The following is a 230,823-nucleotide window of genomic DNA, read 5'->3' as shown; positions in this document are numbered from 1 at the left end:
AGTATTCAGGTATCCACTATATAACTTGTCATTTCTGTATGTTTGAAATTTGTCAAATTAATAATTTGTAAACAATAAGCATACCCCTACTCTGTAGCAGGAACCTCACTGCCCAGCTAACCTGATAGCAATCCTCCTCTGCAGGCACTCCCAAGCTAGGAGGAAGACTAGAATGGGGAGGATGGACCATGTACACTACGGGTGGAAAGATTAGTGACAGGAACAAAATTGGGATCGGAAGTGATGGGGCCTGACTGGGGCAGAAGACCTGTAAAGGGAGTAGAAGGCAAGGCTCAAAAGTCTGTTTATCCCATGCTATAGGCTTTTTCTAGAAGAGGATGGGAACCATGGAACAATTTTAAGCACAGCAATGATATGATCAGATTTGTTTTAGAAAATCTATTTGGGATGGATGAATTTGTGTTAGGAGAGAATGGAAGCAAGGAGAACAGTTAAGAGAAAATTACAGTGGTCCAGGCAAGAGGCAGTGAAGGCATTAATTGAACAGGGTGTTCATCACTGGATTGGCCTTATTGGAATGTCCAAGATTCAGGGTTTGGTAATGGGACCATGTTTATTTCACTTGTGACTTCTAACACTCCGGCTGCAGAAGAGGAGCTAACTTAGAGTCAATCTGCATCAGAGCAGCTTCAGGAAGAGGGGCTGTTTGTACAGCCCTCCTGATAAACTTTCCTGGTAGACCCTCTTGGTAAACCTTGACAGACCTGAGCATGGACTCCACTTAAGCCCACCAAGTTCTATTAAATCTTCATAGGGTAACTGATGATCCCCCAAACAAATGGTCTTCCTGTTTCCTCATCTGATAAGCCTTTACACACTGCTAGAAAACTTACCTGAAATTTAACCTGACTGTCATTCCCTGGCCAAAAAACCTCCTCAGCTCCTCACTGCATCAGAATAGAAGTGGTTCAGGGCAGACAAGGTTTTTCATATTTCATTAGGTTACTGCTTCAACCGTATTTTCCCCTAGACTGTATCTTCCTCTCTGAGCAAACTTAGCTTCTACTGGTTTACCACACAGCCAGCCCTGTTATTTAACTGACCTCACCCTCCACCCCCCAGTAGCCAGGCCTTTACATATCCTGTCCCCTTCAGCACAAGGTATCTTTCCTCTCCCCACTCCAGGTAACATACTGATGCAGGAGATCGATACCAAGTTGCCCATATGCTAGACATTGTCCGACCAGTGGTTCTTAGCCATCTGGGAGGGAGAGAATTCCTGGCACTCTCTCCCCAGAAAAATGTACACATGCATATGCACCTCCAGGTTTGCTATCAGTTCCACAAGCTTCATGTCGGGTGGCATCACTGACTTGATGGACATGGGTTTGAGCAAGCTCCGGGAGTTGGTGATGGCCAGGGAAGCCTGGCGTCCATGGGGTCGCAAAGAGTCTGAGCGACACGACTGTGCAACTGAACTGAACTGAACCACAAGCTTCACAAGGAATGTGAAGCTATCTTTGTGAGGCAAGAGGGCCCCACCCAGGGTAGATACTGCAAAATGAAAATAGGAGGACAATTGAGGGAGGAGGCTGGGCTCTGCCTCAAGAGGAGAGGCCACTTATTTCTCATTTTTGAAGTAAGGTGACCTCCCTGACTACACATGCACAGAAAGGCTCCTTGGAGGTCAAAAGGGGGAGTGATGCTAGGTGATGCTAACTACCTCTACACCTCTAATGTAGAATCTGCCTTGGCTGAGACGTGTGTGCACATATAAGAGGATCCTAAGGTACACCAATTGTGGACTCTGAGCCAGGGAAATCAAAATGGTTGGCCAAAGGAAACCCAGAAACAAATGCTCTATATAAGTGATCATACCACCACGAGGGCATGACTCTGGGACTCTGAGTCCACCCATGTGTCTATCCATACGTACTTTTTTTTTCCCTCCTAATAAACACTTGACTTCTCTCACTACTTTCCGTCTTTACGGCAGTTCTTTTTCTGCAAAGCTGAAGAGCCAGGGCCTTGTCACTGACCACTGGTCTGGCAGCTAGGATTTGGTGCTCTCACTGCCCCTCCCCAGCCTCAATGTCCGGCCAGGGAACAAGGCCCAACGTCAAGCTGCTGCAGGCCGAGGCCATCTGAGATCACTTGGCCCTCTCTTGAGAAGCCTTCTTCCTAGACTTTGGGAATCAAACATGAATGAGGGGGACCTTCCCTTAGGTCATACCCTTCCCAAGACTGTCCACACCCTGTGACTGAGCAAGGGAGAGATTTAATGCCTGACCACTCTGGCATAGTATCAGATACTCTGACAGGTAGTATTCACACTCCAGTGCTCTCTGCTGGGTTGGCTTCATTGGGCCTGCATCACAGTTTATCTGCGGCCTCTGCCTAATTCTGCTTCCTGCCCCCTCCCTTTACATACGCTGGTCCCTAATAAGTATCTTGTTCCCCAAGCTCCATCTCAGTACTTGCTTCCAAAGAGTCCAACCTGCAAGAGTAGTATTCAACATCATTCCTTACCAAAAACAAGATAAAACCAAAAGGTAAAGAACATAAAACTGTAAATTTAAGATTTGAAGCAAACTCCCTTGTAATAGATAAAGAGTAACTACTTTTTTTTTTAAAGCAAACTAGTAACTACCATATTTTTTCTCAGCAAAACTATTTAATGGTGAACTATTAGAAGCTATCCTATTAATGATAGGAGAACAAATAGAGATTTTTTTAATCATGATTACTGCTTAACGTTTTACTGGACTTAGTAGCTAATGCAAAAATATCAATAGGGAGGGAGGGAGGGAAAGAAATAGCAAACTAAGGAAGAAGTGAAAGAAAGTGAAAGTTGCTCAGTTGTGTCTGACTCTTTGTGACCCCCTTGGACTATACAGTTCAGGGAATTCTTCAGCCCAGAATACTGGAGTGAGTAGCCTTTCCCTTCTCCAGGGGATCTGCCCAACCCAGGGATCAAAGCCAGGTCTCCCGCATTGCAGGCATTTTCTTTATCAGCTGAGCCACCAGGAAAGCCCATAAGGAAGAAAGAAAGAAGAGTGTGGGTTGCAGGGGGGTGGGGGGGGGTGGGCAGAGGGAGAAAGGAAAAGGAAGGAAAGTAATAAAAAATTTAAATATTAAAAAGCAGTCCTTGGAACTTCCCTGGCAGTCTAGTGGTTAAGACTCGGTTTTTCCACCACAGTGTGTGTGGGTCTGATCTCTGGTCAAACCAAAAAAAAAAAGAGTCCAAAATATTCCTATTTTCAAGTGATCCAAATGTTTACTTTGAAAATTCAAGAGAATCAGTTGAAAACTGAGCAAATTTAAGTAAGGAGACAGATACAAGAACAGTATCAGAAAGCAATCACTTTTTGATCAGTTCAGTTCAGTCACTCAGTCGTGTCTGACTCTTTGCAACCCCATGAACTGCAGCACGCCAGGCTTCCCTGTCCATCACCAACTCCCAGAGTCCATCCAAACCCATGTCCATTGAGTCTGTGATGCCATCCAACCATCTCATCCTCTGTCATCCCCTTCTCCTCCTGCCCTCAATCTTTCCCAGCATCAGGGTATTTTCAAATGAGTCAGCTCTTCACATCAGGTGGCCAAAGTATTGGAGTTTCAGCTTCAGCATCAGTCCTTCCAATGAACACCCAGGACTGATCTCCTTTAGGATGGACTGGTTGGATCTCCTTGCAGTCCAAGGGACTCTCAAGAGTCTTCTCCAACACCACAGTTAAAAAGCATCAATTCTTTGGCACTCAGCTTTCTTTATAGTCCAACTCTCACATCCATACATGACCACTGGAAAAACCATAGCCTTGACTAAACAGACCTTTGTTGACAATGTTAAAAATAACAGATCACAAACAGGAAGAATCAATCCTATTCAGAATAACATCAAAACCCATAATGTATGCAGGACTAAACCAAAGATCCATGTGAATAAAGCTATATAAATTCATATACACAAAAGGCAAACAAAAGAAGTATAAAGAAACAGTAATATTTCTTGGATGCAAAGACTCAATAATGAGGCTATCAGTGCTTCCCTTTAAGTTATTCTTAGAAATTCAGTGCTCTCCAGTGGATTTTCAAAAATGAAAACATGTCAACCTGAATCTAAGATTTATACAAAAGAAAAGTTGTATGATATTGGTGAAGAAATATGAGTCTTCTAGATGAGGCCCCAGAGTTCAAGGAGCTAAGACCAATCATTCCCACTACAGGGAATGATTCTGTGACACAGAAACTGAGAGACATTGTATTTTGTTTACATATCTTATATGCAAATTTATTTTGAAGACAGAATACTACACATATCATTTCATATCCTATTTTTATCACTTAAGAGTATATTACAGGACTTCCCTGCTGGTAGAGTGGCTAAGAATCAGCTTGCCAATGTAGGGGACACAGATTCCATCCTGGTCCGGGAAGATTCCACATGCTGCGAGCAACTAAGCCTGTAAGCTGTAACTACTGAAGCCCATGCACCTAGACTTTTGCTCCACAAGAGAAGCCACCGCAAAGAGAAACCCGAGCACCAAAATGAGAGTAGTTCCTGCTCCCTTCAACTAGAGAAAGCCCAAGCACAGCAATGAAGGCCCAGTGCCACCAAAAATTTAAAAAAAGAAAAATTTTTTGAAGAGTATATCCCAGACACCCAAGCACAGCCAAAAATAAAAATAAACTAAAAAAAAAAAAAAAAATGGTATTAGCAACAGTTTAATAAACATCTATTTAACAGAGTAATGTTGAAAACAAGGATGGATATGTGACCCTAAGAAACTCACCTTGGGACTTTCTTGGTAGTCCAGTGGCTAAGACTCTGTTCTCCCAATCCAGGGGGCCCAGGTTCAATTCCTGGTCAGGGAAGTATATCCTACATGCTGCAACTACAGATCCTGTGTGCTACAACTAAGACCCAGGGCAGCCAAATAAATATTTTAAAAAAAGAAAAGAAACTCACCTTCAGCAGGCGAGAGACAGAACAAATAAGGATAGTACCTGGGATTCCAATATATTGTACATTTGTATGCTTGATATGTGAATGTCCTCATTCACTATTTTGCAAATGCAATAATTATACAGAAAAACTGATTGTTCCCTTTTATTTATTGGGGAGGATTTATTACCAGGAACCCAGAATGAATGCACCTAATTAAAAAGATTTCATTAGCCGAAAATATAGTTTGGTTCCTTCACTAGTGTCATGATATAAAGGGCTATGTTTTGTTATAACAAATAAGTACATCGAACTACAGGCTTCCCTTGCGGCTCAGACGACGGTAAAGAGTGTGCCTGCAATGCAGGTGACCTGGGTTAGATCTCTGGCTTGGGAAGATTCATCCCAATGTTCTTGCCTGGAGAATATTCTTGTCCATGGGGTCGCAAAGAGTGGCACACGACTGAGCACCTTTTAGACAAAGTTTTACGTTGCTAATATATAAAACATGTCACTCACTCATTATTGTTAGTTTTCACTCCAAATTAAGGTGTGTGTGGGAATGGTTTTCAAGTATTTGAAAGCACCTGATTTGGGTTGCTGCTAAGTCACTTCAGTCGTGTCCGACTCTGTGTGACCCCACAGACGGCAGCCCACCAGGCTCCCCCGTCCCTGGGATTCTCCAGGCAAGAACACTGGAGTGGGTTGCCATTTGGGTACATACTCCTAATTAAACAGGAAGCTGAAAATCATGTATACAAATATATGCAAGAACTGAAGAGAGTCCATTACACATCAATATCCTGAATATTAGCACATACACGACTCATGCATGGGTGGAAATGGTTTGGGTTATCTATGGACTTGCACAGGGAGGAAGCTCCCTAACATCACTTGCTTCACTCCGGCGTTTCCACGTTGTGCAGCAGCAACTTAAGTGAGGCTTCATGTCTGTCTATCCATAACACTCGACAAAGGCCCCAGAAGGTACTGAAAGGCATAATGGCACTTCCTATACTGTGTGAATACACTGTGCAGCAAGGTAGTTAAGATTCAATCTCGGGTGATTGGGAAGCCAAAGAAATTAGGCAGCGAACTAGGCCACGGAGAGGGAAGCGGAAGCCTGGCGTGGTTCTACGAATCGGCCTAGGTAGAAATTCCCGGCCCAGCTTGCTGACACGAAGACCCAGCTCTCATTCGATCAAACAGCGGCCATGAAATATCAGTCCTTTATCCACTCCACGAACGACTGGAGGTCTTCTCCGCGCCGGACACCGAGTACAGTGAAGTGAGGAGACTCCGTCAAAAAAACAACAAAAGCCCTGGTTGAAAGGATCCAGGCCGGGGGCGCTGGTAGGCGAAAGCCCGCGGCGATGCAGTGACAGCTTTCCAAGAAGCCTCTCCTTTGCTAGCCGTCGGCGCCAGCCTTGCTGCGGGCGTACTCGGGTCGCTGCGCTGGGCTGGAGTGAAGTGTCCGCAGAGAGGCGTTATTACCCAGCGCCTGTCGCGACCCCGGCGACCGCCGGGCGACCCCGGGCGGGAAGTGACGCAACCGCTCCGAGCACTTCCGGAGCTGCGGCGACGGCTCCGCCGGAGGAAGCAGCGCGGGCCTTGACCAGCGTTGGCCCGCCGCCTCCGCCGCCGCCGCGCCTGGGTCCGGTTCTTCTGGCCTGGCCCGACCCGGTCTGGCCCGCCCGGGCTCAGCGGCTGCGGGGCTGCGGCTCCTGGTAAGTGCGCGGCGCGAGTCGCGGCCTTGTTTACCCCGGCGGGCCGGGGGAGGGGGTGGGCTCTCCGCGCGCCTCCCTAGCCCTGCCGGGGCTCCGCCTTCGTCGCTGCCTGCGAGGTCCCGGCGCCCCCGGCATCTCGCACTGGGTCTCAGGGCTCTCCGCCATCCCGCTGATGAGCTGCCGGTGGCCGAGGCCAGGGCGCACCGGCGCCTGATGTCTCTCGGTCTTTCCGCCTCCCGCCGCCTGCAGTTCGCCGAGAGGTCGCAGGCCAGCGCCTCTGACCGACTGGTGCCGGGCGCATCTAGGCCCTCCCCGCCGGGCGTGCCGGGGAAACGCGGCGCCTCCGGGGGCTCCCCACTCGGGTCATCATCGGGAGCTCTCGCAGTGCCCCCCTCCCCGCGCGGTTTGTTAACGCCTGCCGGTGAGGGGCCCCCTGCGCGTGGACTCCGTGTCCTCGCGGATATATTCCGGCGCCTGGGATTGGGACAGGCGGCCCTGGAGCTGCGTCGCCGCCTCACCGGACGCCGCTTGTGGTAGCCGCCGGAGAGGCGATCGGGTTCTCGGATGACTTCACCTCAGTGCTGATTGTTATTCTGTCCCATAGAACTTTCTGCCACACTGGTCCTATTCTGTACCTTTGCTGTTCAGTAGGATAGCCACTAGCTGCTACACGTGGCCATTGACTTATGGCTAGTGCGACTGAAAATCCAAGTGTCAGGTTTTATTTAATCTTTGAGTTAAATGTAAATGACCACAAGTGGTTAGTGGCTACCCCATTAGACAGGGTTCATATTTTTGTACCAACGAGTTTTCTTCGGAAATGTGGATTTAGTAAATGACACTTAAGTGCTAAATATATCTGGAGTAAACATTGATATCAAAAAGTCTGTTGTCTTGTTCTTGTCAGCCTTATACTGAGAATTCTTCAGTTTGAATTCCTTAGCCCAGGATGGTTGGCAGCTCTTATGAACACGTGACTTTGATGCGGGGTGGGGGAGCGCAGTAATTTCTGTTACTCCTTGCCTGTTTGGGACGTAAGGCTAATGTTTAACATCCGAAGGAAATCAAAGCGTTATCTATCATCTGTTGTGTTAATGAAGCAATAACATACTGGCCCCTTGAAACAGTGTCAGCACTCTTTCAAACAGAATAGGGATATTTAACTTTGAAAAGATTAGTAATTAAGATTTTATTTAAATCTGGACCTAGAGCACCCAGTAAGTATGAAATGGTGTTCCCCTTTTTGGAAGGGAGCCTGAAGTTTTCCCCTGCTTCTTGAATATTTAGCTGGTGAGAAGCGCCAGTCCTGGCAAGAAATCCAGAGAAAGTGAAAACTGCTTTTTTTGTTGTGGTTGTAGGTAGCTTTGGATAGTATTCGGCTCTGTGGGAGGGTGCATGGGGTATTGTGAGTCCTCATAGATCATAGATCTGGTGAAAAGTATGATGCTGGATTCTACTGGTTGTCAGCACTGTGGTCCTGGGCAAGTTGCTTAATCTTTTTGAACTCTAGTTTCCTCATGTGTAGGAAGAGGACGATCGCCACTTTGTAGGGTTATAAACATTTAATGAGAATGAGTCTGACCTGAAATTGGCTCTCATTAAATGAAAGCTGTCCTTGGTAGTGATTATTTTATAGATGGGAGCAGTATTTGTAATGCTATTTATGCTTATATGCCTAATAAGCAGTATCTTACGTAAAAATGCAGATAGAAGAAAACAGACTTAAAAAATCTGTTGTTCCTCTACTATTTTGCAAATCGTCTTCCACAATCATTGTTTGGACTTTGGTTTTCATTTAGTTTATATTTGCCTGTCTGTGTTAGAAGTATTTCTTTGAAAGTTATCGCTGGTTTTCCAAGAAATTTAAAAGGATGAAAACATGGACCTAAAATTTCGGATTAAGTAAGTGAGTAGTACTTATTTAGTCTTTGATAGAGGGATCTGTAGCTCTGAGAAGGTCAAGTAGGCCTTGAGCATGTCAGAAGAGAGGTACAAATGGGTGTTAATATTGGGTATTGTACTAGGAATATTTTTTTTCCTTTTTTTTAAGCCCTAACCACTAGACCACTAGGAAATTGCACCCTCCCCCCCGTTTTTTGTTTTTTTTTTTTTTTTTTTTTTATTTTTGTTTTATTTTCTCTTGTGGACTTTTTTAATTTGAAAATAATTTTTCATAAATAAAGTGAGAGCTGAAATATTAACAGTATTCTGTAAGTGTTAGAGTACAGCAATGGAGATGACTTTATGATAAAAGCCCAGTTCAAGTCAGTTAAAATTTGCTTTGTCAATCTCTATCATTTAAGATTGAAATTATAGTAGTTAACTTAGAAAATCTGAAAAATTCAAGTGAGGTAGTACACAGCACTGTAAATCAACTATAATCCAATAAAAATTAAAGAAAAAAAAAGTGAAGTAGTGGACTTTCAAACAGAGGGAACGAATGAGAGGGAACTGGTTACCCGAGGTTAGATTATTATTAGCTGTTTATTTTAAATACTTTCTTTTTTTAGAAGGCCATGTAACTCTTGTCAATATATAATTATGAAGTGGATTTCTGTGGGACTTACAAGAAAATAATTTCTGGTCCTTTGCTGCTTGTTCTTTTAAATGTCTTTATTTTTAAAATTTGTGAACGCAGGCTACCAATTTTACAGTATGTAAATAGATTTATCTTTTTTCATTTTAGATGGAAATTATATGAATGAAATTATATGAATGACTATTTAGGTGACATCTTCCTGCAAGATCTTCTAGATTTACAGGTATTTTTAATTTAAAGATTAATTCTTTCTCCTAAAGGAAAAATAGTTCAGTTCAGTTGTGATTAGGTGGTTCTAGCATATAACACAATTTGTTAAAAGTCAAACTGAAAATATATTATTGCTCTCTCATTAGTGTGACTTTTCTTTTAATTTAAGCATTTATAGGTAAAATATCAGAGGTAGATTCACTCATCTTTTTATAATATCATTAAAATGTGACTCTGTAGTCCTTTAGACTGGTTACATATTCAGTAGACATTCATTTTAATCTTTTTTTATTATTAATTTTTTGGAGAGATTATCTACTTCAAATAGGTTTTAAATTTACTTTGGTATTTAATCCAGATTTGGTTATATAAATTATCTCATTCCATTCAGTCCACATGCTCTTGCATTTTAAGGTCCTCTTAGTTTTAGATTTAAATCACTGTTTGATACTGTTCCTTGGAAACAGTCACTTGAAATAGTTCTTGTGTAGAGAAGTTAATGGGTATTTGCCAAAATCGTCTCTAAGAGTTAAAATATGTGACTGTTTTACTTTTTCAACTAGTATTCTCTTTTCATTTATATGTAATCGAGTCACATTTTGATCTATGAGGATTTTTCAGTAGCTGTTGCCATTTGATCTTGTTTCTTTACTGTAGTAGATTCTGTTTTTTCCTAGGCTCGATCCTGCCAAAGTAGTATATCTGTAGTTTTCCTTCACTATTGGGTCAGTTTCTTTGCCTCTCAGTACCTCTTTTAGAGGATTAGTAGAACCCTTTAAAGTGGAAAAATCAGTTACCTTTGCAGACAAGAGGAGGATGTTGATGTTGAAGAGCTGTGTGGTTTTTATTTTTTCTTTACTATGCACTTTTTTCCCCATATATCTGAGAGCAATGTCTGTAAAACACTGGTATTATTTCCCCAGAAATTGTAGTGGGATGGAACTGTGTCCCTATTTATGTTCTGTCTGTGTCACCACTCAGTAGGGCACGATTGGCTAAGAAAATTTAAACATTGGCTCTTTAGCCTTTAGGATACTTCCACTCTGGGCAATCAGCTGTGGGAATGTGCTTCTCTCTTAAGGACCCTGGCAGGAAGGACAACTCTGTGGGAATTTGACTCCTTGACATGGAACAGACAGCCTTACTCTTTCATGCCAGACCCTTCATGTGAAGTTACCATTGTTAACTGCTTCTGCCCCTCCAGGAAAGGGTTTCCCTTTGAAAAGCCTGGGCAGGGAGATGATGGTGAGGTTTCCTGGATGAGAGGAGAGTTGGAATAGGCCATAGTAGGGGTAGGACCAGTGCTGTGCCATTTTGGTTCTTGAATGATTTCTGTTACAGCTTTTCACAGTGAAAGTAACTAACACATATTTTTTTCTTTTCCTCCCTTAGAAGACAAAAACACTAATGAGTTTGAGAAAGTGGTGAAGTTTGGGGGGAGGGAAAAAAACTGCTTTCCTGATCTGCAACTTGACTGGATGTTAAGATGTCTGTGGACATGAATAGCCAGGGGTCTGACAGCAACGAAGAGGACTATGACCCAAATTGTGAGGAGGAGGAAGAGGACGAGGACCCTGGGGACATAGAGGACTATTACGTGGGAGTGGCCAGCGATGTGGAGCAGCAGGGGGCCGACTCCTTCGACCCTGAGGAGTACCAGTTCACGTGCTTGACCTACAAGGAGTCCGAGGGTGCCCTCAATGAGCACATGACCAGCTTAGCTTCTGTCCTAAAGGTGAGCAGTGTTGTCAACTCCCAAGTGTAATCCCTGAAATTAAATCTAAATATGAGCTGTTGCTAAAGTCTCCTCCGGCCTGGTTAAATGGTCTGTAGCTTGAAACCTAACTGAATTATGTGTTGCATCCTCTGGACACATCTGATGTATTTGTGTTGTCTAAGATGCGTATCAGAGGACCTCAGCTTCTCAGACTACTAGGAATTAGAAAGGCGGGGTGGAGTGGATTCAGGGGAGATAGACCAGAAATACACAGAAGCAGAGCTGTGTAGATTAACACTTGTTTCAGAAAGTCTTATGAAATTTTATGAGATTTTATCCTCATAAAATAGGATAAACATCAGAATCACCCAACAGTGTGTGGGCGATTGATAAATCTCTTAAGAGAAGCTCCTAGATCTCCCTGTTTGCTGTGAAGAATCGGTGCTTCTAGGCTAATGAGTTCGTTTGTTTCATATACTGGTGACTAATGTCTGATGTTGAAAGGAATTTTAGCAGTAACTAAGAATAAAGTAAGTTCTCATAGCTTGTATTTCATTGATTTGAGGGGGTGTGAAATTGAAATTGTAAGTAACAGAATTGATGATTATTTTTAACACTTCAACTAGCATGGTTTTCAATGTCTGGCACCTTAGGCCAGGTATTATCCTCACAATGGACATGTTGTATTACATAATATCGAACTAGTACAGAGTAAAACACATGGGACACCTCTGACTGTGGATTATGATAGTCGTTTAGACAGTGTCCCAGCACGTTTGTCCTTTCACGTGGACCATCATGTGAAAGTGGGAACATTTCTCCTACTTTACTGTTTTCACTGACCTTCCTTTCAGGAGCTGTTGCATGGATTTTGTTGTTCGCTAAAACTGAAGATCAAGAGCACATGGGCATGATGTCAACCAAATAATGTTCATTTTGGTATTGAAATGGAAATAACGAAGGTGTGCCATACTGTAAACGTTGCTTTATCCTACTAGTCCAGGAATTTTTTTTTTTTCCAGGTGATCAGCAGATGTTAACTAATACCTTGGATTTGGATACTTAGGGCTTTATTAGCAGCTAGCTAGAAGCTGAAAGCTAAAGATTTTGTGCAACTCACTTCTAGAAATGGGCAGGTTTCCTCTCTCGCGCTCAGCAGAAAACTCGAAGAATGAAGACACATTGGAACTTCTGGGTTAGGGATTTCTGCTCATAACAATAGCAGAGTTGCTGGGGCATTTCCCTGGGAGAAAAGAGATCGCAGATCTCTTCCTTCGTCATTATTCCCACCTCTCCTCTCTGGTCAACTAGTTTCTTTTTCTTCAACCATATTTTACATGGTGTTGGTATTTAAAATTAGAGAAGGAATTGTCGGGTATGTGGTTCTGGACAGTATCAGTTGGCAAAGTTCATCAGGATGTTTCCACCTATGCATAGGAACTCTCAGTTTGTTAAGCCCCCGTGCCAGCTTTCTTTCTCTGCTGGAGACAGCTGAGGGGCACAGGCCTTTTCCTCCCTTTTTTTTTAATTGTAGTAAAACCCATAAAATACACCATTTTACTCCTTGCCTTTTTATTAGGCTGTCTTATTGTGGGCCTGGGGAGGCCCTCTCCTTAATTGTTCGGACCCTCACGGCTCTTTCAGGCCTACCTTGTGCCCTCCCTGAGGGAGCCTCCTTGCAACCTTCTAGAACACAGTGGTTGGCTCCTGTTGTGGACCCAGGGCCCAAATGTTACAACCCAAGTCTGTTAACTCATACAGTGCAATCTTCTAACTGCTTGATGTTGTTCTTACGTTTTCACGTATTTGGGGATGTTCTCTTCACTGCTTGTCACTTGACAGAGGGCAGAAACTACTTTTTTATCTCGTCTCCCCCGTCATTCCTATCACAGTGTTCATCCATAGCAGGCATTGAATACTTTGGGGGCACTGTGGATTTTGTCAACTGCTGATGATGTCGCTGATTTTATTGGTATGAGCTCGATTCCCTAGTCCGTGCTGCCCATCCTCTACTGTTGTAAAAGGGCATTATTCTCGCCTGCAAGATCAGGAAAAATAGGACAAAAAGAACCAGGAACAGAGATGAAGGAACAAAGAGAGAAGGAAGAAAGTTGAAACCCCAGGAAAGGGTTAAATGGAAAATAATGCAGAGAGGAAAATAATCCATGAAATTCTGAATGATGGTAGAAAAGGAAGCTGGATTTTTTTTTCCCCTCCGTCACTGAGGAGTGTGTTAACACCATTTCCATTCTGGGCCTGGGCAGCCAAGGTCCTGGCTCTTCTGGTGGCTTGGCTGCGTGTAAGGGGGCTCCATGGTGTTCTAAGAGGTGCAGGAATTTGACCAAGGAGGACAGGCAGAAACGGCTTGCTCAAGAGTACAGGAAGAAGGAATCACACAGTCTTCCTCTTTCAGGCTGGCTAAAACCTAGCATTGGTTTTACTTTTGCATTTGAAATTTTTTGAGGTAAGAGGAAGTCATTGAAGTGTTGAGTTTAGAGAATGGTGTTCACGGGCGCTTTAGCTACTCGCACTCCTGTTGCATGTGTCTGTGAGAAAGGAGCTCAGTAATCGTCACCCAGGTCACTGCTGATTTCCCTCACCGATCACGTACTGTTTGCACACTCGTGACTTATTGAGATATTTCTTTAACACGGTTTAGGTGTTATTTGGCTAATAGGAAATGTGGTGTGTGTGTAGTTCCACGTTAGAGCCTCGTGAACAGCTAGCTGTCCATGAGCAAAAGCTGAGTTGGAGAAGTGGCATCAGTTAGCCACTGATCGGTGTTTTTCATTCTGTTGTGTTCTGGCAGTCACCTGTGGATGAGCCGTAGACTAACTATAGTTAAACCTTCTGTTACCTTTTGGGATTTCCAGTCTCTTAGGCAGAAAATTCCCAGCTGTCTGGGACACTGGGCTTTTGGTTTAGTGAGGGCCCTTGCTATCAGAGGGTAACTTCGTATATGTATTCTGCGACCAGTTCTTGAGTAAGATCATTAATTGAGAAAAGAAAGTGCCCAGAAAAATCAAATTTCAGGGCTGAGAATAGACAAAGGAGAAAATGCTTACCTGTTACGGGGTAGAGGGAAAACTGCTGATGTTCAAATAATGGCAAAACAGAAGCCTTGTTAGAGAACAAGCTGTCATCCTACACGAATGGAATAGTTGTGAAAGATGAAATGGTTGCCAGTGAGGTAGATTGTGAAGTAAGAGGGGGAAATCTCTGACGAATATTTTAGTGATATTCAAGTCTTCAAAAAATGAGCAAAGTTACCTGGTCTTTGTATGAAACTTACACAAAAAATTATTGTTGCTGCGATAGATTTGGGAGGCCTTCTCTAGTAATAACAGGCCCTTTTTATTACAAAATGTGGGCTTCCCTGGTGGCTCAGAGGTTAAAGCGTCTGCCTGCAATGTTGGAGACCTGGGTTTGATCCCTGGGTCGGGAAGATCCCCTGGAGAAGGAAATGGCAACCCACTCCAGTATTCTTGCCTGGAGAATCCCATGGATGGAGGAGCCTGGTGGGCTACAGTCCACGGGGTCGCAAAGAGTTGGACACGACTGAGCGACTTCACTTTCACTTTAACTTGGAAGAATTTCATCATTCAGTGAATCCTGCTGGTACTTGTTCCCTGAATCTCAGGGGGCATTTGCTGTCAGGCTACTCAAGAAGGGGCTCAGTCACGGTCCAGCCCCAGACAGAGCCCAGGCTGGCTTTGAGTGCTTATGGGCTGGAGGTGCCTCCTGCATTGTGCTCCTTCTCTCAGCAGTTTGTTAGGGCTGTGGGCAGGGAAGGTGGGATGTTGCTGCTCAGAGCCCCGCCCGGGCTTCAGAAAGGAGAAGAGAGTCCATTTTGGACTAAATCTGGTCCGTAGAGCTGCCTGTGAGCTCTGTGAGCTTTGTGGTGATAAGAGAACCTCAAGATGGGATGTGGCAGGAGTGGGAGTAACAGAATTTCCCGGGTCAGTTAGGCATGGGGCCGGGAAGTTACCTTCTGGGCTGGAGTGGAGACTCAGATGTGTAGGTAAAAAGGAATAAAATAGAAGATCATGAATGCCACCTAAAGTGTCTTTACTGTTGAAGGAAAGAATTAGATTTTTTTAAACTTCAGTGCTGAACTGTGCTGCTCACTTTTCTCAAGCCTGGTTTTCTTCAAATAGGGTTAGAGATATAGACTGATTATTGGGAGTGTTTTTACTATGGTTCTTGCCTTACAAATTGCTGTATTAACTGCAGTAGAGCTGGGGAATGTTCCCCAGAAGACTATTCTGCCACCCTCTTGCTTGAATTTGTTTTAAGCTCTAGTGCTTGCTATTCAGCAAATTGTGGCTGGAAAATCTCTCCAACTTCTTCTGTGGGTCATTTTTCCCTTTTGTGGGTGAATCATGAATTACCTTATATTTATTCTTTCTCTCAAGTAGCACTAAGTTCTTATATAACATCTGGAAAAGACTAATTGTATTTATTAAATTAACTTTCTTATATCCTGGTATAGCTGAATGTAAGAACATGTGTTAGTTTTATTTATACATTCATTAATTAACCAAGTAATGATTGTTTTCATGTTACTGCTCATGGGAAAGTGTCTTTAAGCTGGGCCCAGTAACACTAAATGTTTGTGTGCTGAGCAGCCGTCTGATTTCTATTTTTATGGTCTGATGTCAGGTTTCTTTGCGTGCCTCTATCTCACTAGAATCTAGATTAAATTCTTGTGTTTCGAATAGTTGGTCGTTAGTGGATGTGTTGACATACTTCAGCATGCTTTTTAGTCTGGAAGTCTGGTAAGTGTTTTACTGGTGTGTAAATGTATTTTTTAAAGGGAGATGAGAAATGTCCAGAGTGACATTGAGAATTGCCTAAGAGCAACTAGTGCTAGAGTTGTCCCTGTCTGGCCAGCTTAGAAAGGTTATTGTTATCATTGACTTCGTGCCCTCACTGTGTACCTGGCACCACGTACCACATGCTGCCTGCCTTTTGGAAAAGAAGCTCTCCATGAGATTCAAGGCCAGCTTTCATTCTGGTCTTTTGTTGTACTTGCACACTGCCTTAGGAACTGTGTGATCAAGGGGGTGATTCTAATTCCACTAAAGAATACCGTTCATAATTTTGTTAGCCTAAAATAAAAGCTTTCCTCCTTGCTTATTATCCCACAGGTCTTGTCCATATTCACAGATGTGTTACTGTTCCGCAATTCATTCATTCAGCTAGTATTTATTGAGCATCTGCTATGTGTTAGGCACTGGGAAAATAGCTGGGAACAAAATGGAAAATCTCTACTCTGGGTGACAGTACATTCCAGTATTCATTATGTGCATGTAGTTATATATTCTGTCTTTAAAAATGTGAATTTCAAACACTTCCTCTTGTTTATACTTCATCCTCATATGTTCTTTTATGTATAACACATTGTCTTGTTTTTGAACCATAATTTGCTCCGGCTTTCCCCGTTAGGCATTTAGGGGAGTACTTGTGTGTTACAGTTGCGGGGACTGGTTATATTGCTGTGAGCATTTTCATGGACGCGGCCCGTGTGTTGTTGAGTCTGCACTACCAGTGGTCAGGCTAGCCTGAGTTCCACTTCCTCTTCTGCCATGTAATATAACATGACCATGGGCAAGTTTCTCAACATCTGTAAGCTTCAGTTTCCTCATCTATGAAGTAGTGATAATTAATACCTTCTTCACAGCATTAAGTGAGATAATGCACGTAAAGTGCCTGGCACGTGAGTGTTTAAACATGGTCATGGTAGAAGCGGGGCAAGAGTTGAAGAACGAGAATATTGCTGTCACATATGTGCTGTGGTTCCTTGGAACACATTCTCAGGATTGTGCGTTTTGAGTCACAGGGTAGGAACCAAATTGCAGAAGGTTCTGGGTGATGTGTTACTGACTGACGATTCTGAGTGTGCCTGTAGTACTTGGATCATGGACTTGGGGCTCTCTTGCCCTCATCCAAATACTCTGATGTCTTTCTCGTGGGGCCTATGATAAGAAAAGTAAAAATAACACAAACTGAATTTTGAATTGGGACCAGAAAGAGGTTATAGGGGAATATGGTCTTGTCTTTTGTTTCTGCATTTCTAGTTAACTGCAGTGTTGGTCTCGTGCCTGCATTGATGGCACTCCTTGCTGAAGTGCTTAGCTTGCTTAGCTTACTTCATTCTGTGATCCTTTACTAAGGATCCTGTTTTTAAGATGCCACCTTACTTTTTTTTTTCTGCCTTGCCACACACCATGTGGGACCTTTAGTTCCCCAGCCAGGGATCAAACCTGTGGCCCCTGCAGTGGAAGCACAGAGCCCTAACCACTGGACCACCAGGGAATTCCCAAACACCCCCAAGGACTTTAACTTTTGCTCTGCCCCAGTTTTGCTCCCCTGCTGCCCTAGGAAAATGTAAAGGATTTGATTTCTCTGTCTGATAGAGGGAAGAGTTAGAGCAAAGATTTGAGAAGAGGTACAGACTGAGACAGCAGGAAGCTTTGCATCCTGCTTAACCTGAAATGTGTCCTGCTGTGGCTTGATTACTTAAACTGACATGAATTTCAGAATTCGACGCTTGTGTTGTGTTCTCTTTTCTCTAGCCTATCATAACCCTTTAAAACCATGAAATGGTTTTGCTGTGATAACCACAAGTAATCAATCATAAATAGAGGAAGGAACATGCAGGAAGAGCGAGATGTTTGTTTGGAGAGTTTTAACAGGACAACAGAGCTGTTATAGTCGTGAACAAAGAGTGGTCTCTATCTGGGAATGCTGCTCTCTTTGACTAGCAGTTTCTTTCCTGCCCAGTACATGCTCTACCCACACATTTCCTTTTTCCCTTGTTTTAGACTTTTACTGGTCTCTTCAGTGTGCTCACCATCATTTTCCAGTCTTGCTGCCTTTTACAATATTCCAGTGCCATCCAACCTGGCTTTCTGGATTCTCTATCTTCATCGGTAATACCACCATCCACCAGGCTGGAAACTGGGGACTTACCCTTGGTTCCCTTCTCCCGTGAAGCCCTCTCTGATCTCCAGGCAGATTCAGATATTTACTCTGCCCCCCTTTTTGCATGTTTCTTGATATATACTGATACTAGTTGTTTGTATGCCAGGAACTGAACTCTTTGAGATGAAGAGTTTTTTTTTTGTATACTTTTTTTTGTATAAACAGCACTGAGCAAAAATGCCTGGTTATGTTTTGATCTCAGTAAGTGTTGCTTGTTGTTGATATGACTGTCTAAATAAGCCCAGGCCAATAATTGCAAAAGTTGAGCATCTAACCCCAAGGTTCTACTTCTGTATGTTTCCGTTTGTAAATAGACGATATGCTTGTTTAAGGGCTTCCATGATGCCAGCTGACTTTCAAATATAGATGGTATATACCTGGTAGGTGTGTGGTTCCTAGCTTGGTGTGCATGTCAGATTTAGCTTTGGCAGTTCTTATATGGAAGACGTTTGAACTTTGTGCAGATGTAATAAAACAATCTTCAGAGATGAGATGAGGTATTTGACATTATATTCCTGTGGAAATACAAAAAAATTGTGAAACGATCCAGTTGAAATGAGGAGTGAGCAGTACATCCTCTTTTGGCTGCGAAAAGATACATCCAACATTTGGAGTGCGCTGGTTTTGTAACCAGAATGGGAGTAGGATGTAAACTGCCCACCTGTACTCACAAATTGAATAGGATTCCTGTAATATTTTTGGTATCTAAATATAACTTCATATTTCCTTATCAAAATAAAAGTGGGTTCTTATGTCCACGTTGATAATGAGTAGCTGTGAAAATGACTAATAGTATCTGCAATCATAAATACAATGTGAATACTTTAAAGGCTTTTCCTTTTATGACACTCTAGTAGAACACAAGTCTTTGCTTCAGGTTGGTTGGCTGCCCTCACATACATTTGTCCCTTCTGCATTTGTTTTTGTTTGGTATTTGGCTCTCTAGAGCAGTTTGATTTGCAATAGCCAAAAACTGGAAACAACCTAAATATCTACAAACAGATGAATGAACAAATAGTGGCTTACCCGCAGAACAGCACACTCTCATCAATATAAAGAGAGTGGGCTGCTCATACAAGTACCATTGATAAATCTCAGAATATGCTGCATGAGGGGACTCAGGGGTGGTGGTGGGGGGAATAAGCAATTTATGATTTCAATCCTATAACATGCTAGAAAATACAAACTTATCTGTTGTAAAGGAAAATAAATTAATGATTGCCCAGTGAGCTGAAGAGGGCAGAAAGATTATTAAAGAGCATGAGGTAAATATGGAAGTGCTTCTCCATTTTTAAATACCATGAAAATGAAGGTAAAGGCAAACATATGTTGCTGCTGCTGCTGCTAAGTCACTTCAGTCGTGTCTGACTCTGTGCAACCCCACAGACGGCAGCCCACCAGGCTTCCCCGTCCATGGGATTCTCCAGGCAAGAACACTGGAGTGGGTTGCCATTTCCTTCTCCAATGCATGAAAGTGAAAAGTGAAAGTGAAGTCGCTCAGTCGTGTCCGACTCTTAGCGACCCCATGGACTGCAGCCTACCAGGCTCCTCTGTCCATGGGATTTTCCAGGCAAGAGTACTGGAGTGGGGTGCCATTGCCTTCTCCGAACTATATGTTACAAACACAGAATAACAAAGAGAACATGTAGGAGGAGCATATGGGACATCATTGCACATGGGAGCCGGTTTGTCCAGCATGTCTTTGAAGAGGTTGTGGGCTTTGATCTGACTGACTTAGACGGGAGAAGGTAAATGTGCTGCAGATGGGAGGATTAATTAAAGGTCTGTATGTGGGACAGTCAGCCCTGCCCCCACATGGTCTCTCTCTTGGCAAAATAATCTGGATAATCTTAGGGAAATCAGGCACTTAGAGAAGATCAGATTTAGCTATCTTTATTTGTCATTTTGAATAATAGCTGCTTCTGATCAGTCACCCTAAAGAGAAGCCTGGCAGTTGCATGGTTCTGTTCATGTGCATAGAGTTAGGGTTCATTTCCTGAGACTCCCTTTTTACAAGTTGTAACATCCACATAAAATTCACTTTTGAAAGTGTACAGTTCAGTGGCATGTTAATACACTCATGGTGTTGGGCAGTCATCTTCTTCATCTAGTTGCAGAACATTTTCATCACCCCCAAAACGGAAACTTGGTACCCAGTAAGCATGTATACTCTCCACTCCCTGTGTCTCTGGCAACAACAAATCTGCTTTCTGTATCTCTGGATTTACCTATATATGTTATAGAAATGGAATCATGAATATGTGACCTTGTGTGGCTGGTGGCTCTCTTAGCATAAGTTTTTGAGGTTCTTCCAAGTTGTAGCCTGTATCAGTACTTCATCCCCCTTGTTGCCCTTCATTTTGTTTATTGTGAATGGTGATTCTAACCAAGAATCCCCAGACATTTGAGGAAAACATGCATAATGAAAGAGAAACAGAGAAATTGACTGTAACTGATATAGACCAATAAGTAATTTTGCTTGTTTTTAAAAGTGCACTATGTAGTATTTCAGAGAAGGCAATGGCACCCCACTCCAGTACTCTTGCCTGGAAAATCCCATGGACGGAGGAGCCTTGTAGGCTCCAGTCCTTGGGGTTGCTAAGAGTCGGGCACGACTGAGCGACTTCACTTTCACTTTTCACTTTCATGCATTGGAGAAGGAAATGGTAACCCACTCCAGTATTCTTGCCTGGAGAATCCCAGGGACAGAGGAGCCTAGTGGGCTGCTGTCTATGGGGTCGCACAGAGTCGGACACGACTGAAGCGACTTAGCAACAGCAACAGCATGTAGTATTTGCCAAGATATTCAAGAAGATGTGGCTTCTATAAAACAATCAGAGATGCCATCAGGAAGAAAATCAAAGCAGAAAAGAACCTGTGAAGATGAATTATGGGTTTGCCAAGTTAAAAAATATACCATAGATAGATCAGAAGATAAAACCAAGAAAATCTCTCAACATAAAGCCAAAATACAGGCTATATATATATATATATACATGTATATGTGTGTGGGTGTGTGAAAAAAGAGACATGGAGATCAATCCAGATACCCAGGATTTACCAGAATTTGTGGCAAGTGAGAACAAAAAAAATTGAAGGAAACAAAAAGATCAAAAAAGTAAAAGAAGAAGATTTCCAAGAGCCAGAGGGAGGAACAGTTTTTGTATTGAAAGTGTCTTGTCTGTTGCCCAGAAGGGTAAAGAAAGAGCCATTGCCAGAATTGTCCCTATGAAATTTCAGAAAAACAAGAACAGAAAACCTTAAAGGTTTCCATAAAGATACGCCAGGTCTTCTAAAAGACATGGGACTCATGTCTCCAGTCTCCAGCATTGACAAGCAGAAGACAGTGGTGCAATGGTCTTCCAAGTCCTGAGGGAAGAGAGTTTTTAATCTACAATTCTGTCATTGCAAAAATAAACTTATTTTCAGATGAGCAAGGACTCCAAAAATTTACTTCTGTACCTTTGCTGAAGTAATTCAAGATGAAGTTCAAAAAAGAAAAATAATAATTCAAGAAATAATTAAACTAACTTGGCAGTCCAATGAAAAATCCCATGTTCTGCTTGTAGCAGGCCTGGAAAATGGTCAGCCCAGATTGGAACAGAAACTTGGTGGGATCCAAGAAAAATTTCTTCTGGAATAGGGGTGAGGTGGATTCCTAGCAATAGATAGAATGAAGAAGTTGAAAGATGATGAGAAACCATAGAACTCGTCATAAGGGGGAAGGGAATTAGAATTCCCATGGAAAGCAGAAAAACTACACACAAAAATCACAAGTCAAATAAATACAAAGCAAACACACCATGTGGCACAAGTATGCGTGATTGGCAGCTACTACTAATGTATTTATGCCAGATGTACAAACGTTCTTCTTTGAGTGGGCCAAGGAGAGTGCCAGTGGAAGCTCAGGGGTGGAAATGCAGCTCTGGTCCTGTAAACTATGTCTTAAGATTACAAAGGCTACAGATAGAGAAACTGAAAATAGTGATTTAAATATTCAGAAGTTGGGGCTGGGATGGGAGTGGGTAGGCAGTGGCATAAGTAGGCTAGGTCTGGTGGAGAATTACGGGCGTGCTCAGTGATGTTGGTAACAACCAGAAGAACCCAGACCAGTGACTGGGAGAGACTTGTCCTGGCTGGGAAACTGGGAGAGGATCAGGATGGGCTGGGATGGAGTGGCAGGCATTGTTCCTTTTCATCAAAATGCTTTTTATGAACCATTTTCTTTTTTGTTCAGTGATAATTGAAGTAGGTTAAGAGTTTGCTGTAATTGGGATAGGTTGAGAATTTGATGATTCTCAATAAAACGAGTGTTTCCGAGTATCTTCTGTTGTTTTAACTTTTAGATAGATGCTAAGAAAGATGGGGAAAAAACGATTTAACCTCTACCATAAAATAATTTAAAGGTCTCTTGGCCTTTATTTTCTGCCTCCTCCTTTTTTAGAATGATAAGACAGAAAGCAGGTATGCATAAATAAAACCTTTTCTGCTTCTATTCCATATTTTCTGACACAGCCACTGAAAACACTATTTTATCTTGCTCTGTTGAGAAACTTGAAGTGGTTTCTCCAGATTCCAGCCTGAACTCTTTCCCGCTCTGCTCCTTAATGTTTGATTTTTGGCTCCTCAAACCTCCTGTCAGCATCTCTGCCATTCCTGTCACATTAAAAGACCTCTCAGTTCACCGTCCTTTTTTTTCCCCTTTAAACCTTCCTTTCTAGATCCGTATCTGGCCTCTCCTGCTAGATTGTACACCCTCTGAGGGCTTGGAAGGCTTTGATGCCTGCCTGCCTGCCCACCTGCCTGCCGGGGCTCTGGAGGAGGCTGTGGATAGGCAGTGATTTCAGCTGAGACCACAGGAGCCAGGCGGAGGGAAGTGTTAGAATATGGGACCTAGCCCTGGCACAGGCATTGTTCTAGGTCTTAGGTATGACAGAGGAGGGAAGTGGTGTGAAAAACCTCTTCCCCTAGAAAAGAACTCCATTCCCATGGAGGTTTATTTACATAAACATATAGGTGCATAGAAACGTGGTACGTTTTGAGCATAGTTAACAGCAGTAGTCAGTGGCTCTGTCTTTGAAACGTGCTGTTGGAGTTTGCGGCTTTGTCACTAAGATATGCTGGGCTCTGAGGTACCCTCTGGAGAAGAGAGGTGATCTGGCTGGAACTCCCTACAAGTGTCTGGTACTCCCTCTCCTTTGCCCTCCTCACAGTCGCCATAGCTGGAAGAGACAGTGCATCATTTGAAATCACATATAGACAAGATGGGCTTGTAGCTACAGGAAGATGGTAGGAGACTTGGCCTTTAGTCCTACTGTGTGTTATTCATTGGCTATGAGCTCCTATCTGCATTTCTTTTGGTTGTGATTAACGGATAGGACTTTGGTTCACTAAAGTAGTAGTCATCCTACCTGTATATGGCTCCTCCCTGAAAAACCATATGGAATTCTAGAAGGGGCTGTAATCTGCCTTTTGTACTAAGTATTTCCCAGAAGATTTTCATTGAAATGCAAACCCGAAAAGATACGCTGGCTGAGATTTACCTTGCAATAATCTCTAGGGTAGTGGGGTAGGTAAGGTATAGCCTGGTTCTGAGTTGGTGTTGGAACTAGGTGATGGGTACATGGGTTTCATCATACTCTTCACTTAAGTAGATGCCCAGAGTTTTTCATAATAAAGTGCCCTCAAGGTCAAGGAAGGGATGACTTTTGTATTTTTGTTTTATTGTATTTTTCATAAGTAACTGTAGTTAGTCAAGTCTTTAGATGTTTTTGGCATTGATTTTAATGATCAGAGACCATAACAGAACTAAATTAAGGTTAGACTGGAGAGAAATCTTCAAATTAATGTTCATTAATCAGATTTTGTAGAGCATTTATAACATGTGGGTGCCTCAATTACCAGTCAGCTCTCCCTCCATGGAGAGAAAATGCAAGGAAGCAAAGTTAGAATAAGGCGCCGGAGAGCAGACCTTTTAGAGCCTGAAAGTGTGGAGGTGTGAAGTACAGGAGAGGTGAAGGCCCACCGCCGAAATTAGACTCGAGGGCTGGGTCTTGCCACTACCACTAGCACTGCTGATGTGCGCCATTCTGGCCTGGTGTTCACCTTTTCTTTTGTCTCTGTGCTTTAACCTTGCTTCTTTCTCTTATTCCTTCAGTACTTTCTCACCTCACCTTCTACCCTCCAAGACTTGAATCCATCCGTCTTAATCTCTTTCAGCTAGTTTTCCCATATTACATCCCTTCCTACCTTAGACCCAGAAGCTGGCCAACAGTTCACTCCTTTCCTTCCTCTCTGCCTTTTAGTGAATGACCACTCGTGTTTGTTAACAAATGTGATTGGACCATGAAGTGGCTTAACAACAGGCTGAGGCATGGAGCCCTATTCGGGTAGCCTTAAAAGATTTCAGGCAGTTGGCAAGTAAGAATTCTAAATAAAAATTGAAACTACCACCTGTATTTTTTCAGGCCGTTGATGCTCTCTGCCATCGGCTGCATCCTCCCTATGGCACTGGTAAGTGTGGGAAGGGCTGGTGACAGTTCTGGTGGGCTGCTGAATTTCTGTTTTCTGGGGGAAAAAAATCTATTTGCAAGCTGTGCTGTTAACTCGTCCCCAAGGACTAGACAGCTTGAACCAACTATAGGAGATGAAGAAGATGAAGAAGCAACTAACTATGCTCAGGGTTTTCCTGGGGAGCTGTTGTCAGGAATGGAGGCTTTCAGTATGTGCCTCGATCCTTACATCAAACTAGCATGTCCTGTGCATTATTTGAACAATAAACGTATACAATCCAAGTGCTCTGGGATGTCAAGTAATAACGGTAAATTTCCTGAACTTCTGAATACGTTTTCCCCAAAGATAGATGTTGGCTGTGTATTAGAAAGGATCCAGAATGTTGTATGTACTGAGCGTCTCCTTCCATGGCAGGATTTATCTCCCTCTGGTATTTTAAGTGCTTTGTGGTCAGGGGATCAAAAACGTTTGTTCCAGTGATTAATTTATAAAATTCTGATACTCGAATTTTTCTGGGAAAAGAGTTTGGTGGAAATCAGAAAAAAAATTTGAGGCGCTCATGTACTAATGAACTTCAGGTGGACTCGGGGTCCTGTGATTTGAAAAACAGATTCACCACAGTCTGCTTTCTGCTTGGGGACCTAACAAAGAAAATACATATAAGAAAATTGAAACGTAGAGTGGAGAGGCAGGCAAGTCATAGGAAGGCTAAAATGTAAGCCAGTGACCAAATTGCTGCTGGAGTTGTGTTTTCTGAGCTCCTGGAATCCTGCATTTGTCTCCTTGTAATGAGTGGGTCAGAGGCTGCATAGATCCAGAAGTTTTATCTTATCAAGATAGTCTCCATTCCAAGTTGACAGGCCCTAATTCACTATTTACACTGTTTCACTTCTCTAGTCTCTGAAGCCCTTAGATCACAGAAGAAAGTGTGTCCAGAATATCTTCTGAAATGCTGAGGTTGTGGATTTGTGTGCTGTTAGCCGTGTCAGGAATGGCTTGCTGATAACAGCAGCTAAAATCCTCATGTACACGTCACTGCATCTCTGTGAGAAAATCTTAGCTTCATTGGCTGCTATCCAGGATTTCCCCCTCAGGTCCATCTCCTCCCCACCCACTCCCCCAAACCCTGCTTGTGAAGCCGGAATAGAATTGTATGGACACTGTATATATTCTTTATTAAAAAAAAAACAGAAAGGAGAACTTGACTCCCCAGCAGTCGTCTATGCCTTTAGGTGTCTGCACAGGTGGTAACTACTGGACATGTTCTGAGGGCCTGTATCTGGGAAGTAGCTTTTTAAAGGTCTCTCCCAAACACAAATTAGGATGACAGAAGTTTGCCTGCAACCTCTGGGAAATAGTGATGTCTAGTAGCCAAGTCCTTTTTGACGTTCATGTGGCCAAGTGCTTCCTGAAATAAAGATCTGAAAACCATCTGAGGGTGTTGAGATTGTAAATGTCATGGCAAAGCCAAGCCAGATTGGATGGGCAATACAGAGCAGAGTCCAGGCTGGATGATGACAGGTGTCCCCACAGTCCTTTAAAGCTTCACGGAATGCTCTCCAGAGCCTTCTGACCCATCGTGGGTCAGGTTTGAAGGCACAGGGAATGAGAGGGAAAGGCAAGGAAGGTGGGCTACACTTGACCGTGTTCTGACTCCATCTTTGACTCTGAAAGCCGTCTTTGGACCACCCAGGGACTTCAGGACCCTTCAGTGTTTGATGAACTGTATACCACTACTTTCCCTCCCTCCCTCGAGGCTTGGTGTGGGAGGTTTAGAGGGAGCTGGAGTGTTGTGAAGTTACTAGCAGTACAGGCCTACTTATACTAAAATTCACATTGTCTAGTCAGTTCATCTTTGGTCAGAACTATGTATGTTCAAAACTCTGAGGGGATGTTTTCATTCTGAGGAGTACGTAAAAGATCAAAATGAACTATTTTGATGCAATGGTGTAAGGGTCAACTCTCTGTTTCTTGTGACATTTGTTTATTCAGAAGATTGCCATTGAATTAAAGTTGGCAAACTTTCCCTCCAACTTCGTGAAAAATTTAAAATATACAAAGACTTTTAAAGCATTGTACAGTAGGTATCCATTTATCTACCATCTAGATTATACAAGTGCTAACTTTTTCCTGCATTTACTTTATCATGTGTCTGTCCATCGGTCAATTTTATTTTTAGCATTTATTGAAGTATTACTTACATTCCATTAAACTCATCCATTTTAGAGTGTACCAGTAGAAGAGTTGTAGTAAATGTAAACAAGTGTACAGCCATCACCACAATCCAAGGTATAGAACATTTTCATCAGCCAAAACGTTCCCTTATATCCATTTGTAGTTAGTCCCCTCTCCCAGCCCCAGGAAACTGCTGATCATCTTACTGTCTGCACAGATTTGCCTTTCCTAGAAATTTCATATGAATTGAATCTTATAGTATGTAGTCTTTTGTGTCTGGCTTCTTTCACTTGGCATGTTTTCAAAGTTCATCCATGCTGTATCACATGTCAGTAATGCTTTCCTCTTACTGCCCAGGGAGGATTTTCCATTTTATGGATATGTACCACATTTTGTTCATTCATTCCTTCATCAGTTGATGAACACTTGGGTTGATTCCAGTTCTTGGCTCTTATGAAATATGCTGCTGTGATGGTTTGTATAACAGAGTTTTGCATGGACATGTTTGCATTTCACTTGGATAAATATCTAGCAGTGGGATCGCGTTTAACATTTTAAGAAACTGCCAAACTGTTTTCTGAGGAGACTCTGCTATCTTACATTCCCACCAGCATTATGTAAGTGTTACAGGTTCTCCACCTGCTTGCTAGCACTTAGGTATTGTCAATTTTCTGTATTTTTCTGTATTTCTAGTGAATGTGAAGTAGTATCTCCTAGTTCTAATTTGCATTTCCCTAATGACTAATAATGTTGAGCTTTTTGAGTTGTGTGAGTTCTTTATGTGTTCTGAATTAAGTTCTTTATCAGGTATATGATTTGCAATTATTTTTTCTGTTGCAAATCATATATTTTGTGGCTCGGCTCGTCCATTTTCTTAATAATATCTTTTGAAGAATGAAATTTAATTTTGATGAGCTCCAGTGTATCATATTTTTTCTTTTAAGGATTGTGCTTTCAGTGTCATAGCTAAGAAATCTTTACCTAAAAAACCAAGATTGCAAAGATTTTCATCTGAAAGTTTTATAGTTTTCAGTTTTATTTAACAGTGTGAACTACCTTGAGGTAATTTTTCTGTGACATGAACTAAGCATTTAAGTTCTGAGTTTTGTATAATGATGTTCAGTTATTCTGGAACCATTTGTTGAAAAGACTGTTTTATCATCTGTTGAATTACATTGGTACCTTAGTAGAAAATTAATCATAAGTGTATGAGTTTACTATTCTGTTACATGGATCTATATATATGTCTGTCCTTAAGCCAGTATCCCACTGTCTTAAATACTGTAGCTTTATAGTAAGTCTTGAAGTCAGATGGTGTAAGTCTCTTCAACTTTGCTCTTTCAAGGTTGCTTTGGATATTTGGGGTCCTCTCCATACATTTTAGGATCAACTATTAATGTATACCCTAACCCCTGCTTTGATTTTGATTAATTTTGATTGCTGTGTTCTGTCTCTAGCTGCGTTGTCCATTATGGTAGCTGTGATCACATGTAGCCACTGGGCATTTGAAATGTGGCCAGTTGGATTGGTATGTGCTATAATTCTGAATACAATGGACTTTGAGCAATTAGATGGAAAAAAAAGATGTTAAATGTAGTTCATTAATAATTTTCAGTGCATTAACATGTTGACATATTTTAGATATATTGGGTTAAATAAAATATATTTATCAATACATTTTAGTTTTATCAATAAATTTTAATTTTTATTTGCCACTATGTAGAAACACATTTGTGATTTTTATGTATTGGCATTCTATTTTTTTAACCTTACTAAACTTATTAGTTCTACTGGTAGTTTTGTGTCTTTTTTGTGTGTGTCCTTTTTTTTGCCCCCCATGCCCTATTAGGGCCTTCAGCACAGTGTTAAATGAAATGATGAGAGTGGTCTTCCCTGTCATGTCCCTGATCTTAGCATTCACTGTGTTGTTACAGAGTATAATGTTTTCCTTAGACACCCTGTATTAGATTTAGGCAGTTCTATTTTTCTTCCTAATTTGCTAAGAATTTTTATCTTGAATGATTCCTTGATTTTGTCAAACGAGTTTTCTTGTATCTACTGAAATTATCATTTCGGTTTTTTTCTGCCTTTACTTTGTTAATTCAGTGAATTGCCTTAGGCGTTTTCACATGTTAAATCAGCCTTTTATCAGGGTTATGTTAGCTTCATAAAGTGAATTTGGAAGAAGTATTCTTTCCTGCTCTCGTTTATGAAAGTGTATTCAGAAATGGAAAAAAGCCTCATACATAAATAAGACTTAATTTTCTTATGACATGTTGATCTTACAGAAGCGCAAATCTGTCTTGAACATGACATGGTCATGTGTCCTTCCCAAGTCATTCGTCTATGTGGCTATCAGTGGTTGTTTATCACCCTTTTTGGAAGAGGTTTGACCTCATTATAGGTTCTTCTTGGGGGTTTCCCTGGTGGCCTAGTGGTTAGAATTCCGGGCTTTCACCACCATGGCCCGGGTTCAGGGAGCTGAGATCTCACAAGCTTTGTGGCACAGCCAAAAGTGAATGAATGAATGAATACTCCTTCTTGATAACGCATACATACGTACATATATAGATACTTCTAAGTCCTTCTTGGTAATACATAATCCTAACTACTCACAGGTTGTTAGTTGCTTGATCAAAACAGTCCAGCAGTCGTTTGTCTTGGTTCTGCTGGAAGACTTTTGCTCTCCGCAGTTGAACACATAAGAAATGAGTGGAAGACCTTCCTCAGTTACAGAGTGGCAACTGTGATAGATTCAGAGTGGATTGCCAAGCTCTTTGAGCATTGCGCAGGAAAATGGTGTGAGTACTTGGCTAGTTCTTTCCTGAGCTTAGCTGTCTGCACTCTGAGAATGACGGACTTTTATCTGTAATGTTTTAATATCATATATTTGTCTTGGCCCTCTTGCTAAAGGTAACTTAAGTAGCGCCCCCTCCCCCCACATCACCTGACATCTCTTCCTCTGGAAGACCGCTGCGGGTGACAGTGGGTGGTGAAGTCAGTTCTCTCCTGTGGCCCAAATCAGGGAGGAGGTGGCCTCTCTTTGGAGACTACCTGTTAGCATAAAGTCTTCTAGGTACTCTTCTTAACCCTGTGCTGCTTTTTGCTCAGAGGGCCCTTTGTATCCTGACTTCCCTGTAGATCTTCCTCGGTGTCCATTACGGGGCAAGTGCCGTCATTCTACATTTTGCTTTAATTAACGGTCTCAAAATTCCTTCACATTCATAATGGATTAATTGGGGGAAACTGAGTCCTTGGCAGTCTGTGATACACTGTGGCCATACTGTGGGCAATCACAGTGCCTCCTGTAGGAGACTGGTGGGAGGTGCGTGTGCCTACAGTGTTGTATGTATTGATGTATCCTCAGCAGTTGGCTTTGAAAGAAGAGATGGACATCTATCCACCTTAATAAAGTGCTAGACATGTATATATTGATGTATCCTCAGCAGTTGGCTTTGAAAGAAGAGATGGACATCTATCCACCTTAATAAAGTGCTAGACATGTATATATTGATGTATCCTCAGCAGTTGGCTTTGAAAGAAGAGATGGACATCTATCCACCTTAATAAAGTGCTAGACATGTATATATTGATGTATCCTCAGCAGTTGGCTTTGAAAGAAGAGATGGACATCTATCCACCTTAATAAAGTGCTAGACATGTATATATTGATGTATCCTCAGTACTTGGCTTTGAAAGAATAGATGGACATCTATCCACTTAATAAAGTGCTAGACACATTGCTGACTCGATGGACATGAGTTTGAGTAAGCTCCAGGAGTTGGTGATGGACAGGGAAGCCTGGTGTGCTACGTACAGTCCATGGGGTCGCAAAGAGTCGGGCACGACTGAGCGACTGAACTGAACTGAGACACATCCTCTCTTCACATTATCAGTTCTCACCAGAACTCTGCTGGAATATTCTGAGTTGGTCATTAGTGGACTTGTAGTCATCGGTAAAATTTTCAGTTTCAGCGGAGGCCTGTGTCGTATTCCATACATGGAGGGGCTGCACCTGGTATGCTAATTCTGAGGCTTTGTTGCTGTTGCTAGTGCTGTTGAGATCAAGGGATCAGACCAGGTATGGTGTTGAAGTTCTATTTCTTTGGGAAGGTCAAGAAATTTCATTTTGGGAATTGCCTGGCGGTCCATTGGTTAGGACCCCCTCTTCCACTGCAGGGAAGTAAGCTCCCACAAGCGGTGCACTGCAGCCAAAAATAAATGAATAAATACATCAAATCCAACAGTATAATTTTCAGGTTGTAAAAATATAGTTGTAGCCAAAAGCTATTCTCAAGCAAATTTTAACATTTATACCAAATACTTTGTCTGAGTTTTCATGTAGTCTTTATGGATGAATAGTTTTGTTATAGAGTCAGAGGTTTTAACCAGGGGTGAGTTTTGTTTTGTTTTGTTTTTCTGGGTTTATATAAGAAGTTCAAGCCTGGAGAGCTTCTGCAAGTAACACGCCTACCTGGAGGTGCCCGTGTATGGCCTCCTACAGCAGCTTCAGCACATAAATCATGTTAGGGACCTACAGCTCTTCTGCTTACTTTGGGTTCTAGGTCCTTATTTACTGTGGACAGGATGGTTTTGTGTAAGTTTGAAATCAAACTAATTTCTTTGAAGGGTTGCTAATGAAAACAAAGGTTGAAAAATCGAAAGATCCAGGAAATTGTTTAAGACTCTAAGAGTCTGAACGTAAAAGATAAAACAGAACCAAGAGGAAGATTTAAAAAATCAAGCCTGGACCTGCAGTAGAGAGGAATGTATGCATTTCTCAAAATGTAAGAGCACTCTGAAAAAAAAAACTGCATTATAATTTGATTTCTTTTTTTCTTCTTTCTAGGTATCTCATTCAGTTGCTAAACTTATATTAGTTAATTTCCACTGGCAAGTTGCCGAGATACTGGACAGGTAAGGTGTTTTGGGGGAGGAAGAGACGGCACTGTCTGTAACTTCTCTCTGCCTGCCCACCCAGTGGTAATAATTGTCTGTGTTATGGAGAATATCCTTAGTGTGCAGATTACATTTTTAAAACACTGGGTCATATTGTATAGCCTTTTTTCTCTCAGTATATGGTGAACATTTTCCAATGTTTTCAGCATATTCTTTCTGAAACCCCTGTTGTTGGACAGTGAAGTTAGGTCAGAGTTTTTATGCCGTCATTAATGTTAAATCAGTGCTCTTCTAGATAACACTTGGCAATATCTCCAGTTATTTCTTTCAGACACATCAAGTGGGATTAATACATCATGGCATAGTGCTTATTACCTTCAGAGAGAAAGGTCAGCTCATTTACCACCATACCTCCAGAACCGGAGCTCTGATTCCCTTTATGCTTTTTGTTTTGTAGATACAAGTCTAATTCTGCTCAGCTGCTCGTTGAGGCCCGAGTTCAGCCCAATCCATCAAAACATGTGAGTGTCCCTTCCTGATACACGTGGCTTTTGCTGTGGCTCACACGGTTATTGAGAACCGTCTTACTTTGTTTATCGTGCAGCATCCCCAAGATACTTGTTCCAGTATAGGCCTAAATCTTCCATTTCCGACGTCATTTGGAAATTTTCCTCATAGGCGAGGAGTGCATCACTGCCTGTGCTCTCCAGCCTCACCCGTCTCCTGCACTTACATATAGCCTGTACTCTGTCCCTGCCGTGTTCTTGGGGTGCCCGTTCACTGCATGCCTCTTTAACTCTGCTGGTGCCTTCCTTGGCGGGGAATGTCCAGATCCTGTCCCCATCTTTGCTCGTGAGAATGGAACTCACCTTTAAAGACCCGAATCCAAGCCATCTCTCCCAAAACCTGTCTCCTGGGAACACTTCCCTCCAAACTCCTTTAATTATGTCTTTCAACCTTTACATGTACATTGCAGTGATTCACTCATATCTTTTAGCTCCCATAGTAGACTGTAAGTGCTTTTTAAGTTTAGGAATCGTATCCCACAGTGTATAGCAATTTCCTGTTGCTGAGAGTTCAGTCAGCATTTGTCAAATGAATGGGGGAGAATTAGGGCTCAGATCACCACATAACTTACACAGCCTCTTAGAGACTTTCCAGGAGCATACTAGACAGAGTATGGTCCTTTTCCTCAAATTATTTTCTGTATCCAGTGAACAACAAGAACCTCATGTTGGGTTTTCACTGGTTTGTGGCTTTGGCTGGTGTCCCCAGACTGTCTTTGCCAGTTTGTGTAGCAGAGAATGGGTTCTGGAGCTATTAGAGGCTCACACTTCAGCCCCTAAGAACCTATTGGTTGGGTTTATAGTACTTGTTGAGAAGCAACTCTGTGCCATGCTGAATGAGGGCAGTTTTCAAAAGAAACCCAGTAGCCTCCAAAAGAAGGCAGATTGAATGACCTCTCGGGACCTTGACAGTTCCGAAATCCTGGTCTTTTCAGCCTGACCTTATACACTACTGTAAGATCTCATTTCCATCTTCTCTCTCCCTCTCTAAATCTAGGGGTTCACCAAGCCTAGCTTCGCTACCACCTCCTTCGGGAAGCCTTCCTGATAATATTTTTTTCCACTCAGAACTGGCACTCGCAGAGCCCACACGTGGCAGTTGAGTTCTGACCCTTGTTGCAGGCTGGCTCACGTCCCTGTACCTCCCTCTAGGTGCCCCCGGCCCACTCCCCTCACCACTGCGCAGTGTGCATGCAGTTTGTGCGGAAGGAAAACCTCCTCTCTCTGGCCTGTCAGCACCAGTTCTGCCGCAGCTGCTGGGAGCAGCACTGCTCCGTGCTCGTCAAGGACGGTGTGGGTGTGGGTGAGTCCGCCGTAGGGTTCATAACCGGCTGGCGGGAACTGTTTAGCTTCAGCCCTGCCCCTTCTGCTACTCAGGTTTTCTTGTGAGCCTAACTGAAGTTTTCAAAATCAGAACCATTGGTTTCCAAAATGTCAGTCTGAACAACGGCAAAGTTTACCCTAGGCCTGAGCAAGATGCAAGAATTAAGGCTAATGTTTGGACGTTTATGTAAATGCTGGTGTGACAGCAAGGCTGCCTTCTCTTGCCTTTTGGGAGAACTGTCCTCTAAGCTGCCTACCTTGTCTGTCTTGATTCTCAAAGTGGCAGCCATACCTCAGAAACTCCTAGAGGGTTTACTGTGGTTTAGGTAAGCACAAATCAGACTTAGTGATGAGTTAAAGGAGTCTTTGTTAAATTATGACTCCACGATATTAACATTAGCATTATACCTGTAAAAGCTCACTGTGTTGACGCAGTCACATGCACATAATAGTAAACGTCACAAAACTAAGTTGTAAGTCAAGAGCCCGCTGGGATTTTTTAAGCAGTTTTTTTAATTGGTGCTCTTTGTGATATATACTATTTAATTGGTCTTGTTTTTGTTGTTTGGTTGGTTTTGGTTTTTGTGGGGTTTTTTTTGTTGTTGTTGTGCCGTGTAACTTACAGGATCTTAGTTCCCTGACCCAGGGCTCTGGCAGTTAGAGTGCCAAGTCTTGACCACTGGACCATCAGGGAATTCCCTATCATTTTAAAATTTATAATATTATTTTAGATGCATCACATTGATTTCTCTCTTCTTTGAATAAATTCTGATGCTTCCGGGGTTCCCTGTGTAAAACGTGAATTTGTTGGGTGAACTCAGCAGGTACATTATAGGTGTGTCTTTTGTGATACAGTTGTCCATCCGGTTGTCTTTGTTCAACAGGTGTCTCTTGCATGGCTCAGGATTGCCCACTTCGAACACCAGAGGACTTCGTGTTTCCATTGCTGCCCAATGAAGAACTGAGAGATAAATACAGGCGCTACCTCTTCAGGGACTATGTGGAGGTATGCCCAGCTGCTGTTGTGCCTGGTCTTCCTGAGCCTCCTTTCGATCAGATGCTTACCAGTTACTGTGCAGAGGAGGCTGCCAGCAGATGCTTTCAATCTGAAGAAAGAGCTGCACAGCTTTTAAAAAGTTTGAAAACTCTAGAGCACTAGTAAATCCCAAGTCTGTTTCTTCCTCACTCTGTATCCTTTGACCCCTTAGATTCCTTCTCTGAGCCTTGGATTCTTTCCTGTGTAGAATGGTCAGGCACACCCGCTTTGTGAAAGTGAAAGTCGCAGAGTCATGTCTGACTCTTTGCAACTCTGTACAGTCCATGGAATTCTCCAGGCCAGAATACTGGACTGGGTAGCCTTTCCCTTCTCTGGGGGATCTTTCCAACCCAGGGATCAAACTAGGTCTCCAGCATTGCAGGCAGATTCTTTACCAGCTGAACCACAAGGGAAGCCGTACCCCCCCACCTTCCGCAGAGTTACTTAAACAAGCTATTGTATGTGGGGGGGTAAACATAAGTCAGGCATATCTCAGGAGTTGCTGTTCTATTCCCTTCACCTTGTGATTCAGCCCAAATAAGGGGTGTTGCTTCTTGGGCGATTTGGCAATTTGTTTAAGTTCTTAGAGTGGTCAGTTTTGGAGTCCTTCCCCTCTGTTGGGCTACCTGTTCAGGCTTGCTGGCTCCATGCAGCATAATTTTGATCTTTGCCTATTATTCCTAAGCTTATTGGATTGACTGATGGTCTGGGTTGTCTCATGCACAGGCTGCAGGAAAAACAAAAGGCCTTGTTCCGGGTGCTGTTTGCCGCCTTTGGTAGATGCCTGAGGGTTGTTGAGCCCCTCAGAGTCTCATGCACAACTGACTGGGCCGTGTTCCTCTCCAGCCCTAGTCCCTGTGCACTTTCATCTCAGAGACTCGATTCTGTAGTCCATTCTGTCATCTAAGCTTAGGTCATTCCGGTGAGTTGCTCCTTGGTTTAAGCTAAACATTCAAAGGGCATTTTCAGGACCTGCCTAATGTCTGGTCTTCATGACATCCATCATGAATTCCTGTAGCCCCTTGATGGAAGAACAGGAGGCGTTTGAGTACTCAGGGAGGTCTAATTTGGAGGCACCAGCTAGGGGACGTCCTCATTGTTCCCCCCTTGGTGTGTTCACAGAGTCACTACCAGCTCCAGCTATGCCCTGGTGCAGACTGCCCCATGGTTATCCGGGTACAGGAGCCCAGAGCTCGCCGAGTACAGTGCAATCGGTGCAACGAGGTCTTCTGGTAAGAGTGAGTGTGGATGCCGAGCAGCCCTGGCTGGTGCCTTCTCCTCCTCTCGAGCATCACTGCTGTGGCTCTTGTGAGGGCGGGGCTGGGAGAGGCAGGGCCTTTGGGCCAGAAGAGCAGCGCTGTTCCACGTGGGCAGATGTTTGATGATACTCTCTGGAGACAAGAAGGAGACACAGACTCTTAGAGGATGTGCTGGGGTTTATGCTACTAAGACTCAGGGCCCAGAGACTGCATGTCTGTGTGGAGGTAGATCTATCTGCACAGATAATTCACATATTGCCATATATGAAAGCTCCAGCCACCAGCACTTTAATCTTTCTCTCTGTTGGCCATTCTGCTAATTTTATAACACTGCAATTCATAAACGTGGTTTACATCTATCTGGGGTTTACTCTATTCAGTGAACATGATGGAACTAGCTGAAGCATACTGAAGGCTTACCAGCGGAGCCGCTCTCTCCTGACCACTTTCCCTTCATTGTCACAGTGACTGTGTGTGATTGGTACTGCTGTTCCCCTTTCTTATACGTGAGGAAAGCGAGGTGTAGTAATGGCAGAGCCTTCATTTAGGTCCAGAAGAGTCACAGTGGGGCTTCAAGGAAAGTAGGGAGAAAATGGGGTCCGTGTGCATATGTGCCTGCCTTTCAAGGCACGGTCGAGGGAGTCTGTGACTCAGCAAACGTTAAGAAACACCAGTGTGGTTGCTCTCCACCCTTTGTGTCCTACGTTAAGGCTTTCTTTCCCTGGGACATATGGTAGGCTACCTGCCTGAGAGCCTTTAACCAGAAAGTCACATTGGCTTGGACAGAAGGGGAATTAAAAACACAGGAGCCTGGCCTGATGAGTGTCGGGGTTTTTCTTTTCTGATTCTAAGTTTCGGGCATCGTCAGAGGTAACGTGCCCCTCACAGACTGCACAAGTGCCGACAGTGTGCATCCGGTGGGTACCTCAGACTCGGACAAGCCAGGGCTCCCAGGCCTGGATCTCACTCCTGCCTTGGGTTGGAGTTGAGTCCTCTTCTCGGAATACCCTCCCCGAGCCCTTTGAAAAGCTGAGTTCTGAATTTGATATCCTGTTAGGAAGGATTGACATCACCTAAGATATTTAAAACAAATGTCTCATTTGGGTTTATTGAGAGAAGTCCCCCCAGGACTTCAGAATAATCCTGGGTAAGTCAAGGTCTCGGACGCCACGAGAGGTGACATTTTACCTCTTGGAAAAGCTCTAATTCCAGATCTGTTGGCTTGGACAGAAGGAAAAGGAAAAACACAGGATCTGACCTAACGGTTATCTTTTCTGGTTTTAAGTTTCAAGTGTCGTCAGATGTATCACGCCCCCACAGACTGCGCCACAATCCGGAAATGGCTCACGAAGTGTGCAGACGACTCTGAAACAGCCAACTACATTAGTGCCCACACTAAAGACGTAAGGACTGTATCTTACCTGTCCTGGGTCTGCCCTCCCTAGTGCCACCCAGGGCCACGGGGCTCGTGATGGAGGTGGCAGACCCTTGCCCCGGCACGGCAGAGTTTGCAGCAGTTGATTTTAGCATGCACCAGGCGCTTTTCTTTTAATGAAATGCTGAAATGCTTGGAGAAGTTTGACCTCAGGAAAACTCATTCGAGAAAAACTAGGTTTTACTGAATGCCTCCCCAGCATTAACAGCCCTGGGAGGGAGGTGGTTGACAGCCACATCAAATGAGTAGCAAAACTCTAATGCAAGCCCAGGCCTGCCCAGTTCTCATTCTGGAAACATCCCACGGGAAAGCATGGCCCGCAGCCCCTAGAGTGGTGCATGACTCAGCACTCGGGGCCCTCGCCGGTGCCAGTCACACACTGAAGCGAGGCACCCTGCAGTGCAGCTGTGACCATGACATCATGAAGTAAGGTCCTCTTCATGGCCATGAAGCACCCGGTGTCAGACTGGTCCCCACTGCTGTCATCTCCCAGATGGGAGCGAGCTTTAGAGGTGATTTCCGTGCCCTCTTCTGGAAGCCGAAGTTCAGGCAGGCTGAGCGGGTCCCAGTCCAGGGTGGCAGCTCGTAGGCTGCGCTGGTGTTCCTCCCAAGCCGGCCAGTTTTTTACTGACTCAGCTTGAGCTTAATCCAAGCAGCCTCCTGGCAGGGACAGATGGTGGCAGACTTAGCGCGGCTCAGCTTGGAGTGTTTCAGGGCCAAACCTGCTGACCTCATTTCCTTGAATTGCTGTTCCAGCCTCAGCGACCCGCCACATTTAAGTGAGAGGCTCCTCCCCAGAAGGGCTCGCACGATGAGCTGCTGGGCACGGGTGCCAGGAGCTTTGTGTAATTTGTCTTAGAACCGGCCTGATGGTGCGTGAGCCTAACGGCGCCCTTCTGTCTCCTCAGTGTCCCAAGTGCAACATCTGCATTGAGAAGAACGGCGGCTGCAATCACATGGTGAGCAGAGGCCTGTGCGTTTTGCTTGTGTGGCCTGAAGTCTTTGGTCAGCGTGCCCTTAACATGTTCTCTTCTGTTTCCCTCCGACAGCAATGCTCCAAGTGTAAACACGGTGAGTCCCAAGCTTGCTGCACCAGGCCCAGCAGCACAGTCTCTGTTTCTTGTGCACGGGTCTCCACTGCTTTTTTTCCCCCACTGCTTTTATGATACAGTGATCAAACACGGTGGCTTCCGTCACTTACAGTCATGAGGACCAGAGTACAGCAGCTCTAGGTTTGCTGATTTATTATTTCTTGGTCCCTTAAATAATCCCGCTGCCAACTGTGGGATGACTCTTAAACCCTCACGTATCCTCAGTCATCCAAGAAGAAAGTTTTAGTGTGTTCTTTGATTTTTGCCAAGGCAGGTAAGTAGCATGGGGCTTTTCTGTGCTGCCTGACGGACACTGTTTAGAGCAGGCTGCCCATGGTTCTCCTGGAAGCAGTCAAATCCTAGTTTGCCTTTGAGGTTTTATAAAAGTTTTTAGAGAGGGTTTCTGGCCTCCTTCATCTGGCCGGTGTTCCACAGAACCGTTGGTTTTGCTTTTCTTCCTGCCAGCTCAAGTAAAGAAATAAAACTCCTTCAGGTAGAATATGTGTCCAGATAGACTTCTTCCACAGCTGCTGACATGCCACCCAGCTGGCCCTGAGAGTTTCTTTTTGTAAGAGCCTGGCCACTGCTGTCCCTGGGTCCTCCCAGGATCACACTGTAATCAGAGTAGTCAAGGCGAGGTTTTAGACAGGAACGGTGATGCCGAAGTGTAGAATGAAGATAGGCCAAGAGTAGCGGCGTGTTTCCTCGGTGAAATTCCACCCTGTCTTTTCTGTGTGTGTTTGAATGAGAGGGACGTGCACGATCCACCTAGAACAGTGCGTAAGACATGCATACAGTTTAAAGAGAAATGCCCATGTGCACACCCCAGCACCCACCCCAGTCCTGGTACTGAAGAGTCCTCGGTATGTCCTCTCCCCATCCTTTACTGCCCAGGGTTAACTACCATACCTCGCGTTGCTGAATAGTTTTACCATCTGGATGGGCAACCCTAAGCAGTGTAGCAGTATTTAAGACAGTAGCAACCACAACCTAGCTGACTGAGGCGAAAGCCGTATTGCACTCTTCCCTGAAGCCTTCCAGGAGAAGAGAAGTGAGCGACTTCTGGGTCTCTCGCTTTGGCTCTAGCTTCCGCAAGTTTTACACAAACCCCTGTGCAGAAGTCAGTGAGCCAGCTTATGACAGTGAATCATGGGAAACAGTCTTTACTGCTGTCTGGGTCTCTGGCAGAGTCAGAACACACAACCATGATTGGCCCCTGTCCATTAAGGCACAGTAATTGTTCAGATATATGACGCCCATAGGGGATCTCTGTTTTCCCCCCTTGGCTTCCTCAGTGTGGAAACAGAGTCATAATTCTGGGCATAAACTATAGGGTAGCAATGGGTTTGATAAAAATGTGCTTTTTCTCTTTTTTTGTTGTTTTTTGTTTGGTTGGTTGGTTTTTTTTTTCGGTCACACTGGCTTGCAGGATCTTAGCTCCCCAACCAGGGATTGAACCTGGGCCCTGGCAGTAAAAGCACTGAGTCTTGACCACTGGGGAATGCCCATAAAAATGTGCTTTTTAAGGAAGAAAAAAAGGGGGGAAAGGCTTCATCCCCAGTTTCATGTACAGCACCTAGGACGGGTGTTGAGAGTGGGAGGTCGACAGGAGGGCAGAGGTGTTCTCTGAATGGCCCGGTGGGCCTCAGTCGGACACGTCGTTCTGCTGCTCAGGAGGCACTGATGCAGCAGACCAGCGGCCTTTGTATGGTCAGTGTCTGCCTGCGTTGGATTAAAAAGGCACTAAGCGTATGTGTTCTTGAAACGGAGACCATATGTAGGCTGTCGTTCGGATCGGCAAGGACCGGCTGCTGGGACCGTGGGCCGTGACAGGCATGAGACGTGTCCACGCCCTCTGGAAAGAGGCGGCCGGGGAGAGCTCTGGTCAGGAGCCCCCCTCGGAGCCGGCTGTGTCCGCCTCCTGCTCCGCCTGTGCCTGTGGAGGAACGCGGGCTTGTGTCGTGTGTGTCAGTGCTGTGTTCTGTCCCTGTAGACTTCTGCTGGATGTGTCTAGGAGATTGGAAGACCCACGGCAGCGAGTACTATGAGTGCAGCCGGTACAAGGAGAACCCCGACATCGTCAACCAGAGCCAGCAAGCCCAGGCCAGGGAGGCCCTCAAGAAGTACTTGTTCTACTTTGAGAGGGTAGGCGTCCTCTCCTGCACCTGCTTCTCGAGGGTAGGCTTCTTCCACTTGGCCCTGCTGGGCGAAACTCCCAGTGACCGGTGGCCGCAGCGGCGCGTGCACACCGGAGTCAGGGCGTGGAGCGCCGGCCCGGCCCGAGTGCTGCCTCCAGGTGCGGCTCTCGGCTCCCCAGGCACAGCCAACAGGGAAGGACCTGCCAACCTTGTGTGACGCTGAATTGTGAAGGATAAGGAAGGACCATCAGGTGGTCTTTATCCATCCACGGCCACATTTGTTGTTTGTCTTTAATTGAGGTATAACGGGCTTACAATGTTCTGTAACTTTCAGACGTACAATGTAGTGATTCAGAATTTTTAAGGGTTGTACTCCATTTATCGGCATTATAAAATACTGGTTACATTCCCTGTGCTGTTCAGGATATCCTTGTAGCTTATTTATTTCACACACAGTAGTTTGTATCTCTTAGTCCCCAGCCCCCATCTTGCCATGCCCCTCAATCCAGTGCCATGTTAGTAGTCAGATTCAGAGGGCAGGTTTTCCCAGAAGCCCAGAGAGCATGGGACCTTTGGTTTCTAAGCACAAGAGATCTGGGAGTATCTGGCTTTGCTTTGTCCTCGGGGCTAGAGTCCTGTTGCTCTAAGCGGATAGAGTGATCTGGCAGGCAGATAGCGGCTCTAGACAGGGTTGGTAGTGTGGACTAAGGAAGCCCCCCTTGTGCGCTCCTGAGGACACACAGCCCCCCTCAGCTAGACGAGGCTGTGACCATTCTGAACGGCTTTTGAATCCCTGCACCTTCCTGGACGCCTGCAGCTTTCTCCTCTGACCCCACAGTGGGAAAACCACAACAAGAGCTTGCAGCTGGAGGCACAGACATACCAGCGGATTCACGAGAAGATCCAGGAGAGGGTCATGAATAACCTGGGGACCTGGATCGACTGGCAGTACCTCCAGAACGCAGCCAAGCTCTTGGCCAAGGTTTGTCCCCCCTCAGTCTTCCCATCCCTGGTTCTCTGTGAGGCCCAGACCTCTGAGGGTGGGAGGCACTGTCGGGGGCAGGGCTCACCCTCTGTGAAGTCCCGCATGTGCCTGCTCATGGGCCCACAGCTTCCTGGGCTGTGCCCACTGAGGACCCTGCCCTCCCCGGACATCCAGGGGAGTCAGTATTCTGGTGCCTCTGCCTGTGGGGACAGAACCACAGGGGAAACGAGAGCCCTTCTCTTCTTTTGTCCCATCCATGCATCACTCAGAGGAAAATAAGAGATTGTCTTTGGACAAGTATTGAGATAGATGTGTGGACTCTGAGGTCCGACTCAAGAGGGAAGAGCCGTTGAGGCAGCTGCTGGTAATAAATCCCAGTGTGGAGAGGAACCATGGGTGTTCTGTGACCATTTCTGATTCAGTTTTTGCCATGTTGTCCCCCAGTTCATCTTTTATTTGCCTTGGCCTCATCTCTTTCAGGCCCATGCCCGTAGAGCCAGGCTGATTTGCATGGTGGGGTAAGACCTGTATCAGCACGTGAGGTCCATGGAGTTAGGAGTCACAGACACAGATCCCTTGTGTTCTGTTGCAGTGTCGATACACCCTGCAGTACACGTATCCATACGCCTACTACATGGAGTCCGGGCCCAGGAAGAAGCTGGTAAGGGAAGCCGTCCTTCTGCTCTGCCCTCTTAGCTTCAGAGGGGCCTTCTCTGCCCGCACCTTGCAGGCAAGCAGGGACCGGACCCCTGGTGGCAGGGAGGACAAAATCAAAACAAAACTGGCCACTGGAAAATTTTGTTCTTCGGGCCCCGACTAGGCATTTCCGAAGTAGATCTCAGGTGCTACTGTTTTGTGTAATAGGAAAGCAGGTGTACTGAAGCCATTAACAGCTGTATTTTTTAGGGTGGCTGGCTGAAAATATCTGTGACCACTTGGGAACCAGTGCTTATGTTTGGGAGGATACCCAGCATGCGTGTTCCTAAATACTGTGGAGCTCATTTGCATCTTTGTGTACTTTTCATCTTAGATAGGGATTTTTTCCTCTCCAATTAATAAGGTGATTCACACTGATTGTTCAAATGTTGAAAAAATTAGGAAAACATTTACATCATCCATCATCCCCCCAGAAAGAAATGAGCACTGTTAGAATTTTCCAGCCTTTGAAAATTAGTACTGTTTCTATAATCATGGTTATATATATGACATTTTTTGTTACAACAGTTTTTGCAGCTGTCATTATTCACCAGGCTGGAAAATGCCATTTTTAATAGTTGCATAGATGTCCCATTATATGGTCATACCATCATTTGGGGTGTTTATTCTTTCTGTTTTTCACTATCACAAATAAGACATTGGGAAACCTCTTTGTGCAAGAGGCATATACTTACTAAGTGAAATGATTTGAAAATTTTGAAGACTCTTGATTTTCAGAAAGGCTGAAAAAACGAAGTATTCAGGGAGCACAGTGTCAGTGAATGTCCACTTTGACTTGTTTTTGCAGCGGCCATTTCCCCGTATGTTGGGAGCATTCTCCTCCGTGGCTTCGGTCTTCCCCTTTCTTTGGGGGTGCAGGGCAAGCACAGCCTGGCCACCTGGCTGCCCTCCGTGGGCAGCCATTGGATCGGCCTCTGGTTCTGGGTACAGGAAGTAGCACTGCCCTCTGAGGACAGCATCCAGCTGTCTGGAGCTCCTGCGAGCCTGAGGTGCTGCCTCTGCCCCTCCCGTCTGCAGGCCCTGCCCTGGCTACCGTCCCCTCTCCTTTTGACCCTCCTGCTCTACCCATACAGTTTGAATACCAGCAGGCTCAGCTGGAGGCTGAGATCGAAAACCTGTCGTGGAAAGTGGAGCGGGCGGACAGCTATGACAGAGGGGTGAGTGACTGCTGTCCTCTAGGACCCTCTGGCAGGCAAGGGAGAGCTGCTGTGGTGGTCGGTCCATGGCGGCTGGCCTGGGGGCTGGAGGCTGCCACTGAGAAGGGTGGGGAGGGCCGTGCTTTTGACGCCTCGGAGCCCGTGGCAGGGGGCGGCTTCAGCTGGCCCGTCCTCACGGGGCTGGGCCATGCAAGCCCGTGTCTTGCTTCCCTGGTGCAGGACTTAGAGAACCAGATGCACATAGCAGAGCAGCGGAGGAGAACGCTGCTGAAGGACTTCCATGACACCTAGACTGGGACTCAGGCGTGCCGGCGTGAGGACGATGTGGCTGCGAGGTCTCTCGGCTGCCGTGCTGGATGCTGCAGGCTCCCTGCCTCTCACGACCCCAGGCAACAGCCAGGACCCCACTCCTGAGAGACACTGGCCACACACCTCTTAGTCGATTTCTGGTTGTTTTTTTTTTTTTCCCCTCCTCTTTTTGCTTTTTGTTTCCACCAGGGTAGAGGCCCCGTTGAATTGGCCTCTTCTCAGGACCGTCAGTTCCCCCTGGATAGTTGCTGGGAGGGAAGGAAAGTTTTTCTGAATGACTATTAATAGTATTAGATCATTACAACTTATGTAATTTTCAAAGGTTGTACAATTATACAAAAAAAAAAAAAAAACCGGGGGGCAAACAAACCATAGAATGACACAGAACCCTTTTTAAAAATAAACTGGCATTGGAGTGTTTTACCCTCTAGCTATTTTACTTAGAACGCAACATATGCTGTCCGCCCCCCTTGCCTCAGGATGTCTGCTGCACAAGGGCCCCGGTGGTACTTGCTTTCCAGATTCACACGCCTTTGGCCACAGCTGGAGCCCCAAGGCAACAGCATGGGTGGCAGATGGTGGAACATGGGGTTGGCCTGTGTAACACCGTGGTGTGCAGAGAATCACGCCCGGCCTCCTGCCTGGTCCTTGTAGACCCTTCTGTGATCAGGGTACTGCCTCACGTTGGCAGTTAGGAGACAATACAGAACAGAATCTTGCCCCCGGTATCATCATGTCCAATGGCACTGCGTGTCTGTGGACTCATTTATCTTGAAAGTGAGCTTTACCTGGGCCTGGCCACTTAGGCCAGAGCCCACAGCAGAGCGCATAGGTGAGCTGTGGTCGGTGAGCTGTGGTCCTCCAGCCCAGGGGTTGGAGAGTTCAGCAGAGTTTTCTTTTGTTTCCTGAAGAGAGAGATCCACTTTCAAAGGGAATCATTCCCCCAAAGCCTTGTTTTACCTCGGCCCCTTCTTTTGTGCCAGTGTTCCCGTGGAGGGACCCCAACCAGGTTGACACACAGCTATACCTGATGCTGGCCTGCTGCGCTCTCCTCTGGTGAATGTCGAGGTCAGAGTTCAGCAGAGCCGTCCTAGGGCAATGGTCTGCCTGGCTCAGGGGCTGTGTCTGCACAAACTGTTTTCATGTTAACCGGGAGTGTGTGTCTCCATGACCTGCTCTGGGGGTGGGGTGTGCTCCCCCTCGCCTGGTTTCCAGTGTTGGAGGGCAGCACCTCTGGGGTCTGGACTCTGAGGCTGGTGGGGGGCTTCCTAATTTGTTGTCCCCGCTCCTGTACCTGGAGGCTGGCCAGGGAAAAGGCCAGTCTTTTCACAGTGCAAAGGAACAAGCGGTTTGCATGGTATCCTACTTGTCCTAAACCTGGTCCTGTGGGCCTTTCAGAAGTTAAATCTGTGATTCCTGGGGTTCCTGCGGCTCTTATTCAGGGCCTCCTTGACCTCCTGGAAGAGTTGCTTGGAAATCTGTGAATAAATATTGTGTTGGGAATTATTTGATATTCCAACATTTTCACCTCAGTCAGTAATTCCCCCAGGTACCGTGTTAGTTGCAAACTGAATCGCTCTTGGAAGACAGAGGACAGTTGTAACTCTTGTGGTCATGGGGTCCATGGTTGGCTGCAGGCCCCCTTTCTCCCCAGTCATGTTTTGCCTCTTCCTGTCATCGCCTGCAAGGAAGGGACCGTGGGGTGGAATGAGAGGACAAGTTAGTATAACAGACGAACCCAGAATTGGACAGCGCTGAGCCAAACGACGGAGGAGGGTGTCTACCTAGAGGTGGGGTATGCCTGCTCTGTTGGCACATGGAAGGTCCTAGCGTCTGGAATGTTCACCTCTCCGTTGAGTCCTCTGGTCACCGCCGTGGCAGCAGCAGGACCTGAGTTGCAGCTCTGCACCTTCAGCCCCACCCTGCGCACTGTCTGCACTGTGTGACTGCCACACAGTGCACTTGCAGCCAGCTGTGACCCCCAGCCTCAGGAGCTGCGAGAGGGTCTGTGCCCAGACCGCAGCCTACAGCCTTTGACCTGTGGAGAACTTCCTTCCATGCCCCAAGTGGCTGTCTCTATCATCAGGAGCATGGAAAAGTTCAGGCAGAATGCTTCTGCCCTGCAAAGGAAGGCACAGTGTTTTCACAAATTTACCATATATCTTTGTTTTCTTCAAAGAAAAAGTTGAGGCAATGTCATCTGCTCAAAGTTGAGTGGTTTACTCAAAATAAAGTTTCTGATTATAAAAGTGTGTGTGGCATCTAGAACTTATTTTGTTGGACAGTAGTTTCTCTAGTATCCTAAGGAGATTGGTAAGATAGTCCCTAAGGGTGACTTGACTGAGTGACTGGATGAAGCCATGTATGGCACACTGATGAAATCTGCCATTGTGTATAGAATCTTCAAGAGAAGGTGGGCCTGCCCCACTGAGAAGACCAGAAACGGTACATGTTACTTTTCTGACAGGAAGTTGGAGGGGCAGGGGAGCCTAAACAGGGTAAGGAGAAACCACCTGTGGGGACCGTGTGAATGATGCTGCTCTTGTCTGCATATCTCCGGGGTGGGGGGGCGGGGGTGGTGTGGAGCAGAGCACGGGAGAAAAAAAGACCAAGCTTTGTATGTCCTCTCACCTCCATATTTGGGCATAAGCTGAGTTTAACTTGCTTCCAAGACGTTTAAGACTCATTTATGGAAAAGTCCCTTTCTCCCTTTCCGAATGTGGCAGCGGTGAGGCAAGGAGTGTTCCCTGCGCACCTGCTGCGTTCCTGCAGGTTACTGTTACCGGTGCCAAGGCTTCCTCCAGGATGCCCTCTGTGGCCGCTCCAGACCGGGTCCCCTAGTCTATGGGACCCCGCACATCAGGCAGTTCCTAAAACCTGACTGCTGCAGACCTCCCTGGGAGGTTCACACCTACTGCAGAGTAGACCTTCAAGGCGCTCTTGACCTCCTGCACTGGCGAGCGTCTGTGTCGCCATGGGTCCCACACCATCACTTGCGCAGTAATCGGCCTCCAAGGCACCCCAACCCGCCGCAGTACTGAGTCATATTTTGGCACAGCCTCCTTGTTGCCACCCCACTCCGGGAGCGAGAAAATGCAGACCATCCTTTTCCCGGAAGAGGCAAGTGCGTCTTAAAAAGGAGAACACTACCCCTGGGGTTGCCAGTACCTGTGTATCTGCGTTTGTGGGGGCGCGGCTTCTGCCCTGGTGAGTGTGCATCTCTGCCTGTCAACAACCCATCTCAGGAAAGAGACACTGTAGTGTGGGTCGGGGTCCAGGGCCGGGAGATCTCGAGTGCGGCGCGGGCGCGGTGTCCCCCGGCACCCTCTCCGGGTGACGGCGGCGCGCGCCGGCTCCGCGGCCGTTGTCCTGGCGACGGCGAGGCGCGTACGACTCGCGGCCCCTCCCCTGGGTGCGCGCGCAGCCTGGGCGCCATGGCGGCGGCGGCAGGCCCGCGGCCTGAAGCGCCGAGTCCGCAGTGGCCGCCACGGCATCACGACTCGGCCGAGGCTGCGGCGAGGCTGAGCGACTGCGAGGACGCACCGGTCCGGCCGCTGTGCAAGCCCCGCGGCATCTGCTCGCGCGCCTACTTCCTGGTGCTGATGGTGTTCGTGCACCTGTACCTGGGCAACGTGCTGGCGCTGCTGCTCTTCGTGCACTACAGCAACGGCGACGAGAGCAGCGACCCCGGGCCCCAGCGCCGCGCCCAGGGCCCCGGGCCCGCGCCCACCTTGGCTCCCCTCACCCGGCTGGAGGGCATCAAGGTGAGGCCCTGCACCACCAAGTCCGAAGCGGCTGGCGCTCTTGCCGGGGGCGGCTCCGTGCGCTGCCCCCGGTCTGCCGCGCGCACCCCCTCACTCGCCCGCCGCCGCTCCCCGGACCCGGGCGCCCTTCCCTCCTCCCTAGCTGCCCGCTGTGCCGCTTTCCCTTAGGTGGGGCATGAGCGCAAGATCCAGCTGGTCGCCGACAGGGATCACTTCATCCGAACCCTCAGCCTCAAGCCGCTGCTCTTCGGTAAGTTCGCCGGGCGCCCCCCGGGAAGGGCTGTGGGCTGCGATTCGGTGGCTGCCTTCAGGCTCCTTTGACCACGTGACTTCTGTTTTGACTGTTTTGAAAATGGCTGCTTCAAAGTAGCCCTGTCTTTTCTACCCAGAGGTTGCCCCCAAGTGAGGTACCCGCCCCCACCTCTAAAATAGGGTGAGGAGTGACCTTTCTACGCTCCCTTCTGTGACTTCTATTTTCTGCCGCTAATCCTTCCATCACAGGGCTGGGCCATGTGACCTAGAAGCTAGTGCCTATAAACCTTTTATTGAAACTGTCTTTGGACCCTCTCTGAGGTGGTTAATGGGAGAAGGGTTGCAGATACTGATAACCAGGTCCTAGCTGACATGAGGGGAAATTCCACTCCCAAAATGGGCCCTCTGGTCTGATAAGAAGCAGGCTGTCCAAATGTGGATAAGCTGGTGCCCCCAAAACCAGCCTGTGCTTTCTGCGCTCTGGGATTCTTCTTAGGATGGCGTTTTTGTTCAGCCATGACAGTAGGCAGAGCCTTCCAGGGTGACCTCACTGGGAACCCGCACCATAGCTCACATTTTCTGAGCTCTTATGTGCTAGACTTCATGTGATCGTTTGGCTTAATTCTCACAACACCCCTGTGAGGTGGGTGGAGATCCCACTGTCAGGCTGGTGGGGGTGAAAGCGAGGCACAGCGAGCCCCGCTTGCTTGCAGGCTCACACAGCCAGATCAGGGCGAAGCTGGGATTCAAATGAGGCAGGCTACCCCTGGTGTCTGCACTGTCGAGCCAGCGTGCTAGTTGTGAAGACTCTGAAGTCCTTCAGAGTCTAGTAGTATCAACAAGATGGGGATCCCTGGACCTATGACCTTGCCCAGGATAGGTTTTCCCAGCCCCCATCCTGGGTACCCAGCCTCAGTGACACACTTACCTGCAGACCTGAGGTGTTCCTGGCTCCTGGGGAATGGAGTGGGAAAGGGGCTGTCTGGAGGGGACTGGGGACCAAAGCAGAGCATCTGAGCACCGCTGTTACCCCTGGGACAGAGGGCACTGGTTGGGGATTATCCCAGACCTGTGAGAATGATTTCACACGCTGTTTGAGGGGAAGTAGGTTAGGATGTGAGTCCTATGGTGGGAGGGGCTCTCAAAGATTGTTATTGTACAGCGCTGAAGTCTGTGCAAAGCACTAGTCGAGCTGCTGGGAACACAACATTGGACAGAACAGGAAAACAAAAAGAACACCCGAAGCTGACATTCCAACGAGGAGACAGACTAAACAAACACACCCGGTGTGTGTCAGATGGGATAAGTGGTCACAGACAAGTAGGGCAGAATTTCAGCTGGGGTTGAAACCCTGAGTGTGGTGGCCAGGGTGGGCCTTCCTGAGAAAGATATTTGAGCAAAGACCTGCAGGAGCTGTGAGGTGAAGTTGTCAAGGAACAAGTGATCCAGGCAAAGGCAACAACTCTCCCCATTACTGCTACCCTGCCGTGAGACAGACACGATGAGGTGGGTGTGCTTTCTTCTCTCATCCGCCTTTATTGGACCCGTATATGCTTAATTCAGACGTATGTTAGGTTAAGTGAACCATGAGACATAACCCCTAACCCCCTAACAAAGTTGCGTCCAAGTCCTACAAAGCCGAGAGTGAGAAGCCCAGACCTGAAGTCACCAAGAGTACACGATAGGAAGCAGAAGAGATTTGACCAAAGGTAAACTGATTCTGGTTAAGCCATCAAATGATGCTGCAGACACATTACAAAGGGCACGATTGGGAGAATCGGGCAGTTGCAGCAAGACCTTCCTGCTTCTGGTCCTTGTGTCCTCCGAATCTCCTACCCTACCTCTCAGTCTTGGTGAAAGATGCCCCACATTTTACCCAGAAAGTCTGGGGGCTTTCTGCTTGGTGAAACGAGGCGAGACAAATCAAGAAGAGATCTGTGGTCCGTGATTGTAAGAAGTCCAGTTGCGAGACAGGCCAGCCACAGGGGAGAGGGTGTCCAAGGAGAGGCAGTACCTGAACACAGTGTTGAATGAACCCAAAGAAGGAAGCCTCACCCCAAGAAGGCACAGTGTCCGTTTTCTGGGCCTGTCTGTCTGTCCACTTGCTGTCGCCCTAAAGAGGCAGGCAGGGCCCAAGGAGAATGGGCCTGCTTCACCATCAGGGACCCAAGACGCTTGGGCTCAAGGGGTAGGTGTTCAGGGTGTAAACGGGACTGGGTTTTATCCCAGGGTGCCTCCACCTCTGTGGAACATTTCCTGTTTCCCACCTCTGTTCTTGGAGACATTTGGTAAATGGGACCTGGGCCACAGAAGGCCCATTCTGAGTTCCTGGCAGATGCCTGCTTGACTGTGGTAGGCATTTCCCAAGGGTTCAGACCGTTGTCCTGTTGGGAGGCATTCCCGTTCCAAGTCACCATCAACCTCTCTGCTTTCTCTCACGTGGCTTACTTCTCCCTCCGCCTCACACTCATTCTGTATTTAAACAGCAGATCGGATCTGCTCCCTTCCCTAAAATCCTCCACGAGGCCCTCACCTCTCATCTCCCTCACTCTCTGTCGATTCTCAGACTCTGAGCTCGCTGCTGCCTTGGCGCCCTTGTATGCACTGTTCCCGCCACCGGAAGGCTCAGGCTTGGTTCTCATGGAGGGTGCCTTCACCCCCATCAGGCCTCTGCTCAGGCCTGCCCTCCTCAGGGATCTCTCTCCACGTCAGACTGGCCTTAAGAGGTTTCCAGTCTCTCTGTTGCATCAGGCTGCTTGGTCTACTGTATTTATTTGGCAATTGTGTCTGCCCCTAAAGGTGAGCTACACGTGTGGGGGTCCTGATTGTATTTGCTGTGTGTCCAGTGGCCAGAGTCTACGGCCGACAGTTACTGGTCAGCTGGAGGGCTTCACTGGCTGCCCTCAGTCTCTCTGCACAGGAGGGGCCTCCTGATTCCGCCCCCTCTTCGAGAGCAGCAGGGGGCACTCCCAGTGGGCCAGCCAGAGTTTTATTCCACTTTCTTAACCATCTAAGGTAAACGAGTCATTGACAGCCTCCCACAAAGCACTGCGTTTTAAAACCATGGCCTCTTTATTGTAGGGTTTCCAGACATATCCTTTTTTCAGCTTAAAAAAACAATTCAGCAGCTACCTAAGACCACTGTGTTCTCTTGACAAGACACTGGACGTGCAGAATTAGAGAAGGGATTTTAGTGTATGTGTATGAGTTCAGGTTAGTGAGGAGCTTAGCAGTTTTCTGCATGGACCCCGCCTCTGCTGTTCCACAGGCCTGTTGCTTGGCAGAACTGTGGACTCGGTAAAGGTCAGGAAGATATAACCGAGTCTATCTGGGGCTTGACAAGCAGCATCGTGCCTGGGTGAGCATCACCCAGGGCTTCGCGCCTGCCCTCAGGCTCAGCGTGGGGTGCTGGTGGCAGTAGCAGGCGTCCGCCAGGCTGGCATCACAGGGCTGGGGGGTGCAGGACGCTAGTTGTACCTGCCCGGCACACGCAGCTGCCTGCCTTTTACCCGGCAGAGCACTGCTGGTTCAGGAAGGGGCACCTCGTTCTGACCACAGAAGCGGACTTCTGCCCTGCTCTTGCTGGTCTGGGCAAGCTTGGAGTGTCTCTGGACCCTGGTGTGCACATATCCCCGGAGGGCAGCAGCAGGAGGGGTCTGTGTGTCCAGGGGAGCACATGGTGTGCGGGGCCCCTGCACGGGCTCCAGCTGTCACGTCCCAGGCCCTCCCCACCTGGGTCGCCTCTGTTCTGGGCACTGACCATGCTACCACCAGCACACGGCCAGCCGTAGATTGCGGCGGTCCCCGCTCCAAGCACAGGCCATGGTGACTGGCCGACAGTGACCCTGCACCTCCCCACTCAGCACAAAGGTCCCAGCGTGCCTTGCGTGCAGGAGGCCGTGCACACGTGGCATCCGGATGCCGCCAGCATCGCAGACCAGGCGCCAGCTCCCCAGGGTGGGTTGGGCAGCAGGCCTACCCTCAGCACCTCTAGCTGAGAGTCTGAGGGTCTTGGGGACCACCCATTGCGCTGGGAGAGGCTGACCTTCACAGCTGGAGGGATCAGAGGGGCCATGCGATGAGCCTGGCATCTCTGAGTACCCCCTCCTCCCCTCCACCTGGTGAACTGCCCCCTCCTGTCTGATGATCTGCTCTTGGGATCAGGGTTCTGGCGAACGCCTGTCCTCCTGGATGTGGTTGTGTTTGTAATGCCCCGTACTTAGGAAGAGAGAACCAACTTCTTTGTTCTAAGCAGGCACAACATTTGGGCATGCCCTGTCTCTTTTGTCTTAGTGCCCAGCCGGGCTCTGTAATGAACGCACCTGAAAGGGGTTGGAAGGGGTGCTGGACGCCAGGGTTCACCAAAATCGCTGGTGCAGAGTCTGTCTAGGACCTCCTTAGATCAGCTGGTGTCCTGCAACCCGCAGTCCCTGCAGCTGGCGCGTGATACTGGGGGGAGGGGTTGAGTGAGGCTCCCCTGGGCCCCGGGTGGAGGAGGGGAGCCCTCAGCAGAGGTTCCTCCCACTGCCCTCCCTTCTTCCCACCAGAGAGCCGTTTACCTGGCCCTGGGGAGTTGTGATCTGAAAGGGTGGATTGCGGCCCCTGGGGCCGAGCGAGGGTGACAGGAGCCAAGAGAAGCAGTGCAGAGACTCCGGTGGGCGGCGCGGGTGGGAGCTGTTGGAGATGACAGGCGCAGAGGCTGTGGCTGGTGGGGAAGCGTCTGCAGGGCAGCACGGCTGACCGGGGGGGGCTGTGGCAGGCCTTCATGGGCTTGCAGCTGGCTGCGGCATGGGTACATGAACCTGCGGGGCAGAGGCAGTGGGTACTCAGGACCCGGTTCCTGGATTCCAGGCTGAGGCCTCTGGGTGCTCCTGGCTAGAGGCCCAGCCAGACACTCCATGGTTGCTGAGCAACGACACCCTAGTTACCTAGCAACAGCCCTACAGCTGGCCTTGCTCCTTGCTTGCTGAAGTCTTAGCCCTCAGCCCCTATCTCCCCTCCCAGCCTCACCCCTCCCCTCACCCAGGCTGCTTTCCACCTTTCCAGCGCACCCCCACCTCCAGCTCCAGTGGATGCCAAGTGCCTGGGAGAGGGGTGCGGGGGGTGGGGGACCAGCACTCTGGGCCTTCACTCCTCACCTTGGAGGGAGAAAGCAGGGCCCTCCCTCTCGACCTGAAAGGCCTGCCGGACCCTGCAGTTTCTGGCCAGGACTAGGGTTGGCAAAGAGCAGAGGGGCCCCATCCTCAGGTTCTGAAAGAGCCCATTCTTGCTGCTGAGGCTGCACCCTGAGGCTCTAGGCAGGGCCCTGCTCTACAGAGAAGAAACTGAGGAGGCTGCTGTTCCCAGGATAGATGAGGCTGGGGAAGGGGAGTCAGTCGTGCAATCTCAGGACTCTGGCAGAGAAAAAGCCACCACATGAGCCGTGGTTCCATCTCTTGGCAGGATCCTGTGGGCAGAGTTTGCACACCTCCCTGGAGAGGGTGGTCAGTCCCACAGCCTAAAGCAGCCTGCTCACTGGCCTGGCCTCAACATTCAAGAGCCCTTGTTGATTTGCAGGTCCAGACCAAGGGTGCTCACCAAGGATAGTCCCCTGCCCATATCTCCTCTGTCCCCTGGGCCTCTGCTCCTTCTCTGCTGGCAACACCCTGACCAAAGAGTCCTTCCTCTCCCTGTCTGCCCCTGGCACTGGTAGGCACACGGCAGTGAGTAGTGAAGAGCTACCAGAACTGGCCCCCGCTGGGGAGATGCCCCCCACCCTTACCTGGAAGCCCCTGCCCCACCTGTCAAGGCAAAACAGGGCAAAGATGAGGCAGGAAGAGGCACATGTCAGGGTGGCACCCCCCCTGGCCAGCAGGGGCAACCAGCTGACTGACTGCTGGACAGCCTCGGCCGCCATGTCATGGTCCAGCAAGCTGGGTGCCCGCATCTCTGTGTAGGCAGTGCCTTGGCACAGCACCATGGCTTGAGGAATGGGCATGTGCTCTGCAGGGCCCCAGGGAGCCCCTGCCCCGCCATCACCACACAGCATCACCAGTGCCACCGGCAGCCACAGCCCTCGCTCTGTCACCCGGTTTCTCTGCCTTGGTCTCGGTGGACTGAGGTTGGGAACTTCATAGTGCTATACCCACCCCCCAGGAGCCAGTGTTTGCCCAGCTCCCATGAGCTTAGACCCTCCTGGTTAGGTTGCACGTGCCGGCCTGAACAGTTTGATTTGATCAGCACATGGCAGGGGACTGTAGAGAGAGTGGCATCTCCTTTGGGCCTGTGAACTACTGGCACCTAATAAACTGAAGAAACCTGGGCTTGTGTTTTCTTTCTCTGGTTTACTTTTCTTGTTCATTTATGTTTTAAAGCCATTGGGAGGTGACTCTGTGGATTAGCAGTTCGGTCTAACCACTGTCCCGCAGCGCTACCCCCTCTCCCAGTGCGTGGCTCACAGCCTTTCCGGGTTCGCCAGGTTGAGGGGATCAAGCCGGCCAAGGGCGAGGGCTTGTATCCTGTCCTCGGTGTCGTTGGATCTGGGTCCCTTCTCCATGGAAGCAGAATCCGGCTGTGAGCCTGGATTTTGCAGGACAGCAGCCTGTGTCACCCTGGCCAAGTCGCCAATGTCTCTGTGCTTGGGGCTTCTCCGGGGAAGGAAGGGTGAATTCGTGGGGCCTGGTTTTCTAGGACGAGGATACAGATTACAGAGTTGATGACGTGCTTAGGACAGGACACAGAGTCTGTGCTCCCTGAGTGTGATCTGCCGTGATTACTATTAAAAACAGCTCCAATCCTGGCTGAGTGGCTGTTTTCCATCCCCTTGGCAACAACTGGAACTTCATGCTGAGAGAAAAGCCAGAGGAGCAGCAGGAGTTCTCGGGGGTCACAGCGGTGGCCCAGCTCTTTCTCCGGTTAGTTCCTGGGTGGGCCTCTTGTTAACCCGTCCAAGGAAGGCGTCCCTCCCAGGAACAAGAGAATGAAGCGAGGCCCAGGCTCCAGCCTCTGGAAGTGCTGGGATACGGGCTTGCCAGGTGTGAGGTTTGCGATCCAGGCACCACTGAGCTGTTTGAGCCGCTGGGGTGGGGGCATCCAGACACTGGAGCCAGGGCCCCGGCCTGAGTGGCCTTTACTCGGGCTTACAGGCATGGAAGGAGGCGTTCAGTATACGTTTGTTCCCAAAGCAGAGAACACCGGGGCATCTTCTCAGAGCACGTGCCAAAACCCGAGTGACTCCCACTGACCTCCCAGCCGCCTTGTGCAGGAGGGTGGGGTGCGGTGGGGGTGGCATGGCCAAGAGCGCCGGGCGTACTGGAGAGCAACAGTGGCAGCGCACCCCTGCCAGCACCCTCTCCCCGCTTAAGGCCTGGAGGGCGGCCCTCCGGCCTCAGGTCCACCCTGGAGCCTTTGGCCCCTCCCCAAGGTGGATTGGCCCACCCCCGGCGTAGCTCTGGCTCCCCTCCCAGGACTCCCCTGGAACACGCGTGTTCTCAGCGTCCAAGAGAGAGGCCCCGTGTGCCAACGCTGGCCAGCCTTTGCAGGACAACTTGACCTTGGACTCCGAGTCCAGAGCACATGTAAAGGGGTGTGTGAGGTCCTCCTGGCTGGGTGACCAGCAGGGGACGGGACCTAGCCCGGGCACCCTGCAGACCGGAAGGCCCTTGGCCTCACCCCCTCCTCTCCTGGCAGAGATCCCCGGCTTCCTGAGCGACGAGGAGTGTCGGCTTGTCATCCACCTGGCGCAGATGAAGGGGCTGCAGCGCAGCCAGATCCTGCCCACCGAGGAGTACGAGGAAGCGATGGGCACAATGCAGATCAGCCCGCTGGACCTCTTCCAGCTGCTGGATCAGAACCATGATGGCCGCCTGCAGCTGCGTGAGGTGGGGGGCCTGGAGGAGCCCCCCGCCCCAGGGTGGGAGCGCCCCCGACTTGTCTTTCTAGTGGCCGGGTCACACGTGCTGCTCTGCCCCAACCACAGGAGCCTGATGCCACCTAACCTTGGGCATGAGCAGGGCCAGGATCCTCCTTCCTTCCCAGAGGGCCCCCTGCTGCCCTGGGAACTCCAGAGGACAAAAGGGGCATCTACTGGGGCCGATGGCACTTATGGCCATAGTGCCTGGGGTGCCATGCTGTCTGCGCTCTGGTTTCCTTGCCACCATTGCTGAGAGCCCCACAGGATTCACTGTCCGTGAGGCGGCAGCAACAAGGAAGCCAGACGTCTGCATGCCTCTCTACATGCCCCTCACACCCAGGCTTCTGAGAGAGGTCTCGGTGGGGTGTGGGCTCCCTTGCCAATACAGGGCATCTCACAGGGTCCGATCTTCCTAAGGGGCCCCGTGGACAGTCATCTCCTGACCATGCCTCTTCCCTCTTCGTACCAGGCCCTGGCCTCACTCACCTCACCTGGGGTGTGTGGGTGGGACGCCGGCCTGGCCTCCCCTTTGCCTCCAATAAGCCAACATTCCTCCGGGTGGAGCCACAGCTCCCCCAGGGCTGAGGATGCTCGTGGCCCTCCGGTGTCTGGACTGGGAGCCTGGGCCCTGGCCTTCGTCCTCACCCACGTCCTGTCACCTGAACCCTCCGCCCTCCAGAAAGAACAGGGCAGCTGTGTGTGCCCTGGCGACTCTCCATCACCGGAGCCAGCCCCCTGAGGCATCATCTTGTGCTGTGTAGGTCCTGGCCCAGAACCGCCTGGGGAATGGACGGTGGATGACTCCAGAGAACATTCAGGAGATGTACTCTGCCATCAAGGCTGACCCTGACGGGGATGGTGAGCTCATATCTTGTCACTGTTGTGTCCCAGAGCCTCCTCCTGCCCCCAGCCAGGTGGCCCCTAGGCCCAGCTGCTAGAGTAGCCGGAGGTGAGGAGGTGAGGGGCCAGCAGTGCCCTTACCCCAGAAAGAGGCAGGAGCTAGACCCGCCCGCTCCCCCTTGGTGGCAGTCCAGAGGGCACCCTCTTGGCCTCGTCGGGCAGCATGTGGGGTACAGGAGGTATGGCTGCTGGCTGGCAGAGCAGTGGAGCGGGAGTGAAGGAACAATGAGGTCAGCTTGGCATCCACTTATCCAGCCAGGCACATGGTCCCCGCCAGCTGACTGGTCTAACCAGGGCCCCCCTTGCCTGCCTCTTGCCTGCCTGGAGTCCTCTAACTGCCGGGGGTGGGTGTGGGCAGGAGAGCTGTCCTGGAAGCACCCTCCCCTTTGGTAATAACCCCCAGGAAGTATCTCAGGCGTAGTCATTTCCCTCACGCCCAAGTTCTGCACCAGTTGAGGAAGCAGGACTTGGAAGGATGACCTTCCAACTGGCGAGCCCCGAGTGAAGAATCTGGCCTGGACCCGTGCCTGGAGAGGCACTAGGCTGCTCCCGCTCCCGCTGTGACACACTCACAGTCCTCGAGTGCCCCCACCCTCAGAGAAGCCCCAGCCAAAGCACGGGAGTGTGTCATTGGGATCAACCTTGTAGCAAAGACACCAGGCCACTCTTCCGGAACCCCTAGAGGGTAGAGCCCAGCTTTGTGGCTTGAGCAGGAACAGGGGAGAGTGTTCTCTTTGGGGAGAGCAGCCTGATTGCCTCTGCTGAGGGAGACTGTCTAGCAGGCAGGACTGGCCTGGGGTGTTCCACCCAGGATGAGACCTGAGGTCATGAGAGAACTCCTGGGGACCGGTTCCAGCTTACATCCTCCAGTGTGGAAGGCCCAGGACAAAACCCAGCACTGAACACTCTCTTTCTTCACCCTCTACAGGACCGGAGGGTGGCCACCACGCTCTACAGAGCCAGGCTGGAGGGCCAAGGGCAGTCCTTGGCCTAGGGTCTTGGCCATATGGCCTAAGCTTCCTATGGAGAGCCCGCTCTGGCCAATCTGACGGGGTTGGGCTTCATCCTTTTGGGGGCCAAATCAGGGCTTAAACTGAGGACACGAACTTCTCTGGGTCTTCCTGTAGGGCCTGATGTGACAGAAGCCAACTTCATCTGACCCGAGTCCAGGTTGGGGGACAGGTGCACATGGCCCCCCAGTGCCTGAGGCCAGGGGTAGGTAGGAAGGTGCAGCCTCCCCACTCTGCCCTCCCCACACGGGCGTGGTGGGCATTGATGGTGGGGGGGGATGCCCTGTGCAGGAGTGCTGAGCCTGCAGGAGTTCTCCAACATGGACCTTCGCGACTTCCACAAGTACATGAGGAGCCACACGGCGGAGTCCAGCCAGCTGGTGAGGAACAGCCACCACACGTGGCTCTACCAGGGCGAAGGCGCCCACCACGTCATGCGCGCCATCCGCCAGAGGTGAGTGCCCGAGCCTGGGCTCCCTGCTGCAGGGAGGAGACCATGCAGGCCCCCACAGAGGTCCTTGGCTGGGACCAAGAGAACAGCGCTCAGGACTGGAACTCACTGGAGACAGGCAATTAACAAAGGCTAATTAGCCCTAATGGTGGGCAAACGATATACACGTGCGATTAGTACTAGATTGAATATTTGTTTTCTGCTAACTAGAGAAATGATCTCTTAACTCTGTCCACAGGACCCCCTGCCCCTGAGTAGCCAGGGGTTTTAGATAAACAGCATCTTCCTGGAGGGAGTGTCTCCCTCCCCGCTCCTAGGCTTAATGGAAATCTAATTTTTCCCAGCCAGTGGATGTCTCTGGTTCATCAGGAGTCACCCCTTCCTGCTCTTATAGGGCCAGTCCAGGGTGGCTTAAGGAGCTCCCAGGGGAAATAGGGGCAGCGCTCGTGGCGGGCTCTCGACTCACCTGGCCAGCTCCTTCAGGGTGTCACCCCTGGCACGGGGCCGCCCAGCTGAATGCCTGCTGCCCACCAGGGTGCTGCGCCTCACCCGCCTGTCACCCGAGATCGTGGAGCTCAGCGAGCCGCTTCAGGTCGTGCGGTATGGTGAGGGAGGCCACTACCATGCCCATGTGGACAGCGGGCCCGTGTACCCAGAGACCATCTGCTCCCACACCAAGCTGGTAGCCAATGAATCTGTACCCTTCGAGACCTCCTGCCGGCAAGTACTCCCACCTGGGGGTGGCTCCCAGACCCGGCACCCCCCTGACACCAGCACAGCCCTGCCCTGTGGGTGTTCCCCTTGGTATGGGGCCAGGAGAATGCTGGGCATCCTGCTTGAGAATTCCCCCCACCACATGTCTCCCCCAAGGCTGTTTATCAAGGGGCCCAAAAGGGGTGGTCGTCTGGTCTCAGCGGCCAGACCAAGGTACCCACAGACACTGCAACTTACCCCCAGATCCCTCAGGAAGGGGCAAGGCTGGACCCGATTCTTTCCGCCCCACTCCCCAGGTTGTTAATCCTGCGTGCACTGCTGGAGACGTCAGCTTCTCCTCTTGAAGCTGTGTCCCCCACTTCCCCTGCCAAGGCATGGTGGAAGGTCCTCCCTCTTCATGCCCTGGCTCAGCCCCTTCTAGTCGCAGCCAGCCGTCTGCATGATTCTGCTGCTTCTGCTAGCTCAACTTTCCCAGCAGGCCCTTAGGCACGGTCACGTAGTTTAGCTAAATGCATGCACCTGTGATCTTGGCCACACCACAAAAACTGTGACACAAAAAGAAACTGGGTCCATGTATGGGCTAGGGACATTTGGTACAGACCTCCCCTGTTGTCAGTGATCCCAGCCTGCCCCTCCGGCCCCTGGGAACCTGGGCAGCTTATCCTGCCCACAGGTAAGCCCCTGGGAGCATCCACAGCTGGGGACTTGCTCAACGGCCCCCCTGCCTTACAGCTACATGACAGTGCTGTTTTATTTGAACAACGTCACCGGTGGGGGCGAGACTGTCTTCCCTGTAGCAGACAACAGAACCTATGATGAAATGGTAAGGGCCAACTGGGCTGTTCCTCTGGTGGGATGGCAGGGCCTTGGGCAAACAAAAATAGTACGTACGCTGCCAGACCTGGGATGAGGCCTCAACTATCCCCTGGGCACATCCAACTGGTTTCCCTTGAGCCACCTTTGGCTGCCTGGCCTTGGGCTCCTGGCCCTACAGTTCAGGTGGTTTGAAAACCCCACCACTCTGCCGCCCACAGAGTCTGATTCAAGATGATGTTGACCTCCGTGACACTCGGAGGCACTGTGACAAGGGTAACCTGCGTGTCAAGCCCCGCCAGGGCACAGCTGTCTTCTGGTACAACTACCTGCCTGACGGGCAAGGTGAGGACCTTGGCCAGGCCAGGGATACCTGGAGGGAGCTGCCTTCCTTTACCCAGCCCTGATTGCTACCCTGGTGAGCTGGTTCTGGCCATCCCCCACCCCTTCATATGTTTTCTGGGTTTTTTTTGCCCCTACTGCCTCCCAAAGACCATCCTCAGTGACTTCAGCAGGCTGCACCCGTGCAGCCTCCTGGGTTATCTGGAACCTGTGATTCTTTGATGCCCCAGCCTTTCAGCTCACTGGGGCTGAGGACACATGCCCCTTAGTAGCCCAGACTGGGAAGGGCTGTGGACAGGCCCTGCAGCAACAAAGCTGATTTCAAAGGGCAGTGGTGTTGAAAAGGCATTCGTTGGAGAGAGATGCTGAGCCGCCAAGGAGGCCCTGGGGCCAGATGTTTGCCACAGAAGGTGTGCACAGCTGGGCCTGCCCTAGCCACGCACTTGGGCAATAGGAGGCCAAGCTCAGGCCAGCCAGCCCAGCCTAGATTCCCTCTGGTCCCCTCACACCATCCCCCTCTCCTAGGTTGGGTGGGCGACGTGGACGACTACTCGCTGCACGGGGGCTGCCTGGTCACGCGCGGCACTAAGTGGATCGCCAACAACTGGATCAACGTGGACCCCAGCCGGGCGCGGCAGGCGCTGTTCCAGCAGGAGATGGCGCGCCTGGCCCGCGAAGGTGGCGCCGACTCGCAGCCGGAGTGGGCCTTGGACCGGGCCTACCGCGACACGCGCGTGGAACTCTGAGGGGTGACCATCCCAGTCTCCAGCCGCAGGTCACCCTAAGTCGGGGGCCCTGTCGTCCCCCTGTCCAGCTGCAGGCTGAAGGCCTGGCCAATGTCTAGCCCTACTCCGGCCTCCTGCCGCGATTAGGGCACAGTCCCTACATCCATGTTATTTATTGTGTACAGACCCGTGCTTCCCGGACAAATAAAACTACGCGGCAATGGAGCTGCAGGGCCGAGAGGCTCGGAGTAGGCTATAGGTACAGTGGGCGGGGCGGGGCGCCGCGGCCGGGTGGGGCTTGTACGTCATGTGACGGGGGCGATTCGGCCCGGCCAATCCCAGCCGGACAGCATGGGGCGGAGGGCGGTCGTCATTGGACCTAGGCGGCGGCCGCCCCTGCCTCTGCTACCTGTTGCTACGGGAGCCGTAGAGCTGCAGCGCAGCAGCACGCGGGAAGGCTCGTCTCGCGAGAGCTCTGCTCCTTTCTTGGCCGTGGCAGCTGCAGCGGCTCGAGGGACCGCCATGGACGCTCACGAGGACTACGTTTGGCCGCGGGCAACCTCAGAGCTCATACTCCTCCCGGTCACGGGTCTGGAGTGCGTGGGGGAGCGGCTATTGGCGGGTGAGTTGTGGTTCGAGGCGCGGGCTAGCGGAGAAGAAACCGAACGCTCGCCTGGGGAGGGGCCTTAAGAACAAAGGGATGCCCCGTGTGGGAGGAGGACGGGCGGCGGGCGGGAACCCACGGCATGGCGGGGCTGAAGCGCAGCCTAAGGAGCCCAGGAAACAAAGAGCTGCGGTGGTTCGCGAGGCCTTTCAGAAACTGCAGGTGATGCGGAGAGGGCGGCTGGGGGCGGCAGAAAGGTGCAGGGAAACGCGGTCGGCGGGGGGGCGGGGGAAGGGAATCAGAGACGCTTGTGGACGAGTCGCGCGGGGGCTTCATCGTTCCAGCGAGGATGCGGGGGGAGCTCCGTGATGAAGCCCCCAGTGGGCGAGTCCAGGGTCCGGGGCGTGGCCTTTCGGGGGTGGGCCAGCCCAGGAGGGGGTGTGGCCTCTCGAGTGAGAGAGGGGCGGGTGATGCTCTTCCCTAGATGGTGGGGGTGAAGAGCCTCTGAGCAGCATGGAGTCGCGGGAAACCAGAGGATGAGATCTTTCTGAGTAGGCCAGTGCTCGGGGGAGGCGGAGGCTGAGGCCCCTCCCGAGATGGTTGGGGTCCAGGAAATCCCATGTCAGTGCCTCTTCTGAGGAGGGTCGGCTCGGGTAGCGAAGGACAGGGACCCGAGGCGACAGAGCCCCATCGAGCGGTGGAGTCCGACTGGAAGCTAGAACTAGTGACTTATGTTAGAGCTGCTGAGTTTAATAAGGGTCGCAAGGCAGGGCACTGGCTGGCAAGCCTTGAGTGAGCTGCTCCGAGTCCTAAGAGGGGTGGATGTACGGGGGTGGGAGATTAGGGCGGGCGATGACCCAGTTTTGATTTGCTGTGAAGGCTCTGGGAGCCCAAGGTTCCTACCGTGAGCTAAACTCCTGAGGCTCCTGGAGGAGGGAATAGGTAGGCAGAAAACTGAAGAACCACAAGAGTAAACTCGGGGAAAACAGGATTTAAGACAGAATTTGCCACTTTATGGAAAAGAGGCCGTTCTTGGGAGGATTTAGCAGGCAGAGCGGAAGGGCTTTGTCTAGGTGAAGAGGCTGGAGAAATGAGCAGAGACTAGTCCATTTCAGCCGTCGATCTGACTTATCTTTAGGGGCATAAAGCCCCATTGGTGAAGCCCCACTGAGAAGTTTTTAAGCAGGGCAATGGCTTGTGAAATTTAGTTTAGTAAGCTTTTAAAGTGAATTCATCTACTTCCCATTATTTCCAAAGTGACTTTTCTGTTGACAGTTCTCAAATCCCACCCCTGTGAACCTATAGCCTGAATTCCCAGCCCTGTTCTCACGTGAGTGCCAGGCTCAAGTGCACAAGGGCCTACGAGTTGGAATACTCCTGCTGGCGTTCGAGCTCAGGTGGGGACATCAGCCATGCAGGTGCCAAGCTGGAGAACCTGCCTCTCTCACCCGCCAGGCCAGCCTGGTTGATGCTGCACTTCATACATGTAGCATGTGTGTGTCTTTTTCTACCTTTATTGCCATGATTTGAGGCCATGCGGCTATGCCTCCCCAACCCCCCCTCAGTAGCATTCTCTCGAGCTCATCCTTGAACCTTTTGTTTCCTGTTCTAGCCATGTTCCCCAAAGCTCTCACTCATCTCAGGGGCCTCAAAATTGATGCTTCCTCTGGCAAGAAAGGTTCAAGCCCTCTCCCTCCTGCCTGTTCTTCCTTTGATTAACAACTGCTGATTCTTGATTGCTGCACCTAAATGTTATGTTCTCAAGTCGACTTCCCCTGGCAGTCACCCAGTCTGCTTAGATTAGACCAGGGTTTCCCAGTCTCAGCTCTAGAGATTTGTTGAATCATGTCACGCTTTGTGTGAAGGGCTGTCTACATTGTAGGATGTAACTGCATCCTTAGCCTCCACCAGATGCCAGCAGCACACACAGCTCCCAGCTGTAACAACCGAAAGTGTCCTCAGACATTGCCATGTGTCTTCTGGAGGGAAAGTGTCCCTCTGTTGAGAACCACTAGAGTAGCTTTCCCATTTTGTTTTGTTTTTTTTTTAATTTGGCTGCAGCGCATAGAGTGTTTGGTCTTCATTGCAGCTTATGGGATCTAGTTCCCTGACCAGGGATCGAACCCCCCTGCGTGGGGAGCACAGTCTTAGCCACTGAAACACTGGGGAAGTCCCTCCCTCGTTTCACATTCTTAAAGCAACCTATATAGTTCTTTCCTGGAACATATCAAAATGAGAACTACGGAGTGTACCTGTGTGATACTGTTATAGAGCTTAAATATTTGTTTATTTGGCTGTGTCAGGTCTTAGAAACAGACTGTGCTATACAGTAGGTCCTTGTTGGTTACCTGTTTTTTATATAGTAGTGTGTATGTGTTAATGCCAAACTCCTAATTTATCCCTTGCCTACCACATTTCCCCTTCAGTAACTACCATGTTTCCCCTTCAGTATCCATAAGTTGGTTTCTGAAACTCGTCAGTTTCTGTTTTGTAAATAAGCTCATTTGTATCTTTAAAAGCTTTCTGATTGCACCCTATGGTATGTGGGCTCTTAGTGCTCAGCCCAGACCAGGGGTTGAACTCAGGCCCTCGGCATTGAGAGCACAGAGTCATAATTGCTGGATCACCAGGGAATTCCCTGTTTGTAAAACTTTTTGATAATTATTCTGCCTGGTGTAGTGATACCTCGTTGTAGTTTTGATTTACATTTCTCCGATAGTGATGTTGAGCTTTTCATGTGGGTTGTTTTTTTTTTTTTTTTGCTATCTGTTGTGTGATAGTGTTTAACATCTGCCTAATCCGCAGAAGCAGGGTTTTATTCACTACTCCAGCATGTCGTTCATTGTCTGGTTTATAATCAGACAATTAAATTTAAAAAATTTTAATTAAAAAAAAAACAAACATGTTTTTTTTTGGCTGGACCACACTGCCTGCGAGATGTTCCCCAATGAGGGATCAAACCCAGGCCCCAGCAGTGAAAGCTTCAAGTCCTAACCACTGGAATGCCAGGAATCTCTCAAATAAATGTTTATTGACTGTCAAAAGATTGAGATTGCAGGCTGGGAATAGCATGAGGGATTGCTACTGTCATCTCTAGTTAAGAGGTATGTCCTGGACCGAAGTCACTGTGGTCGATTGGATTTGCAAACTCTTTAGAAAGTGAAATCTCCAGAATTTGGAGATAAGAGGTGGGCTTCCCAGTTTGGGGCTGGGGTTGGGCAGAGGATGGTAATATTAGGTCACTGGGGTGAGGAGCATGGAGCGAACTTGAGGATGAGCTAGTAGACGAACAAGCCTGCAGGGCAGCCAGGCGGCAGCTGAGGCTCACAGGAGTGTCTGCTTCCAAACTGCGGGCTGCCTCTCCCCACTGTTATTGAATGTGCTCACATCTTCTGAGATACAGAGAAGCTCCTGGAAATCAGGAGGGGTTCTGCTGTGGTCCAAAAGTGGAATGCTTGACTTCTCAGTTGCCTGTTTCCTAGGGGAGGAGTTAGTGTGAAGAAGGTCAGTGAGGCCGAGGATTTGAGGACTAAAACTGAGGATTCCCGTCTGAAGCATGAGAAGTTCGGTGGGATGAGGAGGAGATGGGAGTTTGACGAATTCATGGTTGAGCTGAGTGTCATGGGTAGCTGACAAGGGGCTCAGAGAGAGCGCTGAGAATACAGCTGAAGCTGAGAGCAAGCTCAAGCCTGCAGGATTGAGTGACCTAATACGTTCATAAGCTACCTGCTGAGCAATTCCCTTGCTCCCTGTCTCTTCTTGGCCCGTGAGAATTAGAGGAGGGGTTCTGATGTGGCTTTTCGCCTCTGTCCAGGTGAGGGGCCAGATGTCCTGGTATACACCTTGGATTTTGGTGGACATCTGCGGATGATGAAGCGAGTGCAGAACCTGCTTGGCCACTATCTTATCCATGGGTTCCGAGTGCGACCAGAACCCAACGGAGACCTTGACTCGGAGGTCATGGTGGCGGCGTTTGGCAGCAAGGGCCTCCGAATTGTGAAAATTAGCTGGGGACAGGGCCGCTTCCGGGAGCTGTGGCGCTCTGGCCTGTGGAACATGTCTGACTGGATCTGGGATGCCCGTTGGCTCGAGGGGAACATTGCCTTGGCCCTGGGCCACAACTCGGTGGTGCTGTATGACCCCGTGGTAGGGTGCAGCCTGCAGGATGTGCCCTGCACGGACAGGTGCACCCTCTCCTCGGCCTGTCTAATCGGAGACACCTGGAAGGAGCTGACTGTAGTGGCTGGCGCTGTTTCCAACCAGCTCCTGGTCTGGTACCCAGCAGCTGCTCTAAAAGACGATAAGCCTGTAGTCCCCGACCGACGGGTCAGTGGGCACGTGGGGGTCATCTTCAGCATGTCTTACCTAGAAAGCAAGGGCTTACTGGCCACAGCTTCTGAGGATCGAAGCGTTCGCATTTGGAAGGTGGGTGACCTGCGGGTTCCCGGGGGCCGGGTCCAGAATATTGGGCACTGCTTTGGGCACAGCGCCCGTGTCTGGCAGGTCAAGCTCCTCGAGAATTACCTTATCAGTGCAGGAGAAGACTGTGTGTGCTTGGTGTGGAGCCATGAAGGCGAAATCCTCCAGGCCTTTCGGGGCCACCAGGGCCGTGGGATCCGTGCCCTAGCAGCCCATGAGAGGCAGGCCTGGGTGATCACTGGGGGTGATGACTCAGGCATCCGGCTGTGGCACCTGGTAGGGCGTGGGCACCCGGGTTCGGGGGTCTTTGCGCTCTCCTTCAAGTCCCACAGCAGACCAGGTGTCCTCAAGGCTGTGACGCTGGCTGGCTCGTGGCGAGTACTGGCTGTGACTGACGCAGGGGCCCTGTACCTCTATGACCTCGAAGTCAAGTGCTGGGAGCAGCTGCTGGAGGACAAGCGCTTTCAGTCCTACTGCCTCCTGGAGGCAGCCCCTGGTCCCGAGGGCTTCGGACTGTGTGCTCTGGCCAACGGGGAAGGGCGCGTCAAGGTTGTACCCATCAACACTCCGACTGCAGCTGTGGACCTGACCCTGTTCCCAGGGAAGGTGCACAGCCTGAGCTGGGCCTTGAGAGGCTACGAGGAGCTTCTGTTGCTAGCATCGGGCCCCGGCGGCGTGGTGGCTTGCCTGGAGATCTCTGCGGCACCCTCTGGCAAGGCCATCTTTGTCAAGGAACGTTGCCGCTACCTCCTGCCTCCAAGCAAGCAGAGGTGGCACACGTGCAGTGCCTTCCTCCCCCCAGGCGACTTCCTGGTGTGTGGGGACCGCCGGGGCTCTGTGTTGCTGTATCCCTCCCGACCAGATCTGCTCAAGGATCTTGGGGTGGTGAGCAAGGTTGGGGCGATCACCTCAGCGCCCGGAGCAGGCAGTGGTGAGGGGGAGCCCTCCTTGGCTGAGTGGGGCCCTATGTCCACCCTCCCTTCTCTGCACGGGAAACAGGGTGTGACCTCAGTCACCTGCCACGGTGGCTACGTGTACACCACAGGGCGTGACGGTTCCTACTACCAGCTCTTTGTGCGAGGCGGGCAGCTTCAGCCAGTGCTAAGGCAAAAGCCCTGTCGGGGGATGAACTGGGTGGCTGGGGTCCGTATGGTGGCCGACGGGAATATGGTCATCCTGGGTTTCCATGCCAATGAGTTCGTGGTGTGGAGCCCCCGCTCGCATGAGAAGCTGCACATTATCAATTGTGGCGGAGGGCACCGCTCCTGGGCCTTCTCTGACACCGAGGCGGCCATGGCCTTCGCTTACCTCAAGGATGGCGACGTGATGCTCTACCGGGCTCTGGGTGGCTGCACGCGGCCACATGTGATTCTCCGGGAAAGCCTGCACGGCCGGGAGATCACTTGTGTAAAGCGTGTGGGCAGCATCACCCTGGGGCCTGAGTCTGGGGTGCCCAGCTTCCTGCAGCCTGACCACCCGGAGCCCGGCGAGCCTGTCGAGCCCGGCAGTGAGGGCCCTGGCCTGATCGACATCGTGATCACGTGCAGTGAGGACACCACCGTCTGTGTCCTGGCGCTCCCCACAGCCACAGGCTCGGCCCATGCGCTTACAGCGGTCTGTAACCACATCTCCTCGGTGCGTGCAGTGGCTGTGTGGGGTGTTGGCACCCCAGGTGGCCCTCAGGATCCTCAGCCAGGCCTGACCGCCCATGTGGTATCTGCGGGGGGCAGGGCTGAGATGCACTGCTTCACAATCATGGTCACCCCAGACCCCAGCCCCCCAAGCCGTCTTGCCTGCCACGTCATGCACCTTTCATCACACCGGCTCGACGAATACTGGGACCGGCAGCGCCACCGGCACCGGATGATCAAGGTGGACCCTGAGACCAGGTGAGGTGCACTCCCGACAGCAGCGAGGGCTGGGCACGCAAGGCCAGGCTCCGAGTGACGTCTGTCTTTTGTGCCCGCAGGTACATGTCCCTAGCTGTGTGTGAGCTGGACCGGCCTGGCCTTGGCCCGCTTGTGGCTGCCGCCTGTAGTGATGGGGCAGTGAGGTGAGTGTAAAGCACTGGTCCCCAACCTTTTTGGCACCAGGGGCCAGTTCATTTTTCCACAGTGGGTGGGGGCAATGGATGGGGATGAGATAGTTCTGGTTTTGCCTGCTGTTCACTTCCTGGTCTGGTTCCTAACAGGTCATAAACCAATACTGGTCTGTGGTGCAGGGGCTGGGGCTTCTTAGTGTATAGGACCCAAGAAGCCTGGAGGCAAACGAAAGGGTGTACGGATGTTCAGAGTGGCTTCTGAGCTGGACTACCCCCCGCGCCCCAGGCTCTTTCTCTTGCAGGACTCTGGGCGGCGACTGCAGCTGCTGGCTGAAACCTCCCACCACAAGCGCTGTGTCCTCAAGGTGCACGCCTTCACACACGAGGCACCCAGTCAGCGGCGGTGAGAGGGCCTGCGTGCTGGTCCCACATGGGCTGGGGGCCTCCTGTTGCTTTCCATCTCCCTCACCCAGCTGCTTTCTGGTTTCCAGGAGGCTGTTCCTGTGCAGCGCAGCCACCGACGGCAGCTTGGCCTTCTGGGACCTCACCACCATGCTGGACCAAGACTCCCCTGCCCTGGAGGCTGCAGCGGACCTTGGGCTGCCCTTCCGTGAGTAGCCACACTGCCACTGGCTGCGCCCCCCTGCACGCACTCAGCCGTGTGTCAGGCTGGGTCCTGACAGCTGTCCTCTCCTCTTCCTCCAGAGCTGGGCAGCCCCTGCCTGACGGTGCAGGCTCACAGCTGTGGTGTCAACAGCCTGCACACCCTGCCCACCCGTGAGGGCCACCTCGTGGCCAGTGGCAGCGAGGACGGCTCCCTCCACGTCTTTGTGCTTGCCGTGGAGATGCCGGAGTTGGAGGAAGCGGTGGGGGGTGCTGAGCTGCTGCCCCAGCTGCAAGTGCTGGAGGAGTACTCCGTCCCCTGTGCGCACGCTGCCCATGTGACAGGCCTCAAGATCTTAAGCCCCAGCCTCATGGTCTCGGCCTCCATCGACCAACGGCTGACCTTCTGGCGTTTGGGGCATGGTGAACCCACCTTTATGAACAGCACGGTGTACCACGTAGCAGATGTGGCCGACATGGACTGCTGGCCTGTGAGCCCAGAGTTTGGCCACCGTTGTGCTCTGGGGGGCCAGGGTCTTGAGGTCTACAACTGGTACGACTAAGACATCCCGCGGTGGCCGGCATGCTGGGCATGGGGCCTGCTCACAGACAGAGTGACTGTCTGTGCCCATGCCTGGTGTGCCCAGAGGGGAGGAAGAGGCAGCCGCGGGTCCCTGACTTCAGAGCAGGAGCTGAAGGTGAGTAGGATGCCACCTGGACAGACCAAGAATACGCCCCACTCCCACCACGGGACAAAACCTTGTCACACAATTTATTTTGGCTCCAGATCACTAAAAACAAATCCAGATCCCCCCCCCCGCTCCGCCCCTTTCAGTTGCTGACTTGGTGGACATTCCTGGATCCTAAGGCCTCTGTGGCCTTAAATGTGACTCAGCGGAGGGAGACCCAGCATGGCCAGCCCAGCGTGGAGCACTTCTCGCACGGCCCGCAGAAGCTGCAGACGGGCAAACATCTGACCAAACAAGTGTGGCCGAGGCTCCTGGAGGAGAGGAGGAGGCTGCTGGTCTCATCCTTTGCTTTCCCTGTACCAACCGCCCCCATCTGCCCTTTAGCTGTGCACTTACCCCTAAGATGTGTACCCGGTTATAGTACGAGCTGAAGTCCATGCTGAGCTGGACCAGGAACTTGCATACCTAGACACAGAGACCAAACTGAGGCCCTGGCCCACCCCTCCTTTTGTCCCCAGATCAGAATAAAGAATAGTGTGTGCAGTGAGTCCTGCTCTTCCGTCCTCACCGTCTCTGTGCGCGCAGTGACGTGAAGCCCTGGGGCGGTGCGGGTCAGGGTCAGGGCTGCCATCTGCCTCAGCAGGTCTGAGAAGGGGAGGATGCTGTTGAAGAGTAGCAACCACTCACCCTGTGGGGGAGAAGGGCGCTGGGAGGGAAAGGCCCGAGCTTCCTACACATGCCAGCTACCCAGGAGGGGTGCTCACCTCATCACGAAGCAGGGAGAAGTCTAGACTGCTCACAGGCGGGAAGGTGGGGTACAGACCTTGTTCCACGCTACACTTGTAACCCTCAAAGAGGGTGGCGAGACGTGCGCAATTATACATGACAAAGGTGCCACTTTTGCTGCCCTTGGTAGAAATGCTGCTGTCAGCCAGGGCCAGGAGAAGCTAAAGAATAAAGGCACAGCTGCACAGGGAGGACTGCCACCGCACAGCCTGTCCCCCAACTCCAACCCCCAGCCCTGGTCTGGCAAGATGCCCAGGCTCACCTGACTCTGGGGGGCTGTGCTGAGCATCTCAAATTTAACGGTTGCCACAGAGAGAACCCTGAAGATATCCGTCCAGGCTGTATCTGAGAGAGTACGGATCAGTCAGTCTCTGCAGGCAGAGAACAAGGGGCATGTGTGCAAATGACCTCCCCCTACCGGAAGCACAAGCAGGGTCTCCCAAGTGTACCTTGTTCCAGGTTCTTGCCATGCTTCAGTGATGACACCTTGCACACCTGGGTGTGCCGGAGCCTGCATTGAGAAGAGAATGAGGAGGACTGGTGGGCAGAGTCCCCCCACCTCCACCGGCCTGGCTCGGTGACCTGCCTTCCAGCCTCACTCACTCGTAGTACTCGGGGGCAGTCAGGGTGCTGGGCGCACCAGCTACTTTCACTGGGCCACAGACCAGGTGCTTCTGTCAGGAAGATAGCAGGGGTCAGCCACTGATGATACCCTCCAAGAACCTCAACGTGTTCCTGGACTCCCCGAGCTTTCAACCTTAAGACTCTGTCTCAAGTCCAGAGCCCTCTCCTAGCGCCTGCTGCATGTGCCTAAGGTCCCCCTCACAGTCAGGTGTCACCTTCTGGACCCATCAGCTAACAAGTGGCTTTTAAGGAGTCCTCTGAGGTTGCTGTGGGAAGGTTACCATCACTAACCTACCTGTGAGAGAGGAGCCTGATGATCCAACTTCCACCAGAGTAGATCCAACTTTTGTTGCTGGAACTCCTCCTCACAGCTCACTACGTGTAGGACCACGTAGCTATCTGCACCAGCATCTGGGGCTGCAGCCTGTGGGGTAGAACAGTCACTGTGGGGGATACACTACACCTGGATTGCCAGAAGCATACCAGGGTGGGGCAGCAGTCACTAACCAGGCCTAGGGAGCTGCCCACGGCCCCAGCCTGCACAGCCTCCTGGAGCTCGGCCAGCAGAGAGAGCAGATCCTCCGTCACTGGGGAGAGAACACACGGCTGAGGCTGGCCCGGGAGTGCGGGGGCGCGGGGCGGGGGTGGCGGCGTCCCGACTTTCTGGCCCCTAGACCCCGGGCCTACCCAGACAGCTGTCCACATTGGGGTCATAGCCAGCTGTGCGTCCCCGTTCTTCCATTAGTTCCTTCAGGCACACTCGACCCAGCGTGCCAGGGGGCAGGGCTCCAGCATAACCGGCAGGGGAGAGCTCTGCGATCGCGCGATTCCTCAGGGCTTCGGTCGAGGCTTTCTCTGAGACCTCGGGCCAGTCCACCCGCAGCTGCTGCAGGAAAGCCGTCATGTGCGGGTCCCGCACAGCGGGGACTCGGCGCACACTCACCCTGCGAGAAGCGAGACGGCCGCCTCAGCCTGAGCACCTGGCTCAGCTCGCTCCGACTTCCCACTCGCAGAGCGGTGCGGCCTGCCCCCGCCCAAAGCCATCGCGCACCTTCGTTCTGGGCCTCACTCACCTGTGAGCTTGCAGAATTCGCGCCAGGTGGTCCGCCACAATCACGGCACGGAGCTGGCTCAGGCGGAGGGCGCTAGGGCTGCCGCGCAGCGCCGGGCAGTGCAGGACGATGCGCGGGGTAGGGGCGGTGGGGGCGGCGGGCGCGGCATAGGCGGCCACGGAACAGAGCACACGTTCGAAGACCACGGACCGCTGCAGCCGAAGAGCCAGCCCCGCGGGGGTCGGCGCGCAGCACAGCACTGGGGCCACGCCCGGACCCTGTAGGCCAACGATGGCGTGAACCACGCCCTCGGGCACCTGTGGGAAGCCAGGGAGGTGAGCGGCCGCTGCGCTCCCACCTGTCTCCGGCCCACGTCCCCGCCATGCGCGCGCCTACCTGGTCGTCCCCAAAGCGCGCCTGCAGTGCGCGGCGCGGTGCCAAGAAGTCTCGGGCACGCAGGTGGCGGGCGTGCGTCTCCTTGAACCACACTGGTCCGCCAGGCCCCAAGGCCGAGTTCAGGGCTCCCAGCGTCTCCTCTACCCCGAGGCGCATGGCTACCGGAAGGGGCAGGCGGGACCGGAAACAAAACGTCGAGGCGGGATTTCCGGGAAGGCCAATTGGTTGGGGCGGGGAACTGGCAGGGACTCCTGAGTGGACAGTGGACAGTTGCGCTCACTCCCCTACGCCGCGTGGTCCACCTGACTGGTCCGGACTAGGGTAAGAAATCTCGGGGTCTACTCCGGACTTAGGGCTCTGTCGCTGTTGCCCGCAGTAGCAACAAGGGAAAGAATCCACGCAATCCGGTGGGGCCCAGGCAAGGTTGTCTCTCTTACATTTATGTATTCGTATAACGTTTCATTTCCTCCATGTACACATGATCAATGGGGAAGGAAATAGCAATCCACTCGTTCTCTTGCGTGGAGAATCCCCATGGACAGCGGAGCTGGCGGGCCACAGTCCATGGGGTCACAAAGAGTAGGACACGACTAGTGACTAATCACACATGATCAAAACGCCTAAAGTTACAAGTGGATTCTGAAATAGGGCAGGTAATATAAAAGCCACGTTCATGACCTACTGAAAAAAGTCACATTTTAAAGGGAATTTGTGGTCTTCAGTTTCAGGTTACTTGCAAGCATTCCCTCCTTTGAGATAGGGGTTGTCTTACTCCTAATGTGTCCACTCTGATAGAATTGCCGTTTTTCTTCTCTTGAATCTTGAATGATTAGAACCATCATAATAGTTTCCAGAAGCTTTTAATGCTCTCCTTTAACCTGTTGTACTGTAACAAGGACCCTCCCATTTCCTGGTTTAGACTACCAGCCATTGTGGGTCAAATAAGCAATGTGACCTGAAAAGACCCAGCTGAAGAACACTTTTCTGAGCGTCCAATTCCTCTACCAGCTCTTTCCTCTTTCCCATCAGGGCTGCTCAATGTCTTCACTTAACCCTTGTTCTCTCTTTTCTTAATAGGGATGGAACGTGAGGCACTAGAGCACTGTGCAGCAGAGCACTGACAAGCCCCTGATCTCTGCCCTGGAGCAGTGAGTAAACAGAGCTCAGAATATAGAGGAACCGAGGGGCAGGAAAAGCCTGGCAAGAACCCCTTCTGGGCTAGGGCTGCAAGGCCCCGCTGGGAAGCTCCGAAAGAGCACTGGGCGGACACGACATTCCCGATGGCTTCTCGGGTGCCCACTCAACGGGAGTGATCGTGTCATTCCAAAGCGCTTTCCATGCCTCGTGAGCAAGACCAGGGGATGGCTGCTAACAGGACTAGGGGTCTGGAGGCCAAGCTGGGGACTTCAGCTACTCTAAGTGCATTAAGACCGTTGAGGGTGGTTTTACTCCAGGAAGTGAAGGGCTATCTTTAGCGAGCTGCGGGCTGAGGCGGCCCTGTGGGACTCACCGCCACTACAGCCCTATCCGGAGGCCCTGGGTCTTCCCTCCCTTGCCAATGCTATCTCGGGCTCCAAAGGTGGCCACCGCCTCGGTTCTCTGACGTCTACGCCTGTCAGTTCCAGCCTGAGGGCACACCTGAGAAAGAGACGGAAACCAGAGCGACCCAATAAAGTATGTCTGGGGGTCGGGGGCTAGCCCACCCCACCTGAGTCAGGACGCTGCTCAGGCAGGAGAGCAGGGAACGAAATCCAAGCGCAGCTGGAATGCTCTGGAGACAACAGCTGCTTTTGGGATTCCGTTGCCCGCTGTCCAGCCATGGCGGGGCGGGGAGGGCGGGAGGGCAGTTTGAGAGGATTATCCTTCTCCCTAGGAAAATCAAAACCCCCATTCCTATCCCAGGAGGCGGACCCAGGAGTAGACGGTGAAACCAAGACGAATGGGAAAAAGCCGCTCACCTAGGCCCCCACACAACAGGTGTGGTGGGGGGGCCTTCCCTGGGATAAGGTCTCGATTCGGATTAGATCCGCAGGGTACAGTTAGCCCTGTTGGTCCCACGCCGTCAGGGCCACTGTAGTGACGGCGGTGGGGCGGGCTTCGGGATCAGCCAAGAGGGAAGCGCGCCCGTGGGGTCGGAGAGAAGTAAACCCTCCTCGGGGACTCCCCCGCACCCAGGGCCCTTTGTCCGGTGACGCTGCCAGTACCCGGAGCGCTAGAGGCCCAGTGGGCCCGCACTGCAGCGACGGAACTCCCGGAAACCCATTGCGACCGTCCTTGGTTGTGCCGAGCCTCCCGCCAGCCCGGCCCAGCGGGTAGGAGACGCGGCAACGTGCCCCTGAGGCCAACACACGGTGGGCGCGCGGAGATGCTGGAACCTGCGCGGGCGCCAGCGAGTCTCACGCCAGTAGGCCTTCTGATTCGGCTCAAGACGCGGGGCACGGGATTCTCGGAGCGCGAGCGAAGTGCGCGACAACAGGACGAGGCTCCAGCCACTGTCTACTTCACCGTCTGGTCCGGTCTGGCCCGGTAGTCACGACGAGCAGCTTAAAGTTCCCGACCAACGCGTCCCCTTCCGCTTGCTCCGGGGGCAGAGTTGGAGCCATTTTAAGGCGAAACCCCCAGCCACGCCCCCTCGGGCTCCGGAGAGGCCAATCCAGGCGCAGCCCCGCCCCGTGCGACTCGCGGCCGCGACGCCAACGGTCGCGCGGGTGACGGTTAGGGAGGGGCGGGACTCGGGGGGCGAGCGACGGAAACCTGAGCTGCCCGCCCCGCCCTCGGAACCCGAAGCTCTAAAGCCGAGATTAGAGGCTGGGGGTTGTGGGCGGGCGCCACGCCCAGGCCAGGTGTGCGCGACTCCAACAGGTGCTCGGCCGCCCTCCCCCGGCCCTGGGAGCCCGGCGTAATGGCTGAGAGCTGGGAGCCAGGCAGTGCCCTGCGGCCCGCCGCGCCTCCAGGTGTCCGGCTCCCCCAGGGCGGCCTGCGGGCACCCGGGGCGGGGAGGACGGCAGGTGCTGACACCGGAGCCGCGCTGGGGTACGCGGCCTCTCCTGGGACCGAGGGCCCTGGCCCGCTCCCTCCCTTCTCCCGCGCAGGGCCGGCCGAGCCGCGCGGCGTCCTCCGCGACGCTGGGGGCGCTGCAGCCGCGCTGGGCTGGGGGACGCCGCGACCCCGTTGACCCTGCTCTAGCCTCCCTGCGCGCCGGTCCGCCATGGCCGCAGCGTTTGTGCTTCGGAACCTGTACCGCGCGCGACCCGCGCTTCGCAGTCCGCCCTCGGAGCTGCCATGGTGAGCCCGGACGCGGTGTTCCTGACCACCCGCCCCACGGCCGGCCATTCCCGGCCCCCTGACAGTACCTCTCCGCAGGGCCCCGCGGCGGGGACATCGGCTCACGCCAGCGGATGACGAGCTGTATCAACGGACGCGCATCTCACTGCTGCAGCGCGAGTCCCCGCTCGCCATGTACATCGACAGCTACAGCAGCCGCGGCTTCGTGGTCAACGGGAATCGCGTGTTTGGACCCTGCGCGCTCCTCCCACAGTCGGTGGTGCAGTGGAACGTGAGCGCTTCCCTACAATGAGGAAACCGAGAGCCCGAGTCACGGGCCTGCCTGTCCCTAGCAAACCTGGCTTTTCTTTCATCCCGCTCTGGAGCAGGTACAGGGTCTCTGGGAAAACCTACGTGGGCTTATATTTAACTTGCCGCCTCCCCACACAGGTAGGTTCCTACCAGGACATCACCGAGGAAAGCTTCTCTCTCTTTTGGATGCTGGAGCCCCGGATAGGTATTGAAGGAGGGGAGGGCTGAAGTGCTGAGCCCCAGAAAGGCACCCTCTCGACCGAGCTGGTTGTAGACTAGCCGAGCCTATCCTTTCCTAGAGATTGTTGTGGTGGGCACTGGAGACCGGACTGAGCGGCTGCAGCCCCACGTGCTGCGAGCCATGAGGCAGAGGGGCATCGCGGTGGAGGTGCAGGACACAGTACGTCCGGGACTGGGGATCGTAGAGGGGGAGCCCAGGCCGAGCCCTGGCCCTGCTGACGCTAGCTTTCTCTTTGCAGCCCAATGCCTGTGCCACTTTCAACTTCCTCTGTCATGAAGGCCGAGTGACAGGAGCTGCTCTCATTCCCCCACCTGGAGGGACTGCACTCACATCTCAGGCCCAAGCTGCAGAATGAACAACCAGAACTTAACCCGACTTGTCCAGGAGGGCCTTGTCACCTTCTGCAGAATGCAGCGGTGCCGAGCTTTTACTAGCCCCTCCCCTTTGGCACTGTAAGACTTGTTTTGCTTACCAGCAAATTAATAACTTAAGCTGCTTGTCTGATTGTCTACTACCTGTCTTGCTGGCCAGGAGCTGTTGGCTCAATGGGTTCTTGGAGGGGGTTGTGAACGAACCAGGGGGTCATGGCTTGGCCTCTGAGAGGCCAGGGGGCAATACAGGCACCTGTTCCAAACTGTAGGTCTATCTATTTGCTCACATACAGATTTGAGGGGACCTCTGTGCTTCCTCCGTGATGTCCCTTAGAGACTTACATTAGAGAATACATGAAAAGTGAAAGTGTTAGTCACTTAGTCGTGTCCAACTCTTTGTGACCCCATGGACTGCAGCCCACCAGGCTCCTCTGTCCATGGAATTCTCCAGGCAAGAATACTGGAGCAGGTTGTCATTTCCTTCTCCAGGGGATCTTCCCCACCCAGGGATAGAACCTGGGTCTTCCACATTGCAGGCAGACTCTTTACCAACTAAGCCATCAGGGAAGGTTGAGAGAACATATGTGGGTCTAAACCTGGTCCCATGTGGCCAAACTTTGGGCTAGCAGGAGGTCCTGTGGATGCCAGTCCAAAGCCCCATGGACTTTTCCATGACCCTTTGTAAATACCCACAGTCAGATTCTCAGTGTGAGACCAAACTCTTGGGGGCTAGAGCTGATCTGAACTGCCTTTTGAGTTACCCTAGGAGGAGCTTTTGAATCTAGTTAGCAACCCCCACTTCCAGCTCCTTAGAGCATCCTTATCTCAAGGCCAGAGGCCTTCTGTGGAAGGACAGTATTGTGTGTTTGTGTGTCTGTGACAGCAGCAGCTGCAGAGCCCCACCTGCTTGTTGACCTCAAAGATCAGGCATCACTTTTTTTCAAACTTTTATTGAAAAATCGACGGGATGTGCTGTATAATTGCTTTTCAGAAAAGACGTTTCTCATACCTGTAGGCAGAAGAACCAGCTGTGAAATGAGGGCATGAGGATGGAGGCAGGGGAGAGACCTCTATCCCAAGGACAGAGGAGTAGACAGGGTTGCCACTTACGAATGGAGGCTGTGGACACCACCTTCCACCTGGGCTGAGGATGTTCTCTTCTCAAACTTGAGCTCCCCAGAATACATCATGGCTCTGAAGAGGGGCAGATGTCAGATGTGGACAGCTGGCCCTGGGCCAGCCCCGCTACCCAAGGTCCTAGCTCCCTAAGCTTACCGAACTTGGGTCAGACTCTTGGCACCAATATCCTGGCAGGAGTGCTGGATGCCAGCAATCAGGTAGGGAACAAACTTATGGATGGATCCTTTATCCTGAACAGCCCCAGACACCCCCTGGGCCACCTTGATTTTGTCTGCTTCACTGCAGGGAGAGCCAGGGAAACATGGGTAAAGTCAAAACACGGATGATGATGCTGGTGCAAGATTAGCAAGGGGTAACTGAACTGCCTGTCCCACCTGAAATATCGGTTCTGGCTGCTGAGATGCTTGTCCATGGCATCGAGAGAACCCATACCACGGTACTTCTTTAGCCGGATTCCATCAGAGAAGAAGTACTCGCCAGGGGCCTCAGTGGTAGCAGCCAGGAGGGAGCCCATCATAACTATGGACAGAAGGAGTGCTGGGGGAAGACCCTGAATGGCATTAGGAAAGGAGTCCCACCAGGCTTCCTGAGTGTTGGGTCTCACCTGTGGAGGCTCCAAGGGCCAAAGCTTTGGCAATATGGCCCACATTTTGGATTCCTCCGTCAGCAATGACAGGAACACCAAAACGACGCGCATATTCTGACACCTTGTAAACAGCTGTTGCTTGGGGCCGCCCGCAGGCCAGCACTGTTAAGACATGGAGGACGAATGGAGGGCTGGAGTTAGTGGGGACAGACAAGAGGCTCTGGTGCCACAAATCAGCATCCAGGAGCTCTCAGCTCCACCTGCACCAGCCTGGTTGAGAAAAGTCTTGCCTGGGATGGCTGCTGCCCCGTCTGCCTTAAATAATACAAATAGCTGTGATGGCCTCCACTCACCCTTGGCATGTGCGCGTGCATGTGTGCATGGCCCAGGGCAGCCTCAGGCACGTGCAGTCAGCAGCCGGGAAAGCCCCACCCAACTGGTATCAGATGGGGTAGGGGTCACCGTGCAGTTAGTACCCAGAGACCCACCCCTTGCTCCCTGCATGGTGGGCTGCTCAGGCAAGATCAGAGCAGTGGTTGTGTGGAAAGGGAAGCCCAGAGTTGGTCCTGAAGCTGTGCCTACTGCAGAAGATGTGGGCAGAGCAGGGCCTACCTGGAGAAGGGCCTGCCCTATAAACACCCAAGAAGAGGAGGGAGCTGTGTTCTTGAGCAGCTCCCAAAACCATGGTCTGTCATTCACTCTGCCTTGCCCACCCGTCAGCACCACAAACCCCGGGAGCTACAGCTACAGTCAACCAAGCAGCCGGGCAGTGGGCAGCTGGGCCGGGCCAGTGGGCCGGGCCGGACTTACTATAGCAGCCCGTGACAGTAGAAGGGCATTTGGGGCTGTGGGACTTTATGTCTGGAGGGATCTTGGGAGCCGCTAAATAAAACAAATAGACCAGAGTTTAGAGAGGGCACGGAGCAGGAGCGAGGAGGCCAGGCGGGGGAAGTGGCAGGTGAAGGACGAGAGCTTGTCTTGCTGTTACCCATCCAAGGGGCCTGTGTGGCCCTGGGGCTGCCCCTACTGTTGGACTCTGTAGCTCCCAAAAGAGCACTTGGCTCTGAGGCATGTGGGGCTAAGGGCCCTGCTAAAGCCTGGTCTTTGAGGCCCTTGCCAAAGCATTTTCTTACCTTCCTGAGTGATGCAGATGGAGCCACTGCCCATTCCCACCCGCAGGGCATCTACGCCAGCATCAATGAGGTTCTTGGCCTGAGCAGCCGTGACCACTATAGGGAGAAACAGGGAAAGGCTCATGTGAAGGTCTACATGGGACCTAGCTCCCCAACTCTCGCCCCACATACATCAGTGCCCCCTCTTATCTCACCATTCCCTCCAATGACTTGGAGACTGGGGTATTTCTCTTTGATGTACTTGATCATGTTGATCTGGAAGATGGAGTTTCCTTGGGAAGAATCCTGGGACAGAAATGTAGCCCCAGTGAGACTGGTATGGCAGCTGCTCCTACCACCCCACCTTGCCTGGGCTGCAGCTCACCAAAACCACTACGTCCACACCGGCCTGGGACAGCAAGTCTAGCCGATACTTGTCATCCTCATGAGTGCCAATGGCTGCTCCACACAGCAGCTGCTTCTTGGCATCTTTGGAGGCCAGTGGGTAATCTCGGTTTTTCTTCAGGTCTGTCCGGGCAATGATGGCCACCAGCTCATCATTTTCATTTACAATGGGTAACTTTCCTGAGGGTAGGCAAGACATAAATCAGGACATTGGTCTTTGGTTCCTAAACCCTTCCTACCTCGAGGACTCACCCTTCTTGCTACGCTGCAGAATTTCATTTGCTTCTTTCAATGTGATGCCTGCAGGGGCTACCACCAAGTCTTCCCTCTTTGTCATGATCTATGAGAAAGGAGAGTTATGAGGAGGGACATTAAGAGATCAAGTCTCCCAACAGACCTTGCCCTAACTCAAGGGTGAGGCTCCAAACACCACCATGTTTAGACACCTGCATCCAGCCTACCCTCGTCAAGTAAACACAACAGTCTGTCTATTGGCAAGAGAAAGAATTTAGTAGAAACGACACCAGGTACATGGAGCACATTACAGAGAAAGAGCCATACCAAAGCAATGACAAAGAAGAGGCTTAAGTTCGTCCTTGAACACTGGCCCCCTCTGGGAGTGGCAAAAAACTGGGGTATGCCTGCAAACATTTTGGCAGATTCAAAGCTTTTGGTGGAGAAGGGATGCAGGAGTCCTATTAAAGGGTCAGAAACTTGAGCATTCATCCTTCCTGAACACTAGCGCCCTCAGAGATGCCACTTGGGCAACAGAATAGAAGCCTTCTAATCTTTAGCCCTGGGCTGTCAGGGCTATTTGGATGTGCTATTACCCACCTCTCCCAAAAGCCGGTCATGCTCTTCCTCCTTGAGAAAATCAATGTCCCTTGAGGAGATGATGCCCACCAGGTGGCTTCCCATCCGGCCTGTGTCAGTGATGGGGATACCACAGAACCCATGCCGGGCCTTGGCTTCAAACACATCCCTCACGCGATCCCTGGGACTGAGGACCACAGGGTCTGTGATGAATCCCTGCTCATATTTCTGGAAAGGGTGGTGAAAAAAGGTACTTCTGAACCATTTTCATCCAGCTCTTGGTCTGAAGCCTGGGATCTGTGCCAACTCCCCCTTTGGCAGTGCCACAGGATCAAATCACAATCACACAAACACTTCAAACCCAGAGCTAGGAAACATGAGTGGACTGTAGGCACTGTCCACGTGGTCCTCTTCTGCAGCTGTAAGACACAAAGTCTCAGGCTCCTCCTCAGGAAATGAAGCCCCACAGTGAGAAAAAAGTGAGGAGAATAGATCACCCATCCCCACCCCACTCCACCACCGTGAAATTCCCAGGAACTCATGATCATGATCCTCGCCGTTCTGACCTTCACTTTCCGAACTTCATTGGCCTGGAATTCTGGTGTACAATTGTGATGAATGAAGCCAATACCACCCGTAAGCTGCAGGATACACAGAAAGAAAACAGGGAAAAAGTGACCAAAAAACTGTATCATGATTGTATGCCTCTGGGAAAGACAGATGTGGCCCCTGCTTCTGCCCTCACACTGTAGTGCTCACCGCCATTGCTATGGCCATCCCAGCCTCTGTGACTGTGTCCATGGGTGAGGAAACCAGTGGGGTCTTCAGAGTGATCTTTTTAGTTAGAGCAGAGGTCAGGTCCTAAAGAAATAAAACAGACTAATGTGCAACAGCACTTCATATACCTCAAGGCAGTACCATGTTCCCCACAAAACAGGTGCTCTGTATGACCTGCATGCCAGTAAAACCCTTCCATAGGCATCCACCCCCAAACACAATCTACTGAGGTAGCCGAGAGGGGATAGCAGCACCTTATCCAACCCTGACACTCAGGATCCTGCTCCTGTCCATACTCACCACTTGGTCTGCAGTGAAGTCGATGTACCCGGGGAGAATGAGAAAGTCACTATGGGAGGGGAATTGGGAATAAGGGTTAGGCTTACGGCAGCCTGCGATGCCATCCTCACAGATCATCTCTGAAGGCATTTGAGCAGAAAGGGCAATGATCTAAACCGAATATCACAAGCAAGGCAGAAGTAGAGAACAAGACAGAGATGGAGACCGGGGACCTTTTCTGCCACCAGCTGTCATCAGCACCCCTGGCCAACTGACAACTCCATGTGCCCAGAGAACGGAGTTCCTAGGCTGGAAATCCCGGGCGCTACCAAGATGCCTTCTCCATCCCGCCCGCTTCAGACCTGTCAAACCAAACCTCAGATACCAGTGGGGAATTTCTGGAACCCTCCCCCCACGCCCAACCTAAGCGGGCTCAGTGGAGGCCCCACCCGGCCTCCCTAGCACGCCGCCCCTCTCCTTGCCCAGGTGAGCCCGCGAGGCCCGCACTTGTAGGTGAGGCCGTCCCCGCAGTTGAACAGCTGCTGTGCCGTGAGCCCGTCGTCCGGCACGTAAGACGTGCCCCCGCTAATCAGGTAGTCGGCCATGGCTAGGCGGGGAAAAGCCGCGTGTCTCCGAGGACTGCACCGCAGAGGCCTCTGTCTTCTGGGCCGCGCGAATATAAACTCACCGATATCGTCACTGCGCCATGCGCGTCGCTTACGTCAGGACGCAGCACGCAAAGGCGGAGCCCATTGGCCTCTAGGGCGGGGCTGGCGGGGGGGAGCGCATGCGCACAGTACGCCCTAACCGAGTCGCCGGGGAGTTCGAATGTTTCCCGTCGCAACCCCCTCCCGGAGGACCTTGCCCTGAGCAATTAACAGGCAAGGCTTGGCTTCCACCGTCCCGCCAGACTCTTCCCAAATAAAGAGGCGTTGTTCACTAGCATGTTGAAAAGACGTGCTTGTCATTCTTAATAAACAACTAGATTAAGAATACATAAGAGAAACAGAGTGGTATCTTTATATGATACACAAGTGTATGTTACAAGAATTCCATCAGGCACAGAAGCCTCAGGTTTAAGGCCTCAGTGTTAGGCCGGAGTAGGGGGGAAAAAAAGGCATGGTAAAGTTTTTACTTTAACATCTAAAATGTCACTTGTCATAAAGGAGGGTGTAATAGAAATTGTCTTTAATAAATCATAATTGAAGTTCCCCTCATTTTCCTTCCATTAAGATGCTAGGTTTGTGTCTGAGCATAAAGAAAGAAAAGACCGTGGCTCCCCCGTGGTCAGCGAAGTCTGCCAGTCAGAGAGGAAGCCAGCTGGGGAGATTCCCTGGAAGGTCCATCCATCATTAATTCCATCTTTCTGGAGGAAAGGAAGGGGCCACATTTCTCCTAACAGTCCAAGCCCTTTCCTCAGGCCCCACACACACACAAAAAAGTCAGCCAGCAACTTTGCAGGACATCTGGCTCTCAGGAAACCCTGAGCCCCTATGGGCTGAGGAGTCCCCACAGCAGGTTTATGAAGATGCACAAGGGGGCAAAGTTTCCTTTTACATTTGAAACAGAAGCAGTCTGAAAGGCTTCATAACTATACCAATAAAAAAGAAAAGAAAAAAAATGGAGGCCTCTTCTTTAGTGTGAAAGTCTGTCCGTTTTTTTCCTGGATGGTCTCCCATGCACCATGGCTGAGGGGTCTCTCAGTGCATGGTGCTGGCGCTGGCCACTGCAATGGCCTCCTGAATTTCTCGTATCACCAGGATCCGAGTCAGCATCTGCCCCATCTGCTCTCTGCTGATAGGCTGGACTGAGTACCAGATCGGGCTGTTGGGGGCCACCACCGGCTCGGGCGTCAGGTAAAAGGTGTCATTCCGGCCTTTCACACTCTGGGGGCTGGAGAATATATGGGTAAAAAGCTGGGTAAAAGTGTCATAATCTCAACCTTCCCACCTTGAACCTCCTGGACAGATGCTATCTACAAAAGATGGGAAGTTCTGGAAAGAATGGTGGCATAACTCCTAAGCTCCACGCAGCCAGGGCACACTACCTCTAAGATGTCCTTACTTTCTGCTCCCCACCTCGCACGCTGAGTCTTCTGATTAGGCCTCCCCTGGCTCAGCTACTTGAGTCCAGCCATATCTGACGCTGAACCAGTTTCACCACCTATCTATCTCCAAGTCTTTGCTTATGCTGTTTCCTCTACCCCATCCATTCATTTCTCAACTTCATCTATCTGACTTCTCAGCTTGCTGTGATGCTGTGGCCTCTACCTGGACTCACACCCACCCCCAATGTTGTGCTGTAGCATATGCCATCCTCTAACAGTTATTCATCCACTGATTCAAAGTTTATCAAGGGCTACTGTGTGCCAGGCCTGCACTAGGTGCTGATGTTAAAAGAAGTGAATAAGACCGAAGAGTTCCCATATAATGAAGTGTAGTTACAGGTAAGAGGGGAGACAGACAGCAATCAAAACAGTTACATAAAGACAAAATAACAAGCAGTGGTAAGGGCTACAGAAGAAACAGCCAGAGGGAACAGGTAGGCAATCTGGAAATACTTCTCTAATAAAGTTCTTTTAGGAAGAACGGATAGGATGAATAGGAGCTAACTGACCAAACGTTGGGGGTGGCATGGTGAGCCCAACAGGGAAAAATTCTGTGCACAGGTCTTGAGGAAGGGAGAGTAAGATACCCTTCAGTAGAGAAAAGCAGTGTGACTAGAGAGCCAAGAGCTATGAGGACAAGAGGTTAGCAAGGGAGCGTGCATGAAAGGCCCTGTGGTAATTAGGGCAGTAATTAGGATTACTGTCTTTCTTTGTAGAATAAAAGGAAATCACTGAAGGTTTTCATCTAAGTAACACAGTTAAGACCTACCATGTTGAAAGATCTGCTGGCAGTGTTGTGAGGATGATATGCCCAACTGCAGAAGCAAGAAAGAGCAAAAGCCAGGAAGAGGATCTCCCCTAGACCTATGGTGTAGTGACCAAAGGTCAAGACCAGGAAAACAGGGCTATATGTTCACTATGTGACAGAGGCAGCCTCTCTGTACCTTCCCCCCTTCACCTTCACCCCCTCTCCACTAAAGTGGACCAGCAGGGAGCAGCCCTGGGCACATGCTTTGGGAAAACCAGTAAGTGTGCTTCTATATTTAGCCTTTTGAAATCTGCTGTTACTTAGCCTGGGAACTGAGAATGCTTCTGTGAGCACATGTGTGCACACACACCCACACGCAGATACACACATGCACACACACACAGGCGCGCACATACCCACACCCACACCCCCAGTCACACTCAGCTTCCTCACCATTTAAAGAGGTAGAAATCGTAGAGCTTGATTGGGCATCTCAGTGGGTTCTCTGGATTTTCCGTCTGCTCTGCATACATGTCATCTGTAACTATAAAACATACCCCCCACCACAGACACGGCATCAGACTGCCTTTACTTAGGCTCAGATTAGGAACCTCAGGCTTTCAGCCATCCCAACTAGGAAATACCAGGAAGGAAAAGGGTATGAGGCATGGGCGGTGAATATGAAAGGAAAAGGCAGCTATCATTTCTGGGGCATCTCTGCTTCTAGAAGAGTTTGACGTCAGTGACTGGGGAGAAGGGAAGGGAGCATTCCTATCTGCAAATCCCCTAGTGACACTCGTCACTAGCCCCCCAGGCACGAGGGCTGGGCAGAACTAGTAGCACCTGTTTCTGCAACCCCTGCCTCCTTCCCTACCTTTCTGGCCAGTCTGGTGTATCCCAAGTGCCTTCAGGTACCGAATACTCGTGCTTTTATCCTTGGGATTAGAGGGGTTCTTCTTTGTCTGTCGTAAGACCTTGGAGAAGGCCAGCTTCATGTGCTGGTCCACTGTCTTCAACAGGAAGTATCTGCACCACAATCGAAAGCAAGGCAAAGGGAGGGGTGCCAGGAGGAGACCATGACTTACCCTCCGCCATCGGTGCTTCAGAGGAGCTGCTGCCCACATTCCCACAATCTGGGCAGGCCCACACCCAAATACACTCTCCAGTGGAGGAGTCTCATAAGGACTGATGGTAGGGACCTGGCAAGGCTGTCTGCCTTACTGGTCACCACACAAAATGTAGCCAAGTGGGGTGGAGGGCTTCACTAGCCCAAAGGCTCTCAAGCTTGTCAAAGGATCTCAGAAGTCCATCTGGATAGTTTCTACCCTCTTCACTGGGCGGATGCTAGCACTGGCTAAGCATGGAGCCTCTGGAACACTTACTTGGTGTTAAAGAACATGAGGGTGGTCAGCAAGGTGGAAGGGGAGTGAGCCCCGAGCTGCTTGCACTCCCACAGCATCTCCTCAGTCACGTGGCTGGGCAGGACATAGCCTAGGAGGAACAGAGTACTGCTACAACAAGAGGATGGCAGGATGGGAGGCATGAGGCACAGCGAGCACCACACGGGAGTACAAGTTTAACTGGAGAAGTCTTCCTGAGATATAGCAGAATCATCTGGAAAGCTTGTTAAAACACAAACAGCTGAGTCCCAACCCAAGTTTCTGGGGGAGGACCCAAAAATGTGTGTTTTCAACAAGTTCCTAACACCACACTTTGAGAACCCCGGCCCTCCATTATCGCTCTCACTGGATGTTAATTCTTCCTCTAATTCCAGGTTAATATCAGGTAAAAGGACATCCCTCAGAGAGCTGGCAAAGTATAAATCAACCTCTGCACATATGCAAACTTCTCTGAAAAGAGCATACAGAGCTTTCATCATAGCTTCCAAGGTGTCCAGACCAGGGCCCAAAGAACTGGTATACATGCCCCTGTTTGTCTTTGTTAAACCTCTATGTCATCCATTCTCATCCCCCTCTGGAAATAGAGGAGAATGATATTCAGATCCCTGATAGGTTTCCCCGACAGGGTAGGTTTTACTTTCATGAGCTAACTGAAAGCTGGACAGGGACAAAGGCAGTGGTTTGATCAAGGGCTCTGGACACGCAGGTCTATACCAAAGATGACACAGGTTGATCACCAAGCCCCCTTCATGTGTTCATAAAACAGTCAATGTCCAAGTGTGTGTGTACCAGGCACTGAGAACATGGTGAAACAGCAGCAAACACCAGCATTCTCCTACAGGAGTTTCAGGATTCTCCAGGCAGGCACCAAGGGTGGCTGTTTCTAGAAGCAGGGGAAAACATGCTCTGCCCAATACATTCCTTTTCTCTGGTCTTGACAAAGCTGGCCCTCTGATTTCATTAGTACTCTTCCACCTCTTTAGGGCTCGTCTGCCTCTACTCTTCTATTCTGTGGCCCAATAGCAATAAGATAAACTTCCTCGCGGCTGCTGTTTAGTTGTGAAGTTGTGTCCGACTCTGCGACCCCAACAACTGTAGCCCGCCAGGTTCCTCTGTCCATGGGATCTCCCAGGCAAGAATACTGGAGAGGATTCCCATTTCCTTCTCCAGGGGATCTCCCTTAGTCTCAGACAAATCTTAAGCAGGATGAGTGACAGAAGATGCTCTCCTTGGGGAAGGCTAGCCCTAGGAATGGTCCAGGCATACATTTAGGATTGCTCTATTTTCTCTGGGTTCTCTCTGCCACCTTGTCACTTCCCTACCTTTAATCACTTCTGAACAGCACAACTTAAAGTGAACTTCAGTATCTGAAAATCAGAACTCCTAGCGTGGGTGACAGGAGTTACAGATAGAAACAACATATAAAAGCCTCATAGTTCTGAATCTGAACTGTAAAGTATCAAAATGTTCTATTTTATATTTATTTTTGTAGTTCTGCCTAGAAACTATGACCAACCCAAGAAGCAACGAGCACCCCTACCACCCAGATGGTGGTAATGAAATACCATTTAACACTGAAAGGAACCAGCCTCCATGGAGAGCTGACTGATTCCACACTGGGAGACAGAAAATGGCCAAGATAAGCCTGGAACATTTTTGGTGAACCAGAAATCAAGGAAGTAGGGTCATGTCAAATAGACTTAAGAGCCAATTTAAACAGGCTCCAAATGGCCAGACAGAACAATTTGTACACCATTAAAGATACCAAGTGCAATGAATTGAATCATTAAATATGTTTAAATTAACTTGCTCACAATGATTCTTTAAACAAAGAAATCCCAGCTGAAGGAAGCTGGTAAACCAACTCATTACTGTCAAAACTGCTAAACAAAGGAGAAGAAATAAGCCCTCATCCTGCTTCTTCTATATAATCTCTACTGCTAGGAAATCAAAGAGCTGATGAGGGAAATTTTCTCTTTGTATTTCAGCTAATAAGGAAGTAATAACATTAGAATACCAATGCTTGCAACTCCTAATGAACCAATGGATCCAGACATCATGGGCACCCACCTAGGATGTAACCCTGCCAAGAAGAAACACACAGAAAAACCAAAACCTGATTTATCAAGTCTTTATATGCAACTACCAATAAACTGTAAATACAGGGGACAGAAGAATATGTTAAATTACAGCATGGAGATATTAATAGCAAAAATTAGACTGTAATAATTTAAAAGCCTCATTTCTTCCATAAATAAACTGCAAGAAAAGTTAAGTTTATTTTTGAATTTAATTAAAAGTTATTAAATTAAGATTAAAACTAAACATTAAAAGGTATCTATGCAATTTCAATGTGTGGACCTTATTTGCACCTTGACTCAAACAAAGAAAAGTGACATTTATGGGACAATTGGAAATGTGAAAACGGGCAGATTTTGATGACACTGTGGACTATTCTTTTTCTAAAAAAGTAAAATAATGGCACTGTGGTACATCAATTATGCTAAAATATTTATGGATAAAGTGTCTGGGATTTACTTCAAAATAATATGGGAGGGAGAAACAGATAATGTATAAATGGAACAAGATTTGCCATGCGTATATGGGAATGTCATTATTCTGTTCTGCTTATTTTTATATGTGCTTGAAATTTCCTTAACAAAACTTTTAAAAAAGCGTATTTTATACAGCCACATTTGGTCTGAAAATCCGCAAATCATATATAGAAATTCACTTACTCAGGTGTCTGTTCTAATGATATCTGCTTAGAGAGGCTTCCTTCCTAACGCCCTTAACACTTTCCATTCTCTGTGCTTTGTCCTTTGAAGTACTTAATTATCATAAATTAACGATTATTTATACAGTCTCCCCTTATTAGACTGCAAGCTTCATTTTTTCACTACTGAATTGTATAATCTACACTTGGAACTGCCTGGCACATAGTAGACACTCAAAAGACATTTGTTTAAATGATCCTTTTTTTTTTTTTTTTTACCAGTTAAGCAGTAATTATGATGACAGATGATAACTAGATTACATCGTTTCACAGTATGACCAACCGTAACAAGTCACTGTTGTACACCTGAAACTACTACGTCAATTTTATCTCATTTTTAAAACTTAATCAGTATACATTTTATTAAATGCCAGAGCCAGGCTTAAAACTCAGATATTTGTGTGGACCTAAGTTTTTACATCATCTGGGTAAATAAGAAGAAGCATGACTGGTGCTTCCTAAGGTAACATAATGTTTGGGAATTCAGCCATTCTAACAGGTATATAATGATATATCACTGTATCCATGTATGTATGCACATATGTATCAATATTTATGCCAGCCGCTTGCTGAATCTCAGTTCCCCAACCAGAGACTGAACCCAGGCCACAGCAGTGAAAACATCGAAATCTAACCATTAGGCCACCAGGGAAGTCCCATCACTGTTGTTTAAATTTGCAACTGACTGATGATATATGATAAGTATCTTTTCAGATACTTATCTGCCACCTTCTTTGGTGAATCATGTGTTCAGATCCTTTACCTATTTTTTAATAGGTAAAGGTTCTTTCTTTGTTTTGTTATTATTGACTGTTTTACATTTGGGTCTATGATTCTTTTCTTTTTTTTTATGTGGTTGTCCAGCTGTTCCAGTAGTGTTAGTTGAAAAGACCATCCTGGGAATTTCCTGGAGGTTCAGTGGTTAGTACTCGACACTTTCACTACAAGGCCCGGGGTTGAATCCCTGGTCAGGGAACTAAGATCGCATGAGCTGCAAAGTAAAGCCAAAAAACAGAGAAAAAGAAAAAAGGACTATCCTTTCTCCATTTAACTGCCTTTGCCCCTTAGTCAAAGATAAATTGATTACACTCATGTGGCTTTATTTCTGGACTCTGTATTCTGTCCCATGGATCTGTCTATTCTTTCACCAAAGACCTGCACACAATGTTTACAGCTGCTTTATTTTAACTGCCAAAACACTGAAGCAACCAAAATGCCCTTTAATTGGTGAACAGAAAAACAAACTGTGGCACATTCATACAATGGGATACTATTCAGCAATAAAAAGAAATGAGCTATCAAGCCATGAAAAGACATGCAGGAACATTAAATGTATATTGCTAAGTGAAATACTGAAGTATTAATTAATACTGAAGTATTCTAACTATGTGACATTCTGAACAAGGCAAAACTATGGAGACAGTAAAACAGATCAGAGGTTGCCAGGGATTCAGGGGGATAAAGGGAGGGACGAATTAAGTGGAACCCTGGGGATTTGAGAGCAGCAAAACTTGTATGTGATACTGAATTGTAGGTACATGTCATTATACACTGTCAAAATCCACAGAATATACAACAGAAGGGTGTGAACTCTAATGTAAACTACAGACTTTAGTTAACAATAAGGTATCAAATGTTGGCTCCTCGATGTTAACAAATATATAATACAAGATACTAATAACAGGGGACACTCGGTGTCATGGAATATATGGGATGCCTTGTATATTCCACTCAGTTTTCCTGTAAACCTAAAACTGCTCTTAAATATATTATTAAAAAAAATTATAATAAACAGCTCAAACATTCTCCTGTGAAACTCATGTTCTTTCCAACACAATATGATGCCTAGGTTATTCATGGATAAAGCAAAAATTATATTCTATATACGCAGAAAAAGCCCTATATGTAATATAATTAATTTACAGATGAAATAGTTCATAATTTCTAACTTTTGCAAGGATTCTAATTTTAATCAATAAATTTAAATAGAAAAAAATGGAGTAACCACTCCACAGTCCGCATGCCCCTGTGTCCTTGCCACACCACACCAGCCAGGTTCCCTGGTGAGCCATGCCCCTCCATACTGGGCCAAGCAGCACAGAGACCAACGCTGGGGCCTGCAATGTACAGCCCCCTCACCCACATGCTATTATCACAGCAAGCCACACAAGCAGCTCATCTTTTTTAAACCCAGGTTCAAAAGACATCCAAGGACTAGGAAGATTCTTACCAAGTGGAGTGACTCGGGGCTGAACGTCCTTCAGAACTTCATGCAGCCACTCCGTAAATCGAACATAATAAAGATCGGAGAAAATGTCATCAACCCGTCCATTCTCAAAAAGATACTAAAAGGAAAATAATCAATAAAAGCTGTTGGTAGACTCTTAACAAGATGTTGAGGGAAGCAAATAATTTTCGAGCAGTACCCTCACATGTCCCTACCCATTCGTCCCCCATTAACAAACCAGCACACTGAGTCAAAACCGCCCAGTGCACAGTACTTCCACAGCATACTTCAGGATGGGAACTAACTCTCACAACACTCTTGAAAGTTGGCCAATGGAGCAGATTTCGTGAATGCTACTTCACCCAAGCAAGGCACTGTCTTATGGTAGCAAAAAAACATGATGCAGGCTCCAGGGCCAGTCTCTTACTAGCTATGGTTAAGTTATGTAACTCACGTGAGTCTTGTAACTTTGGGGGCTCAGTTTCCTTGTTTGTAAATGGAGAGGACTATGCCTGCCTTGCATGAGTAAGAGAGCATGGAATGAGACAAAGCATATACCGTAATTCACCCAGTGCTCCCAGTGACTGCTAAGAAAGAGTAACAAAACGGGAGATGGGTTTTTCTCAGGCCTCAGCAACAGGGTGAGTCCCAGTCAGCAAGTGCTCTTCCGTTACACCGTGGGCTTCTCTACAATAGCATTCAAACACTGGGAAATCCCCATCTGGTCTCTGACACTGCCAGTCCTAAAATGAATCTCCCTGTTCATCTTCATCTTAGATCTCCTGAAAACCTAACTACAGTTGTATAGTCTAGCTAGACTCTTTCAAATAATTATTTTGCATTAATGCAGGAAACAATGAGAAAATGAACTATATGTCAGCACCAGACTGTTCTGGGAGAATTGCTTTCCTGCAAACTAGATGTTTAACAAAAAGTGTTACATAAATGTTTCATGATTTTTAAAAAAAAGTCTCTAATGTAATATATCATATTTTAACAAACATTTCTCCAGATTGAGGGATTATTTTATTATCTGATTTTCTAAAGTGAACATGTAGATCTTTTCCAATCTAAAAAAAAAATACATTTAAAAACATTTCCAATTTTTAAAAAATGTACATTTAAAACCTCATTATATAGTTGGAAGACAGTATCTTTATTGTTACCACTTCTAATTTGACTACACAGCAAATACCCAATGGGAACACAAGGCAAACAGGTTCCTATGAAGCTGTTTCCTACCTTTTGAATACACAGGAAAATATAGTACAGCACATCTGGGTCATAGGGTTCACCTTCTCCATTTCGAGCTTCCCGTGTCATCAGACAGAGCCCATAATTCAACTCAGCCACAGCAGAAGAGATGAGATCTTCCTGGAATCGTAGCAACTGACGCCCTACAACATAAGTCCCAAAGGTCAGTGAGGGTCCTGGCAACAGCCATTTCTTTATTGGCTTCTTATATCCCTGGAAGGAGGTTACAGAGCAGATACCACCCATCAAGGCACTGGGGTGAAAACAATCACTTGTATCTGTGATCAAAACTAGCCTACAAAGACAATAATCCTGTTTGCCCTATTACCAAAAGGGTTCCCTTCCCATCTCACATATCCCCCAATTATTAGAGCCAAGAAATGAAAGCAAAAACACAAAACCCACCCTCTGTAATATGAGAAAGTATATGAGGATAATGCTAAGTAAGAAGGGCCCTAAGAACACTCACTAGTTCTTGTCTCCTCCCAGAAGTCTCTGCCCCAGAAATACATATGTACAAAAATGCCTGATCTTGGGCACACCCCACAAATCCTGCTTGTTTATAGTAGGTCCAGCCTGCCTCTTGTCTTGGATTCAGCACACTAATTCAGATGGAGCGCCCAAGTGCCCAGAGCCAAGGGATACACTTTCCTGCCATCCGTCTTCCTGCTGCTTCAGTGCCACTGCATTTCACACACAGTCCAACCCCCCTGCCCTCCCGAACACTTACTTCCAATGGGTGCCAGTCTGTTCTGAGCATCCTTCTCAAGCTCAGCATTCTTGGTCTGCGCCCAGTTTTTCCACACCTCAAGCCCTTCTTCTGGCTTCAAAGAATTTGGAAGCAGAAGTTCTGGTGAAGGCTGTGGCTGTGACTGTGGTTCAACTTCAGCAACCTGGACAGTCTGAGCCTATGAGAGAGAAATCATCAAAACGTGTCAATAGGTCATTTGACAAAACTGCCAGAAAAATGCTCTAACTCTTTTAACTAAAAAGCTGCACTTCTGCTTGCTGTCCTAAACTTTGGAGTCCTGTTCTTTATTTCAGAGACAGCAATGGCTAGTGCAAAGCTTCTTAATCTTAACTGTACTTTTGAATCTCTTATTTTAAAACACCAATACCTGAGCTCCACCTCAGAATCTCTTTTTAAAGAGGTATCAGACAAATCTTCCCATGTAAAAAGGCAATTCTAATCTTTGGTCATTGCCCAGAGCTACTGGCACAAAGCACTGCTCATCAACTACAATGTGCAAATAAATTTTATTAAAACGTGGATTCTGATTAGGAAGATCTCACGTGGGACCTGAGATTCTGCATTTCTAAGAAACCCCCAAGGAAGGGAGCTGGTCTTCAGACTACACTTTCAGTACCAAGTGTCCAGACTGTTAAACTTAGTTGCACCTTAAAATCATCTGGGCTGCTTTTAAAAAATATCCATGCCTGGGCCTTGTCCCTAGGGATCCTGATTTAATTGGTCTAAGGTGGTGGCCTGCCATCGGTATTTTTAAAAGCTCTCTGGGTTATTCTAATGTCCAGTCCTGGTTGAGAATCATCATGTTCCTTCTCAATAATACTGCTTTGGCTCATAAGGACATTTTCTGAAGACAGGAAGCACTGTCTGAGCTTCCCACCTCCAAATCAAGAACAGTCCCATCTTCAATGGTCTCAGAGCCAAACTGTGCAGACAAAAGGACAGAGAATGTCCATGACCCTCAATCACAGTCCCCATCAGGCAGGATAGACACCAACACAGATACAAAGCACAGGTTCTTGGGTCTCACAAACCTGTCTACATTGTAAAACAAATTCCCTTGAACAATTTTCTATGCCAGGGCCTACCTAAAGGGCTGAAAAATGCCAAATCATTCAACTTGAAGGCTAAACAATGAATATATGACACATACATTTGCTTATCAATCAATAAAAATAAAAACTGTCCTACTAGCTTTGATATAAGATACATTATTAAACAAGGAGATAAACAAGGAGATAAACAAATACCAGTGCCAGACTCTTAAATGTCTGTTGACCCTGGAGCTCCCCTCCAGACACACTTCTCAGTTCAACCACCATTCTTCTTGGTGAGTCTCCAAAACTTGCCCAGTTAGGATCTCCATGTTTGTGGAAATGATTGCTAACTACGTGCCTCTAAGCTAGACCATGCCTTAATATACTCAATGGGTACTGTGTATCTCGGACTGAACATCCCAAAGCCACCTCAAACTACTATCTAGGGAGAGAATTCATCACTTTGCCCACCCAGAAGTATTCTCCTCAGACTTTCCTCCCTGTTGCTCAATGGCAACACCATCTACCCAAGTAAGAAATCTAGGAGTCTGACAGGGTTAGTAGGTGAGAGCAGTGCTTCTCTACTGTCTTAGCAGCCAGGTTCTCTTCACAGTGTGCCTCCACTCACTACATGTAACACTCCCAACCACCTTGACAACCAGAATTCTTCCACACACATTCAAATGTCTATCAGTGGGTAGGGGAAACACAAGTTTCATCCAGGTTAAAAACTACTGATACAAGTGCACCCCTGGTGTAGAGTTTTTCCTATTTAAAATGGAGCCCTTAAAGAGTTGGGAAGTGACATAATCCTACATTTTAAAAATATTATTCTTGATCTATAGAAAATGGAATAGTGGAAGTAGGTGCTGGTGGCCAAGACCAGGATGGTGGCAGTGAAATGATTTAAGAGATTCTGAGAAGTTTGGTGGCAGAACTAATGTGGCTTGTTGATGAACTGACTGTGAGGAGGAAGGGCACGCAGACTCAAGGACTCTGGCTTACCTAACTAGGTAGATGATGGTATCATTTTCTGAGACGAATAGTTTTTGATAGTGGTAGAGGAGATGCTGACGAAGAGCTGAGATATCTTTACCAAACGCAGGTAAATAATAAGTGGGCTGCTGAAAGTATAGTAAGGGTCTGAAGGGGAAAGGCACAGTCTAGAGATAAAGAGCTATGCGTCACTGCAGTACATGGACTGCACATAGGTTAAGACATGGGCTCAGGAGCCCACCTATCCAAGGCTGAATGTCAACTCTGCCACTTGCTAAAAGGTGACTTTAATCTCTGTACCTCAGTTTCTTCATTTGTAAAATGGAGATAGTAGTACATACCTCTTAAGGTTGGTGTGAGAATTAAAAGAGTTATTACATGTAACACTATGGACAGTGCCTGGCAGAAGGTGTCAGGGATTATTACCTTCTGTAGCAGTCATCTAGAGGATTCTGAAAATCATGGCAATGGACAGAAATCCCCTGGGGGAGAAAAGAGCATTAGTACTGAGCTCTGAGAAATACCAACGTGTATGGTTCAGACAGAGGAGATAGAGACTTCAGCAAAGTCTCCTGAGAAGGACAAATAACCAGTAGGGTGGGAGGAAATAACACAGAAGTCCAGAGGAGAGTTTCAAGAAGGCAGGCTTGGTCTGCTCTATTGTGTGTTGCTGTGAATGAGATAAAAACAGACATGCCTGCTGGATCTGGCCATGGGGAGGCAGGTCAACGATGACCTTGACAAGAGCAGACTGGGTTGGTCATGAGCTGGAAGAGGAAACTGGTCAGCGAGTAGAGACAGCCTGTGCAGATAATGCTTGTGAAAACTCTGGGAATAAAGCAAAGTGGAGAAACAGGGGAACAGATGGAGGTGGGTGTGAGGTCAAGGGAGGGAGGTTTTGTCACAAATCTGGTTTTAAAGACAAGTTATAAAAAACCTTTCAAAAGGGGTATGTCAGGTGAAGGAACACATCAGCTCTCCCTAGGGTTCAACTCACATCACAGCACAATTATCTTCACATGGGCTATGAGGGCTCCAAAGGCAGAGGCTGTCTTATTCATCTCTGTTCCCCAAAACCTAGAACAGAGCCCAATAAGGGGAACAGAGGGATATCTGTGGTGTAAATGGGCAAGCTAATCTTTCCTGCATGATGGGCGTTCTTCCCAATATTTCTTTTCCTGGCAATAATCTTTGACATATGTCCCTATAAAGGGACATGTGTGTCTCCTTTGCTAAAGGAGATACAGCCTCTGAAGAACATGAAGAGCACAAGCTTACTAAAATGGACTCTAGAATAAGATTTTCCAGTTGAAGGGCCCAGATGTGCAAATTACTAGTAGAGCCCGTTGAGCAACAAAAGAGCCCTGAACTGCAAACTGGATCATCAGGCCCAGGAGAGTGGAGGAGAGGCTGAAGTTCAGCACAGTGCACCATGACAAGTCTCTGGGTGGTCTCTCCTACACGCGAATCTATTCCACACACCACTATCTGATTCTTCTGAATACCATCACTCAGGCAGGATTCTGGAAATTTTCCCACCACAGACCATACCAACTCTTCACTTCAGGAAGACAGTCCCTTTGCCCCCTCCACTAACTCCTCTCCCACAGTTTTCCCTCCTCACATGTTAACCTGGGCATACCCCTTGTGCCCACCCGTAGCTCTGCATTCATGCTGTGCCATTCTGTCAATCTAAGCTATAAACAAGAGATCAAATGCCAGTTTTTCCACAAAGATGCTCCTGTTTTAACCCAGAACGATTTCTGAATTCCCGCCTGACTTTTGTGTTAGTATACATTCACACTTGATTATGTTGCTCTATAAAGAGTTTATAAAGAAACAGAAACCATGAGTTCTTACTTCCACCAGATTATCAGCCACCTGAAGCAATGACTCTGTCCTATTCTACTCCTAGGCCTGACAGCTGGATTTTAACAGGTCCTTAATAAAGTCACCTAGGATTAATACACTGTTGCCTCTATGAAACCACTTGGCCAGCTGTTGCTTATCCAATCATTTACTGCTTGAGTTTCTGAGTGTGGTCCCTGGTCTGACAGTGCTTTGTTGGTGCCAGCTCCCTCACATGCACTCCCAGAGCACCTGTGCTGAGGCACATTGCCTTCAGCAGTCTCATGAGACCAGAGGCTCTACATCTAGTCTAAATGTCTGCTAGACAAGGGACCAGAAACTTTACTAATAGTCTTAACAGGCGGCCCTATGACAGCCTCAAGAAGACTAACAATTAGCAAAAAGAGCCAAGCAATTTTAAAATTAAAATTTCGACAGGTCTATTTTAGCAACTTATCTATAAATCTAAAATCATTTCAAAAGAAAAAGTTAAAAAACTTAGCTCAACATAGATGCCATGACAGAAAACTCATTAACCATGACCTATCTTAGTATTTTTAAGGAACATAAAAATATCGTTGGAAAGTCCCACTTGTAAAGGTTGCTTATTTAAGAGTCCCAAAGATAATCACTTTTTTCTTTTTTTCGGCCATGCTACAAGGCTAGAGGATTTCAGTCGTCTGACCAGAGATCGAACCCATGCCATTTGCAGTGGGAGCACAGAGTCCTAACCACTGGACTACCAGAGAATTCCCCAAAGATAATCACTTTTAACAGGCCCACCAGGAAATCTTTTAGATCTCCTAATTCACCTATACTGTGTCCAGTGTAGTCCATCTTTAGATGACAACTAAAGAAGGAACAATTTAACAGCTTCTCCACTGTAATGAATTTACAGCCTGTGTGTTCAACTACAGAAGTTCCACTAGATCTGTTCATTTGCGATGCAGAAAGCAGCTTCTGGGACAAAAATAACACTTGGGGTGACCCGTTAGTCTCAACCTAAAACTTTACTTTTCCTAAAAAGAGATCACAAAAAAGCACTCTGAGCATTTACCCCCAAAGCAGTTTCTGGTCATTTACCTCCAGACACCAGGCTAGAATGCCTGCCTATTCCATACCCTCACCCCGTTCCCTCTCCCCAATCCTAATTAAAACACTAAATACTGTATTACTACTGCAAGGCCAACATCACTCTAGTAAACAAGCCAGAGGTTGCCAAGCAAGTTCGGTGTGGCACTGGGCCCCAGGGAGGCAGGCTGCCCTACAGGTAAGTCTCACTTACTGAACAAGTAACCTGGAGCTGCTGCTGCTGCTGCTGCTGAGGCGGCGGCGGCGTCTGTTCCTGGGGGGTCTGTTGCTGTGGCTGCTGCTGGGGGTCCCATATATGGACAGTCTGAGCTGTATTCTGGTATGTGCCTGCCACGGCCTGCACAGCCACTGGAATGTGGATGTTGCCATTCATGAACTGTGCTGGAAAGAGAGAGTTTGCAAGGGTCTGCACTACCTCTTCATGGGAGTTTTTCACTACAGATGTGGTGCCCACCATCTTCTCCTTGTCATCCTCCAGCTTCACAGCTGCCAGGGCTGTGGGTGAGCCACTGACATGAACTGCGTTGTAGGCTTCCTGGGGAATGGCAATGTGGGTAATGCTCTGCTGCTGAGGGTCCCCCCGGGGCTGGGCAGAGTAAACAGGTATGGTCCAAGTTTCTCCTGTAGGGCTAGTAATGGTCCCAGTGGCACTGTACAGGTGGGCACTGTCTACCGTCAGTAAGTCGGGCCTCAAAGACACGTAACTCTGCTGCTGGCCCTGTGGAATGGCCAGTACAGTGGCCACTGGCTGCCCTGAGATGGCGTAGGACACAGTGATGGGCATGTCCACTTTGCGCTTCTTCACTGGCTGGAGGACACTGGCTGTGCCAACCCGCCGTTCCCCTTCCCGAGGTGAGCCCTGCTGAGACGGCGGTGGGGAAAGGGCACCCACAGTCTGGATTTGGATCTGCTGACCCCCAGCAAGAGACTGGCCAGCCACCAGCTGAGCCTGGATCTGCTGGTGCGGGATGTGCTCCTCCGGGATCTCTGGAGCCTGGATCTGCTGGGCCGCCTGCATGTGCTGCACCTGGATCTGGGCCGCCTGCAGCTGCGAAGGGCTGGGGCTCTGCAGAGATGGGGTCTGGATGGAGGGGGCTGCCGGCTGTGCTGCTTGGCCTTGGATCTGCACCTGGACGTGGATGGGCTGCTCAGCAGGCTGGTGAACGGTGAGTTGCGGGGAGAGCTGCTGAGCCGAGACCTGCTGCGGAGACTGCTGTACCTGTACCTGTACCTGCAGCAACAAGATGTGGCAGTGAGTGAACTGGACAACACAGAGAACCCAGTCCCGAAGGGCAGAGATCTCAGGCAGGAGCCCTGCGTACTGTGAGGAGGAGGGGCTGCCATACTCCAGCCTTCTGAGGAGGCCGTAATCTCTGAATATGCTGCGTTCAGAGCAACACACAGCCACCTGAGAGCACTCAAGACTAGCACACGAGAAATATCAAAACTCTTGCTCATTTCTTACCTTCTTTTTAAAAGTCAGCCCTTTTGTTTTCGCATACTCATATAGTAGTATAAGAATACAATGTATAAATATATACTTAGGTGTATATTCAAAAAATAGTTTATCCATGTGGTTAGTGATTGAAAGTGTGGGGACGTTGTTCTAAAGGGTCAGAAAGAGAAGTACATTCCACAGGCATTCAACTCCCAACTCAGGATCAAAACTACTCCCACCACAGACAAACCACAGTAGAGACAAAATACTTGAAATCCCTTTATGAGACATCTCCAATTTTGCTGCTGTAAGACAGGCACAGATTCTTTAGAGCGCTTATTTACGATACCTTTATTTTACAGGAGAAGCCACTCGATTCCTGATAATTTAATCTAACTAAGGTCACTATATCCCAGATAACACATTTCTGATGATAATGCAGTTCATGTCTTACTGCTGTACTTCAGCATACAGAATGGCATGAAAAGATGCTACACATGGTATGTAACTTTAAAACAGACCATATTTTTCCATCAGACATTTATCTAAATTATTCTGAATGCATGTAGGAATTAGGAAGGTAGAAAATAAGAAGGTAGATCAGTGATTGTATACATCACAAAAGATAACCAAAGATGATGCTGGGACAATTGGCTGTCCACATAAAAAGAATGAAGTTGGACTTTTTTCTCACATCATACACAGAAAATGGTAAAGGATCTGAACAATTCTCCCAAGATAAGAAAATGGCTGGCAAGCACATGAAAAGTTGTTCAACATCATTAACTGTCAGGGAAATGCAAAGCAAAAGAAGACACCATTTAAACCCACTAGGACAACTGTAATAAACAGATAACAGGGGTCTCCCTGGCGGTTCAGTGGTCAAGACTTTCAATGAGGTGGGCCTGGGTTCCATTCCTGGTCTAGGAACTAGGATCCCACATGCTGTGTGGCACAGTCAAAAAATAAAATTAAAAAAAGAAAAAAAAAAGACCACAATTTTTTTAAGAATAAAAGATACTGTTGGCACGTATACAAAAAAAATTGGAATTTTCACACACTGCTGGTGGGAATGTAAAATTGGTATAGCTGCTTTGGAACAAAAGTCTGGCAGATCATAAAAAAGTTAAACATAGCATATGACAAAGATATGAAAAACAAACCGTATGACCCAGCAGTTGCATTCCTAGGTACATACTCAAGAGAAATAAAAACTATACTCACAAAAAACTTGGACATAAATGTTAATAACAGCATTATTTATAGTAAGTGAAAAGTGGAAACAACCCAAATACCCATCAACTAATGAATAAAATAAAATGTAGTACTTCCATACAAAAGAATGTTGTCTAGTAAGAAAAAAATAAAATGCTGATAAAAAGCTACAACACAGATGAACCCTGAAAACATTATGCCAAATGAAGTTAATCGCAAAAGACTACATATTGTATAATTCCATTTATATGAGTGTCCAAAATAGGCAAATCTACAGAAATAAAGTAGATTAGTGCCTGTCCAGGAGATAGGGATTGGGGGAAATATGAAGTAACGGCTAAAGCCACAAGCTTTCTTTCTGGGATGATGGGAATGTTCTAAAATTGATGTGATAATGGTTGTACAACTCTGTGAATAGACTAAAAACTATGAAGTTGTACACTTTACATGGAAATGAATGAATTGATATGAGAATTATACATCAAGAAAGCCATGACTAATTAAAAAAAAAAAATCATAGGCAAGGAGGAAGTTATATAAAGAGCATAGACCTTGAGAGCTGACTTGAAATGCTGCTGTACTTTCCTGGCTACAAGTCCCTGAAGCTTCTGTTTCCTGAGGAACAATAAAAAGGGCCTACCTGCTTACCTCCTCACAGAGTGGTCATGAGCATGAAATAATCTTTACTGACATATAGTAGGTGTTCAAACGGAGAAGGCAATGGCAACCCACTCCAGTACTCTTGTCTGGAAAATCCCATGGACGGAGGAGCCTGGTAGGCTGCAGTCCACGGGGTCGCTAAAAGTTGGGCACAACTGAGCAACTTGATTTTCAGTTTTCACTTTCATGCATTGGAGAAGGAAATGGCAACCCACTCCAGTGTTCTTGCCTGGAGAATCCCAGGGACAGAGGAGCCTAGTGGGCTGCCGTCTATGGGGTCGCACAGAGTCGGACATGACTGAAGTGACTTAGCAGCTTAGCAGCAGCAGCAGGTGTTCAAAAAGTTGGTTTGCTTCCTCATAAGCAGTACACCAGTGAGTCTCAAAATGTAGTTTCCAGGCCAACATCATCATCACCCATGCAACTTGTCAGAAATATAAACTTTTAGGTGGAACAATTAAAACAGAAACTCTAGGGAATGGGATCAGCAATCTGATGCATGCTCAAATTTGAGAATCAGTGCTTTACACCAAGGACATAAAGGAAAGTATGAAGCCAATTACTAAAGAAGAGCTGCTTTCAAGTTTTCTGGTCTCAGGACTCTTTTAAAAAAATGACTGAAGATGCCAAAGAGCTTTTCTATAGATAGCAATATTTACTACATTAGAAATTAAAACTAGGAAACTTAGAAAAATATTAATTCATTAAAAATTACCATATAAACCAATATAAATGTCAACATAAATCATAAATTCTTATGAAGAGTAACTTTATTTGCCAAAACAAAAAATCTATAATAAGAGTTGCATAAAATTTTACATCTTTGCAAACCTCTTTAATGGCTGACTTAATTGAAGACAGCTGAATTCTTTGTATTTGCTTTTGCAATCTGTTGTGCACACGTCACACATGGTCTCTGCAAAACCCCACTGTACACTCATGAGAGAACGAGAGTGAAAAAGGCATATAAACATCTTCATATTATAATAATAACAGCCATAACTTTAAGGAATCACTCTTAACAATGTAAGAGCAATTAAAATTTCAGAGTGCTGGGAACTACCAGCCCCTGAACTACCCTTTAAGAATCACTGTTGTAGAGTTAAATACACAGTATGTTTTTTAACTATATTATTACTGGCTTAGAAACAAAAGTTCAAAATCTGGTTATTATCATTGAATTGTAGTTCATATTCTTAATGATTTTACTCTATCTCTTTACAATGACTTTTCCTAGAAAGCATTTATCAATATTCAATCTTCCAACACAAACAAGTTAGCAAAGTACTAAGGAATCAGAACTGAAGGCATTTACCCAAATGAGGCATTTACTCAAATCAGAATAAACAGGTAAAGATAATCTGATGCTACTTTATATCCTAAGTAGTTAGAATTTACAATTAAAAGAGTAAAAGTTAAAGCACTTTCTGACATTTCCTTACCAATGTCAACATACTGTACAGGGTATCAATTATATGTTTATAACCTTTACCCATTAAGAATCATGTCAATAAAAAATTAAATATTACTTGTAATACCTTTCATATCTTTATTTATATAAAAATATAACTTTTTATCTGATTAGGTAATTACTACAGAGTCACTGCAAAATCACTGCAGAGGGCAAATGCAACTATGAAATTAAAAAACATTTGCTCCTTGGAAGAAAAGTTATGACCAACCTAGACAGCATATTAAAAAGCAGAGACATTACTTTAGCCAACAAAGGTCCATCTAGTCAAAGCTATGGTTTTTCCAGTAGTCATGTATGGAGGTGAGAGTAGAACTATAAAGAAAGCTGAAAGCCAAAGAATTGATCCTTTTGAACTGTGGTGCTGGAGAAGACTTTTGAGAGTCCCTTGGACTGCAAGGAGATCCAACCGGTCCATCCTCAAGGAAATCAGCCCTGAATATTCATTGGAAGGACCCATGCTGAAGCTGAAACTCCAATACTTTGGCCACCTGATGCAAAGAACTGACTCATTTGAAAAGACCCTGATGCTGGAAAAGATTGAAGGCGGGAGGAGAAGGGGACGACAGAGGATGAGATGGTTGGATGACATCACCGACTCAATGGACATGAGTTTGAATAAACTCTGGGAGTTGGCAACGAACAGGGAAGCCTGGAGTGCTGCAGTCTGTGGGGTCGCAAAGAGTCGGACACGACTGAGCGACTGAACTGAACAGAGTCACATTGAAAATCTGAAAAGTCAGTGAAGTAAAAAAAGTTTTTTAAATTTTACTTGAACTTATGAGGAAATGAAATTAAAACTGAAGGAATAGCTGAACTTTGAATATTTCTTCACACCAAGAAGCTCTGACAAGATTTCTCTTAAAAAGAAAAAAAAAAAAAGACAAAAATCTAAGACAGACATTCAGAGCTGATACTGTCTTTATTAACTACTTAATTTTCAAGGTAGGTAAACTGTCTCAGAAAACAAACTGACACACTGAAACCTTAACAAAAAATTAAAGAGAAAAAAAAGGCAGTTTGAAACTTAAGCTTAGATTTGAAATGATTCTAAAGAAACACAAAAAGAAAAAAGACCATCCCAAAGATACGCATGTACTAGGAAAGTGATATATTGATGGGGGAGAAGGACATTTCCGGAGAAGGTGAATTTGGTTTTATTGTTTTAAAAAGCACTATTTCTTACCTTCTATCAATCCCTCATAAATCACACTATATTTCAGTTCCCTTCACATCTGAATCCGTACTTCTCATTCAGCAACCCCCACCATCTTTCCCAGAGTTTTTCAATTGCTCTTCTTCCCCTCTGTTGATCAGAACAGATACACTTTATTATCCATCTGGGCTTTTGATGACATAGTATGTACAACGCTAATTACTTTCTTCTTGAGCATTCTGACTTCCTTTTCAACCTGGACAGACTGCATTCTAAGTCTTCTGTACAGACTTAAGATTTAGATTTCAATTCTGAGCTGGTTCTGTTTCTTTTATTCTCATGACTTTTTTAAAAATTTATTTTTTAATTGAAGGAATAATTGCTCTATAGAATTTCGTTGGTTTCTGCCAGACATCAACATCTCATGACTTCTTTCCTATATTTTTTTTTTTGATTGAGTATATTAAGTTTTTCAGATATGTTTGAATGTGGTCTTCAGATTAGCAGCATCAGCACCAACCTGGAATTTGTTAGAAATGCACATTTTCTGGAAATGAAAAAACTGCTGGAGATAACTGCATTGCCAAATTCACATCAGCATTATTTACAATGGCCAAGACATGGAAACAATCTTAAGTGTCTGTCAATACAATGAATATTATTCAGCCATATAAAGGGGGGAAATGCTGTCATCTGTGACAACATGGATGAATGGTGAAGGCATTATGCTAAGTGAAATCAGAGAGAGAAAGACAAATACTACATGATCTCATTTATATATAAAAACCTAAAAAAAAAAAAACAACCCCAACCAAACTCAGAAAAACAGATCAGATTTGTGGCTACTGAGGCAGAGGCAAAGACAAGAGGAACTGGATGAAGATGGTCAAAAGGTACAAACTTCCTAGATAACTAAGTCCTAGGGATTTATTTATTTAGTTGGCTATACCAAGTCTTAGTTGCAGCATGCAGGATTAGTTCCTGACCAGGGATGGAACCCAGGCACCCTGAGCTGGAAGTACGGAGTCTTCACTGCTGGACCACCAGAGCAGTTCTGTTCTAGGGATATAATGTACTACATGATAACTAGTTAACACTGCTGGATAGTGAACGTGAAAGTTAAGTGAAAGTTAAGAGAGTAAATCCTAAGTTCTCATTACAAAGGAAAAAATGTTTCTTTCTTACTCTGTATATGAGATGATGGATGTTAACTAAATTTATTGTGGTCACCATCTCATGATATATATAAATGAAATAATTGAGCTGTACACCTTAAACTTATACATTGCTGTATGTCAACTATATGTCAATAAAACTGGGGGGCAGGGGGATATAAATTCTCAGCAGTGACCCCAGACCAGCTGAATTTGTAGTGGGAGAAGGATGGCCATTTCTGTTTTAAGAAACCCTCCAGGTGATTCTAATGTACCCTGAAGTTTGATAACCAATAGTGTAAAAGTTTTATTGGACCTCACTAGCTTAGGTTCTTCGGAGCAGGCAATGGCACCCCACTCCAGTACTCTTGCCTGGAAAATCCCATGGACGGAGGAGCCTGGTAGGCTGGAGTCCATGAGGTCGCTAAGAGTTGGACAGGACTGAGCGACTTCACTTTCATGCACTGGAGAAGGAAATGGCAACCCACTCCAGTATTCTTGCCTGGAGAATCCCAGGGACGGGGGAGCCTGGTGGGTTGCCATCTATGGGGTCGCAGAGTCGGACACGACTGAAGCGACTTAGCAGCAGCAGCTTAGGTTCTTAACCTGTTTGCAGATGAATAATCTATTTCCTTTTCCTCAGTGTCATTCAGAACCTAAGTAATACAGAGCTCAACACAACATAAGGACTAAGTACTCCAACTAAAAAGCAATGAGAAAAACCAAGAAGTAATACATGTATTACCCCGCTTAGGAATCTTTTCTTCCAATCACTGACACTAAAAACAGTAATATTTTTTGTTCTGTTCTGTTTTTGGCTACTTTGAGTATAAAGCCAGTATTTTATGTAAGAATAAACCGGCTGAGTGTGCTGGGTCAATTCTGAAATTCCATCCCATAAACAATTTTAAAAGTTACTTTCTTATTTCCACAAAAAAAAAGAATAAACAATTCTTCTCTCGTATTTCCCCAAAGCTGCATTTGTTACACATTTTTAGCAATCACTTAAAATGTGGTTAGTCCAAATTACATTGTGCTCACAAGTTCAAAACACAAAAAGATTTCAAAGATTTGTGCCAAAAAATGGTAAAATAATTTATCAACAATATACAACTTAATGCTGAAATAACATATTAGTTTAAATAAAATGTGATTTTATTTTTTTAAACGTGATTTTAAAAAGTCAATATCACCTCATTCTTCCCTCTTTTTCCATTTAAAAATTTTTTCTTGAAATATAGTTGATATACATCTTTCCCCTCTTGTATAAAACAGGCTACTAAAAATTTTGGAGAAGGAAATGGCAACCCACTCCAGTACTCCTGCCTGGAGAATTCCATGGACAAAGGAGCCTGGTAGGCTACAGTCCATGGGGTTGCAAAAGAGTCAGATACAACTGAGCAACTAACACTCACACTAAAAATTTTAGAATAACAAATGTGACTTACATTCAATTTCATCCTCTGAGTTTCACTGAGGAGGGACTGAGGAGAGGACAGTGCTCAGTGTGGCAGAAGAGATCCCACTAAGTGAGGAATCACAGCACCTGGGATCCAAATACACCTGTGCCTTTTAACAACTAGTCCGCAAATCCTTGGCTGAACTTTACTGTTCAAAAAAACGCTCTTCTGAAAGTGGTAAAAATCTTTATCCAAGTATCAAACATTTACCAAATTCTTAATATACAAATGAATAATCTACATATGGTGAGGGAAGAGATTTAAACATGGGTAAAAGGCTAACATGTCCACTGACAGACAAATGGACAAAGATGAGATATATATACATTTATATATATATAAATACACACACACACACCACTATTCCTCAGTCATTACAAAGAATGAAATAATGCCATGTGCAGCAACATGGATGGACCTAGAGATTACCATACTAAGTGAAGTAAGTCAGACAAATATCACATATATCACTTCTATGTGGAATCTAAAAATATGACACAAACTTATCTTCAAAACAGAAACAGACTCACAGATATAAAGAACAGACTTGTGGTTGCCAAGGGGGAGGAGGGGGGGAAGAGGCAAGTATTGGGACTTTGGAACTAGCAAGATGTAAAGTATTATATATAGGATGGATAAACAAGGGACTACTGGATAGCACAGGGAACTGTATTCAATGTCCTGTGATAAACCATAGTGGAAAAGAAAAATATATATATATATATGTATGTGTATGTGTAACTGTGTCACTCTGCTATATAACAAAAACTAACATATCATCATAAATCAACTATACTTCAATAACATTAAAAAAGAAAAGACTGGACATGAAGGGCCAGAAAAGGCAGCAATAAACGGCCCACCAATCTGAAGTGATGATCAGGATCTCAATCAGCTCACAAAATGCCAGTGAGAGAGTAGCTGATTTTAGTCCTATTTTTGGCTGCAGAATACACATTCTGACTTCTGCCTCCCCCAGGCAGAAGCTGGAATCACTCTTTCAACATCTCCTGCAGCTAGAGTGCAGGCCTGTGACCAAGACTTCCCAATTTAGACACTGCATGAAATTTGGACTCAGAAAGGAGCAACATGAGGCAGCAGGAACCACAACCTCCTTTTCTGGTGAGAGCGGAGGACTGTGGCAGAAATGGAACAGGATGGCATAAATCCCAATGAGAGACCATGGTAGGACAAGGACCTGTGCCCAAGGGTGTGGCTGCACGTCTTTGGCAAAGCCAGCCAGCAATGTGACCTGAGTCCTTTCCTGGCCGTGCAGCCTCCAAAATCCATTCTCTGACCCTCCTATAAATTTCCTGAGCTAACTACTACCCTTTAGCCAATTCTTCTGAGTAAACTAGGAGGAGGGAGGTGGGGGACTAATTGCCTGATACTTGTAACTAAAAGTCAAAACTCAGATGGATACAGAAGATGTAACAAGTTGGAAACTTTAAAACAGTGTTCACGGGAGGAGGGAGGAGGGTTCAGGATGGGGAACACATGTATACCTGTGGCGGATTCATTTTGATATTTGGCAAAACTAATACAATTATGTAAAGTTTAAAAATAAAAAAAAATAATACAAAAATTAAAAAAAAAGAAACAAACAAAAAAAACAGCGTTTACCTTAGGAGAGGAGGATGTGCAAAGCGGTACTAGAGATCTGAACTGCACCTGCAAAATTTTATGTCTTAAAAAAAAAAAGGCAAACTGCCAAAAACAGCACAAACACTTGTTATAAAGATTTGTCTGGATACTTTTCAAATGTCTGAAAAGCAACTAGGGCCCTAGGTAGGAATTGAACTAATGAGCAGAGCAGGAAGAAAAAACAACAGTAGCTATGATTTATTTATTGAAGGCTTACTATGTGCCAGGCGGTGTACTTAAGACGTAGCATTTTATGTAGTCCTTAAAATAACTACAATATAAATTATTTTATTCTTATGATATAGATAAGGAAATGGACTCAAAGAGGTTAAATCGCCTGCCTGTGACCACATATCTAAAGAATCAGAGGAGGATCAAACTCATCTTTGTCTAAGAGCCAAGCCTGGCTCGTAATTACCTTCTTCCTCACTCTCAGCAACTCTACACGGTGGTGAGAGGATGCTGCTGCTAACTCACTTCAGTCATGTCCAACTCTGTGTGACCCCATAGACAGCAGCCCACCAGGCTCCCCTGTCCCTGGGATTCTCCAAGCAAGAACACTGGAGTGGGTTGCCATTTCCTTCTCCAATGCATGAAAGTGAAAAGTGAAAGTGAAGTCGTTCAGTCCGACCCTCAGGGACCCCATGGACTGCAGCCTTCCAGGCTCCTCTGTCCATGGGATTTTCCAGACAAGAGTAATGGAGTGGGGTGCATTGCCTTCTCCCTGTGATGGGTTAGGGAGTGACTATACCAGCACAGAGAGAATGTGCAACAGCAAAAGAGGAAGAGGGACAGAAGTTGGGATGACAAATGAAGAAGAGCTGCACTTTGATCTATGAACCTTGAGATCTTTACTTTTAACAACAAAAGAGTTGAGTGCTGAGAAATCCCCTTCCTCAAAGCATCCTACATTGAGTAGGACCAGACTGAACCAGCCTTATCTGAAGCCTCAGTTCCTGCCCTGGAGAGAAATGTAGGGAAGAAACAACCAATTCTGTGGGTGCTAAGTAGAATCAGACTCCTAGAATTCACCAGTGGGTCTTCTCTCTGGCACACAGATTTAATTCCATGTGGACGCTTCAGGAAGTACCCAACTCAAGAGGGTTCTTGAACGTGAAGTTTCAAATGAACCATTTTCACCTAGCTCAGGCAGACCTATCCACAACAGGAAACTTAAACCTTTCCTAGTATTGTACAAACTGTTAAGGTATTTACATGAGAGCGCTACCTTTTGCCTTCAGATAGTACCCCCGTCTTAAATAAACATATGCTACTTGATATAATGAGAAATAACAACTTTTGGTCTTTTCTCTGATTCCTCGTCAGAGCTCCTAAGACCTTTGTAATTTTCGAAGTGATAATATAAATGCTAGGACCATATTATGTTCTAATGAGGTGACTCTTGGTGGGTTCCTGGATGAGGGCTCATCACCTCAAAGACCAAGCTAAGACTAGAAACTTGATACTTTCAGCCCCACCCCCCTTTCTCTGGAAAGGGAAGAGGGGCTAGAAATTGAGTTACTAATCGATCATACCTACATGACGTAGCCTCCACAAAAATCCCCAAAGTAAGAGGTTTAGGGAGCTCCTGGGTTGGTGAATATATCCATGTGCCGAGAAGGTGGTACACCCCACCCCCATGATGAAAGAAGCGCCTGTGTTCATAACCCTTCAGAACCTCACCCTATGTGTATCTTTATCTGGTTGTTCATCCATATCCTTTATCATTTCCTTAATTATATAATAAACTGGTAATGTGTTTCCCTGACTTCTGTGAGCTGTTCCAGCAAATCATCAAACCCAAGGAGGGATAGTAAGAACCGCAACTTATAGCCAGTTAGTCAGAAGTACAGCTGAGATAATCTGGGACTGGCAACTCTGAACTGGGGGTGGGGGGCAGTTGTGTCAAACTGACCCCTTAACTTGTGGGGATCTGACACCAACTCCAAGCAAATAGTGTCAGAACTGAACTGAATTATACACAAGCCAGCTGATATGGAGAACTGGTCATTGTGGAGGAAACCACACACACATTTGGGGGCCAAAACTGTTGAGGGTGGTAGGAACAGAGACTGAACAGACACAGTGAGTTTTACTCTGACAGCTACTCTAATTAACCTTTGACACACACCTTTCTCTCCCATCAATTCACTAGAACTATTCTAGGGATATAATTACTTTGTCAAATATTATGTGGCTGCTTCTAGACTGGAAAGATGAGAAATTTATGGGGGCAGAACAAACTCTCTGGGATGGTGACAGATGGTTTTAAAAAAGCAATCTAATTTTATCACTTTTTTTTTTTAAGGTAATCTAGAAAACTGCCTCTGCCCTCAAGGCAATAAACTGTTTTGAAATTTCAAATGACGTTAAGATAGGCATAATTTTACATTCTTATCAAAAGGGTTAGGTTGAGACACAATACTATGGGCAAAGAGTCTTAACAACTGAACTGAGAAGGCAGGCCTGCTCAGCTCCGTGTTTCAGTGGACACGTCACCTCTTTAGTCTCATCCTTTTACTCAGTGCACTCTACTTACGCAGCCATTCTGCTGTTTTTTCAAATGAGCAGGCTCCTGCCTTAGCGCTTTCTGACTTCGAATGCTCTTTCCTCAGATAGCCATATGGTTCATTCACCAACTCTCTTTGGTTTTAACTCACATGTCACCAGCATATTAAGGCTCACCCTGGCCACCTGCATTTGCTCTGTTTCTCTTTTTCATTTATCACTATATAACAAGATTTTTTAAAATCTTATGTATCATCTTACCCCTCCCAGCTATAATACATGTTCCACAAGGTCAGGAAGCTTCGTCTTGTTCAATGTTGTCCCTAAGCATCTAGCAAAAGGCTTTACACATAAACACAAATACATGGAGGTGTCTAGGAAAGAGAAGAAAAGGTTAAAAAACCATAGTCCTACACAAGTTCAAAGCAAAATATTCCCAAGCAACACCTTTTTTTTAATTACAAAGAAGTTCATGTTTAATCAAATAATTTAAGAATTTAAATAATCAAATAATTTAATAATTCAAGAACTCTTTCTTAGTCTCCTACCCCTTCAATTCCTCTCAGGCTTTATTACTACTATTTAAGGACTACCACATTCTACATATGTTAAAAGCCAGTGATACTAAACTGCTTATAACACTCTACAATCTGTTAAACATCCCACTTTGTCAACATACATAGATCCACCTCATTCTTCTGGCTACACAGGACAATATACTACAGATGTATCATTATTTCCCATGTCCTTTAATGAAAGGGACTTGTTCCCAGTAGCACTACTATAAGTAATGCAGCACTGAATATCCTTATACACACGTTTATCTGTGAACACAAATGTAAGGCCAAAGGTATGCATACTTAATACATTTGACAAGTATTGCCAAATTAACTGTCAAGAAAATCCCACTAATTTATCCTCTCATACCTTTACTGCCCTGGGTAAACTCTTCATAAATGTTTTCCTATCTAATAAATAAAACATATTTCATTTTAAAAACTTATACTTCCATAGTCACCAGAAGCATGAAGTGTCTTTTCATATGCTTACTAGTACAATCTGTATTTCTTCCTCCATGAACTACCTATTTATATTCTTTGTTCATATTTCTAATTATTTTTTCTATTTTGCATGCTCCTTGTGTAGTAGAACCAGTAGTTAGGAGCACAGACTCGAGTTAAAACAGCTTGAGTGCAAATGCTAGCTACGGGAAGATGAGTTAACCTTCCTATGTCCCATGTGCTTATTTTAGTTTCAAAAATATACTTTAAAGAAAGAATATATAAACCTATAAAAGAGATCAGAAAACCAACATGTGTATAAAATAATTTTATAATTGCTAGGCCCATATTTGAGCCTGCTGTCACTCAAAAAGAAAATGTTTCTTCAAAAAAAAAAAAAAGAAAATGTTTTTTCAGTCTTACATAAAGTTGTATCTTTAGTCATATATTTATGCAAATAATCTGGTTTAGTTTTTTTTTTTTTAAACAAACAAATTTTTATCATATTTAAGACACTCGGGGTTTTTTTGGCTGCACTGCATAGCTTGTGGGATCTTAATTTCCTGACCAGGGATTGAACTCAGGCCCTTGGCAGTGAAAGTTCAGAGTCCCTAACCACTGGACCTCTGGGGAATTCCCTTAATTGGTCATTTTTAATTTTAAATATGGGGACTGCTATTGCACATATCATATACCACAAACCATATCTCAGCAACTTGTACCAGTAGAAATTTATAATAAGATTTTTAGGACTACTTGAATAAACAAAAACAAAAACCCCTTCAAATAGGAAAAAAAAATTTTTTAAGGAAAAAATGAGGTTTACTCTACCTACACAAATAACTTGAATTAAAATCGATGACCTGTGTGAGAAAGGGAACCACACATAAAACGTAGCCTAACAAGTTAGCCAAAATGTAGATACACAGAAAAAAAATACGATTTTTACCAAAAGAGCATTGATAATTATTACTCAATTATTATATCAACTGCTGATCAAGCTAAGATTCCATGAGCTGTATATACAATTAATTTTTATGCAGGAGTTCCCTGAGACCTCAGAATTAGTTCAAAGATACTTTCAGGGTAAAAAAAGATTGAGGAAAACTATTTTAGAGTTTACTTTCTTCCTTAGAAAGGCTCTTCACAACCTAAAAACCACAAAAACTTTCTATACTGCCCTTTCATAATTCATTGCTTTCTTTCTATCTGACTCTTTAACCCACCTGGACCTAATTTGTATTATGAAAGATATCCAACTTTATTTCCAAAAGAGGAGTAGATGCCTTACTCTACTAATAGAATATATCTTTTCCTCACTGATCAGCAGAGCCACTTTCATCCTATACCTGGTAGCTACTCATTATGTATACCGACACATAAACGTGCTTTGAAGTCCTTGGTGAAGTTCCAGCTTCTCAGGTTAGGGGACCCTAAGAACTGCTCTATCTTTCGTAAAAGTTTCCTCCTACATGAATTCCTCTATCACCTGATGCTGTTTGCTTCCTCTCTTGTGGCAATTTCTTAGATTTAGTGGATTTAAAAAAAAAAATCATTCCCTATTATTTTTATTTAAGTATCAGATCAGTCACTCAGTCGTGTCCAACTCTTTGCGACCCCATGAATCGCAGCACGCCAGGCCTCCCTGTCCATCACCAACTCCTGGAGTTCACTCAGACTCACATCCATCGAGTCAGTGATGCCATCCAGCCATCTCATCCTCTGTCGTCCCCTTCTCCTCCTGCCCCCAATCCCTCCCAGCATCAGAGTCTTTTCCAATGAGTCAGCTCTTCGCATGAGGTAGCCAAAGTACTGGAGTTTCAGCTTTAGCATCATTCCTTCCAAAGAAATCCCAGGGCTGATCTCCTTCAGAATGGACTGGTTGGATCTCCGTGCACTCCAAGGGACTCTCAAGAGTCTTCTCCAACACCACAGTTCAAAAGCATCAATTCTTCAGCGCTCAGCCTTCTTCACAGTCCAACTCTCACATCCATACATGACCACAGGAAAAACCATAACCTTGACTAGACAAACCTTTGTTGGCAAAGTAACGTCTCTGCGTTTGAATATACTATCTAGGTTGGATAGCTACTATATAATTTTATAAGATACAGGTGTACAATATAGTGACTCGCAATTTCTAAAAGTTGTTTTAGTTAGATTTCTGATGGCATTTTTTTTTTCCAGCACAGATAGAAAAAAAATTTTTAAGTATCTTTGTAGTCACTAAGAATGGGAAAATCTGAGTCCATGATATTGGAACCTATCTCATGGATTTATTATTGTACTTCTTCATCCATTTACAAGAGCTTTGGGTTACAATGATGATGCTAATAGGTGATCTCAATTAGCCATCTTGAATATAAAGTCTCAAAAAACACATTAAAGTCAAATTCCAAACTATTTTAATCTTATGAAAAAGATCCAAGCTATAGATAACAGAATAATTTTTTTTTTATAATAATTTCTTAAACCGAAAAGTCAGCCTTCTCTTTTTACTTTTCCTGTATCCTTCCTTTCTCATAAAGATCAGAATTAACAACTTCATCCCTCCATGTGCCAGATGTTTTCCTGCTATCTCTTTCAGTCTCACTGAATGGTACTATCCCTACCAACACATAAAAAAACTAGAACTGAGAAGATTAAGATCATATCAACAAATAAGAGGTCAGGTCAAATTCAAGCCCAGGAATGTAACTCCAGAGCTCAGGTCCTTCCAATACACCCACTTACTTTGCTAAGGAGCAAAGTCTTCTATCTTACCAAACACACCTCTTCACACTCGGCCTCTCCATCATGTTCCACTTCCTTTCCTATTCTCCTGGTAGAAATCACCGAGGGCAAAGTGATATGCAACCACAGTAGAAAGTAGCAAGAAAGCAGCATTTGTAACTGGAGGAGACTTTCAGTTTCATGTGTGGAAGTGTTAGTCAGTTCACATAAGGACTCCCTAAAGAAGACAACTTGTATCTTCTCAATAAATGTATTAAGTTTCTTCTTCTTCAGTAAGCTTACTATCAATTAGCATTATCTCTTGAGGCTTATATCAAATGCAGGCCTAGAAATCTACAGGTGACCTGAGTCATGGAACTATACAACTAAATGAAGGTCACTAAAATATAATAGCCTTTCCATTAAAAAAAAAAAGTTTAAAATATTCTACTTTTAGTAATGAGCTAAGATGAGCCCTCCTATATTCCTGATCGGCTCAGGGTGACACAGACAAGAAGGGAAGCTTTGGTCACATGCCGTTGGGACATATCCAAATCCAGTCCCAGAAGACCTCTTCATGTCTGTACTGCTCAGTTCTCCAAAGCAAATGGTAAGTTCAGTTTACAGAAGTGACAAATATTTTTAGTGTTAACGATGAAAGCCCTCGTGTAAAATAATATGTTTTGAAAAATAGAATATTCTTCTTAGTGAAAATAACCTGACATTTGTATACAGATGTGATGCTCTACTAACCAAAAACCTAATGGCAAATTCCATTCAATAGGATGCACCTCAACAGTGATCTCCCCTTTACCTGAACCTGCTGTGGCTGTTGAACCTGGATCTGCTGTTCTGGCTGGGTTTGAGGCTGAACACTCGTGGTGACTGGACAGGCAAGTTCAAGCAAAGACCCGGCCACTTCGGTGCTGTCTGTGTAAATGCAGTTCCCACCCTGCTGGTACACCATGGTAGTGGTGGCCGTCTGCTGGAACTCCTGAAGGGCTTCTGGCCCCTTAGAGGCTAGCGAGTCCAGAAATTCCTTCATCCTGTGTTGCGGGACAGACCGCGCCTTCACTCGGATGTATTCTTCAAAGGAGATGGTGTTCTCCAGAGAATTATTCATATTGCAGAGTCCTCAGGGTTCCTAGGAATAAAACAAATGAACAGAAGTCAAAACTATGCCATGGTTTTAACATACTGAAATGCACAGAGCAACCATTCTAGCATTGGATTGGAAATATTCAGGGCAGCTGCATACATAAGGAATCCAAAGTACAATTTTATTAAATAACCTTTTTTTTTTTCAATTATTGGCATCTGAAATTTCTTTCCATTAACATTTCTTAAATCAAACTATCACACTGAAAACAAAAAACAAAAGCATTTGTCACAGTACTGGATGAAATGGGCTGAAAACACATACTCCACCCATCACTTGGCCAGGCCAATCCCATCTTCTCTGCAGAATCAAGCACTAGACAGTGAAAGCCATAGGCAACACTACTCTGTAACCATCAGAAGACTCCAAGGAAGGTAGGAGCTGGGATTCCTACCAATATGTTCTAGTTCCACTGCCAACTATGTTTTACACTGAAGGGACACGTATGCCACCTAGCTGTGGCATGACCCTAGACACAAGGGATGTGTTCATCTCCCCCACTCCCCCAAACACCACAAAACCTCATTTTGCTATCAACTGCTCACACTCTTTTGTTGCATAGCTTACTGGTTAAGAGCATGGATTTTGGAGCCAAACTTCTTGGGTTTAAAACCCAGCTCAAACTCTCCTTTGCTGTGTTATCTTGGACAAGTCAGTTAACTTTGGTTTTGTCTATAAAAGAGGGATTAAAATAATATTTGCACCATAGACATGAGGATTAAATATGTGTAACGCACTTACAAAAGTACCTGACATATAGACAGTGCCATATAAATACTAACTAATACTACTTAATTAAGTAGGAGACGGAAGTTGAATAGTACCTTAAGTAACTAGGTTACTTCTAAAACTCAGAAATCAATTTTGCAAGTTTTTCATCAGGGTGTTTACCTTAAGGTACAAGGGTGGATAATAGCCCTCAAGCAGCTGGGGGACAACCACTATCTATCCGTGAATGCTGAGTGTCCTGTACGCTTTCATACCATTCTCTCTTGACCACTACCACCTCCCAAACAAAAGCAATGAAAGGGTATGAAAGTAACACAAACCAAGTGAGTCTCTTTGCCCAAAAAAAGACTCTCGGTCAATCTCAAATATCTAAAAAAGTGATTTGTTCCCTTGAGCCATCAGACTAGAAATATCAGTCTTTCACTGCCCGGATGCTGTCTTCTGTTAACAGATACAAAGTGGGTGGGTAATCCTCTCATTATTATCTTCCACCTGGCTCTAAACTCTAGTAGACAAGACTGTATCCTGGTCCTCTCTGAATGGCTGACACACGTAGGTACTTATCTGTTGCATCTGGAATTCAGTGTGGAACAAGAAGGATTATGACTCTTTGTTCCTGTGACATGTATAACTTACAACAATAAAATTTTCTGCTTTTCCCTAGTAAATGGTTAATCTATACCTTGAAGGGAAAAAAAAAACCACCATATATTCAGGGCAAGAGACCAAAGGAAAAATATGATCCGTACTCCTATTAATTTCCTGACACTGGTAATATTTCTGTGGGATGCTGTTTAAGTATATAGTATACAAATTATATTTAGGTACTTTCAAACAGAACAGACCCCAGCAAGAAATCTTTTATTATGAGACCCATAATACATTGCAAATATATTTCTCCATAAATAAAGAATACTATATATACCTTATCCTGTCTAAGATGCCTAGACCACTACTCTCAGGGAAGCCTCCACACAACAGGAGTTAGGAAACCCCAAGCACAACAGAGTACAGAAAATGCCAAGTACAGGTCAGGGGAGTGAAAGGTGAAGCTGTTGCTGATGGCCTCTTATCTTTTGAAACTTAACTCCTATCTGTTCCTTTCTCATCTCTTCTAACCACCTCTCCTGCCCAGGTCTCCCTTCTCTCTGATGCAGAGACTCTCAGTTATCTTTCCCAGAACAGAAAATTAGGAGGTCTGCTACGAGACTTCAAGATTAAGCTATCAATAATGCCCATGGCACATAAAACAGGGGCAGCATCAGGGTTTCCCAGGTGGTGCAGCAGTAAAGAACCACCTGCCAGTGCAGGAGACTTAAGAAACATGGGTTTGATCCCTGCGTTGGGAAGATGCCTTGGAGGAGGGCATGGCAACCCATTCCAGTACTTCTGCCTGGAGTATCCCATGGACAGAGGAGCCTGGAAGGCTATAGTCCATTGGGTGGCAGAGCATCAGACCCAACTAAAGCAATGGCATGCACGCACTCAAGGCCAAGCACTTCATATTCAGAGCAGGCCACTCCAGCACAGGTGACCCACAGTCACTAACCACATTGGCATAGACTGTGTCAAAGCTTCCCTCTGATAAGAGCATCATAACTGAAACTTCCTTCTTAAGGAAGCATCTCTCATACTATAGATCTAATAACATTACAAAGTTCACAGTATGTGACCCTAATACTCAAGTACATACAACCTTCTGCTCAAAAAGGGATAAAGGAGAGAATTGTGTGAACCACCATTTACCAGTTCTTTACTATGCCGGTACATATTTCAGTTTTTCACCTCCATTACAGAAGACCAGCAGGGGGCAACTGAAATTTACACTTCTCCAAATTCATTTTTTTCAATAATTAGTTGTATTCCTGTAAAATTCTTAAGAGATGGCTTGAAATGTGAAGATTGTCTGTGCTAGAATGGTAGCTATTGTTTCAAGCAATTTTTTAAGAAGTATAGAAAATCAGGCAAAAAAAAACCTTTTCTTGCTTCAGATCTGGGAGAAGGTAAGTATGAACAAGCACAAAGAAACAGAGTAAGTTAACTTTACAGAATCGGAAACCTTCACACAAATACTGCTTGGTAAAGGTAGTCCACAGAATCTTCTGAGTGACCTTGTTTCCCTTCACTCTTTCAAGTTTCAGTAATCAAGGAGGCTTAAACCTCATCTGAAGTCTGACATTAAGTACAAGCAGAATTATACCAACTCTTCTTCCCAGAATCAAGCTTTCTTCAGTTTTCAGTGTAGAATTCCATCTAGTTTTGTTTCCTATTTTTTGTCTTTGTTTTTTTGAAAGTGAAAGTGAAGTCACTCAGTCCCATCTGACTCTGTGCAACCCCATGGACTGCAGCACCCCAGGCTTCTCTGTCCATGGATTTTCCAGGCAAAAGTACCGGAGTGGGTTGCCAACCCAGGAATCGAACCCGGTCTCCCACACTGCAGGCAGACGCTTTAGCGGGGAGGGTTAAAGTAACACACCTATTGTTTTTAAAAAAACTGCTCAAATAGTACAGGAAGGTATAAAATGAAAAGTAAAACCAGCTAAGTATGGTATGACCTCTGCTTCCTGATCTATGAATTTTAAACACTCATCTATCCTCTAGGAAAGGTAAGTTTAGGGCATTTAAAACACCTTCCTCTCACTAATCCCTGCCAGCCATATTTTAGTTTTTGTCACGATCAGTTTCACCACAAGAATAGTCCAAATATAAATGTATTCCCTGAGCAGGACAGCAAATAAAACACTCATCTCTCAGAAAGAATGGGATAAAACCTTGGAAAAGTATCTGCTATAAAGCCTCAAAGTTCATTCTTTAATTTTCCATCAAAAAAAAAGAAAACACCAACAGTTTTAATTAGGAAAAATTCTATAAAACTTAGAAAATGTTGATAAAGGTTCATACACAAGTTCATTATATTCTTCTCTGTTCTTATGAAAATATTTGAAATAGCCTATGACAAAATCACCTTTTGTTTTATAGCCAGTCATGTATTTTAAGTAGCTGAGACTCTCAAGTATAAAACCCTCTGCAGTGCTTCAAGCTTAGAGTCTATCGTTGGCTCTAAGCAGAAGCCATTACTTGCAATTCCCATTGCTTTTTCCTTTCACTAAGCTCCCAGCAAGTTCTTCACTGGCTATACAAGTGCACAGAATCATGTGAGAACCACTAAATCAGAGGAAGCTAAAGAATATTAACAAATAATGGATTCGATGCAGAACTTAAAAATTATATAATGGAAAAGTCCAATTTGAAACAACATTTCAATCTGCTCATTTATACACAAGGCTTCATTTCTTGTCCTTTTAACCTGCTCACTTGGCATTATCTACCAGACCAACACATCCCAATAATGAAAGTACACTAAGTCAGCATTTGACCTGATACAAAAGTACTGCTTAGAAGGGGGTTGAGAAAAAGGCTTCAGAAATACATTTAAATATTTGAGACCAGACAGTGATTAAAAACAACACTGAGATAAATTAAGGAAATTCTCAATAGGAGTGATATTTCTTTGTTTTTATGCTCAGAAAAAGTCTACCTTTACCATAAACTTATTCACCTACAATTTTTAAATTTATAGTATATCTTTTATCAAATGCTTTGATTTAGAATTTCTTTTGCATCTGAGGTAAAACTCTAAGTTTATTTTTTTCAAAGACCCAACAACTTGTCCCTGTATCATTTACTAAATTACTGAAATTTCTTTGCCCAATGATTTAAAATGCAACTCTGATTATACACCAAATTCATATAAAGGTCTGTTTGTTTCCAAGCTTTTTGTTGATTCAGCAGATCTTTCTGTAACATAGTAACTTTAAAAAAAATTTTTTAAAGCATGTTAATACCTACAAGATCTACTTTCCCACAACCAAAATGTGTGGTTTCAAACTAAAAAAATGTAATGACACAGAAAGTACATTATGTGTGAAAAAGAAGGCTAATACAATTGTATTTATATATCCTGGTATGGCTTAATTACATACCTAAGAAGAAAAACTGGCCTAACAGCAGCTATGCCTGGGTGGTGTGGAATAACGGAAGACTTAAATTTCTTCCTGTTTAATACACTCCTGCATTTTCCACAACTTGTATTAAATTAAAAAAAAGTTAAAAAAATAATCCTTTTTGTACAGTGGTTATACCACAGTAAGAGACACACGAAACAATTTTGGTTGATCATAGTTTGATTCCCACCGCCCCTCAAAATCTGGAACTCTGAAAGACAAAACCATCAAGCTACATAAGTCTGCATAATAATGAAGACTGTTCGCTTCAAGATGTTGCTCACAAGATACAAAAGGCTGAGCCCTGGTAACAGAGAAAGAAAAATGGATAAACTTAATGAAACTACAACTTATAACTCCCAGAGAAACAAGATTCTTAATTAGCTTCAAGGCAAAGACTTAAGTGAGGAGCAATAAATAAACTGATTAACTAAAATAGTTCTGAAAAACATGAAGCTGGAGGGATAGTTGAGTACTCTCAATTTTTGGAAGTGAGAAATGAAGGGGGAAACACTCTGCAGCTCTTTGAGGTACAGTCTGTAACTAAGCATTTGCTTCTGAATGAATACTTTAAGTACAGCTGCTTTGCAAAACAATAAACAGATGAACCAACCCCCCACCAACAGACCCAGGAAATTTTCCCTATAACCGCACATATTTTTATGGGTTATTTCCCCTATACTTCCTTCTACAAGAACTAAGAGCAGGTCCTCAGTATACCACAGTAATCATCATTCCAATTACTTTACCTCTAGTCCACAAGAGGAAAAAGTCACTCCAAAGCAACAATTCTACATTTCTGTTTGCTGATTTTTTTTTTTTTTCTATTTAGGTACCACGGGAAGGCCTACGTGCTCAGGGGAATCACCCCTTCTTGAGTGCCCTCAAATCTGATAGCTCTTCCTGGCTCCCCCGTGCAGCTCTGCAGAGTGGGTCTTGAACATGTGATGAACTAAGAGAAGACGCTCAGAGCTGCCTCAGAGCCCTCCTCTTCCTATTTACCCAATGGTCGTGCTTCTGGGCTCCCTCTCAAGGTTCACATCTACTAGCAATGGATCCTGATAGCTTAGTTCTGGTTTGAAGAACACATTCCAAAGGAAAAAAAAATCAATTTCCATTTTAAGGAGTCAAGAGTCACAGTCACATTTGTCCTAATTAACAACTAAGGAATCATTTCAAAGAAGGAAATTGGGAGACACTGTTCTATTCTTAAAGATATCAACCCACCATAGGGTTTGTGATAGAAATTAGCCCATTAGGACATTCACTAGACAGAGAAGCTCCTCATTTAGGGGTATTTTCACTATGGATCTAGTTTTGGACAACACACTTTCAACCAGGAACTTAAATTCACATTCCTACCAACGACTGATGAAATGTAAACTGGTACAACTGTTTGCATTATCTAAATGAAGCTGAAAATATGACCCAGCAATTCTATCCCTACATGTACATGACACACACCCATACAAAGGTACATAAACAAGAATGTTCATAACAGTATTGTTAACAGCCCCAAACTGGAGGGAATCTACATGTCTACCAATAATAGAATGAATAAATTATGGTTTGTTCGAACAGCAGACTACTACACAGAAATGGGAATGAATGAACCACAGCTGCACACAATGCTGAAAGATACAAAGCACAAGCACAATGCTAAAAGATACAAACAGCATGACTCCATTTATATAAAATTCAAAATTAAATAAAACTATGTTGTCGAGGGATACAAAGGTAGTAAAAAGAAAAACAAAGAACAGGATTATCACAGAAATCAGAATAGTAACTGTCCCTAGGGAGTGAGAAGCTATAACCAAGAAAGGACTCATGAAAGGTTCAAAAGTGGCGGCATTATTCTATTTCTTGAAGAGGTGCTAGTTACACAGTGGTTCACTTTAAAATTTTTCACTAGACTGTACACAGACCAACTGAATTAATATGTATAGACAGATATTTCACATACACATGCCAAAAAAAGAGCTTTCTGACACAGCCTAGCAGCTCTACATACAGTTGTGCACTAGCCTAAAGTGTGACACCAAAGGACCATTCTTGTTCCCTTTTCAGCAAAGCAAGGGGTTAATCTATCATTTCTTCATGCACTTACAATTAGAAAGCACAATGCAATGTGACAGGAAAAAACTAGCTAAGCATTTAAGTGAAGCCTGGACTTAAAACATCTGGAACAAAATGCAGGGCACCTACCTATAATGAAATGGAAAAGAACAGGAGTTCACCTAACATTTGAAGCAAAGAAATAAAAGACCATTACAGAGAGAGGCTGGCCATTTAAAAAGTATACAAGCAAGATGCATGGCACATCAAAGACAAACTAGTATTTGATTCAACTTAAAGAAGGCATGCAAGCCTGAAGGAAGAAATCACTGATTCTGAAGTTGTCATGATGGAGGACAGCCACACCCAAAGCCCCTTAACTTTGGTTACCTTTTGGAGCAATTCAAATTTACATGAAACTTCAATCACTATTTGATCTTTTCTTTAAAATAGCAACATATGTGGAAAGGGGCTGTGGAAAGGCAGAGGTTCGTGGAGACACACTAATTATGCATCACAGAGGAGTGGAAGTAGGACATCTTGTAATGGGGAAATTTTAGCTAATGAGCTTATGGAAAAGTATTATCTACAGACACCAATTTAAAATGCAGACTTCAAACGTTAATGGTTAAAAATTTCAGAAAAAGTAGGCTTAAATGGTATATTAATATTTTTAAGTGTATCCTAGATAAACTTGCTGCTTGTCTTTGAAACATTCTGATCCTTTGAAAAGGTGATGCCTTGTCATGCTAAAGCCTGAAAGTTGCACTGACATAGTTTAAGAGGAAAAAACTGTTCAAGCAGCAAACTGGCTGGATTCGAAGATGCAGTTCTCCCACATACTCAATTTTCTAGCACCAAGTCGTTTCTGGCAGACAGCACCCAGAATGATTGGCAGGATTTGTAACGTTTCAATATTATCAGGAAAAAAACTGCACACATATTCCCAGCATATGAATAATTTTAACTCACCAGTCACCATGGTGCATACATTTCTGCTGCTTGTCCTGAGTTCTTAAGACTTGTAACATTCTGAAGAAGACAGAACAAAGAAGTCCTTCCATCCCCAGCCTCTTTTCAAATTTTAACTTGTTCTTAAGATAATATCGTATATTAGGAAAAACTACCCCCATCATTTTCAAGTTTGATTGCTAATTTTAGTTCCTCTTAGCTTCTTTTCCCTTAAATTTAATGAAGCAAGACTGTAAAACATAAACTAGCAGATAGTCCGACTTAGAAAAAAGAAGTGTCTATTTCTCTGAACAAACCTAGATCTTCCCTGAAACCAGAACACAGTAAAGGGATTTAAAAAAAAACAAAAAACAAAAAAAAAACGCTGAAAAGGACTGAAATCCTAAAGTGAAATCAAAAGCGACTTTTCCAGGTAGATTTCAGGAATTTCTGCTGAGGATCTTTGGAATTACGAAAGAAGGCAAAACACTGACTCGGGTTGTTCAATTCTGTTCTGGGCAACTTTTTGGCTGAGCAATAGCGGGCCCTTTAACCTAAGAGAGTACAAGTAAGCCCCTCCCAACCACACAGAGGAAAAGGCTGCATTTCAGGATTTAAAGCGGCATTTTAGAGCTCGGGTAGTTTCACAGCGTCCACAGAAGCGGATCCCCTTCCGGAGCGCACAGAGGTGACGTGTAAGAATTGCGCTTTAATGAAGAATTACTTTCTAATAACAAGAAAACAGGTATCACTGACGGGCCTTCTAGGATTTGCCTTCCCTTTCCAACACAAAGCATCAAAACAAGGTGAGAAAAGTCGAGGGGTTTCGCTGCCCTCAGACAAACAGCGATCGGTTTCAGAATCAGGGTAGCACCCTCCAAGCACCCACCCCGCACATGGGCCTCGGGACACCGCATTCTGAAGAGTACCAGCAATCTCGCCCACTTCGCTGAGGAGCGGGGCCGCGAGCTAGCCCGCAAAGCAGGTTGGTTTCTCCTCAGGCCTAGGCCCCGGCGATCCGGGGACGTCACCTGAGCTGCAAGGGTCCAACCCACAACCTTCTTTAAACTGCAAGCCGCCCGTCCGCCCGCCGCCCCTCCCCGCAGCTGGGGTGTCTTGCGCGCCGTCGCACCGGTGCCGCCACCCAACAGCACGGCGCGCGCCTGCCCGCGACCCTCGACTTCTGGGCGCGCGCCCCAGGAAGCCGCAGCGGCCCACGGGCTGCAGCTCCAGGAGCCGAGATATCCGGGCCGGGAACGCGCACGTCAGCGGCCACGCGCACCGGGAGGGCCGCACAGCGCGCGCGCGCCCGAGCGTATAAACAGGCCCGGCCGCGCGCGCCCACCAGCGCGCATTCGCGCGCCGCGCCCACCCGAATCCCCGGGCCGCCCCTCCCCCACCCAGGGGGCGGGGGCGCGCGAGCCCAGGGACGTTCTCGGCTCCGGAGCCGCCCCGAGGTCTCCTGGGCCCAGCGGCAGCGGCCCGCCCGCCCCCGCCCGCCGTTGTGTCGGGTGGGCCCGCTGTCTCAGGCCCGCAACCCCGCTGCATCCCTGCCCCCACTGGAGTCCTCACCCGGCGACGTCGCCGCCGCCGCCACCGCCGCCGTTCTACCCGCCGGCCCCGCCGCACCGCTCGGGGCCCCGGTTCTGCCGTCGCCGCTCCAAGACCGACAGGATTTTCCCCTCACAGCTCCCTGGGCGCCATCTTACATTCAACCCTCACAGCCAATGAGTGCCGAAAGCCTCTCTCGCGATAATTGGTGCGTCGAATCCCGCGAGAATTAAGGCTGCCTCCTGGCCAGACTTAAAGGGAACGCTTCTGCCGAGGAGAGAGGCCGAGCGTAGGGCTGCAGTAGCGGCAAGAGCCTGGGGTGTAGGGCGGAGCGCCCCGCCCTCAGACGCCCCTCCACGTGGGGCGGAGCCAGGGCCGGAGATCGGCCTAGCCTTGGAGCCAGGGCAGGCCGGGGCTTGAAGCTCAGTCTCAGGACCCTTCTGCCGCCTGCCTGGGCCTCCTTAGCGCAGCCTCACGCGGTGCGGAGAGCGGCCTCTTACTTAAGGTGGCCCCCACAACCTCTGACCTAGGCCCAGCGCCTCCAGCTGCTCAACCCACCTGGGAAGCCCCAGGTCACTCTCCTCCAGGACCCCCTAGCATCTGGGACCCACGCCTCACCCTCCATCTGCTGTCATCCTAATTGAACCTTCCGCAGCCCAGTCCACCTTAAAGCGGGCCTCGGGTAGTCTGGTGTTTGTATACAGGGAAAATGTGGAGGGTGTTAAAGCTGCAGGCACATGCGGGCCTCACCAGTAGCCCACACTGCCCCAGAGGGGAACAGACTGCCATATACTCTTTCTTAAAAAGGCCTCTGGACCTTTGCACTTGTTCCTCCTTCCTGGCAAACCCCTAGTCTTTTGAGGTTCCCCTCAGGAGGCACCTCCTGAGAATAGTCTTCTGAGGCTCAGGCTGGATCAGGAACCCCGGATCAGCGTCACACAGGCCCCAGGGCCACGTCTTCTGCACAATGCCTGGTCACCCTCTGTCTCCCCAACTAGATGGTGGACTTAGAAGGGCACCACACAGGTCTTCCTCATTCTGCTGTGCCTGGCACATAGTAGGTGCTCAATAGTTTTAGATGATTGGACTAGGAGCCAGACCTCTCCATCTGCCTAGGCGTGCAGGCAGACACAAACCTTCTAGGTTCCTCTTGACACAGGGCTTCTAACGGTGCAGCAGCATCCAGGACCCACGGTTCCCTCAGACTAGGAGCAGAAGGTACCAGTCAGGCCCAGGCCTCTCCCCCAAGTGCACCGGTGATTTCAAAGCTGTCAGTACTGCTCTGTGTGCAGTATACCTTCCCTCCACCCCACGGCATGACTCCAAGGCCCTCGGGTGCTAGGAGAGCAGAGAGATAATACACAGACTCCAGGGGATTCAGCTGTTCTTTATTGACATGGAGTCTGGGTACCCCTAGCCTCCAAAAGGATGAGGTAGGTCCACAGGACTTGCAGTTCACACTTTTCCTGGGTCCTCCTTCAGTGTGACGGTTCGGTTGAAGACAAGCTGGAGGACAGATGGGCAAGAATGACCACCAAGCCCGAACCAGGCCAGGAGGCCCCGGGTGAGTCTCACCAGACACCCCACTCCAACCCTCACTTCATCCCAGAGGAGCTGAGCGCCAAAGAACTCTAGTTCTCAGTAACTTTTTGACTTTGGTTAAAGGACTGGCTGGCTCTGGGTCTCCATTTTGTAAGAATTATAACAATCCCTATGCCAGCCTATCTTGAGGAATAAGTAAGGAAGGGTTCATAGAAAATGTGCATAGCCTTAACCTCTGAGCCTCTTTTCTCCTCAGTGGAACGTGGATCCCACTGCAGGTGGGGAGGATTAAGTAAGAAAATGTCAGCATAGTGCTTGGCATAGAGAATGGCGGCTACCATCAGCATTGTGGTGGAAAGGTAGATTCAAGCACCTGTCCCTGGTTGCTGTCTGGATCCACGGAAAAGTAACCAAGGCGCTCAAATTGGAACTTGTCGAAGGGCTTTGCCAGGGCCACAGAACAGTCCACTAATGCAGCCTCCACCACTTGTAGCGAGGCCTGTGGGCAGAGAACTCAGGTGGCTATCGAGCCAGAAAGGCCCACCACCCTCACCCCATACCCCATGAGCCTACCGGGTTCAGGTCACTTAAGAATCCACCAGGCACCTCAGCAGGATCCTCGGGGTTCTTGTGCTGAAATCTGTAGCCAGAGTGAAGGTCAGACTGCACTGAGCAGCCACAGCAAGCAATGCCCATCTCATAACCTGCCCCAACCCCAGCTCTGCTCACTCACAGTCGCTCATAGAGGCGGATCTCACATGTCAGAGGCTGTGATACCCAGTGAATAAATGCCTTGGGCTTTTCACCAGCATCTGCGCGCCTGCAGGTCACCTTGAGGCTTTCCACACAGCCACTGGGGCCCTGGGAAGTCACGGGGCCTGCGATCAGACTTGAACCCTGCTACCAGGACTGCACGCTGCACCAGATCCTCACCCCAGCAGGCACTGCAGCAGGAAGCCTGCAGCTGGCTCTCACCTTGACAACATGCTGCAGCTCGATGACGTAGCCTGTATGCCTCAGGCCCACGGGCTGGCCCCATGCCAGGCGCTTATAGCCTGGCTCTGGCTCCTAGAGTTAGGAAGGTGGAGAAACACAAGAGGCTACAAAGGTCAGAAACACAAGAGGCTTCTTCCACCCCTATGTCTGGCAGAGATTGGTTTGAAGAAGGGATGATGGGTCCTCAGGACTGAGCTCAGGAGCAAACCGGACCCTTCACCCCACCCCCAACTCACCTCTTTGAAGTCCATCCTTTCAATGAAAACAGTGGATCCAAAAGGAACCTGATGGAAGCCCTTGGTCTCATCAGCTGGGAAGTTGGGCACCTGGATGTCCAAGGCCTGGCGCAGAAGTGTGAGTCACACTAGGCACTGGGATGCCCACACCCAAATCCAGGTGCACACTCCCCTCCCCCGCTCCCCCCCACACACAAACCTTGAAGGAGACTTACCTTGGTGGCAGGAAAATTGGTGATGACCACCTGTAACGGCTCCAGCACAGCCATGGCCCGAGGGGCTGTGTCATTCAGCACATCACGCACACAGGCTTCTAGCAGATGTGGTTCCATTGTGGTCTGTGCCACTGTCACTCCCACCTAGCAGGAAAGGTCAGCTTCAGTCGCAGCCATGACCACACACTGCTGTGCTCAGCCCCCAGCTGCCCACCCAGACCACTGGGCTATACCCGAGCACAGAAGTTGTTGATAGCCTCGGGCGGAAAGCCCCGGCGTCGTAAGGCTGTGAGCGTGAAGAGCCGGGGATCGTCCCAATCCCTGTGGGCAAAGAGGAGACGAGAAGGCCGTTGGCGGCACATGCTACTAGTACCGCCAACCTTTGATAAGCCAAAAAGCCACACGCACCGCACAGCGCCAGCCGCCACAAGCTGGAGAATCTTCCTCTTGGAGACGACAGCATAGTGCAGATTGAGGCGGCCGTACTCCCACTGCACAGGACAGTAGACGTCCAGCGCATTGCACAACCAGAAGTAGGAGGAGCGTCTGGGTGGGGGCGCAGAGTCAGGGCTGGCCACCTCCAACCCAGGACAGACTGCCGGAAGGGCTGCTGGAATCCCACTGGCCCGCCCCTCCCCACCGGCCCAGCTCCCTCACCGGGCCTGGAATTCCTTGGTGCAGAGTGAGTGGGTGATGTGCTCGATGGAGTCACAGAGGCAGTGCGTGTAGTCATAGGTGGGGTAGATGCACCTGCAGGGCACAGGCAATGGGCCCCACCATCCAGCCCCACTCTGCCCGACCCACGGCCCACCCCGCCCCCAACTCCGCAAGCCCACCCCAAGCTCCCGCTCACCAGGTGTCCCCCGTGCGGTGGTGCGGCGTGTACTTGACGCGGTAGGCCACGGGGTCCATCTTGCCATCCTCCATCACCAGCTTCATCCGCAATGTGGCCTCACCCTCAGCAAACTTGCCCTTGCGCATTGCCTGAGTGGGAACAAGGGTTCGGGCTGCAACTCAGCCTGACGGCATCTCATTCCCAGCATTCTGGCCCACCCAGACCCAACTGCACCCCCAGATCCCCACCTCGAAGAGCAGCAGCGACTCCTCTATGGGACGGTCTCTCCAGGGTGAGGGCAGTGGGTTGTGGCCTTTGAGCTCCTCTCCTCGCTGGTGGCACACGTAGGCCTGATCCCTACGAGGAAGGGGTGTGAATGCCCGGCATGGCTGCACCCTGGTCAGCCTGTCTGGCTCCATACTGTGGCCTCACCTGCGGATAAGCTCCACAGCCCAGGCATACAGCTGGTCAAAATAATCGGAGGCATATGTCACCTTGTAAGGGGTGTAACCTGGGGGACAATGGGACAGTATTAGCAACCAGGCAGGAGCACCCAATGGCAAGCTGTGGCCCAGTGAGAGGCCCATGGATAATCAGTTTGGCCCAGGCCCTCCCCAGCCCATACCCAGCCAGGCCACCATGTCGTATATGGCAGTGAAGAACTTTGCTTCCTCTTTCTCAGGGTTGGTGTCATCAAAGCGCAGGAAACAGATCCCATTGTTGGCCTAGGAGAATTGCAGTATCTGTGAGCTCCCGTTATCATCAGCTCCTACGATCCAGCTCGTTAAACTGGGACCTTCTCAGAGCTCACCCATGTCAGAATTGAAAATATCTTTCACTCACCTTCCTATATCTAAATGCCCTAAACAAGGCGTCTCATACGAATGTGAGATACAACACAGTCTCATCCTAACTCCGAGAAGTGGCACTGGGAATTTCCCAAGATTTGAACTTACTGCCTCACCAAGATCTTTTTCTCAATGAGCCCAATTGGGTGGATTCTGAGGTATCTGTCACACATTTCTAGGTATTCCCTTCAAGGCCTCTTTCTGCTCTGGGACACTTTATGGGAGCAGCAAGAAAAGTAGGGACAGACACCCCTCTGGTACCTGCTCATGGGAGCAACAAGCAGTCATCCTGCTTGCCAGGTCCCCAGACACACTCACCTTGGCATAGCCAAAATTGAAATTGATTGCTTTGGCATGTCCAATGTGCAGGATTCCATTGGGTTCTGGCGGGAACCGGGTACGAACCTGAGATTAGGGGAATGGGAGCAGAGGAAGCAGGTCAGAGCTCAGACTATACTAAAGGATGACCCTTCCTGGGGAGACCATCATGACAGGTAAGGTGGAGTAGCATGTAGGCAGCCCAAACCGCAGGCAAGTGATGATGGCATAGCTTGCCTGCCAATACTGCCACACACCTGTCCTCCAGTGATGTCCAGGTGCTGCTTCAGTAGATCCATGGTATGAGGAGTGGTCACATAGCCCGGGGTCTTGTAGTTCTCACCTGCCAGGGCCAGAACAAGCCTGATGACACCAGGCTACAGCCCAGGGCTTCCAACCCCAGGGACTTGGCTATAAGAATTGCTACTAAGACCCAGCAATTGGTCTAAGACCTCGGAGGCACAAGAAAAAGAACCTCTCTTACAATACTGAGAATGTCAACTGATGAAGCCATATGGAAAATAGTATGGCGGTTCCTCAAAAAACTAAAGAGAGTTGCAAAGGAATTAACAATCTTACTTGTGGGCATGTATCCAGACAAAACTATTATTTGAAAAGATACACACACCACTACACTCAAAGCATTCAATAGCCTTGTCTTGGTTACATTTAATAGCCTTACCCTGGCTATGTTCAATAGCCAAGACATCGAAACAGCCTAGATGTCCATCACCAGATGAATGGATCAAGAGGATGTGGTACATAGATACAATGAAATATTACTCAGCTACCAGAAAGAATGAAATAATGTCATTTGCAGCAACATGGACAGGCTTGAAGAGATTGTCATATACTAAGTGAAGAAAGTCAGAAAAACAAATACCATATGATACCATATGATACCACTTACATGTGGAATCTAAATAACGACACAAACGAACATACCTACAAAACAGACTCACAGACACAGAGAACAGACTTGTGGTTTCCAAAGGAAAGGAGGGGAAAGGGAGAGAGAGAATGGGAGTCTGGCATGAGCAATGTAAACTGTAATACGTAGGATGACCAAACAACAAGGTCCTATGGGATAGCACAAGGAATTATATTCAACATCCAGTGATAAACCACAATGGGAAAGAACGTGAAAAAGAATATATAACTGAACTGGTTTGTTGTACAGCAGAAATTACTCATTATAAATCAACTATACTTAGTAAAATTGAAAAACAAGATCCAGCCCTCCACAGAGTTTTTCAATCTGCATGCTCACCAGGTTTGTGGAACTTAAGTGCCTCGCCTCGGAGCTGCTCCATCAGAGACAGGGTCTGAACAACAGCCTCACCTGCAGAGAAGAAGCAAGGAAAACTTATTCTCTGGATACAGCTATCACATCCAGCTCCAGGAGGTGCCTGTCAATAATATCCATATCCTGTAACCAGAACAGAACCAAGCAGTCCCCTCTTCCTCCAACCCCAGAAACAAGAGATACATAGCCAGACTCCTCAGGCCTCCTCTGGCTAGTTTCTGAGTAAAGGAAAGGAAGGAAACACCAGAAATTCCAGTCTTGCAGCAGAAGACAGACGAGTAAATGACAGCCTGAGGAGACTGGGCTGTAAGGATCCAGCAGGTGGAAAACCCAGAAATCGGGGAGCTGAATGCAACAGGAGCCTCAAGCCTCTCACCATTCTCCACCACATCCTTTGCTGTCCTTTGGTCTGTCTCTTCTGGCTGAGCCTTTGCCACCTGAGAGAAGTTCAAAAGTTGGTCAAGGTCTTAGGATTATTGGATTCAGATACCCCCTTCCCCAAACTGAAATTTCACCCTACCCTACCTCCTCCCCAGGGACCCCAGACCATGCTCAGTCCCACCTTGGGCTTCTTCTCCAGATCAGTCTCTGTCTTGGGACCCAGAAGATGGAGGACCTGAGCAGAGACCAGAGTCAGAGCTGGGACAGGACGCCATGACTTGTCCCACCCACACACCCACCAAAGGGCTCCTGGGCCTATTTACCGGCACCACCTTGAAAAACCTACCTAGCCCATCCCACCTCCGCTCGTCACATGTTTCTGTGGCCTCAAATACTCTTTCCCTCCTGAGGGTCCATATTAGGCTCAGGTAACAGAAACAGCCATTTACACAGAAGAACTGTGGGGCCAGCATCGAGATAAGCCATCTACCTCAGCCATCACCCTCCTGTGATTCTCTGCCAGCATCCTGAGATGAAGGCCACATCACCCCTATTTACAAGATGAGGAAACTGAGGTTCAGAGTAAAGCAACTCATCCCAAATTAGGCATAACCCAGGGGCCCGGGTCTTTGATTGTTCGCCAGGTGCTCCCCCCTCTACCCTAGGCACTACTATCCACCATGAGAAGAGGAACAGGCTCTCTTCCCCTCCCAGCCCTGTGTACCCCTCAGTGGACTCGACATTCTGACAGGGCCTTTGCCTGCTTCAGCTCAAAGAGGCACCCACCTGCATGTCTACTTCATGCTTGATCATTTTGCCATCTGCCCACTTGAGTGCAGCCCGAGCCTCTCCTAGAAACATGGACAGAAGGAGATGCAAAAAGGCAAAGCAGGACATTTCCCATCCTCTTTCCCAAGAAAAGGGCCTGGCTGACCTCAGAAACCAGAGCGAGACCACTTCTAAGGTGCTCCTATTCCTCCTCCCACCTCCCTCTCACTCATCCCCAGAAGAAAAGGCATGTCCAGCGAGAAGAACATAGTCCCTTGCCCTAGGCCCTGCTCACCCATCAGCAGCCCCATGCTGAAATGGTAACGCTCTACCAGGAGCTTGGCTCGGTGGCGATTTATGGCAGCCTCCACCTACAGAAAGCCAAACCGTGTGGTTCAGAAATGCTCCGGGAACCCACACTCTCACCCCGGGGTCTTCCTGATTGGAAAAGCTGAGCCACTCCTGTTCAGGGTCAGTCCTAAGGAGGTAACTGATGGCTGGGGAAAGACTCACGGCCTCTTCAATCTGTTCTGGGGTCACCACAACGCCCACACCGCATTCCTGCTCGAAGTCCTCAGTGTTGATGGGATCCAAGGGATGACTCCGCACATACTCAAGGGCAGCTGAAAAAGAGCGAACGGATTTGTGGCATCTCAGCTCCAAGAAATAAGACAAGACCCTAATCCATCCAGGAAACCCCAATAAATTTGGCTCCTGGGAAATTAAGTCGTGCCCCTCTAGAGAAGCTCTGAGGCCTCAGGAAAGAAGCATGTATTCTGAGGGAAATTCCTCATCAGACCTAGGTTTCTCTAAGTCAGTCTCACCGGAGGTGGCCCTCTCCATCTGTCAGTGCCAGGGCCTCGGTTTAGAGAACTAGTAATCTAGAGAGACACCGAGGGACTTCTCAGAAGCGACAGAAAGGGGTCTGGGCTGAGAGAAGTTTGAGGTGGAAGCGCAGGTCAGGGAGGGGTCTCACCGCTCAGCTGGGTCTCAGTGTGGATCTTCCTACTGGTTATGTAGCTCACGAGAAAAGAAAGGCGCCGAGGATCCCGGAGTCGGGAGGCCAATCCATAGAGCAGGGTCCCGGTAGCCTTGTCGATGGAGGAGCCCAGAGTCTGCTGCGCCTGGGGTCAGAGGGGTCAGAGATAAGCCCCACGCCCAGTAAGAAAAGCCTGGGCAAGACAAGGTGGGCTGCTTGGGGTTGGGACCCGACCCGGCGTTGCGCTGGGGCACAGTCGGCAGCCGGGGCCAGGGACTTAGGTTGGCACCTGGGTCGCCGCCTCGCGTAGCTGCGCGCTCAGAACCGTGTTCTTGAGCGTTTCGCGGGCCTTCTGCTCGCTCAGGCCGAGGCCAGTGAAGAGCGACAAGGAGTCCAGAGCCGCCATTGCTGGGACGCCGGAAACCGAAAGGAAACTTTGGGGCCAATCTGAACGTTGGCATTAGCCCACGGACCAATAGGAGAGCAATGCTGTCAGGGAGAGCCAATAGTGTCCTTCCTTGGCGGGAGGGGGTGGGGCGCTCTAGGGTTACTAGCTCCATTTAAAGGGCTGAGGGCGGCCTTTTCGGACGCTTCACTTCCGTCTTCGTAGTGGCGACCGGACTTTTAGGAGGTGCTTTGCCGCGGATCAGGAAACAAACATAGACATGGGCCTTTGCTCTTCGACCTTTCCCTTTCAGCCCTGGAACCCTCGTGACCATCCCAGTTCTGTTCTTGGGAATATGTGAGTCCCTATCATCTTTCTGACGTCACAGCTTTGGAGTTGTCATGGAAACAGTTGAACAAAATGAAGCCCGGGAAATCCTGTCAAAGATTCCAGAGAATGTCTGAAATGGCCCATATGATGGGCCCCACTAGTCTGGCACTTCACTTCTTCAGCACCCACCTCACCACACACCTGGCCAGGAGGGACCTCAAAACGTTCTGTGATGATTTGGTTTAAAATCTTCTCTGGGAATTCCCTGGTGGTCCAGTGGTTAGGACTCTGCAGCTCACTGGTGAAGGCCTGGGTTTTCGTCCCTGGTCGGGGAACTAAGATCCCACAAACCACGCGGTGTGGCAAAAAAAAAAAACAAACAAAACAGTCATACTTAGCACCCTTACCAAACCATGCATGTCAGGAGGACCACAAGATCAGACCTTGAAATTCATATATAGGTGTTGGACAGGATGTTTTATCAAAGCTGAGATAAGGTGGGACAGAGGAGGAAACAAGGAGAATAGCCTGATAATGCAGAAGCGGCAGTGGCCATAGAGCTGAGACTCAGAGAAGCCTTGTGCGGAGGCCCGGCCCGGGGAAGGGTCATGGGGCAGGCTCAGCAGCAGCAGAGCTATGGTCAGAGGGGGACAGAGCCCCTTAAGCAGTGCATCCAGCACATGCAGCCCACCAGGGTCCAGACACTTAGGGCTGCACCCAGTGAAGGCCCAGGACAATCCTGTTGCTGCCCACACCTAGCAGACCCTCCTCCAGCAGTGTGTCAGCACCAATAGCCAGCTTAGCAATTCCACTATTACTGCAGGGCCTCACACCCAGCTCTCCAGGCCCCTCTCCATGACCAGTAACCCCACGTGGTCCTTGTGCTATTATTCCAATAGAAAATAACCAACTCTGGTCACAGGGTTAGCTTTCTCCAGGAGCTCCTGCTCACCACCACCCCCTAACTCCAGCCAAGGCTGAGGGGTACTAGCAGGGCCCACATGCTGGGCTTATCGTAACACTGACCCAGGCTTGGGGGCAGGGATGGACCACTGCGGTTGCAGGGCCCTGCCCCACCCTTCCCTGCCTTACACACTTTCTGGCTTGCTTGAACACCTGCCTATGACTACTTTGTTGCTCCCCATCCCCCTCCAGCTGGAGATACCCACTCCTAACCCTGTGCAGTTGGAGACCGAAGTCTCACGAGACTTGCCCTTGCCTTGCAGTATGTGTGCACAAAGGCAAGTGTGCTGGGACATGCCTGCTGACCCACTGTGAGCAAACAGCCTGGGATACCTGCCAGAAGCCAAAGTCTCAAGGAATCAAGGGAGGAAATGGCCTGGCAGGGGCCTGCACCCTCCCTTCCACAGGAAGCCAGCCAAGATTAGCTCTGGTCCTCTCTGCCTATCCTTTTGGAGCAGGGTCTCCTTCCCCAAAACCCAGTTTTTTTCCTGCTCTATTCTCCCAAGGGATCCAGATGTTTTGCAAACTACAGCAAAGAAATACCTGAGAAAAGGAGGGACTGCCCTCCACCCACATGTCCTTCCTGTTCCCCAATAAGTCCTTCCTGACCTGCTATCTGTTTGTCAGCCCCAGTGCCTACACCTTTTATTCCATGCTGTCAGCTTCTGGAGTTTCATGGGGTAGAGTCCACCTCTTGGGTCTGAGGTACTGATGTTGCCAACCATAGCTGCCTCCAGGCAGGACTCAGAATCAGTGGAATCAAAGGGCAGAAGTCAGGCCCCAAACATCTGCTGGCACTGGGGGCTTGGCTTTATGATCCAAAGGGCCTGAACTGGAACCTCATCATCTTTCCTCAGACCAGAGCACTTTACAGGATCTTTGACACACACTCACTCACTCACTCTCTCTCACACACAGATGCTGCAAAGGGGAGGTGGCCACAGGACCTAGTGTATCACAGTGACTACGTCTGCTTATTTGTCATTTATTTTTAAAATATATTTAAACAGCAGCAATCACTTCCAAAATGCCAAAAAAAAATTACAGTTTTTTAGAATAAAATTATAACGTTTATAATGCGAGTGAGAAAGAACCGAAGGTACAACTGAGAATCAAACCACGCAGCACTGGGGGTGGCTGGAGAAGCCAAGGCCCACTGGTTGGGGTGAGGGGGTGGGTCAAGGTGACAAGAGGTCCCAACCTGTGAGGCTTCCACCCTCAAATCATCCCCCCAACTCCCCATTGACGAAGCCAGTGTCCTCTAGGTTAGAGAAGGAGAAGCGGCAAAGCGCTGGCCCTCTGGGGGGGATCCCACAAACCCAGTCCCCCCACCAGCCAGGGACCTGCTAATCGACCTCCTCCATGTTGCTGTAGGTGGGGGCTGGGCGGTCCACAGGGGGGGCGAAGCGTTCAGGGGCTGTCCGCGTGGGGGCCACCTCGGGGGCCTGGCCAGGGCCTAGTCCCTGCAACAGAATATGAGGACAGGGGTTGGGGGCTGCCCAGTATGCCGCCTGGCATCCCGGGGGTGCTGGCTTTGAGCCCTGGCACCCAGGGGAGGGCCCCAAGGCAGGCGCAGACAGCAGCGGCGTTGAGACAGAGAGACGAGATCGGGCCTGAACAGTCTCGCTTTATTAACACTTTAAATACAAGAAGCTGCTTGAGTAGGGCTAAGCCCTAGGTCAAGGGTAGGAGCAGCAGGACAAACGGACAGACGGCTGGAAGGGATACCCACCCTGGGATGCTCTGCCCCTGCAAGAGCCACAGTCCCCACCCTGTCCCCTCAGAGGCACCCACTGAGCCCCAAGTCAGTCCCCACCACAGAGGCAGGCATGGCCTGGTGGGGAAGGTAGGTGGACCAGCTCACAGCAGCTGCCTGCCGGTGAGCTCATCTCCAAGGGCTCTGGGATACCAGAGGATAGAACACGTTGAGCACAAGGGCCACCAAAGCTGCCACGGTGCCCAGAACAAAGTATCGGAGACAGCCCTCGTCTGGTGTGGTAGGGCCACGTGGCGGGGGGCCCACCCAGTCTTGGGGCCCCCAGGGACCCAGAGGTGCAGGCCCCTCGGGTACCGGCTCCTCCTCGGCCTCCAGCTCCTGCCAAATCCGGGAAGCCTACGGTGTGCGGAAACGGCCATCAGCGCCCAGGGCAGGGGTGAGTGGGGAGGGAGACCCAGTGTCCCTAAGACCCCTGGCCACAACAGTCCCACCCAAGATAACTGGCGCTAACCCCCTACATCCCAGGTCAGGCGGCACAGAGGGCAGGCAGGAGCCAAGTGGGTCACTCGCTGGGTTGTTGAGACAGAGCACCAACCGTGACAGGTGAACCCTGAAGGCACTGTGGCCTCAGGACACCCCCCAGTGGACATGCAGCTTCCCGTTGGGGTGCAGTTAGTGTTGGGGGCTAGCCGGTCAGCGTTTTAGCCCAGGCTCCCCACAGAGGAGACTGGCTCATGGAGGACATAACTGCCAAGCCCAGAGTCATCTCCTGGCTCCCTCCCACCTATGTGCAGATCCTGATCACAGTCTCAGAGTCTGCGCATAGAGGGCTGAAGGGAGAGCAGCGCCAGGAGGAGACTAGTCCAGGAAAGAGTTGGGGCTGTGCCCACCAACCAGGCCTGGGACCCACGTCAGCAAGAGACAGAAGATCCTGAAGGCCCAGCAGGAACAGATGCCCACCTCAGAGAGGGGGACGGCCACACAAGGCTATGGACTGCTGGCGCAGCCCTGGCCTGAGTGCATGTCAGAACTCGGGGACAGTCATAAGGGAGGGTCTGTGGGCCAGCGTGTGGGGAGCAGCAGAGGGAAAGCTGGGAGTGCTGGGTACAGTCCATTCACAGCCCGGTCAAGTCTGTAGCAGCTCCTGGCCTGTATTTGATGCACACGCCCCTGGCCACGTGTTGGTGTGTATGTGCCTCTGTGAGTGTCCCTACAGCCGGTAATGGCTCTGGCTAAGGCTGCAATGTGAGGGAACCCCATCTGTGGCTTAAAAAGCCAGGGCTTTAGGGGCTGAAGAAGAAGAAGCTGTGCTCTATGCGCTGCCCCCCAACATCTGAGAGTTGGGCCCCCCTAGCCTGTGAAGCCTCCCCGTGCCTCACCTGGCTGGCAGCTGACTCAGCTGCAGGGCCCAGGTCAGGGTGGTGCTCAGAGTGACCTGCCCGGGGGGGCCTCTCCACGGGAGAGTTCCGCCGGCGGTAGAAGAGGACATAGGCATAACGCGTCACCACCTGGCTCTCGTCTACCGTTGTCACCGTGCTGTCGTCGAACAGGCGCCAGCCTACGGCAAAGCGGGGAGAGTGTGAACAGGGCCTGCGCCACCGCCCCTCCCGTCCATCCTGTCGGCGCGTGTGCCCTCACCCACGTCGCTGCGCTGGCTGCTGCGGTCGTTGGGCAGGCGTGCGCAGGCGGTGTAGTGGCCGCCGATCATGCCCCCGTAGTGGTTGATGACGGCGTACAGGTCGTAGCTGGGCAGCTGCTCCTCTTTCTGACCGATACAGAACTTGCCCAGGTCCAGGTTCCTGCGGGGCCGGCCCGAGAGTGGTCAGCCAGTCAGCAGGTGTCCCTCCCCGCCGCCACCACCAGCCCTGACTGCAGGCAGCAGGGCCCTGGCTCACCGGACGGGGAACTCCACCAGGTCGTTGATCTTGTCACGCCAGATGAAGCTGCGGAAGGAGAAGCGCTTGAGCTGCACGATGAGCACGTTGGGCAGGCGCCACAGCAGCAGCTGCTTGGAGGCCTCGCGGTGCTGTTTGCACTGCGGGCAGTACCTGAGCGGGGATGGGGCACGGTCAGGGGTGGCAGAGCGCCTGGCGCCCTCGCCCCCCACCTGCCGGCCACCCTGGCCTCACCAAGCCTCCTCGGGTGCCAACACCTCCGGCCGTGTGAAGAGGTTGAGGCACTGGTCCAGCGTGAAGTGGCCGGCACGGGCAGCCTCGCCGGCAGACCCAGGGTCCTCGGCGCACTCCAGCTCCTTGGAGGCCACCAGCACGAACTCCTGCAGGCGCTCGTTGTTGCGCCAGACCAGGGCCAGGCTGCAGTCGTCTCCCAGGTCCAGTGGGACGTCTCCTGGAAACGGGCAGGGAGGGGAGTCACATTGCTGTGGGGAGCCGCCGGCCCAACCCACACCAGGGCTCCCCCGCCTGCCGGCCTCAACCTTTGTCCTCTAGCCGCTGCTCTCGGTTGGACGCATCAATTCTGTAGATGAAGAACTGTGGAGTGTGGGCACTCAGGGCTTCACTTGGGTGTTGGTACCCGGGCACAGCAGCTGAGAAAGGACACGATAATCGGAGCTCTCCTGTCTACCAGGGCCTGACCCAGCTCTCCCCTACCTTCCCTACCCCAGAGCCTTTCAGCAGACTTTTACCTTCAGGCCGGGACACCCTCTCACCAACAGTCAAGGCGCCAACTTCAACAGGCCCACTGGCCACCATCTCAGAAGAAATGCCGCTGGTGCTGGGCACAGGGCCCCGATCAGGGGATGCCCATGCCCGGGAGGCCCCAGTGTCCCCCTCAGCCACAGGGGTCACCAACTGGAGCTCTGGTGGCTGAATGGGGTCCCTGTCACTGTCCCCGGCCTCCAGGGAGCTAGTGGAGAGTAGCGTGGTGCAGCCAGGGCCCTGGGACTCCAAGGCCATGCGGCCGGGCTGGAAGGGCGGCTGGAACACACTCACAGAGTACCTGGCGACGGGCCGCAAAAGCCAGTAAGAATCCAGACCAGCATGGCTGGCGCCTCTGCCTTCCACCCCGCCTTAACCCAGGTCCTGGGCACTTACCGGGCATAGCCCTCTAGCAGCTGAGCAAGACGGGCGTAGGTGAGGCGCGAGGCGGGGACACTGACCAGGAAGGGGTAGCCAATGTTCTCGGGGCGGCAGAGGCCCTTGTGGTCAGGCCAGTGGGTTTTCTGACAGAGCCTGGAAGGAAAGTGGAGGGAAGAAGGGGGCTTCAGCCCTACCTCTGCACCAGGGCCAGCCCAGCTTCCCCAGGGGTCTGGGAGAGTGGCAGCAGATGGGGACAGGTAGAGGACTTAAGACACCCAGGCTTTACGTGAAGAGGGAAGGTGGCAGGTGGAAGCAGGAGCAGGGACGGGGCAACACGGGAGTCCTCACTGGTTGCAGTAGCCCACGCGGTAGCACCGGGTACAGCGCTTCAGCTTCTCGTCCTCTGACTGCTGCTTCCGCTGGCAGGCTGCACACTTGGAGATGGGGATGCTGGGCACCTGGGGGCGCTGGGGTGGGTGGCCTGGCTCAGCGAGGGCAGGCGGGGCAGGCAGGCCATCCCCGCCCCCCCCAGGACCCTGGGTCAGCGGGGTGGCCCCTACTCACCTGTTGTACCTCTAGCACCACCACCCGCTCCTTGGCCAACTCTGGGGACAGCAACTCGAAGCAGAGGAGTGTGTCGGACGGGGACACGGTGTCCAGTGAGTGGGAGGGCAGGAACACACGGTGGAAGCGATTCTTAATCACCTGGGGATAGAGAACACACAGATCCAATGTGAGGACGAGCACTTCCCCTAGCCCTGCTCCAAACCACAAGATCTGGCCTTGATCTTGGGTCACTGGGGACTTGTCAGGGGTAAGAAATATACGCCTCCACTGGCAGCAGCCTCAGTGCCCAATAGAGTAAGGAGCCTGGTGCATACAGAGGATGTAAGATCAGGATTGGGACAGCTATGAACCGTACCAGCTCTCCACACCAAGGGCCTCAACCCTGCTGTCACCCCAGTGGGCCCTGTGGAGACTGCAACGTGGTTACTCTGGAGGGGCCACCTTCCAAGAAGTGTGCCCCAACCTCTACCCCGGTGAGGAACAGGACACTGCCAGGCAGCAGCACACAGATCGGGGAAAACAGGAGGGAGAAGCACAATGCAGAAGAACCAGAGCTGGTGGACGGCTAGTCCTGTGGCCCAAGGTCCTTATCTAAAGAAGACCAGCTGGGGGCCACCACCAAGAGGGGGAATATATTCAGATGATGGCAGGGAACTGAGGGAACCTCATGTGCATCGCCCAAGTGCCTGGTTTCAACCACGCCTCATCTGGCAGCATCCCACCTGTCTGTGCAGTCACATGCACATCTGCGTGGACACATACAGATGCTAACAACTGCACACACGTTATCTGTGTGCTGCGAACACAGACACACATCCCTGTGCAGAAGGGGCAGGGAAGGACAGACACACCTCAGCCAGACGCAGGTTCTCAGGCTTCACATGGACACTCTGAGATAGGGAGTCCAACACTTCGCTCGCACTGGAGTTCTCTTTGCTGACGCTCACCAGAAACTGTGGTGACAAGAGGAGAGTGTCCGTCGGGGAGGGAGGCCAGGGTCTAAGGCCATAGCCCGGAAGTACAGGCCAAGTTCTCACCTTGATGGGCTTGCTGTGGGGCTCCCGGGCGAAATAGAAGACAGGGAGAACCTTTTGCTTCTGGGGCAAGGGCACTGGCAGGTACAGGAACGGGTCAAAAGTGATGGAGACCTGCAAATGCACAGGTGCCACTGGGTGGCCGCACAGGGAGTGGAGGGGCAGGCTGCTGGTGCCCAGAGCGCCCGATCCAAGCCCGGGGATGGCTCTCGGGCCTCACCGCCCAGCCTCAGGCTGAGTATGTTGGACAGACCAGGAGAACCGGTAGGAGAGAAGGATCCCTGTTTCTGACACTGGAAGCCTGCTCCGCCAGGCCCCTCCCATGTGCCTTTCCAATTTTTCCCATACCCCACTCTATCTCAGGTCACCCAAAGAGCGCTTTCCCCTCAGTCAGGAAGCCCTTGCAGCCTGACCTCTGCAGCCCACAGGGCCTCAGGCCTCGCCCGAGCTTCTCTGCCCAAACTGTGCTCTGCAGCACCTAAAGGTACCCGCGCCTCTGAGCCCATTCTGAGTAGGCTAACCAGGACAAGCGAGGGGGTGCCTTTTTTTCTAGGGAGCCCGTCACACCTTTGCACACACGGGGCACACCAGCTTCGACTTGTACTGGCCCTGAAACAGGTCCACGATGAAAGAGTCGTTCCTCATCTTGTGCCGCTGCCAGGCTTCCTCAGCCACCACCTGAGAAGCAGAGTGGTGAGGGCCGAGGAGATCCGGGGGCCGGGACGGGAGGGACACAGGCGCACCGCTGCCCCCAACTCTGACCTCATCAGGCCGCCCATCTGAGTCCACAGTCTCCGTGTAGGGCTTATTCTGAATGCGGTTCAAGTCCTCATGCAGCCCATCCAGCAGGAAAGCCATGAACTCCTGGGCATCGTGCTGGGCGTAGCCTGTGAACTGGCTGGCCTTGCTCGCCACGATGGCCTGGATACATGGGCAAGGTGTGAGCCCAGAGCCCCAGCACCGGCTGGCTGGCCCTCCCCACCCTCTCCAGGAGTGGCCACAGATCACCTTCAACTTGGAGGGCTGGAAGGCATGGTGGGTGCCCTTCCACAGCGCCCGGAGCAGCACAGCAAAGCCGATGGCCAGACGCCCACCAGTCCCCAGCGGGTTGTTGTAGTTGATCTCAGCCTCGAAGGAGCGGTCTAGGGACAGCAGCCCAGCAGAGATGTGAGCGGGGGCAGGTGTCCCCCGTCCCTGGGCTCCAGGTGCTGCTCTCACCATGGAAGAAGTCCCGCAGCTCCCGCGTGTTGGACAGAGACTGAATGACGCTGTTCATGAAGCAGGTGTTGCCTAAGTTGACGAGGCCGGTGAAGCCTGGCAGACACACCTTCTTCTCTTCCTCCTCTTCTTCCTCCACGCTGTCTCCACTCACCGGGCTGTGGGGCATTGGAGGCACCATACATGTGGGCTTGGGCTGTGGGAGCAAGAGAAGCATGAGAGAGCAGCCCTGAGCTCTCCAGCCTCCAGCCCTGGCCCTCTGCACCCCGAGATTCTCACCGACGCCAGGTGTGGCTCTGACTTTGGGGCTACATGCTCCACGGGGGTGCGGGTGGCCACCCCATCGAGGCCTGTGTCCTCAGATCGAGCCTTGGGTTTCTCCTTCTCCACGGCCCGGGCTTCCTCCTGGCCTGTCAAGGGATGGGGTGTACCTCCCGGTGGGGCTGAATCCAGGGGGGATGGACCTGTCGGCACGGCGACCTTTGCACCACCCACTGCACCTTAAAAAGGGGGAATGGGGGGCTGGTGGTTAGCAGCATGTGGCAGGGGGTGGGGGTCCGAGTCCCAAGGACCAGGCAATGAAAGGAGCTCGTGGGCAGACCTCGTGCAGCCGGGGCCTCCAGGCCCCCCCAGCGCTGGCTCTGCCGCTTGCGGAGGCAGATGTCGATGCGCGAGGCCGTGAAGCAGAAGGTGCACTGCTCGGGCTCGATCAGGTTCCTGCAGGGGAAGGCTGCACTCAGGGCCTCCGGTGGCCAGATGGCCCAGGGACATGGACTGCAGGGCAGCAGGACAGGCAGAGGGGCGGGGCTGGGCACCACCCACCTGAGCTTCACCTGCCAACGGAAGATGGTGTGGGGTCCACAGCCCGGATGCAGTCTCAGGAAGTTTCCGTCCCTGCAGGGGCAGGGCAGGAGAAAGAGCGTGAGACACACTGCCCTGCCTGAAGCACACTGTCTGCCCCAGGTCTGCCCACCCACCCACCTGGTCTGGAAGATAAGCGTGAAGTCCTGCTCACGGAAGAGCACTCGAGAGGTGTCCCTGCGGATTTCCTTCACATACACGTGCACCACCACTGAGTCCGGCCCCTTCTCGTACGAATCATTCTTGACAAATGCCAGGTTCACCGTGGACTCGGGCTCTATATTGAGACCACAGCTCAATGCCACCCAGGACAAGTTCCAGCCTGTTCCTATTCTACTCCCTGCCCACCCACTCACCCACCCACCTTGCAGCTCGAGCTCGGCCTGCCCAACCCCAGCCCCACCTTTACCATCCACCAAGGCCGCAGCATCTGTGGCCACTGCCATCTCCTCCTTGGAACAATCGTCCTTCTCAGGGTCTCTGCTCCGAGCCACGGTAGGGGACACTGGGTCGCTCCTGGGGGCTGCTGCCTTCTTTCCTGTCAAAAGTGCTAGATTCTCCTCTGAGCCCAGGAGGCAGGTCTGGGGGGTCAGTGGTGGTACACGGAGCTGTTCCTCAGCCTCAGCCTATTCATGGCGAGATCATGGGCAAGATCAGCCTTGGGTCTGGCGGGCGGCTCCCTCTCCACTGGAGTCCACACCCTTCCCCCCTCACCTCCCAATCCCCAAGCAGGCACCCCACTCTCACCTGGGTGGCCGGCTCAGCCAGGAATTGGGGGGCATCACCCCGAGGCCCAGGGCCATCTCTGGGCCCTTCCCCCTCTGGCCCTCTGCGGAGATGCACGGCCCTCTTGGCGCTGGGCCCTGCCTGGGCCCCAGGACCAGCCCCAGCGCCTACCTCACCACGGCCCTGGGCCCGCTTCTGGTTGCGGGCCTCCTGCTTAGCCCGCCGGGGCTCAGGGCCTGGCTCCAGGGCAACGGGAGATGGCTCCTGCCCATTCTCCTGGCACCGCAACCCTGGCACCAACTCCTGGGTCCCTAGAGGTTTCTTCTGCCAGAGATACAGCAGTCAGGCTCTGTCAACTACACTGGGGATCCCTGCCTCTCCCCTCCCACCACTCTGGGACTTACCAGCAGAGAGGGCCACGTAAGCAGAGGCACCTTCTTGGGCAGTGACAGCTGCAGGAGGCCACCTTTGCGAGCCTGCACTTTGGTGCAAGAACTCTCTATCTCGGCATAGAAAACACCACCCCACTGCCGACCATCTGGCAACAGAGTGGAGGAGTCAGCTGGGGCAGGGGATATCAAGGGGGCTCACATACACTGCTGGCCTCGGAGCAGAGGGACGTACCTGGGAGCCGCAGCACACAGTCCGTGTCTGTGAAAGCAGCGTCAACTTCCTCCAGCCGCAGGGGACCGGTTCCCACGCAGCTTGACAATCACCTCATCAGCACTCTGCCTCCAATCGAGCCCTAAGTCTATACAGGGAGTGACCAAAAGATTGTGAGGGTCTCGGTGAGCTTCTGGTGAGGATCAGCAGGTACCAGACACCAGCCCTAATGGAACTGCTCTAGACAAGGGCTATACCCCCACAGCGCCCACCACCACTCTCCCACCAACCAAAGCACTCTAGCATCCAAAAGGCCTATTCTTTACTCACCCTCTTTGGTCTGCTCCTCCCGAGGAGTGAATGCTGACCCTGACAACAAAGGAAAGAACAGGGAAACGAAGATAAACAGGTAGCCTCCGAGACTAGAACACCCCATCAAACACCATGTTGAGGACTTCGGTCAAGTACTACAAACTTGAAAGCTGATGCTGTACCCAGCCTGCCACTGATCCATCTCTCAGCATCAGATGAGGATGGAAGGAAGAACAAAAAGAGTCATCTCCCAACCCGCCATGTGTATGCTCAATAGGAAGGGAGGAGGAGAAGGCCACAAAGGCTCCAGGAATGCCACTCCCACCTCTCCTAGGATCGCCGTCTTTGCTCTCCTGGTTTGCTCGATCCTTCTGCTTTTTCTTACTGGTTGCCTCCTCCAGTCCTGGGGGCCCTCTCCTTGGGCCTGTAGCGCTGGCCCCACCAGACATCTTGAGCCGCTTGGTCGACAGCCAGAGTGCCCCGGGGTCGGCAACGGCGTCTGGGTCAGGGCTACGACGCTTTCTTCCTGGCCCAGCTATCTTGGCAACTCTTTGTGGACAAATTCTCCAGCAAGGAACAGACAGCCTAACGAGAAGGGGACCAGTGATCACTACCAAGGGCCGGAGTTTGCTCCCTGGTTACACCCAGGGCTCGGCAACCTAGGACATTTCTAACCCTCCAGAGCAGTGTCTCTCCAATACCTGAGGCAGCCCTGGCTACTCTCAGACGATTCCTAAGAGGGACTAAATAATGCACGTAGGAGCAACCACTTCTGGCTGAGCCTCCTAGACGCTGCCGCACAGACCCACAGAGAAAGAAGCCTCACTGAGGAGGAGCCAGGTCAGGGCAGCCATGGCCTGGGACCAGGCTCCTTCATCAATCTGGAGACGAGCCATGGCTCCAGCCCACAGGGCTGGCGCTCTGAACAGGGTGCTCACTTTTCCTTCACTCTCACTGGCTGCTTAGTCACCACCCAAGAAGTAGGAGGTGGAGGAGGAAGCCAGGAAAGGAGGAGACAGACAATTAAACAGCAGGAGGCCCGGGCATTGTAGCTGAAAACAGGCCCAGCCCAGGTGCTACCACTGCCCAGGCACGGTCTTCAGGTTAAGGTGCCCCACCTGCCACATGACAGTTTCCACCCTTCTCTGAACCTGGTTCTATGCACTGCTTGCTTTTGTTTTCTTTTTTCCCTACGTCTGAAGAGATTCTGCTCTCCAGCTGCTGTCCTATGCAGAGAGGGTCTTGCAAAAGCTAAGGTGAAAAGGGTATTCAGATGTCACACTTCCCTTTCAGCAATATCCTCACCTCAAGGCGCCCTGAGGTAGAGACTGAAACAGACGTTATCCCCTTCCTTCCCAGGTCCGCCCCCTCATCAGCTCTGAGCCAGAGACTTCTACCCACTTTCCCACAGACCCACAAGGGGATTCTGGGCTGTTTCTCCACCCAATATAAAGTTCTCAAAACTAAGATGAGGGTGGGGATGAAGAAGGTGTGTATCCAGGATCCCTGGCAGCCCCCAGCACGGCCTGAGACAGTGGCAGGGCAGATAGTGACCAGTCTGTGTTCCCCAGTGTGAGTGTGTGTGGGGGGGTGAGTGGGGGGAAATGTCGGGGCGGAAAGAGATTCTTCTACGGGTCTGATGTGGGACTGGTGGGCTGGATCTCCAATCACGACAGATCCAGAGTCGAGAGATGGACATCCTCCGCCTCTTTGCTCCCATGCCCCAGCTGAAGGTCGCGTCCCTCCCCTATCCTCTTGGGACGTTGAGGAGGGAAAGGGGCTGCCTAGAGACCCAAGGTAGCCTAATCCGGCCGCGCCGGGTTACTGACCACAGACCAGCGCCCCAGCCGGGCTGCGACCCAGTTCCAGCCTCCGAACCCCGGGCCCACCACCACCTCCTCCAGAAAGCCGCCCTCACTCGCTGCCAGCCCTCTCGGAGACGGCCGGCCGGCCAGCCACAGGCTGAGTGTAACAACCCAGCCTGCAGTAGTGGGCCCAGCAGGCCGCCGGACTCGAGGGGTGGAGACTGGACGGCCCGTGACCTTGAACAGGCCGCCCCGGGCCCGCGTTGCGGCCTCCCCGCTCCGGCGCGACAGGCGAGCAGCGGCCAGCCCCACTCACCGAGCGAGGCCGCCGCCGCCGCCGCCGCCAGCCCTCTTCGGGCCTTGGCAACCCGCTCTCGGTTCCGGTTCCGGCGTCAGGTCGGTTCCGGTTCCGGCGCGCCCCTCCCCCGTCCCGGCGCCGCCGCCACCACCTCAGCTGCTTGTTTTGTTTCGACTTCCAGTTACGGCCGCGGGTGGCTGCACGCAGGGCCGGTGACGCACATCCGGCGGGAGCGAGCACGCGGCGCCGGGCAGCTTCGGGGGCGGGCCGAGCGGAGGGGGCGGGGCTCCGGTGCCTGGGCCTCGCTGGGGCCCGGCGGGTGGCCGCCTCTACAGACTCCTCCCAGAGACCCCGCCTCCCCAAATCAGAGTCCAGACCACACCCGGGAATTCACACTGGTTTATTGCGGGGGGCCTTGCCAGGCTGAGGACTGTTCATGCACAGGCGATCATGCGTGCGGGGTAAGGCTAGGGACCGGGGCGCGCCTCGGGCAGGGGTCACTGGCAGGTGTTGTAGATCTGGACCTGCAAGTTGATGGCCTGAAGCACACTGCGCATCCTGGCCTCCAGCCCGTCCAGCTGAGCCGCTTTGCCCTCCAGCGCCCGCTCGTTCTCCTCATAAGTGCCTTCCAGCTCTGGCAGAGACGGGTCTCAGATGAAGGGTCCTTCTCCCAGAGAGCCTCACCTTTCTGGGGCCCTCCCACCCCCATCCTCACCTTGCAGCCGCTGCAGCTTGTCTTGAGCGGCTTGCAACAAGCCCCGAGCCTCGTCCCGCAGTTGCTCTGCCCGCGCCTGCGCAGCCAGCACACCCTGGGCCTTGCGCTCAGCCAGGGCCCTCACTGTCTGGTACTGGTCCCCCAGGGGGCCCTGCAGCAGCTGTGGATGTAGAAGCCGGGGGCTGAGTGGTGGCCCAGTGGAGGCCCAGCCTCTATCCCCAGCCCTTCCAGCTGGCTCTGCCTCAACCCACCTGTTCAGCTTCCCGGGCACGATCCTGGGCACTGCCAGCCGTTTCTTCGGCACTCGAGGCTGCCAGGCTATTCCCTGCTCGCTTCAGTTTCAGAGCCTCCAGGAGACCATCCAGTTGCTGAGCCCGCTCACCTGCGGAGCTCAGTGCCTGCTCAGCACCTGCCATCCTCTCCTGCACCTGCCGTGGGTGGGCCCAGGATTAAAGGGGTTTATGTGGTGTGCTCCTAACCTGGCCCCACTGGTGTCCAGGGAGGCCACACCTGCTGTAGGGTCTGCTCTGTGTCCTGTGTGTCAACCACTGCCCCCTGGATGGCACCCTGAGCAGCACCCTGTGCCCGCTGGGCCTCCTCCAGTGCTGCCTGGACTGTCTCTGCCTTCTGTTTCTCACCCTCAGCCCGGCTCCTAGGGAAGAGAGGGAGTCAGAGCCTGCCAGTATCAGGATCAGGTGTCAAGGAGGGGGCAGCAGGGGTGCAGGAGGGTCCAAGGTTGGGGATCAGACCGTGCCCGCCGCGCGTCGTTCAGGAGCTGCTCGGCCCGGCGCACGTCTCCCACAGTGCGCGCCAGGATTGTGTCCACATCTGCCAGGCTCCGGACCCTCTCTGCAATCTCACCCGCCAGCTGCTGGATCTGCTCAGGCGACGCTGGGATGGAGAGTTCTAGCACCCGGGTGGCCACCATCTCAATGCTATCAGGGTCAGCCCCCTCCTCTATGGGGACACAGGCAAGGACTTAAGGTCAGAGCTTGGGCACAGGGACACGATCTGGGGATATGGACTCAGAGACCACACATGGGGTATGGATTTGCTAGCAGGCAGAAGGACAGTAACCAGCAGCTAGTAACTACAAGGACAGGACTCTACATGGGACACAGATTTGGGGCCATGGACTTTGGGATGACATAAAGGCAGGGCTCGGGGTCCACACATCCTGAGTCCCTGCCCATTGGTGGTCACAAACACAGGTGCCGTGTGGGCTCTGACTCAAGTATGAACACAGACACAAGGGAAACACCACGTGGCCTGGGCCACAGGGAGGCTCACGGCTGAGGAAGTCTTTCACATTCTGGATAAGTTGCCGCAGTTCCTGGTTGGCCTGCTCCACCTGGCCCCTGGACGCATGAGCCTTGTCCAGGGCTGCCTGGGCCCGCTGCTGGGCCTCGCCTGCCTGTCGACGGGTTTCAGCTACCTGGCTGAGGATGCCACTGCCTTCTGCCAACGCCCGCTGCAGCTCTGCCTGTGTGTGGCGGGCCCGACCCAGCGCCAGGTCCGCCATGGCTGCTGCCCCACTGCAGCTGAGGCCCCCACAGCGGGGCTGCCCCTCCTCATCCCGGCAGCCGGCACCCCCGCAGGGGCTCGTAGCACAGGGCGCATCTCCTGGGGACCCACACACCTGCCAGGCACAGAACAAGTCAGGGCTGGGGGAAGGAACAGCCACACCCACATGTCCCACCCCACACTGAGCCTTACCAGTTCGTTGATGCCTGTCAGACTCAGGGCGTGGGTACGGGCAGAGAGCTCGCCCAGGGCCCGCTGGTTGGCTATGTGCCTGCGGTTGAAATCCTCCCTCCGGGCACTCATCAGGGACTCTGTCCGGTGCCGGGTGTCTGCTGAGTTGCTCACAGGGCTGGGCACTATCAGGGCCGACATGTTGGCACGGCGTTCTGCCTCTGCAGACAGGCTGTGGGCCTGGCGGATGGTGTCATAGGCACCTGAGTTGGGCAGAGGCGGGCAGTCAGCTGAAGATCCACCCTGATCCAACTGCCTCAGGGGTCACCAACTCACCCAGGAAGTTTGAATGCTTGAGCAGGTCCAGATGCTGGTCAAGCTGCCGCAGCGTGAGATTAAGTGCAAGCCCGTCTCGCTCTAGACTACTCAGTGCGTGGTTGGCGTTGAAATTGTCATCCTGCACGTCTGTAAGCTCAGCCTCCAGCCGGGTCAGGTGCTCCGTGGCCTCCCCGATTTCGCGCCTGTGTGAAGTGATACAGAATTCAGGCCTGGCGCGTTGGGCCCCTGCCCCATCCCACCACTCATCCTCGGGTTCGTCCGCACCGCAGCTCCTTTGTGGCCTCCACGAGCTGTGCAGTGGAGGCGGCGGAGGCGTTTCGGGCAGCCACGATGCCCTGCACAGTGCCCAGCTTCTCCTGCAGGTGCCGGAAATTGCTCTCAAAGGCACCCAGCACGCCCGTCTGCTGCAGCTCTTGCGTCCACTGCTCCAGGCGCCGTGTGCGGGCCGCCAGATCCTGCACCACGCGGTCCCAGTCCCCAAAGCACGCGTGGCAGGGATGGCAGGTGGGAAAGACTCCCGAGAAGCCACGGGCACACTGGTCACAGCGCACGCCAGACACGCCAGGGCGGCAGCTGCAGTGGCCCGTGGAACGATGACACTGAGGTGTATCTATCCCACGAGGGTCACAGTCACAGGCTGTGTGGGCAAAGGACAGACCACAGGGTCAGGGTGCCAGTGGAGCATCCTGGGAAGCAGCCCCCCATCTACTCTGGCCCCTCTAGCCCCCTTACCTCGGCACTGCAACCCAGGGTCTCCCCAGTGGAGCTCCTGGCACTCAGAACAGGTCCGCCCACCGAAACCAGCACGGCAGTGGCACTGACCTGTGAACTAGAGTGGGAACAGGCAGAGGTCAATCAGGGGCAGAGCCGAGACCGGAGGCAGGCAGCTGGCCCCACCCACCCAGGGGTCCACAGGAAGTGCCCTACCTCGTTGCAGGCAGGGCCTCTGGCTCGGCTCGGGTGGCAGGCACAGGGCTGGCAGCCACGGCCACTGGTGAGGTTCCAGAAGTTGGGGGCACAGCGGTCACAGCTCAGGCCCTGGACGTTGGGGAGGCATGGACACTGCCCGCTGCTTGGGTCACAGTTGCAGTGGTCAGTGGATGGACACTGCCGGGCATCTGTGCCCAGCAGGTTGCAGGTACAGCCTGTGCCAGCCGAGATGGGGACACCAGTCAAGGGGTGCACACCAGTCAAGGGGAGCCCCACCCAGTGGTCCTCTCCCATCCCCACACTCACGGTGACAGCTCTGTCGGGCAGCCTGCCCATGGAAGCCAGGCTTGCAGTGGGCACAGCGCGGCCCCTCCGTGTGGTATAAGCAGTGCAGGCATTGCCCCGAGTGGGGGTCACAGGCATCCGGGTCCGTGGGGTCAATGTTCCCACTGCACTCGCATGGTTGGCACCCGCCGCCTGGCCTTGATGGGTCCCCAAAGTGCCCGGGGGCACAAGCTTCGCATCGCAGCCCTGCCCACGGTCGGAGGGTGGGGGGAGGCGTGAGTGCTCAGCCCAGCTGCTCCACCCTGGTCCCGCGCCTGAACCTCCTCACTCACCTGTGTAGCCTGCCCGGCAGTGGCACACAACCTGCTGCGAGTACCCATCCCTGTGGCAGGAAGTAGCAAAGTGCCGCCGGCTCCCGGGGCCTTCGGGGCAGGGGCAGGGCCGGCACTGGCCCCCGTAGGGCAGCCGGGGGTCCCCATGGAAGCCAGCAATGCACCTGCAGGGAGCAGAGGGAAACGCTGCATCCTCCCTGAGCGGTGTGCCTACCCACCCGCTCGTCCACGGCTGCTCCAGGCTCACCTTTCACAGTGCTCACCCCCAGTGTGGTCCCGGCAGCCCAGGCAAGTGCCAGTGTTGGGGTCGCACTCGTCTGCGTGCCCATGGCAGACACAGGGCCGGCAGCTCGGGAACCCCCACTGGCCTCGTTGGCAGCGGTCACAGCGAAGCCCAAAGGCACCAGCTCGGCAGGGGCACTGCCCACTGGTGGCATCACACAGGCCACTGAGTGCCCCCTCGGGGCTGCACTGGCAGGCTGGGGGCAAGGCAGAGACTGAGCCAGGGAGGGGCTTTGAGGGGAAGCTGGGTGAGGTCAGGGTGGAAGGTCAGGGGATGGAAGAGAAGGTCAAGTGATCAGAGCTGAGGATGTGGGGTCCGAAGCCAGAATGAGAAGGAAGAAGTAGCACCAGAAAAAGGAGGAAGAACAGTAGTGGGGAGGGGGGCAGACAACTGGAGGGATGAGGCCAGTGAATACCTTGACAACCCGTGGGGCCAAAGCCATAGTAGCCAGGGGCACAGAGGTCACAGCGGCGCCCAACCACTGCAGGTTTGCACCGGCACTGACCGCCATGGGGGTTGCACTCGGAGCTCAGGGAGCCCTGGGGGTCACACTGACAGGCTGTGGGGAGAGGGAACAGGGCAGGTCAGGCTGAGCCCCCACACCTCCACCCCACCAGCCACACCACACACACTCACGCAGGGCTCCGTTGTAGAGCAGCGTGGACAGGCTGATGAGGAGGGGGGCACAGGCCTCAGAAGGAAGGGGCTTGCTGGGCATCAAACCCTCCTCGTGGCAGCGGTAGCGTTCAAAGGTGGCCCGGCGCTCGAGAGAGGCTGCGTCACCCCCGCTAAACATCTCCAGCACCAGGACACGGGGCAGCAGCACCAGCTTGAGAGATGAGAAGGAAGAGTGCAGTTCAGAGCCTGGACCACGTGGGACCACCAGGACACGAAGCTGGGTCCCCCCAGACCTGCCTGTTCCATCCCCAGCGCTGTCCATCTGGCCACCACTACGAGACCCAGCCCACAGGCCCCACCATCTTGGTAGGTATGGGAAGAAGGAGGTGTTCACCGAGTCAATGAGTAGGCTGGCTCCGGAATAGGGGGCCTCAGGCTGGGCACTTCCTCCTGTTCGCACCAGCTTGAGATGTAGCTTGTAGGAGATGCCAGGCTCCAGGCAGACAGGTCTGGGAAACACCATGTGCCTGGGGTAGGGGAGGACAGGTATGGGGGTCACCCAGAGTTCCCCTATGCCTCTTCTTGGGCCTCCCCTCGCCACACCCAGCAACCAAACCACTGGCCAAGAAACAGACTGCGCTGGGCCACTGTCTGGGCCACAGCTGACAGCCAGGCAGAGAATCTGTATAGAAGATTCCCATAAACGTGCCTTCACTGGGATCATCACCTGTGCTGAAAATACTTCATATGGCCTTGCAACCCCACAGCATTTCCCTGGCACAAATATTCAGTTCAGTTCAGTTGCCCAGTTGTGCCCGACTCTTTGTGACCCCGAGGACTGCAGCATGCCAGGCTTCCCTGTTCATCACCAACTCCCGGAGTTTACTCAGACTCATGTCCATTGAGTCGGTAATGCCATCCAACCATCTCATCCTCTGTCATCCCCTTCTCCTCCTGCCTTCAATCTTTCCCAGAATCAAGGTTTTTTTCTGAGTCAGTTCTTCACATCAGGTGGCCAGAGTATTCGAGTTTCAGCTTCACCATCAGTCCTTAATACCTTCCAGTTTTCCCCCAGGTCCTTTTTACGCTTCCTTCAACCCCCACCTCCAACCTTTGACCAAGGCTCCTCTTCACCAAGACTGCATCACCTCCCCCTGCCCCAGGTCATTCCCAGCAGCTTCTAAACCCACCCTAGGGTTCTTCTTCGATTCTCCCTGAAAAAATCTTTACTCAAGATTCAGGTCTCCCTCAGCTGCTGCTCTTTGTTCTCCTGCCCAACACAGCCCTAAAATGTAACCGTAGTCACTGCGTCCACTCTCTAAGCCTCCCACTCCCGAGGAGCTTGTGTCCCAACATGCCATGCAGTCGGCCTGTCCCAAGGTCACCGGTGACCTCCCTGTAGCCAAACCCAGCGGCTACTTCTCTATTCTTATCTGCTGAGGCGTCCAGCAGCATGCAGTGAGAACCGTACGCCTTCCTTCCTCAGACGCTCTTCTCAGTTTCTGGGACCTTGTCCAGACTCCTGACTTTTCCCCATCCCCCAGCTGCTCCCTCTCTACTGGGTTCTAACACTAGAGTACCCCAAAGCTTGCTTCTGCTCCTCCTTCCTTTTTCTGGTCATTTAATTGAGAACCACCTCTTTACAGACAAGTCTTACATCTCCAACGTGAGCCCTCCAGTAATTCCAGACACACAAATCCAACCACCCCCGGCCTTGTCCCCTCATGTCTCAGCATCTCAGAAGTGCTCCCCGCTAGGTCTCCATCTCAGAAAAGAGCCCATGCCACCCAGACGTCCAAGCCCCAAACCCTGGAGACACCTTTCCACATTTTCTCTCTTTCCTACATGTCTAAGCTGTCAGCTCTGCCACCAGAACCCTATGGAAACTTCTTTTCCTTGCCACCTCAACTGCTACACCTGTGTCCAGCCTGCTGTCACTCGGCTAACTCAGTAACTTCTAGCAGAGCTCCCACCTTCCACCTGGGCCCTTTAGGTCTATCCTCCACTGGAAAACCAGATGAGTCTTTGTTAAATGTAAAGTTGGCCAAATGTCCATGGTGGGTACAGCCAGGCTCATTATGCTATTCTCTCTGCTTCTATGTATTTCTATTTTTCAGTTCGGTTCAGTCGCTCAGTCATGTCCGACTCTTTGCGACCCCAAGAATCTCAGCACGCCAGGCCTCCCTGTCCATCACCAACTCCCGGAGTTCACTCAGACTCACGTCCATCGAGTCAGTGATGCCATCCAGCCATCTCATCCTCTGTTGTCCCCTTCTCCTCCTGCCCCCAATCCCTTCCAGCATCAGAGTCTTTTCCAATGAGTCAACTCTTCACATGAGGTGGCCAAAGTACTGGAGTTTCAGCTTTAGCATCATTCCTTCCAAAGAAATCCCAGGGCTGATCTCCTTCAGAATGGACTGGTTGGATCTCCGTGTACTCCAAGGGACTCTCAAGAGTCTTCTCCAACACCACAGTTCAAAAGCATCAATTCTTCGGTGCTCAGCCTTCTTCACAGTCCAACTCTCACATCCATACATGACCACTGGAAAAACCATAGCCTTGACTAGACGGACCTTTGTTGGCAAAGTAATGTCTCTGCTTTTGAATATGCTATCTAGATTGGTCATAACTTTCCTTCCAAGGAGTAAGCGTCTTTTAATTTCATGGCTGCAGTCACCATCTGCAGTGATTTTGGAGCCCCCAAAAATTAAGTCTGACACTATTTCCACTGTTTCCCCATCTATTTCCCATGAAGTGATGGGACCGGATGCCATGATCTTTGTTTTCTGAATGTTGAGCTTTAAGCCAACTTTTTCGCTCTCCACTTTCACTGTCATCAAGAGGCTTTTGAGTTCCTCTTCACTTTCTGCCATAAGGGTGGTGTCATCTGCATATCTGACGTTATCAATATTTCTCCTGGCAATCTTGATTCAGCTTGTGCTTCTTCCAGTCCAGCGTTTCTCATGATGTACTCTGCATAGAAGTTAAATACGCAGGGTGACAATATACAGCCTTGACGCACTCCTTTTCCTATTTGGAACCAGTCTGTTGTTCCATGGCCAGTTCTAACTGTTGCTTCCTGACCTGCATACAGATTTCTCAAGAGGCAGATCATGTGGTCTGGTATTTCCATCTCTTTCAGAATTTTCCACACTTTATTGTGATCCACACAGTCAAAGGCTTTGGCATAGTCAATAAAGCAGAAATAGATGTTTTTCTGGAACTCTCTTGCTTTTTCCATGATCCAGCAGATGTTGGCAATTTGATCTCTGGTTGCTCTGCCTTTTCTAAAACCAGCTTGAACATCAGGAAGTTCACGGTTCACATATTGCTGAAGCCTGGCTTGGAGAATTTTGAGCATTACTTTACTAGCGTGTGAGATGAGTGCAATTGTGCAGTAGTTTGAGCATTCTTTGGCATTGCCTTTCTTTGGGATTGGAATGAAAACGGACCTTTTCCAGTCCTGTGGCTACTGCTGAGTTTTCCAAATTTGCTGGCATATTGAGTGCAGCACTTTCACAGCATCATCTTTCAGGATTTGGAATAGCTCAACTGGAATTCCATCACCTCCACTAGCTTTGTTCATAGTGATGCTTTCTAAGGCCCACTTGACTTCACATTCCAGGATGTCTGGCTCTAGGTCAGTGATCACACCATCGTGATTATCTGGGTCGTGAAGATCTTTTTCGTACAGTTCTTCTGTGTATTCTTGCCATCTCTTCTTAATATCTTCTGCTTCTGTTAGGTCCATACCATTTCTGTCCTTTATCGAGCCCATCTTTGCATGAAATGTTCCCTTGGTATCTCTAATTTTCTTGAAGAGATCTCTAGTCTTTCCCATTCTGTTGTTTTGCTCTATTTCTTTGCATTGATCGCTGAAAAAGGCTTTCTTATCTCTTCTTGCTATTCTCTGGAACTCTACATTCAGATGCTTATATCTTTCCTTTTCTCTTTTGCTTTTCGCTTCTCTTCACAGCTATTTGTAAGGCCTCCCCAGACAGCCATTTTGCTTTTTTGCATTTCTTTTCCATGGGGATGGTCTTGATCCCTGTCTCCTGTACAATGTCACGAACCTCCGTCCATAGTTCATCAGGTACTCTATCTATCAGATCTAGGCCCTTAAATCTATTTCTCACTTCCACTGTATAATCATAAGGGATTTGATTTCTATTTTTACATGATAAAAAGTTTAAAAGAAATAATGATTTTTAAAAAAAGATCCATGAAACAAATACGAACCCCCCAATATAATAAAAACCTTAATCAGGCCAGTTACATCCCTGCTCAGAGCACTCTGACACCCTCCCAAGCCCCTACAGGCACCCCCCTATCCTGACACTGAATGGGCTCCCCTCAATTCCTGCCTTGGCCTCTGGAACTTGGGCCCCTGAAGGAGCAGGCCCGGTTCTCTCTACTTCCTTCCTCTGAGCCACACCGTGCCCAGCAGCATCGGCAAACAGCAGCCAGGAGGAGCAGGCACTCAAAGGAACAGATGAATGAGCAGTTGGAGTGGAGCAGCCGACCCACAACCCGCCCCCCAAACAGTGGTAGGTGCTCCCACTAGCGTCCTCACCTGCTGCCTGGCCGTAGGGTCCCTGGGATGTGGTCGTCTTGGGGCAGCACGTGCCCACATGAGCTGCGGGCAGACACAGGCCCTGGACGCTGCACGGTCAGTTCCATCTCCGCCCACTGCTCTGGCACCTGGGGGGACACGGGATGATGGAGGAGGTGCTCTCACGTGCAGAGGGTGAGCTCTGGGTTAGGTGTCGCAGGATCTGACCTGGGGCTCCAAGCGCAGCAGCACGTCGTAGTCCATGGCTCTCGGTACAGAGGCCACCACGAACTCCAGCACCTGGCCTTCCCGCAGCCTAACAAAGCCCGGGCCGGTCCAAGATGGAGTGCCCCCAGGGGTCACCAGACGCTCCACCACATCGAGCACCTGGGAGGCAATGCAGCCGGGGGTGGGGGGATCTTCTGCCACAGCCTGTCCCCAGGCCCCAGCTCTCCAGTGAACGCCCTGCTCAAGGCAGACACCCTCCCTCCACCAGGCGCCACCCATAACCCAGCCTCTCCATCCATAGTGCCATCCATGCCCTGCCCCCCAACAGTGCCCCGCTTACCTGCCCCCGGGGTTCCTCAGCCTCCCAAGTTAGGTGGTCAAGGAAGGGCCGGAAATAACCAGGCTGCACCTGCTCGCAGCGTCGCCCCACCATGTGCTGGCGGCAGCGGCACTGACCCGTGGCCTCGTTGCACCTGGGGAACACGTGGTTACTCCAGAGGATCCGCCCTCCTGCCCAGGATCCTCTCCCCAACCACCCAGGGCCCCTTATACAGCACTCACTGGGGATCCAAGGCACCACCGATGTCGCAGTCACATGGACGGCAGCCGAGCAGGTCGTGGCTCAGCCCCCAGTGGCCAGGCTGCGGGACAAGAGGTTGCTGAGGGCCCAAAACAGACTCCCCTCTCTGCCCAGCAGAGAGTCCGATGATGACTCTCAGCCTCTACACTCCTTGGGGAAAGCATGGTCCCCAGACCACTGGCTCCCACCCTTGGCCTCTCACCCAGGTTCAGGCCCTAAGCCCTCAGCACCCACCCAGGGGGGCATGGACACCACCCCCCAGCCCTGTGCTCTGAGGACAAGCGCAGAACTCCGGCCCCCCTCCAGTCACACCAGGCAGCGGTTGCAGCCCTGGCCGGTCACCAGACGCTTGCAGAAACAGGCTCCACTGTTGCGGTCACAAGGGGTGCCCCCCGGCACCGTGCCCCGTGGGTCACACTGACATCCTGCAGGGAAGGAGATATCAGCACTGTGGGGAGCTGGAGCAGTGCTCGTGTCTGGCTGGATCAAGAGTAAGAGGTCCAGGGTCAAGGTCAGGACTGGAATCAGGATAGGAGGCACATACGCTGGCAGCCCAGGGGGTTGTTGGCACTGAGCCCAAAGAAGCCATCGCGGCACTGCTGGCAGCGAGAGCCCACCACGTGTTCTTTGCAGCGACACTGGCCCGAGACCAGCCCCAGGGCAGGGTCATCGTGGGGATCACAGCGGCCCCCGTCTTGGGAACCCATGGGGTCACAGTCACAGGCTGAGGGCACAAAGAAGTGCAGAGTTACCCTAGGCCAATGAGCCCAGCACCAGTCAAGTCTCAAGCCCCACCCTAGATTCCCAGTCTGGCCCCCACCACTCCCCCACCCTCCTCCCCCACCACTCCCCCACCCTCCACCCCAAATCTCTGTAACTTGGCCATAGTCTGGCACATCCTCTGCTCTAACCCGGGGACAGCCTTCCTGCTCCAGGGTTCAGTTCCCGCCTTACAGCGGCACACAGCAGGGTCACGCAGGTCCTTGGTCGGGTCCCGGTAGAAGAAGGGCCGGCAGAGCTCACATTGGCGCCCGGCTGTGTTGTGCTGACACCCATCACACACGCCTCCGCTCACATTGCCGGATGCCAGGTATATGGCCATGTCGAAGTGACAGCTGTGGGCGTGCCCGTGGCACTCGCACTCTTGGGAGAGGGGAAGGAAGAGAGGGCAAAGGTCACTGGAGGACCATGCCCTGAGAGGAAGGGACTTAGGGACCCCCAGTGCCACCTTAGGTCCCTGCCACCGGCCAGAATTTGTGGGTGGGGGTTTGGCTTTCTACTGGGCCCCTCATCAGAGCACGCTGTTGAGAAGGGTTGAAGGAGTCCCCGGGGGCATTGAGACCAGGATGAAAAGTGAAAGTGTTAGTTGCTCAGTTGTGTCTGACTCTTTGTGACCCCATGGACCATAGCCCACCAGGCTTCCCTGCCCATGGAATTCTCCAGCAAGAATACTGGAGTGGGTTGCCATTTCCTTCTCTAAGGGATCTTCCTGACCCAGCGTCAAACCCAGGTCTCCTGCATCGCAGGAAGTTTCTTTAACCATCTGAGCCACCAAGGAAGGCCCCTTCACAAATCCTTTTTTTTTTTTTTTGGCCACGCCTTATGGTTTCAGGATCTTAGTTCCCTGACCAGGGATTGAACCCAGGCCCTGGCAGTGAAAGCGCTGAGTCCTAACGACTGGGCCACCAGGGAATTCCTTCCTGATATCCTTCAGACACAATCTAGGTATTAGGGACTTAACCAACCATCTCTAGGTTGTACCCTGGGCACAGCCAGGCCACAGAGTTTTGGGGCGGTGGGGGCTGGGGTCTTACTCACTCTTGCAGGCATGACTATGGCGGTCCTCAGCCGGGTGCCAGGGCAAGTCATGATAGAAATCCTGACACTGCTCACAGTTAAGGCCGCGAGTGTTGTGTTTGCAGACGCAGGCCCCATGAACCTAGGAGGGTGGGCAGGCGAGTGGTCAGCACGGCCCAGCCGGGCCTGCCCCTGCCCACAGCCCAGCTCAGCCAGCCGAAGGCCCTCACCATGCCCTCAGCGTGGGCTGGTGCCCCTGGGGCGGGCGCACACTGTGAGGCGTGTCCGTAGCAGAAGCAGTTGCCACGCACGACCAGCTCATAGAGGGCATAATAGTACTTCTCGCGGATCTCCCGCCGGGGGTCAAGCAGGTTGTCCCCAAGTGTGTGTAGCCGTGTCAGATTTACCCGCAAGTTGGTGATCTTCAGCAGGTCTAAGCAGAGGGAAGAAGACTGGGAACCCACTGGCCCACACCCAGCCAGGGGGCTGAAGCTGCCAAGGTCACCTTGGGAGACCTCCTGTCTCTAGCTGTATGAGCTAAACTGGACTTGGCACCTGCCCTAGGAAACACCCAAAATAGCTCCCGAGGCCCCAGAGAGTTAGCAGCCGGACTCTGGGACTGTGCCAGGCTCAGAGAAGGGAGCACTCACTCTGGATCCGTGGGCTGTAGGGGTCTGGAATGGGGATGGCAGGGTCCAGCACCCGATAGATGACCTGGGAGGGCATGGAGGCATTGCAGACACTGGACCTGTGTCCAAGGGCACGCCCACCGTGCCCCCTCTCTGCCCCAAGCCCAGAGGCCAGCCCTCACCTCGCCTTCAGTGGATGGCTCAATCTCTGAGTAGCGGGACTCACAGACAACATCGTCCCAATGCCGTGGTGGGGCTAGCGGGACTCCAGGGAAGTCTGCAGCACAGTCATAGGAGAAATAGCGGTACACGCGCCACGTGCGTCCAAAGTCAGCCGAGCGCTCCACCAGCATGGCAGCGGGGCGAAATGTCTGGGTGGGGAGCACGGCTCATCAGCGGGCACCAGGACCCAAGTCCAGCCCAGGCCTGTCAAGAACCCTGTCCAGCTGGGGCCTGCTCTCAAGCAGCTCATGGAGAGGTAGGGGTGACCAAAGTGAGCCAAGAATCGGGAAGGAAAGCCACCCCGAGTGGGGAAGTCAGGATCCCCAGGGAGACAGCGCCTGACCCAGCCTGGGATTGGAGCAGCGTGTACACAGGCCTGGAGGTGGGAGGCAACAGAACTGTGGGAGGTGAAAGGGCCTCCCATCTAGCCAGGGCACAGCATATGAGTACAGAGAGGCTGGACTGAAGATCTGGGACTCTGTTCATGGGCACTGGGGAGCCAAGCAGGGTGCTTCAAGCAGGCTCCCAGACATGCGGGCACCTTGAAGGTCATGATGAGGTGTGTGAAATGGAACTCAGCCTCCAAGTCCAGCTGGATGGTGACCATGGGGACACCTGGGGCAGGAGTCAGAGGTCAGGGCCTTGAGGCTACTTGGTGGGCAGCCCTGCTCCCCCCATACCCCACCCGCAGCCTCACCATTCTCTGACTGCCACCAGGCTGCCCGGCGCTGTGGTGCAAAGCTGGTAACTACATTCTGGATGCGATGGCTGTTTGGGTTGTCTCTGGCAGAGAAGGGGCGCCGGGAGTCACACAGAAAGCATTTCTTCTCATCCTGGGTCGGATCAGGGTCAGGGTCAATGTCTCAGCCACTGCTAGTCCATCCTGACTCGGACCCCCACCTCCACCCCAGTCCCACCTGCAGGTGACTGACGATGCAGTAGGGCTGGGGGCCGCGCAAACCACAGGTGGACGAGGCGGTCAGTCTGTCAGCGCGGCCCACCAGCAGGTCGCCTGTGGCAGGGTAGCAGCTTCCCCGAGAACAGCTTGGCACATCCGGGGCTGGGGCCTGGGCCAGGGCGGTGACCAGCACTGGGAACAGGGGGTCAGCTGGTTCTGCTACACTACCCCACTCCCCGCAGCCCCTGATCCAGCTACCCCAGGACCCACCATCACATCCCACCCCCGCCAGGCCTTCACCAGGCCCTCTCACCGCTCAGCAGCAGGCCCAGATGAAGCTGCCAGGGCCCAGGCTGTCCCGGCAGGTCCCTCCCTCGTCCCCCTGCTGCGACCCACTCCATCCTGAAGAGGAGAGGAAGAGGATGATGGGGGATGAGAGGCCTGGGGCCCGTGCCCTCCTATCCCCTCCCTTGGGGTCCCATGTTGACTCTGCCTGTGTGGGTCCTTGGCTGATTCCCCACTCGGTCCTCTGTCGGTCCAGCGGTCCCTCCACTAGCGCGGAGTCCAGCGACTTTGAGCAAAGTTGGGAAGTATGGCAGGAAGTAAAGCATGGAGCGGATCTCGGGCGGGAGCGCAGCTTTGTACAGAAAACCCCTACCTCTCTGGGAACTCTCACTTTTAGAAACTAGACACAGACCGGCTCACCTGGAAACCTTTATTGTGCCCCCAGGCCCAGGTCTGCACAAAGCCAGGGGAACACTGGGGTTTGGGGTCCTAGGCCACTGTAGTTCAGGGACAAACCAAGTAGGGGTTGTGGCATAAGCCAAGGAGAGGAGTGTCATCTTGGAGACCTCAAGGGGCCATGGAGACTGTGTCCCCAGTGTCATCGGTGCTATGCGCGTCTCCATCACTTAGGCTTTTCAGTCCCAGGGCTCCAGCATCAGGGGGGCGGTGGAAAGGCGCACTCAGGGTGCCAAGCTCCCCTCTTCCGGGACTGTGAGAAGCTTTAGGACAGCATGACCGGAAGGACAGGACAACATGAGGGTTTGGGAGAGGTGAAGAAAGGCCATCCCCTGTCCAGAGTCTCTGCCTCCCCCAGTCGCTACAACAAGTAGGCATGAGAAGAACTGTTTCCTGGTATGAAAAAGGGAGCTGGGCACCGACAACAGACCACAGCGGTAGCGAGTGAATCCAGATCTTCCGGCTATTCATCCACTCCGGACGTTTCGGCCCGCCGGGAGCGCCCAGATCCGGGCTTGGAATGCGGGCTGCGGGAGCGTGTGCCCCACCCAGGCCCCTGGGACCTCGGCGGGGACCAGACTCCGGGGTCCATAGGGCCCTGTCGGGACAACTTTGAGCTTGCTACATCTGCGCCTACTGTCTTGAGTCAGGTGGAGAGTACCCTGGAGTGGCAGGCCCAGGGAAAAAAGCTGGGGTTCTTTAGGGGAAACATCAAGGTTCACCAGTTATCTGGAGTGGGGTCACCAGACACCAGGGGGGTCACGTGGTCAATCTAAGGGGCTCAGGGATACTAGAGGGCGCTCAGAATTATGGATCACTCAGAGATAAGGCTCTATCAGGATCTCGGGGAGCACTAGATGGCCTCAGGGAGTTGTCCGTGACCCCTCCTATTTGTCAAGATCAGCGGACCACTAAATGACAGGCTGTCACATGGATCACTCAGGGTCAGCAGGCACTCTGGTGTCTCTGGGCTCTCAAGGTCAGGGGATTCCTGGGTCACTGTGGGGTCACTTGGAGTCAGACCGAAGTCAGCAGGTGCCGTATGCCCTGGCCCACAGCCGCATGTGGCCCAGTAGCTCTGCTGCCCGCTGCTCGAGAGCCCACAGCGTGGCCACTTTCTTGCCCAGTGCCTCCTCATTCTGAACCAGGCGGCGTTCCAACCCTGGGGATTAAGGTCATCTGAGCCAGGCTCTGACCTCTGGCCCTAATCTCTGACCCTGGTCCTCATCTCCATCAAGACCCTGACTCTGATCCCAGCCCTAAATAAGCTCTAACACTAATCAACATTTGACCCCTCTGTTCTGGACTTTGACCCCAGCCTGATCCTCATATGAATATGGACCCAACCTGGATCCAGCCCTGACCCTCCCACACCATCCCTCTAACTCTGACCCTGACCACCCCCTGTACCCACCCATCCTGGCCCAGCCACATACCCTCCAGTCTTCTCCAGCTGTTCTGTACCAGTGTTAGCAGCTCTCGGGCCTCAGCGTGCGCCCGGTGTGCCCGCTCTCCTGCATCCTGCACCGCGGCCACAAGGCTGTCCGTGCCCTCCTGCAACTCCATCATACCAAGCTGGGCCACCTGCAGCTCCTAGGGCAGGGCTGGCTCTGAAAGCCCACCCACCTGGACCCTACCATCCCAAAAGCACTGCCTCCTGAAGTTCCCGGGAGGAAGCAGGGCTTTAGAACTGAGACCCTGCCTCAGCCCAGTGTAGCCCAGTCCCACCTAAACTCCAATTCATGCTACTCCACAGGGGTCCCTGGGACCCTGAAGTCCGCTTTTCCCATCTCACCTGGCCCAGGCTCCTGGCCATGCCCAGGGCATGCGTGGCTTGCTCTTCTGCCTCCCGGGCCTGCCGCTGAGTCAGGGCCAAACGGGTCCTGAGAGCCACAGGTCCACTGGACAGATGTCCCAGTACTGGGGTCACATCCCCTGCCAGTGCAACCTGGGCCAGGTGGCTGGCCACCTGGGGTGGAGATCAGGGGATCACAAAGAGATCACAGCACGGCAGGGTATTTAGCACTGTGTTGTCAGAATAGGTCAAGGATCTCAGGGGAAGAATAGAGATAGCAGCCTCTGAACAAGAGGTGTGAGGGAGCTGAAGGGCATGGGGGCGGGGCGCGGATCACCTCCTGTACACTGGCCTCCAGACCGTGAAGTCTCTGTTTCACCACCTGCAGCCCTTGCTCTGCAGCCCTTGCATGAGTTCCCACCTCAGCCAGCACTCCCTCCAAATCCAGCGCTTGGTGCAGAGCCCTGGCTGTACCCACCCTGAAGGATGCAGGCAATCAGTCTGGCATTCCCTTCCTCCCCACCCTCTGACCTCTACCACCAGCCTCCTGGCCCTTCACCTGGTCTGCTGTGCCCAACGGAGGACACCTTCAGCTTTGGGCAGCTCCTGACCCTCGGCATCTGGTGCAGGGAGGGCACCCTGGATCTGATCCAGCAGGAAGGCAAGGCCCGCTGCCCCATCTTGGGGGACAGGCACCACCAGCCCACGCCATGCCACCAGCTCTATGCTCACAGCATCTGCACCTTCAGCTGTGGGGATGGAGGTAGGGATCCTGGACATGAACTCTGATCCCTGACTCAACGAGCCTTGACCCTAACCTCTCACTGACCCTGCCTCTGATATGACTATACTGTGTGCTAGAGACTGTGTGCATGCTCAGTCATGTCCAGTTCTTTGTGACCCCATGGACTGGAGCCCGCCAGGCTCCTCTGTCCATGGGATTCCCCAGGCAAGAATACTGGAATGGGTTGCCATTTCCTCCTCCAAGGGATCTTCCCAACTCAGGGACCGAACCCATGTCTCCTGCACTGGCAGGTGAATTCTTTACCACTGAGCCATCTGGGAAGCTTATGCTAGATGCTTCCAAGAACCAATTGTTATATTTTCAGGAATTATATTAAGCACTTGTTAAATAATGTGTGTGTGTGTGTGTGTGTTCAGTCACTCAGTCTTGTCCAACTCTTTGTGATCCCTATGGACTGTGGCCCACCAGGCTCCTCTGTCCATGGGATTCCCCAGGCAAGAATACTGGAGTGGGCTGCCATTTCCTCCTCCAGTTGTTAAATAATAGGTAGGCTGATATCAGTCATGATGGGAATTACTCATACCATGAAAATTGATAAACATTACAAATCAAGTCCTCCTGACCCCTAGGTCTAACCTGTTCAAGATTCGCTAGCACACTAGTGCTCCCACTGGACCCCTGGTCAGCCCTGCCAAGTCTTCCTCATTCTAGGAGTATCCTAGCAGGGTCCTGGAGACCCACCTGCCCCTGCCCTCAGCAGTGAACAGACATATAACCAGCAGACACGTACCCAAGAGGAAATGCTGGACGGTCTGCACAGTTGCTTGCACACGAGCCACGGTGGCCACGCCCCAGGGCCCCCTTGCACGACGCCACGTCTCCCAGGCCTGGATTCCTGTGGAGCTTGCAGTGGCCTGGGTCTGCCGTAGCTGGTAGGGGTGGGCCATATATGGAATGTGTCTCTTGTGAGCCCATGGCCAAGGCATCGTACCCTGTGACTCCCCCAGGCCCCCCTCCACAGACCCCACAGCTCTGTACCAGATGCTGGCACTGCTCCAAGGTGATGAATGCTATGTCCAGGCTATGGGAGGAGTTACGGGAGGCAATGAGAGCCCACTGGGAGGTAGGCAGGGTCCCAGGGCAAGAGGGAACACCAGAGGGCACAGGAACATGGGCCAGCCCAGGTCCCTGACCCCTGCATCCCTGCCAACAAGATCAGGGTCCCAGTGAGGAATTTATGTCCTGGATCTCGAATGGCCCTACATTCAGTTTAGCCCCAGGAGAGAGTCCTCTCCTTGGCAAAACATCCCCCAGTGACCCATATTTCCACCCACCACTCCAGCTTTGTCTAGCAGCCCCAGAAGCCGAGGGCTCAGCCTCTGGACCCTGTCGACCAGCCCCTTCAATTTCAGCCGCAACACAGCTGGCCCTCTGGGCCGGCCTGTTGCCCACAGTAGCTGCTCTGTCCACCGCCGGGCCTCCTGGGCCTGTCCCAGGAGGCTTTCTGGTCCTCCAAGTGTGGCCACGACCTGGACTGTACGCAGGGCCTCTTGAGAAAGCAGGGCAGCTGAGGAGACCTGGGCCTTAGCATCTGTAGGTGATGGGAATGACAGAGGGGTGGCTCGGGGCTCCACTGGCTGAGGTGGGGTCCATCAGCCTCCTGGGCCCCCCAGATACATAAGCAAAGGCACCTATTCCCTTCCTCCTGGCCCAGCCTTGCCCCCACCCTCACCTGTGGCCCATCTACCTTGGCCTCACCTTGGGCTCCCATGGCCTTCCTGGGCCAGGCCAGGCCCTTGACACAGTCTAACTCCTGGGATAATTCTTCCAGATGTTCACACTGTCCCCTAACCCATGAGTCTCTCTCTGCCACAACCTGTGCTGTGACCCATAGTGTCTGGCCCAATGTGGTTCTTTCTGTCCTGTGGGAAGATGGAATATCAGCCTGGCCACAGATGCCCTTTTCCCCCTGTCTCCTCACTCCAGAGGACTCACCTCACTTTCGAACCCAGGACTCAGATAGCCAGCCAGAGACCGTCTGAGTCCCTGACCCTGGGAGGCCAGCTGCAGCCCTCCTCCCTAATGACCCCAGACCCCTTGCCTGAGTCCGGTGATCCACTCTGTAAATTGTTGCAGGGGACCTCTGGTGGGGGAAGGTGATTCCAGGAGTGTCTGGGCCTGCTGGAGTTTACCCTCCAGGGCCTGCAGCTGATCTCCCCGGAGCCCAGCACCCCAGCCAGGCATGCCCTGGCGCAGGGCAGCCACCTCATGGACCATGGTGTCCAGATGCAGCTGGAGGGGAGCCAGGCGTTGGTCCCAGGAGGCGAAGCAGGGAGGGCAGGATGTGCAGTGTGGGAAGCCTCCTGTGGAGCCACGGGCACACGCCTGGCACCGCGGCCCTGAGATGCCCTCTCGGCAGCGGCAGGTGCCTGTGTGCGGGTCACAGCTGGGCGAGATGGAGCCCTGGGGGTCACAGGCACAGGCTGTGCCGAGAGAGACAGGGTCAGGGCAGGGAGCAGGTGGCGCTCACCCCAGCCCCGCCCCCACCAAGCCAGGAAGAGGAAAACTGCCCTGTGTGAGCGTGGTGGTCTCCCCTAAGCCACTGCTCGGACGGCCAGGGGTACTGGCATCTACCCCGGCCAGAGGGGCCATCCCGAGTGGCTGCCTTTGGGCAGGAAGACAGCCTGGGGCTCCAAGGGCTCTGCAGCCCAGGCTGGGGTCAGCTCGGGTCAAGACTGGCAGGTGGGGTCAGGAGAGAACCATCCAGCATGTCTGCTCCACAGACCCACCTGACATGGCCTTGCCTACACTCTTTCCCTGTAGCTGTTTTCACGACTATTACTTTAAGTTTTGAAGGAAACAGCCATGAACACGTTGTGCACTCCCTCAGGTCAAGCCCAGGGTTCCCCTGCCCCCGCCACCCCACCCCAAGGGCCCTGTCAGGACGGCCTCACCCCTGGTGGTGGTGGAGCGTGTGAACCAGTGTGCCCCGCTCACCTCTGCACTCCTGCTCCGGGTCACCCCAGTACCCATCCTGACACCGGGAGCACGTGCGGCCCCCAAATCCTGCCTGGCAGGGGCACTGACCCGTGACCTGAGGGAAAAGAGTGTGGCCAGTGAGTGAAACAACGAGGGAGGGAGAAGGGCAAGAGGGCCCAGAGCAGCACACTGGTGCCGCCCCTCAGCCCTGTCCCAGCCAGGCAGTACCCACGCTTGTGCTTGGCAGCAGGCTCCTCCCCTCCTTCTGCCTCTGGTCTAAGCCCCAGGCCAGCCCCCACTTTCCCACCATCCCCCGACGGGCCCTCTGCGTTCTCAGCTCCTGACAGGCCCCTGTGTGTCCCGAGTTGAGCGCCCCGCTGTCTCCACGCCCTCTGACTCCCTGACTCCCACCCTGTCCACACCAGGGACCCGAGAACACACTTCAGATCTTGTCTCCTTCAGGCACCAAATGAATGGGGTTGGACCTGTGTGGTCTCAGGTTTGCTCACAGCTCACGTCACACGAGAGCACAGACACACAGCTGTTCGCAGCCCTGTACACCTCTGTGTTAACACTCACACCGGCCCTAAATCACACCATGTCACAGGCATAGACATGCACTCACACCCGGCCACGGCTGCGTGCCATGCACAACACGGGCTGACTCACCGGGTGACACCCCGGCTGCAAAGTGTGTCGGGCGTGGCAGCTGCAGGGCTCACAGCCCCGGGGCCCCCCGAGGTTCCAGAAGAGGGGGGCACAGCGGCTACAGTCCCGCCCCAGTGTGTGGGGGCGGCAGGGGCACTGCCCGCTGACCGGGTCACAGAAGCAGGCTTCAGCCTCAGGTGGGCACCTTACAGGGCTGGTGCCCCGGGGGTCACAGCTGCAGCCTGGGGACAGGAAGGGCTTGACAGGGGCTGAGGAATGCAAATCCACCCCTCCCCCACCTCGGGACGCCCTCACCCACCCCACCCACACACTCACGCCGGCAGCCCCCTGGGCGCAGGGCACTGCCGTGGAAGCCAGGCCGGCAGTGGGCACAGCCAGCGCCGTGGCTGTGGTGCAGACAGCGCTGGCAATGTCCGCTGTGGGGGTCACAGGCGGCTGGGTCACGGGGATCAATATTGTTGTTGCACTGGCAGGGCCGGCAGGGACTCCTTCTGGGGTCATCTCCAGGCCAGGGGCGCCCAAAGTAGCCGGGGGAGCAGCGGTCACAGCGGGGTCCTGGAGTGGATGGAAGTGAGAGGGGGTTATGTTAGGTGTCTTCCTATACCTTCGGGGCCTCTGGGTCCCACTTAACCAGCCAAAAAGTCTGCCATCCAGCCAGGAGGGCAGAGGATAGGATAGACACACTGTGGCCCATCTTCTTGGTCTACAAGTTCCACGCCTCTAATGCATTAAGAATGGGAACTCCCGGGACTTCCCAGGTGGTCCAATGGTAAAGGATTCACCTTCCAATGCAGGGGACGCGGGTTCAATCCCTGATCGGGGAACTAAGATTCTATATGCCCCATGGCAAGTAAGTCCACGCGCCACAACTAGAAAAGCCTGCTCACTGCACCCACTGAGCCTGTGCATCACAACAAAGACCCAGCACAGCCAGAAAAAAAGAATGGGAACTCCTTGAAGAGAGGAGCCCAGCCTGTAGCTCAAACACACAGGTGGCACTGGCAGAGATTTGCTTTGCGGACCTAACAGGACTGTGAACAAGTGAGCGGGGCTGTGGGTTGGTCACTGCCAACCGTGCCTCACCTGCATAGCCGGGGGCACAGAGGCACAGGACACGTCCACTGGTGCTGTCCACATGGCAGGAGGTCCCATGATAGAGGCCTGAGCCAGGGTGCCCAGGACAGGGGCAGGGCTGGCACCGCTGGCCTGAGCCCAGGGTGGGGTCTCCATAGTAGCCATCCAAGCACCTGGGGGCAGAGGCATGTGGAGCGGGGGCCTAGACCCTCATCCTGACCCCTCCCCAACCCTTCCAGGGCAGCCTCACCTCTCACAATGCCGGCCTGTGGTGGCTCCGCGGCAGTCCTGGCAGACGCCTGTGAGTGGGTGGCACAACTCGGCGTGTCCATTGCAGGCACAGGGCTGGCAGCGTGGGAAGCCCCACCGGCCAGAGAGGCAACGGTCACAGCGGCGACCAGCACAGCCTGCCCAACACGTGCACTGCCCACTCGTAGAGTTACAGACGGCACTGGCAGCCCCCTCGGGGTGGCAGCGGCACTCTGGGAAGTGACAGGGCAATCAAGCCACATAGAGAAATGACATGCTGGTCCCAGACCCCACACCCACGGGCCCTGAAGGCTCACCATGGCACCCGGTGGGCCCGAGGCCAAATGTCCCAGGCAAGCAGCGGTCACAGGTACGACCTGTGATATTAGGGCGGCAGGGGCATTGCCCCCCCAGTGGGGCACACTCGGTGCTCAGTGAACCCTGCAGGTGGCACTCACATGCTGGCAGGAGAAATGGCAAAATCAGATGAACCCTGCGGGGCCCACTGCAACCCCCATCCTCCAGTCCCCCTCCAGCCATGGCCACACGCTCACCAAGGCCACCTCCATGGAGCAGGGCTGAGATGCTGCAGGCGAGGCGGGCACAGGCCTCAGGCATGCTTTGGGGTGGGCTCACCCTCGCTGCCTCCAGGCAGCCCGCCTCGTGGAGCTCCTGCAAGCGCCTCAGGGCCCCCGGGTCCACGGACCTCAGTCCAGGCAACTCTCCAACCCGCGGCAGGAGCACAACCTGGTAGGAGGGTAGAGGGTGGAGGGCAGGGGGCAGTAAGCCCCGTCCCACTTACTCACACCTGCGCTGGAACTTCCTTTTGTACACACGTTGGCCTTCACAGCCCCTTCCTGCCGCTTTCCTGTTTCTCTTTTGAGTCTATTTCTCTTTCCTCTCCAGTGGCCCCAGGGATTCCCTGGTAGCTGAGACAGCAAAGAATCTGCCCACAATGCAGGAGATCGGGGTTTGATCTCTGGGTCAGGAAGATACCCTGGAGTAGGGAACAGCTACCCACTCCAGTATTCTTGCCTGGAGAATTCCATGGGGTTACAGAGTTGAATATGACTGAGAGACTCACACACACATCAGTGGCCCCAAACCAATCTAGGCACTGCCACCCTCACTCTGAATCACTGCAGCAGCCACCCTCTAGCAGTGTCTTCCCTGCTCCAATCCCTTCCAGGGCTCCCACTTCCCCAGGACAAGCCCCTCCTCTGGCCCACAAGGTCCTGTGAGGCCTGGTGCCTGCCTGGCTGACCTGCCCTTGGCACATGTGTTCTCCCTGCCTGGATCCTCCTCCCTCCCTCTCTCCACCTACCTCAGGCCTCTTGGTGCAACTCTAGGCCTCCATGACTCCCTGTCCCTGGGCCCGCTGCACCCACACTGTCCTGCTATAATTTGTGTCTCCCCCAGATGTGGCGGGGAGCCCCTAGGAGCTCACTGAATCCAGGAGGATCGTGCCCCCTTCGGGTCTCCGCCCCTCCTTGGTCCGCCACAGCCGCAGGGTCACGGAGTAGCGGGTTCCGGGTTCAAAGCAGAACGGTCTGGAAAGAACCACGGCTCTGCAGGGACCGGGGAGAGGAGTAAGGGTGGGCTGAGGAGGTCATGATCACGCGGTCCAGGAACGCTCCATTTCCACTGTGCAGACGTGGGGTCTGGTGTTTCATCATACGAGCAGTGAAGAAACATTAAGGTGGAACTAAACCCTGCCCTGTTTTACATTAGGTCCCTGTTTTGAATGTTCTATGACATGTTAGCTTCCCTGGTGGCTCAGTGGTAAAGAACCTGCATTGGCAGGCGATGCGGGTTTGATCCCTGGACTGGGAAGATCTCCCAGAGGAGGGCATGGCAACCCACTCCAGTATTCTTGCCTGGAGAATTCCATGGACAGAGGAACCTGGCGGGCTACAGTCTATGGGGTTGCAAAAGAGTCGGACGTGATTTATCAACTAAAGATGTAACATGTTGGGCGTTTCCCACTACGTTTGGGTATTGCTTCAGATGTGTTGGCTACATAATAGAGTCTTGGTTTGGGGGTCACAGGGTTCCCCCTACCTGCGCGCATGGGTCAAGGTCGCCTGGAACAGCTGCTCTGAGGGCAACGGACGGGCACAGCGGGTACTACGGGGCTGTGACTGGGCACGGACCCGGACTAATGCCTGCCACACTTCAGGTGCCTAGGATCAGGAGCCAGCAGTCAAGAAGCTGCCCCAACCCACCACCTGGCACCACCCACCTACCTGGCTGGCAACCATGCCACTGACCTGGGTCTCATAGCGTAGGACGATGTCATAGTCCAGGGCGCGAGGCACTGTGGGTGCCAGCAGAGAGAGGCCAGCCCCGTCCACCACACGTGCGAAGTCTGAGCCCCTCCCCAGTGCAAAGCCAGATCCCTGATGCAGGGGCGGGGGCTTCCCTGGGGTCTGGATGTGAGACACAGACTCCTAGGCCCAAACCATTCCAGGACCGAGAACACTCAGGATTCAGGTTCCCATTCCTCTAAGATCCCAGTGACCCACAGCCCCAGGGCTTGGGCCCCTCCCTACTAAGACCTAGTGACCTATGACCCAACCCTGCCCCTCGGAGTCCTTACCCTGGGCAGCTGGTGGCTGTACCGGGCTTGCCTGGCACGTTGGAGGACACAGTCAGGGTCACGCTGTCTCCAAAGTCGGGGCCCGAGCCAACCAGGGGAGGTCCCTGGGGCTGGTGTACAGTAGCGGGGAGCAGGCCAGGGGGCTCCCTGGGGGCAAGTCAATTGTCAGTGTCCTCCCATACTGTCCTGGCTGGGGATTTTTTTTTTTTCTTTTGGCCACAGCTTGCAACTTGTGGAATCTTACTTCCCCGAGCAGGGATTGAACCCACCACCCTCAGCAGTGAGAGCTCAAAGTTCTAACCACTGGACCACCAGGGAAAACCTGTCATGGGAATATGTTCTCACTCTGTTCAAGTCACCAAACTTCCAACCATGCTGATTCCACCCCTACCTGGACCTGCCTCACCTTCCTAACCCTGTCTGGCCTCTTCTTCCAACTAGCTCTCTCTGGACGTGCTCTCCCTGCCCTGAGCCCCAAGGTGTGAGCCCTGATTTCCCCCTGCCCCTGCTGGACACTCACAGGCAGCTGGGGGTCAGCAGGCTGGAGGCTGCGGCCATGCTCTGCTTCGGCAGTGGCCTGGTCGAGGGTGGCGCAGAAGTACCCAGACTGGAGTTCCTGGCAGCGGCGGCCATGCAGGTGGGGGCGGCAGAGGCAGAGGCCCTGCCCTGCAGAACACCTGGGCCAGAGTGGGGATGGGGATGGGACACAGTCGACTCCCCAACTCTCTCCGCTGGACCCAGACCCCCAGGCTCTGCCCTGTACCTGTTGCTGTAGGCACCCCCAAAGTCACAGTCACAGGGCCGACAGCCTAGAGAGTCACTGCTCAGACCCCAGAACTCAGGCTGTAAAAGAAGAAGGTGGGTGGAGGAAGGAGAGGAAGATGTGGGCAATGAGAGGACCATCAGGAGCCTGGGGCTGAAAGTATACGGGGACCAGTCGTAGGAAGAAGCTGGTGGGGGAGCTCAGGGCTTGAATGCTCTTCTGTGTCCATCTGGGAAGGCCAGAGGGGCCCCTGGTGGACTCCTGCATGGCTCCACAGAGGGGAGGTAAGAGGAGGAGGACACAACCAGGAGTAAAATAAAAGTTAAAGGACTTGTAACGTTCAAGGAGAGGCAAGAATGGGATGCTCCGAGTGCCTCTTCAACCTCTTTTACTGTGAAACACCTTTAAACTCAGCGCACCATACTTCTGCCACTCCTTTTAACTGCTTTTCCTTCTTTTGTTACCAAAGCTCCCCCATGCTGGCTCAGCTAGCCAGGGCGGCGCTGACTCTGGTGACCAGGTCAGGAAGTGGCACCGACCTACCTTCAAGGCTCAGTCTGCACTCACACTTGTTACAACCTGGTACTTGCCAGCTTCTAGAAGCTCAGCACCCCATTTCAAGGTCAGATCAGAAGCGGGGGTGGGGGGGTGGGGGGAGGTTCAAGCCTCACCAGACAGCGGCTGCAGTCCCGTCCAGAGACAAAGCGTTTGCAGTGACAGGCACCGCTGGATGGATCACAGGCCTGAGTGCTGGGGACCCGGCCCCGGGCGTTGCACCTGCAGGCTAGGGCACACAGCTGTCAGAGTGCTTCGGGACTGCTGCGGGGGCCGGGGTGCTATTAGGGCAGTAACTGGGGACAGAGCAAGGAGGACCTGGGGATGGGGGTCACGCTGAGGGTCACTCACGCTGGCAGCCTTCTGACTGGGTGAGGCTCAGGCCATAGTGACCTGGGGCAGGAGTCACAGCGCTGGCCCCAGACGTGAACTTTGCAGCGACACTGCCCAGAGAGGAGACCCCGGGTGGTGTCTGTGTAGGCATCACACAAACCCCCTTCCAGGGCACCCATAGGGTTGCAGTCACAGGCTGGGTCAGGGGTCAGAAGTGGGGACAGAGTCAGGTCAGAAGTCATGTGAAGTTTAAGGATCAAGGTCACAACTGGGATCGGGGATTGGAGGGCTCACGTTTGCAGGAGTGAAGGGAGCGGGGGTCCTCCAGGGGGTCCCGGTGGAAGAAGGGCCGGCAGAGCTCACAGTGGCGCCCGGCCGTGTTGTGTTGACATGCATCGCACACACCTCCACTCACGTTGCCAGATGCGAGATACAGGGCCATGTCAAAGTGACAACTGCGGGCGTGCCCATGGCACTTGCATTCTGGAGCCAGGCAAAGAAGGTGGGCATGGAGTGGGCTGACCCATGGCAGGTGTGGCCAGACAAAGCAGGGCATGGCACCTACCCTGGCAGGTGTGGGGGTACCCAGGTTCTGCTGCCTGCCACGGGTGGTCCTGGTACAGGCCCTGGCAACGTTCACAGTGGGTACCAGTGGTGTGGTGGCGGCAGACACAATGGCCATGCACCTAACAGGGATGAGGGCAAGATGAGTCGGCCCTGGTTCCCTGGCTTACCCTCCCACCAGCCACTGGTGCCCCTCCGGGAGTACTCACCATGCCTTCCACGCTGGGTGGGGACCCGGGTGCGGGCCTGCACTCGGAAGCATGGCCGTGGCACAGGCAGCTGCCTGCAATCACTAGCTCATAGAGAGCATAGTAGTAGAAGGGGTGGCCCCTGAGGCCCCCCAGGGGCCTGTCACCCAGTGTGTGCAGCTTGGAGAAGTTCACACGGAGGTTAGTCACACGCAGGAGTTCTGGAGACATATGGAGAGCCCTCAGGTGCACAGAGGTTGTGACCCCTCTATGCCAAAGGTGGAGGCGGCACTGTGGGGTTTCTCCCCTCTCTACATCACTGAAGCCACTCCTCCAGCACCTGCGCTGTGCGATTCTCCCACCCCAACCCCCTGAGTATACCGTTTTAGGATGACCACATCCCAGTGGCGATTATCCCACCTCTGCGCTGCATCAGACCTGCCATCACCCCGGGGCTGAGACAGGCACACCCCACTGCTCCCTGGACACCCCTTTCCAGTATCACTAGATACGGGAAACCTGCTTCCCCAGTGCAGTAAAGGACCCCATTCCCCAGCCTGTCACTAGACTCAGAGATCAGGTCTTCACCCAGCCAAACCACTTGCGGTATGTGTATTTATTGACTGCCCATCTTATTTGTTATGTGAGCTCCAAGACAGTTACCCTGTCTATCCTCTCCACTGAGCACTGCCCAGATGCCAGGCCCACAGTGGGGCTCCACGGGTCCACGGCCCCCTTTCTCTACACAGCTTAACTCAGTTACCAAGCCAAGGCCACCTCCTGTATCTCTTTGCCAGAGGTCCCTTTTCTTCTCATCAGAGGAACACGCTCTAGGCCTTAGAAGGGTGAAAGGTGTGTGTGCACATGCATGCCCAGTAGCTGGTAATAATCTAAGTAAGTCAAGGTGGGTGGAGATCGTAGAACATAGATAAAAAGCTACTTTGGGGTTTGTCGTCCTGTTCTGGCCCTCTCCTGGCCTGGTTCTGGGCTGCCCTGCTGGGTTATGTTATGTTTCTCTTGTCCTTTAACAAGATTTATTTCACAAGGAAGAGATCCCACCCAGAGACGCGATGGCACCACCTGGTGGCAGCTTCCGGAATGCAGTAAACTAAGGCGGGGTGGGAGGGCAGACAGGACCATGAAGGGGCTGTGATGGGGAACAGGGACAGTGGCTCACAGTTTACGGGGTACAGTGTGATACAAGTAGAGGTGGGGGAAAAAGATTGGTCTGGCAGGGCCAGGAGTGATGGGGACCACAGTAGGGCCTCCTCACAAAGGACTTCAGTGATGGGGCAGAAATATAAACTGCTAGCATGCTGGTCCCTATGCATTGGGCACAGGTATGGGGAGCACTAACGGGACATGCATGGGGAGCCCTGACAGGGGCCACAGTAAAGGACCAGGATGCGGCAAGGCTGCGAAACAATCACTGGGGGGCTGAGCTGGTTTGCCTGCCGCTCTGCCCCACTAGTGCACAAACTTAGGCAGGATCTCTCCTCCCACAGGTAGGTTTCTGGTTTTCCTGACACACAAGGAATCCAGGACTGACCGTGGGATAGTTACCCTGAATCTCCGCGTTGTTTGTGTTCTCCACCAGAAAGGTTGGGTCCAGAACTTGGAAAATTACCTGGGAAGAAGCAAGCCTGAGCCTCTGGCTTCACGCCAGGGCCCCACCCTCCTTCCTCTGGGCCTGACCTCTCCCTCAGTGGCAGGCTCGATGTCTGAGTAACGCTGGTCACAGACGAGGTCACTGACTCTGCGGCCAGGGGCAGGAGGGATCCCAGGAAAGAGGCCTGAGCAGTTGTGGGCAAAGTAGCGGAACACATGCCAGGAGTGGCCATGGTCCACTGAGCGCTCAAGGAGCAGAGCTGCTGGGCGGAATGTCTGGGGACAAGAGAGGGTCCTTGGGTCACCAGGGGTACCCATCAGTGGTGGCCATCGGGTTAGGATCAGGAGGCAGAGAATAAGACTTCAGGGTGGGGCACTGGGTCACCTTAAAAGTCATGATGAGGTGGGTAAAGTAAAAGGCACCTTCTAGGTCCAACTGGATGGTGACATTCTCAACACCTGTAACCACAAGGGCTGCTCAGTGGCCAGGCCTTGACCCGAGCCCAGACCTGCACACAGGGGCACACGAGGACCCTCACCACTCTCTGCTTGCCACCAGGTCTTTCTGCCATCAGGGTCACTCCGGGAGACCACATTCTCAATGCCATGGCTTTTCCCATCCCGAGAATCACAAAAGCAGCAATTCTCAGAGTCCTGGAGAAGCGCCTGAGGAGAGTTACTCAGCAGAAAGTGTATGGTTGGCCCCTACCCGCCTCCAAAACTTCACAGCAATGACCTGAACTCCCATGGGAGCTGAACTTGTCCAAAAAACCCAAAGATACCACCTCCAGAGGCCATACCCTTCTCCCTACCTGTAGTTTACTGACAACACAGTAGAGTTCAGGGCCATGGAGGCCACAGGTAGATGAGGTTCGAAGGCTCTGGCCACGGCCAATAACCAGGTTGCCAGTAGGTGGGTGGCAGTTGCCACCTGAGCAGCCGGGAGGAGGCATCATGTCTGGTACCTCCTGGGCACTTGTTCTGGGAGCCGGGACTTGGAGGGGGCAGGGTCTGAGTAGAGATCCTAGGGGTACCCTCCCCCCACCTCACCCCATCCCCCAGGAAAGCCTGGTGATTTCTCCTCCCCCTCCAAAAGGCTCTCAGGGAAAAAGACTCATCTCTCACCCATGGGTGGCAGCAGCAGCAGCAGGGCTAAGAGAAGGGGGCCTAGCCCGGCTGGGGCTCCTGGGCAGTGGGAGCCAGCATCAGGCCTGAGAAAGAGGACGCAGAGTGGGGCCCTAGCTGGGCCGTCCCCAGGATCTGAGTGCGGCCCTCAGTCCCATACCCATACTCACATGGTAGCTGAACGCAAGGCTATCAGAGCCAGGGAGCATGCAGGGTGGGGCCACGGCGCAGCTGGGAGCAGGGAGGTCCCCAGAGCCGGAGAAACCAAGGGAGGCCGTGGATGGGGACAGGATATTAATGGCGGCCACCAGATGCAGACGGAGGGTGGGGAGGGCGAGCGGCACACAGAGCTTCTCCGCCATCCAACGCAGCTGGCGCTAGTGGGGCCTAGTGGGGCCGCGGTTCAGACTAACCCACACGGGCAGAAAAGACCTGATTCTCATTCAAATAGCAGAAAAGACCTGATTCTCATTCAAATGAGCTTCCACCCCAGCCCTGAAAGGCTGTTCTCTAGGAGCCTCTGGGGAATGTGTCCCCCTCCCCACCAGCCCCAGACGCTGCCTTTCAGGCTGGGCAGCCAGTGAAGGGCTGGCAGATGGGCAGGGAGCTAGTTTTGTCCAGGGCCCAGGGCCCTGCCCCCTCTCCAAAGCAGACAGAACCAATAATGTCTGAAACGCACAAGCCCCCGTTGGAAAACGTGCTGAGACTGGACCTGGAAACGGAGCACTTGGAACCCAGGCAGAGTACAGAGAGAAGCAGTGTGCAAACTTTCCAGGCTCAGCAATCACAGCACTCCACCCACCCAAGAGTGTCCTGGTCAGTGAGGAGACTCTGGCCCTACAACCCAGAGCCACCCTGACCTCTGACTCAACCCCCAACCCCTTGCCACCAACTGGGGAAATTCAAGCTAGACCCTCTCCTGGAAGGAGCAGAACAGAGAACAGGCAGAAGTACTTCAGCCCATTTAGGCCTGGCCCTGCCCCAGACAAGCCCCGACAAGGCCCCAAGGTTTCAGCCACAGTAGACAAGGCCAGCTGTCTGCACCACCCGTTCCCTGGACTAAAAACCTGTGGCTGCAAGCTGCCCCACGTAGTCACCTGCTGTCCTCCTCCAAGGGACCTATCTGGGCAACACACCAGGGCAGCCCCAAGGGGAGGTGTCCCACTTGAGTGGCTCGGCCGCCCCCCTTTCACTCATACCCATGACGTTCCCCAGGCTACCAGGCTCCTCTCTGGCATCCTTGTTCCTGGGGCTACTTTTCCTATCCGCTCAAGCTGGCCTCCCAGCAGTCACATATGCGAAAAAGACCAGAAAGGGCAGGCGGGGAGACTGGAAGGTGGAAAGGTATAAAACGTGATAGGTGGACAGCAGACATACAACTTGAAGAATAAATCACAGTGCGCTGCGCCATGAGACCGCCCCTCCCGTCTGCCCCCCCACCCCACCTCCTCCAGTCTCTGCAAGGAGGTCAGTGGCCCTCAGGGCCCTGGAGAGGCACCCGGAGTCCTCGGGCTTGTGGAATCCATGTGCATTGCACACTGTGTCGCTGGCCACACACACAACAGGGCTTGGTTTCCCCAAACACTGCTGTGTCAAGGAGTCAGGGTGCTGAGTGTGGTGGCAAAGGCGGCAGTCGTATTACAGGGGAAAGGTTCACACGGAGGATCCGCTGAGCCTGCTGCCGCACCTCGTCATCTGAGGCCAGTCTGTCCACCTTGATGGCCCTGAACTTCAGCAGCCTTGCTGTTCCAGGTCCGAGCTGCACCTTAGGGGATCGGGGCCCAGGCCGTGTTCTCTTGCGGGAGAAAGGTCCTTTGCTTCCTCTGTTCTTTTCCTCTTCTGCCCCACAGTCTCAGGGCGGCTTTTCCGGCTGCTCCTTGCAGTCCTGCCCTGAATAGACCCTTTTGGCCTGCCCCTGCCCCTGGGCTGGGTCCGAGCCACCTTTGCCTTGGCTCGCACAGCCTTGGCCTTGGCCCTGGCCTGCACTTCTCTGGCCTTGGCCCTGGCCTGCACTGCTTTGGCCTTGGCCCTGGCCCGCACTTCTCTGGCCTTGATCCGAGCTGCCTTAGCCTTGGCCCTGGCCCGCACAGCCTTGGCTTTGGCCCGGGCCTGGGTGGCTGTGGCCTGTGTTTGAGCCACCTTGGCCTGGGCACAGGCAGCTTTGGCCTGAGCCGCTTTCGTGCCCAGAGCACTGCCATCTTTCACTCGTGGGCCACCGAGAGACCCAGTGACTTTGCAGGTCTTGCTCTGGAGCCCAGCGCCTTGTCGGGGTCCAGACCTGGGGCCTCTTTGAGCCAGACACTTGGAGCCCTTGCTTGTGGCTTTTCTGGGAGCTTTGAGCTGGGCATTCCCCAGCCTCTTCCCTGGACCTTTCCTCACCTTCAGGGGGGAGTCCCCAAGAGACAGCTGCAGTGATTGCGCCTTGGGTTTGGCACCCAAGCAGGCCACAGGAGTTTTGATGGGAACTAGGGCCTCAAGGACAACGGAGAGTCGCATGGCAGGGTAAACACCTGGGTAGAGGTGGGTGGGAAAGCCCACCGCCGCACCCTGGGCACGGCCGGCACTTGATTGCTTCAGGGAGCTCAGCAGCAGGTTGGTGGTAGCATGCTTGGCGAGGCCTGGGGTGGACGCTTTGGCCAGCCTGCCAGACAGTGGCATGGGGAGCAGCGTGGCCCGGCCCGCAGGCAGCCGCACGGCAGTTTGGGGAGCACTGGCTGGAGGTGATGTGGCAGCTGGGGTGGGGGCACGAGCCTGAAGTTTTGTCTGGCTTGGAGGGTTGGCTGTGCACGAACTATAGCCATAGACATCGCCGCTGCGCAGGATAGTAGGCTGGAAGCCATCATCCCGCAGGCCCTGCAGGAAGGCCACAAGCTGGGCCTCAGTGGCACTGAGATCCTGGCTCATGGGGTTGAAGACAAGCAGCGCTTCCTCCAAGGCCTTCTTCCCCGCCGTGGAGATCCGTGACCAGGAGTGCACAGCTTTCTCCTCCACATGCTGCACCACCACGCTCATGGCATTAGGCACTACAGGTCTGCCTGGGGATCCACAAACCAGCAGCTGGCACCTCCAAGGCAAGAGGAAGAGAGTCAAGAAGGGCACCATGAGAGGGGCCAGGACAGACAGGTCAATCAGGGCCAGCATTCATAATATCCATGGACACACAGGGGCCTGGTCACAGTGAGACAAACACTCCATAGAGCAAAACCTCAAGCTTTTCCACCTACCAAGGTGAAGCGTGCGTTGGGAGGTAGGTGGTGAACTCATATGGGTCAAACAGTTTCTTCAGGATACATGCCCATAATCAGAGCTATCCAACCTACTACTGGGCCCCTGGAAAGATCTGAGTTTGGCCAAAATCCTAGTACTAAACTCAACACTGGGAATACAGGTAAATACCTCTGTCTGCCAGGAGCCCTGTATAGAAGGCAAGATAGAGATACCCTTAAGGTTCTTGGGACGCACATTGGCATACAGCTCAGCTTGCCAACAGAAGGATTCCCAAGAGGAATATCCATGTGGCATGTGAGTGATGAACATGAAAGGACCACGTGGAGATGGTACAAAAAGGGGAAGAGCCAATGCAATGGCTTCGAAATGAGAAAGAGTAGGGCAAACCTGCTGTGACTTGAATCTGTGGTCAGGGCTGGGAGGGTCAGCTGGAAAAGCCAGGGAAAGCAGTGCAGTTCAAGCTTTGAACGCTGCTTGAATGTCAGCCTAAGGGCCCAGACTCACACCCCAAATTCATGACCATTTCTGGCTTTCAGAGTTCCCAGCCAAGGCACTCAGAGGTACAATTCCTAGTACTAGAGCCATGGAGAGCAACCCCAGAGAAAGAGCCAGCCTCTCCTTCAACAGAAAGGAAAAAGATGATGAGTAGCAGGTACTAATAAATTATCTCTAGACAATCAAAGGACTTCAGTTTGAGCAAGCTTCTGAAGATGAAGGACAGGGAAGCCTGGCGTGCTGCAGTCCATGAGGTCTCAAAGAGTTGGACACGACTAACTGACTGAACAACAACTAGACAATCAGGCAGCCTGGGGCCAGGCAGCCAGACCAAGAGCACAAAGTCTGACAGTGGGAGCCACAGACTCCAAGTAAGATGCTTAATAAAGTGGGCCCAAGAGATCTGATACTGCCCATTTGGAGCTTCTGGCAAGAACCAAGTTGTCCCAGGCTTCTCTGAAGAAGCTGCAGGCCGTCAATCAGGACTAATAATCTAGCCCAATCCGGCACTGAGGGGTCCCAGAGGGAGCTCCGCAGCTGCACAGGAGCATTAAAAGATCAGCTGGGATCAGGCAGGTCCCTGGAGCCAGGAGGTGCGTCTGTGCAGCTTCCTCCTCCACCCTAATGGAGCAGAAGTTTCAGAACTCCCTGGAGGAAGTGCCCTGGGGCCCTTTGTTTGGAAATATTCTTGGATCCTCAGGTGTCTCAGGCACTTCCCCTCTCCGGAGGCCATTCTCCAAGTACAGTCCCTGTACATGACTTTGGTTCTTTTATTACCCCACCCCCACCCCCGCCAAGGGGGGTAGTTCCCAGAACTGTGAACTGTACAATAAGGATGTTGGGGGTAAATTGGGGCTCTTCCGCCCAGATTGGCCAGGGCCCTTGGGAGGGGTCTTCTGGGCTTTCCAAAAGGCTCCGGAAAACAGAGGCTGCAGCCCGACCCTTGATTTCTCAACTATCCCTGGGGCCGGCAGGGGAAACTGATGACAAATGCGGGACGAGAGCAGCCCCATCCAAGCGGAACCGGGGTAGGGAAGATCAGGGGCCTCAGGTTGGGAGTCCGCGTTCCTGGTGCCCAAGCCGAGAGTTGACGCGGGGGACCTTGGAGGCAGCGAAATGTACGGGTAGGCAGTGGGAGCCCGACCGGGTCGCACAGCCCGAGGGTGGGGTCTCTGGGCACGGGGTGGGGGGGGTGTTTCATCCCGGCCACCGGAGGGCGCTGGTCCCGAAAGAGCCGGCCACCCGGCCCACCGCCCTGCCGCCTCGCGGACGGCCCCTCCGCGGCGTGGCTAGGCCCGCGGCCCCAACCTACCGGCGACGCCGCGGGGACCCAGGACGCGCCTCTGCACCGCCTTCGCTGATCCAACATGGCCGCCTGCTGCGCACCGGAAGTCACCGCGCTTCCGCTTCCGGGACCTGGCCCGCCCTAATGACCCTTGACCCCCCGAGACCCCCGTTTCCCCCAAAGTCTAGGAGCCGGACGAATAGGAACCAGAGACGACTTCCTGAAGGAGGTGGCAGCAGGGACCGCTCTAAACCTTTGGGAGCCTGTGCAGGAGTGTGAGGGGCAGAGGTGCTTTTAGAAGCCTATGGGCAGTCACAGAGGGTGTCTGGATGCTTCATCTGGGCACTGGTTAATAGCCCTCCTCATTCCCCATAAAACCCCAGGATCCTCTGGCTACTCTATGTTTCTCTGCCTATACAGAGGGGTCTGGGCACCCCTAAAGAGAAAAACACTCCATCCTAGGCCTAACCTTGTGCCCCTAAGCACCTCAGGACCTCAGCCCTGGTGGTTGGGGTCCTTTGTGCCTTTAAGCATAGCCAATATATCCAGCAGGAAATGCAAACTCTCCTGCTCCTCTAGTCAATGCTTCTAGTCCCCTTGTGTTGGTAGAGAGAAGGAAATTGTGGGCTCTCAAAGGCCAGGGTTTCAGAGGGTGCAATCAGGAAGTCCCACCTTAGCACTCTCAGTCCCCAACTGTGCGTGAGCCCCATTTCTGCCCCATCCATGGTTGAGAATTAACTGTTCATTCTTAGGACTAATTCAGCCTCACCTTCTGCCCAAGTTCTCTTCCACAGCTTCTCCAGAGCCAGCAGTGTTGCCCTCTGTATGCAAGTGGGGCCAGGCCTGTGTAAACAGAATCCACTTCCATGAAGAAGCAGAGCCCAGCCTCCAGGGATGGCATGGGCCTAGATGTGTCCCGAAAAGAAGATACATCTCTAGTGATGTCCAGTCTAGAAGTCAGTGCAAAATGGAGGACAAAAAAGGGTAGGTCCATCCCCAGTCTGTATCCCTTCCAGACATTAGAACTAGGGGAATGGTATGGCTGAGGGAAAGTGGTCTGGGGTCTAGTTCTCTGAGGGGAGGCTGATCCTTCTGCCTCTTGGCACCCAATATATCTGGGATGGAGCTCTCTGGGATCATTCATCAGGACCAAGTCTGACTTGACCTAGACTCTGGTGGATGCTGACTGGGATCAGATGAGATGAGGTTGAAGAGACTTCAGGGTCATCCCAGGATCCAGCCCTTGCTTTCCACTTGGCATCTTTTAGCTATTTATTTGGCTGTGTCAGGTCTTAGCTGTGTCTTAGTTGTGTCAGGTCTTAGCTTTGTGTCCGGCACACAGGATCTTCGTTGTGTCATGCTCTTGTTGTGGTGCATGGACTCTCTGGTTATGGCACATGGGCTTAGTTGCTCTGAGGCATGTGGGATCTTAGTACCCTGAGCAGTGATTGAACCTGTATTCCTTGCTTTGCAAGGCAGATTCTTAACCACTGGACCACGAGGGAAGTCCCTCCATTTGGCATCTTTTCTAGCCCTGAGTGATGGCCCCTAGACCCATATCCACCAAAGCAGAGATGTGGTGAAGATCTAGATGTGAAGGAAGCCACTGGTCTTGAAGGGATCACCCCAGGAGGGAGTCTGTGTGCCAAGGAGGAAAGCTAAGGCTGGGTCTTGAGGAGCCGCTTCCTAGGGTGGGAGAGGAAGCAGGGCCTGTAAAAGACTCCAAGAGGCAGAACAAGAAACAGGAGAAAGCCAAGGTCACAAGGGGTGAAGCTTTGAAGATGCCAGCAAAATTTCAGTTACGAAAAAGATCACAGAGCCCCTCCCCCATTTTTTATGGTGTGCCCTGGTGACTTTGGCAAGACCAAGTTTTGAGGACCAGTGGTAGTAGATATAAGGTTGACGTTAAGGCAGTGGAACCTGTAAGAGAAGATGACTTCAAGAGTTTGATTGGAAGGAAGGGGACACTGGAGGGACTTCGGGTGCTGGGAGGGAGCTAAAGGTAGGACGCTTTCATGTGCTTAATTGCTGGAAAGGAGAGGGGGAAGAGGCCTGGAAAGGGAATAGTGAGAAATGTGAGAGGGTGTGCAGGAGAGTGTGAATACTCTGAGGAGGAAGGTACCAGTGGTTTGAGTGAGGAGCATGTTGAGAGAATGGAGTGGGAGGATGGAAGCCTTCTACCAGGATCTGTAACCAGCCTTGGCACCATTTCCCTGCCGGCCCTCTAACTTCATCTGCCAGGCCCTGAAAGGGACTGAAGACTCTCTGGTCGTGGAGAAGGCAGGCTAAGGTATTCATGCCCCGGAGCTCCTCTCAGCCCATTTCTGATGGAGGTTTGAGAATCAGTACCTTAGCAACCCTTGCTCTGATTGGAACAATAATGTGAGGCCCATGTTCTGTGCTGGCTCCCAGAGTCCCCAGCAGGATTTGGTCCCTGTTGCCCAGAGTGGGAACTTGTTTGACACACCCTTAATTGGCTGGTTTCCCTGTCTTCTTGCCACTTCTCTGCTGGCGCTTCCTGTCCTCATTGCCCACATTAACTATGTGCATTTGTGTCTCAGTCTCCAGGTGTGCTTCTGGGGAAAATGAGGCAGACTGTTTATAAAATAGGGACAGGATGGTAGCAAGCACAAACATCCATGAGGACCTCTGCTCTTAGGTGACCACTGACCTGTACAAATGGGCCCCAGCTCACAGACTCAGCCAGTACTCTTAATGCTGAGAAGATAGGATGAGCCGGGGTCTGGGTCTAAGGTAGGTCGGCCTCTGTCACACCAACTTGCTTTGGCCTGACCCCCGAGTTGGCTAGAGGCAGGCACAGGACCGTGAGGATGGACAGTCACAAAGTGCCTTGGGTCCCAGAGTAGCCCAGGCCTTAGGCCCCACGGAATAAGCCCAGAGTAACCTGACTGGGAGGTCTGTGGCCTCTGACTCTTCATCCTTTGCTCAGTTACACTCCCCCACACAAACTGTCCCCACCCAGACCTGTGGAAGGGCCTGTCAAGTACTGAGGCTGGCACCTTCTGCTCCTCCACCCACGGCTAGCCTCGATGTGCATCAGACAACCTCTTCTGTGCCCTGTCCGAGCTTGGGGAAGGGAGACCCAGCCATTGCCCCCGCCAAGTCCCAGGCCTTTCCCTAAGAGGCCTCAAGGGGGCGCCGCCGCAAAGCCTGTCGTGGGCTCTTAAGAGCGCAGTAGCGGTGGGCGGGCGCCCGCTCCCTAATTCCCCAGGTTCTCCCGGTCGGACCCTTCGCGGGTGCTCCCAGGCTGGGTCCCGCTCAGAACCGCCCGCATTCTACACGTGTCGTGAGGCCCATCGCCGCTTCCTTTCTCCCCGCTGCCCGAGCTCGGACCCCAAATCCTGGGCAGGCCCAGTGTCCACGTGTCCGTCTGTCTGTTCACCCGTGTGCCGGTGACCATAGGTCGGTGCGCCCTGCTCCGGCCACGGCAGGTGCAGGGTTAAAGCAGGGGGAAGGGTTTCCCGAGTCGCGAGGGGGGACGAGGGGCGGACCCCGTCCAGCCCCGCCCCGCGCCGGAGCAGAGCCTGAACCCCGCCGGAGCCCGGCCTCAGCCCCAGCCAGAGCCGGCACCAGCGGAGCCAGAGCCGTGGACCCTGCGCCCGGCGGCGCCGGAGCCCGGGCCGGTGAGTCCCGTGGGAGCTGCGCTCAGGGGAAGTTTGGGGCGCGGGGTGTAGAGCCCCAAACACGCTCGTCAGGACCCGCCCCCCTCCCCCCCCAACCCGCCCCCGTTACCCGAGCTGGAAGTTTGGGGCCAGGAGGCCCTGGCGCCAGGGGTCCTAGGAATATGGCCCCCCTTGGAAAAGGAGAAGACTGGGAACTTGGGGGTCTGCTGTAAAGTCCAGCTATCCATTTCTGCTGGCAACGCCCTGGACTCAGGGAACCTAGAGTGCAGTGCTCCTAGGTTCCCAAATCACCCTCCTCCCCTTTCCGGACATCAGGTCCCCGGGGACCGGGCATGGGCAGACCCCTGAGGATAGACCTTGAGGCGAAATGTGGGACTCTGGCCTCCAGCCCCTCCCCTCCCGGTTCCAGGACCCTGATCTTGGTCTTTTGTTGAGGAATGGACGGACTCTATGGGATGATTCTCAAACGGGATGTAAGGATACCGAGTCTGATCTTTGGCAGTAGGTGGGAGACCCCAGTGGCTGTCCAGAGCACCCTGGAAGCCAGTAAGGGGGAGGGTCCAGTCTAACTCCACCGATGCAGAGCACCAGGGTGTGGACTGTTGAGGGGAAGGGAACGGGGCTAGTGTGGAAAGTCCTATTCTAGTTACTTTACCTCCCACCTAGACCTAGATTCAACCAGGGAGCAGCTAGGTGAGGGCAAGGTATGGGAGGAGAGTTCCTCAAGCCCCAGAGGAAGCGGGGAAATTGCCTGGGTAATTGGGAGACTGCCCTCCTTCCCACTCCGGGAGGGAATCCACAACAGTGTGGTAGCCAGTGGGGGTGGGTCCTCCCTCTGCTTTTCCCAAGCAGTTTGGGGCCAGGGTGCTCATCAGTATCCTGGGGGGCTGGTCAGTGGCTCTGACTCTTCATTTTCCGTCTCTTCTGTAGGTGAAGACCAAGTCCCTGGACTGGCCCCACACTCCGTTATAGCCCCCTTAGAGTCAAGATGAGGCCCCATCATGCCTTTCACTGAGGCCTGCAGCCTGAGCAGATAGCATGGCCTGCCACTATAGGTGAACACCATGGCTACAGGAGGAGGCCGGGCCTTTGCTTGGCAGGTGTTCCCACCCATGCCCACCTGCCGGGTATATGGCACAGTGGCGTTCCAGGATGGGCACCTGCTTGTGTTGGGGGGCTGTGGCCGGGCTGGACTGCCTTTGGACACTGCCGAGACATTGGATATGGCCTCGCACACGTGGGTGGCACTGGCGCCCCTGCCCACTGCCCGGGCTGGCGCGGCTGCTGTGGTACTGGGCAAGCAGGTGCTAGTGGTGGGCGGTGTGGATGAGGGCCAGAGTCCAGTAGCTGCTGTGGAGGCCTTCCTGGCTGACGAGGGCCGTTGGGAGCGTCGGGCCACTCTCCCTCAGGCTGCCATGGGGGTTGCAACTGTGGAGAGAGGTGAGTCGCCTCCCAGGGAAGGTCTGTCAGGTGCCCCAGTAGCCTCCATTCTTTCCTGACTTGGTCCCTTTACCTTCAGAGGCTGGGTGGGAGCTGTACATTTTGCCTAGGTGCTCTGGACATGGATTTGCCTCCTGTAGCCTTCCCTACCCAGCTTTGAGCTGGGCCAGCAGCAGGCTTGACTGAGTTTTCCAGCTGTGAGGTGGGACTCAGAGCCCTGGCTAGCCGCCAGCATGACGGGAGGGCCAGGCCGCCTCCCTGCCCCATTCCTCCTCTCTGAGAGACCAGAAGGGGTGGCCCAATAGCTCCCATAGTTATAAATAGTCTGGGAGGGGAGGAGGGGACCAGGGCCTTGGCTCAGAGCCCAGCGAGTGCTTAAATTCCTCGCGCCACACAAACAAACCTGGGAGATGGAGATGGACAAAAGCCAAGCTGGCCTGGAGGCAGTTGCCATGGAAGCCCTTAGCTGACTGGCCATCTCCCCGAGGCCCTCAGACTTGCCCCCAGCTGACTCTGAGGCTGTCACGGGGCAAGAACCTTCTCTAGTGAGAGGACAGGGTACAAAAGTGCTCGCAGGAGGCTCGTGGACAGGACCCTCATCCTGCAGGCCCAGGCTCCTTCTCCCAGTCCCCCAGCTGATCCCACACCCTCTCCCCAGTCTGAGCTCTCTGTTTAACAGATCTCCATATGGCCCCCACCCCTGGCTTAAACCACTCCCCCCCTTCCCCCATGGTAATTCCCACCTTGTGGCCTCCAGGTCTGACCACGGTCCTGCTTGGATGCCAGACTTGGTTGCCATAGCGTCTCCAGGGAGACGGAGACAGATTATAATTAGATCAACTGCCTCCTGCTCTTCACTTGAAGAGGGCCTGGCCAGAGTGGGGATCCTAGCTCTCCCAGCCCCCACACCACGAAGGCAGAAGGGTTTCTGCTGCTAGAGAGGGGTACCATAAATAGGTGTGCCCCAAGCCACCCCCAGGCCTGACCAGGGCAATTGTCAGGGTGGAGGACTGTGGCCAGGCCCAGGGATAGTCTGTGTTACTCTTTTCTCTGCAGATGGTATGGTGTATGCACTGGGGGGAATGGGCCCTGACACGGCCCCCCAGGCCCAGGTTCGGGTGTATGAACCCCGCCGGGACTGCTGGCTGTCACTGCCCTCGATGCCCACACCCTGCTACGGGGCCTCTACCTTCCTGCATGGAAACAAGATCTATGTCCTGGGTAAGGACCTGGGGATGTGCCAAAGTGGTTTGAAGTCCAGAAGCTTCAAATTTATCCCTATAGGTTAGTCTGGAATGGTGGGACAAGAGCAGCTTTGTTGGGTTGAGTCAGGGTTGCTCTGAGGCTCTTTCAGTGGCCCTGCTAAGGCTGGAAAACCAAAGCCCAGTGCCTAAGGATCTTTGGGGTTGATCCACGCTCTGGTATGCACACAGCTGGGTATGGGTGGCTGGGGCGGGCAGTGGTAAAGGCTCAGCAACCTGGTAAAAGAAGGGCCTGCCAGGCCCACCCTGACTAGGGCCGCCTCCCAGGTGCCCCAATTCCATTGGCAGGGGGCCGCCAGGGCAAGCTCCCAGTGACTGCTTTTGAGGCCTTTGATCTGGAGGCCCGTACCTGGACCCGACACCCAAGCCTGCCCAGCCGCCGGGCCTTTGCCGGCTGTGCCATGGCCGAAGGCAGCGTCTTTAGCCTGGGTGGCCTGCAGCAGCCCGGGCCCCACAATTTCTACTCCCGCCCACACTTTGTCAACACTGTGGAGATGTTCGACCTGGAGCATGGTGAGCAGTGGTTGGTGTGGGCTACCCTCCCACTCTCCATGGGATGGAGGGGTGCAGAGTGCGTGAGGGGGCTAGCCCTCACCTCCTCACCTCTCCTGCAGGCTCCTGGACCAAGCTGCCCCGCAGCCTGCGCATGAGGGACAAGAGAGCTGACTTTGTGGTCGGCTCGCTTGGGGACCACGTTGTGGCCATTGGGGGCCTTGGTAAGTCTCTGTGGGGCTTGGGATAGGAGGGGAGCCCGAGACAGGAAGCAGTAGCCCTCCGCATGAGCACCACCTCCTGCCCTTCTCTAGGTACTCCAGGGGTCAGGACTTTATGAGTTTTCCTTTCCCAACCAGTCAGTGGGTAGTCTACCTGGCTCAGCCTTTGGGGTGTCTCTCAGCACCTAACTGTGGGTTCTGTAGCGGCAGGGGCCCAGAAGATAGAAGCAGGACAAATGACCACTGAATGAATGGAGAAGTAGGAATGTGAATGAATAGATGAATGAGTAATGAAGTGGGGGCAACGGGTAGCAAGGCCTTGGGTATCCCATCCTGGGGCAGCGTATGCTGGGCCATGCTGTGGGCTCAGGGAGCAAACGAGCTACAGCCGCTGCAGCCTGTGCCCTTTACATGCTCTGTCTCCTTCTGGCAGGAAACCAGCCGTGTCCCCTGGGCTCTGTAGAGGGCTTCAGCCTGGCACGGCGCCGCTGGGAGGCACTGCCAGCTATGCCCACAGCCCGCTGCTCCTGTTCTAGTCTGCAGGCTGGGCCTCGGCTGTTTGCCATCGGGGGTGTGGCCCAGGGTCCCAGTCAGGCTGTGGAGGCCCTGTGTCTGCGCGATGGGGTCTGAGTGCCTGATGGGACCTGTCCACAGGAGCAGTTCTGTGCCAGGAGCAGGTGTCTGTGGTTCCTTTCGCTGCTGAGAAAGCTCACTGTGGCTCTGTGGGGTGAGGGAGGCACAGGCCGGGGCACTTGAGATGCTGCCCCTGGGCCGTGGGGGTGGCCTTCATTTTTAGCACAGGACACACAGACCCTTCGACCTACCTTTACTCCCATCCATTCGTGGACCATGATGCCCAGCTCCACCCTTGCTCTGGAAATTACTGGGCCTCTGACCAACTGGGAAGTGGGAGAGGGCAGAGTTGGCCTCCTGCCCCACGGCTCGGTGCCTGCCTGGAGTTGATCAGGCCCACCCCAATGGCTATTCCTGAAAACTCTTCGCTGTCAGCCTGCCTGGAAGGCCCCCGTAGACCCAGAAGAGTTCAGAGAGGGCGGGAACACAGAGGGGTGTAGGCGTCGATGTGGGGACCTCCAGAGGGCCAGAAGAACATTGACTGTGGGCCCTTCACACTGCTGGCTGTGTGACCTCGGGCAAGTCACTTCACCTCTCTGTGCCTCAGCATCCTCATCTGTAAATGGGGACCTCGGGGACCTTCCTGCCCTGCCTACCTCACAGGGCTGTTGTGAGGACCCGGGGGTTCAGATGTGGAAGTAAAAGTGCTGCTAACTCCGGCTTGTGGCCTCTGCTGTGGACTCCTATGTTATCCCTGTGTCCCTGGCTCTCTTCTGGGGACCTCAGTTTTCCTAGGGATGAGGGTCTAGAGGAGCCTTTAGGATCTGGCCTCAGCCCTCAAAGGGTTCTGGTGTGTGTCTCAGCCCCACCAAAGCCGCGCTCCTCTTCTGTGACTTGGATGACCACCCTCTCCCACTGCCCTGGGTGTTAGAGCTCACAGAACAAATACCATAGAATTAAGATGATCTCCAGATCCATGTCACACAGCATCACCTCCGTGGTGGGGGTGGGGGTCCAGTGGGGGTTGGGTCCCTCTGTACCAACTGTGGGGAAGCTGTCTCTTAGGCATGGCAGTGTGGCCACTCACCAGATGCCCTGGAGGCAGTAGCCTCCCAGAAGAAGCAAAGCTGCCAGCCCTGGCCTCCTCCTCCACTCTTTGCTGCCCACCAGTAGGGACTGCTGACTCTGCTTTCCCTGCAACCATACTGATTGCAGGAGGTTCATGGTTGGGTTTGTGGCCAGAACGGATTTGGGGTCCTGGAACCCACATGCTGTGTCCAAGGTAACCCTCATGGACCGTTAGCCTGGGCTGTTAGCACAAGGTGCCACGGCACAAGCAACAGAGGAGGCAGGCGGAGGGCCCATCTTACTGTTCTCCAGCCTCTGAGACCTCTCGGGCTGCAAGCACAGACCTCTGGGTCAGCCATCCTTGTTTAATGTTCTGGACCAGTTTAGACACTCAGAGACCCCAGCGTGAAGATAATGCTGCAGCAGCTTGGGTCTGGGGATCCCCGGGAGGTCAGGCAGTGGGTCGGTGACTGGGGTCTGGGGGCCCATGTTGTCGCTGCCACAGTGGCCACCCCGGGATGGCTGGCAGAAATTCTGCTGGTAGGTGGTGTTAACGCGGAGAGGCTGGATCTGCACAAAGTGGACAAGGCGCTGGGGGAGGTCCCCGAGTCCTGGCCCTGACCGGAATTCGGTCTGGTAGGAGGATTCGAGGGGCCGCGGCTGGCGCAACTCCAGTTCACAGGGTGCCCAGCGCAGGAAGGTATGCTGCTGCCACAGGCGCTCCAAGTCTTTCCGCCTTCCGATTCCCTGCAGCAGGCAGTAGGGGCCCTTCTCAACGGTACGGGCCCTTAGCCCACAGTCTTCGCACCAGGTGATTCCTTGGGCCCCTCCTATACCCCAGCAGGCCTGGTGATGCCTGGCCTCCCTGGCCTGTACCCCAGACTCTTTGAACTGCATCCCAGCCATGCCTTCCATTCCAGAGTGAATGGAGCCCCAGAAAGTCAGTAGCCCTAGGATATTTGCACATTTTCAGGCAAATGTGGAGGAAGCCAAAGCAGAGGGACCTCTGTTTGGGGAATGGCTGTTTGCCAGAGGAAAGAGGTTATCAGGCAGACAAACACTCCTCTGGATAAAGGAGCCTGCTCTGCCCACCAGGTCTTATCCCCTCCACCCTACCTCAATTTCAACCTAGGCTGGAGGGCTGCCCATTGTTCTTCCTCTCTCCAGCACTCACCTTATCGAAGGAAGTGCGGTTGTCATGCTTGGAGAAGAAGTGTTGCTGTGGTGGCTCCTTGAAAGACAGAAAGAAAGAGGGTGAATGGGGGAAAATGATGCTTAGCTGTCCCTAATATGCTATTTGAAGGTCCCATAATGGAGAGAAGTTGCCAGGAGCCACCACCCCTAAACTGCCAACACCTTGAAAAGGCAGATACAAATTAAAGCAACAGCTTATTCCTGGAACATCTCATCCCAGCACTTGCCCTCAAAGCAGAAGCCTTTGGGGTCTCTGATTGAGAGAGGGGCTGAGGCATCTTACCGGACATCCTTCATCAGTGGGGCAGCACTTTAAGTTTCACACCGGGCCTTTAACCCTAGATCGTTCACGACTAGGCTCCAGCTCTCTCCTCTTTTAGTGTCTCATCAGTGACCCAGGCTCTTGGCCCTAAATATTATACTACCTGGAAACTGACATTTTTCTTGATAGCTTGAGCTATCTCCTGAACTTCAGACTAATTAGCCAACTGCCTGCTCCATATTTCCATGTAAATGTCTAACAGACATCTCCAAACACATGTCTTGGTTCTGGATCATTTCGCAAAACCACCCCACTGACAGGCTCCCCCAGCTCAGGTCATGGCAGTTAGATCTTGCCAAACACCCCAGAGGCCGCTTGATTCTTTTCTTTCATACCCTGAATCCAGTGGGCCAGGAAATCCTATTGATACTTCCTTCAATATGTACCCAGATCAGACTACTTCTCATCATGGCCACTGCCTTCTCTGGTCTAAGCCACATTCTTCTGATGCCTGAATACTGCAAGAGCTTCCCACTTGGTGTCCCTGCTTCCAGCCTTTCCCCTCCAGCCTACTGTACTCTTAGCAGGTAAAATAACTCTTAATACGTAAGTCAGATCACACTCCTGGTTTGCCAAAAATCAATAATTTCTCAAGTTTATAAAAGTCAAAGTCATCATAGTGGTCCATGAGACCCACATGATATTGATTTCTTCACTACCTCCAGCCACACTGCATCCTCAATGCTCCTCAAACACTCTAGCTACTTCCACCTCAGACCTTTGAACTACCTCTTACTTCTGCCTGGGACTCTTCTCCTGGCTGGCCATGACTCCCTCTCACCTGTTACTTGGGAGGCCTTCCTTGACCACTAGAGTTCCATCGCCCCAACCCTGCATTTTTCACCTTCTAACACATTGTATGACTATATATGTTGCTATTCATCTGATGCCCCTGACTAGAACACAAGTGCCTCATGGGTAAGGTGTGTCTTACTCACATCTGTAACTCCAGCACCGAGCTTGGCACTGTGCTCAATACATATTTGCTGTTAAATCAATGAACAAGGACAGGGACTCCCTGGTGGTTCAGTGGCTAAGATTCTGAGCTCCCAAGGCAGGGGGCCTGGGTTCAATCCGTGGTCAGGGAATGAGATCTCACATGGGAACTAAGAGTTCCCATGCCACAATTAAAGATCCCACATGCTTCAGTGAGGGGCTTCCCTGGTAGCTCAGCTGGTAAAGAATCCACCTGCAACACAGGAGACCCCGGTTCAATTCCTGGGTCAGGAAGATCTGCTGGAGAAGGGATAGGTTACCCACTCTAGTATTCATGGGCTTCCCTGGTGGCTCAGCTGGTAAAGAATCCACCTGCAATGTGGGAGACCCGGGTTCACTCCCTCAGTTGGGAAGATCCGCTGGAGAAGGGAACAGCTACCCACTCCAGTATTCTGGCTGGGAGAATTCCATGGACTGTATAGTTGCAAAGAATCTGACACGACTGAGTGACTTTCACTTTCACATGCTTCAATAAAGATCAAAGGTTTTTTGTTTTTAGTAAGATCTTTCATGCTGTAAGACACAGCACAGTCCAATAAATAAATGGTTTTTTAAAATAATATTATTTTAAAAAAGAACCTACTATATAGCACAGGGAACTCTAAATAATACTCTGTAATGACCTATATGGGAATAGAATCTAAACAGTGGATATATATACGTGTGTAATGGATTCACCTTGCTGTACAGCAGAAACACATTGTAAATCAACTATACTCCAATAAAAATTATTTTTAAAAAAGATTTTATAGATTTTTTTTTGATGCACCACATGGCTTGTGGGGTCTTTGCTCTCCAACCAGAGATTGAACCCCGGGCCCTCAGCAGTGACAGCATGGAATCCTAACCACTGGACCACGAGGGAATTCCAAGACTTTATAGATCTTAATACACACAAATGGGAAATTTGAATGAGAGAGGTGAATTACATCCGTGTCAATGTCCTCATGGTGATAGTCTATTATAGATTTGCAAAATGTTACCACTGAGGAAACTGGGCGAGTCATAAAAGGGATCTCTCTTTACAACTTCTTCCAACTGCCTATGAATCTACAGTCATCTCAATAAAAATTTCAATTAAAAAATCTGGGGGTCTGGGGTATATTCCAACTGCCCCCTCCCCCGATTCTTCCTGCATCTCTATTCTTAGCTATGGAACTGTACACAGCCCTAGAATGTGGATGCCTCGGCTGTTGAAGGCAGCTCTGACTTTGGAAACTCACTATTCTTACAGTGACAGGATAATCTATCAACTCCCACTGACTTGAGTTTTATTCTCACAACTGTGGGAGCCTGGTGAAAAGTGCAGTCATTTCCTCTCCGCCCAGGCAGTTCAGAGTATTCTTGTCCCCAAGGAGAATTTCACCTGCATCTTTGCTTCTAAACCACCAAGGGCTCCTTTTCCACTCGGGTAGTAAAGCCCATGGCCTCTGAGCAGGTAGGGCTTGGGCTAGGATACAAGCTGAAGAGCCCTTGGGGGAGAAGTAGGTTTCCTGGATGGGTCAGTGTTTGCCTGTGGGAGGGCTAGGAGGCCCTGTGGAGGCTGAACAGCATGCAGTTAGGGGGCTACTGAGTTGGGGGGGCGGAGCTCTGTGGCAGACTGAGGTGTGGTGGGGATGGGGCAGAGACAGGGACACACAGCAATCACGGTATGACAGGACCTGCCTCCAACCATGAGGCCCTGGCATTCTGGTCTGACCTGGAGAACAAATAAGCCCAGGATTACATTTCCCAAGAGTCAGGCAGGTGAAGGCTAGAAATAAATTAATCTGCTTTAGAAGAAAAAAAGAGTAAAAAGAAAAAAGAATTTTCTTGCATCTGAATGACAAAATTCATATCTGCCCCAAACTAAAGGTAAATGGATGCCACATATTGGAAAGGTTTTCAACAAGAATAGCTGCAGTCAGCTAGCTGACACCTGGTATCTCTCAGCAAATAAGGGGGAAAAAAATGTGCACCTTCCCAGAGCAGTTCCACTAATTAAAACAGCTTTAGATCTAGAGTCAGGAGACCTGGCATTTGTACAACCTAAAGCCCAAGACACATAGATCATGCTATTTGGGGTTGATGATAATGCCAGCATATAACTAGTCTTGACTTTAATCAAAACAGGTCCCCAAATATGTCCCCTACTCTGTTCTTGGGGGGACAGGTTGAGAGGACATTCAGGTCTTTGGGATGAGAACTACCGCTGAGGGCTACTACAGACACCAAGCAGGACGTGCCCAGGTTGCCTCTGTCCCCGCGCTGCCCAGATCTCATCATTCTCTCGGGGGAGGTGGCTCCAGACTGGCAGTCTGGAGTCGCATTTGGGCCTGGCTCAGTATGCAGTGACAGACAGCCCTTCCAACTGAGCACGGTGAGGAAGCTCAGGCTCTGCGGCATGGCAGACTCCAAGACCCTGCTCCTGGCCTGGGAAAGCAATTTGTAGCGAATCCAGATGGCAGAGCGAGTAGGACCTGGCTGGAGGCCGGAAGCAAGAAGCTGCAGTGGGCGGGGCAGGTTCCAGGCACACCTCCAGGTCCCTCCCTCCACCCTGCTCTTTCCCAGGAGTCTGATGTGAACTCAGTTCTCACCAGGCTGACTTCCCTCAGACCTGAAAGGAAGCCAGAGAGGAGATGGAGGAGAGGAAGGAGATCTTTCTTCTCTGGGCTCCCTTTCAGGACAGCCCTCCCTTGCCTGTGTCTTACCACTTCTCTCAGGATGGCCCTCTCCACACCACTCTGTCCTGGGTTCTAGAAGCCATGCCTTCCTCTTGCCCCTTCAGGCCCAGCAGTACTGGCCACTTGGTTGTTACCACTCTGTGAGACTGCCTTCCCCTGAAGCCCCCACACCTACCCCTGTATATGAATGCACTCCTGAGTGCTCCCGTTTTGAGTGGGCTTTTTGCTGTTGGGCCACTCACTGACGCTCAGCGCTCTCTCCTTGTCTCTAGGCCTGGAAGCATGGAGGGCATAGGAGTCCAGCACCCCTCTCCTGTTATCCGGGAGCCTCTTGCAGCCACTCTAGGCCACTTCTGCCATCACTCCTACCAGTCCTCCTTGATCACACATGGAGGTGAATGTGTGCATGCATGTGTGCTAACTAAATTGCTTCAGTCGTGTCTGACTCTGTGTGACCCTATGGACTGCAGCCTGCTAGGCCCCTCTGTCCATGGGAGTCTCCAGGCAAGAATACTGGAGTGGGTTGCCATGCCCTTTTCCAGGGAATCTTCTCGACCCAGGGATTAAACTTGGGTCTCCCGCCTTGTAAGCAGATTCTTTACCTTTGGAGGCACTAAGGAAGCCAATGGGGGTGGATACCTGCCACTTTTCATGCTGTTCTCCTGATCAGAGGAGGCTTCCTTCTCATTCCTGAGCCCCTGGACTATGAGGCTGACTGTGAGCTAGGCCACTGACTTTTAGGGCATCAAGGAATTCATGCTGAAGGACAGTTGTCTGCAAAACTCAAGGCTTACTTCTTGGGTTCTGGAGGCTCTCACTCCATGATCACCCATCCCACCTTGGCCCTGATCCTTCCTCCATTTAGAAACAGCGTGAGCAGCACTGTCCAGCCCAGTACCAGCTCTTATGCACCCTATCAGTCAGGGGAAGATCTGACATTTCAGGGACGAGGGCCCAGGCCTAATGCAAGTCCTGGGGATAGGCTGGCCTTGGGTGTCAATTCAGCTGTGGTTGGGCTAAGGATGTTGCTCTTGCGGCCTGAGAGCAGCAGAATGTGGCCCAGCTGCTTGCAGGGCTGCTTCCTACCTGACAGCGCTGCAGGAACACTGCTGGAGGCTGGGGCTTGGCTGCAAGGCGGTATTCTCGAGCACTGTCACTCCTGAATTGGCCTCTGTAGTGCCCATAGAAGCCACTGTTGTGCTGTAACAAGGCAGGCTTGAGGGTGAAGCCCACCCAAAGCCCCCTCCCAAGTCTCAGACTTCCCAGGCTAGAAGCCTTTCCTGGGCTTTCCTGACAGAATAAAAAGAATCAGAGGAGGAGGGACACCCTGGAGAGGAACCAACAGAGGAATGTCTCCATCCATCATTAGAACAGTTGGCCTCAGCTGTGCTGGGCAACTTGGGAGGGTTATGTGTGTAAGCAAAGGATTCCTTCCTTTCTTCTTCTCACCTCCCTCTCTCCTTCTCTCTCTGTCTCCCTTCCCTCCTTCCTCTCCTTCCTCTCTTCCTTCCTCTGTCTCTTTCTTTAGAGCATCCTAATATGGGCTGGCAACCTGCAGCAGTGAAAAGACAGAAAGACCCGGCTCCTGTGAACCTTTCTTCTAGGGAGGAAGTAAGACAAGTGACTAGAGTCAGGAAAGAAAGAACCTGATGACTGGATCCAGAGTGACAGGCAGCAGGGGATAGCATCTCATGACAATGGGGGTGGTACCTGAATGTGAGGAGGAATCAGCCACGTAAGGAGCAGTCAAAGAGCATCCTATGTGTGAGAACTGCAAGTGCAAAGATTCAGAAGGCAGAGAGAGACTTGTGTTGGAAGAACCAAAAAAAAAAAAGAGAGAGAGAGAGAGAAACAACAACAAAAAAAGGCCTTATTGACTAAAAAAGACTGTGAGCAAGACGAAGAGAAGTGAGGCGGTCAGGGAGGGACAGGGCCTGGATTGGATTAGGAATATGGATTCTAAGAGCAAGGGAAGACCTCAGTAATGGAGGGAACCAGATGGGTTCTAAGTTGGGGTGACTTAGGAAGCACTGAGCAGAGTTTTGAGAACAGGGACACTATCTGGTGGTGAGGTCCTTTCCTGAGGGATCTGAGAGGAAGTTTCCTTCCTTGTCCTCCCTGCATTAATAAAGATCACAGGTCCCTGAAGAGCAAAGATTAAATTGATCCATATTCTGCACCTGTTGACAAAGTCATGAACACCTGTTTGTCGCACACTTTGCTATTCTGGGGAGAATAGTGCACCATCTGAAACTGGAACAACGGATGAACTTCCCAAAAGAAGTACTTCACCAAAAGTGGATACTTTTGGAGAGAATTTCAGAGACAAGGACTGGCAGAAGACAGAAATGAGCACCCATCAGGGGTATAAGAAGCTGTATTGTACTGATGTCATGAGGCTTACAACGTGGTTGACCATGTCCTGCCAGGGAAGTCCTGTGGCCCGACCTCATTGTTCTCAGCGCTCCCTGGAGAGGATAGTCTGTCTAGCCCACTCCACAGTCACAGCCCTGAGCAGAAAGAACCTGTCCCAAGCTGGCCTCTGGCCATCAAAATAGGCTTCTTATCTTTTCATCCCACTGAGGGCTTAGGTCATCCAACTTGTCTGTCCATCCTTCTGCTACTGTCAGACCTTCCTCTCTATTCAGTTTATTTCAACAGTATTTACTGGGCCTTGACTGTATTCCAGGCATGGGACATAGGGCTAAAAGGAAAAAGTCTTTACTCTCAAGATGTTCCCTGTCTAGAGAGCAGTCAAACTACAGAAGTTTGGGAAGATCAAACAAAAGACTGGGAATAAATGGGGTGGCAAAAGAACTAAGAGGATCACCTAATCAAGGCCTGAGACCAGGACACAAGGAAGAGGGCATGGTGTCAGGAAGAATAGGTCAGCTCTAGGGGGCCCACAGAAAGGCAGAGCAAGAATGGGCAGTTGGGGGGTTCTCCTCTAGCCTGGAGGCTAGATAAAACCCTTCTCACTTTACTCCCTCGAGTCATTCAAATTTCAGGTACTACCCCAGGGCCAGGGGCTAGGATTAATTGTAAAGTGCATTCTTACCCAGGAGCCTACTAAAGCACTTTGCATCTTTCCGGTAAAGGAGCAGAAAAGATAAACTTTCCTCTTGTCTTTTTCAGGCTACTTCTGGAGAAGGAGCATCTCAGCAGGTCAATTTCTTGTTGCTTAGTGACAAAGGGAGGTTGTGACTACACAATGCTCCTGATTGTTGAGGCAGTGCCCAGCCTGCTACTCTCTTTGTGCTTTCTGCTTTGTTCTTCTCTTTGAGAGAAACCTGCCCCTCAGCACTAAAACCTGCCTCTCAGCTTGGGAGAGTTCTTATATATAGAAACATATAAGGCTTCACAGTGGAGTCTGATGAACTCACAATGAAATAGCAAAGAACATTTTAGAGGCAAATCCTGTATTTTTAAAACTGTAACCATACTGCCAGGGATATAAATTTAGAATACATTTCATGGAGTCAGAAGCAATGCTAAAGGGACTGGTGGCTCTTAGGATAAAAATGCTGCTTCAGAATAAGGCTCCGTCAAGTTCTCAGGAGTTTGTGGTAACCGAGAACAGTAACTGTTGGCAGGTGAATGTTACAAGGTCCCAAGTGAAGAAGGAGAGAGCATAACAGTGGAGCAAAAGCAGCAGCATGAAAATATCTGACACCATGGTTCCATTCCAAGCTAGCCTTAGGCAGATTATCGTCTCTCTCATTTATAACATAGGCATGTGAACATTTCACTCCCTTTTCTAACATGAAGAAGCTGGTGATGAGCCTCTAAAAATGTGCCAGTGAAAAGTTCAACAACGGGAAACACTCAGTAGGGCTTGTGTCATTGGCACAAGCCCTACTAGCCAGAAAATCCACCCTATTAGTATAGTTACTCTGGAGATCCCCTCCCACATGTATTCACAACTACAGGAAGTTCATTGCTATATCTGTATAGGGGAAGAACTATAAAAAGGCTGAATGGTTATCTAGAGCACAATGAGAAAACTGGCCTATAATTACACAATAAAATATTGGAGTTGCCATAAATCGGCTACAGATACTTGAATCCATAGAGATAAATCTTAAAAATGGTAAGTCAAGTAGTTGTAGAGGGAATTCCCTGGCAGTACAGTGGTTAGGAGTTGGCGCTTTCACTGCCAAGGGCCCAGGTTCAATCCCTCATAGGGAACTAAGATCCCACAAAAGGTGAGATATGGCCAAAAAAACAAACAAAAAATTGTATAATTTGACACAATTTGATTTATGTATATACCTATGAAACATAACCACGATCAAGAAGCAAACATATCTTTCACCCTCAACTTTATTTTTGCCCATTGGTATTCCTTCTCTAGGGCATTCATTGGCCTCAGGCAACTGCTGAGGCTAACTGTCTTTCTATTATGATAGATTAATTTGCATTTTCTAGAACTTTATGTAAATGGAATCATTCAGTATGTGTTCTTTTGTGAATTTGTCTTCTCACTCAGTATAATTATTTTGAGAACTATCCATGTCATTGTACCTGTCAGCTGTTTATTCCTTTTTATTGCTTAGTAGTTTTCCATTGTGTAGATGTGCCAAATCTCTCCTCTTGCTCTTTTTTTTAATAATTTATTTTTTTAAATAGGTTTAATCTTTTAATTTTAGGCTCACTGAAAAATGGAGCAGAATGTCCACAGATTTCTCATATACTTTCTGCTCCCACACATGTGTACATTTATTATAAATGCTGATCCAAGATCAACGCATCATTATCACCCAAAGTCCAAAGATTACCTTAGAGTTCACTTCTGGTGAGGTACCTTCTATGGATTTGGACAAATGTATAATACATAATGATGTGTATGCACCATTATATTAGGTTGGTGCAAAAGTAATTGAAGTTTTGCATTGCTGAAAGTTGCCATTTGATATTGGAATACATTTTAAAATAAATGTGGTTGTTATACATCATTTTAATATGTATTTCTTCCTTTATGTGTTTTTGCTAATGACTTATTGTCATTTATTTTATATTTATTTTAGACCAGGGAAATGATGTCAGATAAGAAGCAAATTCGAGCAATTTTCTAACTCGAGTTCAAAATGGTTTGTAAAGCAGCAGACACAAGATCAATGATGCATTTGGCCCAGGAACTGCTAATGAACGTACAGTGCAGTGGTGGTTTAAGAAGATTTGCAAAAGAGACAAGAGCCTTGAGGATGAGGAGCACACTGGTCGGCCATCAGAAGTTGGTAACTACTAACTGAGAGCAATCATCAAAGCTGATCTTCTCACAACTACACGAGAAGTTGCCCAAGAACTCAACATTAACCAATCTATGGTCATTTGGCATTTGGCATTTGGCAAATTGGAAAGGTGAAAAAGCTGGATAAGTGGGTGCCTCATGAGTTGACTGAAAATTTAAAAAAAAATAGTTTTGAAGGGTCATCTTCTCTTATGCTATGCAACAACCACAAACCATTTCTCAGATTGTGACATGTGACAAAAGTGGGATTTTATACGACAACTGGCAACAACCTGCTCAGTGACTGGACCGAGAAGAAGCTCCAAAGCTCTTTTTAAAGCCAAACTTGCACCAAAAGAAAGGTCATGATCCCTGTTTGGTGATCTGCTGATGGTTTAATCCACTACAGCTTTCTGAATGCCAGTGAAACCATGACATTTGAGAAGTATTCTCAACAAATCAATGAGATGCACCAAAACCTACAATGCCTGTGGCAATGGTCAACAGAAAGGGTCCAATTCTTCTCCACAGCACCTGACTGCACATCACAGAAACAATGCTTCAAAAGCTGAACAAATTGGGCTATGAAATTTTGCCTCATTGGCCATATTTACCTGACCTCTCGCCAACTGACTACCACTTCAAGCATCTTGACAACTTTTTGCAGGGAAAATGCTTCCACAACCAGCAGGAGGCAGAAAATGCTTTCCAAGAGTTCCTCAATTCCTGAAGCATGGATTTTTATGCTACAGGAATAAACACACATTTCTTATTGGCAAAATTATGTTGATTGTAATGGCTCCTATTTCAATGAATAAAGATGTGCCTGAGCCTAGTTATGATTTAAAGTTCACAGTCCAAAACTGAAGTAACATTTGCACCAACCTAATAGTATCATACACAATAGTTTCACTGCCCTAAAAATCCTCTGTGCTTCACTTATTCAACCCTCCCGCCCACTGTAGGCCCTGGCAACTAGTGATCTTTTTACTATCTTCATAGTTTTGCCTTTTCCAGAATGTCATACAGTTGGAATCCTGCAGTAGGTAGCCTTTTCAAGATTGGTCTCTTTCATTTAGTAAATAAAATGTATTTAAGTTTCCTCCATGTCTTTTCATAGCTTAATGGATAACTCTTTCTTAGTCCTGAATAATATTTCATTGTCTGGATGTACTACAGTTTATTTATCCATTTACCTACTGAAGATGAAATCTCAGTTGCTTCCAAGTTTTGGCAATTATGAATAAAGCTGTTATAAATATCTATGTGCAGGTTTTTCTGCATGCATACATTTTCAACTTTTTTGGGTAAATACCAAAGAGCATGATTGATGGATCATTGGTAAGAGTAAGTTTAGTTTGTTTTTTTTTTTTTTAACTCAAATCTGGCTATATTTCACTCCAAAATGCTGTGTATGACTATTATTTTCTGTTTACAGTTGATCTGAGTTCCATTTCATTTGTGGTTATACAAAACTACCTGGCATTCATTGAGCACAGACATAATGACAGGGCAGACAGATGATCCAGAAATGCGGACACCCAAAATAAATGACCCTGGGGTCAAAAATTGGCCTGTGGATACTGATATCCTTCTAAGAACTCAAAAGAGAATAAACTTATTCAAACTGCCGTTCCCTCCTGTTTCTTTCCCAAATTTAATAAATACAATGATACACATAAAAATTATTCTCTCAGCAGAACCTCTTAGACGTTAATCAAGTCAAATTCTATGACAGCCAACATCAACAGATCTTTTAATGGAGCTAGAATTTCACACAGTTAAATGCTGCTTAAAGTAAGTGGGCCTACCATTAAAGCTATGTCTGTGGCAGTGATCTGACCTACAATCACTTCAATATACCTTTGCATTTTTATCAGGTAAACCTCTCAGGAGGGGACTATGACAAAGGGGGAAAAAAATTCTAAACAATCTACTTTACCTAAGCTCAGTGTGATTCCAACAGTTACTCAGTGTGACTATCACTGCATTATTTTTCAAGAAATACTGAAAACTTTCAGCAACTACAGTCTGTATTTCTAAGGTTCAATGAAGAAGTGAAGTCGCTCGGTCGTATTCGACTCTTTGCGACCCCATGGACTGTAGCCTACCAGGCTCCACCCATGGGATTCTCCAGGCAAGAATACTGGCGTGGATTGCCATTTCCTTCTCCATAAGTTTAGTTTTATAAGAAACTGTCAAAATGTACTCTAAAGTGGCTGTACATTCAGCATTCCCATCAGCAATGGATGAGAGTTCCTGTTGCTCCACGTCCTCACCAGCATTTTGTGTTGCCAGCTTCTGGGTTTTGGCAATTCTTTTTGTTGCTGGGAAAGATTGAAGGCAAGAGGAGAAGGGGGTGACAGAGGACGAGATGGCTGGATGGCATCACCAACTCAACGGACCTGAGTTTGAGCAAACTCCAGGAGATAGTGAAGGACAGGGAAACCTGGTGTGCTACAGTCCATGGGGGTCACAAAGAGTCAGACATGACTGAGTACTTGGACAACTGGTGCACAGTGGTATCTTTTGTTTATTTATTTTGTTTCTCTAATGACATACACTGTTGAACATTTTTCCTGTTTATTTGCCATCGGTGTATCTTCTCTGGAGAGGTGTTCTATCTTCAAAGTTTTTTCCTATTGTTGAATATTTTGAAATACATTTTATGTACCAGTCTTTTATCAGCTAAGTCTTTTGAAACCACATACCAATCAGGTTTTTGTCCCCTCTACATTACTAAAACTGCTCCTGTCAAGGTCACCAATAGTTAATTCTCATTTTCCTTGATTCATTAGCAGCATCTGACACTTAACTTCCTCTTTGATGGATGGTCCTGGAGGCTTCCACAACTCCTCAGTCACTGCTGGTGTTCCTCCCCTATCCCTAACCACTCCTACTCTGACTCCTTTGCTGCTTTTTCCTCATTGAAGCCTCTAAACTTTGCGTGTCTTGGGACTCAATACAATCTGTTTTCCATTCATACTCCTTCATTGGTGATCTCAAGCCACTTCACGGCTTAGACAGCCATCTATAATTATCTGAGAGCGTCTGCATCAGCGAGGGGATTCAGGGCAAGGTGTGGGTGGACAGCAGGGTATGAGTATGCAGGTGTGAGGGTCCATCTCGTCAGGTGTGTGTAGGCTGGGTGTTGCACAGCAGTATGTGGTGAAATGTAGGTCAGCGGACCTGGCCCAAGATTAAAGGCTTCACAAACTATTAGGACCGTTAAAACCGTTAGCAGCTTGCTGTGGCAGGAGCGGGCCTCATTGGTCAGAGCGCATCCTGGGGGCGTGGCCACACAGCTTAGGCAACCTCCTCGGGACCAAGCGGCCTCTAGATCAGGCGCGTGCCCTCAGAGGTGGAGGCCGGAGGGGGTTGGGCAGGGCAGGCTGGAGTGTGGTGGGTGGGGGGTGGGGAGTCGGGGGATGGAGGATGGGGGGGGGGGGTCGGAGGACGGGGGATGGGGGCAGGGGGGTCGTCGGGGGACGCGGGGGGCGGGGTGGTCGGGGGATGGGAGGTGGGGGTGTGGTGTTGGGATTAGGGTTAGCCCTTTCTTTCTCTGTGAGGAAAGACCACCCTGGCTCTTCAAGGGACTTGACTTCAGCTTCCCTGGGGAGCTGTTTTCCTCAGGTTCTTTGGGGACGAAGGCTTCCCGGCCTGCCTCAGAGACCAGGAAGAGAGTCCGCCCCCGAAGTCAGGGTGAACCGGAACCCAGGGAACCCACTGGGATTGGTCATTGATTATTATGACGGGAAATCCCTTGGAGGGGTCTGGAAAGGACAAGGAATGACTTATTTAGTCTACGATCCCAGAGCATGTCTCCTGGTAAAAGAGACTGAAAATGAGAAAGAGCGACTGAACCGAGGTTGAGGCAGGCCTGGTGGAGGCCAGAAAAACAGACTAGTTTTCCCTGTGGCCAAGTAGGGGCACTTGGAGGACCCTGCACTGCGATCTCAGGATTCTCTTAGTTGAAGATGGGGTCAGATGGGAGGGCTCGGAGCCCCTTAGGACACACCCTCTTCAGCCCCATATATTCCTCCCTGCACATAACCATGCCAAGGCCCTTCTTGTGGAAATAGTCACTTGCACTGAAACCTTTCCCTTCCTTTTCTGCTTCCTTTAATGGGATTGGAGGATGAGAGAGGGAGGGAACTCAGCCCCTGTAAGGTGTTAATATGTGCATTTCAATTTTCATTTACCTTAAAATAGCTAAGGTCCAACTAAGAATGACTACCTCTTCATTACTAATGTTATACTAGTATCTGTGAGGAGAGGGATTTTTGTAGATGGGATTTCTACCCTCTGAGAATATAAAAGCATGTATACAGATAGCATGGTGACAGGTGAATGCACAGAGGACAGGTAAACTGAGACTCTTGGCACATAAAGCACCAGGTGGCCGTTAAGCACAATTGGTATAACCATAGAATTTCTAAAACCATATTTAAGAAACCTCTTAAGAGTAAGTTAGGTCTGGAACCTGGGGAGTAGTTATTCTAAACTGCAAACAACAGGTTATATAAATTACTCTATCAGCATAAACAGAAGTGAAAAACAATAGAGGATTTATCATCTATATGTAGTTATAAGGACCTTGTTAAAAAAAAAATGACCTTGTAGTGATATGTGTAAAAGTGTCTAGATTCTAAATCTACACTTTAGATGGAGGAAATTCTGCTAGTGTGGATGGAAGAAAAAAAACACAGACTATCAAAAAAACTCGGACATACACACCCCATAGACTGTAGCTCGCAAGGCTGCTCTGTCCATGGAATTCTCCAGGCAAAAATACTGGAGTGGGTTGCCATTTCCTACTCCAGGAGATCTTCCGGACCCAGGAATCCAACCCAGGTCTCTCCTGCGTTGCAGGCAGATTCTTTACCATCTGAGCCACCAGGGACCCCCAAACATGAAGATCAGGAATCCCATATTTACTTTATCTCCTTTATTAAAATATATAATAAAGTCTGTGATGATCCAGGGACTTAAATGTAATAATTGAAAACAATGTTTTAAATTTATGGATATTTGGAAAGTTTTGCTCCATTGTCCTAATTTAGTTCCCATTTACTCATTTAATAATATTTTGTATTATTTGCCAGCACTTATTATTTGCTATGCACAATTTGTAGATTTTGAGGGTATAGCAGTGAACAAAACAGACAAAAATTCCTATCTTCAAAGAGCTTAAAACTACATTCTGGTAGGCATGGGTGTGCATGCTGAGAGACAAAATATGATAAATTAATAAAATGTATAATATATTAGGATGATAGGGTAGAGAAAAAGCAGGGAAAAGACATAGTGATGATGATGATGATGATGATGATGATGGTTTTGGCCTCACCACTTGGCATGCAGGATCCTAGTTCCCTGACCAGGGATAGAACCTGTGCTCCCTGTAGTGGAAGCTCAGAGTCCTAACCATTGGACAGCCAGGGAATTCCCATATAAGGGCTTTTGTGTTTCTTTTACTGTGAACCATTGGCTCAGATGTCCTGACCATTTTCTGTAAGATTTGTAGTGTGATACAAAATTTTCTTTTTAAAAATGTTATGTAGTCAGATTTGTCAGTTTTTTTCTTCTGGACTTTTTGAGTCAAAGTTTTCCCCACTTCCAGGCTATAGAGAAATTTACGTTTCCTCCACTCCAGTGCTTTTATGGTTTCATATTTATTTTATCTCTGATTCATTTGTAATATTTTGTGACATATGGTGAACAGACTAGATCTGATTTTTTTTGATATATCTATTCAGTTATCCCAACTCTACTTTAAAATGTTTATCTGTCCCCAACAAATCTGAGATACTACCTTTATCATAAACATACATTTCCATTTCAGAAAGATTTATTGCTCTGTTCTACTGGTTTGTCTATCTAATCCTGTGCTAATTTATGTGATGAGATGTGAGGAAGCATCTTGCATTGTTCCTGATTTTAGTGGGAACGTTTTTAGTTTCTGACCATTAAGTGTAATGTTAGCACAATATTGTAAATCAACTATGCCCCAATGAAAAATTTTTTTAAAAAGATGATGTTAACTTTGGGTTTGGGGGTAGATGTTTTCTATAAAGTTGAGGAAATTTCTGTTTTTTTACTTTGCTGAGAGTTTTTATCATGAATGGGTGTTGGATTTTATCAAACGCTTTTTTGTATCAATATGGTTGTATACTTTTTCTTCTTTAGCCTGTTGATGCAATGAATTAGCAGTTCAGTTCAGTCTCTCAGTCCTGTCTGACTCTGCGGCCCCATGGACTGCAGGATGCCAGGCCTCCCTGTCCATCACCAACTCCTCGAGTTTACTCACACTCATGTCCATTGAGCCGGTGATGCCATCCAACCATCTCATCCTCTGTCATCCCCTTCTCCTCCTGCTTTCAATTTTTCCCAGCATCAGGGTCTTTTCCAATGAGTCAGGTCTTCGCATCAGGTGGCCAAAATATTAGAGTTTCAGCTTCAATATCAGTCCTATAATCCTAATGGATTATATTAATTGATTTTCAAATGCTGAACTAGCCCTGCTTGCATCTCCTGTTGTGTATAATTCTTTCTATGCATTGTTGGATTCAATTTGCTAATAACTTGATGAGGACTTTGCATCTATGTTCATGAGAGACACTGGTCTGTAGTCTTCTTTTTTTGTAATGTCTTTGGTTATATTATTAGCATAATGCTGGCCTCATAGAATGAGCTAGAAAGTGTCCCTTGTGCTACCTCTTGGGTGAGGTTATACAGAATTAGTATGGTTTTGTCTATAAATGAATTGGTAGAATTTACCTGTGAACCCATCTGGACAATATTGCCAGTTTTTAAAATGAATTTTCTTCAGTTTTCATCTCAATGATCTAGCATATTTATCAAGAATTATTTAGAATTTGAGCTAATTATTTAGCCTATCTGAATCTTCACAAGCTTTTAAATGGGGATAACAAAATCTGCCTCACAAAATCATTAAGCTTATATTCTGCAATGTGTCCAGCACTGTGCCTAGCACACAGTAGATACTGTGAAAGTAGTACTACCTTTAGCCCCTTGATTCTGTGGTCTATTGACTTAACTTTCTTGCAAAACAAATGCTTATAAACACACAAATGTGTGTAATGTTTTAGAAAGTTAGAAAACTTCAGTGTAATACATTTCTCTAAACAAGGTTAAATTATATTAATGTATACCAAACTACCTGTATTTGTTCAGAACTTATGCTTCATCTTATCTAGATCTATACTGGGGATCTCATATGTGTGGGTATCATTTTCTGATGCTCTCAGTGGTAATATACAATCTGATACATATGAATGTTCTGTGGGATCAAGGAGACAAAATTGAAAATTGGGCTTGTTTCATAAAATCCAGGCACTATGATCATCATATGAACTGTATTATGTAGTATGTTAGATTGGCAGTGAGCGGAATAGGAAACTGCTGTAAGAGGTGTGGGAAGACACTTTTGCCCATAGCACTTATTCTTCAACCAGCTTCTTACTGCCTAAATTCCACAGCTTTCTTGGCATTCCAATATCCTATGGGCTGAGAAGAACCAGTCTTTTCGGGAAAGGTTATAGATTAAGTCATTCTTTGTATCGGGCAATGAAAGAGGGGTTTATTGGTCTTTTTCTAAAAGCAGATTATTAGTAGAGGTGGCAGAACAAGAAACAAGAAAGCAAAGGATGGCAGGCAAATTTACTTTTTTACAGGTGGCTGGGTTTGGGCTCTGATATTGCGGGGAATTTGCATGCAATTTAACTGCAAGGAAAAAAAAACACAAAACCTATTTCTGGCAGATATGTAATGGGAATTTTCACCAACTGGATGAGAATATAACTGCTGAAATGCCCTCATCTACATATAACAGTCACTGTAAAGTAATCTTTGGAAAAGTACTGTATTAACCTTTTAAATGAATGTTCCTCTCTTTTTAAAGGGAATAATCATAAGACATGAATTTTAATGTCTGGAATATCAAAGATATGTTCAGTATCCCCTCAGGCTCTGGGTAAGTTTTCTGGTTATGTATTCTTCTACTTGAGAAGATTGATTTCATGAAAACAGGCTCCCCTTCATATGGGTTTATAGTAATAGAGTTACCCCATATAGCTTCTTCCCCTCGCTTGTCAGCACTGTAACCCCCTCATACTGTCTTCTCCCTTTGCCTATTTTCTGATTATAAAATTAATATCAATTCAGCTATGTGTGCTAATTGAACAATGACTGTCCAGCACCAGACCTAGGGACTATGAGGCCTGTGAGAGTTAGACATGGTCCAACATCTAGAAACTCTAACCTCATTTGGAGCAATTGCTATTGAAACAGCAAGGAGCAAACTCAAGACAATGTATTCAGCTGTATCGTACAATTTGTAGGTATCCACTCCAACTGCTAACAGGCCTCATTGAAATATTGTTCCCTCTACCACTCTGCTGAAGTACTTAGATTGGTGTCCTCTAGCCATGCAGAAGGGCCTGCTATTGCTAGTTTGGTGGGTATGCCCCAGAAGTGGTATATATGGAGGGATTTCCAATTGTTTTTGGCATGCTTTAATCTTTGAATAGTTTTTTTTCCTCCTAACACCTTCCTAAAGACAGCAAAAAACCTAAAACATTGTTCTTTTTGTTTTTTCCTTGAAAAGAAAAAAAAGGCTTACAGTTGATACAGAGTAGGGGAAAAAATATATGTTTAATTCCAGATCGTAGCTTGAAGATACAAATCCTACATGACTTCTGTAGGCTCACAGAGCTGTTTCTTTTCCAGCCCAGCTAATTATTCTCTTTGACCTAAGAATGGAGTCACAGAGAGCTATTTAGCTATTTTGAGCAATGATTATGCAAACCATATTATAATATATGTGTGTAGCCCATTACCTTAGCTAATCTTAGAAAATGATTCTATGAGTCAAAATAATTTCTCTTCTCTGTTCTGAACAAGTAGGGTTTATTTCTTTCTTGTATTAATATATAATGATTCCTTTGGCTTAGAATATGTACTTATGTGCTATCTATTTTAAATTTAGCATTTGGAAAAGGAATGATCTGCCTGTGTGTTTTAATGAAAAGGATGTTTTCTTGGGTTATACAACAGCATTAAGTAACATAAACTGTTATTGAGATGTCTTTCAAGTAAAAACTTGAAGACTATATGTTTGTCTATCCACTTATGTGCTATCTCTGTGTAGACTCAGTACACTGTATTCAAGTGTGATTGTATCATTATCAATATCATTATCCCCTTCAAATGTGAGATTTAGACTGGCATAGGTATCCATGGGAAGCAAGTTGGGGGTCCACAGCTAGAAGTATATAAAACAATCAAGGATAAGACACTAAAGTGTAAAAGGGAATAATACAGTGCTTAATGGATCTTTCTGTGTGCAAATCTGAGTTGATCATATTCTTCAGTCTGTATGAGACCTATATTAGTCTGCTTGGGTTGCCACAACAAAGTACAATAAACTGGATGGCTTAAACAACAGAAAGTTATTTTCTCACAGTTCTGGAGATTGAAAAGTCTTAGAATTGAAAGTCCTATGCCAGCATGATTGGTTTTTGGTGAAGACTCCCTTCTTGGCTTGCAGACAATTGCCTTTTTCTGTGTCCTCATATGATGGAGAAAGAATGAGGGTAAGCTCTTTGGTGTCTGTTCTTATCAGGACACTAATCTCATCAGGAGGGTCCCATCCTCCTTACTTCAGTCGCTCAGTTGTGTCCGACTCTTTGCGACCCCATGAATCGCAGCACGCCAGGCCTCCCTGTCCATCACCAACTCCCGGAGTTCACTCAGACTCACGTCCATCAAGTCAGTGATGCCATCCAGCCATCTCATCCTCTGTCATCCCCTTCTCCTGCCCCCAGTCCCTCCCAGCATCAGAGTCTTCCAGTGAGTCAACTCTTCGCATGAGGTGGCCAAAGTACTAGAGTTTCAGCTTTAGCATCATGCCTTCCAAAGAAATCCCAGGGCTGATCTCCTTCAGAATGGACTGGTTGGATCTCCTTGCAGTCCAAGGGACTCTCAAGAGTCTTCTCCAACCACAGTTCAAAAGCATCAATTCTTCAGCGCTCAGCCTTCTTCACAGTCCAACTCTCACATCCATACATGACCACTGGAAAAACCATAGCCTTGACTAGACGGACCTTTGTTGGCAAAGTAATGTCTCTGCTTTTGAATATGCTATCTAGGTTGGTCATAACTTTCCTTCCAAGGAGTAAGCGTCTTTTAATTTCATGGCTGCAGTCACCATCTGTAGTGATTTTGGAGCCCAAAAAAATAAAGTCTGACACTATTTCCACTGTTTCCCCATCTATTTCCCATGAAGTGATGGGACCGGATGCCATGATCTTCGTTTTCTGAATGTTGAGCTTTAAGCTAACTTTTTCGCTCTCCACTTTCACTGTCATCAAGAGGCTTTTGAGTTCCTCTTCACTTTCTGCCATATGGATGGTGTCATCTGCATATCTGAGGTTATTGATATTTCTCCCAGCAATCTTGATTCCAGCTTGTGTTTCTTCCAGCCCAGCATTTCTCATGATGTACTCTGCATATAAGTTAAATACGCAGGGTGACAATATACAGCCTTGCCGTACTCTTTTTCCTATTTGGAACCAGTCTGTTGTTCCATGTCCAATTCTAACTGTTGTTTCCTGACCTGCATACAGGTTTCTCAAAAGGCAGATCAGGTGGTCTGGTATTCCCATCTCTTTCAGAATTTTCCACAGTTTATTGTGATCCACACAGTCAAAGGCTTTGGCATAGTCAATAAAGCAGAAATAGATGTTTTTCTGGAACTCTCTTGCTTTTTCCATGATCCAGCAGATGTTGGCAATTTGATCTCTGGTTCCTCTGCCTTTTCTAAAACCAGCTTGAACATCTGGAAGTTCACGGTTCACGTATTGCTGAAGCCTGGCTTGGAGAATTTTGAGCATTACTTTACTAGCATGTGAGATGAGTGCAATTGTGTGGTAGTTTGAGCATTCTTTGGCATTGCCTTTCTTTGGGATTGGAATGAAAACTGACCTTTTCCAGTCCTGTGGCCACTGCTGAGTTTTCCAAATTTGCTGGCATATTGAGTGCAGCACTTTCACAGCATCATGTTTCAGGATTTGAAATAACTCAACGGGAATTCTATCACCTCCACTAGCTTTGCTTGTAGTGATGCTTTCTAAGGCCCACTTGACTTCACATTCCAGAATGTCTGGCTCTAGGTCAGTGATCACACCATCGTGATTATCTTGGTCGTGAAGATCTTTTTTGTACAGTTCTTCTGTGTATTCCTGCCACCTCTTCTTAATATCTTCTGCTTCTGTTAGGTCCATACCATTTCTGTCCTTTATTGAGCTCATCTTTGAATGAAATGTTCCCTTGGTATCTCTAATTTTCATGAAGAGATCTCTAGTCTTTCCCATTCTGTTGTTTTGCTCTATTTCTTTGCATTGATCTCTGAGGAAGGCTTTCTTATCTCTTCTTGCTATTCTTTGGAACTCTGCATTCAGATGCTTATATCTTTCCTTTTCTCCTTGCTTTTCGCTTCTCTTCTTTTCACAGCTATTAAGACCTCCTCAGACAGCCATTTTGCCTTTTTGCGTTTCTTTTCCATGGGGATGGTCTTGATCCCTGTCTCCTGTACAATGTCACGAACCTCCGTCCATAGTTTTTTTTTTTTTTTTTTTCCGTCCATAGTTCATCAGGCACTCTATCTATCAGATCTAGTCCCTTAAATATATTTCTCACTTCCACTGTATAATCATAAGGGATTTGATTTAGGTCATACCTGAATGGTCTAGTGGTTTTCCCTACTTTCTTCAATTTAAGTCTGAATTTGGCAATAAGGAGTTCATGATCTGAGCCACAGTCAACTCCTGGTCTTGTTTTTGTTGACTATATAGAGTTTCTCCATCTTTGGCTGCAAAGAATATAATCAATCTGATTTCGGTGTTTCAACGTAAATTTGGGAGGACACACACATTCAGTCCGTATCTAGGTCTATACTGTGATTGTGTATTATAGCGTCTTCTCTCCCTCCAGTCCTGCTCCTTTCCTTCCCGACAGACACACATTCTAGGGGAGTTAATCTGTATCCTTCCCATTAATCTTCTACATATTCAATTACATACTTGTTTAATATGTATGATGTAGGCTTATAAATTACATTAATACATGAGAGAGTTCATTACATTTTTATTTTTCTTCACTCAAAATTATGTTTCTGAGACTTATCCATGTAGTTATATGTAAATCTAGTTTATTAATTCTGACTACTGAATCGGCTACATGCATAAGCTGTATTTTATTTTTAATCTGTTCCCTTACTAATAAACAAATTCAACCTTTTAAAATGTTCTCTTAATCCCTAAAGATTTTCTGACCTTTGATCTCCAAAATGGTGTTAAAGCCCATAATCTTGTTGTACAAGAAATAATGGTGTTAGTCCTTAATGTTTGAATTTCCATCTGATTGTTCCAAGGTTGTTGTAATCAAAATGTCTGGCATTCATAATTTCCTTCTTTCTTTAGAGGTAGTACTGGCAGTGTGCAGGGGACTGGGAGGTCAAAAAAAAGCTAGCATTCTGCCCAGAATATTCTGAAATAATTTTGAATTATGGTTTTCATTTGTTCAGGATGTTTGTCTACTTGATATACTTTTATCGTCTTGCTTAATTTCAGGGCCACTAAGTCATCTAACTGGAATAACAATCAGACTGATTACTCCAGTCTCAGTGATTCCCAGTTCCTTTTTGGATCCCAGTTCTGTCCAGAAGGTTCACAGACCCTGTCAACACCCGTGGACTCTGAAGTCCACTTGAGACATCCAAAACAGTCACAACAGAATTCTCTGGATGTGAGTTTGAATTCCAGAATTTCTCTGCACATGTTTCACAGTCATTATGGAGATAAACTGTAAAGATGACTTATTATGCTGCACTATATTTTAGAATTGTACACCTCTAAGGATCACTGCCCTAAATAGATTTGTGTTTGATTGGTGATTCATTTGACTTGGTAGTCTGAAATGGAAAACATTTAATTTGCATTTTCTTCTATTACTAAAGCAACACAGAATATTTCCAGTACTTTGACCACTCCTAGGGAGTGCCAAATATTACATGGCATTTTCTAAGGCTTGTCATATTATTGTTTGTGAATATTCAATAAGAAAAAAGAACTTTAGAAATAGGGACAAAGTAATATAAATATTATTCTATATGGACATTTTTTTCCTAAGAAACATCAGATGCTTTGTAGATTTAGTCATTAACTCCTTGAAGGAGGAGATGAGGATACTGAGGCCTAAGTTGATGAATAAGGGCCAGAAAGTGTGAAAGTGAAAGTCACTCAGTCGTGTCCGACTCTTTGCAACCCCATGGGCTATACAGTACATGGAATTCTCCAGGCCAGAATACTGGAGTGGGTAGCCATCCCCTTCTCCAGGGGATCTTCCCAACCTAGGGATCGAACCCAGGTCTCCTGCATTGCAGGTAGATTCTTTATCAGCTGAGCCACACGGGAAGCCCAAGGGCCAGAATCTCTTGATTTTTTGGAGATCAGCTTGTTTTCTTTTGTGAGTCAGAAATATTTTTTTTAATTTATTTATTTTGGTCTAGAACCAGATTTAACTTTATACACAGACTTAACTGCATCAGATAGACTTAATAAGATTAGGTCACTACTGTAACTTAGCAAGGTATGCTCTGAGATAAGTATTTTAGTACAAAAATTGGTACCCAGTGATGTGAAGGAGTAAGTATACTACCTGAACGTTTCAGAGTAAGTTTTGCTTTGGAATGCAGGAAATGGCTTACCATGTGCCATTTACATTACATGTCAAACTTATCAGTAAGTCTAGTTCATCAGCAACTGAGCAACAACAACTTGAGTTAAACTTATTAATATAAAAACTTTAACACATTATCTCAACACAGCGTAATTTTCTGTTGTTCCCTTTAAACTTATATAATTGATTTTAAGCCATTTTAGCTGACATTTTAAATATCTCTGGGCTGGTAAAGCAGAAATTATATTAGTAAAAAGAGTTGCTTTTCTTTAATATAATTTTCTGGTGCATATGAAATAAAAAGGAAATACTACATGCTGCATTGGATTTTAGTATTATAGTTTGCACTTAAGTGTAACTCTGCTTTGTATAGAAAATAGTGAATGCTATAAATATTTTTATGTGTGAAAGGCTATGATGTTTTTCTTTTCCACTGAACAGAGTGAACCTAGTATTTTCACAAAGTACCAAACAAAACCCCAGCTGCTTGGAGGAGATCCAAAAGATGGAGGCTTGTTTCCTCTTCCTTTGTCTCTTGGAAAACCAAAAGGCCTCTTGGAACAGTTTGAGGAGAAAAAGAAAAGTGCAAAAGACAAATGTGACAGGTACACAAAAACCTTTCAAGTGGATGAGACAGCTTCTCTTTTCTGAGTGAAATAGCAAATGGAATGTCAGTAGTTGAATAATTCAGTTTCAGCATGATAGCATTCTTACTTTTACAGCTCATCTAGTAATTACTCTTTATTTGCTTTCTTAGGCTGCCACAGTTTTGGTGTCTCTGAATATTAAGCTAAAGGACTTCTTAGAGAAATGCAATATTCAAGTAATGTTAGGTTTATTCTGCCTAAAATTCTGTCCTTTTTCTTCAGATCATCAGACTTAGGAACTTAGTTAACATTTGTTTCAGAGTCAAGAATATAGCACATGAATTCTTAAATCATAATTCAGGCTGATTTTCTCACTTTGAAATGTTGGTATTTTTAAAGATATAGCCTAAATTTTATACATATTCTTATTTGTTTTATATATATATAATATATATATAAGCAAATTTAGGACTATACATTAATTTGTAAATAAATAAGTTGCAGTCACTGAGGAAATTAACTTGTTCATTTCTCCATAGTAAGTTAAGAGGACATCCTTAGTTATCACAGAAATTGTAACACCCAAGCAGAAATATACTTTATTATTTCTGTCAGTAAAGATGTGTCATTTAGCATCACCACTAATGCTTTTATGTTGATTTTGTTGTTGTTCAGTTGCTCAGTCATGTCTGACTCTTTGTGTTCCCACAGACTGTAGCCCACCAGGTTCCTCTGTCCATGGGATTTTCCAGGCAAGATTACTGGAGTGGGTTGCCATTTCCTTCTCCAGGGGATCTTCCTGATCCAGGGATAACTCATATCTCCATATCTCCTGCATTAGGAGCCAGGATTTCTTAAAGAATTCTAGATTAGGAATTCTTCAAAAGATTAGGCATATTCTCCACCGTATACCTATACTCCTTTAGTGAGAAAGGCAAAATACTCTATTTGAAGTGTTTGATTCTGCTGGTAAGTAAACATTTCCCAGATGCTGACAGATTTCTTTCCTCTAGGAATCTAGGCTCTAGGATTCATAACAATGGTACAGTACTACACGTGAGCAGGTTCCGCTCATCTTACTGCCTCAAATTAGTCTTAAGGTTTTTGTTCTCTGGGCTTTTGGATTATATTATTTTGTTTGATCACAATTTCTGTAACTAAAAAAACTTTTGGAAACATTAAGTTCTTGATATTTCTTTCTTCCCTCTCTTTCCGTCCCTTCCTTCATTTCTTTATTTCATTTTTCATTTCCTTTGCTGTTTTGGTAGTGAAATGAGTTTATTTTCTTTTCCTTTTTTTTTTTGTTTGCATGGCTTGTGGGATGTTAATTCCCAGACCAGGGATTGAATCGAGGCCCTCAGCATTGAGAGCGTGGAGACGTAACCACTGGACCACCAAAGAATTCCCAGAAATGAGTTTCTGTTAACAATTATTTACAAGATGGAAAAAAAAATAGTATTTATACAGAAAGAATAGATGATAAGGACACTGAAGATCCTCTTATCCATTAAAAAAATTTCAAGTTTATGATATTGATTTAAATGCTAAGCAGAAAATCATAATTTTCACAAATTCTGGCAAAAACAAACCCCATTTTAGATTGCTGTTTTCTGTCAATAAGTGCTTGTCAGAAATGTGATGAAGAGTGAGAAAAGTTTAAATGAGAGAGAGAAAGTATACCATTGTAAATCTGGAAGCAGGAAAATGATAAGGCATGGTACAGAGTTAACATAAGAGATGCTACTAATCAATAAAACATGTATTTACATATTGTGTTTTGAAAGTACATGTTTTCCCAAATGAGTAGAAAGAGCACATGAGGTTAAAAAAAATCTCACAAGAAGCCTTACTCATTCACGTTGCATTTGTTATAACTCTTTTGATAGCAAATAAACTAGCCTGGATAAAAAGGAGGATATATTAGTCCTCTTAACCAATCTGGGAAGGACAGGGAATGAAATGAAATAAAAATCTGTCTCTTTTCTGTGCTTCCCTCCCCATCTATGCTTCATTCTCTTCTACTAGAGACCAGCTTCCTACTAACACAGAAAAAGAGACTCTCACCCCTTAGTTACAATTTGAAAATCCTAGTGAAAGCTTCTGATGGATTTGTTTATTTGGTTATTGAGGGGTGAGTGAAGAGGGGGGTATGACTTGAAGTTCTCCTCGTAATCACTTTTTGGATGCAAAAAGAAACAATTCTCCATTAGAGGTGGATGCTGGGCATACTAGACAATGGGATGTTCATTACCCAGATTATTATTATTTTTTAATCAATCATGTTTGAGAAAACAGATTAGTCTCATAACTAATGAATAACCTAAGGAACACAAGGAAATTATAAAATGAGCCATATTCTTTCAAGATTGGGGATCACCACAGTGAAATCTGTTCATTCACTCACTCAGTAAATGCTGTGCTAGGCCCAATAGGGCACACTGGGGATCCCAAGGGGAGGAATAATGGTACCTGTCTTTGAAGTTCTCAGTCTTGTTAAGGAAACAGGCATGTGATGGATAAATTAACAAGTGAGCCAGAGTTAATAGTTGTGAGCAACAGAAATAACTATTTAAATGAAAAAGGAATTTATTAAGAGGGTATTGGAATGGCTTCTGGTTCTGAGTAAGACAGAATAAGTATATAACATCCTATTGCTCCCACTGAATGCAACCAAGCCCTGATGGTGTGCATGTAGCATCTGAGGACTCTGAAAAATAAATAGTAGCAGATAGATTAAGGAAGGGAACTTGAATTTGAAGTATGATAGCCTACCCTTAAGATTTCTGGGGTTTTGTTTTTAACCAAAATGTAAGATGTTTGCTCTGTGACAGACACTGTTAAGAAAATGAAAAGACAAGCTACAGACTGGAAAAAATATGTGCAAACCACATTTTCAACAAAGGACTTGTATCCAGAATATATCAAGAACTCTTAAAACTCAACAGTAAGAAACAAGCAACTGAATAAAAAAATGGGAAAAAATTTTAGCAGACACTTCATCAAAGAAAACATATGGATGGCAAATAAATACATGAAAAGTTTCTCAACACCATTAGCTATTTTGGAAATACAAATTAAAATCACAATGATATTACTAATATGAGCAGATGATATTACTACTCATCTATTAATGTGACTAAAAATAAAACAGACAAAATTTGACAATGCTGGGCAAGAATATAGACCAAATGGAAATCTTGCTGGTGGATATGCAAAACGATACAGCCCCTTTGGAAAAGTTTGTCAGTTTCTTATAAAATTAAACAATTTATTGTCTGCCTCTGCAGTTCTACTGCTAGATATATATCCTAGATAAATGAAAACATGTTTTCATAAAAGTCTATACAATAAAGTTTATTGTAGCCTAGTTCATAATCACCAAGAACTGGGCACAACCCAAATGCCCTTCAATGTATGAATGGATAGACTATGGTGTGCCCATACAGTGGAACACTACTCAACAACACAAAGGAATGAACTATCGCTACACAGCAACACAGATGAGCCTTAAAGGCACTCAGTTCAGTTCAGCTCAGTTGCTCAGTCGTGTCCCGCTCTTTGTGACCCCATGGACTGCAGCACACCAGGCTTCCCTGTCCATCACCAACTCCCGGAGCTTGCTCAAACTCCTGTCCATTGAGTCGGAGATGCCATCCAACCATCTCATCCTCTGTCATCCCCTTCTCCCGTGCCTTCAGTCTTTCCCAGCATCAGGGTCTTTTCAAATGAGTCGGCTCTTTGCATCAGGTGCCCAAAGTGTTGGAGCTTCAGCTTCAGCATCAGTCCTTCCAATGAATATTCAGGACTGATTTCCTTGAGGATTGACTGCTTTGATCTCCTAGAAGTCCAAGGTGCTCTCAAGAGTCTTTCAAAGGCACTATGCTGAAAGAAACCAGTCCAAAGACTATATACTATATGATTCAATTTATGTGACATTCTGAGAAAAGCAAAACTATAGGGATGGGTATTAGGTCAGTGATTACCAGGGATTAGGGGTGTGGGCTGGTCTTTACCACAATGAGACAGCCTGAAGGATTTGTTTGGGGGATACTGTCTCATATCCTGGTTGTGGTGGTTGTTACATGAATCCTAAATTTGTGATAAAACTCACAGGACTGTGTACACATACATATACAAATTTCCTATGTTAATTTAAATTTTTTAAAGTGTTAAACATTATTGAAAGATCTTAAGTGGTTCATTTTATTAGGATTATGTTCAACTGCATTGACATGTACTCTCATTCTCGTAATAATAATAGAAGTATTTAAAAGATGATTATTTTTCTTTAATGCAAAAAATCAGCCTGAAGTGTGTGGTCCAGGGCTAGAATGGTAGCTCCATGGACCTCATGGCTCCTTCTAGAAGCGTGAATCTAGCAGATCCCTAAAGTATGATCCCTCTCAGTCCTCACAGTGCTTGGAGCTTTTATATCAGATTTCCAGACAGTTGATGGATGAAGGAAGGAAGAAGGGTATTTTCTGTTCCCTTTAGGACTTTGTTTTTCTTGGTCATGCCATGTGGCTTGCAAGATCTTAGTTCCTCAACCAGAGACTGAACTTGGGCCAACGGCAGTGAAGGCATGGAGTCATAACCACTGGATTGCCAAGGAATTCCCGAGGATGGAATGTCATCTACCTAGGTGGCAGGACATGGCGGGTGGAGATTAGGAATCCAGTTTGCAAGGAAGAAAATGAGGCCAATTTAAGTTTTTGCCACAGTCATACAATTGCCAACAACTACCTACCATGGGCAACTTTCCAAACAAAGTCTCAAAATCAGTCCCGTGCAGATTCTGCTGCCTTCTAGCCTCTGCCCAGAGTGCACTGGACCCTTCGCTCCATTGTTGTCAGTGTAGTCCACTTTCATCAATCCCATGGAGCTCCATCTTTCTACCACGAGAGCCACAGCCACCAGAGAAAGAGGTCACAGTATTTTTACCCTGACTCCCAATCTGACAAGGTGTATGTGAAAGGAGAGCCCAAGTTCAGGAAAAGCTCAGAAAGCAAGCCCTGGCACTCTCAGCCTCAAGAGGAGGAAAAGGACTCTGCTTCTTCCCAAGATCCCTGATCTGAGGAACTCCTCAAACAGTAAAGAGGATCAGATGGAGAACAACCTAAAATAAAGAAACTAGACTTTTCACTCTAAGTACAAATTTGTAAATGCTGTAGTAGAGGTTTCATCCAAATGCTTTGGGAGCCCTGAGGACAGGCTTCCAGTTCTGACTGGGGGCGTGAGGAAAAACTCCATCCAAGGGAGCACATCTAAACTGAGTAGGAGTTTTGGGCAGAGATCTTGGGTCTGTCAGATTCTCAAGTCTGCCTCTGAATCAGCCTATTCTGTGAACCACCATTAACACTGTTTCATATAATTCTGCTCTATTTTTGCATACTTTCAAAAAATAAAAATGGAATTGTTTCCTATGGATTATTTTCAATCTGTTTTTTAATTTAATAATATTGAACGGTTATATTTCTATTTCATCTATAAAATCATTTCAGTGGCTGCACTGTGCTCTTTTATATGGATCATTTAGAGGGTTAGGGTTTTTTTTTTTGAGGGTTAGGTTTTAAATGTTTAATACATATGAGAAATACCAAGAATATACAGTGAGGTAATGATAATCTTTCAACAAATGATGTTGGGAAAACTGAATCCCTATGCAAAACAATGGAAAAGGATCTTTAACTTATACCATTCACAAATATCAACTCAAAATGGATTAAAGACGTAAATGTGAGACTTGAAACCACAGAACACCTAGAAGAAAACATAGGGAAAAACATTCTTGACATTGGCCTTGGCAATGATGTCTTGGATATTACACAGGTAACAAAAGCAAGAATAGACAAATGAAATGACATCCAAGTACAAGCATCCCTCAGCATCCACAGAAGACTAGTTTCAAGAGTCCTTGCATATACCAAAATCCAATGATGCTCAAGTCCCATAGTCGGCCCTCTATATCTTCAGTTTTGAATGCACAGATTTAACCAATTGAAGACGGAAATTTCTGTCCATGTTTGGCTAAATCTGCAGATGCGAAACCCTGGAACGTAAGGGGCCACTGTATTTATTGAATGAAAAATCAGCATATAAGTGGACCCATGCATTTCAAACCTATGTTGTATAAGGGTCAACTGTAAAAAGTTTCTGCACAGCAAATGAAATCAACACAGTGAAAAGGCAACCTATGGGACAGAATATACTTGCAAACCATACATCTGATAAAGGGTTAATATAAACATTAAAGGAATACCTACAACCCAGTCGCAAAAACAAAATAACCCCGAAATATCCTGATTAAAAGATGAGCAAAGGAATTGAATGGACAGTTCTCCAAAGAAGACATTCAAATGGCCATCGGTTATACGAAAAGATGCTCAGCTTCACTAATTAACAGGGAATGCTAATCAAAACCACAATTAGATATCATCTCATACCTATCAGAATGATTATCATTTAAAAAATTAGTAACAACTGTTGGCAAGTATATATACACTGTTGATGGGTGTGAAAACTGGTGCAGCTACTTTATTTATTTTAATTTTTTTGCCACATCGTAAGGCTTGGGGGATCTCAGTTCCTCGAGGTCACAGCTGCGCCCTCGGCAGTGAAAGCTCAGAGTCTTAACCACTGGACCTCCAGGGAATTCCCTAGTGCAGCCACTTTAGAAAACAGTATAGAGGCTTCACAAAACATTAAAAACAGAACTACCACATGATCCAGCAATTCCACTTCTAAGTATATACCCAAAGGAATTGAAATCAGGATCTTGAGGAGATATCTGCACTCTCATGTTCATCACAGCATGGCTATTATTTAAAATAGCCAAGAATGGAAGTAACCTAAATATCTATCGATGGATGAATGGGAAAGAAAAAATGGTATGTACATACAGTGAAATATTCTTTAGCCTTAAAAAAGAAGGAAATCCTGTCACTTGTAACAAATGAATGAACCTGAAAGACATTATGATAAATGAAATAAGCCAGACACAGAAGGAAAAATACTAATTATATGCTACCACTTATACGAGGAGTGTGAAATATTCAAACTCACAGAAGCAGAGAGTTGAATGGTGGTTGTCGGTGGGGAATGTGTGGGGGAAACAGGAAGTATTACTCAAAGGGTACAAAACTTCAGTTTATATAAGACGAATAAATTCCAGAGAGCTACTATACAGCATAGTGTCTACAGTTAACAATACTCTATACTTGAAATTTTGTTTAGAGGGTGGATCTTTGTTAAGTGTTCTTATCACTAATAACAATAAAGAAAGAGGGTAGAAGGAAACTTTCTGAGGTGGCAGATGTATTTATGGCATAGATTGTGGAGATGGTTTCATGGTTGTATACTTATCTCCAAACTTGTATATGTTAAATATGTACAGCTTTTTGTGTGTTAATCATACCTCAGTGAACTAATTTAAAAAATTGAGTACTGACCACTGAGAAGAGATGATGACTACAAGCAACTGGCACAGCTGTCATTGTACAAGACTAGGAGTTCTTTTTGTTCAAAATTTCTACAGTATTGCTCCACTACCTTATAGATTTCTGGGTGCTTTTAAGCGGTCTGCTGCCATGCAGATTCCTAAGCCTGTATAAATCACCTGCTTTATTTCTGCAAATTTTTAGGACCTTCTCATTATCCTTAGAGTTCTGAAATTTTACAGCACTATGGTTTGATGTGGCTCATCATGAACCCTTGGCATGGAGGAATTCCTTTTGCCCTATAAACTTGTGTCTTTTGGTTCTGGGAATTTTTCTTTTATTATACCTTGAAAACCTCCTATTTTCACTCTTCTTATTGTCTGGATCTCCAATTTTGTCCAAGCATTGAATCTCCTGCATTGATTCTCTAATTTTTTTTTTTTTTTTACTATTTACTTGTTTTTCATCTGTCTTTTTTCTGTTTTCTATCACATTTCCATACTGTATCTTCTGGTTAATTCTATTTGTTTAATTTCTGCTATTTTAATTTATAAGTACCTTTTGTTATTCTTATTATCTACTTTTATAATTTAATATCATTCTGTTCTTATCCTTAGTTCACTAAATTTTTCATTTTAGATTTTCATTGTTTTCAGGTCATGTCTTAATCTTATTCATAAAACTGTATGGTTTGTAAGACTCTGAAATGGTACTATCAAATTCCTCTTTTAAAGTCAGTCTTATGGAGCATCCATAAGACTGTGGCATGAAGAGCTGTCCTATTGGGGTTCAAAAATTGATATATGCATTGTATAAAGAAACAAAATCTGTAAAAAATTTTAATGATGAACCTTGTCTGATTTTTTTCAAAAGTGGGATATTTGAGGAATAATTATGATAATTTATTTTTCATTAAAAATCAATATCATTCCCAGAATTATCTCCATTCTTACAGACAAAATAATAGTCATTAGACTAATATGTGTCCAAGAATTTTTGACTATCCATAGGAAGTCACTATCCTCTGAAGCCATGTTGCCATAAAAATGGAAGCTGGTGTGTTCTACTATAGAAACCACTTGAATTGCTAAAATTCAACCTCATTTAAGATCCATATAGAGTAAATTTTAAAAAACAGAATAAAGTTTTGTTTCACTTTGGAAATGATCACGAAAAGTCAGTGTCTCCTTTTCTAATCTGGGCACTAAGATTTCTCAGGGTTAAGTCTTCAGCTCTGATCAACCACTGTTTTGATGTTGCACCGGTAGAATCCTGCTATGTTCATGGAATCAATTTTGTTACCTACTGCTTAAATATTTTGCAAAGGTTCACTTTCCTTTTTTCTTTCCTATTTTAGTGAGACTTTATACAACTTCATTTCCCATATCAAAGAAAGCATTCACAAGGTAAGTGTGCCACATTTCAAGGTGTTAAAACATCTTACATTTTAAGAAGTTTAATAATTGTATTGGTTTTTGTTCATGTAAAACGGCAGTATTTTAACTACCCTTTTTTTATCATTAAGTGACAGTTTGCCAAGTTAGTAAAATGAGGCAACAGTCTGTGAATTATTTCCTAATTTGGGGTTTCTTAGTTACAGACGTCAGTGGAAGAGTCTGAGGAACATCTCAGTTCCAGAAGTCAGTCTATTGTGGATTCTTTGGAAACTGTGGCCAAGACATGTGAGTGTCTCGTGTTTGAGGTTATCAGCAGGGGGCACTGGTGAGCAGTGACCGTGAACTTGCTGACCCTAGTCAGGTTTCTGCCAGTGGTGAGGTTCCACAGAGTGTTTCAGATGAGAGAATGGGTACATAAGATGAGCCCTGAAGGGATGTGGAGCTGAACTGGGTAGCAGGCCCCAGCCCTGTATGGGAATGCCTGGTCCCTCCATGCCTTTTTTGAAGCACCAATCCCCTACCCAGTAACCCAGCTGCTTCAAGGCAGATGGTTCTGCCAGATTTCTAATCTCACCACCTGAAGTGAATCAACGGCAGCCCTGAGTCTCAAATGAACTGCTGACTGTGTTGTCTATAAAGGCTCCCTTGCTCCCTTAGGACTTAGAAATAAAGATACCACTCCTTCAGGAGTCAGAAATATTCCAGTCACCTACTGTTTTGCTTGCTGCCTTCACTTCAATGACAGCTGTTTTGTAGTGAATCACAGCATCTTTCTCAATTTCAGTTACAGTCTGTGGTCTGTAAAGTCCTCTGTTCGGTCAATTAGTGATTTACGTTTAGGTGAAACCATGGTTTAGGCCCTTATTCATCAGAAGGGAGCCATGACACAAGTTTCCTTAGATGAACACTTCCCCTGGAACCAACAGCTTTTCAGCTCAACAGCAAGCTGATGACTGCATCTGCACTTGTTTGCATTTGTCTCTGTGTTTATTTTTTTTACTTTAAACAAATTGAAGTCAACTTATTCAAATGCCAAGGGATGGATTGCTCATGATTTACAAAAATTAATGCCTTTGTGTAACTTTGAAATTAATCCCCATCTGTCTGCAAAGAAGAACTGTACTGTCTGCTGGCTTCCAACCTGAGTATGCCACACACGGGGCCTCTGTGCATTTGTTTAGAGACCAGTTCTGGAAGCCCAGACTGTTACCCTCACAACAAGATGGGAGACAAAGAGCAGAAGGAAAAAGGCGGCTAACGGTGTTTAACATGATAAAATAGCTCACTGTAAGTGCCGAAAGGCAGGCACTCTTTTTACTCCTCACATTTAAAACTGGGTGAAATACTGATACAGAAAGGAGGACTGCAGCAGAGGTGTGGCATTTAAGGCCCAGAACAGGGAATGGAAGTGCTCAAGGCCACAGCACAGGGTCAAGGCAGAGAGAGGAGAACTGAGTCTGCAAAGGGAGACATAGGGATGCCTCGGTAGGCATAGGGATCCTGATTCTGCACTCCTGACAGTTCCTTAACTTTCAGAGCTTAAGACTGACCAGGCAAACAGTAAAACACTGTGGCATTACACTAATTAAAAGCCAGGTCATTCTTAAAAATAGGCACGCAAGTAGCCTGCCCAGAACCATTCCCTTTCTTGCTAGGTAGTCACTTAGGAACCAGGTAAATCTGCTGTCAAATGGCTAGGCCCAGTCCAGCTCACCTAGAGCACCGAAGCTGCCAGTCAGTGCATTCTGCAGGCTTTCACTAGGCACTCACTGTGCTTGGAAGGGGGAAGATACTATGTGAAAGCACTCTCTTGGTTTATTATGTAATTCATGCCTTCACAGAATGAGGTCATAAAGTCTTTCCCCAGTCACACTATGCCTGTACAACCAGAAGGATCACTCAAAGCCATCTAATCTAACTCCCCTTCTTCTTCAGTTGAGGACACCAAGAACCAGACGAACAGAATGAATTGCCAAGGCCATTCACAATCCACTTTACCTTGGGTTTAGGTGGGGTAATTAGTACACAGCAGTACTTTCACCTAAGATGTATAAATTCTATTAAAAAGTATGGTCATTAGGAGAATAAAAAGGAGAGGCCACTATCAAAATCAGGAAATATCTCTTTTGGAAAATAGGTAACTCCATACATCAAAATTCATTCCATAGGAATCAACATACTGTGTGGTGATTAAATCATAAATAGAACTATAAGAAGCATAAGCAACATTTTTATAATTTTAGAAGGAGAAATGCCTTTCTGAGCAAGGCACAAGAAGAATGAAAGCCATCTATATGAACCATGTTGGAATGGAAATATTTATTAATTGGTAAATGAAGATAGCAAGGTGCTTGTGTTCACATGGCTTGCTCCAGGACACATCTTATGGCAGAGAGAGATCAGTCAGTGAAAATTGGGAAGGGTACCCTATAAAAAGGGAGGCCTGAGCAAACTCCTCTTGTACATGGAGCCTTCCAGACCTTTACTCAGGTGGCTTTCATTAGCACAGCAGGGAGAGCAAAACTATGAAGGGGAATCACTGGCCGTCAGCGGAAAAGCATCAGCATACAACCTCATCTCAATGGAGCCCTTGTTGAATCTCTAAAATAGAAATAAAATCTTTTTTGAGGATGGCAACAAGGTGATGGGGAGTAGAAGGACCTTCAGTTCACCTCCTTTTACAAGCATGCCAAAATCACAAGTAACTGCTGAACAACCACCAATAAAAAAGACTGGAATCTACCAAAAAAGGGGGGGTCAAATTCAAAGACATAAAAGAGAAACCATGGGATGGTAGGAGTGGCACACTTACAATATAATCAAATCCCATCCCACCCAGGTGGGCGACCCACAGTCTGGAGAATCATTATGTTGCAGAAATTCTCCCATATGAGTGAGAGCTCTGAGCCCCGTGCCAGGCTCCCCAGCCCGGGAGTCCGGCACGGGGAGGAAGAGCCCCCAGAGCATTTGGCTTTGAAGAGCAGTGGGGCTTGACTGCAGGAGCCCCTCAGGACTGGGGGAAAGAGAGACTCCATGCTTGGAGGGCAAAAGCAGCGACTCCCTGCTGGTCTTGGAGGGTTTCCTGGAGAGGTGAGGGCAAGGGCGGTGGTGGGGGACTTAGCAGGGTCCTGCATGAACTCTGGCTGGAGGCGGACATTCCGGGTCCCTGGTACCAAGACCCGGCCCCACCAACAGCCTGCAAACTCCAGTGCTGGGACGCTCAGACCCCACAGAATCATCTTTATAAGAAAACAGAGAGCTTCCCTGGTGGTCCAGTGGTTAACAATCCGCCTGCCAATGCAAAGGACACAGGTTCAATCCCTGGTCTGGGAAGACTCCACATGCCAAGGGGCAACTAAACCTGTGCAGCACAACTACTGAAGCCAGTGCACCATGCGCTGAGAGCCTGTGCTCTGCAGCAAGAGCCACCGCAGTGAGAAGCTGTGCACCGCGACAAGAGAGTAGCCCCCAGCTCACGGTAACTCGAGAAAGCCTTCGAGGCGAGGAAGACCTAGTACAGCCCCCAAATAATTAAATAATCAATAAAATTATTGTAAAAGAAAATAGAAATATTGGCTGTATACTGGCAGTGCACTCAGGGGTCCTGCGGATCTGTCTCTTCCTTCAGCAGTATTTGGATGGAACAGACCTAGGGATGCCCTTTGCTCTCGCCTCTGACCACCCTCCAACTTTTTTTCCATTCACAGATTTAAGAGTCAGCCACTCAGCTATCCTTGGCCACGAGGCCCAACCAAGACCATTTTTTGAGATTAACTCCTTATTACCCATCAACCATGTGAGCTCCCAGATTTGTCACAATTATTCCATCAAGGTGGAGGCCGCTGTCAACTGCCTGGTCAACAGGCCTCTGCAGGCCTCATCTCCTACCTCTCTCTAGAGGGTGCAGGACACTTTTTTCCGCATATTGGATGAGCAGAAGCACCAGGGTGTTAGTGTCTCTGGAAAATGCAAAACCAGTGTGGTGGCCACTCCCTGTTCCAGGACGTGCCAAAGCCATCTCAAGAGAAGTGGGTAAGGCCCATGACGCTTATGGAGATGGCTATGTTCATGGAGAAGAACCGGAACCAGGCCTGTGTTGACCTGCGCGCCCTGGGCTCCGTCGCGCAGAACCCGCCTGTGGCTTCCGGGAGAGCCGCTTCCTGGAGAGGCAGGTGAAGCTCATCAAGAAGATGGCGACCACCTGATTAACCTCTGTGGGCCGGCTGGTCCCCAGGCAGGGCTGGGCGAGCATCTCTTTGGAAGGCTCACCCTCAAGTCTCCCTGTGGTTTCCGCGCTTCTGCCTGAAGCCCCTCTCTGCAGCCACAAGGCAGCTTTTTAACCACCCTGGAGCCCTCTCCCAAGCCTTGGACCAAGTGTAAACAGGAAACCTTTTTGAAGAAAAAGAGATTGTGCAGAGTATGGAGGTGGGCTTTAAATGGCATATTTTTCTTAAAAGCTAAAAATACTGTTTATAACCAAAGCAGAAATGAAACGAGTCCTCTTCTCTGGAAGACACACACACACAGGATCTATAACCTATACGTGGGTATGTGCATATATTAATACAAAACTCCAGAAAATGCTCATAATGCTAAATCCAGGAAGCGAGAACAAAGTCTACACGGGAGCGATTTGATCATTTTTCACTGGAAGCATTTTTATACTGTTATAGTTTTTAATATATGTTTATTGGCTGTGTCAGGTCTTAGTTGCCAGCACTTGGGATCTTTCCTTGCCGCAGAATGGACTCTCTGGTTGTGGTGCCTGAGGTTGGTTGCTCCAAGGCATGTGGGATCTTAGTTCCCCAGGTAGGGATTGAACCCGTGTCCCCTGCATTGCAGGGCAGATTCTTAACCACTGGACCATCAGGGAAGTCCCTATGCTGTGATAGTTATTAAAACAAACAAAAAAAAATGGATAGATTTTGGAAGTAATGTGCTCAATACAAAAGCTCTTTAAGAGAAGACACTAAAAAAATAAATAAAAAAGTAAAAGACCCTGAATGTGTTTCCTAGGGACAAAGAAAGAATATGTGGGATCACAGACTGATGCTTACTGATTGCTGAATCTAGACTTGAACACTTTGCTTGCCTTCTTCATTCTCTGCTTTTGTGGCTGGTAATGTTCACTGTTCCTAAGAAACATTGCTATTCATGAACTCATCTAGGGTAGGATAATTACATTTGCTTTCTACTACAAATATCAACATAGATGTCTGGAAAAATATTTCATTAACTGAGTTTAGGAGCAGGGATCCAGTGCTTGAAATACGAGTAAACAGTCTTTTTCTAATTGGTCAACACATGGAATTTACCATGATCATAACTGCATTCTAGAAAGATCACTCTGGTGACAGAGCCAAGAAGGCAGGTCAAAGATGACTTGGTGCCGTCACTGGGGGAGTAGGTTTCAGAGTCCCAGCAGGTGCTGAGGTTGAGTCTGCTTTGGCCAGGATGTCCTCAGGGAGGGAGGGAAGAAGAAACAGTGGGGGAACCACCCTGCTCTTGCTTTATCTCCTCAGCAAGGTTGATCCAGATAGGTGCTGGCAGAACAGGCTCAGGTGGCCCATGCCAGCTTCCAGTTCCTCCTCCCCCCCCGACCCCCCAACAGCAGCCTAGGCAGGGTGGAGCATACCACAGTCTTCATGTGGTGAATTGTCATTGTTTTGTATTTAGGGCAGGAGACTGCAAAAGCTCAGAGTGGTCTGATGTTGGAAATAGTGCAGGACAAAGGCAACGTGGACCAGGCCATCCTTGAGTTGCAAAAGAGACTCGAAGCTGTAAGTGTTAGACTCTGACCCCTCTCCCCAAGTGTGTGTTTCTGGCTTTGTTACTAAGACCTAGAGACATCTTTAAAATTGCAAATTTTCAGCCAAGAACAGAGGCCACCACAGGCCCCTTGGTATCAGGTCGGGGGAGAGCCCAGCTTCCTTTCTCAAGGTTCTCTGGCATGTGGACCCTAGGGCCCCTGCTCCAGAGTGTTGCCATGCTTCCGCTCATAGTACCCAGCAGGGTACAAGGTTCGGTTCTGCTGGCCCATCCTTTGTTTTGTTCATACATTTTATTGTGCCTTCTGAGTTGCACTGTCCATAACTCCTTACTTTTTCACTGCCTTTGTTTAGAGACAAGCAGAGTTTACAGAAATGAAGTCCGACCTGAAGCACCTTGAAGTTTTGGTTATCCAGCAGAGTAAAGACTTTCAGCAGCTATGTGAGCATCTAGGTCAGCTGAATATGCCCAGTGTTCTAGCAGAGTTAAAGCGATTGACCTCCATCGCTCTGACACCCAAACACGTGAAAGACAGTGCCTCTCAGACCTCACCACCTCTGGCGCAGAGCCTCAGTTTCCCCAGGCAGGACAAATATACCTCTGAGAAGCCAGTTACGTGGCAGGCCCAGGCCCTCCCTGCTGCATGCAGTCTTAGTGTGGGCTCCCCGAGGCCCAGGGAGTTTGCTGTCTGGGGTGAGGGATCAAAGAGGGATGCTCTCCAAGAAGAGGCTGTGCAGCCGGCAGTTGGAACCGGCAAAAGAAACAGGCAAATCAAGGGCAGGGCCGTGAAGACTAACTGCCAGAACTCTGTTACTAAAACAGGCTCTGAGAACTGTGGCTCTGCCATCCTGGGTCACAAGGTTCCTAAAGATAGGGACCCAGTTTTCCAAGGAGACTCGCAACTTATATCTCGAGGATATAAGGACTTAAACAACTCTGCAACCAGCATTAAGAACACCAGCCAAAAATGGCAAGCTAAAGGCGCATTTTCATGTCACCCTTGTGAGCAAAGGTTGGTGACTGAACAGAAAGGCGTAACTGTAGAAAGAGGGAAAAAAGACAAGCAGCAGCCCAGGAAAGCCCCCAGGAGAAGGTCCCTACGCAGGAAGCAAGAACAAATGCCCAGCAAAACCTGTGTTTCTAATTCTAAATGTCCTCGGCCTCCAGTTTCCAGCCCACAAAGTTCCCCCTGGGGGCAGCAGGAAACTCTAGCTCAGCCC

General features: G+C 49.6%; 16 protein-coding genes, 3 long non-coding RNA genes and 1 other non-coding gene across 31 annotated transcripts in view; 7 read left to right on the top strand and 13 right to left on the bottom strand.

The window, feature by feature from the left end:
• The first annotated feature begins 6,469 nt into the window (after window positions 1-6,469).
• On the top strand, window positions 6,470-45,941 carry ARIH2 (ariadne RBR E3 ubiquitin protein ligase 2). 3 transcript variants are annotated; one of them, XM_070359890.1, is made up of 16 exons: window positions 6,470-6,633; window positions 9,320-9,395; window positions 10,775-11,117; window positions 31,624-31,691; window positions 32,131-32,194; window positions 33,392-33,542; window positions 34,447-34,568; window positions 35,721-35,830; window positions 37,143-37,260; window positions 38,201-38,251; window positions 38,342-38,363; window positions 40,377-40,528; window positions 41,360-41,503; window positions 42,099-42,167; window positions 43,241-43,380; window positions 43,600-45,941. In XM_070359890.1, exons 3-16 carry the CDS (start codon window positions 10,869-10,871, stop codon window positions 43,604-43,606), a joined length of 1,467 nt encoding a protein of 488 aa, XP_070215991.1. In that variant the 5' UTR covers window positions 6,470-6,633; window positions 9,320-9,395; window positions 10,775-10,868; the 3' UTR covers window positions 43,607-45,941. The 3 variants fall into 3 exon arrangements, with proteins under 3 accessions (XP_070215991.1, XP_070215989.1, XP_005909419.1); XM_070359888.1 differs by having other exon boundaries at window positions 6,471-6,633; window positions 43,297-43,380; XM_005909357.3 differs by lacking the exons at window positions 6,470-6,633; window positions 9,320-9,395 and adding an exon at window positions 24,554-24,599 and having other exon boundaries at window positions 10,977-11,117; window positions 43,297-43,380.
• TRNAG-UCC (transfer RNA glycine (anticodon UCC)) lies at window positions 17,345-17,417 on the bottom strand. The gene has a single exon. It is a non-coding gene; the product is annotated as a tRNA-Gly (tRNA).
• A 1,151-nt stretch (window positions 45,942-47,092) lies between the features above and the next one.
• On the top strand, window positions 47,093-60,776 carry P4HTM (prolyl 4-hydroxylase, transmembrane). The gene is made up of 9 exons (XM_005909383.3): window positions 47,093-47,453; window positions 47,622-47,703; window positions 55,374-55,564; window positions 56,358-56,454; window positions 57,798-57,960; window positions 58,492-58,677; window positions 59,404-59,494; window positions 59,706-59,829; window positions 60,352-60,776. Exons 1-9 carry the CDS (start codon window positions 47,124-47,126, stop codon window positions 60,570-60,572), a joined length of 1,485 nt encoding a protein of 494 aa, XP_005909445.2. The 5' UTR covers window positions 47,093-47,123; the 3' UTR covers window positions 60,573-60,776.
• Window positions 60,777-60,906: 130 nt separating this feature from the next.
• On the top strand, window positions 60,907-69,455 carry WDR6 (WD repeat domain 6). 2 transcript variants are annotated; one of them, XM_070360463.1, is made up of 7 exons: window positions 60,907-61,173; window positions 64,970-67,463; window positions 67,544-67,627; window positions 67,902-68,018; window positions 68,107-68,225; window positions 68,321-68,916; window positions 69,026-69,455. In XM_070360463.1, the coding sequence occupies exons 1-6, from the start codon at window positions 61,074-61,076 to the stop codon at window positions 68,779-68,781; spliced, it is 3,375 nt and encodes a 1,124-aa protein (XP_070216564.1). In that variant the 5' UTR covers window positions 60,907-61,073; the 3' UTR covers window positions 68,782-68,916; window positions 69,026-69,455. The 2 variants fall into 2 exon arrangements, with proteins under 2 accessions (XP_070216564.1, XP_005909421.2); XM_005909359.3 differs by having other exon boundaries at window positions 60,908-61,173; window positions 69,054-69,455.
• Window positions 69,080-72,055, bottom strand: DALRD3 (DALR anticodon binding domain containing 3). 4 transcript variants are annotated; one of them, XM_005909358.3, is made up of 12 exons: window positions 71,766-72,055; window positions 71,391-71,686; window positions 71,005-71,261; window positions 70,825-70,904; window positions 70,613-70,741; window positions 70,297-70,367; window positions 70,143-70,204; window positions 69,956-70,038; window positions 69,672-69,854; window positions 69,476-69,595; window positions 69,304-69,372; window positions 69,080-69,218 (listed from the first exon to the last, which is right to left on the bottom strand). In XM_005909358.3, the coding sequence occupies exons 1-12, from the start codon at window positions 71,919-71,921 to the stop codon at window positions 69,099-69,101; spliced, it is 1,626 nt and encodes a 541-aa protein (XP_005909420.2). In that variant the 5' UTR covers window positions 71,922-72,055; the 3' UTR covers window positions 69,080-69,098. The 4 variants fall into 4 exon arrangements, 3 of the variants coding, with proteins under 3 accessions (XP_005909420.2, XP_070216569.1, XP_070216568.1); XM_070360468.1 differs by having other exon boundaries at window positions 69,476-69,569; XM_070360467.1 differs by having other exon boundaries at window positions 69,082-69,372.
• Window positions 71,986-73,851, top strand: LOC106701522 (uncharacterized). The gene is made up of 3 exons (XR_011462057.1): window positions 71,986-72,086; window positions 72,843-73,439; window positions 73,668-73,851. It is a non-coding gene; the product is annotated as an uncharacterized lncRNA (long non-coding RNA).
• Window positions 73,852-73,997: 146 nt separating this feature from the next.
• Window positions 73,998-76,083, top strand: NDUFAF3 (NADH:ubiquinone oxidoreductase complex assembly factor 3). The gene is made up of 5 exons (XM_005909360.3): window positions 73,998-75,050; window positions 75,129-75,321; window positions 75,480-75,546; window positions 75,641-75,741; window positions 75,821-76,083. The coding sequence occupies exons 1-5, from the start codon at window positions 74,974-74,976 to the stop codon at window positions 75,935-75,937; spliced, it is 555 nt and encodes a 184-aa protein (XP_005909422.1). The 5' UTR covers window positions 73,998-74,973; the 3' UTR covers window positions 75,938-76,083.
• An 806-nt stretch (window positions 76,084-76,889) lies between these two features.
• On the bottom strand, window positions 76,890-81,763 carry IMPDH2 (inosine monophosphate dehydrogenase 2). Of its 2 annotated transcripts, XM_070360469.1 has the most exons (15): window positions 81,573-81,763; window positions 81,087-81,135; window positions 80,769-80,870; window positions 80,576-80,650; window positions 80,031-80,237; window positions 79,449-79,536; window positions 79,177-79,376; window positions 79,007-79,097; window positions 78,813-78,908; window positions 78,490-78,561; window positions 77,698-77,841; window positions 77,468-77,612; window positions 77,229-77,372; window positions 77,064-77,147; window positions 76,890-76,962 (listed from the first exon to the last, which is right to left on the bottom strand). In XM_070360469.1, the coding sequence occupies exons 1-15, from the start codon at window positions 81,668-81,670 to the stop codon at window positions 76,941-76,943; spliced, it is 1,617 nt and encodes a 538-aa protein (XP_070216570.1). In that variant the 5' UTR covers window positions 81,671-81,763; the 3' UTR covers window positions 76,890-76,940. The 2 variants fall into 2 exon arrangements, with proteins under 2 accessions (XP_070216570.1, XP_005909423.1); XM_005909361.3 differs by lacking the exon at window positions 78,490-78,561 and having other exon boundaries at window positions 81,573-81,762.
• A 299-nt stretch (window positions 81,764-82,062) lies between these two features.
• Window positions 82,063-124,355, bottom strand: QRICH1 (glutamine rich 1). Of its 3 annotated transcripts, XM_070360465.1 has the most exons (11): window positions 123,508-123,810; window positions 122,640-122,699; window positions 114,532-114,861; window positions 97,492-98,529; window positions 92,308-92,485; window positions 91,566-91,720; window positions 90,327-90,441; window positions 85,303-85,411; window positions 84,795-84,946; window positions 84,374-84,464; window positions 82,063-82,958 (listed from the first exon to the last, which is right to left on the bottom strand). In XM_070360465.1, the coding sequence occupies exons 3-11, from the start codon at window positions 114,838-114,840 to the stop codon at window positions 82,766-82,768; spliced, it is 2,340 nt and encodes a 779-aa protein (XP_070216566.1). In that variant the 5' UTR covers window positions 114,841-114,861; window positions 122,640-122,699; window positions 123,508-123,810; the 3' UTR covers window positions 82,063-82,765. The 3 variants fall into 3 exon arrangements, with proteins under 3 accessions (XP_070216566.1, XP_070216565.1, XP_070216567.1); XM_070360464.1 differs by lacking the exons at window positions 122,640-122,699; window positions 123,508-123,810 and adding an exon at window positions 124,191-124,355; XM_070360466.1 differs by lacking the exon at window positions 122,640-122,699.
• Window positions 124,356-125,536: 1,181 nt separating this feature from the next.
• QARS1 (glutaminyl-tRNA synthetase 1) lies at window positions 125,537-133,041 on the bottom strand. The gene is made up of 24 exons (XM_014482804.2): window positions 132,883-133,041; window positions 132,591-132,738; window positions 132,128-132,237; window positions 131,910-131,985; window positions 131,633-131,697; window positions 131,028-131,081; window positions 130,842-130,902; window positions 130,430-130,501; window positions 129,417-129,502; window positions 129,160-129,246; window positions 128,619-128,718; window positions 128,426-128,504; window positions 128,242-128,350; window positions 128,012-128,142; window positions 127,816-127,908; window positions 127,567-127,704; window positions 127,392-127,479; window positions 127,159-127,302; window positions 126,944-127,048; window positions 126,687-126,779; window positions 126,445-126,572; window positions 126,285-126,351; window positions 126,085-126,210; window positions 125,537-125,675 (listed from the first exon to the last, which is right to left on the bottom strand). Exons 1-24 carry the CDS (start codon window positions 132,997-132,999, stop codon window positions 125,625-125,627), a joined length of 2,328 nt encoding a protein of 775 aa, XP_014338290.2. The 5' UTR covers window positions 133,000-133,041; the 3' UTR covers window positions 125,537-125,624.
• A 2,183-nt stretch (window positions 133,042-135,224) lies between these two features.
• On the bottom strand, window positions 135,225-146,693 carry USP19 (ubiquitin specific peptidase 19). The gene is given in 28 exon segments (XM_070359375.1): window positions 135,225-135,734; window positions 137,368-137,546; window positions 137,627-137,787; window positions 137,884-138,036; window positions 138,118-138,334; window positions 138,423-138,533; window positions 138,633-138,946; window positions 139,042-139,179; window positions 139,375-139,493; window positions 139,591-139,731; window positions 140,445-140,546; window positions 140,631-140,741; window positions 141,195-141,305; window positions 141,390-141,548; window positions 141,636-141,769; window positions 141,846-142,041; window positions 142,125-142,345; window positions 142,447-142,562; window positions 142,668-142,739; window positions 142,827-142,983; window positions 143,116-143,332; window positions 143,454-143,756; window positions 143,837-143,970; window positions 144,057-144,130; window positions 144,132-144,183; window positions 144,366-144,404; window positions 144,673-144,932; window positions 146,469-146,693. Coding segments are annotated over 27 exon segments (3,972 nt in total). The 5' UTR covers window positions 144,797-144,932; window positions 146,469-146,693; the 3' UTR covers window positions 135,225-135,617.
• Window positions 146,694-146,835: 142 nt separating this feature from the next.
• LAMB2 (laminin subunit beta 2) lies at window positions 146,836-161,156 on the bottom strand. Its single transcript, XM_005909367.2, has 33 exons — window positions 161,047-161,156; window positions 160,867-160,955; window positions 160,573-160,745; window positions 160,353-160,488; window positions 160,197-160,270; window positions 159,616-159,804; window positions 159,455-159,518; window positions 159,035-159,237; window positions 158,826-158,946; window positions 157,962-158,150; window positions 157,552-157,731; window positions 157,320-157,432; window positions 156,989-157,068; window positions 156,768-156,900; window positions 156,428-156,586; window positions 156,221-156,348; window positions 152,042-152,174; window positions 151,666-151,858; window positions 151,445-151,588; window positions 150,994-151,225; window positions 150,747-150,910; window positions 150,436-150,660; window positions 150,127-150,344; window positions 149,932-150,028; window positions 149,464-149,836; window positions 149,197-149,381; window positions 148,882-149,123; window positions 148,456-148,804; window positions 147,915-148,122; window positions 147,676-147,817; window positions 147,417-147,593; window positions 147,166-147,325; window positions 146,836-147,084 (listed from the first exon to the last, which is right to left on the bottom strand). The coding sequence occupies exons 2-33, from the start codon at window positions 160,952-160,954 to the stop codon at window positions 146,948-146,950; spliced, it is 5,409 nt and encodes a 1,802-aa protein (XP_005909429.2). The 5' UTR covers window position 160,955; window positions 161,047-161,156; the 3' UTR covers window positions 146,836-146,947.
• Window positions 161,157-161,299: 143 nt separating this feature from the next.
• LOC102282698 (laminin subunit beta-2) lies at window positions 161,300-165,605 on the bottom strand. The gene is made up of 9 exons (XM_070358960.1): window positions 165,593-165,605; window positions 165,169-165,425; window positions 164,873-165,037; window positions 164,625-164,763; window positions 163,649-163,838; window positions 163,427-163,568; window positions 163,090-163,263; window positions 162,731-162,887; window positions 161,300-162,456 (listed from the first exon to the last, which is right to left on the bottom strand). Exons 1-9 carry the CDS (start codon window positions 165,603-165,605, stop codon window positions 162,323-162,325), a joined length of 1,371 nt encoding a protein of 456 aa, XP_070215061.1. The 3' UTR covers window positions 161,300-162,322.
• Window positions 164,600-167,734, bottom strand: LOC138984621 (laminin subunit beta-2-like; the record flags this gene model as incomplete). Its single annotated transcript, XM_070358959.1, has 4 exons — window positions 164,600-165,425; window positions 165,593-166,317; window positions 166,832-166,928; window positions 167,483-167,734. Coding segments are annotated over 3 exons (753 nt in total), but the record flags the coding sequence as incomplete, so codon positions are not given.
• A 2,507-nt stretch (window positions 167,735-170,241) lies between these two features.
• LOC138984662 (uncharacterized) lies at window positions 170,242-171,229 on the bottom strand. The gene is made up of 3 exons (XR_011461909.1): window positions 171,076-171,229; window positions 170,867-170,988; window positions 170,242-170,373 (listed from the first exon to the last, which is right to left on the bottom strand). It is a non-coding gene; the product is annotated as an uncharacterized lncRNA (long non-coding RNA).
• Window positions 171,230-171,411: 182 nt separating this feature from the next.
• LOC138984663 (uncharacterized) lies at window positions 171,412-172,714 on the bottom strand. Its single transcript, XR_011461910.1, has 3 exons — window positions 172,168-172,714; window positions 171,925-172,081; window positions 171,412-171,551 (listed from the first exon to the last, which is right to left on the bottom strand). It is a non-coding gene; the product is annotated as an uncharacterized lncRNA (long non-coding RNA).
• Window positions 172,715-177,462: 4,748 nt separating this feature from the next.
• CCDC71 (coiled-coil domain containing 71) lies at window positions 177,463-181,655 on the bottom strand. Its single transcript, XM_014482806.2, is given in 3 exon segments — window positions 177,463-178,340; window positions 178,343-179,604; window positions 181,576-181,655. Coding segments are annotated over 2 exon segments (1,410 nt in total). The 5' UTR covers window positions 179,553-179,604; window positions 181,576-181,655; the 3' UTR covers window positions 177,463-178,140.
• Window positions 181,656-183,548: 1,893 nt separating this feature from the next.
• KLHDC8B (kelch domain containing 8B) lies at window positions 183,549-189,918 on the top strand. 3 transcript variants are annotated; one of them, XM_070359403.1, is made up of 6 exons: window positions 183,549-185,192; window positions 186,123-186,632; window positions 187,689-187,853; window positions 188,162-188,407; window positions 188,509-188,610; window positions 189,041-189,918. In XM_070359403.1, the coding sequence occupies exons 2-6, from the start codon at window positions 186,257-186,259 to the stop codon at window positions 189,235-189,237; spliced, it is 1,086 nt and encodes a 361-aa protein (XP_070215504.1). In that variant the 5' UTR covers window positions 183,549-185,192; window positions 186,123-186,256; the 3' UTR covers window positions 189,238-189,918. The 3 variants fall into 3 exon arrangements, with proteins under 3 accessions (XP_070215504.1, XP_070215507.1, XP_070215505.1); XM_070359406.1 differs by having other exon boundaries at window positions 183,572-185,192; window positions 188,183-188,407; window positions 189,041-189,917; XM_070359404.1 differs by lacking the exon at window positions 183,549-185,192 and adding an exon at window positions 185,369-185,665.
• Window positions 189,919-190,599: 681 nt separating this feature from the next.
• CIMIP7 (ciliary microtubule inner protein 7) lies at window positions 190,600-198,508 on the bottom strand. Its single transcript, XM_005909370.2, has 4 exons — window positions 198,482-198,508; window positions 196,510-196,623; window positions 191,423-191,479; window positions 190,600-191,016 (listed from the first exon to the last, which is right to left on the bottom strand). The coding sequence occupies exons 1-4, from the start codon at window positions 198,506-198,508 to the stop codon at window positions 190,600-190,602; spliced, it is 615 nt and encodes a 204-aa protein (XP_005909432.1).
• Window positions 198,509-208,593: 10,085 nt separating this feature from the next.
• Window positions 208,594-230,823, top strand: part of IHO1 (interactor of HORMAD1 1) — a 22,521-nt gene continuing 291 nt past the window's right edge. Inside the window, exons 1-7 of the mRNA XM_070360023.1 lie at window positions 208,594-208,649; window positions 213,307-213,481; window positions 214,856-215,019; window positions 223,795-223,843; window positions 224,032-224,119; window positions 229,511-229,614; window positions 229,957-230,823. The exon at window positions 229,957-230,823 is cut by the window's right edge and continues 291 nt beyond it. Of these exons, the coding sequence (XP_070216124.1) occupies window positions 208,594-208,649; window positions 213,307-213,481; window positions 214,856-215,019; window positions 223,795-223,843; window positions 224,032-224,119; window positions 229,511-229,614; window positions 229,957-230,823 (1,503 nt within the window). The remainder of the gene's footprint in view (window positions 208,650-213,306; window positions 213,482-214,855; window positions 215,020-223,794; window positions 223,844-224,031; window positions 224,120-229,510; window positions 229,615-229,956) is intronic.

This window comes from Bos mutus, chromosome 22 (genome assembly GCF_027580195.1).
Source record: "Bos mutus isolate GX-2022 chromosome 22, NWIPB_WYAK_1.1, whole genome shotgun sequence".
In the NCBI taxonomy this organism is placed as follows: domain Eukaryota; kingdom Metazoa; phylum Chordata; class Mammalia; order Artiodactyla; family Bovidae; genus Bos; species Bos mutus.
Note: the sequence above shows the minus strand (reverse complement) of the source record. Positions and strands in the feature narration are given on the sequence as shown.

What these genes read in the sequence shown, in the direction of transcription:
- IMPDH2 (XM_070360469.1), bottom strand. Translation starts at nt 81,670, where the DNA reads ATGGCCGACTACCTGATTAGCGGGGGCACGTCTTACGTGCCGGACGAC. An exon ending in GGGGACGGCCTCACCTACAA is followed by an intron (nt 81,136 to 81,572) that starts GTGCGGGCCTCG and finishes CCCCTCCCATAG; the next exon opens with TGACTTTCTCATTCTCCCCG. An exon ending in AAGAGTCTGACCCAAGTTCG is followed by an intron (nt 77,148 to 77,228) that starts GTAAGCTTAGGG and finishes GCCCCTCTTCAG; the next exon opens with AGCCATGATGTATTCTGGGG.
- DALRD3 (XM_070360467.1), bottom strand. Translation starts at nt 71,921, where the DNA reads ATGCGCCTCGGGGTAGAGGAGACGCTGGGAGCCCTGAACTCGGCCTTG. An exon ending in ACTGCCCCCGAGTACTACGA is followed by an intron (nt 70,205 to 70,296) that starts GTGAGTGAGGCT and finishes TTCTCAATGCAG; the next exon opens with GCTCCGGCACACCCAGGTGT. An exon ending in GCACAGCCCCCCAGAGTCAG is followed by an intron (nt 69,855 to 69,955) that starts GTGAGCCTGGGC and finishes TTTATTCTTTAG; the next exon opens with CTTCTCCTGGCCCTGGCTGA.
- NDUFAF3 (XM_005909360.3), top strand. Translation starts at nt 74,974, where the DNA reads ATGGCCGCAGCGTTTGTGCTTCGGAACCTGTACCGCGCGCGACCCGCG. An exon ending in CCGCCCTCGGAGCTGCCATG is followed by an intron (nt 75,051 to 75,128) that starts GTGAGCCCGGAC and finishes ACCTCTCCGCAG; the next exon opens with GGCCCCGCGGCGGGGACATC. An exon ending in AGTCGGTGGTGCAGTGGAAC is followed by an intron (nt 75,322 to 75,479) that starts GTGAGCGCTTCC and finishes CTCCCCACACAG; the next exon opens with GTAGGTTCCTACCAGGACAT.
- QARS1 (XM_014482804.2), bottom strand. Translation starts at nt 132,999, where the DNA reads ATGGCGGCTCTGGACTCCTTGTCGCTCTTCACTGGCCTCGGCCTGAGC. An exon ending in CGACATGGTGGCCTGGCTGG is followed by an intron (nt 128,505 to 128,618) that starts GTATGGGCTGGG and finishes ATTGTCCCCCAG; the next exon opens with GTTACACCCCTTACAAGGTG. An exon ending in CACCGCACGGGGGACACCTG is followed by an intron (nt 127,909 to 128,011) that starts GTGAGCGGGAGC and finishes TGTGCCCTGCAG; the next exon opens with GTGCATCTACCCCACCTATG.
- KLHDC8B (XM_070359403.1), top strand. Translation starts at nt 186,257, where the DNA reads ATGGCTACAGGAGGAGGCCGGGCCTTTGCTTGGCAGGTGTTCCCACCC. An exon ending in AAACAAGATCTATGTCCTGG is followed by an intron (nt 187,854 to 188,161) that starts GTAAGGACCTGG and finishes GCCGCCTCCCAG; the next exon opens with GTGCCCCAATTCCATTGGCA. An exon ending in TGTGGCCATTGGGGGCCTTG is followed by an intron (nt 188,611 to 189,040) that starts GTAAGTCTCTGT and finishes TCCTTCTGGCAG; the next exon opens with GAAACCAGCCGTGTCCCCTG.
- LOC102282698 (XM_070358960.1), bottom strand. An exon ending in CGTTGGGCACAGCAGACCAG is followed by an intron (nt 163,569 to 163,648) that starts GTGAAGGGCCAG and finishes TGCATCCTTCAG; the next exon opens with GGTGGGTACAGCCAGGGCTC. An exon ending in CAGCTGGAGAAGACTGGAGG is followed by an intron (nt 162,457 to 162,730) that starts GTATGTGGCTGG and finishes CTTAATCCCCAG; the next exon opens with GGTTGGAACGCCGCCTGGTT.
- LAMB2 (XM_005909367.2), bottom strand. Translation starts at nt 160,954, where the DNA reads ATGGAGTGGGTCGCAGCAGGGGGACGAGGGAGGGACCTGCCGGGACAG. An exon ending in GCTCTACAACGGAGCCCTGC is followed by an intron (nt 151,589 to 151,665) that starts GTGAGTGTGTGT and finishes CTCTCCCCACAG; the next exon opens with CCTGTCAGTGTGACCCCCAG. An exon ending in GGGGGTGAGCACTGTGAAAG is followed by an intron (nt 150,911 to 150,993) that starts GTGAGCCTGGAG and finishes TGCTCCCTGCAG; the next exon opens with GTGCATTGCTGGCTTCCATG.
- CIMIP7 (XM_005909370.2), bottom strand. Translation starts at nt 198,508, where the DNA reads ATGCAAAGTGCTTTAGTAGGCTCCTGG. An exon ending in GTGCTTTAGTAGGCTCCTGG is followed by an intron (nt 196,624 to 198,481) that starts GTAAGAATGCAC and finishes GCCTTGTTACAG; the next exon opens with CACAACAGTGGCTTCTATGG. An exon ending in TGTTCCTGCAGCGCTGTCAG is followed by an intron (nt 191,480 to 196,509) that starts GTAGGAAGCAGC and finishes CTGTCTTTCAAG; the next exon opens with GAGCCACCACAGCAACACTT.
- P4HTM (XM_005909383.3), top strand. Translation starts at nt 47,124, where the DNA reads ATGGCGGCGGCGGCAGGCCCGCGGCCTGAAGCGCCGAGTCCGCAGTGG. An exon ending in CCCTTCGAGACCTCCTGCCG is followed by an intron (nt 58,678 to 59,403) that starts GCAAGTACTCCC and finishes CCTGCCTTACAG; the next exon opens with CTACATGACAGTGCTGTTTT. An exon ending in CTACCTGCCTGACGGGCAAG is followed by an intron (nt 59,830 to 60,351) that starts GTGAGGACCTTG and finishes CCCCTCTCCTAG; the next exon opens with GTTGGGTGGGCGACGTGGAC.
- WDR6 (XM_070360463.1), top strand. Translation starts at nt 61,074, where the DNA reads ATGGACGCTCACGAGGACTACGTTTGGCCGCGGGCAACCTCAGAGCTC. An exon ending in AAGGTGGACCCTGAGACCAG is followed by an intron (nt 67,464 to 67,543) that starts GTGAGGTGCACT and finishes TTGTGCCCGCAG; the next exon opens with GTACATGTCCCTAGCTGTGT. An exon ending in TGTAGTGATGGGGCAGTGAG is followed by an intron (nt 67,628 to 67,901) that starts GTGAGTGTAAAG and finishes CCCGCGCCCCAG; the next exon opens with GCTCTTTCTCTTGCAGGACT.
- QRICH1 (XM_070360464.1), bottom strand. Translation starts at nt 114,840, where the DNA reads ATGAATAATTCTCTGGAGAACACCATCTCCTTTGAAGAATACATCCGA. An exon ending in TTTTCCTGTGTATTCAAAAG is followed by an intron (nt 90,442 to 91,565) that starts GTAGGAAACAGC and finishes TTTTCCTTTTAG; the next exon opens with TATCTTTTTGAGAATGGACG. An exon ending in GATTTCTACCTCTTTAAATG is followed by an intron (nt 82,959 to 84,373) that starts GTGAGGAAGCTG and finishes TATATTCTCCAG; the next exon opens with CCCCCAGAGTGTGAAAGGCC.
- ARIH2 (XM_070359888.1), top strand. Translation starts at nt 10,869, where the DNA reads ATGTCTGTGGACATGAATAGCCAGGGGTCTGACAGCAACGAAGAGGAC. An exon ending in TTAGTGCCCACACTAAAGAC is followed by an intron (nt 37,261 to 38,200) that starts GTAAGGACTGTA and finishes CTGTCTCCTCAG; the next exon opens with TGTCCCAAGTGCAACATCTG. An exon ending in ATGCTCCAAGTGTAAACACG is followed by an intron (nt 38,364 to 40,376) that starts GTGAGTCCCAAG and finishes CTGTCCCTGTAG; the next exon opens with ACTTCTGCTGGATGTGTCTA.